The sequence below is a fragment of the Notamacropus eugenii genome, chromosome 2, assembly GCF_028372415.1.
Source record: "Notamacropus eugenii isolate mMacEug1 chromosome 2, mMacEug1.pri_v2, whole genome shotgun sequence".
In the NCBI taxonomy this organism is placed as follows: Eukaryota; Metazoa; Chordata; class Mammalia; order Diprotodontia; family Macropodidae; genus Notamacropus; species Notamacropus eugenii.
This window is the reverse complement of record NC_092873.1, coordinates 477,037,089-477,316,059: the sequence shown is the minus strand read 5'-3', so window position 1 is coordinate 477,316,059 and position 278,971 is coordinate 477,037,089. Positions and strand designations below refer to the sequence as shown.

The following is a 278,971-nucleotide window of genomic DNA, read 5'->3' as shown; positions in this document are numbered from 1 at the left end:
CTACCATTAGAATTGCATAGCCTTAAATTTGGGGCCAGTAAAGGTCCAGAGACAAAACCAGCTTAAATCTTTATTTTAAAAATCTTAGTTTTTCTAATTTTTTTTCCAAAATGTATATGATTTTCACAAAATCTACGGGTTATTTTAAGAAAGGACATAAATTCTATTAGGAATTATTTTACTATCCATCAACTAAACATTTATTATTCAGTCATTTTCAGTCATGTCTGACTCTTAGTGACCCCATTTGGGGTTTTCTTGGCAGAGACATTGGAGTGATTTGCCATTTCCTTCTCCACTTCACTCTACAGATGAGGAAACTGAGGCAAACAGGGTAAAGTGACTTACCCAGGGTCATACAGCTAGTAAATGTGTGAGGTGGGATTTGAACTTAAGAAGATGAGTCATTCCGACTCCAGGCCTGGTGCTCTGTGTACCAGGATCTAGGTATTACAAGGACACAAGTGAAGCAATTTCTGTCCTCAAGGAGCTTATGTTCTTCTAGAAGGATTCAACATGTATATTAAGAATACATATACGGAGATATAGTCAGCACATGAGGCATCATGAGATGACCTGGGAGGGGAAGACACTGGAGTCAGAATATAAGGCAGGTGGGAAACATGAGAGCCCTCACTAGGGGACTGAGAGAATCAGAGATTCAGCATTGGAAGGGACTTCAGAAGGCATGAAGTCCAATCCCTGCACAAATCATAAATGTATATAAAACCCGGGATGGCATGAGAGGAGATCACCCAGTCTCTATCTAAATACCTTGAGTTACAATCACACATTTTCCAGAGGCTTTCCCCACTACCTCCAGAGAACACATTCCATTTTTGGAGAGTCCACTATGATTAGGAGACAACTAGGTGGTACAGTGGATAGAGTGCCAGGCCTGGAAGGACCTGACTTTAAATCTGACCTCAGACACTTACTAGCTGTGTGATCCTAGACAAGTCACTTAACCCTGTTTGCCTCAGTTTCCTCTTCTGCAAAATGAGCTGGAGAAGGAAAGGACAAAACTCTCCAGTATTTTCACCACGAAAACCCCAAATGGGGTCATGAAGAATTGATCTCATCCAAACAACAACTACCACTATTAGGAAGGTCCTTCTTAGTTTGAATTAAAATCTGCCTCCTCTTAACTGAGTCCCACCTATTTAGCTCTTGCTCCAATCTCTGTGATAATCCAGAAAAAAGTAGAGTTTTTCTTCACCCTAAAGATATTGACTATACTTTCCCCAAGTCTTCTCATGTTCAACATTGTATAGTGGAAAGAGCCTGGGATTCAGTCAGAAAATATGGGTTCAGAAACTGACTCTGTGACTTTCTAGCTGTGTGACCTTGGACACAAGTCACAATCTCTTTGCGTCTCAGTGTCAATGAGGGGGTTGTACAGATGGTCTCTACTCTATGATGGTGCACCAGTGAAAAGGTTTTAGGCCCCTCAACATTCCCAAGGCTTTCCTCTGCACAACTTGCCAATGCCACATTTAAACTGTGTTACCCAGAACTGGACCTCTCCAGACAAGTTCTGAGTGGAGTAGAATAAAGCAGCATTTTTGCCTGCCTCTCTGCTTTAGACGCTCTACTTGATACTTCTCTCTTGATTCTTCCATCACATTACTGACCCATTTACACCATCTGTATCTTACATGTACATAATTATTCATGTGCTATCAACAGCTAGGTAGAGCAGTGGATAAAGCACTGGACACGGAGTCAGGAAGGCCTGGATTCAAATCCAGCCTCAGATACTTACTAGCTATGTGACCCTCAATAAATCACTTCACATTTGCCTCCATTTTTTCAACTGTCAAATGGGAATAATAACAAAACCTGAGTTGTGGTGAAGATCAAATGAAGTAATACTTATAAAGTGCTCAGTTTAGCGTAAAGCATTTGGCTCAGAGTAGCCACTATATAAATGTTTATTTGTTCCCTCCCCCACCTTTCCCCATTAGGACGTATGTTCCTAAAGAGCCTTTCTTTGTTCACCCAGCATTCAGCACGGTATCTGGCACATAGTAAATCCCTAAAATAATACTTGTGCTAGCCTATCATTTTAAATTAATTAATTAATTTATTTATTTATTTATTTTAATTTAACTTTTAACATTTATTTTCACAACATTTTGGGTTACAAATTTTCTCCCCTTTTATCCCCTCCCCCCCCCAAACCCAAGCATTCTAATTGCCCCTGTGACCAATCTGCTCTCTCTTCTATCCTCCCTCTCTGCCCTTGTCTCCGTCTTCTCTTTTGTCCTGTAGGGCCAGATAGCTTTCTTGACCCCTTAACCTGTATTTCTTATTTCCCAGTGGTAAGAACATTACAGTTGATCCTAACACTTTGAGTTCCAACTTCTTTAGCTCCCTCCCTCTCCACCCCTTCCCTTTGGAAGGCAAGCAATTCAACATAGGCCAAATCTGTGTAGTTTTGCAAAAGATTTCCATACTAGTTGTGTTGTATAAGACTAATTATATTTCCCTCCATCCTATCCTGACCCCCATTACTTCTATTCTCTTATGATCCTTTCCCTCCCCATGAGTGTCGACCTCGGATTGCATTCTCCTCCCCATGCCCTCCCCTCCATCCTCCCCCCCACCCTGCTTGTGCCCCTGTCCCCCACTCTCCTGTATTATGAGATAGGTTTTCCTATCAAAATGAGTGTGCATTTTATTCTTTCCTTTAGTGGAATGTGATGAGAGTAGACCTCATGTTTTTCTCTTGCCTCCCCTCTTTATCCCTCCACTAATAAGTCTTTTGCTTGCCTCTTTTATGAGAGATAATTTGCCCCATTCAACTTCTCCCTTTCTCCTCCCAATATTTCTCTCTCACTGCTTGATTTCATTTTTTTTTTAAGATATGATCCCATCCTCTTCAATTCACTCTGTGCACTCTGTCTCTATGTATGTGTGCGTGTGTGCATGTGCGTGTGTGCATGTGTGTGTGTGTGTACTCCCACCCAGTACCCAGATACTGAAATGTTTCAAGAGTTACAAATATTGTCTTTCCATGTAGGAATGTAAACAGTTCAACTTTAGTAAGTCCCTTATGACTTCTCTTTGCTGTTCACCTTTTCATGGTTCTCTTCATTCTTGTGTTAGAAAGTCAAATTTTCTTTTCAGGTCTGGTCTTTTCATCAAGAAAATTTGAAAATCCTCTATTTCATTGAAAGACCATTTTTTCTTTTTTTTTTTTTTATTATTTTTTTTATTTTGTAATGTTTAACAATCACTGCCATACAATTGCGATTTTATCCCTCCCCACCTACTCCCCACTACCCCCCTCCCTCCCCACGACTGCATACAATTCTGTATAGATTCTACATATACTTTCCTATTGAGTATATTTTCACTATAGTCATGCTATGTAGTCAGACTAAGATAAAGGAAAGAAATCGTATAACAAATCAGAACATGATACACAAACACATACACATACACAAACATGATCTGCTACAATATGTGAGTGACTTCCATATTTCTCTCTCTGAGTGTGGCAGGCATTTTGCCTTGAGATCCTCCATTGGGATTTTTTTTTTTTTTTTGGTAAGAAGTTCTTGTGTTATTACAAAAATCTAAGTCTACCAGAAAAAACTCTCACACACTGTGGTTGTTGCTGTGCATAAAGTTCTCCTGGTTCTGCTCCTTTCACTCAGCATCAGGTCATATAAGTCCTTCCAGGCCTCTCTGAAGTCTTCTTGTTCATCATTTCTTATGGCACAATAGTACTCCATTACATTCATATACCATAATTTATTCAGCCATTCCCCAATTGATGGACATCCCCTTGACTTCCAGTTTTTGGCAACTACATAGAGTGCTGCTATAAATATTTTTGTACATGTGGGACCCTTTCCCATTTTTATGATCTCTTGGGGATATAGTCCTAGTAGCGATATTGCTGGGTCAAAGGGTATGCACATTTTTGTAGCCCTTTGGGCATAGTTCCAAATTGCTCTCCAGAATGGTTGGATGCGCTCGCAGCTCCACCAACAATGAATTAGTGTTCCGACTCTCCCACATCCTCTCCAGCATTTATCATTTTCTTGTTCTGTCATGTTTGCCAATCTTATAGGTGTGATGTGGTACCTCAGAGTTGTTTTGATTTGCATCTCTCTAACCAATAGTGATTTAGAGCATTTTTTCATATGATTATAGATAGCTTTAATTTCTTCCTCTGAAAATTGCCTGTTCATATCCTTTGACCATTTATCAATTGGGGAATGATGAAAGACCATTTTTTCTCCTGAAGTATTATACTCAGTTTTGCTGGGTAGGTGATTCTTGGTTTTAGTCCTAGTTCCTTTGACTTCTGGAATATCCTATTCCATTCCCTTCGATCCCTTAATGTAGAGGCTGCTAGATCTTGTGTTATCCTGATTGTATTTCCACAATACTTAAATTGTTTCTTTCTAGCTGCTTGCAATATTTTCTCTTTCACCTGGGAGTTCTGGAATTTGGCCACAATGTTCCTAGGAGTTTCTCTTTTTGGATCTCTTTCATGCAGTGTTCTGCGGATTCCTTGAATATTTATTTTGCCCTCTGGTTCTAGAATCTCAGGGCAGTTTTCCTTGATAATTTCATGGAAGATGATGTCTAGGCTCTTCTCTTGATCATGGTTTTCAGGTAGTCCCAGAATTTTTACATTGTCTCTCCTGATTCTATTTTCCAGGTCAGTTGCTTTTCCAATAAGATATTTCACATTATCTTCCATTTTTCGAATCTTCACGCTATGTTCTGTGATATCTGTCTTTCTCATAAAGTCCTTAGCGTCCATCTGTACCATTCCAGTTTTGAAAGATCTATTTTCTTCAGTGAGCTTTTGAATCTCCTTTTCCATTTGGCTAATTCTGCTTTTGAAAGCATTCTTCTCCTCATTGGCCTTTTGAACCTCTTTTGCCAATTGAGTTAGGTAAATTAATTTATTTAAAAGAATTTATCAAGAGGTTCCAGGTATGTACTGGAGATATAATCTCTCTCTCTCTCTCTCTCTTTCTGTCTCTCTCTTAAATGCAGTCTCTTCCCTCAAGGAGTTCACATTCTAGTAACCGGAAGAAAACACCCATAGGGGAATGGTGACCAAGGAGAGATTTTTGTTCTGAAGAGGTGGAAAGGGCCCGTGTTGGGGAGGGTTAGTATGCCCTGGATGGATGACTGGATAGGATGTGAAAGTGAAGCATCATCTGCTTCTAGGGCCAGCCAGGAAGTATAGTGCACTCAGTAAGGTCATCTACACATACTCAGGCACCAGTGAAGTCAGATGGGTGCTAGACAGAGAACTCCAAAAGTGAGTGCATTCATTTTCTCAAGATTAGGGCCTGGATTCTGGGAGGTTCAGCATGATGGCCCAGGCCTCAGTTCCAGCATGGAGGATACTAGTTTGGCTGGGGAGGAGCAAGTGTGCCTTGATGGCTCCCTGGACAGGATTTGAATTTAGGGCCCAGCCAGTGGGCCAACCAGACTAGTTGGCACAGGCTCAGTATGGTATCTATCTTGTTCTACTTTTCAAAAATCAGGACATGCGCCCATCTCTGATCCTGAAGCATCACCCTCATGCTCCACATTTTTAAAATCATGGACAGTGGCTCAACAATCACACCCACAGGTTTCTTCAATGCCCTTGGACAGAGTCTGTTGAGGCTAGGAGACTTGAACTCACTTAGGGAAGTCTTTCTCTCACTTATCTTAGTCTTCAGCTCCTGTCCTTCCCAGAGGTGTCTGGAAATGCAAACTAGGTTAGTGGCTGCACCTTCTCCCTGTGGAAAGAGGTCCTGGATTTGAAACCTGACCCTTTTTCTTAGTAGACATGTGATCTTGGGCACATCACCTCATTTCTCTGGGTCTCATTTATAAGAAGAAACTCTCTAGAACCTTTCCAACTCCATACCCAATCCCTTTCTCAATCTTCTTGACCAGCATATCTAAAAAGGATGTATTTACTGCAATTAGCATTTATCAAAGGCTTTAAGGATTGCCTCTGGCCTGACTCTTCATTCAGTGCCTGATCACTCAATGTTTTTGCCTTTAGTTATCTGCCCTCATTTCTATCTCTTTTAAAATATGAATTAGCCGTTAAGCTCCTTGTTTAGCCATAGTGGGTTCTCTAAATGTGTTCTTTTCTATTTGTTGAAATCAATTGAGACTCTATGTCCCCCAAATTTTGTTCTTGAGCACTTGCTACTTCTCTTAAACCAGCTTTCCTTTTACTGAGTCCTCAGGTCATGGGATCCAAGTTATTTTATCAGAAATCTTTGTAATCTGCTCTCCTAAAGTCTGGGGAAGGAACAGGACCATGCCCAACATGTCCTTCATTGCCTATGGCAAACTCCAAAGTGATACGGTTATTTCCTAACATGATTCTTATCATTTCCATTTCATCAGTTATTTCCTTCCTACTGGTCAGAAGAAAGTCCCACAGTAGCAGTAGCTCTGTTGCCTTCTGTTATCTTCCTGGAAAATGAAATCATCAATGAGGCAAGGATTTGCTGGTTCTCCTTTTAAGAGCAGAAGAAAAAACTAGAAAATACTAAGAGAATTATACCTATCTTCTGCCTCAATGTGTTCTTTGTCATTTGCTTCAGAAACTCAAATGTCCAATTCCTTCAGCTGATCTACGCACCTGTAGCGTATTATTAACTTATGTCTTGTAGTTATTCTATTTTGATCCTCCCGTAAATGCTCTCCACTATAGCATCCTTTCCTACCAGGTGGGTAAATTCCCACACAGGTAAATACATTCTTTTAAATTGATTTTTATTAATATTTCTTATTTTTGCATAACTTAGATTGATCCCTGTCCAAGTCAACCTAATTATCTCCTTTTCTCTTCCATTACAACAAAAGATTTTTTACAGAAAAAAGAAAGATAGTTTCCACAAATCTGACACTCTATGGAATGTATATAGATATCTATGGACCTCCCCCACACCTCTGCAAAAGAAGGAGAGGAGACATCCTTCCATATCTTTCTTTTGGCTCTGCGCTTGTTCTTTGTAATTTTGCAACATTCATTTATTATCATTATTTGGTTGTTGTTTTTCTCTCCATTTACATCGTTGTATAAATTATCTTTAGGTCTTTGCTTAGTTGCCTTTGTACGATTCCAAGAAAATCTTTTCATGCTTTGCTATATTCTGCACGCTCATCACTTCTTACAAAACAGTAATATTCTGTTACATTCGTATAACACAATTATTTTGTGCATAGATGAATATGTTCTTAATAATAATTATAGAAATAATAGTCACTAGCATAAAGCATTTTAAGGTTTCCAAAGCATTTTGCATCATTGTCTCCTGGAGATTACTGGGTATCTCTATTATTTTTCTTTCCATATCATACCTGCAGATTTTATAACTATATTTAGATATTTTCACCCTCTCTCCTTTTTCAAATTAAAATGCAGCTGAAATGTTGTGGGAAAAGTTTAAACTTTGGTATTATGTTTAAATTCAAAGTCACATCTAGCTAAAAAGCTAGAATCTTGAGAATGGAAATGACTCCCTTTTGGTTAAAAAAAAAAACAAAACAGTCTCAGGAATTTATTCTAGATAAACTCAGTACCATAGATATACATTACTATCCAGAACCAGGCCAGGAATGAAGGTGCCAAACTAGTCCAAGGCCAGGGCAGGCTGCAACATATAAATAACAGTTAAAGTGCACTTTAAGGTTGAGGTGGGCAGTTGACAATGCAATTAGTCAAGGTCAAGTAGGCTATGTTTGGAAGCAGATGATTGGCTATCAATATCTCTGAAGACCAGAGGGCAAGATTCAAGGTAGGCAAAGGTAGAATATCCATCTTTGATCCATTGAGTTACAAAAACTGTAGTCATTTAACCAGAAGAATTCCCTTGGAGAGAAGCTACATTAACAATGTCCACTATCAGTCGTCAGAAGCCCTAATTTATTCTTTATTTCGTTCTTTCATGTCAGCATTAGACCTAGTGAAATGAAGTAATCAACCTGATGTTCCCAAAGGCTTTGCAAGGAAAGGTAGGATCATGATTTCTTGACCTGATTGGAGTCATGCACAAAAAGAGGCCTCCATACCCTCCAAGAGTATCATTGGGAAGATTGGCCATTGAGGTCTCATACTACAAATAATCAGCCAGTACAGCACCTCAGAATCTTATACCAGAGCCAGAGATAATTCAAAAAGCTCTCCCTTCTATGACTGGAAGAAAGAAAAAATCCAGAAATGCATAATGTTTGAATTGGGAATGTTAGGCAAACTAGCATCATTCCTGTAGTTAGCAGAAAGTGGTCATACATGAGATTCCCTCACTCACAGAGAATCACAAAACTATAGAATCTCCTCAGAGACCTTAAAGGTCACATAGTCCAACATATCTCTGAGTAGGAAGCCCTCTGATGGGTCTGACAAGTGGTCTATCTGGCCTCTGCTTACAGACCTCCAGGGAAGGGGAAGCCATTACCTCTTAAAGCAGTCCACTCTGCTTTAGTTGTTAGTGGGGTTTTTTTTCCCCTTACACTGAACCTAAACTGCCTCTCTGTAACTTTTCCCCATTGCTCCTAATCTGTGTGAATATTTTTGGATCCTAATTCCGTAGTGTAATGTATAATTTATTCTTCATTTCTCCAAAATTTATGTCATCTGCAAATTCGACAAGCATATAATGTTTGTCTTTATCCAATTCATTGATTTTAAAAAAATAGAAAGTAGAGGAGCTATAATGGCTTACTGGAGAACTCCACTCAAGGCTACTGTCTAAGTTAATGCTGAGGGGAAGCTAGATGGCCCAGTGAATAGAGTACTGGCTCTGGAGTCAGGAGGACCTTGAGTTCAAATCCAGTCTCAGACAGTTGACATTTATTAGCTGTGTGACCTTGGCCAAGGCACTTAACCCCAACCGCCTTGCTTTTCCCCCTCCAAAAAATATATTAATTAATTAATGTTGACTCTTTGGGTCAAGTCTTTTAACCAATTCCAAACCAACCTAATAATACCATCTTTGCTCTTTTTCTCACCACAACAATACCTGACATTTATACAGCACTTTAAAGTTTACAAAGTTCAAGACAAATCCTGGAGGTAAATAATCACTGGGCCTGGAGTCCTGAGTTCAAATCTAGCCTTGGACACTTCTTATCTAAGTAATCTGGGGCAAGTCACTTAAATTATCTGCCTTGGTTTCCTCAACTATAAAGTGGAGATCATGATAGCACCTATCTCCCAGGGATGTTGAGAAGTTCTAAGGAAATAATATTTGTAAAGTAGACACTTAAATGATTGCTGCCTCACCACAGTTTGCCCTTCTTTGTACCCTGAGGCCTCAGCATAGTGCTTGATAATAGGCACTTAATAAACGTTTATTAACTGACTGACTAAGGCAGCTACTGTTATCTCCATTTTATAGATGAGTAAGCTAAGATCCAAAAAGCTTGAGCCCATGGTCCCCTAGCTAGATAGTTTGGGATTCAGTTCTCTCCTGATTTCAAATCCAGTGTTCATTCTACGTATTGCACTGCCTCCATCTTGACCACAAAGATAGCCTAAGAGACTTTAGCAAGTTTTTCTGAAATTAAAGATACTTTATCTATAGCATTCAGCTGATGTCAAGTTACTGATTACTCTAGTAGCCCTATCAAAAGAGAAGATATAGTTTCATATCAGAAAGAAAAATAAGTGAAATCAGGTTAATTTAGCTTACGTTAATTCTTAATGAGTGGTCACTGCTTTAAAAATGATCACAAACCATCCCCTTTACATATTATAGAGTTTTGCCAGGAATCAAAGTTCTTTATTAGCCAAGAATATGCTAACTCTATCTATCCTCTCTCCACTTTTTCAAATTCATTTCATTGGTCGATCTCTGATCCTAATGTGCCCCTCATTCTCCACAATCTTACAAAAAAATAATAAAAATAACTCAACAATGATATCTTCCAACTCTCTCAGTACATTTGAACATAGTTCATTTGGAGCTGGGGATTGGAACTCCCTGAGGAGAACTAGATGCTCTTGGATCATTTCTCCATTTTTCTTGGACTTAATCTCCCTATTAGCCATTTTTGTTGTCTATTTTTCTCAATCTGAAGATCATATTCCCTGACAGATAAAATAGGAGCAAATTGAGAAAGGAAGCAGTTCTGATTTCTCCTATTACCTTTTGTCCCATCACCATAAACAGTACTTTCCACAACCCTTTCCTCAAACTGCCTTCAAGATAATGAAATTAAGTTTGTTTTGCTTGTTTTCCTTAACATTTGTTGCCAGCCTCAGCTCATTCTAAGCTTTAGTATTTCCTATTTGATTGCGCCTCTCTTTTACATTTCTCCTCTATTATCTAACCTTTCTTTCATCTGTCTGGTACATGTATTTTTAATATGTTAGTCAATGAGTTTCCTATGCAGACACACTGATTTCTTTGGACAACATCCCCTTCTGTTCTGCCTGAAAGCTATTTATGTTTTCATAAGTAGAGTTGCATTCTTGAGAACTTCCTATTTCTCCTCATTTCCACAGTTGTATTTTAGGCCGTGAGAACCTAAAATTTTCATAATAGATAGCAATGCCACAGTTAGTCAGGAAAAACTTTCCTGAGAATCTAAGCAACAGTATATGTCCCACAAAGTTTTGGCTTGCAAAAAGATAGAAAAGATGCTCCATAAAATAAGGGGAATAATCTTATACTATCTGGCAGATAGGTATGTATGAGAAGCACAAGAAAAATGTTATAGGAGTTGGGGATTAGGGAAAGATTTATATAAGAGCTAATATTTGAACAAGACCTTGACAATAGCATTTAGACAAAGCATCAACCAATATTCTTAATGAAAGTATAATGTGCTGTGTTTTTTCCTGGTGATAAAAAAAATGTAAGCAGGCACAATCCCTTAAGAAGTTAACAGTAAGAGGATGAGACAAGCACAAATAATTCAGATTAAAATATAAATGCATAGGTGAAATACAAAGTGATATGATCAATTTAAGGAGTAAGAGATCATTAACAAACAGAAGGAGATGCTAGGCTGGGCTTCATGGAGGAGTTAGTGTTTGATTCGGTCTTCAAAGAAAGGAATTCTTTCAAAAGTGAACACATAACAGTATTTATGTCAGGGGGAACGGTATGCGCAAAGGTGTGAGAAAGCACAGTATCCATTTAAGGGATGATAATTGGACAGACCAGTCTGGCTGAATTGTCAGGGGAAGATTTAAAGTTGCAGTTGGAAAGGTAAAGTGAGGCCAGAACAGTTTTAAAAAATATTTGTAACTACCTTCCATATATCAGAGATTTGTGATTTCAGCAACATCAGGGTTTGCTTTACCAACGTAGGCAGCAATAACTTTGTGTCTTTGTATATGATTTGTTGAGTTGTTCTAGCTGAGGAAAAAATTCATCTTCTGATGACCAAACTTCCGGTGATGAAGACTTAGCAAGACTGGTCTATGAATACCAGATATAGAGACTGCCCTTTGAATTCTTTATAGGTTGCTAGGGTCTATCAAAGTTTGTACTCCATGGGCATCCCTGTTGCAAACCTAGGGTCATCTCTTCGGAATGAGGACCTGAGTGGATGGTTTTTCAAATGCTGTTCTCTATATAGAGAATGGATCCTGCTTTAAACTAGTTAAGTTCAGATTAGGAGGATAAAGCTGGGATCCATTCTCAAACTAAGAGCAAATTGGGAGGAGCTATATAGCAAATATTGTGCGATTAATATCAGTAATGGTGATAATGCTAGTCTCATTTATATAACACTTTAAGGCTTGCAAAGTATTTTACATACATGATCTCTTTTGATCCTCACCATAACCTTATGAGGTAATTGCTATTATTATCCCCATTTTACAGATCAGAAAGATAATTGAAAATGCCCAGAGAATCATGAAATATAAGAGAACTTGTTGTTGTTGTTGAGCTATTTTCAGTCATATCTGACTCTTAAAGACCCAATTTAGGATTTTCTTGGCAGAAATATTGGAGTAATTTGGCCATTTCCTTTTCCAACTCATTTTACAGATGATGAAACTGAGGCAAAAAGGGTTAAGTGACTTGTCCAGGGTCACACAGCTAATAAGTGTCTGAGGCTAGATTTGAACTCAGGAAGATAAGTCTTCCTGACTCCAGGCCCAGCACTCTATTCACTGTCCCACCTAGCTGCCCTAGCTGAATTGAGAGTGTATCTAATCCATTTTCCAATCTCTAGACCCCAATATTATTCCAAAGGATAATTGATTTTTACTCCTTTACATTATTTCCTAAAAGATCTTTATTTTCATAGATGAATCATATTAGCACTACAAGGTACATTAGGCATCATCTTGACCAATCCCCTCATTTTACAGATGAGGAAACTGAAGCCTAGCAAGGTTAAGTGACTTGTGTAAAGTCCCAAATCCAGTAATTGGTAGAGCCTCCTCCCAAACCCAGGTCGTCCTATGCCTAATATAAAGCTTTTATTCCTACATTATGCATCTCTCTAGCAAATTATTGCATTAGTCAAGACCTTGGTTACACAAGCAATTTAATCCTTTATTTCTTCAGAAGCTTTTTTCTATGGTTATTTAAGTATCTGACCAATGACAAACTTCTCAGTCACCATGATGCACTGCTCCAGACTATCTGTTCTAAGGTTGGAGGATATGACCCTCCCTCATCTTCACAGAAGAGCTAAACCATGAATTACATCTAAATAGTAACTGAGCCAAGTTTCCTTTGAAAATATCAGAGGTATCTCCACATCTACAAGTCAACGAATAGAAATAAATGACCAGATCACAGACACTCAACCTCCAACATCTGAAACAGGTCTAGTAGCAACTGTTCTAGAAGATACATAAGGTAATAAGTCCAACAAATCCCTACCCTATCATTCTTCTCCACACCATCTTTGATTAATGATTTGGAGTCTTTGAACCCTCTGTAAAATTCAAGTAATAGTGCTCTTTGCCCTTCCCTTTACCATCTTCGCTTCTGGAAAATAGAACACACACACACACACACACACACACACACACATATACATACACACACTCAACACTATCCCAGGTTGTGTAGGGAACAGAGGAGATAATGTGTCTGTAAAGTGCTTTGAGCTCCTTGGAGATAGAGAGTCTATAAATATAAGCTGTTATCTCTGTTTCCATGGAAACATTTGCTGAGAACAGTGCTCGCCTCTGGCATTGCTGAGCTTAATTCTAGACTCCTAGTTCTGTCTGCTTCTTAAGGCTCTTAGACAATCACTGGTGTGATACAGCTTTGAAGTCAAAGGAAGGGGGTGAAGGGTGTAGCTTACCTACTTCACAAACTCTTCCCCATTCTGGGCTCCAGGAACTATAATTCATTTTTTATTTCACAATTATCATTATTATTTTGTCTACAGAAGATGGGATTAAAACAATAAAGCATCAGCCACTCTTTTGTTTGGAGAGGAAGGGGAGTTTGTTGTGACCTATAATTTTATCAGGGTGAGGGACTCTTGGTGTTGAAATTCCTCCTATGAATTCAGGGCAGCAGCCTGTCTAAAACCTTTCAACCTCTTCAAGAGTTGTCTGGGGTATATAAAAGTTAGCTGATTTGTCCATAACTATCTATCTAGTATGAATCAGATGTTACATTTGAATTCAGGTCCCTCTATCTCCCACTCCGTTCTGTCACTTCATATATCAGTCATGACTACAAAGATATAAATTAGTAAAAAACACATTTGGACCTAAACCTAGGGACCAGATCCCAGGTAAAGATTGAGGTTTGGAAGAATTCCAAATGAGTTTAAAAATCACACACACATATATACACACACACACACACAATGGTCCAAAATATCTTTTGCTTCCTCATGTTCACTGCCATTTATGTTGTAATACTGCTGGATATGGAGGGTCCTGGTGAAAATGCTGGCAGAGTTTGGTCATCATCTGAAATAGTACATTAACCTAGACTTTGAAATGAATGAGCAGTGAACTAGGAGCCATGAAATTCAAGTTCTAGTCCCAGTTCTACCACTAAGTAACTGTGCAGTGTTGAGGTGAGTCATTTCTCCTCTCCAGGTGTTCGTTTCCTCACATGTACAATGTCAGGGTTGGACTAGATGATCCCTAAGACTCCTATGAAATTCATCAACATCTCCTATAAAAGGATCCCTAGGCTTTCGATTGAGTGGTATCTATAGGATTAGTTTAGGAGAAGTAACCTGGAAAAGGTTTCTGGGTTGGGCCTAGACTATAAAACTTCAGGACCCCAGAAAATTTCCATGTTTTTTAAAGTTCTCCTGATCCCAGCAATGAAGATGAAGTGATAGAAGTCTGTTCTACTGTCTTCCCCCTCCTGTTTACTGGATTACCTTGGGAAAGTCTTTTCAAATCCCAGAACCTGATATAAGTAAAGACTCAAATTAGAGCACCCCTGCTTAGTTGCTTGGTCCACAAATAACTCCATTTGAAAGGAAGGGGAGAGAAAAAACAAAGTTCAATTTTACGTCTTTCAGCTGTACATTGATTTTGGGGGCGAGCTGTCAAGCCTTTTATTTGCCTATATGCAGAGAGTTATAAAAATAATTTCCCTCTTGATATAAATGAACTTGAAAGCACAGCTTGCAGGGATTGGTTGAAGAAACTGGAACTGTTTAACCTAGAAATGAGGAGAAATTAAGGGACTCTGCCTGAGATCATCAAATTGGGTAAAGGCTGTCAAATGCAAGTGTTAGATTTATTCTGCTTGGCCACAGAGGGCGGAACAAAGTAAAAATTGTATAAAGACAAATGTATATTCCCTATAATGAAAATAAAATTAGAGTTGTTGGAAAACAGAATGGACTTTCTAGTGATTTTCCTTGGAGGTCTTCAGTCAAAGACTAGATGCTGACCTGTCCGGAATATTGGAGAGGGTATTACTATTCAAGGGTGTGTTGGACTAGTTGACTTCTGAAAACTCTTTCAACTCAGACATTCAGTGACTCTATTAAGTCAGGGAACAACCACTGAAAGAGATCAAACTTCAAATTATACAGAATCAGAAGTGGTCAAGATTAGAACCCAGAATTCCATTCATTCATTCATCAAATATTAAGTGACTAGTGGTACAATGCAAAGTTCTGTTGACAACAAAGAACTCAGTTGACGACTCCAAGAACTCAGTACCTAATTAACTAAGGATTCTACAGAATCACACAATTGCTAAGCACTGTCATCATTCTGGATCTAATTAGAGAAGGCAGAAGGAGAGAATACAGAAAGTGACTGATTTATGCAGGATTTATATTTTAAATGGAGACACGAATAAAGGTCATTTCAGTAAAGGAAGGAACTCATCAAAACAGTCAGGCTCCTCTTAGAGAGATTTATGCTTGACTAGGTGGCAAGAAATGAGTTTTCAGGTTCAAACTGTTCCTTTCACCTTTTAAGATGTGCTTAGACATCTTAGAAAGGAGGGAGGAGAGGGAGAATTTTTTTCTCCCTAGTAAAACTTTGTATTATGTCTTTCATCCAAATATTTTCCCTAATACATTTCCAGTTTGGTGTGAAAAGAAGAAACTATCATTAGCCTCCTTTGTTAGGCGGGAAAACCAAAGAACAGTGAAAGAGAATGACCTTCCTGGAATTGCTGCTGAGTGTAATAACTGAGGGATGTGATGTCCCTTCACTTATCTATTAATGTGACCAATTAAAAATAGATCTGCATAGTTTCCCTTTGCCAGAAGAAGCACTCTTGTAAGTAAATAAAGTGCAACCAAAGGATATGTATCAGTAACCTGAGTTTAGCTCATGTAAGGCTCACTTTGAACGGGAATGAGATAAGACAGTGTAGTCTAGGGGAAAGATCATTGGATCTAGGCTCAGAGAACCTAGGCACAAGTCCTTCCTCTTCCACTTACTGTCTAGGTAATTGTGACCAAGGCATTTCTCTTCTCTGGCTTATAAAATAAGAGGATTAGACAGTGATGGCTAGGTTCCCTTCTGGCTCTAAATCTAGAACTTAATAACCCTTCTTGGCCTCATTTCTTCAAGAATTGATATCAATAGAGAATGGGATTATGTGTCTCTAAAGATCCCACCTCTGTGTTTCTAAGTGGTCCAACTATACCCTTACAAAAATAGAAAAGGCAAGATATGTCACTGAAGAAATTCAGGGGAAATCACTCAATGGTAGAGCAAAGCTCAGAAAAGTATTGGTGGAACAAAAATTCCAAGGTGGTAAGATGAGCAGATAATTTATTTTCATCTCTGAATGTACATCAAGGTATCTACCTGTTGTTTTTTTTTTAATGTGAGTTTTTCTTTCCTACCCAAACAGACCCTCAAATACTGACACCATGTCAAATATTTATAGCCCATAGTGGAAATCTAAGGGATTGAGTGAGGGGGAGGGGGATCATCAAATTAGGGAACAATATTTCTAGGGACAGAAACCATAGCATCTATATAAACATTGCTGCATTGTTTCACATAGGATCTGATGGATAGTTAGAGTTATTTCACTGAAAAAAGAAAAAACAATTCTTCCCCAGTCATAGACTGTGTAAGACTCATTGCAAGGAGAGTCAAGGTTATTCAGACTAGGTGTGATTTTTAGAGCCCCCAAACATATCACTCTCACCTGGCTAAAATTTCCAATGGTAACACCATTCTGAAAAGGAAACTGTGTCTATTCAGCATATGTACTCTCTAGGTACCATGTTCTAAAACTGCCAATGGATTACGGGATTTTGGTTTTTTTGAAAAAGGGGTTTCCTGACCTTGTCTAGGCAGAAAGTACAATAACCATTCACTATCTGGTCTCACTGCTGATCAGCACAACTCTTATCTACTCACATTCTGACCTGGGCTGGTTTACCCCTGTTAAGGCAGCCGATTGGTTTCCCTTTCTCAGAGACTCTCCATACTGGTGTCGTACTTTACACCCAATTGACTCTCTGTATTGCAGCAGCTCAGAGCTCCTAATTCAAGTGATCCACCAAGCCTCAGGCTTCCCAGCAGTGCAGATTACAGGCGTGTGTCAGCATGCCCACCCCATGGATTATGTTTGTCTGATAAACTGTACTCATCCTATTGCATCTGGTGGTGAAGTGGAAAGAACATTGGAATGGGAGTCAGGAAGTCCTAAATTCAAATGCTCCCTCAGACTTTTATTACTTGTGTGAACCCGGGCAAGTCACATAACTTCTTGCAGACTTGATTTTGCCATCAGAAGAAAATGGGAATAATTGTAACACCTACTTTACTGTGTTACTGTAACAATCAAATAAGATAACGTGTAAATTGTTAAAAAAAAAAATAGAATACTTAAAGTACTGCATAAACGCTAGCTAAATATATTAAATGCTTAGATCCTGCCTGATTACTGGGTAGAAGAGTTACTATATACTGCTTAATTACAAAATCTCACATTAGTTCATGAATATAAGCTGTCATTTTTGAGAGGAAGGGGGTCTAGAGCACTGGGCTTTGGAAACTTCTCTGCTGATGAACGTAGGCAACTAGCTCCTTTTTGCAACTTTAAGTCTTGGGGTATTGGGAAGTTAAATGACTTGGCTACAGTCACACAGTTAATATGTGCCAGAATTCAGAATAGAACCCGTCTTCTTGAATCCGAAGCTGGCTCTCTATGTACTACTCTGAAGTGTCATCTAAGTTGGTCTCACTTCTTAGCATTATCAGCTGGTACAATGGATAGAATGCCAAACCTGGAGTCAAAAAAAATCTGAATTCAAATCCAGCCTCAGACATGCACTGGATATATAACCTTGTTCAAGTAACTTGACTTCTCTCTTCCTCACAGATACAAAAGCACCTACCTTCCAGGGTTGTTGCTAGTATTAAGTGACATATTTGTAAAGTGCTTTGCAAATTATGAAACGCTATGTAAGTGCTATTATCAACACTGTCATCACCAACCTCACCTGTTGAAAATGCAGTGATTCCTTTCCATCTTGAGGGTTTGTATGTGATCTAATGAAGCCTGAGACATATTTAACTAGCACAATGATTACCCTTCTGGAAGGAGAGCTCAAACTTTGTTTCCTTGAATTTAAAAGATGAGCACAGCTGGGAGTAGAGGGATGGTGCCTTGACTCAGTGGGGAGGGCATAAAGCTGCCATGTTGTCCTCTCTACCTGCTGCAAATATTTATGAACCTCAGGAGCTGGGGCCACATATGCTGCCCTAATCCCCATTTGCCTGGTTGGCAATGCCTGTGTGGAAGAATTCTGTATTCTATACAATGAGTTGAAGGCCACCTTTGCTTTGCGAGCGTGAAGACAAGATTAATTAGTTTCCATCTTCCTTCCTTCTAGCCATTGTCTGTATTCTTCCACATAGCAACACTTTGACTTTGGTTCTTATCTAAGATGCATGATTTTCTTATGCCTTTCCTGATTCAAGTCCCAGTCCACAGACTCCATTTAGCAGCTCTGAGGTAGAAATGTTTATTGCTGTTGGTTTTTTTCTTTTCTTCTCTCTTTTCATTTCTTTTCCTTTCTCTTGATTTCTTTCTTCTATTTTTCATTTTTGTGGGAATTGGGTATCTGGGAGTGTTGGGGGTGTAAGCTCAGTTTTCACGTGGACAGTCTCGGGCAGGTAAAAGTGAGGACCTCTAAACCTCAGAGTTCTCACGAGGCCCCCCAGGGAACAGCTGGGGATTGAGGCGTGAAACACGGGCTATCTCGTGCATTTCCACCTCTTCTCAGTGGGAAACTTGCTGGGGAGAGCATCCCACCCTTGAGATTGGTCCGTGGTCTGAGCACACCTGTTGTTGATTAGCTAGGGGCTGAGAGAACGCACAGTATTCACGTGCAAACTATGTGGCGGGAGAGCTTAAGTAGGGACAGGAAAGCCTGAAGGCCCTCTTCTGGATGCGGAGTCCCCTCTGGGGGCTCTTCGTGCTGAGGAGCCCTTGGAGGGAAGAGGGTCCATCCCCTCTTCCACTCCCATCTGTATGATCCTTGCCCCTTGGGAGGAGGAGTGGAAGAGGGGATGGACCCTCTTCCCTCCAAGGGCCCCTCAGCGCGAAGAGCACCTTCAGGCTTTCCTGTCCCTACTTAAGCTCTCCCGCCACATAGTTTGCACGTGAATACTGTGCGTTCTCTCAGCCCCTAGCTAATCAACAACAGGTGTGCTCAGACCACGGACCAATCTCAAGGGTGGGATGCTCTCCCCAGCAAGTTTCCCACTGAGAAGAGGTGGAAATGCACGAGATAGCCCGTGTTTCACGCCTCAATCCCCAGCTGTTCCCTGGGGGGCCTCGTGAGAACTCTGAGGTTTAGAGGTCCTCACTTTTACCTGCCCGAGACTGTCCATGTGAAAACTGAGCTTACACCCCCAACATCGGAGAAGAGATGATTTAATGAGGTTTCTGCAGGAAAGATAAGGGCATTGACGCCATCTTTAAGGTTCTGATGTTCCTTACATCTATATGATTTCAGAAAAGACAATAGTCAGGAATACGTGGTAATGGAGAAGAGGGAAAACAGTCCTGGGGCAGTAGGGAGAGAGAGAATGTGAAAAGACAGGAAAAGAGGAAGGAATTGTAGAGGTTGGGAGAGAGAAGGGTGCATGTGGGAACAAAAACAAAACCCTCTGCCTCTCGCTCATTCCCTTAGATCCCTGAGTCTCCCCAGCTTCTGCTTGGCTTTTATGAAAGATCAGTCATATTCCAGGTATTGAATGGTGTTGGACCTCACCATGCAGACACTGGTCAGCATGAAGCATGCTTTCACCTTTGGGACACCACTGAATGTCTTTCTTTGAAACAGACACTACTGAAGAAGAAATCGAACAAATAATTAGGAGCTATTTTGCCCAACTGTAGGCCAATAAATTTGAAAATCTTAGTGAAATGGATGAATATTTATAAAAATATAAATTGCCTAGATTAACAGAAGAAGAAATAAAATAAATAATCCCATTTCAGAAAAAGAAATTGAACAAGCCATCAATGAACTCCCTAAGAAAAAATCTCCAGGTCCAGATGGATTTATAAGTGAATTCTATCAAAAATTTAAACAACTAATTCCAATACCATGTAAACTATTTCGAAAAATAGGCAAAGAAGGTATTCTCCCTAATACTTTTTATGATACAAATATGGTGCTGATACCTAAACCAGGAAGAGCCAAAACAGAGAAAGAAAATTATAGACCAAGATAAAGTCAAAATGGGTACATGATTTAGATATAAAGACTGATACTATAAGCAAACTAGGAAAGCAAGGAATGGTTTACCTGTCAGATCTATGGAGAAGGGAGGAATTTATGACCAAACAAGAGATAGAGAACATTATGAAATGCAAAGTGAATGATTTTGATTACATTAAATTGAAAAGTTTTTGCACAAAGTCAATGCAACCAAGACTAGTAGGCAAGCAGAAAGCTAGGAAACAATTTTTACAGCCAGTATCTCTGATAAAAACCTCATTTCTAAAATATACAGAGAACTGAGTTGAATTTGTAAGAATACAAATCATTCCCCAATTGATAAATGGTCAAAGGATAGGAACAGGCAGTTTTCAGAGGAAGAAATTAAAGCTATCTATAGTCATATGAAAAAATATTATAAATCATTATTGGATTACAGAAATGCAAATCAAAAAGACTCTGAGGTACCATATCACGTCTATCACATTGGCTAACATGACAAAACAGGGAAATGATAAATGCTGGAGAAGATGTGGGAAAATTGGGATATTAATGCATTGTTGGTGGAGTTGTGAACTTATCCAACAGTTTTGGAGAGCAATTTGTAACTATTCCCAAAGGGCTATAAAATTGTACATATCCTTTGATCCAGCAATACCATTTCTAGGTGTGCATCCCAAAGAGATCATAAAAATGTGAAAAGGAACCACATGTACAAAAATATTTATACCAGTTCTTTTAGTGGTAGCAAAGAATTGGAAATTGAGGGTACACCTATCAACTGGGGAATGACTGAACAAGTTGTGGTATATGAATATAATGGATACTATTATACTATAAGAAATGATGAGTAGGTAGACTTCAGAAAAACCTAGACAGACTTGTATGAACTGATGCTGAGTGAAATGAGTAGAACCAGGAGAACATTGTACAATAGTAACAGCCACATTGTGCAATGACTGACTTTTAACTCTTTTCAGCAATACAAAGACCTAAGACAACTCCAAGAGACTCATGATGGAAAATGTTATCCACATCCAGAGAAAGAACTATGAAGTCTGAATGCAGATGAAAGCATATTATTTTCTCTCCTTTTCTTTTGTTGTTTTGTTTTTTTCTTCTTTCGTGTGTAATTCCTCCCATTAGTTCTAATTCTTCATTACATCATGACTAACGTGAAAATTTGTTTCATATGAATATATAAGTAGAGCCTACATCAGATTACATGACATTTTGGGGAAGGGGGAGGGGAGAGAGAGGGAGAAAATGTAAAACTCAAAATCTTATGGAAGTTAATGTTAAAAATAAATTAATTATATTAAATTAATTAATTATATTAAAATTTAAATATATCATATATTTATTATATTATATTAAAATTAAAATATAATTATATAATTCAAATTAATTATATTCTAAAAAGAAAAGAAAAGAAACAGGAACTGCTTTCTGGATAACAAGGATAAGGAGGTCTTACCAGCAGCCAAGTGTATACATTCTTTGCTATGGGGTCATGGAATCAGATCTGAGCTGAAAAGCTTTTGGGGTCTCTGCTATAGATTCAGGGGGACTGACAACATGAGTAAAATATCTCTGTTTCTCTATCTAGATAAATTTTACAAAGGCAGTGGGCAATACCCAACAAACAGCACCTTGTTTGTGGAATTCCTAAGGACCCCCAAATCAAAGGAGCTACTTGTGTCAATACACTGTTTCACAATTCTGTGGCCTCTCAAAGTCCTGAGCTCGGTTATCAGCTCTTTCAGCTTTCCTCTGTGGTTGTTTCTTACCTGAAAGGGATGAGAGGAGGGGACATGTTTTCACTGGTTTACCCAGGTGTTATTGGAAATCAGCAAGTGGTTAGGTGCTTCCTGCACCCAGCAAGATCACCCAGATTCAACCTGGGAAGTCTGTTCCCAGCAGTCACATTGAGCTACTGTGGGAGCCTCCCATCCATGCTTATCTCTCATGTCCTATCTCACTGGCCTCTTAGAAGCCTCAACTACGTCAGTGTACCAGACAAATGGTCAGAGTGTGAGTCACTCCACAAACTTTGGTGTGTGCCCCCTGGTGCCCAGCCAACATGAAGACAGATTTCCCAAGGTCCTTCCAAACATTCCATTCTCTGGCTGGAACGAACCTCACGCTCCTCTGTTTTTGATCAGAGGATACTTCTTTTGGAGGGAAATGTGAGCTCCGGAAAGGCCTATGTAGCAAGCACAAGGCTGTCATGTCAACTGGCATGCTGAGACTGGCATGTCAACTGGCATGCTGGAACGGGATAAATCACATGCCCCAACCCCTCATAAAAAAGGCTGACAGCTGTCTAAACCCTGAGAGTGAGGCAACAAGGCTGGGTTAGGCTGGATCATTGGTAGTAACGGGAGATGGAGGGATATGGTCTCATGCCAGCAGGAACAGCCCTTGCCAAAGTTGTAAAGTGTATGTTTCTGTAATCTTCACATCCCCTTTCCACATACCTTCCCCTCCCTCTCTTTTGGTATTCCCTCCCATCACTCTAGGCAACAGTGCGGCTGTTCATGTTGTCCTCTCTCCTAACATAGTTTTAAAAAAATAACAAAGGACCTTCATTTACACTAAGATGCGAGATTATACCCTCTCTCCCAGAAGTTTCTGCATTATAAAAGAAGATTTGGAAAAGGGGGTATTACTTTACTCAGAGGAGAGGTGGACACCAATGGTGCCCCTGAAATTGTGGATATGAAATTATCCCTTCTTAGTGTAAAGTTTCAAGACTGGTGAGATTTTTTTTAACTGTCCCTTTCTTTGTTATTTACAAGTATCCCCACTCCTTCCACCTCCACTATCCCAACCATTTTCCCAGGGCTAACTAATGGTGAACCCTTGGAAAATGGAAAAAAGCTTTTGTTTCAGATAAAGGAATAAACTGTAAGACCTTGCTTTGTTCCAGAGCCTGCCTGGGAAGACAAAAACCTAGGCTGCAAGTAACAGGTGACAGCAAGGGGAAGGAAAAAGGAGCTCGGGGAGGAACAAATTCATGGAGCTTGTAGAATTAAAAAAGGGACTCCAGCCTGTGAAGCTGGTGAGGCCACAAAGTGACGTTGGGGAATGGAGGGGTGACCCGCAGAAGACCCCAGTCTCCCTAAGGCCTTGGAAGCTACCACCTTGTAGTTGTCTTCCCAGTGAAGAAATATATTAATGGGCATGGTATGGCTGGAGTCCAAGCAAGACAACCCCAGTCTCTGAAATGTCACTTCTGTGTGACCCACTCTCTGTATACACTTATCACTCTTCTCATGTCATACCATGAGGACTCCCATCTGCATCCAGTGTCCTCCAGCTGGATTGCTAACACTGAGAGCAGTCACTGGCCTTTTACTTTATTTCCCCCCACCTACTCATGGCGGGCAGTCAGCATTTATAAAGTATCCGCTGTGTGCCAGACACTGTGCTAAGGGGTAGGGATGCAAAAAGAGGCAAAAGATAGTCCCTGACCTCAAGGAGTTCACATTCTGAAGGGGGAGGGATGTTTAATGATAGGCTAATTAATGCTTATTAAAATGTATTGCACAAAGAAAGGCAATCCATTCTGGACATGTCACAAGTCAGTCAACAAGCATTTATTAGGCACTTACTATGTGTCAAACACTAAGCCTCTAAGTGGCACCATAGTGCATATAAGGCACATACACTGTGGTCAGGAAGACTCATCATCCTAAGTTCAAATCTGTCCTCAGATAATTCCTAGCTGTGTGACCCTGGGCAAGTCACTTATCCCTGTTTGCCTCAGTTTCCTCCTCTGTCAGATGAGCTGCAAAAGAACATGACTGAAAATGACTAAACAACATCAACAATGCATCAAGCACTTTAGTAAATGCTTGGGATACAAAGAAGTAAAGACATGACCCCTGCTCTCAAGGAGCTAATTCTCCATTGTAATGGGGAAGACAGCTCCCTCCCCCCCAATCACTGCCTTGTCATGGCAGAGGGGCTTGTGTAGCTCACTGAAACTACGAGCTATGTCATACAGAGTTACCCAAGATGGAGAAGGCGTAGTAGAGGGTTCTGACTAAGGTGATCCACTGGAAAATGAAACAGCAAACTACTCCAGTGTCTTTGCCAAGAAAACCCCATGGATAACAACAGTTAGAACCAAACATGAAACAACTGATTGGCTTAAGATCAGAAAAGGAGTGTAACAAGGTTATATATTGTCACCTTATTTATTTAACTTCTATGTAGAGTACATCATACAAAAGGCCAGGTTGGATGAATTAAAAGCCAAAATTAAGGTTGCTGGGAGGAATATCAATAATTCTAGATATGCAAGTGATGCCACTCAGACAGCAAAAAGTAAGGAGGAATTAAGAAGCCTCTTGATGAGGGTGAAAGAGGAAGAGAGTATAAAAGCTGGCTTGAAACTTAACATAAAAAAAACTAAGATCTTGGCAACTGGTTCCATCACTTCCTGGCAAATAGAGAGAGAAGAAAAATAGAAAGAGTGTCAGATTTTATATTCTTGGGCTCAAAGATTACTGCAGACAGAGGGCAGCCATGAAATTAAGACACTTGCTCCTTGGAAGGAAAGCGACAGCAAATCTGGACAGTGTACTTCAAAGCAGAGACGTCACCTTGCTGACAAAGGTCCATAGAGTCAAAGCTATGGTTTTTCCAGGAGCAACGTATGACTGTGTGAGCTGGACTCTAAGGAAAGCTGAGGACCAGAGAATGGATGTTTTCAAATTGTGGTGCTGGAGAAGACTTTTGAAAGTCCCTTGGACAGCTAAGAGATCAAACCAGAGAAATTAATTCAGGCTATTCACTAGAAGGTCAAATACTGAAGCTGAAGTTTAAATACATTGTCTACATAATGAGAACATGACACTCACTGGAAAAGACCCTGATGTTAGAAAATATTCAAGCAAAAAGGAAAGGGGATGGCAAAGTACAGTATGGATATTGTCATGGAAATAATGAACATGAACTTGGACAGACTTTGAGAGATAGTAGAAGATAGAAGAGCCTGGCATGTTATAATCCATGGGGGGTCACAAAGAGTCAGACATAACTGCAGAACAAATGGGAAAGACCATGTGAAAATAACCAGATACAGTGTTATGCAGTGATACAGGAATGACATGTTACATATACACATACACATATAGACTGATAGATAGATAGAGATACAGTATGAAAGAAATATAGTTTAGAGAGAAGGAACTGGGGGGAGGGTTGGAGAGTGGGAGAGAGAGGGAACTGGGGAAGACATACTGTAGAAAGAAGAATTTGAGCTGTCTTAAAAAAAGCCAGAAAAGCAAGAAACGGATGAGGTAAGAGAGCCTTCCAGGCATCAGGCGCAGCTCATGTAAAGGCACGTAGGGGGGAAATGAAGACTAGAAAGGTAGGAGAGGCTAGGCTGTGAAGGGCTTTAAAAAACAAACAGGAGCTTACATTTGATTGGGGGGGGGGCGGGGTTATAGGAAGCCACTGAGTTCATTGAGTAAGGGGATGGCACAGTTAGACCTGTACTTTAGGAAAATAACTTTGGCCGTAGAGGGGGAGGACAGATTTGAATAGGGGGAGATTTGAAGGAGGGAGACCAATAAGAAGGTTGTTAAAATAGTCCTAGAGAGAGGTGATGAGCCCAGTTCAAGGGTAGTGGCTTTGTAGGGGCAGCTAGGTTGTGTAGGAGGACCTGAGTTCAAATCTCACTTCAGACACTTGACATTCACTAGCTGTGTGACCTTGAGCAAGTCACTTAATCCCAATGGCCACATCCTGGGTCATCTCCAGTCATCCTGATGAATATTTGGTCACTGGATTCAGATGATTCTGGAGGAGAAGTGAGGCTGGTGACCTGCACAGCCTTCCCTCACTCAAAACAAAGTCAAAAGCAAGTCATGTCATCATTTCTCTGATGGCATGGTCTTCTTTGGCAACAAAGGACAAACACACACAGTGGCTTTCCGAGTGCAGAGAACATATAGAAGAAATGCTATTAGGCTAAAAAGAAAAAGACTTAGCAATAATTTGGCCATATGGGGTGAGTGAGATTGAGAAGTGGAATGTGACCCTGAGGTTTTGACCCTATTGACTGGGGAATGATAGAACCCTCAATAGTAATAGAAAAGGTAGGCAGAGGGAAGGGTTTGTAGGGAAAACCTAATTCTATTATTCTGTAAAAGAGTTCTGTTTTGGATATGCAGAGTCTGAGACACCTATGGCTAAAAGGATGTAGTGTGAGTAACATGGGTGATGTGGGTGATGTGAGTAATGTGGGGCTGGAACTCAGGAAAGAAGGTAAAGTGGCATAAATACTTCTGGGAATCATCTGGTTAGAGATGCCCATTGAACAGACTCTACTGATGAGGTCACCAAGTAGGATCAAGTGGAGGGAAAAGAGAAAAGAGCCTTAGGGGATACCTAAATGGCTATGACCTAAAGATTCAGCAGAGACTGAAGAGTGGTCAGGTAGTGAAGGAGAGAACTAGGAGAGAGCAGTGTCATGAAAACCTACAGAGGAAAGAGTATCCAGGAGAAAATGACGATTGACGGTGTCAATGGTTACAGAAAGACGAGGAGAGAAAAAAAATCATTAGATTCAGTGATTAGATCATTGATGATCTTGAAGAGAATGTTTTCAGTTGGGTAAGGATCTCAGAAGCCAAATTTCAGAAGGTTTAGAAAGGAGAGAAAGGAGGTTCCTAATATAGATGACTTCCTAAGGACATTTAAATGAGGAGAGGAGAGAAAGAGGATGACAGAGGGGATGGTTGGGTCAAATGAGAGTTTTTTAAGGACAGGATAGACAAGAGCATGTGTGTAGATGGCAAGTAAGGAACCAGTACATAGGGAAAGACTGAAATTAGAGAATAGTGATAATAGTGGCAGTCAATTGGACAAGGCAGGAGTGGATGGTATCAAGGGTATATGTGGTGGGGTTTGCCTTGTTGAAGATAACAGCAATAATAACTAATATTGATTAAACACCTGGTATGTGCCAGGCACTGTGCTAAATGCTTTATAAGCATCACCTCATTTGATCCTTACAGTAACTCTGGGAGGGAGGGGAAAAAGTTCAATATGTGTTCCTGATACTTTAATTTGAAATGCTAAAGGCATTTTCCCCTGGAAATATTGATATTTGGAGTGTTTGGGGTTGGTCCTGACCTAGGTCAGTCTCCTGGTAGTTTGATACTGGAACAAAATGAGACACTCATAAGTCATTCAAGAGTGAACAAGAAGAGATTTATTTGGCCACCACAGGAGGATGGCTCAAGTTGATTAAGCCAAGCAAAGCTCCCTTGCCTGAGTCATCCCTCCTCACCCACAAGTCAAATAACAGTGTCCTTGGAGCTCCTTGTGGCACCATTGTATTCCATCAATGAGGAAATTCCATCAACAATCTGAGTCTTTAGTTCCCCAAACCAACCAAGTTTTCAGAAAAATCTCAGTAATTTAGAAGGCAAAATGAGCCTAACTTACACGGGAGAGGGAAAGTTAGGATCGTTTTCCTATCACATATGGTATGATCATAATAACAATGAGGAAGAGAGTTGATATTTGCATTTTAAGACTTGCACCACCTCACTTATATTACCTCATCTGAATCTCACAATGCCTTTCTTTGTAAGGTAGGACAACAGGTATGATTATCTTTGTTTTGCAGATGAGGAAACTAAGTCTTAGAGAAGTTAAGCTAATTGCCCAGAGTCAAAAGGCTAGCAAGTCTAAGAGTCAGAACCTGAATCCAGATCTTCCTGATTCTAAATATACTTAAGGTCTATCATGGGTTTATTATGGCTTTTTGTGGACTGACCATCCAACTTGCATGCATTAACTACACCACAAATGCAGAAAGTATGAATAAATGACTTTTTCCCCTAAGGAAAAATTATTTTTGAGATCCAAACAACTAACTTACAAGTAAACTTTTGGAATATAAATCATGTAGTAGCCATGGGTGGGGGCTAATAATTCTTCACTGAACTCACTATATTGTCAGAGCTCATGGATGTTGTCATTACCTGTTTTCTGTAGCCCTGTAGCATAAATTTGTCAGAGAATGGATACATAAAGAGGATGGGTTGAATAAGTTTTTCTAAGATTGAAGTAAAGTTAACAGTCATTGTGAGCAGATAATATCCAATCCCTTATGTTGTCAATTTGTTACTTAGTTCATAATCATTGGTTCACAGATCTACAATGGGAAGGAATTGTAGAAATCATCTACTCCAATTCTCTCATCTTACAGATAAGAAAACTGACATACAGAGAAATTAAGTGACTTGCCCAAGGTCATACTGATATTAAGTAGCAGAGCTGGATTTGAACTTAGGTCTCATGGAATCAAGTTGTATGCTCCAAGGTCATCACTGTTTCTACCGTACCACATGGTCTCCTTGGACAAGTGGCAAACTCATATGTAACAAACCAAAGTTTATGAAAAAGGAAAAAAAGTACAAAGCTATGGGCTTTCTCCATAATTCCACTCACAGGATGAGAAATTTTGACCTAAATTTATTGAGAGAATTTATATCACCATGAATTATTTCTATAACAATCATTATTCATCAATAGACTAATTTCCTTTTTTTTTTCATTTTTGTTTTTAAGTCTGAGTTTCCCTACTTTGCCCAGGTTAGAAACTTTGACTTCCTCTATTTCCTGGACTGATTTGTTCACTCCCCTGGGAGTGGGAGCTTGCCATATTGATGCTGGACACCCAATCAGCTTGAGTCTTAATACTGTACAGAACTCCTGAGTACAAGCGATCCACCAGCCTCAGCCTCCCCAGCAGCAGAGATTATGGGCATGTGACATCATGCAGAGCTTCATTCTTCCTCCCCTTTTTTCACAAGGCTTTTATATAATGGGGACATAATCCTTTGCCAGCTTTACCTCCATACCTCCAGGGTTTCTGGTGTTTTTGCGACTCTCAGTAATTTGCAGATCTGTCTGTCTGAGATATGACCTGAACTGAGGCCTTGCTAAATCCAGGCCTAGTGTTCTATTCACTTGCACCACTTGGGTGCCTCTAAATTTAGGATCAGGGATAAACAATTTGCCTAAGAAAACAAAGCTAAACAAAACCAGCATTCAGACTGAGTTAAATCAACTGTTTCTTCTACCACCTCAGCAAGCCCCCTAATCTCTCCATGACTCAGTCCTCATCAGTGAATCAGTACAATCATATTTGCATTATCTGCCTCATAAGGTCATTGTGAGAGAATGCGGGTTTTGGATATTTTTTAAAGACCTTTAAGAAGGTGAATTATGACTAGCCCTCATTCTTTCCTGCTGTTAGCTCCTGTATAATTTAGACTAAGCAAATCAAAACAAAAGCCAATTTCCCCTTGGACAATAAAGTATATACTGCATTAAATGTCTTCTCATCGCACTCTCTAGTCTTGTTTAGATCTCCTACCTGCCTTCCTTTGAGTCCACTCGAACTTATTCCAAAACTTTTCCATGTATGTTCATGTTCATGGTAAGTGCTATGTACCGTACTAAGGTCCAGAGAAAAATGTCTCCCCCGTGAGAAGGTAAGCTTCTGGAGGGCAGGGGCTGTTTTGGCTTTTTGTTTGCATCCCTAGAGCATGGCACATAGCAAACATGTCATCAATGCTTGCTGATTAACTAAAATTAGATATTTGTGTGTACGTTTATGTGTATGTACATGTGTGTACACACATATGTGTATATAGACATGATACAGGTATATACATGTGTACATACACAAGATAAATATGGAGTAGAGGGGAAGTAACTATTTATTTGGGGTGGCAGGCCATCAGAGTTGTGATTTTGCTCACACAGTAAAAGTCTGAGGTCTAATTTGAACTCAGGTCCTCTGATTCCAGGGCTGGTGTTCTGTCCACTGCACTACCCTGAGAAGTAACTTTAGAGAAGATACAGGGAGACCAGGAAAGTACAAATCATTTAGTCTCTCTGGATTCAGTTTCTTATCTATAAAATGAGAAAGACTAAGTTCAAAAATCTTACCTTCTTAGCATTAAACTACCGTTATAACCTAATTGTTTTCAAATATTCAAAATAAGGAGCCCACCAACAGATCTTCCATTTAGTCCTGTTGCCCTAGATGATCTTTAGAGTCCCTTCCAAGGCTAAGGTCATGACTGAGCCTATGTCTGAAATCTAACACTACTTTTTTCTCACTCCTATTGTATCTACTGTAGAGAAATCAAACACAAGGCATTTCTCCTTTCACATCTAAGTGTTCCATTTGACTTCAGAATTCCAATGGTTCTGTGAATTTCATCGAAGTAGAGACTTTTCAGTACCACAGATTACAACCCAATCCTTGTCTTCTTATCCTATGTGATTCTCATTTATAGCCTGTTAGAACTACTCCACAGAATTCTGTTCAATATACAGAGTGAAACAGAGGGATTCCTCTAGATCTCTCGACATTCTATGGTTACGTATGGAATGGGCTATTCATTAGTTATCCCTTGCTTTTGATACAGGACTAGCCCATCTTCTCTTATATCTACTGATAACTTTTACATGACTGCTCTTGCTACAGCATACTCATGACCACAATTTACCACTCCATTGTACTTTTTGGTGAATTACAACTTTACCTCTTTGAAGACAATGCTAGTCTATAACTTAGAGTCATACTGAATCACTGAGGGATTGTGGGCCTGTGATTTAATTGTTATAAGGAAATCTAGGTGTGGAAACATCCTTCACTTATGCATATAGGCAACTTGCTTGTAACCTACAAGCAAGAAGGTTGCCTGGAACACCGAAAGGTTAATTGACTTGCCCTATGGTCACAATGATGATATACGTCAGAGACAGGAGTTGAATGCTGATCTTGATTCTAAGAACAGTTCTCTATCAATTAGCCACAGTGCTGTAAGACATTAATGTTTAAAATGTGGACCTTTATTCTTTATTGTGACCAAAAGCACATCATGAAGACTAAGAACTATCATTATTTGCTGTGGAAAACACTAGAAGTTTTACCTGTATAATCAGTGGTAAAGCAAGGGTGTCCCCTTCTCCCTACCATTATTTGACTCTAGTCAAATAGTGTCTAGCTCTAGCTAAACAGCTAGGTGGCACAGTGGATTGCTAGGCCTACAGTGAGGAAATTCATCTTCCTGAGTTCAAGGCCAGCTTCAGACACTTACTGGTTATGTAACCCTGGGCAAATCAACAAATACTGTTTGCTTCAGTTCCTTACTTGTAAAATGAGCTGGAGAAGGAAGTGACAAACCACTACAGTATCTTTGTCAAGAAAACCCAAAATGAGGTCAGGAAGAGTCAGCCATGACTGAAAAATGACCAAACATCAAAAAGTGGTAGCTATAGCAATAAGAGAATAAAATTAAAGTTATAAATACAAACAAAATTATCCTTATTTGAAGATGAAATGATGTACATAGAAAGCACCAGACAATCAACAAAGAAACTGAGATGATAAATAGCTGGAGTAAGATAGCAAGATCCAAAATAAATTTAAAAATCATTGGTGTTTCTATATAGTATGACAGAGACTAAAAAGAAGTGAAAATAAGATAAATTCTATTTTTAAAAAAACTACAAGATGCTTAATCTGAGAATTTAACAAAACAAACAAAAATTTAAATTTGACTTTTAAAATTTGCTTACATAAATTTAAATAAATACTATAAAAATATCTTTATAAAACTAAAGGAAGACAAATAATTAGAGAGATATTTACTGCTCGTGGCCAGGTTGTACCAGGAAAATAAAAATAGCAATGCTGACCAATTTATAGAACTAGTCAAATACAAAGAAATTCAAAGGAAAGAAAAAAGGGTCTAGAATCTCAAGGAAAATAATGATAAAAAAGACAAATGAAGGGGGCACAGGATCCCCAGATCTCAAAGTATACCATGAAGAATTAATGAAACTATTTTGTACTGGTTTAAAAAATAGAAAACAAGAGCAGCAAAAAATACTAGATAAGCAAGCAGTAGTCCAACCTTTGAAAAAACAAAGAATATAAATGACTGAGGAAAAGACTCCTTTTTTAAACAATGACTACTGGGAAAAAATGAGAAAATAATTTGGCAAAAAATTAATCTGGGACCAAAACCTTACATCATATACCACAATGAGATCAAAATGGATAAAAATGTGTAATATAAAGGTCACACTATTAAAAAAAACATATGAAAACAAGGTAAGTTACCATTTGAAGAGGTAAGGTACCTATGGGTCAACAACTAAATAAGGGGTAGAGATAATCATAAAAGATAAAATAGAAAAATTTGATTACATTAAGTTGAAAAGCTTTTGTACTAATAAAATCAATAAAAACACAACTACAAAAATGTAAAATGGGAAAACATACTTGCATCAACTATCCCTGATGAAAGCTGATATTTAAAATATATAAGGACCTGACACAAACATGCCAATGTAACACAAAATGTCGATTCCAACAGACAGTTGATTGAAAAATAAGAACAAATAGCTTTCCGTAGAAGAACTACAAACTATAAATGACCATGTGGAAACTGCAATAAGTGCATTTTTTTAAACTCTGGGGTTTCAAATCACACCCTACAAATTGTCAAAGATGACAAAAAATGGGAACAGTCAATACTGGAGAAATCTAGGAAGATGGGTCCACTAAGGACTGCTGCTTGAGCTCTGAAATAGTCTAATTTCTGGAAATCAGTTTGGAACATCATGACGAACCTGTCTATACTCCTTCCAAACTAGGAGGAAAAGGAAATCAAAAAACAGCTAAGACCACTTCTTGGGGCACATGGGAAGATAGTTAGAGGAAAGGTGGTTAGCTATTGAATTCTATTTTGCTTCTGTTTGCTCTGCCTAAGAGAATTATTTTTGTACTGGAAAAGACAGTGAAAAATATGGCTCATAGGAAGCTGATGTTCAGGACAAGTAAGGTGATAGAAAAAGAGCACCTAGTTGTCCTTGATGAATTCAAGTCATTTGGCTTAGACATATTACATTCTTGGGTAGTAAACCAAAAAACCAAAAACAAAAACTGGTAGGTTTGATTGCTGAACCACTATCAGTGTCATTTCAAGGACCATGGAAAATGGAAGAGGAACTGATTTAAAAAAAAAATGAAAGAGAATGGAATATGCAACTAAACTGAACATGACCACGGAATCCTGAGAAAATTCTAGGGTGGACAATAATATCATGGACTTGGCGAGGGAGTTCTTCACCCTTAGGCACAAAGGCAGGGAAAAGGCAGATTATGCTTAATCAGGTAGTTTTAAAGATGCAGACACAGTTCCAACTATGCATCCAGTGGAAAACAGCTGCTCCCAACCATGCAGTAGGCCAGTGTAGCATGTCTACATGTGCACCAGTTCTCCTGTCTCTGATACATTTAATATTTATTTTACTTAAAAAAATTAGTAGCATTCAAGACAGATTTATTCTCCCATCACATAAAGTGTCCATCGTCCAACAATAAAAATACAGAGGAGACAGACAGGAAAACACCAGTGGTTCAAAGGTCAACCTTGCAGGAGGTCTTCAGTGCAATGCCCATGCCTCAGCGCTTAGCTTTGTGCTTCTTAACATTTTCATTAATGACTTGTATAAAGGCATAGATTGCATACTAGTCAGATTTGCCAAGGACACAAAGCTGGGAGAGATAGCTAACACACTGGCATAAAAGAGTAAGGATTTCAAAAGTATCTTGACAAACCATAGTACTAAGATAACCTAAACTGATGAAATTTGATAGGAATGAATATTAATATAAGTATTATTCCTTAAATATCAGCTTCACAATCAAAGGATGAGGGAGGAATAATTAGAGAGCAGTTTGCCACACCCCTCAAAAATATCTAGGGGTGTTATTGTACCCAAGTGCAGTATGAGTTGGCAGTGTGATGTGGAGGCAGCAACAGCTGATGCATTCTTGATCTACACTAAGAGAGTCATAGATTCTTGGAGTAAGGAGGTGAGAGTGCCTCAGTATTCTTCCCTAATCCCACAGCATCCAGAGTATTCATTCAATTCTGTGTACCTTTTTCTGAAGGACTTTATTAAGATGGCATGTCCAAAGGATGGTAACTCATATGGCTAAAGTGTCATAGGAGAAGAGGGTAAAGGAACTGGAGATGGTTTGCCTAGAGAAGAGAGGCTCCACCGGGGGCATGACTGCCATCTTTCCCACCTGGGTAGTATCTAAACAAGACTGAGAAGAAAGTTAATTCAGTCTCACTATCAGCAACGTCTTTCAGATGCTGGCTTGGCCTAGTAGAGAAGGTTTCAGAAAGAGATAAATCCTGTGTCTCCGCAATATTAACAATTAGTTATTTAATAATCACTTCTCTCAATACCTATGCATATACATATTATATATGATGCATATGTGTGTGCATATACATATATGTATATATGCATATGCATATGTACACATGCATATACACATATGTATATATGCATGTGTACATATGTGTATATGTGTGTGTATATATATGTGTGTGTGTGTATATATATATATATATAATTTAGCAGTCTCTTCACAAAACTGTTCATTTGGATCCCATCCTTTCCCATCTTTTCCCATGGCTTGCCCCTTTACTCATAACTACCCTGTTAATCTTCAACCAATTTTTAATCTATAGGTTAATTCCCTGCTGCCTACAAACTGGCTAGATTTCCCTATCCATTTCAGGATGGAAAAAACAAAAACAAAAACAACTTAATCTTGATTTTATCATCTCCTCATATTACCATTCTATATATCTCCTTCCTTTCTCATAGAAAAAGGTGTCATTGCCTCTATTTCTTCTTCTCCTTCTTACTTCTCAACCCCTTGCAATCAGGCTTCCAACCTCACCACTCCACCAAAACTATTGCATAGCTTTCTTCCTTCCCTCCTTCCTTCCTTCCTTCCTTCCTTCCTTCCTTCCTTCCTTCCTTCCTTCCTTCTTTCCTTCTTCCCTTCTTTCCTTCCTTCCTTCCTTTCTTCCTTCCTTCCTTCCTTCCTTCCTTCCTTCCTTCCTTCCTTCCTTCCTTCCTTCTTTCCTTCCTTCCTTCCTTTCTTCCTTCCCTCCCATTACATCCTGGGCCATCTCCAGTCATCCTGATGAATACCTGATCACTGGCTCCAGATGGCTCAGGAGGAGAAAGTGAGGCTGGTGACCTTGCACAGCCCTCTCTCACTCAAATCAAAGTCAACTGCAAGTCATGTCATCATTTCCCTGATGTCATGGTCCTCTTTGAAAATGAAGGACAAACACAATAATTGAAACTACTTTCCTCCCACTGACCTCTTAATTAGTACATCCACCAACCTTTTCTCATTCCTCATCCATCTTGGCCTCTCTGAAGGAAATGGTGTTGTTACCACCAGCTCCTCCTCAATATTCCTACCTCCTTGGGAAAGTGTTATCTTGAAAAAGATACTTTTCTCTCCTAATTTTCTTCTGATCTAACCTGATTTCCACTCTTTAGTCTTCTTTTCTGGATCATCATCCATGCCTAGTTCCCTAGGTATGGGTGGACACAAAGGTTTTGTCCTGGTCCTGCTTCCCCTATCTCTCCAAATTTTCTCAGTGGTCTCATTATAAGTAGCAGTTGGCAATGGAGAATTATATAAATTGCCATATCAATTGTTTAGTCAACAGACCAATAGAGAATGCTTATATAATCAGCCTCCCATCCCTTAATGTGGGTGGAGCTTTTCTGGAAACTGACTTCTTTCAATATGTGACATGCTTTCAAAACTTCTCTCTCCCCCTTAGTTACAGGGAATGGATGTTTATCAAAGTCTGGGGGTGCAAACAGCCAAAAGGAAAAGTGAGGAGAGGAGGAGAAGAATGGGGAGAGGAGGGGAAGGGAGGGAAGGGAAGAAACATGTCTGCCTTTCTTCCTTTGGAGTCTGTTCTGACCACCCCATAATGTGATTTTATTTCTAGAAGTATCTAGATTAATTACCAGACTTATATAATCCATTCTCTTTTCTCTTTAGTCAATTGTACTAAATTAGCTCCAAGCCCCTAAATTGTCTTCCATTGATCAAAATCTCTTGTGTCACCAGACAGGGAATAGTTTTTCACTCCTGTTCCTCCACACATATTATCTACAAGTACAATCATTTGGGTATATCGGTCAACATCTTTGTCTATCACAATTAAAAGCTTAGAAATGAAAGCGTGCATTAAGGCTAATCTTCCCTAGGCCAGATGGAAAACAATAAAATTAAAGTGATCAAACATCCCAAAGGAACATTTATCTTCCTTTCTCTTCAGGTCTCTTGCTTTGAGGCTAATCCCATCAATGTCACAGGTGCTAGCAAGATTTCAACAACTTCTTCTAGAGGCTTCTCACTGTACCTACTTCCCACCTGCAATTGTTTCTACTTCTCTGCATTCCAAATTTTCCATTTCTCCCTGGTTGTCCAACTTTCCTCATTTTTAAGCTTCTTGCATCTTCAACCCACAAACCTTTTAGCTTAGGAGTCGAGATCTGCCCATTCTACCAACAACAAGTACCTCAGGAATAATTATCTGCAGTGGATGTAGGTAACAGACCTGTTACATTACTGACAGAATTCACTCACACATCCCTTTTGTGAAAGAAATTATTAGCCACTTTCTTTGCCTCCAACAATAGTTTGGACACTCCTTACTCTCCCTAACTATGCATCAGTTCATCTATCTTTCTATCCTAATCCATCATCTAACATGTATATGTAGTGGGGGTGGGAGAGAGAAGGATCCAGTGATCTGGAACAATATATCATATACACAATGAAATTTCAGAATGTAAGAGGCAGACGACAGACAAGTTGTTAAGATCTAAAACAGATTGTAAAGAAGTTTTCATATGTTGTTATCCTTTCATAAAGTTTGAAGAAATTTTATCAAATGATAGAATTACTGCATAGTTGGGAATGGTTCCAAGTCCTTTAAAAAGTCAAGACATAGTGACATTTCCTTGGAGCTTTATGAGTTTGTTTAAATTCCTGTTAAGGCTATCCTAGTGAGGGATAAGTTCAGAATTCCAACTGAAGTGTCCTATGTTTCAGGGATCAATTAGAAAAATTGGGGGGTGCACAATATGTTGCAGGGACTTGAGAAATTTTTATCCAGTACAGTTTTGTTTTTCTCCTAAAAGAGAAAAGGTCCCAAGTTCCCCTATTCCTGCTGGAAGTTCTGTTGGGATTAACCTCTCTGTCTGAGGAGTAGATGCTGAAATTTTTTCCCCTCTTTTCTATGTTAGCTTTGGGTTGGAATGGGCCTTTAAAAGCACCAAGTCAGGAATCAGCTTATGAGAATTTCATAAAATGGTATATAACCACCTTTTTCTAGGTAAGTGTAATCTCTTACCACTTGTGGCAGAATTCATGGAAGACTTTTAATTATCCGATTTTCCAAGAACTGTGACTCATGGATTTTATTAAGACTCTTTAGCATAAAGTGTTGGGGAAAGATGCTTGAAAAGACATTGAATGTTTGAGCATCCACAATTCGCTAGGTAACTATCCATAACTGAGTATTTTGAAAAATGTGTCTGTAGTGCCTCAGTTGATTTTCCAATGAGATATTTCACATTATCTTCCATTTTTTCATTCTTTTGGTTTTGTTTTGTGATTTCTTGGTTTCTCATAAAGTCATTAGCCTCCATCTGTTCCATTCTAATTTTGAAAGAACTACTTTCTTCAGTGAGCTTTTGAATCTCCTTTTCCATTTGGCTAATTCTGCTTTTGAAAGCATTCTTCTCCTCATTGGCTTTTTGAACCTCTTTTGCCAATTGAGTTAGCCTATTTTTCAAGGTGTTATTTTCTTCAGCATTTTTTTGGGTCTCCTTTAGCAGGGTGTTTACTTGTTTTTCATGCTTTGCTTGCATGTCTCTCATTTCTCTTCCCAGTTTTTCCTCCACCTCTCTAACTTGATTTTCAAAATCCTTTTTGAGCTCTTCCATGGCCTGAGCCCATTGAGTGGGCTGGGATACAGAAGCCTTGACTTCTGTGTCTTTCCCTGATGGTAAGCATTGTTCTTCCTCATCAGAAAGGAAGGGAGGAAATACCTATTCAACAAGAAAGTAACCTTCCATAGTCTTATTTTTTTTCCCCTTTTCTGGGCATTTTCCCAGCCAGTGACTTGACTTCTGAATATTCTCTTCTCACCCACTTAGCCTCCAGATCTGCCCAGCCAGCTCTTGGGGTCTGAGATTCAAATGCTGCTTCCCAGCCTCAGGGCTTTGGCAGGGGCAAGGCTGCTATTCATTGTGAGATCAAGTTCAGGTGCTCAGGTTGGGGCAGGGCCACCGCACAGGGCTCAGTTCCCTCAGGGGGTTTATGCAGAGACCTTCAACAATGGATCCCAGCTCCTGCCTGCTTGGGGAGCCCTGGTCTTCTCCCACCTCCACTGCTGACTCCCGAGGGGGCCTGAGTTATGGGGGCACCCCACTCCCCTCTTGACCTGCCAAAGAGACCCTCTCACCAACCCTTGTCACCTGTGGGTGGAGGGACCCACGTGGCTGCTGGAGATTCTGTCCCTGAAGCCTGCTCGGATCCGCTCCTCTCGGCACCAGGAGGCCAAGGCGGGGCTGGGCTTGGCTCCGGGTCTGCAGCACGACAGACCTTTTGCAAGAGGTTTTCAGGCTCTCTGGAACAGAAATCTTGTCTCCTCCGTTGTTCTGTGGCTTCTGCTGCTCCAGAATTTATTGGGAGTTCTTTTTTACAGATATTTTATGGGCTGTGGGTTCAGAGCTAGCATATGTGTTTCTACTCCACCATCTTGGCTCCACCCCCCCCCCCAAGCTGATTTTCTAGAGAGAGGAGAGAGTAGTGGTGGTATTGATCAGGAGTGCCCCCAGTTGATTTTCTGGGGAGAGAAGAGTATCATGGAATGTATTGGACAGGAGACCTCTGATCAACTGATTTCTGCCAAGTCTATCTGATGAAATTAGATAATGCAGGGAGGCAATTAACAGGGAATTAAATAATAACAGAGATTATAATCAACAAATGAAAGAAATAATGGAGTGTTAAACTTTCAAAGTTAAAGAAATATTTATTCTTTAAGGTATACAAGGTATAAAAAAGTTTTTAAACTTAATTACAAAGTAGTTGTCCATACTCTGTGGCTCTTTTTTAAAAATATTTTTTCCCATTACATGTAAAAAAATTTTAACATTCACTTTTTTAAATTTTTGAGTTCCAAACTCTCTTCCTCTCTCTCCTTCCCCTTCATCGAGAAGCAAATAATTTGATATGTTTTATATGTGTAGTCATGCAAAACTTATTTCAATATTAGTCATGTTGTAAAAGAAAACACAGACCAATACTACTACTACTAATAATAATGAAAAGATTTTTAAAAGTCTGCTTTAATCTGCATTCAGATTCCATCAGTTGTTTCTCTTGAAAGCAGAAATGGAGATAACAATTTTTTTATCATGAGTCCTTCAGAATTGTCTTAGATCATTGTTTTGCTGAGAATAGCTAAATCATTCACAACTGATCAGCATAAAATATTGATATCATTGCTTACAATGTTCTCCTGGTTCTGCTCACTTCACTTTGCATCAGTTCATGTAAGTCTTTCCAGATTTTTCTGAAACCATCCTGCTTGTCAGTTCTTTTATCACAAAAATATTCCATCATAGCCATGTACCACATTTTGTTCAGCCAATTCTTTGCCACCACAAAAAGAGCTGCTATAAATGTTCTTGTACATTTTTCCTTTTTTCTTCTCTTTGGAATACAGACAAAGTAATGCCATTGGTGGGCCAGGAGGTATGCACAATTTTATAGCTTTTGGGGCATAGTCCCTTGGGCCTTTAAAAAACAAGACACCCTCTCTAAAGTTTGAGTTCTTTACCTAGATCTAGGAATTTGTATTTTAAATACCTATGTTCATATATTTTATACTTGAATATAGTTGAGTTCCTTTGTAATTCTCCGTATTTTATATATTTACAATATTATTCTAAAAAGGAGCACATAGCTTTCACCAGGCTTTCAAAAGGATCCTTTACACAAAAAACTTAAGAACTCCTGTTCTAGAGTCAGTCAAGTCAGGGGATAGCTCAGCAAAATATGACCTCTGATAATTGAAAAGAGGCCAACTTTGAAAGAATAATCCAATTCTTGCAAATAATAGCCATGGTATCTTAGAGTAGAACTACATACTCGATAGGAGGCATAGCACATAGCAGGAAGTCAGCAATGGATCCAGAAGAACAATTTGCCCCTCAGAGATGCTGCGGCAGGAGAGGATAAGCTTGACAGCACTTGAAAAGAAAATGATAAGCCACCTAGTTTTTACAGTATTGGAAGGATGAGATAGTATGGGCACATATGTTCTCTCTACTAGATACCTCCTATGTATACCCACACTCACCACAAATGCTATACGTGTATCTGGGAAAGTGTGCCAGATATTTGAGGCAGGAGGAATGTTTTCTAATGACTGTTTTTAACAATGCCATCTCAGTAAATGCCTTTGTTTTGGAATAACTGTGTCATCTGGTTGACTATTAAAAGTAAACACACTAGTAGGGGCTTGTGAGCTACAGTTTTAGGACTGCATATCCATAACTGACTTTAACCTTGGAGAATCACTCACCCTCCACCCCTTGTATCCAACTTGCAAATGTAAGTTGAAGGGTAGTCCAAAGCTCTCTATATAAATTTTACTTCCTTCTCTCTCCATCCTTTCCTACCTTTCTTCCCTTCCCCCAACTAATTAAAAATGCTCAGTAGAAACCAGGGTGTCATAATACAACAAAGGAGTCTTGTTGACCCACCAAACCCTAATGGGAAACAGTTCATCCTGAATGCCTACCTCCCTAGGCCAAGCTAAAGCTGGTAATTGAAAAAAATATAGAACTTACAGCTTGTAACTGAACAGATCTGTGGTCTTCCCCAACCACAGTGTGGCGATGGCAACGGGCAACAGGTGCAAGTACAAAATGTCGTTCTCCCACCAGTCCAGTTAATTTCACCTTCTTACCACAGTAAATGTCAAAAGTCCATTCAAACCAATGGGTTCATTAGAAGGGGCAAAGATTTCATTTAAGAGTGAGTTAAATAATATATCACTCAAACTATTTTCAGTGGGAATGTCAACTTCACCATTTAAGATTTTTGTTTCTTTAAGAAAATAGTAGCATTCAGGACTAATTTATTCTCCATCACATAAGCAATGTTTATTGTGCAGCAATAAAAGCACAGAGGAGCTAGGGCTCCAGTATTAATGCTTATTTAGTTCAAACTAGATCCAAAGCTATTTAACCATCCTTGTTGATGTTAGAATATCAGAGAGTGCTTTCCCTGATGGTCTGTTTCTCCCATCCCTCTAACCACACTTCTTTCCAGAGATGTACATTAGGACTATTTTGCATTGCAAACATGGCCTACCATAGATTTATTTTTCTTAGCAATGCAAACACTGTATTTCTGCCAGGATGAGTCACTCTGCAACCACCTTCTCCCTCCATCTCCTCACCCCCTCCACTTCTTGTTTGAAATATCACTCTGAGTGGTGAATGTAGGGAACTCAGCCTTCTCTGCAAAGCACAGCAAGCACTGTACCTTGCTGAGAGGTTCAGCTATGGGATGAATATCTGTGTTCCATTGGTTTCTCATCAGCTAGAATGGACCAACTCCTTGCTCTCTCTACCATCCAGCAGGTGGATTCCCTGTGCAGGCCCCTTGATTTTGAGTAAAAGGGCAGGATACTTGTGATTGACCTCATTTGTTTTTTTCTACCAAGTCCTCTTTTAACCGATCATTTTTTATAAAATGACAAATGCCTCCCCTATCCTTCACTTGTTCTTAAATCAGATATTTCAAAAAACAGCAATATCTGACTACTTCCTGAGCAGTAATCTGATTTCACATTTGAGTAGAAATGTCCTCAGTCCCTACTCAGTCCTCTGATCCCTATCTCCCCATGCCTACATCTGCCTCTCCACACACATATGCCAACTTTGTGCAGAACTAATCACTGTTTTCCAAAACCCTCTTCTCTTCCCCATTTGGAAAAATTTAAAAAAACAAACCCTTCCTATCTTCCCTGTATCTCCAAGTAGAAGAATCCCATTCTTCTGCCTAAATGTCTTCATTATTTCCTAGATTTCATTTATCTTCCTAGGGCACACCCCACCTCCTTCAGCACCTTCTCACTCCTAGAGAAAGGCATTTCCTGTCACTTCTTCATAAAAGAAGTCTATTACCTTGAAATAGGAAAGTCCATTCTATTCTGAGAAGGTGCCATGTGACTTAGTTATTCATTACTTTGGTTAGGGAAGGGCAGGGGACATGGGTATAATAAAGGTAAGTACAGAAAACTCGGAGGGTGGGGAGAAAGGAGACCTGTTGTCCAAGAGCAATCCAAGGTGCCCGGCCAGGGACAAAGCTGAACTCAGGAGATCTGACTTGTGGCGGGCAGAAAGATGGTGGTAGGGAAGAGACAGTGGAGCAGATATAGGTAGAATTGAGCTTGGATGCAAAGTAAAAAGGGAAAGAAGGAATGATGTAGGGGGATAAGATAAGTGAACTTCAGAGTATGGAAAAGTAAGGTTGAAAGGTGATTTCCAAGGGCTCATATGCACCACTAATTATGGTAAGATTTGGTGGGCCAGCAGAAGTTAATGGGAGGGTAGGTGCTTTAGGATTTGATTAGGCTAGTTGAGAGACAAAGTAGTCTCTTACCTGGACTGCTATAATAGTTCTCTAATTGGTGTCCCTGCCTCAGATCTCTCCTCATTGTACTCTATTTTCTCCAAAACTGCTAAGGTGATTTTCTTAAAGCCTAGGTCTAAGCATGTCATCCCTGCCTCCTCTATAAACTTCAGTTCCCTATCACTTCTAGGATCAAAGTAAACTCTTCTGTTTCACATTGAAAGATCTTTTTCACCTGGTCCCTTACTATCTTCTAGACACCTCCAAACACTCTACTGTTCAGCCATGCTGGCATCCTCTCATCTCCTTACCTTTCCAATCGCTATTATCCATGCCTTGAATACTTTCCCTTCTCACCTGTCTCCTAACATCTCTAGCTTCTTTCAAGATTCACCTCAAATCCCACTTTCCTCAGGTCTTCCCTAGTTTTTAGTGCCACCTTTCCTTTATACTCTATATATCTTATATGTTCATAGTTATTTCTTATTATCTCCCCACATTCAAATGATGACAGAGACATTGCTTTTGTCTTTAAATCTTCAGGACTCAGCTCAGTGCCTGGCACGTAGTTTGTTGTTGTTGAATTGTGTTTTGTGACTCCATTTGGGGTTTTCTTGGCAAAGACATGAAAAGGTTTGGAGTACCACCAAAGATTATAGTAAAATATATTATCTAATACAATAAAGTACAGGACATAATAAAATACATTGTGTGTGTGTATGTGTGTGTATTAAAGGAGGAGACTGTAAAGACAGGAAGGGGCCAGATTACAAAGGGGTTTTAAATTTCTCTAACTCATTTAACAGATGAGGAAACTAAGGCAAACAGAGTGAAGTGTCTTGCCCAGGGTCCCACAGTTAGTAAGTGTCTGAGGTCACATCTGAACTCAGGTCTTTATAACTCCAGCCTCAGTGCTCTATCCACTGTGCCACCTGGCTATCCTAGTGCTTATTAAATGCTTATTCATCTACTGATTGTTAATTGGTTGCTCAGGAAGGAAGAGAAAAGAGATAGGCTCTGAATTTCTTCAGAAAGGTGAAAATAGTTGAAATATTCAGGAGGCAAAGAGAGCAAGGTCAAGGATGAAATGGATTTAAAGTGGAAAGAACAGATGCCCTCAGTATAAAAAGTTCAAGAGACATAATTTCTGGGTATTTAATCGTTTTATTCATATAATTAATTAATGGAGTCAATGACACTCTCCAATGCCAAAGGCCCCTCAGAGAACCCACTCAATTCATATATATGCCCTTAGAAGAGTTTTCCTGAGGGTGGTGATCAACTCTGATGGGCTCACAAGTAACGAGAGAGAATGAATATTACATTGAGAGGTGGACATATTCTAATACAGGGTTGGGGGGATGTGAATTTGATCTTCTCGTTTACTTCCAAATCATTTCCAGCCTTGGACAATGTAAACAAAAAATTTATCCTCATCCAAATCTGAGTAGAAAAAAAAAAAGACTGCACCTGGGTAGGTGTGAGACAGATTGATGAAAAAGTTAATTCAGTCTCATCAGCAATGTCCAGATGCTATTTTGGCCTGGTAGAGAAGGTTTCAGAAAAAGATAAACCCTGTGTCTCCCCAATATGAACAATTAGTTATTTAATAATAATTTCTCTCAGGCAGTTGGTAGAACTAAGCAGTTTTCTATCACTTACCCTTTCTGTCGGGTGAATGAATGACCTTCCAATTATTAGAATGGTCATATCTTGGTTTTAGGAAGATCTGTGTTCAAATCCCAACTAGCATACTTCCTAAGTGTGTGACCAGGAACAAGTCACGATCTTTCTTAACTCAGTTTCTTCATCTGTAAAACGAAAATGAGAAAAGAGCTTGGCATAGTGGATACAGAGCTGGCCTCTACATGCTTCATGTCTCACTTCTTATAGGTACTGATTGGGTGACCTGGGAAACAAATTAGTAACTTGCATACCTCAAGGCAGCTAATTCTCTTAAGACTATAAATTACAGGATGACTTGATCTGCCATGGTGGTAGAGTTTCTCACAAACTCCTAATACAAAGGAAATCTTAAGTCTAGATGGCTTCCCACCCCATCCCCTAAGTACCTGGAGTACCTACTTCCTAGAGTTCAAATAGCATGAGGTAATATGTATATTGTCTAAATAAAAATACCTCAAGTGGTATCATGCACAGAGGTGGCAGGAGCACAGAACTTGGAAAACCTGGGTTTAAGTTGACACTAACTCTGTAACTATGGCTATGTCACTTAATCTATCTATACCTCAGTTTCCTCACTTGTAAGATAGGGATAAGAATAATTATAATACCTATGTCATAACTAAAGGATTTGCAGACATTAAAGAGATGTAAAAATGTCAGTTATTATTATGATCATCACGATGTTCCCAGCACTTGGCACATTGCTTTGCATATAGTAAAGGCTAAAAATAGATGTTTCATTCATTCCTTCATTCATTCTGGATTGCTCCCCTTGTCTCTATTACTTGCTAAGCCCTTGAGAGCTGACATTTTACCTTTTTTTCCCTCCACATTTCCTTTTCCTCAAAAAGAAAAAATTAAATTCTTTACTTGTGTGCCTCTCTCACAGTTTGTTTTACCATATGCTTTTCCTGTCATTGAAGAAGAGAAAGGAATTGGTGCATTTGACCTTGAAGAAAAAAATGGAGGGGGAAGGGAAATGGGAGGGGATAAGAAGGGCAAAAAGACAGTAGGCAAGATGCCAAGCCTTACTCTGTACCTTCCTTATCATACATTCTGCCACCTCTTCCATCTCCAGTCTTTCCCTGCTGACCTTGCCCTTCTGCCCCCAAATTCTCTCCTTCCCTGGTACTTCTCCTGCTGGGAATATCCCCATGAAGCAACTTCTAATTGAACCCAGAAAAACTGGGTGGAGGAGGAGCAAATGGTCACTGCAGGTGTAGCCTCTTCCTGCCATGTTCCCACCATCAGCTTGGGGAGTTTCCAACATAAACACGGCAGGGGCAGAGCTGGGGGTGGTGGCTTCATTTGTATTCAATGTCTTGTTCTAGTGGTTACCTGCAAAGGAGCCAGAGTGCACAAATCATCAGGCAAAGCTCTCTGCCAGGGGGCAGATCAAGCAGCTTCCTGCCCTTAAAGTTTCAGGAATTTTCAGGTTCATCCTGGTCCCCATCTTGGTTACACTTGGATTCCTGTGGGGCCTTTCAAGCCTTAGTGTCTCAAGAAGGCTGTTTCATAATAGCTCAAGGTCGGACCAAACTTGTAGCAAGGTGACTTTGGGTAGGGTGTCACAATGAGTCTCTCAGGGACCAACAATTCATCACTGGCATTGGTGCCCTTCCCCCACTTCCTAGGCAAGGGCCTCCCTGGGGATGGGTCTCCTGTATCCATCAACCAAACAAGTTTCTGTTGTGTCATTGTCCTGGGGAAAATATGCAAAACTGCCGCTTATGACTGAGCGTACCGGGGAGAAGGGGAAGCAGCCTGTAAACCTGGCGGGCCTCTCTGCTGAGGAGGGAGAAGACATGATTGGGAAGGGAGAGCCCAAGCTCAGGGCCCCTGGCTTCCTGAGTGACTTGGGAATGGCTCTCACCCTCCCACCAAGAGAAGCATTTCTATCCCAGGAGAAAGAAAGCTTTCCTCAACCCAGGACCCTGTAATTGACCTCGGAGCAACCCAAGCAGAACAAAAACAACGAAATAATCCAAGTGAATCCTGCCTTCTAGGAGGGCCCCAGGTTCCTGCCGGGCCTGTCAGTACGGTGCCACTCCGACACCATCTGATCTGCCCATGTTGTCACTGGCCGCTACGGCAGGAAAGAGGACAGCGCCATTTGATCCATTCGGGAGCTTCCTGGCGGTGGTATGGGTGGTGATTGGAGGGAAGGGATAGGGGCTGTTCTGTGGCTCTTTGGCCACCCTTCCAGTCCCTTCCCGGGTGGCATATTTCCGCAGCGCGCAGGAAGAAGAGGCAGAAGGGCTGGGGCCAGGCCCGGGTGACTAGGGAATGGCTAGGGCTGGAATCCCAGGGGTGGGGAGCACAGAGGTTACGGAGGGCAGCAGGTGCAGGGAGCAGACAGAGAGGACTCGGAGGGGAGGGAGAAGGGGAAGAAGGGAGGGAGGGAACAGATGGGGGTGGAGCCCCCAGGGCAGAGTCCCCGCAGCGGAGAAGCGTCCTGGGGTGACCTTCTCCTCCAAGAGCCTGGGAGGTGGAGGGTGGAGGAAGAGGAGGAGGGGAGCTGGAGAGGGAGGGAGGAACAGAGGGAGGGTTTGCATCCAGGAGGCCCACTCCCATCCCCCTCAGCGGGCTGTCAGACCAAGACCAGGCTGCGTTTGCAAGGTGGCAGCTCTTACTGCGGCAACCGCAGCTTCGGCCAAGGAAGTCCAAAATCCTCCACTCAGGTGTCTTTCCTTCTCCTCCTCCTGCCCCTCCCCTTCCCAGGCCCCTTGCTAGGGGGAGGATCTAAGGTCGGGGAGGTGGGCGGGGGCTGGGACGGGGGGAGGAATAGGGGAAGAGCTCTCTCGTCTGTCCTTTTTCCCTCCTCCCAGTTCTCTAGCCCCTAAACATTCCGGTTTTCATCCTCTCCATTGTGCCAGCCCCGTGCCCGCCCCTTCGGGCAAGAGGCTCCGCCTCCCTTGGACTGACAATTGGCCAGCCCGGCCCCAGGTGGGCGGGGCCTTCAGACACGGCGTCGCGGTATATAGTAAAGGTTGGGGGGTGCCCCCCGAGCCTCTCTCTCTCCATTGGGCGAGCGGGAGTCTTCTGGCCAACCTGTCCGTCGGTCCGTCTGACCGTACTTTTTTCTCCCTTCGTCCCCCAGCCCCAACTTCTGCAGGGGTCCGAGGAGGTGGGGGTAAGAGCAGGTCTCCAGCAGCCGTGGGGGGCACCCGCAGCAGCGGCTGTTTGCTAAGTACCAAACCCCCAGAGGGCGAGAGCGCGTGGATAACCAAAGAGAGACCGAGAGCTCTCGTCCGCCCACCAATAAGTGCCGGGCACCCGAGTCCAGCCCTCCCTCTCTCCTTTCCTCCCTCCCTCTCTCCTTTCCTCCCTCCCTCTCTTTCTCTCTCCCTCCTCCCCTCTTTCTGCCTGGGCTTCTGCACTGCCGAGCACCTCCACCTCCTCGCTCGCAGTCTGAGCCGCATCGGCAGCGGCGCGGTGCGTCCGTCAGTCCGTCCGTCCAGGCTGCGGAGAGCCCAGCGGAGGAGGACGGAGCCGGGACCAGGGCTCGCCAGCGGCCGGCGGCACCTTGGGCTTCTGAGGTCCGAGAGGCAGTAGGCAAGGACTGCTTGGGGGGCCGCCCCGGTCTCCCTGCGGAGGAAGCTTGCTGACGACCCGCCACCATGGCCCGCGGGAAAGCCAAGGAAGAGGGGAGCTGGAAGAAATTCATCTGGAACTCGGAGAAAAAGGAGTTTTTGGGCAGGACCGGCGGCAGCTGGTGTAAGTACCCCCTCCCCCGTCCCTTCCTCTCCCCCTTGCTGACCCTGCGGCTCCCCGGACCCCGGCTGCCGGCTAGTTCTTGCGAATCCCGCACTGCATCTTTCTGGAAAGGAGGGGTGGTAAGGAGGGTGGAACTGGGTGAGCGGGAGGCGCTGGTCCTGCTGCGGCGAGGCACGGCCATTCTGCCTGTGCCCGGCTTGTCATCGCTTGTAAAAGGCAAGGGAAAGGGAGAGGGGGGAGAGAAGAGCTTGTCAGCCAGGGGGAGTTGGTGGCCATCATCGTAACCGGCAAACTGTGGCAGCGAGGAGCCCTTGCATGCTCTCCTAACCCAAGAGCACTGAATGTTCCCTCCAGCTTCCCTTCCCCCACCCTCACTCCCCCCAAAAGGCGTTTTGGGGACTGAGATTAGGCAGAGCATCTATAAATAATTAGAGCCAGTGCAGTGTTTGTTTTAAGGTATGAGGGAGTATTGTAACATCTATCTTCCTTCAGTCTTGAAATGTCCTTCTAGAAAGAGGGAAGGAGGAGTAGAGGAGATGGTATGGAGAGCCCATACTGCAGTATTTCATCATAATGGCTTTACAGAGTTCCCCCCCAATGACTTGCCCTAGTCTTTTACAGCCCAGAGACTTCTCAATGTCAGGACACTGATTTGAACCTTGACTCTGAAATGGGATTATGGAGAAAACCTCTTTTTTTTCTTTTTTTCTAAAGATTAAATAGATGCAAACAGAATTAGCATCTTGAGTACATTTGAGAGAAAAGCTTGTCTAGAGAATAGCCATAAAGGCAGAGGATCATATTTTTATTATATGTGTGTGTGTGTGTGTGTGTGTGTGTATGTTAGTATCTCCTTAAGTCGAATACAGTAAATGTATGGCTAGCCTGTTGCTTAAGTCTTAATAGACAGTTTTCTATGAAAATAAGACACCTTGCTTCTTTCTCCTTCCACTATGGGAAAGGGTGACATGTTTTTTTGAAAAAGGTCATTTTGAAGGGCATGTTGTAGTCAAATCTATGAGTCGTGACTGCAGCCCAGATAGGAGGGAGGGAGGGAGAAAGGGAGGGAACTCCCCCCTCCTGCATCACTGCCCCCTCCTTCTCCAACATCATCAGCATCACCACCACCACCAAACCCTTGATAGGAGCTGATGCAGTGCCTTTAGATGGGAGGATCTGTGGGATGAAGCAGCAGAATGAGTCAGGAAAACAAGGTGCTTGGCTGACATTTTGAAATGGAAGAAAGGAGAGGAGACCATTTAAAAAGAAAATGAATGCAGCCAGTAGTAGGTGTCCCTTGAGCTTGGTTTGAAAGCAAAGGGTTAATAATGCATCACACTCCAAGGTTAGTCAAGGTGAAACCATTTCCAAGGTGTCACAAGGAAACATGGGTAACCCTGGATAAAGGAAAATGCAGGACTCTGAAGCAGTGGCTTTTTCTTTTCCTCTTTTGGTGAAAATGAAAAGATAGATCACCTGAATGCGAATAATGCCCTGCTTCTTCTTTACTCAGTTTGTAAGGAAAAACTCAAATAACTGGCAGAGAAAACAGGGTAAGGTTGAAAAGAATCAAGAAAGCCTATGGTGAACAGCTCCTTGAAAGGGACCATTGCCTAGCAACTAGATGTAACTTGAGCAAGGCTGCTAAGGTACACAACAGATTAACCCAGCCCTTCTCCCCATTGCTTGCTGGAGACTCCCTTCTCTGGTTTTCATGCCTTCCTAGGAAGACAGTAAGAGCACACATACCTGCCCATTGAGGAATATCACAACAGGCGTGAAATGCAGCAGATTCTCTAGGCACATGTGTGAATTTTCAAGATACAACTTCCTGGTGGTCCTTACCATCCCACTGATACATTATTTTTCCTCATTCCATTTCTATGATTCTGTTTGGAATAATTTTGATTTAGAAGGTAATATGGTTTGGAATGGCTAAGTCTTTAAATCAACCTATATGTATATGTCTATATAAACCTATGCTTTTAATATACCATCTTAGAAGATACACTTGGATATGGATAGATATAAACATATACCTATCTATCAATGGCATTACTTGATGCCATGTTTTAGGTGGGGGAGGGGGTTTAAAGGACCGGAAAAAAAAAATATATATATATATATATATATATATACACACACACACACACACTTGCGATCTTTTCTATTCCCTTTGGAAGGGGAGGGAGAAAAATGACAATTTAACCCTCTCCTCCTTGATAGCTGAGAAATAGATAGGCATTTGCTTTAAACAGATGAAACTATCTTTTCAAGCTGTTAGTTAAATAAGCATGGATGCCCTTGGGAGGAGGACAAGATGCCCTTGGCTCATTTTTACCTGTAGCTAGATTTTCACCAAGGTGGATAGAGGTGGTTTTCATGTGCTTAAATCACAGAAACCAAAAGGAAAGGACCCCTTAAATCATCCTATGCTTTTGTTATTTCTATTACTATAACATTAAATACTGTGTAGACAGTTGTTGTTTTTCTTTTTAAGCTGAGGCCAGATGCTAGTTTATCATCACCGATGCCCTAAGGCCCACTAAGGGCACACTGCCCTCCTCTCCAAAAGCTTATATTGGTCATTTTTCCTGCTACAAACCACAGCTGGTCTGATTTCCCCCCCACCCCACCCACATTGAATCAGCCCCCTCCTAAGTAGTTCACTGAAGACATTCCTTTCAAGGTATCCAGACTAGATTCTGGGCTATAATCTAGTACCCTTATGGCAGTTAGGAGAGTCTGCTGAAGAATATGTCCTTAAAAGACAAGAATTCCTTATTCCTCTGTGGGTATCCAGTCAACTTTATGTGAAAGGCCTGTTTGTTCTTGAGGTAATTTGCTTTACTTATAACGTGACTGGATGGGGTGTTCAGCCTAGAAGGCTTATGTACCTTGTTGGCAGGTTATTACCATTAGGTATCTGTATCCCACTAAATGAATAATATTGTGCCCCAAATATTAAGGAAATGTAAGTGGGACTCACCTAAGAATTCTATGTTGAGGTGAGCTAAATGGGGTAAGTAGGGAGAGGAGAAAAAAAATCAAAGGCCGAGAGACATCTTGTTAGGATTGGCTACACCAACTCTCCTTGTACCTCCTATGAGCATTCCCTGGAAAAATTTTCCAAATCTCTCTTGACGTCATGTTACTACCATTTGCCTACTGCTGCCTGGATACAGAATACTGGGTTTAACCCTTAGAGTGCTAGAGTAGAATTTGTCTCCCTTCTTCACTACCCCTTTTTGGATACAGAAGCAATTAAAAATGATTTTTGTGCCATTTCTTGCTTGCAGAAAGCCAGCTTTAAAAAACAACAGAGAAATGAGCATTCGCTCCTGCCTTCTAATCATATTTTTGTTTCCTGAGATTCAGCTGAGATTTTTGTTCTCCAAAAGAACTGATAGAACACTCACAACTAATGCAAGTCCTGTAGACCCTCTGCTGACCCCCTAGTGCTGATTCCTTAATCTTGTGTCTCCCCTTATTTTCACTACTTCCCTGTTAGCATGAAGTCTTTTGGCATGGGCTCTCTTTGCCTTACTGCAGACTGCCTGGCGATGCCTAGTACAGCATGTTACTATGCAGTTAATCAGTGGAGATAATCCTTGTAAACCAGTAACTGATAGCCTCATTCCAGTCAATGTACTTCAATTTTGCCTCTGCAGCTATTCTGACCTCTATAACTGCTGGGAAAAAGAAAGGTGAAAAAGGCTGAAGTCATTTCTTGCTCTTTTAAAAACAAGATTATTATTATTAACTGGATAATTAAATAAAATGTAATGGCTGCTTTCACTCTGGATGTCCCTTTCCCCTTTACTATGGCCCTTTGAGCACAAGGACATGACACCTAGTGGGTAACACAAATCAATGGAGGGTAATATTTGAGGAAGCTTAAATTGGGCTTTCTTGGATCTTTCTGTGTTCTTGCTTTATTAACTCCCTGGTAGCCTATGAACTTGTTTTATGTATAGATCTATGTATATGCATATCTACATTTTCATATATGATATAACTAAAATGTATGATTATTTAAATATAAATACACATGCATATTTATACTATGCGTGTACATACATATATATTTCTACGTAATGAGCTTCCTTTGTATTCCTACATATTTTATCTATTTAAAAACATTTTTCTATGTCTTTGGGTTCATGATATACAAGAAATGAAGCAGTGTTTAATTTTAGAGAAGCAAGGATTCTCACATATAGCCTTTTTAGCATGAAGGAATATTAGATATTTAGTAAACAAGGAGAGTTAAGACATAGGATTGCAGGTGCAGAAGAGGAAGAGATTTTGGAGATTATTTATTTAGTTCAAACCCTCTCATGAGAAAACGGTAGTGTGTTCTGGGAGATTTGTCATCACACTTGAAGGATATTGCTCTGACATTGAAAACTAGTTCTGGGTTTTTATTATAGCCACTTTTAAAGAGAGACCTTTCTTATTTAAGGCATTAAGTGACTGAATTGCCAAAGAACATAGATGAGTGGGTCCTGTTTGAATGTCTCCTACAAATTCACATGTAGACATGGCATTATAATTGAGTGCCTGGCTCACCCAGTCGGAATGGTCCCACCCCCTTAATATGTTGCCCTCCTCCCCCACATTAGAACAAGTTGAGAAGGTTCGTTCTTTTATTTGCTCTCTTGGCACAGGCGCCTCAGTGGGAGAGGGGTGGAAGGGCGATGAGGAAGTCCATTCATCAGCTGGTGATCAGACTTGCATTCCGAGACATGTGACTGCATCAAAGCGTTTGTGTTTCTGTCTCTTTTTTTGCAGTTAAGATCCTCCTCTTCTATCTAATATTCTATGGGTGCCTAGCTGGCATATTCATTGGGACCATCCAAGTGATGCTGCTCACCATCAGTGAATTCCAACCTAAATATCAAGATCGAGTGGCACCACCAGGTAAAACCAACACCAACAAACTCGGTTTTCTAGTATAGCAGAATTAACTAATTTTTTAAAGTCCTGTCATTTTTAATGACCTCTGGAAAGGAGAAAGAGAAAAGCTTCATTGTTAGAAGGTGATCAGCTTGCTCTGCACTAACTCCCCAGGATAGAGAAATTTCATCACTGTAGTACATGGATGGAGGAAACACCTCTGACTACGTTCATCATCATTTCATAATTTTAAATAAATTTTAAATTTAAATATTTAATATTTCACTTTCAAACCTGGAAATAGAGATTGAAGGTTTAAAAAGTAAGTAAACCATTTGAAGATTAGTTACCACAGTGACTGGGAGTTGGCTTCAGATCTTTTTGTTTCTGATCTGCTTTTTGACCTTGAACCTTTGACTTTAACCTCTCTCTCTCTAGGCTTTGTTTTATCCAGGCTATTTACTGAATTTTGATATTCTCCATATCTTTGTGTGTTGTGATTTAATTATCTGTTCTCCTGTGACACTTGAACATCCTGGGTGGAAGGGATGAGTAGCCTACAAAATGCCAACCATTTTCTGGCCTCTCTCCCCACCCCCCAACTCCCCACCATTTTGATAATGCCTTACCCACAGCATACATCTGGAGTAGCTGTTAAATACCTTTGACTATATATGTATATACTTCACTGCTTTTGGTATGGGAGCAGAGGTGGTCAATTAACATTAGAACAGTAGATTTTAATTTTATCCAGCTCTTGCTAAAAGCCTTATGGGAAGGACTATGGAGAAAGGGGAGGAGGAGTCTTCTAACTGCTGCTTTCCCACATTACAAATGACCTTGAAGCTGCCTTACAGTGACACAGTAATGAGTTGTCCGCTCTCTCCTTTTCCTGGAACATGGTTCAGGCACTTTTAATAACAGTGGTATTTAGGTGACAATCTTGAGGGTGTCTGCATGGCAGTACTGAGTAGCTTAGATCAAATGCCATGCTGCATGCCGCAGTCATGTCACATTGGCTGGTTCTTGGATGTGAAAACAGCTTGGTATAGTGGAAAGAAGTCTGGATTATTAATCAGGAGATCTGGGTTCAAGTGTCTGCTCAGACATTCAATGTGTGGCCTCCATTCTGGTATTTAATAGCTCTATGCCTCAGTTTCCTTATCTGTCAAAAGACAAAGTTGACCTTTAAGGCCCTGTCCAGGTCAAAAGAACTCATGGAAGAAAATCAGCAAAATCAGAGACCTCTTCCTTGGGAAAGATGGAGAGACACAAAAATCTTATAGTCCCTTTGAGAAACCAGTTTAATATTTTTATAGGTGGCAAACACTATTGCACTGCTGAGAGTGACTTCCCAGATGATTTGCTTCCAGTGATTTGTAAGATTAATAAGATAAAAAATAAAAAACCAAAGCCATTCGCCAATGGGGCTAACTTTGAATCAAGAGATTGAGACAGGGGGAAGAAAATACTGTGGATGAGATACATACTGGCTTACACAATTGTAATAGCTTTCTGGTACATCCAAAAAAAAGTGTATGTCAAATACAAAAGAAACATTTTGATATTCTGCAGCATATCTGCAGCATAACAGCTGCTTTACACAACAGGAATTCCTTGACAAAAAAGTGCACCATATATTTTGTGGCTTTTCCTGTAAGTAATTTCAGATTGTGATAATGATGGTGACGATTTATGCTGTTAACAATAACATATTTAATTTTGTGCGACCCTTTTATTTCCCTCTCCACCATCATTCCATAAACCATCATTCAGTAATGAAACCATTTAACAATTCTTATACATGAAGCTAAACTTGGTCAGAAATTTTAGCTAAAGAGTGCTACTATTTAATTCTTTGCTGCTAATTGAGCCAAAATTTACCACAAAATCAAATTTTTTTCTTTATGTCCTTGATTTAAAAAAAAAATGACTCTTGGATACATAAGTTCTTTAGAATTTCCTCCCAAGTATGTACATTTACCCCCATTTTCCTTTTGACAGAAATTTAATTTAAAAGCGAGACATCACAAGTTTGGGTACTTTGACAAGGTTCGGTGTGTCTGTGGACCAGTGACCTTGGCCATAACTTACACACCAAGCTTTCTGTCTCTCTTCCAAACTAGCTCCCCCGGCCCCTTTCCAAAAGACAAGTTCTTAGCACCTAAATTTAGTGTCCCTGAAGCAGATGGATTGACCTGACAAAGCCTCACTTCTCTAAAGGAATGATAATGGCTCATCATGGAAATATGCGTTTCTGTCCTTTGGGCTGAGTCACAGGAAAAGGACTTCTCAGAAACCCTGCCTCTTTCTCCACTCTGTCCACCAGCTTCTTAATTTCTTTTAGCTCCTCCTTTCCTTCCCCTACCCCCCTGGGCCCCTACCTTTTTAAGGGATATCTATGCAGTTCTTTACACTATTATAATATGTTATGCTTCTAAGAATCACAATCAGCATTTTTAAATGATGACGAATTTCTGCTAAGGGAGACCAAGCTGCACAAAAGGTCTTACTATTAAGAAACGCTACTGCTGGATCAACCATAAAAGGTCATCATTCAGTGATGTGATGCTACCCCACACTACACACTGCCTTCTTCTGCCAGCTTTCAGGTCAAATCAAAAAATATTAGAGCTAAAAGAGACCTTAGAAATGAACAAAACTCCTCCTTTTACAGGTGAGAAAATTAAGGCCCAAAGCAGAAGGATGTAACTTTTCCAGGGTCACACATGGTCTGCCATGTTGGGGCTCGAACCCAAGTTTTGTGACTCCCAGTCCATTGAAATTCCACTATACTATTCAATATTATACTCTCTTTGAAGGAGCTTTGACTTCCTAGTGGTATTAGCTGTTCCATAAACTGGAATTAGTGAGAGAAAACTCATCATTCTTATTTACAGTTATGATATTATTACAAGAGAGTCACTATGATACAGTGGAAAGAACCCTGGGTGCTAAGAGCTACAAGAATTATCTAGGTTTTAGTTATAAGGCTAACACTTGCTAGCTGTCTGTCTTACCCTGAGCCTTGGATAAAACAGCTGCCGCATCTTATGTCACAATGTGGATGTGATGATCAATTGCAATGACTTATGAGAAAAAAGTTTTAAAATTATATAAAATACTATGCAAATTTTAGGTATTCTGAAATAAAAATGAGTTGGGGGAATTGATAACAGTTCAGCTTTACCTTATTTGATGTTATATTACTGCATTTTATTTTCTGGAACATTTTATAATTAGATTTATTTATTTAAGGGAAATCCTAATTAAATAACAGCAATTGTTTGGTGCAGTTCTGGCTGATGCGGGTCAATGAATCTATAATGTTTGCCCAGCTGAAATGCCACTGCTACACACCTCAGGGGATGGATTGGATGATGAAATAAAACTGGAAGAGAGGACAAAAATGACTTGAAATAATCCTACGTCTTTATGAGGAAAATTGCAATGCAGGACTATGAAATAATAAATTCAGTGAACTGAATACTTATTAACTATCTATTATTTGAAAGGCTGTGTCAGGTGCTAGACAAAAATGAAAAAAAGCACCTGTTTTTTTCCCTCAAGGAACTTATGCTCTTTTTGGCAGGGGATGTGGGGGGGAGGGGATATGGCATAATAATTCAAGTTTCAGTGTGATGGGGCAAAGAAAGGGGTGCATACAAAATACTCTTAAGAAAATCTGGAGAGGAAGGCATCGCTTTCAGTAATGGTTGGGTAGGAAAGAGCATCAGGAGAAGGGTCTTAAAGGAGGTGTTGTAACGTAGTTAAAGAAAGAGAAGGGTTTTAAAATGCTGAATGCTGTATATGTAATCTTTCCTAGTTTAATTACTGTGGAGCCTTCGACAGAGCCAACTTCCTTAGGTTTTAATGAGAGGTAAAGGAACAGATTGAAATGCCAAGGGTACTCCTAGGTCCATAGCAGGCCATCTCCCCAAAGCAGGCTGCATCCAGCCTTAGCTACTGACACAGGTTAGGTTATTCTACCCATTGCTTTCCAGCAGCATTTCATCTTCAGGTATTGTCTGTATTCCTGTTAAATACCCTGTTCTTCATCAAGATTACTGGAGATATGGTTATTCAGCCAGATTGTTTTTGTAGAAATGAATCCAACTTTTAAGATGGGCTAAGACCTTTTTAAGTTTAAGACCTCATTTTCCTCACACTCTTCCTTTCCATTTTCAGAAATTCTCTCTCACAGATTTCCTGGGCATTTGTAACTTGAATATTGTCAATTACATTGTTGGGTGCATTTGATTTCACTTTTGAAATCACTAAATGTGATTATAAAGGAAGTCACCTTGCATTGACTCACCTTACTAGAAAATTGAATTTGAAAGAGACAGTGCCATCAAATGGGCTAGAGTTATTAGAGTGGGGAGTAAAAGCAATCCCTGCGTCTTAAAATGGCTCTCTGCTCACTCATCTGCCAGTGAAATAGTATAATGAAAAAGCCTGGCTTTTTTACAGATACTGGTTGGCTCACTAAGTTCATGTAACCACAGTGGAATGAAAGGACAGGTCACTGTATGTCAGTTGGTAGATGCAGGAGAGATTTCAAGATTACATGCTTCCTGGTAAGCAGGTAACAAACAAGAGCACATTCTTTTCCTTGCCCAGGGTGTGTGTGTGTGTGTGTGTGTGTGTGTGTGTGTGTGTGTGTGTGTGTGTGTGTGTGTGTGCGTGCGCGTGTGTGTGTGTGTGTGTGTGTCTGTCTGTCTGTCTGTCTGTTGAATACAGAGTGCCTAATATAATACACTTTAAAAGGATCAAAATTCTACCATAGTCTGTGCTATGCTGGGAAATGTTGGGGTGCCTGGAGATTAGTAGATTGTAATGGCACCAGCATTCTAAATTTATTTAAATTCTTCCCTCTTGATTATGAAATATTTTTTTCTCTTAAAATGAATTGATTTGACAAAGTTTTCACAATTCAAACCCCTCTACGCAGGGCTTAGTGAATACTCATGTCATATTGTGGTTTTAATCTCAATATATTGCTAAGCTTCAGCCCACAAAATATCCAGGATGTTTCCATTAACATCTTGGATTGCCAAACCACTGATGAGAAAGAAGACCCCTCTTCTCCTTTTTGTAAGTTTCAAAAGGGAAGTTAAAAATGACCAACAGTCTTCTTATGATTTTGCCTCCTTTTGGGTCTTGAAATCTCACAGAGCTATTGGTTTCCTCCAATTAGAATCAATTGGCTTGGATTCTGGCAGTTCAGTTATCTCCAGTGAGAGTATGTGAGTTGAGTTGCCTCTTCCTTTCATGCCCTGGATCCTGGAGGGGTGTGAACATTGTCCAATTCACACATTTTCTGGCTGAGGAAAAGCAAGGACTGCTGGCACTAACTCTTTTAGGAAGTTCCCTGAGTGATGATCTTGGGGTGAGGAAGTCTAAGTACGTAATCGGCTCCACCACTGCCCTCTGTAGCCTTGAACCTTCACTTTTGCTGGTGGAGTCAGCAGCAGAAAAAGCTACCTTGGTTTCTAAAAATAGGGATAAGATACTGGCCTCTCTCAAGACTTCTGGGCCACTAGTGAGGCATCTAAAATGCACAGACAAAACTTGCTGTCCAAGATTATGTCATATGAGCAAATCGGAATGTCAAACAGTATTTCAGCAGTGCTAATAATGATGAGTAAAAATAGAAGACACCCCTCTCCACCAACACCTCTTCATCCCTTAGTCTGTCCATCAAAAAATACTTTTATCAGATATAAACTTGTGCGTGACTAGAGATTAGCCGAGATAAAGGGAGGTGGGAGGGAGAAGGAGAGATGAGAGTCATCCTGGCTCTTCCATCTGGACAAATATCTCTTTACCTCCCTAAATGCCTGAACGAACCACATCACATTTCTTTTTTATCAACCTGGAGTCTTATTTCAAGGTATTATTTACTTAGTAAATGAATCCATTCTGTATTGAAAAAAAATTGTTTTCTCTTTGTTTTCTTCCTTGTAGGTTTTGCTCTTCAATCTGGTATTGAGCAAAATCTATTGCTAAAAATATTAGTCTGCTGCTTTATTTTTTTTCTTTGTTTTCATAAAATTGCACTCTTTTTATTAAATCATTTTTATTAAATCAAGCAGATAGGATTTTAAAGCTTGCCATTTGTAGCACCTAGATAGCATTCGTGGCACTATGCAAAATACCTCAGACCCTTTTCCTAATAAATTATATAAAATAGCCAGATAGTTTGTGTCACAAAATCACCTGGAAGAAAAAACATCCTATAACAAATGGTCAGCATAAGTGCCTGAGGAAGAAAGAACTTCAACCTATAGCATGAGTGACTCAGGTGAGCTATGAGGAAGAACTTCCCCTTAGGATAGTAAAACCCTTAGGCTAGTAAAACCCTTCAGAACAGACTCCAAAGAGGTGGGGTAGGATTTTTCTTAAATTCTTCAGATAGCTTCCATAAAATGCTAGACAGGTACTTTGGTTGCTTTATGGCATATATGTTCCCTATATGAACTGGGATAAACAAATCCAAACCCTGAAATTTCAGTAAGATTTTATGCTGAATGACCAAAGTTCTAAAGCATAGTTGAAAATTAATACAACTGGAAGTAAAGGTCTAACAGGAAATGACTATGATAGCAAAGACACTGCCCATATGTATCACATATGTTGTCAGATAAAGTTGCAGTGTCATTCTTGTGTATTTATTGTTTTTACTTTATCAGAAGTTGGCTGCCTTCTGTGCCATTTTTATTTATATTAGTATACTTCTAGAAGGCTCTATAGAAACTGATGTCCACTGAGGTATTTGGTGATATGTTAAGTGCACAGGTAGCCGTGTCTGGAATGGAATTGTAACACTTGTTGTAAAAAGGACAATACAAAATGATATGCATGATACATACGATAATTCCAGCAGTTGCAAGCTTGCTACTGTGTAAGGAGGCTAACTAGAAACAAAAGATCTTTTCTGACCTAAAAAACCTTCTTCCTTCTCCCTCCCTTTTTTTTCTTTATAACTTCCTATCCCTCAGAAACCAGAGCATGGATGACAATGTGACGTTTTTCTTTTCTTCTTTTTGACCTTTTGGTTTTCGTTCCCTCCTATTTCTTCTGATATAACCTTCTCTTCTTATTATATGCTCTCTGTCTCCTGGAGGGCATTGCTAGTTTCTACCAACCAAGATATTTTATTAAGTGTTTAATGTATTGTAGACAATTGATTTATTCATTGGAAATTTATTCATTGGAAATTCATGGTTCATTTGGAACCATATGGTTATGGTTCCAAAGGTCTCAATTCCTCTTAATCAACAAACATCTATTAAGTCAAGATAATAGTAAAATGATTCTCAGGATCCTTCCCCCAAAGAGCTTACATTTTACCCAAGGAGACAACAGGCATATATTAATATTTGCAAAACAGGTACAAGATAACATTATGGGGGAGAGAAGGCTGAGGAGACTAAGAAAGGCTTCGTACAAAAGATGGCTGGTTCTTGAATTAAGTTTTTAAAGAAGCCGAGGGATTCCAAGCAGCAGGGCTGAGGAGTTGAGGGTTCTCTCACTCTTCAACATGTTTGAAGAACTCAGTTAAGTGGTTTGCAGCCTACTATAATCAATCTGAATTCGGATTCAGAGATTTCAAGAGAGAAAAGGTGAAGTCACTTCCTGGAATATAAGTGGAAGCCACAAACCTCAGAAAGGGTGTTCCGCTATCTTTGGCTGCTGGGAGGGACTGTTGGAAACAAAGCTCATCCTTGTCCAAGGTTACAAGTAACAACTTTGTAAAGGGTGAGCAGTGGAGACAGAGAGAAACAGAGAGAAGGTATCTAATCGACTTTGAAAAGAATTGTTAATGAGAACCATAGTACTGCACACACTCCTTTCCTCAGAAGGAAGTCAACAATTGTGTGACTCTTGGAAGGTGTGGCAGTTCAAGGGGTGTGTGTGTGTGTGTGTGTGTGTGTGTCTATGTGTGTGTCTGTCTTTGGTTTGGTGAATGAGAAGTGAATAGTTCAAAATGAATGATCTCCAATTCTGAAAGGGAAATAGGTTAGGGGCAACTTTCGGAGAAAATATAATTCTACTTTTCTTATTTACATGCAAAATTTCTTTTACAATAAAGCAGTCACAATTTTAGCTGAACCTCCACCAAAGACCAATTATGGATTCCAAATGTGTTTCATGAATACTAAAAGCACTTTGATATGTGGGTATCATGCATATTAATCCCTTCTCTCAAAGCAACACCTGCCACCACCACCCTCAACTCTCAAATGTCCATCACACAAACATCGAGCTTATCTAATCACAGACATTTGATACTTTTGAGAAATTACCTTTGAGAAATGGAATTTTCTTCTTTGTTAAGAATGATTCTATAAAACACTTATCTCCTAGCTGACACCCTACTTAAGTGCTGAATAGGTGAACAGATGGGTGTTAAGTTGATTTCATTTACTGCCAGAAAGAAGAATTCTTAGACTATCTTCAGTAAGGGGGAAGAAGACTGCTGAATGAACATAGGTAGCAGTAGGAATAGAACAGGAAATAATCCAGAAATGTGAGGCAAGGAAATAAGGAAAAGAACAGATACCAAGTGGGTTCTAAGCAGGCCTTGGTCACTTGGCAGCTCATTAAGTAGATTCCTTAATTTTTTCCCCCTTCCCTCTGCATACCATAATAGAAATCAGAACCAGGGTCCCAAAAATAGTTTTCATTGCTAGAAACAGAGGCTCTTTGGGTTAGAAATTTGTGGTCCTAGTTTAACATTCAAGTAGTCTTATTCATATCACAACATACCCAATTCAACCATGGGATCACAGAACTAGAAATGGAAGGGCCCTTCAAGTCCTCTAGTACAGCCCCCTGTGGCAGTCATTTGTGGAATTTGTCTGCAGGACAGCAGTGCCTTGTATTCTTACCTCCATGCACTGTCATGAGTAAGATCTCTCATCTCATCAGAGGTTCTGAAGATCTAGCATGGTGGGTCTTGGTATGCCATGCTGATGTGACATTTAACTAGTTGTATGTCCAGTTACTTCTGACCATCTTCCCTGAGGTCTGTGATACTTAACAGTCACAGACACTTGAAAGATGTCACTAGCTTAGGTATCGTGGTAGGTAAAAGACCAGAACTTGGAATGAGCATGGTTGGCAGCAGTGAGTTCTGATTTGGGTTACCTAGCATTTGGAAACTAATGAGCTAATTAATGAACTTATTATACACCTTAAGTTCTTGAAACATAATGTGGAACATCTCTAAAACTTTCTAGGTAAATAATTTTTGCTCTGTTTTCCTTTATTTTCAAATGATTATGATGTGGGGAAAGTCCCATTTGAGAGCTGAGTCATAGGATCTAGATCAGGCATATGACCACTAATATGCCTTGGGAAGAGGTTGGGATCATGTGTGATTGGGACTCACATGCTTATTCCTTAATGCATTACCCTCCTTATCCTGGTTAGGAGAAGACTATTTTAACCTATGTTTTCTAGGTTACCTATTTTGTCTTTCTCTGAAAATCTGGAATTAGTATTCTTAAAAAAATAATCAGAAGACAACCTGTTTCCCAACCATAGTAACTTCATCATTAATGTTTAATACAACTGTCCCTAAGGCTTCTTTTTAACACTGGCTCCTTTTTATTTGATAGTGAGACTTTCTGGACTTCCAAACTATCTTATTTATAAATTTTACCATGTTTGGGGCTTGCCTATACTGCTGAAAACTGTGGAAGAACACTACTTTGAAGTGGCTCCCTCATACTCACTGTAGCTCATCTGGACTATTTTTCTCTAGTTTCATGGATATGCACTTTAATAAATTAGATAAGATTCTTTGCTGCTTTCCATAGCTTCCTATCCCAGGCCAGGCCAGTCCCACCACTCTGATATGGATCTGTTTGTATTTTCTACTTAACACACAATTAATCTTTCTCCAATCCTTCATCACCAAGTTTCAGAGAAAAACATACTTCCTGAAAAGATGCAAGCTTTCTGATATGCACTTCTTAGATTTTATTAACTGATTAATCTTCACCTAGATCATTTTGGCTTCTATTCCTTTGAGGATTTAATGTTCATTGGTTCACTGTGCTGTGCTTAGATTCCCCATCCTGGATATTATCCAAAAGATCTTAAGTCAGTATCATCCTCCTCCTCCTCCTCCTCATCTGTTCCTATGTCCACTTTCACATATCCTTTGCATGAACTATTATAAGTTCATTGTCACTGGATTCCCTATGTCCAGCACAGTCCTTTGGCCTATCCCAACATTACTGCCAATTGCTGTCTTTGGCAGCCCTACCAAAAGCCCCAAAATATCTCAGTTCTCTTGATTTGATCTATATCTTACCCATTAATTCTGTCTATCCCTTCTCATGCAGACTTTTTCGTTATCTAACTTTCATTATCTAGATATTTCATAATCTATCCCTTCTTCCAATTGGAAATGTAATGTACTCCCATTCCCTGTCCTCTAATCTAATCTATTCCTCCCATTATCTTAATTGTTATTAATATTTTAATTTTTTAAAAACCTTAACCTAGTCTCTATCCATAACTGACACTCATATAGCAAGATGGATTTATGCATTATCTATATTCAGAAAAAAAAACCTTTTTGACTGCTTTCTTACCTTTTTGTCTATGGTAGTATTTTTAGCCTTAGATTCTACATCTCTGGAGGGCAAGAGCTGTAGTAAATATTTGGTGATGATGAAATTCATACAGAACGACAGGTAAAAAAAAATGGTGACGACATGAAAAGAACAATTAGAACTTAGTCGGTTCTGATTTCCAGAACTGCTGACCCGTGCATCCTTCCAAAAAGCATGACACATATTCTGTTCTCCCTCCAAATGTCCAATTCCATAACACTTATGAATAATATAACACTATGGATACTTAACGTCTTATAGCTATGCCATTACGAAGTTCTTGAGGGAACAAGTCTGGGGGCTAAATTCTATGCTCGACAGGGCCAAAGAAATTCAGGATAAATGTCATTTTTGTGTTCTGAGACGATTCATGCTGTACATATTTATCTTCTTGGATCTTTTTATCTTGGTTGGAAGGCATTAGTGTAAATATGGGATCAATATTCCTTCCTACAACCTAAAAGGAGGTTGTTTTTGAACTTCATTAAGTGTTGGTCCACAAACATCCATTAAACATCTACTGCGTTCTTGGGACTGTGGAGCATGGAAAGATATGACATGATTCCTGTCCTCAAGGGGCCTACAGTTGTAATAGAGCCTCCCTCTCTTTCTTTCACCCCCCCACCTCTTTCTTTCTCCATAAACACACACATACATTGCTAGTGATTCAATGCTAGCTATACTAAGCCCCAAGGACAAGGTCACATAGACATTCAGAGGCAGGAGGGAGCATATTCTGGCCTAGTTTGATCAGGTCTCATAGAAAAGGCAGGACTATAGCCTAGGAAAGATTTATACAAAGTAAAATGTTCTGGTACAGAGTATATTTTTGAATTAAATTCATAGTTGTCTCTCTATTCATGACTTTTTTGTGTTTTTTTTTCTAATCTTCCTTCACATGTCTAGGATTGACACAAGTCCCTCAGATCCAAAAGACTGAAATTTCCTTTCGTCCAAATGAGGCCCAGACCTTTAGTCCATATGTGGTGAGCCTTAATCGATTTTTGGACAAATATACAGAAGTAGCTCAGAAGGATGAACTAGAATTTGAAGACTGCGGTGGTAAGTAATTTTTACAGTTTTGAGGTTGGCTTATGATTCATTTTTTCCATTCTGTTTGATGGCTTAATGATTGACATAGAAATCCTTATGATCACTGGAATAAACTATTTGAAGTTTTTGTAAACAATATGTTGAGCCATTTTGAGTATATAGTTCCCAAGACCACCCAAGAAACTCTTACTCTCAAAGAGCTACCTGATGCCAGTTCTTCTAATTCTATTTTTTAAAAAGTTGAACACCTGTTACATATGCCTGACATTTATTCTCAGTCACATCAGTGGGGACTAATTTTGATTTACAGGACTTATTAGATGAGAAATATAGTATGATCACATAGAAGGAAAGAATTTTTTAAACTCCTCTAAATGGATTGTCAATCAGATCTCCTGCTAAATTGTAATAGTTGAAAGACTTTTAAAAATCTAAAGTCATTTCTTAGTGGATAAAATGAAAATGGTGTGGTATAGTGAAATGACCAGTTGACTGGGAATTGTGGTTCCAGCTCACCCATTCAATGATTCTGTAACCTTGGACAAATTACTTTACTGTTTATATTTCCCTTCTTGCAAATTGAAGGATTTAGCTTAAATGGCCTTTAAGATTCCTTATAGTTCCTAACAGTCTATGATAATACAGTTTGGCATTTAAGACAACAGTGAGAGCTCATGTTTGGCAAACATCTGCTTTATTTATGAATAATATTTGCCTTAACTTACAGAATCATTTTTTTAATGAGCTTCAAATTTTATGTTCAATGGTCTTTTCTGAAGCTTTGATGTGTCCCTTGCTGGGTACTAACTATGACCTAAGAATAGCAAATTGTCATTTCTTAAGTGAGGATTGATTGCAAAACTGTAGTGGCTCCCCAAAAAAGTAGTGGCACAGAGAGCATTTGGTGAAAAGGTACAACCAAATGAACTATCTCTTTTACAATGTCAGTGAAGGCACAGGTTCAGGGGATTCAGTTTCTACTTACCAACATATTCTTAGTCTGAGATATTTGGTTCAGCCACCTGATTTCAATCCGAATTAGTTATAATGATCCTGTTTTTAAGATAGACAGTTAAGGTCCTGGCCAAATCAGCTTTATGTATAAATAGTTGGATAGTCCTTTATTTAAAACAAGAGAAAAATCATCAATAGAAAAACAAGATAAATCATTCTCTGTCCTAGGGAGACAACATATGAAATACATGCTCCACCATGGCTTGGCAAAATCCTTTTGTTACACAGTAAAGGAAAGATTTTGGTGGGTTGATGTAGATAAGTAGTATCTAAATGACAGTCCAATTATAGTCTGACTAAGACAAACCATTTCTGAAATATTGTACTCAATTCTGGGGTTCATGTTGTAGAAGGCACATCAACAAACTGGGGTGAGTCCAGCAAGAGGTTAGTGAGGTGACTCAAAACCAGGATGATTAGTTAAGAGAATTGGAGATATTTAATCTGGGGAAATGAAGATGTATCCAGGATGTGGTTCCTCTCTTCAGATCTTTGGTGGGTCATTATGTGGAAGAGGGGTTGGGTTTGTTTTGATTGGCCCCAGAAGTCAGACCTAGGAAGCAATGAGTGGAAGTCACAGTGAAACAGATTTTTGGCTCATTTTGAGGAAGCACTCCCAAATAATTAGAGCTATCAAAAAAAATGTATTGTCTTGCAGAAGAGTGAATTATCTAGTGGTATTTAAATTAATGCACATCAGAGAAGAGATTCATGATTCAGCTATGCATTGATGAGATGTTAGATTTAAGACATGATACCCTGGTAAGATAAATCTGAAATATAGTAGAATTGGCTGTAAGTGAAGGTCTTTTTCTTTCCCCTTTCTTCTGGTGCTACTGGGGGTGATTATTGGTTCTCTGTTTACATTTGTGTTTTAGAAGTACCAAGTGATTACAGAGAACGAGGAGATTATAACAATGAACAAGGGAAGAAGAAAGTCTGCAGGTTCAGGCGGGAATGGCTCGGCAACTGCTCTGGAATACTGGATGAAACCTTTGGCTATTCCAGTGGCAAACCTTGCATCATCATAAAACTCAACCGAGTTCTGGCCTTCAAACCTAAGGCAAGTAATCCTCTAAAGGTTGAAGCAAATGTAGACACCAAAGGGAACCTATTTATGTAGATAACCTATCTAATAGGAAGGATGAAAATCAGATGGGTGTGAAGGACCATCTATGCTGCCAGAAGAACAGTCACACATGAAGCTTACATTTGGCCCACTTGCTCTAGTATGACTAAGAACATCCCTATCTTCCTGGTAGTCCCTAAGGAAGAGCCATTACTGTTGCTTTCCAAAGTAAGTCAATTTTCCAATGGTGAAATAATTTTAAACTAAGCCCTGCCCTCCTGTTTTCCCCCTAAATAGAATTTGGTTCAGTGTTCAGACTGTCAAATATTGTGGTATGGTAGAATCAGCATTGGACTGACAATTGGGAAACTAGAGTTCTTCTGGGACCATCTTTGACACCAACTAGCTGTGTGACCTTAGGTAAATCACTATGGTTTCCTGGACCTCAGTTACCTTTAAAAATGAGGAGATTGAACTGGATGATCAGTAATATCTCTTACAACACTAGACTTATGAGACACTATACTTTTAAAAAAAATTATGTGAAGCACTAATGTTAAAATCTCAGTGTGCGTTCATGTTTAGATAATAGTCGTTTGCCTTGGGATAGTTTGAATGCTGTACTGGTACCATGAAATATTAAAAAAAAAGACCTATAGGAAGATCTCTAGTACCTTAACTATATCATTCAAAGGGAATCTTAGGGAGAATGTGGACAAGTCACACAGGATGGAAAAAATAAGGATTTGCACTGATGGAGGAAACATATCAATGGCATTATTACAAATTCATGGCAAAGTTGCTTACTCTCATGGAATGCAAACAGTCCCTAGAGTTGTCATCATTTTTTTGGTCCCATCAGAGCCATTCCCATTATATCACATTGTTTTCCTCATGATTCTAAATTCGAGTCCTAATCTGGAGTGCCAATACCACTGCAGAATGAAGACTAAATGCTAATATATGGTAAGCCCTTGATGCTCACACAAGAAAGGATATGTGCCCTTGGCACTAACTACAGCAATACATAATGGTTTAGCCTTCCTAGAAAGGGGGAAGCAAGCATTTATTAAGTGCTTACTGTGTGCCAGGCACTGCGCTAAGGAAGCACTTAAAAATATTATTTCATTGGATAGCACAAAAAATGAGAAATGAGCCCTCATACTTTGACTCTGGTAGAATTACATTCACTTTTCATTTCACAAGGCAGCATAAATATGCTAAGTACTTTTCCATCTCCATGAGAATGCAACACTCTTAGAACCTAAATAAAAAGTATTCATTTTTCTCAAGCAGATCTTCAAAAGGCTTTTTCCCCTTTCTGAAATTGTATCCATGAGCATGGTATTGAAGGATGTCTCTAATTCTGATAAGGGGATACCATTAAAAACCAGTTGTTGGTCCCCACACACTGTTATGTCATTAAAATCCACTTCATTTCAGAGATCTGGCTCTAATGCTCTGCCTTCTACTGATTGCTAGTTACTGATTGTTAGTTCTTATAAAGCATATCTGAATAATTTAAAGAAAAAAAAGAAAAAGAGCTAGAGAAATTTTATTCATCAAAATGGATCCAAATCCCATTACTATCACTGGAGGCGAAACTGATGTTGGCTAAACCTTCTATCACCCTCTTTATTCCTCTCCAAAGGATATTTTGCTTAGAATTTGGCATAATAGAAGAGGAGGACAATAATTATCAGATTATACTTAACAAATGTAAATCAGTTAAAGACTTGAATACTGAATAAGGTTTCCAGGTAGTAATGAAGGATAAATAGGAGAAGGGGTGAGAATGGGGCAGCTAATCCCCCTCACTCCTCAGAGTCTACAGTCCTATACCATTTCTTGAACATTAAGCATTTTAATGAATTATGTTAATACTGTTTGGTAATGGACGGATGATATATCAGAAATTTAAATACTCCAGTGACAGTTATGACCTTGTCTAGAATTCCCTATTGACATACATACAGCTAGATCAATGTAGTATGCTTTGTTGAGATAATTGTATATATATTTTTCTCCAGTAGGAGAATAGAGTGGCTTTTACTTTTTGCTTCCACTTGATTCTTTGCTGCCATTTTCTCCTTCCTTCTGCCACTTAACTTTAAATCTATCGATTTTTTTCTCATTGCTTTTGGCAATGGAAAGAGAAAACAAAATATTGTCATTTCCTCACTGTCACACAGCATGCCTACTGCTCCTTTTGAGAATGGACTGGTAACATCATAGTTTTTGACATTTCATAATTAAATGCAGTGCTGGCAGAAGGTTATGGAGACAACTGTACCAACCCTCAAGTTTTCTTTTTACAACAAAAGGCATTAATAATGTAATCTTCTGGTATTGATGCCCTACTCATTAGTAAGAAGCTTTGCCTCATGAGTTTTGACTTTTATTCGACTGGGTTCTCACACATCTTTTGGTAAGAACAGAGTGTGAAGTGAGATAGTCATTTCCTGGATTTGGAGTCAAGGCACCTGGAGTTAGCCCCAGCTCTTCCACCCACCTGGGACAAATCATTGTACTTCTCTAGAGTTCAGAGTTGTGTTGTTCTGTTTTTTAGATCTATAAAAGGACCAGAAGTGCTTAAAAATCCCTTACAGCTTTGAGTGCTTGACCCCCCACTTCTACTTATTATTTGTGCGGTTTCTGACCTCATTTATTGTGAATGCCTAATGTGTAAAATGAGGGAGATGACCTCTAAGTTCCTGCTGAGCTGTAATCCGTGATCCAATGATCATGTCTTAGGTTGGAAACGAGATACAGGGTCTAGTTTTCCTACAGCATTTTTAAATGTTATGAAATGCCTATCATTCCATGTTAAGCAAATCACAGTCAGAAACATTTCAAGTATTGGAAGGAAAAACAAAACCATTTTCCTCAGCTACCTCAACATGCCAACTGTAATGTGTGCTGCCATCTTACATGACACAACCTGACAGGATTTTCTTGCTGGTACTAAAATTGGTATATTCAAAATGTTTATAAATCTGCTGCTTTACTGATCTACATGGATTTTACTTTTAGCCTCCAAAGAATGATTCCCTGGACAAGGATCTGATGATACGATATAATCCATATGTCCTTCCTGTTCATTGTGCTGGCAAGGTAAGAAGAAGGGGAGAATAATTGGGGAAATAGTAGGGATATTAATGATAATTTATAAGAATAACTCAAGTCTTATCACATTAAAAGTAGTATCTAATACACTTCTATCAATAGCATATTGACTTCTGCTACATCACAATTTCTAGTGGAACTGCATTTATGATGGTCAGACCTCTGTAGATACAGCTAGAAAAATCACATGGCTAGGCTCGTCTTTGTGGCCCAAGGCAAGGCACTGCCTTTTCCATAGGCCCGTATCCTCACAGAAAGAATCTTTTCTACTTCACATAGGGTGGAAAAAACTAAATGAGATCAATAATCAGGAAAGAATTTGAACTAGGTAACTCTGAAGGTCCTTTTCAACTCATTTTCTAAGTTTTCGATGTCTGGGTTTACTCTTTAAAAATGCCAAGTGTTTGCTTTTAAAAGAACCCAAAATGTTCAAGTTGGAACAAGAATGTTTTGCTTCAGAACCTAAGTAAATAACATGTTGGTTTGTTAAAGACTAAAGTCTTTAGGTAGCATGAGAATTTTTCAATTCTAAATATTCATTTGTATCTCAGTTGCTTTTAGGTTAGGAGCCCCATTAAAGAGAAAAACCAAGGTCATATGGGAGAAGTAGAATCATAGCACAAGCTTACAACTTACTCCAGCTATTATCCATCATCTATGATTTGATTTATATGTCTTCTACTTACAACTTTTCTCAGAGGTTTAGGTTATAGATAATTCCCACTGCTTCCAAGAACACCAAGAAGTGGCACTTGGATTTTCCATTGTTCATGTCATCCTCTCCTCCCTTTGAGACTACCTTTTGCTATGTTCTGATCAGAAACTAGTTCATAGCAATCACAAGAAATAAAGATTGAGGATGGAGCACACTCCAAATTCTTGATTTCCAGATTTGTATCCAGCAAAACTTGCCAATGAGACATTTGTTAAGTGCTGACTGTGGGCACTGTGTAAGGTGCTGGAGGAGATGCTGGGTAGATAAGCCTTATCTTATTGCCTTCAAAGAATATACTTATTCTGGTGATATTTCATTTGTTTAAAGCTCAATGTGGCAAACTCAGATTCCTTCTGGTTTCCAAAAGCAGAACCCTAAAATAAACCTTAATGGTTCCCCATTTCCTTCAGACATTCTATATCATCATTTGCCTGAACTGTCATGTAGGGGAGCTGTCATTTTAATGGTGATATTTTGATAGGGAAAGCACAGGTGACAAGAGCATGAGATTCCCTCTGCTTTAACTGACGCTGACTAATGGAGGTGGGGGGGCAAAGCAGCTGATAAGCCCTCAGAGATTGCCAAAAGGGATAACTCCTAGTACCACTCATGGCATATTCTGTGATGTAGGTGAACCTTTCTAACGCTTGGAGGGCTGATTCACTTAAATAACTGAGGTTATTTAAGAATTACTGGTTTCTATATTTTGCACAGCAGTAGGGAAGACCTGGAGGCAGTTAGCTACATGTGTCAATACAGTGTCTTCCAGTGTTGACTGCCTTTAAGAAAAGAGACCTACCAAGTTAAGCAGAAGCATACTGAATTTAACAAGGACACTTTAATGAATTATCATCTGAGACTTACCATATCCCTACAGCAACCCAAATGAATGGCAGAGGAAGAAAAATGTTACTCCAGTTCTACCATATCCATAAATGAGTTATGGATTATGGGAAGACACAAGAGCACAGATGAGTTATGTATGCGAAGATTCCAACTGCATGGAGCACAAAGAACATTTTAGAGTATAGTATTTTCCTTCTTAGTATTCATCACACACTCATACACTATCTAAACACTGGAGAATAGCTATGGTTAAAAAAAAATAAGGTGGAAAGATGGCACAGAAACTTGTATGGGATTTAAAAGTATGCTGGACTTTGGCCTGACAAGTTTATGTGGGCTTGGGCAAGAGCGAAATCTGCCTTGGGCTCATTTTCCATATTTGCAAAACAAGGATATTAGCATCAGGTGGTTGTTTAGATGAGCTAAGTTTTTCAGAAGGATGTTAAAATGGAGGTATCAGTAGCAATGGTGTTGGTGGTGGAAATTGTCTGTCATGCCAATGATTAAAATAATTTCTGTCTTTTTTATTTTTAGAGAGACGAGGACAAGGATAAAGTTGGAAACATTGAATACTTTGGTTTGGGTGGTTATTCTGGTTTTCCACTGCAATATTACCCATACTATGGTAAACTCCTGCAGCCCAAGTACCTCCAGCCCCTCCTGGCAGTGCAGTTCACCAACCTTACCACTGACACAGAAATCCGCGTGGAGTGTAAGGCGTATGGTGAAAACATTGGCTACAGTGAAAAAGACCGTTTTCAGGGACGCTTTGATGTAAAATTTGAAGTAAAGAGCAGCTGATCACAAGCACAATCTTCCCCTCTAGCCATTTAAAAAAATTAAAAAAAAAAATTATAAAAAACAAAAACCTACTAGTCTTGAACAAACTGTCATACGTATGGGACCTACACTTAATCTATATGCTTTACACTAGCTTTCTGCATTTACTAGGTTAGAATGTAAATTTAAAGTGTAGCAATAGCAACAAAATATTTATTCTACTGTAAATGACAAAATACAAAAACAAAAGTTGAGCCTTGGGACGTGCCCATTTCTACTGTAAATGATGATTCCATAACTGACTTGTAGTAAGCGGTGTTTCTGGCCCCTAAGTATTGCTGCCTTGTGCATTTTATTTAGTGTACAGTACTATAGGTGCACACTCTGGTCATTTTCCAAGCCATGTTTTACTGTATCTGTTTTCTACTTTATGTGAGCAAGGGTTGCTGTCCAAGGTGTAAATACTTCATGGGGATAAAACTGGCATGGTACTTCTTTTTGCTTTGCTCTTTTCGAGATAAAGGCCCATCTGTGAGCATATTTAACAACACTCCATAGAGCCTTTTCCTGTGATGTTAGCTTTATTTAATTTTAATTTTTTTCCAGGGAGGGGGGAGGACTGTCCAGGGAGGGGGGGAGGGGAAACTGCCCTTGAATTTTAAGTGAGGCTAAAGAAAATAAAAGGTGATGGGTTGTATTGTGCTTTTATTGAATGCTGTCTCTCCATTTCTTCCCTTGCCCTCCAGTATGTTCTCAGGTTGCGTACGACACCTGGGTCTAACTATCACTCTGGCCGGTGATAGGGCTAATCGTTTTGCTTTGTATATTTTCTTTCTACCTTTTTTCCTTTCTCGGAGGCATCACGTGCTGGTGCTGCGTCTTCATGAATGTTTTAGCCATTTTCATGGTGGAAGAATTTTATATTTATGCAGTTGTACAATTTTATTTTTTTCTGCAAGAAAAAGTGTAATGTATGAAATAAACCAAAGTCACTTGTTTGGAAATAAATCTTTATTTTGAACTTTATAAAAAGCAATGCAGTACCCCATAGACTGGTGTTAAATGTTGTCTAAAGTGCAAAATCTATGTTCTAACATGTAATAAATGCCAGGAGTACAGTGCTCTTGTTGATCTTGTATTCAGTCAGGTTAAAACAATGGACAATAAATGAATGAACACATTACTTATGTGTGCGCTTTGTTCTTCTCTCCTGATCCATCTTTAATATCACTAATTTTCCAAGATCTTGAAAAAATATTGGACCTGAAAGACAAACACAAGTTGTCAGTGGTTCCTATAGAAGCACAGCCTTCTTGGTATAAAACAAACACAGTGAGAAATCTAGGCTGTAGTTTTGTTTTTTAAAACTGGGATCAGTTTGAGGTTTGGCAAATTAGTACATTTCATTCTACGTTTAGGTGCATAGCTCAGTTCAAATCTATACCTTGCCTTCCAGAAAAATTATAAGCTTTATTTTTAAATGAGGTAAAATCAGCTGCAAGTTGTTTTCCAGGTGCACTAGACTCACACAATTGAGCTGGAATTTCAGTCTCACTTCACCAACTTGGGAAACGCCTAAGCACAGCATCATGTTTCTGAAAACTGAAACCTCCTTTAACAGACCCTTCACAAGAGCCTCTTCTATGGATCCTTGTGGCACCTGGGACAGTCCTGAAGGGAATGGGGTTTGTTAAGAGAAGACCCACGGACCTCCTGATATTTCTTATATTTTTCTTGGGGACAATACTACATCGATTTTAGTTAATAGTGACATACGCTAAAACACATGTAACTTTCACTTTACAGTATTGCTTATGTTGAGCTCTAATCAGTTCCTGTTGTTTATTTTGTAAAAATATCACCTGAGACTCCCTGTATCTCCAGAGCAGCAAACTGTGAGCCCAAATTAGGAGCAGAGGAAGAAAAAGTGCTCCATGGAAAAGTACTTAGATAACAAAGAGAAATAATGGGAAATAGCTACCACTTAACTGCAAAGAGATCTGAATATTTCAGAAAATAAAGTAAACTTAAGTGAAATAGTCAAGAAAAAATATAAATGAATGTCTTGAATTTAGAAGATTAGGGCTCTAAAAAGTAATTACTAATTATAAAGAAGTAGAGAGTAATTTTACTCTACTTCCAAGTGAATCGCTGCTGAACTATTGCAAAATGTCTTGAGTAAAAGCCTGGATGTGCAGTGAATCAGAACAATAAGCAGAACAGGCTTGGTGTGAGATTTAGACTGAGACAGGAAAATGAGCATGGGCTGTTGGATGGGATTCAAATACAGCCTCTGCCTGCAGTCATATATATAATGCTGGGCAAGTCACTTTCTTCACCTATGTGTCCCTCAGGCAACTCTCAAACCCACACTGTCACAGATATATCGAGATCTACAATGGTGGAGGGAGCTGTCTATGCTGAAGGACCTCCCCCCCACCCCCAAGTCCTGCTGCAAAGTCTCATTATGGCATGGAGGTGAGCCCAAGTTCATAAAGTCTTTGCCAGAAGAATGCAAGGTATGGCAGATATTAGTGAGCAAGATAAACTTTGGAGTATTGAGCCAGTGACAGACTGTGTGGTTGTCACTGGGGAATAGCTTCAGTAAGCTTAGAAAGGCTTATTACAAAACGACTGGATCATCAGGAAATACGTGTGTGTGTGTGTGTGTGTGTGTGTGTGTGTGTGTGCATATGCATCTGTACATATTTAAACTGGCTGCAGTGAATAAACAAATAACAGAAAGATGGAGCTCTACATTGGTAGAGCAAATAGAGAGATGGAATAACAAATCTTCTGGAATATTCATAGGAAAAGAGAACATTTATTTAACTTGATGAACAATTGGTATTTAAATGGTACCAATTATATATGTAAATAAATATATAGAAGCTATTTCCAATGGAAAAATAATCTATTTTACGTAAAATCCAAGAATCACTCCCCACTTATACCAATATGTATGTACAAGTACATCTATATATATAAATATACACATCTGTATATCTCTACATATATGTACTTTTTAAAAATCCAAACTATGTTGGAAAATATGTATGCTTTATGTATGTAAGAAAGGGGGTTTCACATCTCATCTCAGTGTAAGAAGGTATCACTGAATGTAATCCAAAGTGTAAAGTAGATAGCCACACATGATTAGGTTTTAATGTAATCCTTCTCAGAGGTGTGAAACTCTGATTGAGTCAAAAGGGGAATTGTGTGACTGGCTATATGGGTGAGCTGGCAATGTGTCTGAGGACTTTAAATAGCTGAAGGGATTTCAATAATTCTACAATCTGAGCCAGAATTGGAGAGAAAAAAATAATGATCTTTCGACAGGAATTCACATTTGAGTGGGTAGGGGATTTCATCTCCTTCTCCCTCTTCCCCACTCCCATCTCTCCCAACTGACCATGTCATAGATTGGTCTAATGGGGAATGATAGATCAAACTGAGAGTGGAAAGGTACACTGAAGAGAGGCACAGATGCTGAAAGACAATTACCCCAAAACAAAGGTAACTTCTGCAACTGTGATCTCTCCCAGAGAAATGCCAGGGATGGGCTCAAAGAAAAAACATGTCTCTTTTAAAAATTTACTTTTAGTTTTTAACATTCATTTCCACAAAATTTTGAGTTTCAAATTTTCTCCCCATCTCTCCCCTCCCCCCACCCCAAGACACCATGCATTCTGATTACCCCTTCCCTCAATCTGCCCTCCCTTCTATCACATCCCTCCCTTCCCTTATTCCCATTGCCTCTATTTTCTTGTAGGGCAAGATAGATTTCTATACCCCATTACCTGTATTTCTTATTTCCCAGTTGCATGTAAAAACAATTTTTAACATTTGTTTTTAAAACTTTAGTTCCAACTCCTCTCCCTCCCTCTCCACCCATCCCCACTGAGAAGGTAAGCAGTTCCATATAGGTTATACATGTGTAGTTATGCAAAAGATTTCCATAAAAGTCATGTTGTGAAAGACTAACTATATTTCCCTCCATCCTATCCTGCACCCCATTTATTCTATTCTCTCTTTTGACCTTGTCCCTTCCCAAAAATGTTTACTTCTAATTACCCCTCCTCTCATTTGCCCTCCCTTCTATCATCCCCCCCACAACCCACTTATCCCCTTCTCCTCTACTTTCCTGTAGTGTAAGATAGATTTTCATACCAAATTGAGTGTGCATGTTATTCCTTCCTTAAGCCAAATGTGATGAGAGTAAGCTTCACTTTTTCCCTCTCACCTTCCCAATTTTCCCTCCATTGAAAAAGCTTTTTTTGCCTCTTTCATGAGAGATAATTTGCCCCATTCCATTTCTCCCTTTCCCCTTCCAATATATTCCTCTCTAACCCTTTAATTTTATTTTTTTTAGATATCATCTCTTTCTATTCAACTCACCCTGTGCTGCGTGTGTGTATGTGTGTGTGTGTATGTGTGCATAATCCCTCCAACTACCCAAATACTGAGAAAAATTTCAAGAATTACAAATATTATCTTTCCATGTAGGAATGTAAACAGACTTTAGTAAGCCTTATGATTTCTGTTTCCTGTTTACCTTTTCATATTTCTCTTGATTCTTGTGTTTGAAAGTCAAATTTTCTATTTAGCTCTGGTCTTTTCATCAAGAATGCTTGAAAGTCCTCTATTTCACTGAATGACCATTTCTTCCCTTGAAGTATTATATTCAGTTTTGTTGGGTAAGTGATTCTTTGTTTTAATCCTAGTTCCTTTGACTTCCGGAATGTTATATTCCAAGCCCTTCGATATCTTAATGTAGAAGCTGCTAGATGTTGTGTTATCCTGATTGTATTTCCACAATATTCAAATTTTTTCTTTCTGGCTGCTTGCAATATTTTCTCCTTGACCTGGGAACTCTGGAATTTGGCTACAGTATTCCTAGGAGTTTTTCTTTTGGGATCTCTTTCAGGAGGTGATTGGTGGATTCTTTCAATATTTATTTTACCCTCCGGTTCTAGAATATCAGGGCAGTCTTCCTTAATAATTTCATGAAAGATGATGTCTAGGCTCTTTTGTTGATCATGGTTTTCAGATAGTCTCATAATTTTTAAATGATCTCTCCTGGATCTATTTTCCAGGTCAGTTGTTTTTCCAACAAGATATTTCACATTGTCTGCTATTTTTTCACTCCTTTGGTTTTGTTTTATAATTTCTTGATTTTTTTCATAAAGTCATTAGCTTCTATCTGATCCATTCTATTCTTTAGGGAATTATTTTCTTCAGCGAGCTTTTGGATCTCCTTTTCCACCTGGCCAATTCTGCTTTTCAGGGCATTCGTCTCCTCAATGGTTTTTTGGATCTCTTTTGCCATTTGGGTTAGTCTATTTTTTAAAGTGTTATTTTCTTCAGCATTTTTGGGGCCTCCTTTAGCAAGCAGTTGACTCATTTTTCATGATTTTCTTGCATCACTCTCATTTCTCTTCCCAATTTTTTCTCTATTTCTCTTACTTGGTTTCAAAATCCTTTTTGAGCTCTTCCATGGCCTGAGACCAATTCATATTTTTCTTGGAGACTTTGAATGGAGGAGCTTTGACTTTGTTTTCTTCTGTTTGCATGCTTTGGTCTTCCTTGTCACCAAAGTAAGATTCTATAGTCTGATTCTCTTTTCCAGTTTTTGCTCATTTCCCCAGCCATTTACTTGACTTTCAAGCTCTTTGTCAAAGTACATCTCTGCTCCCAGCATGGCATCATAGACACTTTCCGGTGACCTTCCAGGTTGTCTTGGGCTAGAGATTTGCTTCACTCCATCATTCTGTGGGTTCTGCAGCTTTAGAATTTGTTTACAGCCATTTTTTACAGTTATTTGGCTGGGTTTGGCAGGAGTGCTCTGGAAAGTCCTTGCTGTTACTCCACCATCTTGGCTCCATCCTCAGGAACATGTTTTAAAAGCCTATATGAGTGGCAATACTCAGATTAGAGTTTTAACCCAAAGGAGCTTCTTAAGGTCTCTACAAAGGGAGAAATGACTTTCAGAATCAGGAGTTGTGAATTATCCCTTTGCTACATGTATTTGAACCCACTCTTTCCATGTACCTATGTGTATTTGTGGTAGAGTACAAGTTTTTGAGCGGAATATTTTATAACAACTTTTCCTGCTATCCCATCTTACCAAATGAATGACTTTGCTAAAAGCAAAATCTACCATCTGTTAATGTGAAACAAACCAGTGGGGGCTCAGGAGCTACACTGTTAGAAATATCCACTCACGAGGTTATCCTTCAAACCTGAGAACAGCTGTACCTCTGCGGACCCAAACTTCAAGTAAAAGTTCAAGTTCAGGAAAGTATTCCATAAGGAGTGCACATGTACACATGTGTGTACATATATATATAATCATATAGTTAGAGCTACATATAGTTAAGCTAAAAGATTGTTTCTAGTTCTATAATTCTGTGCTAATATAGAAATTTATAGCTTAAGTTAGATTCTAGAGCAGAAAAGAAGCTCAGTTTGGTTAATATTTCTAGCATCTAGTAGGCACTGGCTAGCCAAAAATAAAAATCTCTGTCTTTAAGAAGACTGCCTCTTCCTAGAGGATAGAGCATGTAACAAGTGTATAGATAAAGCAATATAAGGTAATTTGAGGAAGAAAAAAGAACTAGCATCTGGAGGGATCAGTGAAAGTTCTGCATAGGAACTGGCACCCTGGCTTGGATGTAAAGGAAATTTGGTATTCTAAGAGGTATAGATGGGGAGGTAGTATAATGTTGTGTGTCTATGTGTCTATGTGAATATATATAAATAAACATATACATATGCATATGCAAACATATGTATATGTATATTATATAAATGTGTATGTAAAATTTATTCAAGATTCCTCAAAAGAAGTAGCAGAAATAACCCATTTCAATGACCTTCTGCTCATAAACAGAAGGTGAGGCACAAAACAAAGATATGTCTCCTGCACAAACGTGTTCACCATTGTGATAGAGGAGTCTGAAATGGAAGAGGGAGTTCCTGTGCATGGTGAGGTCTTCCAGAATCTCCTGTTTGCAAATGATACTATGCTGATTTTTTTAAGGTGCAAAGCATTATTGTGCATAGTAGATTTGCAGTTTCATGTATAATCAACTTTTTATTGTAATATGTTATGGAAATATTTGTTTTATTCCATAAATTAAAAATAAAGTTAAAAGAGGGAGAGGTCAAGAATCAAAGGACTTTAGCCTGACCATCCACAAGGGAAAAACCAAATGGATGAAGAATATGTCTACTGCCCAATAAAATGAGTAGGCTTTACTCAAGAGGTAGGCCAGTTGTCTGTAGGGTCAATTAGTGTGAGGTCAGAGTTGGAATGAAATGAAATACTTATAGTTCATGCAACAGTTAAGGAAAGGAGGTTTACTTAAGACATAACAGAGAAATGATATTCAACAAGGATAATGTAGCACTTGATATGTCGACACCCTTTGATTTTATATGAAAACATGTTTTGTTAGCAGGCCAGGTGTAGCGACTCATGTGGCCCTGGGACATCTGCCAAGGCTCATGGGTGGTCCTTTTTTATGCCATTAGGGAACCAGGAAGCCATATGCCTAGAGGATACCTGGAAACTGAATCAATGGCTTACGCCTTATCAACCTGGTTTCATCAAATCTTAAGGACAGCTTCCTTGCCTTTTAAGGAAGAACTAGCTTAACTTATATGAAGGATGTGGGGGAGGAGCACAGGCTCATATAGTGATCCTATCACACTTAGATGCATGCATTTCAATGATTTACCAGTGGAACCTGTCCATCAATGCGTATATGTATATGTGTGTATGCACATATACATAGACACATACACATACGTACATGTATATGACAGTACAGCTTGATAAGGTGGGCCCTGAGCTAAACAAGAGAAGAAAAAAAGGTTGAATTGCCTTCAACAAATTGCAAAGCTCCTTCAATGACCTCAAACTTCTTATAAAAACAAAGGTCCATTTTTTTGGTACCAAAATTTCTACCAATGACTTTGTGTGGTAGAAAAACATGAACTACAACAGTCTCCAAAGAATTAAAAATCAATGTCACAAAGAAAGCAACAGAAAAGAGCACGTGAGCAAGCATGGAGAACTTCAAGAATGACCAGGAATAAAAGGTATCATCAAGGAATTGTATGACAGGAAGAAAAGATGGAGGGGTCATACGGAGAGGCAAATGGGTGACAAGGAGTAGTCAGCCAGAACCCTCTGCTGATTGCCCTATAACACCTGAAGGAAGCAAGGAAGGGTCTCTTAGCATGTCGGGGGAGAGCATGGACAAGAGATGTGAAATGGACAGGTGGTGAAGAGATGTGGTCTGTATCACTGGCGAGAACTTCCAAATGAATCCCTTCCTAGATTCATTTGAGTACTGAGTACGATCAAGAAAGAAAGTGGCCCAATTGGATAGGAAAAATGAAAGAACAGGGTATAGTTGGTAAAGCGCTGAACTTGGAGCCAGGAAGATCTGGGTTGGAATCCTGCCTCAGCCACCTACCGGCTATGTTATCCTGAGCAAAGTACTTCAACTCTCTTAGCCTCAGTTTCCTTATTAATAAGAGATTTGGAGTTAAGAACCTATAAGATCCAATTCTAAAACCTATGATCTCTTTTAACCCTCAATCTATGATTTATGAATGTTAGATAATAATACATGGACAAACCAAGAATATACACTAATATCTTCTTGATGCGTAAAGAACTAGGTCTTTAGCACAGTGGGAATTTATCATAAAATACAGACAAAAGCAACATGGCATAAGAAATCGAGGATAAGATGCAGTCTGCTTCACTGGGGCAGTGACCATATAATGAAATTAGAAATCTTTTCAAATATCAAACTAGAGAAACAGACTTTCAAGTCTGTTGAAATAATGGATTCCTAGGAAGGAAGCATGTACATATACAGGGAGCAGGAGGACCAGAAAGCCACAGTTTTTTGTTCCATACCTGTCTGAGTAAAATCTAATTTGAGCTTTAGCTATTTCAAAACAATAGAAGGCTTTGTTGTTCAAACTGTAGGGAACTGTCCCAACTCCCTAATTAAAGTTATTATCAGTGATTGAAAGATTTTGATAGCTGGGCTTTCATCTACTAAAGTCCAAATGATATCTTATGGTCCTAGATTCTTAAAGGATTATGAAACTTTTGGTCTCTATGTATATTTACCCTGTGAAGCGGAACCAAGTGTGATTACCTTGAAAATTCAGGAATAAATGCTTTGTGAATATAGAGGGAAACCATCCAGGGAGCACTCAAGAATGGTTTTAATCAAGTGAGTAAAATGATCCTTGTTTCAGGATAAATCTCTATAATATAAGCCTTTCCAAGAATGAGCTGGCTACATTCAGAAAGACGTTATCTCTTGTTCGCCAGGATCTAAGCTGTGAAATATGCCCTTTCGTGAAAGTCACTTGTCTTGATTTTCTAGAAACTCTAGATCTTTAATTCAGCCATGACTCAATCACAAACACCTCAGAAAAAGCCGATTTTCAAGAATATTCAAGACTTTTCACCATCAGTCTTCAAGACTAGCTACCACCACCACCACCACTTCCACTACTGGCTACTGCTACTACTACTACTACTACTACTACTACTACTACTACTACTACTACTACTACTACTACTACTACTACTACTACTACTACTACTACTGCTATGGAAATAAGCACTTATTAAGCACTTACTATGTGCTGGTACAAAGGACTACACAAATATTATCTCATTTAATCCTCACAACAACCCTGGGAGGTAGCTATTATTAGTATCACCCTCATTATCTAGATGAGGAAACTGAGACAGAGGATAAATGACATATCCAGGGTCCACACAGCTAGGAGGAAGCAGGTTGAGAATTTAGTCTTTTTAACTCCAGGTCTAGTGCTCTATCTACTGTGCCTCCCAGATGCCTTAATATTACTACTGCCACTACTACTACTATTACCACCACCACCACCACCACCAGCACTTCTACTGTTACTGCTATTTTAAGTATCACCACAATAATGATAATAAGATGAATTTATGTGTATGCAGTACTCCTCAAAACCTATAAGTAAGGTAGCACCTACTGGTCCATAAATACACCCTTCAACTTCCCATTTCTGTGCCTATGCTCCAGATATTACTTTCTCTTGGAGTGCCTCCAAAATACCCACAGTGGATATCCCTACCCAAGTTCATAGATTCATCTCAAATGCCACTGCCCCCCCCCCCCGAATTCCTTGTTGTTCTGCCCACCGTAATCAAAAGTGGTCTCTCCAAACTTTGAATTCTTATAGTATTTTGTTTATATCTTATGAGCTTTCACATTATCATTTATATCAAAGTTATCAGTGCACAAGGTTTATCTTCTCCAACCAGACTGTAGGCTACAGAGAACTGAATCCCCCTCAGCCTTATATATAGTAAATGCTCAAAAATACTTGTTGAGGTGAACTGAGCAGGGACCCTGACACATTACTTCAAGCCTGTCACAACGTGAACCTTTGTTTCCTGGGTTACCTTGGCCAAATAATTCATCACCCTGTGGTCAACCTGCATGTAGTCAGGTTTATCTTGAACTAGTAGACAAAGCCTGTCAAATTGTATCCAAAACGTAGGTATGTACAGCATGTTATATTTGGATCTGTACTTGGGGAATTAATTATATTTTATTTTTAAGGTGAATATTTATTGAAGATCCAGTTATAAACATTATATTTAGTCACCAAATAGGCCAAAGAAAGAAAACTTAACTGAACTCAATTTTTTAAATTAACAATTCAACTTTACCTAAAAAAATACAAACTTTGCAAAGAAGTCTATCTAATCAAACCTTTCCCCTTACCATAAAAGGTAGAACAACTTTTTCAACCTTAGCTTCTTATGTGCAAAGGCATATTTTCAAAGGGAACCTGATCCCCCACAAGCACACTTTGACAAGGGCCAACAGTAAAATTTGAGGACTGGTGACCATTAGAAGCACATCCTTTTTAACATTTAATGCCTTAACTTTTTTTTTGCTTTTCAGGCAGATTAGTACAGTCATGTGTATGGGCTGTCCCTCAGAAAACAAAATGGGAAAGGGAGTCGAAAAGGAAGGAGTGGGGGTTTTCTGGGGGTCATAATGAAGATGGAAAGCACATCTAATCCTGAAAATAACTGCAGTCCTCCAAGAGGAAGGACCAGCAGAGGAAGCAAGAAAGAGCTGTGGAGAGAGTCTGGAAGAAAATGGTAGAGTCACTTGATTCATCCCTTTCTCCTTCATACACCTGAGCCTTGTGGAAGCAGCAGAGGAGAAGTGAGTAGGAAAGGGAGGACAGAAGAGTATCTGCTGGTGGTTTTTAGAACAACCAAGGTTCCCCATAGATTGGAAAAGCTTCATCCAAACCTGGAAGACTCCAAATTTCAGGAGTGTCTGGCTCACTGCAGCATATTACAGAGCTATACCTATAATCCACATTGTATACTAATATTTGTCAGAGATAATGAGGAAAAAAGAAATTCAAAAAGAATTCAGCAAGATGCTCTAAACCAAGTCAATGTATATCTTGATACCTGGTAACTTCAATGTAAAGGTGGATATGGGGAGTGGAGAAAAGTGCACTGGGAAAATACAGTTCAGGGTTAAGAAATGAAAGAAGTTCAAGTCTCACAGACTATTTAGAAGCCTTAAGCCTGATGTAAATAATGGATACCTCAAGAAAGGAAGCAGAAGGCATTAGATGTGGCAAAAAATCTCAATAAAAGAAATGAAATTGACAGTATCTTAACAGATGGAAACAACTGGTTATTGAAGCAGGAGTCATTTCTGAATCAAATACGTAAAGATTCAGAACAGAGAGAAAAATCAATTAAGAAGAATGGCTGAAGATACAGACTGTATGCAATTACAACTCAAAAGTGAGGCTGGTGCCTCTGCACAGCCCTCCCTCATTCCCATCCAGTTCACTTGCATGTCCTGGCATCGCCTCTCTGATGTCACAGCCCTCTTCAAGAGAGAAGGACAAACAGCAGCAGTGGCAATCACAACTCAAATCTGGGCTATGCAAGCCATATACAGACACCAAAAAAGGGAAACGTCTGAAGCGCATTAACTCTAATCGTCACCATTTTATTCAGAAAATTAACCAATGGAGCTAACACAATGAGGAAGTCCAAAGAACTTAGAAACTCCTAAAGCAGAAAGACATGACAGCCAAAGGGTAACATGAAAGTAGAGTAGAAATTTATTTGCAAAAGATTACAGAAGGTAATTGTGGAACATTACTCACAGCACTGTCTCAAAAAAAAAAAAAAGAAACCCAATACCAAGAAACAACAATGAAAAACATGTCTATGAAAAGTTCAGTGTGAGATCTAAGTGAAATCATCCCTATAGCATTTATAAATGAAACTTGAATAAGGAAAGTAAATTGACAGAAAATGTATCAGCCTTTTCAGGGTTCCTGAAGTGATTAATCTATTTTCATCATGATTAATAACAGAACTACCACATTTGGGCTCTAACATCTCATTGCCCCATATGAGAAAATGGAAATGACAGTTAAGAAGATGATGTCAGGAAAGAATGACTAGACTAGACCAACCACACATGGATCAAATCCATGCTAGAGGACATATGATTTTGAAAGCTCTAAAGAATCATGTTTAAAGACATCCAAAGTGGAAGGCATAAAATTATTGTTAAAAAGTCATATATAGGAGTATTCCTTTTTTTAAAAAAAGGCAGCCACACTAATTAACATGCCTCCTGTCTCATCCCTATAAAATCTCTTTGAGAATGAGTTATCATAGGTGTCCCTGGTGAAAATATAAGAAAGGAACAGGCAGATTCCTTTGCAAATGCCTTTCTACTAAAGGGTAACATTTTCAGTCACACATGGATGAAAGGTATAGAGATACAAGTTTCCTTTGTATTTCTCATTTGTTGGTTACAGAACAGCAATAGCAAGTGTTTATAGCCTTCAAACCTCTCTTTCAGCAAGGTGTCTCCCATGCACATACTAAGAACACTAGACAGAAGAAACCACAGAAATTACTTTGTTGGATCATATCCTCCTCCTCATCAAACAAGGAATAAATAGGGAGACAAACGTCTTTGCTACTGCAGGAAATCAGGCACAACACGTAATGAGGTCTTGTAAGACTGGATTAGGGATAACATTTTCTTGATGTCGGGTTATGGATAACATTTTCTTGATTATGAATAAGATATTCCTAACAGCATCAAGCCAGAAGACATTAAAGACCCTCTTTAATGAGATCCAGTCCAGAAAAGCAATTTGACATGGTGAACAGGGCCAGTCTTGGAGTCAGGAAGACCTGGGTTCAAGTTCTACCACTGACACCACTAACAAGACCATGAGTAAGTGCCCAGGCAATCGAAAAAGACCCTAAATTACAGACCAGTCATTAATCTTTCAAGTCAGTGCCTTTTCCTCTAAAATTTGGTAGAAGTGGGGGGGGGGGGGGCGGAGCCAAGATGGCGGAGTAGAAAGATGCACATACACATAGCTCCGAACCCACAACCCATAGAACGGCTAGGGGAGTAACTCACGGCAAATTCTGCACCCAGAGGCCACGGAATATTGGAGAGAGGGAGATTTCTGTTCTGGAGAGACCTGCAAACCTCTCGCGGGGGGGTCCTTCGCGCTGCAGACTGGGTGCCGGGACTGGAAGCTGAGTGCAGCCCTGCCGCGGCCGCGGCACCGAGAGGAAAAGATCCGAGCGGGCTTCAGGGACGGGATCTCCAGCGACCACGTGGGTCCCTCCACCCACAGAGGGACCTGCAAACTTCTCACAAAAGGTCCGTCGCACTGCAGACGCGGAGCCCAGCCCAGACCTGCTGCGGCGTGGCACCAAGAGAAATAGATCCGAGCAGGCTTCAGGGACAGGATCTCCAGCGGCCGCACAAGTCCCTCCACCTACAGGTGACGGGGGTCGGGGAGAGAGTCTCTTTGGCGGGTCGAGAGGGGAGTGGGGTACCCCCATAATTCAGGCCCCCCCAGGAGGTAGAAGCTGAGAGGTGGCGGCAGACGGGGGCTCCCCAAGCGGGCGGGAGCCTGGATCCATTGTGGAAGGTCTGTGCATAAACCCCCTGAGGGAACTGAGCCTGAGAGGCGGCCCTGCCCCGACCTGACCACCTGAACATAATCTCATACTGAATAGCAGCCCTACCCCCGCCAAAAGCCCTAAGGCTGGAAGCAGCATTTGAATCTCAGACCCCAAACTTTGGCTGGGAGGATCAGGAGGCGAGGTGGGTGTGAGGAGAATATTCAGAGGTCAAGTCACTGGCTGGGAAAATGCCTAGAAAAGGGAAAAGAAATAAGACTATAGAAGGCTACTTTCTTGGAGAACAAGTATTTCCTCCCTTCCCTTCTGATGAGGAAGAACAATGCTTACCATCAGGCAAAGACACAGAAATCAAGGCTTCTGTGTCCCAGCCCACCCAATGGGCTCAGGCCATGGAAGAGCTCAAAAAGAATTTTGAAAATCAAGTTAGAGAGGTGGAGGAAAAACTGGGAAGAGAAATGAGAGAGATGAAAGAAAAGCATGAAAAGCAGATCAGCTCCCTGCTAAAGGAGACCCAAAAAAATGTTGAAGAAATTAACACCTTGAAAACTAGCCTAACTCAATTGGCAAAAGAGGTTCAAAAAGCCAATGAGGAGAAGAATGCTTTCAAAAGCAGAATTAGCCAAATGGAAAAGGAGATTCAAAAGCTCACTGAAGAAAATAGTTCTTTCAAAATTGGAATGGCACGGATGGAGGCTAATGACTTTTTTCAAAACCAAGAAATCACAGAACAAAGACAGAAGAATAGAAAAATGGAAGATAATGTGAAATATCTCATTGGAAAAACAACAGACCTGGAAAATAGATCCAGGAGAGACAATTTAAAAATTATGGGACTACCTGAAAGCCATGATCAAAAGAAGAGCCTAAACATCATCTTTAATGAAATTATCAAGGAAAACTGCCCTGAGATTCTCGAACCAGAGGGCAAAATAAATATTCAAGGAATCCACAGAATACCGCCTGAGAGAGCCAAAAAGAGAAACTCCTAGGAACATTATGGCCAAATTCCAGAGTTCCCAGGTCAAGGAGAAAATATTGCAAGCAGCTAGAAAGAAACAATTCAAGTATTGTGGAAATACAATCAGGATAACACAAGATCTAGCAGCCTCTACATTAAGGGATCGAAGGGCATGGAATAGGATATTCCAGAAGTCAAAGGAACTAGGACTAAAACCAAGAATCACCTACCCAGCAAAACTGAGTATAATATTTCAGGGGAAAAATTGGTCTTTCAATGAAATAGAGGATTTTCAAGTATTCTTGTTGAAAAGACCAGAGCTGAAAAGAAAATTTGACTTTCAAACACAAGAATGAAGAGAACCATGAAAAGGTGAACAGCAAAGAGAAGTCATAAGGGACTTACTAAAGCTGAACTGTTTACATTCCTACATGGAAAGACAATATTTGTAACTCTTGAAACATTTCAGTATCTGGGTACTGGGTGGGAGTACACACACACACATGCACACACGCACACATACAAGGAGACAGAGTGCACAGAGTGAATTGAAGAGGATGGGATCATATCTTAAAAAAAAAAATGAAATCAAGCAGTGAGAGAGAAATATATTGGGAGGAGAAAGGGAGAAATTGAATGGAGCAAATTATCTCTCATAAAAGAGACAAGCAAAAGACTCACTAGTGGAGGGATAATGAGGGGAGGTGAGAGAAAAGCATGAAGTCTACTCTCATCACATTCCACTAAAGGAAAGAATAAAATGCACACTCATTTTGGTAGGAAAACCTATCTCACAATACAGGAAAGTGGGGGATAAGGGGACAAGCAGGGTGGGGGGGATGATAGAAGGGAGGGCATGAGGAGGAGAGTGCAATTCGAGGTCGACACTCATGGGGAGGGATAGGATCAAAAGAGAATAGAAGTAATGGGGGACAGGATAGGATGGAGGGAAATATAGTTAGTCCTATACAACACAACTATTATGGAAGTCATTTGCAAAACTACACAGATTTGGCCTATATTGAATTGCTTGCCTTCCAAAGGGAAGGGGTGGAGAGGGAGGGAGATAAAGAAGTTGGAACTCAAAGTGTTAGGATCAACTGTTGAGTAATGTTCTTGCCACTAGGAAATAAGAAATACAGGTAAAGGAGTATAGAAAGCTATCTGGCCCTACAGGATAAAAGAGAAGACAGAGACAAGGGCAGAGAGGGATGATAGAAGAGAGAGCAGATTGGTCATAGGGGTAATTAGAATGCTTGGTGTTTGGGGGGGAGGGGAGAAAAGGGGAGAAAATTTGTAACCCAAAATTTTGTGAAAATGAATGTTAAAAGTTAAATAAATAAATTTAATCAAAAAAATAAAAAATAAAAATAAAATTTGGTAGAAGTGAGATCTCTGCTCCTGTTGTGCTTTGGATAGCTCTAATGGCTAGGTCTAACAGCCAACTTAGATGGGGACAGATTCCTGAGTGAGACAAAACAATCTTAAAGGGACAGGCCCTATGCCAATCACACGGTGCCTTTCCTCCTTTTCATTCCCTACCAATCATGCAATTATATAGGTTAAAGGAATGCTACAAAGCCAGACATAAGGACTCTAAAGCCCTGGAGAAAGAGTTATTACTTACACCAAGTCTAGAGTAATCCACATGAAAGGGCTCAGAAATGATAATGGACTCTTTCTGAAAAGGAGATGTAAGATAAAGGTTGTCCTTGACTGACCTCACTGTTATAGATCCCAGAAAGTACCCTGATCAGGCTTATAGCAGAAAGAAATTGAATTAGCTTGGATTATATGTCTACTCTTTTGTATTCTTAGTTTTCCCTATTTCAGGTTTTAATCAGAAACTACATTATAAAGTGCTTTGAATCCAGATAAGGATTCAAATATGTAAAATAACTAAGGGAGTAGAAGTGCCACAGAACAAAGCAGAAATTCAGCTCCATCATCCACAGCTGCCAGAATGGTTTTCCTAAATAAAGCATAAGCCTGACCATGTCACCTCCTGGCTCCTGCTTCTTCCTACTTCCAGGATCACATTTAAAATCCTCTCTTTGACATTTAAAGCTCTTCACAACCTGTCCCCTTCCTACCCATTCTTCTCACAATTTGCTCCCCTGCACATACTCTGTGGTCAGGCAATGCCAACTTGCTCACTGTACTTGAACACGAGGCTCTGTCTTCCTTCTTTGTGCCTTTGCCCTGGTCGACCCCATGTCTGGGAGCCTCTCTCCTTCCTCATTTCTGCCTCTTGACATTTCTGGCTGTTTTCAGGCTTTAGCTCAAATGCAATTTTTTTTCAGAAACAGGCCTTCCTGGTCTCCTGTTTACCTCAGTGTACCTAAGGTTACTTTCCTACTTATCATCAATTCTACCTCTTCAACATCTCTGAGCTTCTGTTCCCTTCTCTCCAATTACACAGCCTCTACCCTGATGTAACTCCACATCACAGCCTGCCTGGATTATTAGAAAAGATCCCTCTGTTCTGTCCTCAGTGGCTCCCTCTAAGAGAAAATGCAAAATCTTTAGCCTAGCATGGAAAACTCCACTGTCTGGCTTGCACTGATTTCTCCCACTGCTGTTTCTTATCACTTCCCTTCAAAGCAGTCTTCAACGCAGGCAAATAGTCTGTCCCTGAAGCTCCACCTCTCACATGGGTGTACCCTGCCTGGGATGCCCTCCATCCTCATATCTGACTCTCAGAATACTGAGAATATAAAAGATGGATTCACTTCTGTAAAAAAAGAGACTAAACAGAAGGGGCCTCACAAGTTCAGTAAAGCTGAAAGTTATGTGGATATATATTAACATGTATAATAAGATGCATACCACAGATAAGGTGAATGTGAATTTATTCATCCACTTCTATAACTAGAACTAAATATAAAGAGACATATGTAAAGGCATAGTAAAAGAACATGAGGACAAATAAGAAAATTCTTTAGTCAGTCAGCAAACAATTATTAAATACCTACTGTGTACCAGGCACTGTGCCAAGTGCTAGAGATTCAAAGACAGGGAAAAAAAGGTCTTGCTCTCAATGAGCTCATATTCTAATGGGCAAAATGACATACAAACAAATACAAACAAACCAGTAATATATGGGTTAAATTGGAGATAATCAACTGAGGAGAGGCACTAGAATTAAGAGGGATCAAGACAGGCTTCTTTCTTTTATCATAACTTTCAGATAGTCAGATATTCCTATATTGTCTCTCCTCCATCATCCATCAGATCAGCTGTTTTTCTGATGAGATGTTTCACATTCCCTTTTATCTTTCATTCTTTTAATTTTGTTTTATTATTTCTTGGTGTCTTATAACATCATTAGCTTCCCCTGGCCCAGTTCTAGTTTTTAAGGAATCATTTTCTTCCTTAAGTTTCTGGTTTTCTATTTCAAGTTGGTTGACCTTCTTCTCATAATTTTCTTGATTTTCTTGAATTGCCTTTTTTCCCCTTATTTTTTCCTCAATCACTTTCAATTGATTTTTAAAGTCCTTTTTAAGTTCTTCCAAGAACTCCTTTTGGGCTTGTGACCATTTGATATTTCTCACTGAAGAAAAGAGTGACTTTTTTTTTTAGCTCTACTATCTTCCTCTGAATATGAACCCATATCGTCTCTATCCCAATAGTAGGTATCTATGGTTGCATTCTTTCTCCTTTTCTTACCCATTTTTATTTTCATTTTGTTTAATTTTTTTTAGCAGCTTACTATTTTAATCAAATTCTAGTCCTGTGGTGTGGGGAATGATGCTCCAGGTGTCAAGTCCTTCTTACTATCATTTTCTAAACTCTATCCCAGGGCCTAATCCTGGGCACTCCTCTATATCCCTGAACCCCCCCAGTCCTGCTGCCTCACAAACACTCTTGCTCCCTGCAAGTCCCTCCAGTGACTGCACACTTTAATTGTCCTCTCTGCCCTGGATACAAAACCCGGGACTCTGCTCTCCTGCAAGTGCCCCCAGCCAGCCGGATCCCTATCCATTTGCCTCCACACTCACTAAGCATGTGTTAGCTCCTTCTCCCCCATAGCCACAGCCCAACACTGTGTATGATCAGCACATCTGTGCTTGAAGTTCCTCAACACTGGAAAGTCCTTCAGTCTTCTCCTCCTCAGCCACCTGACCCTCCTGAGTCTGAGGCTGCCTCCGACCCAGCTGACTGCAGGGTCTGCTGTTTGCCGACTCTGGCTGGGAGGTCTTTGTACTTCCCAAATCTCTGCCCCTGGAAGGTGAGTCTTTCTGGGGTCCTCTCAGGTGAATGACTACTTTATCCCAACTTCTGTTTATTCCTGCCTCTCTACATTCACTCTGAGGCAATGTTCTGTTCCTTTTTGCGGAGGAAATCTGGAGAACCCAAAGTCTTCTGACATACTGTGTCATGTTCCCAGAATCCTCTTCATTTTTATTATTTTAAAAGATACTTTCCACATCAGCTGGCTTAACATCAATACTCAGAGGCTCAAATGTGGCCCTCTGAATCCAAACTTCACAGAACAAATCCTGATTAGATTCAGTCAAAAGGCTGCACTTGAGGACCTGGGGGGCCACATGTGACCCCGATCTAGAGGACCTTGAGCAATTCCCTTAATCTTTCTCAACCTCAATCTTCCCCTCAGTAAAGTGAAGGTAATGGACTAAACTTCTAAACTGAAAAGCTAGCTCTTAATCTATGATCTGATGATCTCAGGTAGGTAGATGGGTGCTACAGTCAATAGTGTTAGTCAAGAAGACCTAATTTCAAAGTCTGCCTCAGACACTAGTTATTAAGTCAAGAAACATTTATTAAACACCTACTACTATAATGCTAGGCACTATACTAAGTGCTGGGAATACAAAGAAAAGCAAAAAACATCTACTCTCAAGGAGCTCTCAGCCTAATGGAGAAAAAAACATAAAAATAACTTTGCATAAACAAGGTATAATGGAGGCAACTGGGTGGCCCAGTGGATAGAGTGCTGAGGCTGGAGTCAAAAAATCTGGCTTCAGACACTTACTAGCTGGGTGACCCTAGACAAGTCACTTCACCCTGTTTGTCTCAGTTTATTCATCTACAAAATGAACTGGAGAAGGAAATGGCAAACCATTCCAGGATCTTTGCCAAGAAAACCCCAAATGGGGTCAGGAAAAGTCAGACATAACTGAAACAACTGAATAAAAAAAAACCCAATAAATAGGGTCTATTGGAGATATTGTCAGAAGGAAGGAAATAAAATAAAGGGCCAGGAAAAGCTTCTTGAAGAAGGTAGGACTTTAGCTGAGACTTGAAGGAAGTCAGGGAAGTCAGAAAATGCCAATGGGGAGGGACAGAGCTCCAGCTATAGAGGATAGGGTGGGGAAATGCTAGATAGGGTTGGGAGACAGAGTATGTTGTATGAGAAAGAGCAAGATGAATGTCACTGGAGGCAGGAAGGCAGGGAGGCAGTTATGAGGAGACTAGAAAAATCAAAAGGGTCCAGATTATGAAGGGTTTAAAGGCCAAACAGAGGACTGTAATCCTAGAGGGGTTAGGAAGCCACTAGAGCTGGATGACTAGGGGGATGACTTGGTCAGAAATGCCCTTTAGGAAGATCATTGTGACAGCTTAGATTGGATTGGAGTGGTAAGAAAAATGATTACTTTCTTATTATATTAATGACCAATTTTATACACAGGACCCAGAGATCCTCTTTTTTATTATTAATAACCAATTATTAGTAGGTTAGTTATTAGTAGGGTTTTTTCTCTTTTTACTTCCTCATTCAAAGCCCAGTCTTATTGAAGGACAGGGCTGACAATAAGACATTCTCCTCAATCTTGCATAAAGAGAATCTAATCTTGGAGAATTCTGGACCACTGTGCTCAACTCAAGTGGTCTGGGTGGAGGCTAGTCTCTTTGTCCAAGAGCACTGACATGCCCAAGTTAGGTACCCAGCCCCCCCCCCATTAGAAAAAAGCCCACCTCTCATTATAATATTCACTTTCTCATTAATTGTTAACCTCTCTCTCTCACTAATTGTCAACCTATCAAAGCTGATTTTCACCCTGAGGGACACTCCCTTTCCCAAAGATATTTAGACATATAACAGCCTCCATGTGGGGTCTTTGGTTACAAAAGAAACCACTGACCTCAATTTATTGACTATTTGCTAGCCTAATTAATAAAATGATTATTAACTACCCAGAAAGTCTGTCCCTCAGAATTTTTATTCATTTCAGTGGGAAAAGACTTGAGGTAGGGGGGTTCAACCAGCAGGCTATTATAATAGTTGGAAAATGAGGTGATGAGGGTCTGCACCAAGGTTGTGCTAAAGGTAGAAGGTAGCATATATGAAAGATGCTACAAGGTAAAACTAACAGGTCTTGATTATGGGGGAGAAAAGAGAGTGAAAAATTGAGGATGACTCAAGTTGAGAGCTCAGGTGACTGGAAGGATGAAGTTATCCTCAAGATTAATGAGGAAGTTAAGAAAAGAAGATGGTTTGGGTTTGGAAAGAAAGAAAATGAGCTCAGTTTGGAATGCCAAGTTAAAGATGTTTATGAGACATCCAGTGCAAAACATCCCATAGAAAGATAAAGATGTGAGAGTAGAGGTCATGAAAAGTATTAGAGTTGGAGAAACAGAACTGAGAATGCTCTGTGTAAACAGGATAATGGAACCCCTGGGAGCTGATGAGATCACCAAGAGAAATAGTATGGAGGGAAAAGAGAAGAGTGCCCAGAACAGAGCACTGGCGGGGCATCCATGCTTATTGGGTCTCACTCAGATGAAGAGCCAGAAAAGAAGACAGGGTAAGTCACCACAGTTTTCTCATTTATAAAACGAGAACAATCATAGCACCGATCACACAGGATTATTGTGAAGATCAAATGAAATAATGATTGGAAAGCTCTTCAGGTTTTAAGGTTAATATGCACATAAGCTTCAACCAATCTTCACATATATGAACTATTGAGGAATGATATCTAATCCTCCAACCATTCTAATGATCATCCACTGGACTCATTACTGTTCCTTAATGTCCTTCCTGAAAGGTGGCACCTAGACCTGAACACAAATACTCCAGATCTGGTCTGACTAGGACATAATACAGAGATGAATATAAATAATACTAATGTCTAAATTATGGATATGTCTCCCTTAACCTTATTAAGGACAATAGAATCAGTAAGCAAATCAACCTATGTTCTAGGGTCACTGGGCAATACCCAAATCAAACTTGTACTGTGGTTTGTGAGTTACTAACCAGACAGAAAATGTCATCAGATCAAATAGCTCCAGAGAGAAAATCTGCATTAAATGCAAATGAAGGACCTTTTAGACTTTGTGCTATTAGCAGCCCTAAATTTACCTGGATTAAGGAGAAGGAAGAGAATTGAGTGTACCATTTCGGCCCTGGCCTTAAACTCACATTTTGGGAGTTAGGGAAGATTTCTCTTTTCATCATCCAGCTCAATCAATCCTTTCCTTTTCAGCTAGGATCATCATCAAGGGACCCAATTAAAGCCAACTACAATGGTGTTTTCTTTCATATTGACACCTTGCCATACCTCATGGGACTAATGCTCCATTTAACAGAGACCAAAATGACGTATTAGTCTGATGGGCAAGGAGTAAATATGAACCAGTCACTCCAAAGTTGCCTACCAAGGAATCTCAGGGAAAATACATGTTCATTACACATTTAGCAAACTATGCTCTCACTTTCAGTTCAGTCAGTCAGCTGTGGTCTTAGACAAGTCCAGGGACTCCAACAATTCTTTCCATTCTACCAATGGTGTTGCAGGTAAAAGGAGGTATTTAATGATTTCAGCTAAAAACTTAACCAAATAGTTCCAAACTACTCGGCTATGGTGTTAAGACAGTTTTAAACATTAAGTTCCTCTTACTTTTTCCTACTCTCCACATGCTAGGAATGAGTGGTAGTAGACAATTTAAAGATTAATATTTCGAGTATATTGAGGGTTTTGTGGGGAGGTAGAGAGATTTGGAGTGGTGCTATGCTTTTATGGATCTATGATGTCATCAGTGGAGAGAACTCCCTTGTGGAAACTCCCTCTTCTGCCATAGCCTGGCACCCGAGCTGCTACTTACTTCTCATCACTTGGTTAACAGGCACTTCCATAGTCATCTAGCTAGCATGCATCACAGGAAGGACTTAAACACTCTTTCTATTGCCTCAATGTTTATGAATATGAATTGGGGGAAAGTAAATGCATTGCTCTCCATATGTGAAAATGTGATCATTTACAGAAAGACCAAGCCTAGCTGTGGTATGGGTGGTATGGGTATTAGGAGTTCTGTCCAACTGAGAGAACCATTTGGGGGCTATTCAAAACCAACTGCAAAGTAAATAAAGTACACTTTATAGGAAGTAATGTTCAATCACTTCTCTCCTAATTTGAATATAATAAGCCAAATCTAGTTTAGAACCATTTGGATTTTGAAAACTAGATACAGAAAGGAAAACAGTATATCTGGATGCACAATGTGGGCTGTATTCCAGTCTTCCTGTGACAGCCATCTTGAGGCCATACCCAGGCAACACTCCAACCTCCCTCCTTGAACTGCAGGGCCCCGGCGTAATTGGTGCCCCTGTGCAGGTGACACTCACCATACTAACCTCCTGCTTCACCAATTACCCCGTGGCTCCAGCAAGAATGAGCCCACAGGAGGGAGGGCTCTGCGCTCTGGGTCAGTGAGCAGACAGGTCATGCTCTGGTCTCCTTCCTCCAAAATCTACCTCCTCTTTAAACTTCTCCACCCAGGGGACCTCCTTCTGCTCACTGGTGTTGGCTGGTGAAGCGTTTGTTATTTTCTCCACCCATATATCCAAACACACCTGGTCATCTCTCCCACCACAAAACTGTTACTGTTGTGTCCAACTCTGTGAACCATTTGGGGTTTTCTGGACAAAGATACTGGACTGGTCTGCCATTTCCTTCTCATATGACAAATGAGGAACCGATGCAAACAGGGTGAAGTGACTTGCCCAGGGACGCCAGCTACCAAGTGTCTGAGGCCAGATCCGAAGTTGGGAACGTGACTCTTCCTGACATGCACTGTGCCATTCAGCTGACCTTTCTGTCAGTTTTATCTCTCCTGAGGACCAGGACAAACTTCCTAAGTGGCCTCACTGCCATAAGTCTCTGCCTCTCATTATCCACATAGCTACTAAAGTGATTTTCCTAAAGTGTGAAGGTATACCTACTCAAAAAACAAGTGGTTCTTAACTGATTCTAGTATCACATCTTGTTTCATTTTCAAATTCATCCTCTTAAATTTTATATGTGTTTAAGTTTTATATTTTGCATAATTAATAATACACTAATATATACACATAATTTATAATATGATTTTATTAACTATAATTTATAGAACAATTTAATTTCTAAACTATGATATAATGTGGTAGGATAGGCTATATATAACATGCTCAAATATAACAGCAATTTATAAATAAGCAAATACATTTACATATATACATACATATGTATATATATATGTGTGTGTGTGTATATATATGTACATATATATACATACATACATATATATATATATATATATATGCTCAAAAATGTTTTACAAATTGAGGGCCAAGATCAAACCAGTTTGGAAACCATTATTCTGTTGAAATAAGTTGTGATGAACTGTACTTATTTCAAGCTACTGTTCTAATGGTTTTGAATGGTGCTAAATGGTTCTATCTGGATAGTTTTCTGCCTGTGGGCTTTTACTCATACATACACAAATAACATTTCCGTTCTAACCAACCACAAACAAACATTCTGCTTCTCAGGAGCTCTACAAATTGGGCTCACTACATTTGATAACAGTCAAATGCAACTTCCTGCCATCCTGAAACTGGTGAACAGATGACTACTTACTGACAAAGAAAAGAAAAACTATCTGGGAGAAAGGAATATTGTATACATGTTCACATGAGAGAAAAGTGAAATATCTTGAGAGTTTTAGTATTTTTCATGGGGACAAACAAAAAATCTCTAATTCCTATGAACATTACAAATTGAAATGCTGTCAGCAAAATAACCAGGAGAGAAATTAACTTTTGCAGAGAGACTTGGCAGATTATTTATTTGTTTATTTGTTTTGCAAAGAGTTTGCATTTAAATAAAATCCCTTATGAAAAGAATTCTGCATCAGGATGCAAACTGAGAATCCAGTGGAAGACAGGGTATGGGAGCCAATCTGTGCATTCCAGAGGATCCTAGTCACTGGACTTCAAACCTCCAAGAGCAGAAACCAGAGCTCATCTCGAGGAGTCTACATGCCTCACACTGAATAATGCAGTGGGCTCAGAATAAGTGTTTCCTAAAATTTAACAAAATTACATCTTTTAGTTCACCAAGTGTTTTGATAATCTGCATCTTTATGCAAATTAAAAAGGAATATTTAGAGCTGATTTGCATTCATAGGCAGTGGAACTGTCCCAGCATGAAATATCATGTTTGACAGAGAGTTTACTAAATTATACTGATAAGTATTGAATTATTGGGAAAATTTCAGTAGGAGCACAATGGCTTAGCTCTATGTCTTAGCCCAAAGGATAAGAGTTTAAAAGTATTACAGGCTTTTGAATGAATGAGGGGCCCTAAGGCAATGTAAGTTTTGTAGTCTACTTTGTTACTGTTCAGTACTTTCAGTCATGTCTAATTCTTAGTGAACCCATTTGGGCTTTCTTGGCAAAGATTCTGGATTGACATGCTGTTTCATTTCCTTCTCCAGCTCATTTCACAATGAGGAACTGAGGCAAACAGGCTTAAGTGACTTGCCCAGGGTCACATGGCTAGTAAATACCTGGCAAAGATTAGACACTTAATAAATTTTTGTGGACTGATTGACTGCCAACAACCCTGGGAGTCCGATGTTATTGTTATCTCTATTTTATCAAGAGGAAAATAAGGCAGACAGAGGTTAAGTGACTTGCCTAGGGTCACATAGCTACTGAGTGTCTGAGGCTGAACTCAGGGCCTCCTGACTCCAGGTTCAGTGCTGTATCCACTGTGTTACCTGATAATTCACTCCATGATAATTTTATTTTGTCCACATTAGTGATTCCCTCATAAAGAAACTCTCTAAAAACGCAGGTCAGTAATTATGCTGAAACTTCAGAGTCTGAGATAGTTGCTTGGGTCACTGAGAAATGGAGTTACTTGCTTCTGAAAAAGGAAATAAACTCCATTTTTGTCCATATTGAGGTGCCAGTGGGACATGCAGAGGGAGACAGTAAAGAGGTAGCCAGAAGTGATGATCTGGAGTATGGAAGAAAAGTCAGAACTGTTGTCAGTGGTTGTCCTTTATTCTCAAAGAGGACCATGACATCAGGGAGGTGATGCCAAGACTTACAAGTAAACTGGATTTAAAGGAAGGAGGGCTGTGCAAAGTCACCAGCCTCACTCCCTCCTCCAGAACTATCTGGGTCCAGTGGTGAGATATAGATCAGTACGACTAGAGTTAGCCCTCGAGGCAGTCGGAGACATTGGCCTTTTTAAGCCAAGGTCTTTCCCAGGTCTCAGTTTTTCTGAGGCAACACCCATTCAGTGATTAAGGCCAGGTAAGAAATGAGGCAGGGAATGGCCTCTTTTACCTAATTAAGAAATAAAATAAAATCAATCTGGATGGGGAAGACCTTCGGGGAGTCAAAACTGTAAATATAGCTGAGGAAGTCATTTGCTTGGAAGTAAAACTATAGCCATGAGATCTGAGGACATTTCCAAGGGAATGTGAAAAGAGACTAAAAAAAAAGGCAAAGACAGACCCTTGGATTAAATTCAATGTAAGGAGTTAGGAAGACGCGCACAGGGGCAGGAGAACCAAGAACGTCAAATGGCGTATAAATTGAGATGGACAGGGTATCCAGGAGGAACAGTCAACAGAGAGGACAAGGAAGAAGGCATTTGGATTTGTAATCAGGAGGTCACTGGTTGAGAAAGCAGTTTCAGTAGAGAACTGGGGATGGATGACAGATGTCACCAGAACTGGGATTCAAGGTATCTGTGCTGTGGGAACAGGAAGGGGGCAATTACAAGCAATATCCCAAGTTAGGCCACTGGCCTTTTTCATATGCTGCGTCTACATGTGCTACACATATAATCATTTTAAACTGCAAGGTAATGGGGAGGTTCAATATTACTCATGTATATCCACCAAGTTAAATATCATAGATAGTAACTGATAACTACGATAGAGAAAGAAAAATAGCAATTTTTCACAGATCAATTCACAGAAGATAAAATCCAAGAAAGGAAATAGCAATAAAACTTGTGGCTTCAGCTTTCTACACAGATGTACCAAATATAGAAAGAAGGAATGAAATAAGCATTTATTAAGGACCTAAGGACCTATTGTGTGCTTTACAAATATTAGCTCATCCAGTCCTCACAACAATCCTATGAGGTAGGTGCTATTATTATCCCGCTTTACAAGTTGAGAAAACAGAGGCTCAGGGTCACACAGCTGGTATCTCAGGTCAAATCTGAACTCAAACCTTTCTGACTCCAGGCCCAGCACTCTACGCCCTATGGCACCACTTGGCTGCCTCACAAGAGGAATTTTCGTTGTTCTGTCATTTCAGTCATGTCCAACTCTTCATGACCCCATTTGGGGTTTTCTTGGCAAAGATACAGGAAAGGTTTGTCATTTCCTTCTCCAGCTCATTTTACAAATAAAGAAACTGAGGCAAACAAGGTGGCTCGACTTGCCCAGGGTCACACAACTAAGTAAGTGTCTGAAGCTAGATTTGAACTCATGAAGATCAGTCTTCCTCATTCCAAATCCAGTGCTCTATCCACTATGCCACCTACAGATACCAAAAATGGGAGGAAAATTTGACCTTATAGGTAATGTTAAGACTTAGTGAGAAGGGGCCCATGGCTGGAAAATGGATCTGGAAGAGCAAAAGGAATGAGACAAGTAAGTTAATGTTGAGAGGCTGTGTGGTCCAGTGATTAGGACTCTGAAGGTGAAGTCAGGATAAGTGGTCTGACAACCTCAGGTACTTTCTAGCTATGCAAATATGGCTGTTACTTACACCCTTAAAACCTTATCTACAAAATGGGGATAATACCACCTGCAGTATATACTTCACAAAGTTGATATGAGAATCAGTTTGGAACATATGTATACATATACATATGCACATTTACATATTTTATATATATATCTAAAATGCATTTTGCAAACATTAAAGTAAGAAATAAGTTAGTGTTCTTTGCTGCTATTACTATTATTGTCATACTATAGACCACATGGACTTTAAAAAGTATGGAGATATATCAAATTTGGGAAGTAGATCCTAATCCTGGCATGGAGACATGACATAGTAGTGCTGACAGACTCCCATTATCTGGCACTTTGATCAGAGTTTTGTCTCTACCAAAAACAAAGCAGCTCATAATATAATGGCTTGCCTTACTGATAATAATTTCATCCTTCAAAAACTGGAGAAACCAATAAGGTGCAATTCTATTCTTGATCAAATCATAACTAATGAGAAATAACTGATTGCTGGGGTCAAGATAACAGGAACCTAAAGTAGAAATCCTAACTACATCTTAGGAGTTTTGACAGAGAGAGGGGGAAATATGTGAATAATCCAAGATGTACTTTAAATTTTGGGAAATCTAACTTCAAAGGATTTAGGACTTATGAAGGAAAATAAATACAAGTGGGAGGAGTTTTCAAGAAAATGACTTTCTAAATGATCAACCAGAAACAATTCTAATAAGGAGTAAACTTATCAAGTCTTTATTTTTTTCTTCCTCCCACCCCACCCCAAAGAAATCCAAATGCTTGAAACAAACACCTGTCAATGAAATTAATTCCCCACATTGGCCTTGTTCAAAAGCGCACGACTCAAGGTAGGCAGCACTCATCAACATCAGTCTTCTTGAATCATGGTTGTTCACTGCTTTGTCCAGAGTTCTTAATTCTTTCCAACATTTTTATTTTTACAATATTGGGACAGTAAAAATTATTCACTTCGTTCTGCTCATGTCACTCTGCATCAGTTCATACAAGTCTTCCCACTTTTCTCTGAAATAAGCTTTCATCATTTTTTACACAGCAACAGTATCTCATTATGTTCATACATTGTCATTTGTTTAGCCATTCCTCAACTGATAGGCATTCCCTGAGTTTGCGGGGGGTTTTTTTCTTTACCACAAAAAAGATTTGTTACAAATATTTTGTACATGTAGGATCTTTTCCTCTATTTAAAAATTTTCTTTCAATTACAGACCAAGGGGGTGTTGTCTCTGAGTTAATGCATATACATTGGTCTAATAACTTTTGGGAGAAAATTCCAAATGGCTTTCTAGAATGGCTAACTCAATCATAGTTCCACCAATGTGCATTGAATGTACGTGGTGTGAAAATGGGGAATTTTTAAAAGACTTATGTGAATGTACAAGAAACTCATCAACCAATTCATATTTTTTAAAAGATAAATACAGAAAATATAAATGAGTAAACAATAGATTTACTTCAAAGACCAACCATAGTATTATAAGAATAGTGTAATGCCCATTGAAGCTGAGAATGAACATAGACTAGTGAGGAAAGTTAAGGAAAATGAGAAAGCAGAACAACTCAATTATATTTTGTTACCTTTTCTTTCTGAAAAGGAGAACAATTTTTTAACTGAATAGGGGAGAAGAAAATAGTTAAGCCAAGATAAGCAGGGTTAGATTAAGATACCATCTAGCCTTCCTTGGTAAGTTTACATGCCCAGACCTATACGCACCATGCCCCAGGAAATTACAGCTGGCAAAATGGTTACTCAGTCAATATCAATGATCTTTGAATGACTGAGAAGAAGATGGAAGATGCCTCATTATTATAGAAGTTCAAACAGTGCAGCAATATTCAGAATAGGGAGGAGAATGAATGCTGCAAAAATTGGTCAGTGAGCTGCTATTTTACTTCTGTCAGCATCTAGAATATATTATTAAAAGGAACGAGCATACAGAAAAGGAAGCAGGAATCACAAAGGAGCAGTATAGTTTTATTCATCCAAAGCAGGTCCCTCCCAGTCCTTTTTTGACAGGGTTACTAGATTGGTAGGGAGCATTTGATCAATATAGTCCACGTAGGTATTAGCAAAGAATTAACAAAGCTTTTCATGTGGAAAAGATAGAGAGATGTGGGCTAGATGATGGTACAGATAATTGACTGAACAGTCAGGCTGAACGAATGGTCATCAGTGGTTCTATATCATCTTGGAAAGAAGTCCCTGCAGGAGTACTCCAAGAGCTGTGCTTGGCCCTATGCTCTTGAAAATTACCATAAATTATTTAGATAAAGACAGTCATTGAATACATATGAAATCTACGGATGGCACTATGTTGGAACGGACAGATAACATGTTAGATAAAACAGTCAGGTGTCAAAATATCTGGGGAGGCTATAACAATGGAACACATCTAACAAAATGAAATATAATAGTTTTAGTCAGTTAGGACCACAAGTACAAGACAGAAGAAATGTGGATGGACAGTAGCTCCTTTGAAGAAAACCAGGGTTTTTTGTGGACTGAAAAGTCAAAATGAGTCAACAGAAGGATGTAACGGCCAAAAAAGCTAACAGTAATTGTACGCTGCAGGAAGTGAGGAAGTGTAAAGAATCAAGGGGGATGAGAGAACCACTGGGTTCTACCCCAGTTGGATCAAACCTCCAGTATTAGGTCAAGTGCTGAGCATTATATTTTAGGAAAGACACTGAAAAGTTGAAGACTGTCTAGAAGAGGGTAAACAGAAAAGCTCTGGGCCTCCAGATTATGTCAGAGGAGGAATAACTGAAGCAAATGGTGGTGTTTAGCCTGGAGAAGAGAAGATATGGTGGGGGGTGGGGGAGGAAAGGAGGGGAAAGATGGTAGGTGTCTTCAAGTATCTGAAGGGTTCACACATGAAAGAAGTTTTAGTTAAAATAGAGTGGACAAGTAGAGCTACTCAAATATGGAAACAAACTGCCTTGGGGGGGTTACAAGTTTCCTCACTGGAAAGGGAATGATCACTTTGTCAGGTGTTTGTAGAAAGGATTACTGTATACCTTTGGGTTGGATTAGAGGCCTCTGTAGTCAAATTATATGTTTTTCTGTGACATGACAGCCATCTTCAAGTGAAGGGTTGTAATGTGGAAAGAGGATTATATTTGATCTGTTCAGTTCTGAAGGGCAAAAGTACAGGCAATTAGTGGAAATTGTAGAGAGGCAAGTTTGAGCTTGAACAAAATACTTCCTAATAATTGTAGTAAAATGAGATGCCTAAGAAGGTAATGGGTACCTCCTGACTAGAGGTCTTCAAGTCAAGGTGTATGACCACTTGCAAAGGTGCAGAGGACAGTCCTGTTCAGGTGTGGGTCAGATGAGCTATTATCAGAGTTCTCTACCAACTGTGATTCTGTGAAGACTCCACATTACATATTATCGAGTGACTTTGAGGCTGAATGCAGGTTGACAGGAAGAAGAAGAAGAAAACCAGCAAAAAACTTGTACTCATTCATGGCAGAGTAATATACCCCTGAGGAGTCTAGCTAACTCAGTATCTGGGAGAAAAGTCTTATGTATTGCATTATCATGTAAATAAAACTGCCTGAGGTCTTAGGTACAAGAGTGCCAACGTACAATAGCTCTGCTACTGCCTAAGAGATCCCACTCCAGCCCATCTTCTTCAGAAGACTGGCCCCCACTATCATTCCCGCTTTCATTTCTCCATCTATTGGTTTAGCATGCCCCCCACAGCCAACAAACATGTTCAAAAACCCCTCTCTTGATGCATCTGTTCCTGCTAGCTTTTGTCCTGTATCTCATTCCCATCCCTTTTTTCTGGCTCACCTACTGGAGAAGACCATTTGTAATCAGGGCCCCCACTTCCTTTCCCCTTACTCTCTTCTTAGGTCTCTGCAGTCAGGCTTCTGTCCTCATCATTCAATGAAACTGCTCTCTCCAAAGTGACCAGTGGTTTCATCATGGCCAAATGTAACAGCTTTTTCTGAATCTTCATCTGCCTTGGCCTCTTTGTTGACCCTCACCCAGACTAGGTCTGCTGACTGTGGCTGGTTGTGCCCAGAACTCTATACTGGGCACTCTTTACCCTCTTTGCTATTTTGTTTGTTACCTTATCAGCTTCCAGGGACTCAGGGATCATTTCCATGCAGATGATTCTCACATTGATTTTTTTCAGTCCTAATGTCTTTCCAGACCTCCAGTCATGCAACTCCAACCACCTACTGGATATCTAAAACTAGATGTCCTGTAGATATCTCAAACTCAGCATATCTAAAACTGAAATCATCCTCTTCCTCCCCAACCCCTCTTCTCTTCCTAATTTCATTATTTTTTTATTAATTTATTTTAAACAAATACACAATAAGAAAAGAAAAACAAACACATTATAAACTTAAATACTAAAACAAATACACAATAAGAAAAGAAAAAAGTGTAGCCGTGTGCATAACAGAACAGAAGATTCAAAATGGACAGTAATAAACTTCCATTTCACGAAAGCCTATGTAATAAATGCTACAGATTGTGTTTAGAGCTGTCTAGCTTTGCTTTGCTGTAAGTTTTCTTTTATTTTCTGTGGCGTACTTTTTACTTTATTCTTTTTTCCCTCTTCCTCCCTCCTCCCCCAAGAAGACTACACATACACACACACACACACACACACACACACACACACATGCACATACATACATACACTTACATATACATACATATACTTAAATATCTATAATAATACTCATATGTAAATACATACTCTCTTACACATCCATGTAACATCACACTATACTTGTCTGTCCTCTTTTTCTCTGAGGGCGGATAATCTCTTCCTTCATAAGTCCAGCAACTCTTCATTTCCTACTCTACAGCAATATTCCAACCTTATACTGTCTAGTTATTTTAAATAGTCTAAAAATATTGATTAATATAGCTGACATGTAATGTAGTTTCCCTTATTTTTCTCTTTTGATTAAGTCTATTTTAGCTTTAACTTTGTCTGAGATCATGATTACAACCCCTGCTTTTTTTCCTAACAAACTCTTCCCCTGATCTTTATTTTGCTTGTGTGTATCTCTTATTTCCTACCCCTTCCAACCCCTCTTTTACTTCAACCTGCTACCTTGCCCTATAATTTAACCTGTCCCCCTAAGGAGCCCTCTCTTATCCACTCCTCCTCCACCCTTTCCCCTTAACCCTCTTATTTCTGTCTGAATTTAGAAGACTTTTATAGCCTTTCAGATATATGTTATTCCCTCTTTATCCCATTCCCATTAATCTAGGCATTCTTCTATACCCCCCCCATCCTATTTCCTCACCCTGTTTCTTTATAAATTTAGAAGACTTTTATTCCCCTCTAAATGTAGACATAATTCTCTCTTTAACTCAGATCTGATGTCAGTATGGTTCCCTCTAAAAATTCCTCCTTTATCTTCTTCCCCTTCCCTCTGCCTTTTTATTTTTTTTCTCAATTTAGAAGATTTTTATATCCTTCTAAATATATATGTATTGTTCCCTATTTAACCCATTCCCAATGAGAGCAGGCTTCCAGAACTACCAGTTTTCCTCCTTGGTCTAATTCCTTTGTAACAATTCTTCCTCTTGCACCTCATTTATATAAGATAATTACTCTTTTTACCTTTTCCTAAACGGTTTTACTTTTAAGAATCACATCAAACTCAGGTCTACCTCAATCTTTCTTTCAACCTACACAATTACTAATAACAATCTTAGACGTATATTTTACATTTCCTTGTATAAGAAGTAAACAATCTGTCCTCACTGAGTCCCTTGTAATTAGTCTTTGATGTATACCTTATATTTCTCTTAGATCTTGTACATCAAATTTTTCTACTAAGTTCAGGTTTGTGGTTTGTGGTTTTCTGTCTGCAACAAAATCCTGACAGTTCATTAAATGTCCATTTTTTTTCATTCAGGATTATGCTCAACTTTGTTGGGTATGATATTTTCAGATGCAACCCTGGTTCTTTTGTTCTTTGATATACAATGTTCCAAGACTTGTGGTCCTTGAGTGTCACTGCTCCAATTATTGTTAAAGGTACCATTATCTCCTGGTCTCACACCTAGAGGTCTTGAAGTCAAGAATGACTTCTCACTTTGTCTCTCACTCTCCACAGACAATCAGTTGCCAAGTTCTCTTTACTTTTACCTTCATAACCTCTCTCATCTCAGGCACCACCCCAGCACAGGCCCTCATCACCTCACAACTAGATTATTGTACCAGCATACTGGATGAACTCCCTATGACAAATCTTTCTCCATTCCAGCCTTTCCTCTGACTCAGTTAACAAACTGATCTTCCTAAAGCAAAGTCTGACCATATAATCTCATTCAATAAATTCCAACGGCTCCATGTTACCTCCAGGATCAAATACAAACTTCTCTATTTGGCTTGTAAAACCCTCTAAAACCTTTCAAGTCTTATTATGCCACCTGTCATTCATCACTCTACAATCCAGTGACAATGACATCCTTGCTATTACTTCAAAAAGAAATTTCATCTCCTGACTGCATTTTTCACTTGCATCTCATGGTTGGAATTCTCTCCCTCCTTACCTCCAAGTTTTCCTGGCTTTCTTCAAGTTTCAGCTAAAATCCCACATCCTGCAAGAAACCTTTCCTGATCCCCCTCAAGGGATGCTATCACCTTCCCTCTGCTGCTGAATGTCTCCAATATATCCTGCTTATTTCTCATTTGAGTTGTTTTCATGCTGTCACCCCATTAGACTATGACCTCCTTGAGAGTAGACAGTCTTCTGCATTTCTTTATATCTCCAGTGCTGAGTGAGCTTGTTAACTTGACCTAATGACTGGAAGATGATGATGATGACTCTGACACAAGTTAGATGACAGCAGCATTGCCTACGAAATACCTTCTAAGCCCTTCTCTAAGATCCAGAAATAATGCCACAGATTCTACTCTCCCATCCTCTCATAACTCGAGGACTGATGGAAGTTACAAAACTTGGAGAACTATAGAGATGGTGATCATTTGGCTTGCAGTGAAATAGAAGCTTCCCAGTCAGGTCACGACAATTTGTTGTTGTTGTTGTTGTTGTTCAGTCACGCACAATTCTTTGTGACCCCATTTGGGGTTTTCTTGGCAAAGATCCTGGAGTGGTTTGCCATTTCCTCTCTAGCTCATTTTACAGAAGTGACTTGCTCACAGTCTTCCTGACTGCAGGCCCAGCACTTCATCCACCTAACTACAAATAGGTAATACTCCATTAGTATCCTCAGCTGCAGCAGCATTTTATTTTCTCTGCTGAAACTGTCATTGTTTTCCTGACTATGTCTCAGGGTAATAGTTAAGGAAATTCCAACACATCCTGCTAAAAGCTTCAAAGAATAAGAAATATAGGTGATTCTAGTGTCAACAGAATGGTGTATGGCAAATATCACTAGGTGCGAATAACATACACAAAAAGTGGCATATTATCTAGGGAATACAGGATAAGAAAAGGAGGTGGGCCAGTCAGGTCATATTTGAGCCCAGTGTTGATATCTGGGGGAAAAATAAATTCTGGGATAGATTATAAAAGAATGCTATATTGCAAGCACTCAGAAAAGGAAGCACTGGCACAGTTGGCCACAATGTTCTGAATATAGCAAATGCTTTATAAATAATTGAATTTAACTGAATTCAAGCAATATGAGACTGAATGGGTTTCAAAAGAATAAGATGTGCTAGACTAACCTCATTTACTTCTTTGATAGTACTACTAAGCTGGTACAACAGGGGAAACCTGCAGACACTGTATACTGGTTTTTAGTGAAGCTTTTGACAAAGTCTCCCATAAAATTCTCTCATGACAAGAGGGAGACACATAGAGAAAATGTCAGTATGGTAGTAGGGTTAGGTGGATATGGAATTAGTTGACTGACAAAATCCTCAAATTGGTGATTTACAGGTCAATATCTGCATGGAAGGTCTGCAGTAGAGTAGCCAGGACTCTATTTTAGGCTCTATTCTATTCAATATTTTAACTAAGGAATTTATTACTTTGCGTCTAATACTTTAGAAATTCTGCACGCTAAGGAACAGAATCCAAAGACTCTTCCCATAATCAACCTCTGGTTCAATATAATGTAAGAGATTATCATGAAAGACACAATGTCATGACAGATTAAAGCTATCTCTCAGCCAGGAATAGTAATATTTTTAGATTGCTGAATGTACTTTGAAACTTTTACTGACAAGAAAAAATATTTTATTATATGAGACCAACTGGTTTCTTTGCACATGAAAAATACATATTGACTAGATTATGACCTGCAGTTAAACAGGCAACCCTTTTAATTAATCTGACTATATGCATATTCTGAACAGGTACTACAGAGAGACAACAGACTGGGTACAGAACTGATTCAAGAAAGGAGAGCAGGCTCAGTCATGTTCAGAAATCACACTGTATTTTCAATGACAGATACAAAGGCTTCCTTCTTTAATAGCAGCATATTCCCTTTGATCTCTCTGATTGTGGATCATGGGAGTGCCTTGATCTCAGTATGATAAAAATGGTAAGTAACTCAAAGGCCAACAGAAAGGCATGAGTGCCTAGTAACAGGCTAGTGATTTTCATGCAATTGTGAGGGCAAGCAAAGTAGGATCTTTTGCTGTTTTTGTTTATACTAAGAAGTTGGTTGGTTGGTTGGTTGTTGTCCTTTGCTCCTGAACAGGACTAAAATGATATCACCAAGTGAAGTTTCAGTGTGCACGACTATGGCTGATCAGACCAATATGAGCTCGGAATGCTCTACCACAGGTTGGGCACAGATACTCTGTGTGAATATTTGGGGTGGATATCCCAAATTTGCACATCCTACATTTCCTTTGTGCTATTTCAATTCTGCTTTGCTCCTAGAGCACAGCACCTTTTCTGATGGGGGCATGCCATCCTAGCAGTTTTGTGCCATTGTCTCCCATGTCCCATAATCAAATCCAAAGTTCTTGAGAGAGACCTTGAGAGTGTCCTTGTATCACTTCTTCTGGCCACCATGTGATCTCCTGCCCCATGTGAGTTCTCCATAAAATAGCCTTTTTGGCAAGCCCACATTTTGCATTCGACAACATGACCAACTCATCAAAGCTGAACTCTCTGAAGCATAGTTTGAATGCATGGCAGTTTAATTTGAGCAAGGACCTCAGTGTCTGGTACCTTATCCTGCCAGGTGACCTTCAGAATCTTCCTAAGAGTTCAAATGGAAATGATTCAGTTTCCTGGCATGGCACTGGTAGACTATCCATGTTTCACAGGCATACAACAATGAGGTCAGCACAACGGCTCTGTAGACCTTCAGTTTGGTAGTCAGTCTAATACCTCTTCTCTCCCCTACTTTTCTTTGGAGTCTCCCAAACACTGAGCTAGCTCTGGCAATGCGTGCATCAACCTCGTCGTCAATGGTACATCCCAGGAAAGTACACTATCAAGGTAAGTGAACTTATCCACAGCATTCAAAACTTCTTCATTTGTTGTAACTGATGGTTCCACGTATGGATGATGTGGTGGTGGCTGGTGGAGCACCTGTGTTTTCTTGGTGTTAATTATTAGGCCAAAATTACCACAGGCAGTAGAGAATTGATCCACACTTTATTGCATCTCAGCTTCAGAGGCTGCATTGAGTACACAATCATCTGCAAACAGAAAATCATGCACCAACACTCCCTTCACTTTGGTCTTGGCTTGTAGCCTTTTCAAATTGAAGAACTTACCATCAGTCCAGTAGTTGACCTTGATGCTCTTTTTGCTTATACCAAGAGGTATAATGCCTCTGAATAATGTAATTAAGGAGGATCTTTCCCACTCGTTGTTGGGCCTGGGAAGATTTGCAGGAAGGTCCATACCTTTTGTTAATGAGGCACTGGTTCTCTAGGGATGTGATGCCTTTTCTTTTAAAGAAGCAGATCAAAGAACTTGTGGTAGCAGGACCCTCTGTGTATGTTGGGGTGTTTATTGACACAGCAATGAAAGACATTATCTGATATATATCATTGGAAAAACAAGCAGGCTCATCACATAGTAACAAGGAGAGCAATCAGGAGAAAGCCAGAGAGGTACATTGGTAATTCCGAGAGAAAAAGAGAAAGAGGATGCCCTCCTGCACACTGTCTACACTACCCTTCTGCAGGCTTTATGGAAAAATCTGGACAAGACTGATGGGATCAGATAGCATAGAAGGCTTTAGTCTTCATTGTAGAGATAGTAGCCACCCAAACATCAAGCACATAAGTCTTAGATTACATAAGATTAATCACAATTTATATCCTATAAATACATTATGTTCATTGAACATTAAGATTATGATATCTGCCAGAATGTCTATTTTGACTTTTCACCATGTTGAATAAGCATATACACCCATATACATATATACAGATATATACACATACACATGCATATATATGTGTGTATATATATGTATGTGTACATGTGTATGTGTGTGAATTGAAATCTCTGGAACAAGTGACCAGTGACAATGATGTCTTAAATAATACTTAGCTTTGGCTGTTCATCATTCAGACACTAACCCAAGAATATGAGTCTTACTTTTACACATTAGATGTAGGTCCATAACTGTTGAGATTGCATTTGTAAACTCTTTTCAACCTAGGGATTCCTAAAATGATGCTTTATGTAAAAACAATAATAACCAGCTGTAGAATCTATCCTTATTTAGTTATGTGGAGATCAGTTCCTCAACATACAGAATATAATTTGGGCCAATTTATCCATTCTCTTAGTGATGGCAAGCTAAAGAATTAAAATTATTTTTTCTCTAGTATTGTTTTCAAGTATAGGGACAGGACAGCACAGAGTAAACTGCACAGAGTTCCATCTGGTGGTAGCCAAAAGAAAAACGTATTCTCTGAAGACAGCATAAGAACTGGATTTCAGCTAGGTCAACAAAAGCACTGAGGGAAAATCTGTGCTGGTAGAATGACATGGGATAGCTCCTTATAGCACTTGTTTTCTTATTTTTTTCTATCAGGAATTTGTGTCTTAAGGATATTAAGTGCTTGGTAAATGGCTTTAGTACAAAAAAGAAGGCATCTGTTTGCCATAGCAAAGGAGGATGTGTTCTGTTATTGGAATAAGTTAAAAAGAGGTATTAAAAAACCTAAAACCGGGCCACCTGCTTGCTTAAGTATATCCTTGAGAGCAGACAACTCTTGATACCCTGAGCAGCTCATATGATAGGCAAGTGACTGACTTCACTTAATCTTCATTCAATCTGTCAGTCCAAGTGATTAAAGTCCCTAGAACTGTGTGATGACATACCTAAAGGGTAAGCAAACTGTAATGCCAAAGGCTGTCGCACTAAAGGCTTTTCACAGAAGTTCACAGGGGCCTTGGGAAAAGATTCACAGGAATATGAAGTCTGGCATTCTGCTTCTCCTCAATATAAAGCAGGCTGAGGGCAAACTAATGACTAGTGAGTGGAACAGGAAGCAGAATGGCAGAAACAGGGAAGAGAATGAAAGAAATCAGGAGTCCAGAGGGCCCTTAGCACTTAGGAAGCTGGGGCTGAAGTGGACAGTGGAGAAGTTGCCCTAGAGACAGAGGGTCAGCCAGTCAATGAGATGGGTGTTAAAAAATAAAAAACCAACAAGGATAGTACTAAATTACCTAAGACACTTAAAAATTTTTTTTGGAAAGTCCTGAAAAAGGCTATACTGCCAGGAAGAAGGTATTTCATTTTGTTATTTGAGGCCATTGTCATGCTTTTATTAATAGCATTTTTGTTGTTAACATCAAAGGAGAGAAATGTGTTAAGAAAGGTTGAACCTAGAATTTCCATCTCATGTGGGAATTTGAGTTCCACTGACTAAGGATAACAGTAGAGATATATTTAAAACAAAATGAAAATACTGTATAATAGGACAACGTGGTCTCAAGTAGGAGTAAAAGGGTTCATAAGGGGTAGAAGAGATAAAAGTCAGTGGTATGTAAAAGCCATGTCCTACCCTCTTGAACCTTTTGGTCTGACATCATGGAAAATTTTCTAGTCTTCTCAAGGAGAGAGTCAGACCTTGATAATAGCTATTCATAAATGGCCTGAGTCCACAATGAGTCAGGGTGACTAAAATACTCTGAATAAGTGGTTTACCAATTATGCTTTCCTTTTTAAGACCAAAAAAAAAAGCTTACTTAATTACCTCTACCTTATCCATCAGATTGTAAGTCTCTGATAGAAGGAATTACACTTACTTATCTCTTTTATATATTCAAAGTGGTCAGTATAGTGTTCCTTACACACTGGGAACTCCCTCAGTATACTGGTTTGACTGAATTGCAGCCTAAGGTGCCTTGAAAATTAACATACAAGGAGGGGTTAGTCTCACACAAAAATGAGGCTTATGTGAAATTATAAGAAAGTTAAAGCTAAGTGCTCTATGAACTAATGAAGCATACCTTGTTTAATAAGTGCTTACTGAATTGAATTAACTGCAAATGTAAATTGTGTAAGAATTCACAGAAATTCTGATCTACAGATTTCTGATTTACAACATTTTTAGGAGAGTAGATGGAAGAGTAGATGTAAAATCAATCAACCAATCAACAAATAGATACTTTGCTAGGGGTGGGGCATAAAAAATAAAAATACTAAAATTTCCCTGCCTCCGTGAGTCTTATATTACTTTGCGAAAATCAACATATACACAGGAAATAATATACAAAATATTTACAGAGCAGATATCAAGTAATTTCTGGGGGAAGCGCACTAGTAAGTGGAGGTGGGGGGCAGGGGAGATCAGGATAGATTTCCTATAGGTTTCTGAGTTGAGCTTTAAAGGTAGCTAGGAATTCTATCAGGCAAAGTGTTAGGAAGGGAATATTTTCTGAATGACCTGTAAAAAGCAAGGGGATGAAACATCATATGTGAGGAATGATAAGGAAGACCAATTGGCTGGAACAGAAAAGGTGTGGAGGAGAAAAATATGCGAAAGCCTGGAAAGGGAGGCTAGAGTCAGATTGCAAAGGGCTTTAAATGTCAAACCACCATGATTATAGGGAGGAGAGAAGGACATGTTCTTTCTTTGCTTTCATTCTCTTCTTTCTTTCAATACTGAGTATTCTTATTTTCCATCTATATTTTCTATTAGGAATAGCACTTCTTAAAGTTAGTATGAACTAACAAAAAAAAAAAAGATGACAGATTTAAATTTGCACACCTTGAAATTAGTTTCTATCCTTGTATAATAAGTATTTCTAATATTCTGGAAAACTTCTATCTGTAAACTCTTTCATCAATAAAAGAGAAAAAGAACAGATCAACATATTGAACATATAACTAAAAATATCTAGAAAGCCAATAAATTAAAATCCCCCAATTAAATGCTGAAATAGAAATCCTAAAAAATCAAAGAAGTTTTTAAAAAATAAAATAGACCATTAGGCAATTTGATTTCAAAAATACAAAGAAAACCAAAGTACCAGTACAAAAAATGAAAAAGATGAATTCATAAACAATGAAGAAGAAATAAAAGCAATTAATTAAAAGGAACTATTTCATTCAACTATATGCCAATAAAACTGACAATCTTAATTAAGCAGATTTATATTTACAAAAATATAAATTGCCCAGATTAGCAGAACAGGAGATAGAATATTTGTGTAATCCTATCAGAAGAAAAAACTGAACACACCATAAATGATCTCTCCAAAGGAAAAAACAAACCAAAATAAACCTGGGATTTTCAAGTGAATTTCTATCAAACATTTAAATAACTACTAGTTTCAAAACTATATAAACTGTTTGAAAAATTAGGCAAGGAAAAGGTTCTAATAAATTCCTTCTTAACTCAAATATAGTCTTGATACCTAAACCAAGGAAAAGTCAAAACAGACAAAGAAAAACATAGACCAATTTCTTTAATGAATATTCATCCAAAAACTTAAATTAAATATTGGCAAAGAGACTAGAGAAATATATCACAAAGATCATATGCCATAACCAAGTTAGATTTATACCAGGAATGATGATTTACATCAGGAAAATTATATGCATAATCAATCACATTAATAATAAAATCAACAAAAGTAATATGATTATTTCAATAGATACAGAAAAAGTTTTTGACAAAATATAACACCCATTCCTGTTAAAAAAAAAAAAATAAACAAACACCAGTGATGGTCCACTAAGAGGACCTTAGAAAGTCTACTAAAAAAGTAAAAGAAAGAATGAATAACTTCAGCAAAGTTGCAGGACATAAACTAAGCCAACACAAATCATCAGCATTTCTATATATTACCAACAAAATCCATCAGGAAGAGATAGAAAGAGAAATTCAGCTTAAAACAATGAGAGAATTCTTGGGAGTCTACCTACCAAGACAAACTCAGGAACTATATGAACACAATTACAAAACACTCTTCACACAAATAAAGACAGATCTAAATAACTGGAGAAATATTAATTGCTTGTGGGTAGGCCAAGCCAGGAAAAGTGACAATATTACCTAAGTTAATTTACTCATTCAGTGCCAAATCAATTAAACTACCAAATAATTCCTTTACAGATCTAGACAAAATTATAACAAAATTAATCTGGAGGAACAAAATGTCAAGAAGATTAAGGGAATCAATGAAAAAAGCGGGGAGGGGAGAGGGAGGAAATTAGCCTAGTAGAACTAGATCTCAAACTATACTACAAAACAATAATCATCTAAACAATTTGGTACTGGATAAGAAAACTGATCAGTATAATAGATTAGGTACAAAATATACAGAACAAAAGGCGGGGGGGGGGGGGGGGGAGGAGCCAAGATGGCAGAGGAGAAAGATACACATATGCTAGCTCCAAACCCACAGCCCATAAATTACTGTAAAGAAGAACTCCCAACAAATTCTGGAGCAGCAGAAGCCACAAAACAATGGAGCAGAGGAGATTTCTGTTCCAGAGAGACCTGAAAAACTGACCCGAAAGGTCCGTCGCTCACTGGACCCAGAGCAGAGCCCAGCCCTGCCTTGGCCGCGTGGCACTGAGAGCAGCAGATTTGAGCAGGCTCCAGGGACGGAATCCCCAGCTGCCTCGCAGGTCCCTCCACCCAGAGACACCAAAGGTCAGTGACAGGGGCTTTTCAGTTCATGGAGAGGGGAGCGGGGTTCCCCCATAACTCAGGCCCCCTTGGGAGGCAGCAGCGGAGGCGGCAGTGGACAAGGGCTCCCAGAGCAGAGCCCAAATCCATTGTTGAAGGTATCGGCTTAAACCCCCTAAGGGAACTGAGCCCTGTGCGGGGCCCTGCCCCTACCTGAGCACCTGAACTTAATCTCACACTGAATAGCAGCCCTGCCCCGCCAAAGCCCTAAGGCTGGGAAGCAGCATTTGAATCTCAGACCCCAAGTGCCAGCTGTGTGGAGGCTGGGTGGATCTGGAGGCAAGGTGGGTATGAAGAGGAAGCTCAGAAGTCAAGTCACTGGCTGGGAAAATGCCCAGAAAAGGGAAAAAAAAAATAAGACCACAGAAGGTTACTTTCTTGGTGAACAGATATCTCCTCCCTTCCTTTCAGATGAGGAAGAACAATGCTTACCATCTGGGAAAGACATAAACGTCAAGGCTTCTGTATCCCAAACAGACAAAATAAATATTCAATGGCTCAGGCCATGGAAGAGCTCAAAAAGGATTTTGAAAATCAAGTTAGAGAGGTGGAGGAAAAACAGGGAAGAGAAATGAAAGAGATGCAAGAAAAGCATGAAAAGCATTAAAAGCAGGTCAACACCTTGCTAAAGGAGACCCAAAAAAATGCTGAAGAAAATAACACCTTGAAAAATGGGCTAACTCAATTGGCAAAAGAGGTTCAAAAAGCCAATGAGGAGAAGAATGCTTTAAAAAGCAGATTAGCCCAATGGAAAAGGAGGTTCAAAAGCTCACTGAAGAAAACAGTTCTTTCAAAATTAGAATGGAACAGATGGAGGCCAATGACTTTGTGAGAAACCAAGAAATCACAAAACAAAACGAAAAGAATGAAAAAATGGAAGAGAATGTGAAATATCTCATTGGAAAAACAACTGACCTGGAAAATAGATCCAGGAGAGACAATTTAAAAATTTTTTATGGGACTACTTGAAAGCCATGATCAAAAAAAGAGCCTAGACATCATCTTTCATGAAATTATCAAGGAAAACTGCCCTGAGATTCTAGAACCAGAGGGCAAAATAAATATTCAAGGAATCCACAGAACACCGCCTGAAAGAGATTCAAAAAGAGAAACTCCTAGGAACATTGTGGCCAAATTCCAGAGTTCCCAGGTCAAGGAGAAAATATTGCAAGCAGTTAGAAAGAAACAATTCAAGTATTGTGGGAATACAATCCGGATAACACAAGATCTAGCAGCTTCTACATTAAGGGATCGAAGGGCATGGAATAGGATATTCCAGAAGTCAAAGGAACTAGGACTAAAACCAAGAATCACCTACCCAGCAAAACTGAGTATAATACTTCAGGGGAAAAAATGGTCTTTCAATGAAATTGAGGACTTTCAAGCATTCTTGATGAAAACACCAGAGCTGAAAAGAAAATTTGACTTTCAAACACAAGAATGAAGAGAAGCATGAAAAGGTAAACAGCAAAGAGAAGTCATAAGGGACTTACTAAAGTTGAACTGTTTACATTCCTACATGGAAAGACAATATTTGTAACTCTTGAAACTTTCAGTATCTGGATAGTGGGTGGGATTACACACACACACACACACACACACACACACACACACACAGAGCACAGAGTGAATTGAATAGGATGGGATCATATCTTAAAAGAATGAAATTAAGGGGTGAGAGAGAAATATATTGGGAGGAGAAAGGGAGAAATGGAATGGGGCAAATGATCTCTTGTAAAAGAGGCAAGCATAAGACTTTTTAGTGGAGGGAAAAAGAGGGGAGGTGAGAGAAAAACATGAAGTTTACTCTCATCACATTCGACTAAAGGAAGGAATAAAATGCACACTCATTTTGGTATGAAAACCTATCTTACAATACAGGAAAGTGGGGGAGAAGGGGACAAGCAGGGTGGGGGGGATGATGGAAGGGAGGGCAATGGGAGGAGGGAGCAATTAGAAGTCAACACTCTTGGGAAGGGACAGTATCAAAAGAGAGAACAGAAGAAATGCAGGGCAGGACAGGATGGACGGAAATATAGTTAGTCTTACACAACATGACTATTATGGAAGTCATTTGCAAAACTACACAGATATGGCCTATGTTGAATTGATTGCCTTCCAAAGGGAATGGGTGGGGAGGGAGGGATGAAGAGAAGTTGGAACTCAAAGTTTTATGAACAACTGTTGAGTATTGTTCTTGTATACCACTAGAAATAAGAAATACAGGCAATGAGGTATAGAAAGTTATCTGGCCCTACAGGACAAAAGAGAAGATGGGGACAAGGGAAGGGAGGGATGATAGAAGAGAGGGCAGATTGGTGATAGGGGCAATTAGAATGCTCGGTGTTTTGGGGTGGGGGGAGGGGACAAATGGGGAGAAAATTTGGAACCCAAAATTTTGTGAAAATGAATGTTAAAAGTTAAATAAATTAATTAATTAAAAAAAAATAAAAACCATTTGGCTACACATGCACAAAAAAAAGAAAGAAAGAAAAGGAGCACAGTAACCCAGTGTTTGACAAACCCAAAGATCTCAGATGTTGGAGCAAGAACCCACTACTCAAAAACAAAAAAAAAATAAATAAAAAATTTGGAAAAACTAGAAAGCAGTCTAGCAGAAACTATATATAGACAAACATTTCACATCATCTATGAAGATAAGCTCTAAATTGGTACATGATTTAGAGATGAAAGATAACAGTGTAAGCAAATTAGTGGAGCTCAGAAGAAATCAGATCTAATAGGGGAAGACTTCATAACCAAACAAGGGATAGAAAAGTTCACAGGAGGTAAAATGGATAATTTTGATTATATAAAATTTAAAAAAATTTTGCAGAAACAAAACCAATGCAGTTAAAATTAAAAGAAAAACAGAAAATTAGACTAGGAAGTTGCTCTGATAAGGATCTCATTTCTAAAATATACAGGGTACCAAGCACAAGTTTAAAAAAGAAAAAAAACATTTTCCAATTGATAGTCAAAGGATATGAATAAACAGCTTTCAGACGAAGAATCAAAGACATCAAAAGCCATATGAAAGCCTTTTTGAAATCACTAAAAACTAGAGAAATTAAAATTAAAATAATTCTGAGGTACCATTTCATGCTCAGAAGACTGGCTAAGATGACAAAAAGGAAAATAAATGCTGGAAGAGCTATGAGAAAATCAGCACACTAATTCATTATTGGTAGAGCTGTGAACTAGTCTAACCATTCTGGAAAGCAATTTGGAAATATGCCCAAAAAAGCATAGTGCATACCATTTGACTGAATAATTGTGATAGTAGATCTATATACCAAAAAAATTAAAGAAAGAGGGAAAGGACCCGCATGTACAAAAATATTTATAGCAGTTCTTTTTGTAGTAGCAAAGAATTGTAAACTGAGATGATGCCCATCAATTGGGAAATGGCTAAACAGGTTCTGATACATGAATATTGCATAATACTTACTGTGCTGTAAGAAATGATGAAGGAGATGATTTCATAAAAAAAAACTTGGGGAGACTTTATGACTTATGCAAAGTAAAGTGAGTAGAACCATGAGAACAATTTCTACAATAACAGCAATATAGTAAAAATAAACAACTTTGAAAGACTTAGTAATTCTGATTAACACAATGACTAACCACAATTCCATGATGAAACGTGCTGTCCACCTCCAGATAGAGATCTGATGGGCTCAGAATGCAAACTGATGCATATTTTCCTCTCTCTCTCTGTCGCTCTCTCTTTCTCTGTCTCTGTCTCTCTTTCTGTCTCTGTCTCTCTCTGTCTCTCTCTCACTGAGTTGGTTAATGTGGGCATTAATTTGGCATAACTATGGATACTTGTAATGGGTTTTGTTTTTCTTGTCTTCTCAATGAATGGAGAAAGAGGAGAGAGCTAATTTTTAAAAATAGAATCCATCTCATTTAGAAACAATTGATTCAGTGCACAGTACCATTTTATAAGGCAAAATACCAACAATGCTTCTACATAAATATTCTACAAACTACATTCTTAAAGGTATTTTGTGTACTTAAGTAATGAAGACTTATGGTACGTGAGATGTTCTATGTGAATTCTATGTGAATGATTCACGGAATTTTCTTTTGTCTTCACCACAAAAACGCCATTCTGTATAAGCGGACACTAACAAGGAAAGATCCAGCGTCTAATTTCAGCAGTTACAGCCATCTCTAATCTGATCGTTACTTACCAGTCATTACAGTACTTTTTATATACACAACCCTCCGTTGGTGGCAAAACGGGCTGTTCATTTTTCCTGAACTCCAAATGACCATTATCATTGCTCCACTTTTGCTATGTTCCCCATGTTACAAATGACCATCTTCAAATTGGTCAGGTTTTTTTTTTACTGTCCCTTTAAGATGTGGCATAAATCCCATCGCTCTGACTTCCAAACTCTTACATCCCTCATTTGTAACAATAAGTTGTTTCATAACATTGGATACTGTTGTATTTTTATATGTCACACCTTTGTAGCAGATATGCTCTCACATGGTTTTGTTCTTGTTAGTGGTTCCTTACCATTTACAAACAAATATGCTTACTACTCTCCAATCCTACAAAAGCTTTTCCTTGACCCTTGTGTCCCAAAATGGTATCATCCCATTTTTTATCCTCCATTTCACTGTTAATCTTCTTGAAAATTTTATGAATGTATATATCCACTCCTCATTATATCCTCCCTCTTCAACTATCTGCAATCTGGGTTTCTATCCCAATACTCTACTGACATTGATCTATCTCACTAATTATCTAATTGTCAAATCCTACAACCTCTGCTCAATCCCTGTTCTCCTTGACCTCTCTGCAGCTTCTGAAACTGTTGATCACTCTTTGCTACTAGAAAATATCTCCTTCACCTTTAGTGACCTCACACTATCCTGGCTAACTTCTTCTCTAATCACTCCTCTCCATATATTTTTTCTGGCCTTTTATCTTCTTACCAATCCATCAATGTCAATTTTCTCTAGGAGTATGTCCTTGGCCCCCTTCTCTCCATTTGTTTCTTTGGAAATATCATTTATTTTTTCAAAAACAATTTTTGAATATTTTATTTTTTTCCAAGTACATGTAAAAAAATTGACTTTTTTAAAAAAAATTTTGAGTTCCAGATTCTCTCCCTTTTTCTGTCCCCTCTCCCTTAACTGAGAAAGAAGGCAAGCAATTTGATGTAGGTCATACATGTGCAGTCAAGCAAAACTTATTTTCCATTAGTCATGTTGTGAAAGAAAACATAGACCAAAAAAAATAAACAAAAAAGCCCAAGAAAAATTAAAGAAAATTTTAAAAGTATGCTTTAATCTGCATTCAGACTCCATCAGTTCTTTTTCTGGAGGTAGATAACATTTTCCATTATGAGTCATTTGGAATTGTCTTAGATCATTGTGTTGCTGAGAATAGCTAAGTTATTCACATTATTATATAATATTGCTGTTACTGCGTACAATGTTCTTCTGGTTCTGTTCACTTTGCTTTGCATCAGTTTATGTCTTTCCAGGGTCTTCTGAAAGCATCTTGCTCATCATTTCTTACAGCACAATAATATTCCTTCATAATCATATACTACAATTTGTTCAGTCATTCTCCAACTGATGGGCATCCCTTCAAGTTCTAATTCTTTGCTGCCACAAAAATAGCCGCTATAAATATTTTTGTACATACAGGTCCTTTTCCTTGTTTAATCTCTTTGGAATACAGACCTAGTACTGGTATTGCTGGGTCAAAGGCTATATGCTCAGCTTTATAGTTTGGGGGCATAGTTAGAAATTGCTTTCCAGAATGATTAGATCAGTTCATAACTCCACCAATAGTGTATTAGTATCCCAATTTTCCCATATTCTTTCCAACATTTGTCATTTTCCTTTTCTGTCATATTAGCCCGTATGAGAGATATGAGATGTTACCTCAGAGTTGTTTTAATTTGCATTTCTCTAATCAATAGTGCTGTAAATAAATAAATAAGTGTTCTAAAGCATTTTTATATGACTATAAATAGCTTTGATTCCTTCATCTGAAAAATGCCTGTTTATATGCTTTGACCATTTATCAACTGGGAAATGACTTGTATTCTTAAAGATTTGACTTAGTTCTCTATATATTTGAGAAATGAGATGTTTATCATAGAAACTAGTTGTAATTTTTCCTCCAACTTTCTCCTTCCTTTCTAATCTTAGCTGCATTGATTTTGTTTGTTCAAAACCTTTTTAATTCAATGTAGTCAAAATTATCCATTTTAAACTTCATAATGTTCTCTATTCCTTGTTTGGTCATAAATTCTTCCCTTATTCACAGATCTGAAAGATACACTATTACATGTTCTACTAATTTGTTTATGGTATCACCTTTTCTGTCTAAATCATATACCCATTTTGACCTTATTAATATGAAATGTTGATCTATACCCAGTTTTTGCCAAACTGCTTTCTAGTTTTCCCAGCAGTGAGTTCTTGTTCCAAAAGCTTAGATCTTTGAGTTTATGAAACTATAGATTGCTATGATCATTTACTATTGTGTATTGTGTACCTAATGTATTCCACCAATTCACCTCTCTACTTCTTAGTGCCAGTACCAGATTGTTTTAATGATTAATGCTTTGTAATTCAGTTTGAAATCTGGTATGTCTAAGTCACCTTCCTTCACATTTTTTTTCCCATTGGTTCGTTGGATATTCTTGACCTTTGATTCTTCTAGATGAATTTTGTTATTCTTTTTCCTAGTTCTCTAAAATATAGCTTTTGTAGTTTGATTAGTATGGCACTGAATAAGTAAGTTAGGTAGAATTGTCATTTTTGTGTATTGACTTGGCCAACCCATGAGCAATTAACATTTTCCCAATTGTTTAGATGTGTAAAAAATATTTTGTAATTGTGTTCATATAGTTCCTGGGTTTATCTTGGTAGGTAGACACCCAAGTATTTTATATTATCTACAATTATTTTAAGTGGAATTTCTCTATCTCTTGCTGATGGACTTTGTTGGTAATATACAGATATGCTGATGGTTTATGTCAAAAACCATAATCATCATCCTTTCCCTTAAACTTGATCCTCTCCCTTACTTCACTGTACTTATCTGACTCTTTACCATTTTATCCAGTCTTTTACCTTGGTGCTATAATTGACATTTTGATCTCCCTCAGGTCTCATATCTAATCTGTTATCAAGTTATATTGATTCCACCCCAGGAATATTTCTTATATCCATCCTATTCCCTCTATTTCTACTACTACCAGACCTTAAATGCCACTTAAAATAACTTCTTTATTATTCTTCCCACCTCCTCAAAATAGCAGAATTTGAATTTGAATAGATCTACACCATTCCATATCTGAATAGAAATCTCATCTTCATATCTCTGACAAGTGGTCATATAGTCTTGGTTTGAAGACCTCCAGCAATAAAAAACTTATCCCTTTTGAGGCATGTTACTCCATTTATAATAACAGATCTAATTGCTAAAATACTTTCCTTATATTGAGTCTAAATCTATGCCTGCAAATTCTATTTGCTACTTCGGGTCCTTGTGGGACCAAGTATAACACCAGATAGCCTTTCAAATATTTTAAAGACTGCTATTTTGTCCCCACTAAGTCATCACTTCCCAAGTTAAATATCCCCAATTTCTTCAAGTGATACCCATATGACAAGGTCTGGAGGATCTTTACCATTCTAACTGAGGATCTACTAGAAGTATTCCAGCTTATCAACTTTTTCTCCCTAAAATGTAGTACCCAGAATTGAACACAATGCTCCAGATATGGTCTAACTACAACTGAGTGCAGAGTGACTCTCACCTCCCTCATTCAGAATTATATTATTTTATCTGATAAGTTTCCCTGTTGACTCACACTGAGCTTTCAGATCCCCAAAACTCTGAGGTCTTTTCCATAAAAACTACTGTTCAACCACTCCTCCCCCATCTTGTACTTTTTCAGTTGATTTTCTGAACTCAAGTGTAGGAATTTACACCGATTTCTGTTACATTTAATCTTAGATTCACAGTATTTTTCAGGGCTGCTGGGATCTTTTCAGATGCTGGCTATACCATTCAGTGTGTTAATATGCATTCATTCAGACTACCCTGGATAATCTGTCTTGTGAATAAAACACATATCACTTATGCTTCACATTTTTGGATGGTCCCTATTATATTCCAATGGAAACTCAAACTCTTTTTGCCTGGAATTTAAGGTCATCTATGATTTGGAATGACTTTAATTTTCTTTTAGAAAAGTTTTATTGATACTATTATTCCATGATCACTTATAAGTGGAGTATTGTAAAATGCAGATGGGCCTGAGAACCAGGAGGGGAGGGAAGGAGCTGCACTTGAGAGTTGCTTAGGTTTCTTTCAACTCTGAAATCTATGACTGTGAAAGGGTAAGCGAACTTTTAGACTTCTTTTAAAGTGCTGACAGACTTAGAAGCAAAAATGCTGCTCTTGCACTATATTCAGCCTGCCTGGTATTCTCAGATAAGGAATCTTGATCTCCTGAGCATTCATTTCACAGCTTTGAGGTATGACCAACAAGTGCTTTGGACTGATAAGGCATTTAAGTTAGAACAATACAAGAAAAAAGAATCCAGTGTATTTCCTTTCTCTCTCCATGAACAAAAGGAAGGAAGAAAATTAGTCATTAAAAAGAGGAGTTCAATATTCTTTGGGAAGAAAACAAGAGAGACAGTGTGGAGATGTGAGTGAGGGAGCATGGACCACATAGAAATCAGGGAACCCAGAGTCTAATTTTAGGCAAACTCGGATGATTGCCTCTCTGACTCAGCGTCCTCACCTAGGAAAGGATGATAATAGTACTAGGAGTTCCAAATGAATGGTCTCGTTAAAATCATAGAAGCTCAAATATGCAGTGTTGGACTATGTGTTCTTTAAGGTGAGACAGTTGCAGCATTTTATAGCTGACAGGAAAGGTAGAGATCACTTAGTTCAAAATCCTCATTTTATGGAGGAATAACTGTCCCTTTGAGTTTTAAGATAATGATTGTCTGAATTATCAGCCACAAATAATTGTAAGGAGAATAAAAATTTATGCATAGTTTTTATTTTATCAAATATGTACTATTTAATCAATTTTCCTAAACAATTCTAAATCTATTTCTGTCATTTTAATAACATTTTAGAATTTTATTTTTTTAATCATATAACTATATTTTACAACCAATATATTTATTTTATAACTTATCTTAGAAATAAGATAAACTACTGAGATTTTATGGGAAAGGTAAACTTTGAAAACTACGTTTTTTAAAAAAAAATCAGCATTAACACTACTTATATATAAGTGGTTTTCTAAAAAATTCTTTCTAACATTTTCAAATTCCCTCTTTCAAGTACAGTGTCAAAGTGCTTAGAGATTGAATTTCTAATGAATTAGGCATTCATTACAATGCAAACACTTCCATCATGCAGATGTGATAAAAATTCTCATTTTTTTCTAATTAACAGCCAGCATGGCTACAAGCAAAATTCAGTGAGAATAGGGAATTTAAAGCAAGTGTCAAAATCGGATTCTCAGTGGCAGATATTAGTAAACAGAACACTTCCGGTCATCAGGGTAGCTATTTAATAGCTATTTAATCCAGCAGAGCAAATAGTGAAATACTTCTAATTCATTCTGAGATAATTAAAAGTATTTTACTCTGAATTATGAATTTTAGTATGGATCTCAACTATAAGGCTCCAGTGCTAAATTGCTATATGGTTAGTAGAAACAATAATTTTTAAAAAAATTTATAGCTCACGGGCCATTGAGAGAAAAATGTCCACAAGCAACACCCTTATGGAAAAGTTCAATGCCACGTTCTGGACTACTGCTGTGTAATGTTTTATGAGTCTCTCTTGCCCTATGAATAGTAAGCATGAGTACTTAGCTCCTACGGGGTGACTGTACAGTAACTAAAAGTTAATGTGTAACAAGAACTGCTGGAGAACTTTGTACAGAAAGTTACCTACACGAAATTTCCAAGCAAAAAAACTATTTCAGTTCTTTTATGTCTTTGGATGTTATTCATTTACAAACTAGATTAAACTCCTTGCAATTTAAAATTTGTTGCAAAACTAAAAATTTAAGGTTGTCTTTTAATTCTAATATAACATCAGTACAATGTAAAGTCATATATCACCTATTATAAAATCTAGAAGGTAGTGAATTTGAAAAACACCTGTCCCACAAGTTGCCATTCCTCTCTCTTAAACAAGATCTTGAGAAATGAAGAGCTTGAACAAGATGAACAGACCAGGGTAGGTGTGGGGAACCTGTGGCCGTATGTGGCTCTCTAAGAGCTGCACTTGAGGACTTAGGAGGCCACAGGTGGCCTCAAGGTCACAGGTTCCCCACCCCTGGACCAGGGTAAGCCTATAATATGTAAAGAGTCTATCTCTTTGCTCTTATGACAAGACAGTCCACTTCTTGAAAAGAATGGATTTAATAGGCTGAAGGAGACAACTTGTTGGAGAGAAGGGACCAAGCACAGAGAGGTAAAACATTCAAGGATATCAGGGAGAGATGGCAAGAAGAAATGGGAGTTACATAGTCAGTTAATCATCTTTAAAACTGGTTGCATATTTGTCTCTTTAACAATCACTGATTTTTTCTTATTTTCAAAGACCAACAACATTTCTGCAAGGAAACATTCCTAGTCCCAGAATGCCTGTTTTTTCACAGTCAAATACAGGTTTGGTAAAATAAACTTACAGTGAATTCTGTGACTGACTGCAAAGACAATTTAAATAAATTTGACAAAAGTGGATACATTCTCTGGATGGTCATAAAGTAAAATAGCTAAAGCCAAGTGAAAGGCAATGGAATTATACAGTGAATCATTCATTCATTCAAACATTTTATTGGGTGCCCACTATGGGACAAACACTGAGAATCCTGGGGTATGTGACATAAATTTCTATCTCATTACCTCTTCCCAGGTGTCAAATAATAAAATAATGTCAAATTTCAATAATCTACATAAACATAAATTTTAAAAGTTTCTAATGCTATGATCTAATTACCTCTTCCTGATGGTAAAATAGTAGTATATACAGAACTAGACATTAAGAAATCTAATCTGGAAAAAGGTCATTTAACTCATGTTTACTTGAGTGTGGACTAATGGTCAGAACCCTTCATTTGGAATTTAGATGATAAAGCCTTTAGTTGCAGTTTGCTTGGTGAACAAAACAGTTACTTCACTCTTTTTGGTAGTAGTTAAGTGTCATTTAAAAGAAAATGCAGAACATAATATCTTTCCTCAATTCATCCCCCAGGCATATAATAAGAACAAATGAGATACAATTTTCAAATCACTTTAAGTCCCTTGGGGACTAGCATGTATCAAATCTGTAGGAGGATTATCATTGGCATATTTGACCACTCATCTGCCACATTCACAAATCCAAATACATGAAAATCCACGGTCTGGACAGGAGTCTAACACTTCTGGAGTAAAGTTCAGTACATTTTCAGGCTTCCTTTTGGCAACAAGTTTTAAAATAGCAGCCACTATAACTTGAATTTCATCTATACTTTTCTAATGGAAAACAATGTGAGTTTAGTTTAGCTTAGTGAGGTTTAACATAGATTAGTTTCCTCCAAGATGCCCTCATAATTGGTCTTCTGGTTCAATGAATTTATCAGTGAGGGCAAGAAGTACCTCTACTTATAGTCTCACAATCTCCTGAAAGAAAACTGCTCAGGAGATCTTTGATCATTCATGTGGTGGTATAGGCATCTGCCTTCCAGACTAGTCCCTTTAATGGAACACAACCAGAATAAAGAACTCCAAAGCCTTACAAAAGCATATATGTTGTCACTATATTTGTTCTTTAAAAACCCTACTAAACAGAATTTCTTCTTCTCTACCTTATCATTCTGCTTTCTCCCTTGTCAAAATAGGCATACCCACAGGCTACCCTTGCCAACAGAATGCAGTAAGCTTATCAGTTTTCGTAAGTCAAAACAGGAGAGGAGTCATATTTTATGAATGAAAAGTGGAATAATTCTGATTGTCAATGATATTTTAGGCTCCATTCCATCTCCTTCCTCCTGGTTCCCAATAAGTCACCTGAGAGTTACTTATTAACTTAGACTATGCTTAGTCATGAAGCATTTTGCAGAGCAAAGGCAAAAGTTCAGGGTCAAACTACAGGGAACAAAATACAGTGAACAGGGGCTTTTTAATTCTTCCTTCTCACCCATTTTTGAAGCTCAAAAAGCATAGTCAATAGTAATGCAAAATTTCTCCCAGAGGAGACACAAGTATCTTTGATTAACAGTACATGTAAGATTTCCCCTCACTGATACTGGATTCAAATCATCTATCTGTGGCTTTTATGAAAATGTGCCTTATTGAATCCTCTATATTGAACCATTATCTCTATTTTAAAAGTAGCTCATTGAAGTAGTTGCTGTATTTCTCAGTGTTCATGGCACAAAGGTGAGATGGGAAATCCTTTGTTCTATGGATCTGAGGTGCTGGGGAATTTGGGATTTCATTGGTGTAGGGAATGGAACTCATCATGTAAAAACCCCTTCCTCCCAATGAAGATTATAAACATATCTGTAACTTAAAGTCACTGAGAGTTGTTTGAGGCCTTAATTGATCATGATTTGCCCATTGTGTCACAGATAGAATATGTCAAAAGCAGAACTTGAACCCATGTCTTCCTGCTTCCAAAGCTAGCCCTCTATCCACTAGTCCATGCAGCATCTTTATTTATAGAATTATGCATTAAAAATCCTTTGTTATAAGCAATGAGGGGAGAGAGAGGTACAGGGAGAAATTAAGGTGATATAAAAACAGAAGATATCAATAAAAATTGATAGAAATAGAAACAAATAGGAAAAAGAATTATACATTTACTAATAATATTCATTTATTTGGTTATTGTAAACAAAATATTTTAAAGAATATTAGTAATGCTCTTTTCCAGTTTCCCTTTGCTTTTCCTTATGATTACTCAACAGAAGCCATGCTTCTTTCTAGACACGTGGAGTTAAATCATTTGTTGATGTATAGGGAAAGTATATATTCTTTTTTATGGGTTATCCAGATCTGGGGAAATAAGCAAAAATCGGAAAAAGAATCAGACTATAGAATCTTACTTTGATGACAAGGAAGACCAAAGCATGCAAACAGAAGAAAATAAAGTTAAGGCTCCTCCATCCAAAGCCTCCAAGAAAAATATGAATTGCTCTCAAGCCATGGAAGAGCTCAAAAAGGATTTTGAAAATCAAGTTAAAGAAGTAGAGCAAAAATTGGGAAGAGAAATCAGAGTGATGCAAGAAAATCATGAAAAATGAGTAGGAGACCCAAAAAAATGCTGAAGAAAATAACACTTTAAAAAATAGACTAATGGGAGTTTTGCCAAAACAAACCCAGGGACTATATGAACACAATTACAAGACACTTTTTGCACAAATAAAGTCAGATTTAAGTAAGTGGAAAAACATCAGTTGCTCATGGGTAGGCCAAGCTAATACAATAAAAATGACAATTCTACCTAAATTAATTTACTTATTTAGTGCCATACCAATTAAACTATCAGATAATTATTTTCTAGAGCTGTATAAAATAATATCAAAATTCATCTGGAAGAACAAAAGGTCCAGAATATCAAAGGGACTAATGAAAAGAAATGCTTGAGAAGGTGGCCTAGCGCTACCAGATCTCAAATTGTATTATAAAGCAGCAATTATCAACACCACTTGGTATTGGCTAAGAAACAGAAGGGTAGACAAGTGGAATAGACCTGGCACTCAAGACACAAGCAGGCAAGGAATATAGCAACCTTCTGTTTGATACACCCAAGGTCCCCAGCTTCTGGGATAAGAACTCACTGTTCGACAAAAATTGCTGGGAAAACTGGATAATACTGTGGCAGAAACTAGGCATAGACCCATGCCTGACACCATACACAAGAATAAAGTCCAAATGGGTACACGATCCAGGTATAAAGATCGATACCATGGACAAACTGGAGGAGCAAGGAATAATGTATTTATCAGATTTATGGAGAAGGGAAGAATTTTTTACTAAAGAAGAGATAGAAAGCATTATAAAATGCAAGATGGACAATTTTGATTACACTACATTGAAAAGTTTTTGCACAACCAACAATGCAACCAAAATTTGGAGGGATGTAGTGAATTGGGAAAGAATTTTTACAGCTAATCTCGGGGATAAAGGCCTCATTTCTAGAATACATAGAGAACTGACTCAAACGTACAACTATACAAGTCATTCCCCAATTGATAAAAGGCCAAAGGATATGAACAGGCAATTTTCAGAGGAAGAAATTATAGATATCTATAATCATATGAAAAAATGCTCTAAATCACTTTTGATTAGAGATGCAAATCAAAACAACTCTGGGGTACCACATCACACTTATAAGATTGGCAAACATGACAGAACAAGAAAATGATATATGTTGGAGAGGACGTGGGAGAGTTGGAACACTAATTCATTGTTGGTGGAGCTGCGAGCTCATCCAACCATTCTGGAGAGCAATTTGGAACTATGCCCAAAGGGCTACAAAAATGTGCACACCCTTTCACCCAGCAATATCACTTCTAAGACTGTATCCCCAAGAGATCATAAAAATGGGAAAGGGTCCCCCAAGTATAAAAATATTTATAGTCGCATTCTTCGTGGTTGCCAAAAACTGGAAATCAAGGGGATGCCCACCAATTGGGGAATGGCTGAATAAATTATGGTGTATGAATGTAATGGAGTACTACTGCACCATAAGAAATGATGAACAAGAAGACTTCAGGAAGGCCTGGAAGGATTTATATGATCTGATGCTGAGTGAAAGGAGCAGAACCAGGAGAACTTTGTGCACAGCAACAACCACAGTGTGCAAGAGTTTTTTCTGGTAGACTTGGAACTTCATAATAACACAAGAACTTAAAAAAAAAAAATTCCCAACGGTTTACTAAGGCAAAATGTCTTCCACACTCAGAGAAAGAACTATGGAATTCATTGGCAGAATGTAGCAAACCATGTTTGTCTGTGTGGGGGGGGGGGGGAGGGGTGTGGGTGTGGGTGTGTGGGTGTGGGTGTGGGTGGGTGTGTGTAGGGGTGTGGGTGTGGGTGTGTGGGTGTGGGTGGGTGTGGGTGTGTGTGTGGGTGTGTATATTATGTTTTGATTTGTTATATGATTTCTTCCATTTATTTTAGTTTGTCCATATAGCATGACTATAGGGAAAATGTATTCAATAGGAAAGTATATGTAGATCCTATATAGAATTGTATGCCATCTTGGGGAGGGAGGGGGGTGGTGGGGGGTAGGTGTGTGAGGGGGTAAAAATCTAAGCTTTATGGTAGCGATTGTAGAACATTAAAAAAAATAAATAAAAATAAAAAATAGACTAACCCAAATGGCAAAAGAGATCCAAAAAGCCAATGAAGAGAAGAATGCCCTAAAAGTAGAATTGGTCAGGTGGAAAATGAGATCCAAAAGCTCACTGAAGAAAATAATTCCTAAAAGATTAGAATAGAGCAGACAGAAGCTAATGACTTTATGAAAAATCAAGAAATTATAAAACAAAACCAAAGGAATGAAAAAAATAGCAATGTGAAATCTCATTGGAAAAACAACTGACCTGGAAAATAGAAGCAGGAGAGATAATTTCAAAATTATAGGACCAAAAAAAAAGTCTAGACATCATCTTCCATGAAATTATCAAGGAAAATTGCCCTGATATTCTTGAACCAGAGGATAAAATAAATATTGAAATAATCCACCAATCACCTCCTGAAAGAGATCCCAAAAGAAAAACTCCTAGGAATATTGCAGCCAAATTCCAGAGTTCCCAGGTCAAGGAGAAAATATTGCAAGCAGTCAGAAAGAAACAATTCGAGTATTGTGGAAATACAATCAGGATAACACAAGATCTAGCATCTTCTACATCAAGGGATCAAAGGGCTTGGAATATGATATTCCAGAAGTCAAAGGAGCTAGGATTAAAACCAAGAATCACCTACCCAGCAAAAGTGAGTATAATACTTCAGGGGAGAAAATGGTCATTCAATGAAATAGAGGACTTTCAAGCATTCTTGATGAAAAACTCAGAGCTGAATAGAAAATTTGACTTTTAAACACCAGAATCAAGAGAAGCATGAAAAACAGCACCTGGCAATAAAGCAGAATCATGCAACCAGTAACACCTTTGATCTCCACCATATGGAGTTCCTCTTTGCTCTCAAAAAAATCTCCCTTGTCTCTGAGAGAAACTGAGGCCCTCAGATGGTCAAATACCACTCCTGACCACGACTTCATTGATTATGCTATTTTTTGATTGGTCCTTATTGAAAATAAATAAAACATGCCTTTGGAATGGGAAAAAAAAATTATTCCAAGGGTCAGACCAGCACCCAAGCAGTCTAACACTTAGGCAGCCCATACCTAAGCCACAGTAAAAGAGAGGATGAGGCCTGTGAGAAGGCAACCAAACCCCTAGGCAGTCCAATCCAGTCACCAAAGGTAGAGCAGAAGAACCTAGGAAACACTTGGGTGATCTTCCAGGAGGTCTTCTGCCAAAATAATTGCCAAAATCCAGCTGGGGCTTGTCAGGGTCACAGAAAGACGTGAGGGCTGTGTACAAGGTGAAAGAGAAGGTGCCAATGAAGAAAGCAAAGTTGAAGCAATAAGAAAAGAACATATGATCTCTATGGAGGTGGGAGGAAACACATCGATTCAAAGACAGGATGTGTGGAGACAACTCAAGAATCAGACACCTCCCAAAACAATGTGACAAATCAAAAATAAAACAACAAAAAAATGAAAAGTCACCACGAAAAAGACAAAATAAAACTGCCCAGAACTTCTGGGCACAAAAAACAATCTAAGTAACCCCAGATTGCCTTCAGGGGAAAAAACCCCAATAACAGTAACAACAAAAAGCAGCACCAGACTCTAAGACCACTTAGTGGTTAAATGCAACACTCTGGCTGACAAACAATAAATTCTGCAAGCAATTAGAAGAAAGTTCTTCAAATATAAAGGAAAGGAAAATGAAATAACAACAGACTACCACAAGGGAACAGAATAACACTTCAAAAAGCAAAAGCGTTTTCAGATACAATCCCCAATTTGGAGAGAGGACTAGAGTTTCCATCTTTTATTCAAAGACCTCCTCGCTTTAGGCTCAAGGCTTCCTCTCTAGGTCAATTCAGAATGAAAAAGGTACAGAACAGAGCTCAGTGAGGTTCTGGAATGCTTTTCCTAGGCCTCCATATCCCACACACATGGGTCATGGAGCAAGAGGGATATCAGGCTTTGGAGACTTCCTTTACTTAAAGTGGAAGAATGAGGGCCACAGTGAGGGGTTCCTCTGAAACAGGCCACAACAGATGTACACAGGGCCACAGAAAGAGACTCCTCTGAAATAAGTCATAACAGAGGGATAGCCCCTAAACCTGAGCCTAATCATCAGAGAAAAAAGATGGATGTTCAGTAAAGGAAAAGACTGAAATATTACTGCAAAAACAACAGATGTAAACACTCCAAACAACAGAAACACAAAAAAGGTAAATACAACCAACAAGCAAAGTACAAGGAATGAAATAAACTGCCCCATTTCTAGATACCATTAAAAGAAGAAAAAAAAAAGACAGAGAACTGTGGGGTCAAAAGAAAAGAAATAACAGAGGGACCATTAGAAATTTTCTTTCTAAAAGAACACAAGGGGAAAAAAGGATTAAAATAGAACTTGAATAGAAGAGATGATGGTGGAGGAATAGGTCTGAAATACCATGAACCTCACTCATTCCTAAGTAAATTAATGTATTTTGTGGAACTAACTATGGAATATGATGTTTCATAAAAAGAGAAAGGGGAGGTAGTCAGCTTAGAAAATGGGTGATATACCTAAACCAAGTCAATGGTAAATAATGAAGGGAAAACATCTCCTACAGTCTCTTAGCAAGAAGAAGGGACTGCAGGACAATGGATAAGGTGTCAAAAGGAGGGACTGAACAGAGGAAGGGGAAGATCTCATCTCATTGGGCCAGGGGGTGGCGGGAGGGAAGGAAGGGGATCCCACTCAAGAACATTGCCAAAAAGGGGAGAGATATATTCTGTAATGGGAGAGGGGGACCTTGCAATATCTACAGGGATTTAGTACTGAGGGAGATCACTTCCTCTGAAAGAGTATTGTACGTCCATGGAGAACATCCTGAATCAGGAAAAGAGAAATCAAAGCTTCTGGGGGCAGCTAGCATCTAGATGGATTAAAAGGCATGAATCTAGAGATTGGTCATTCACTAATCAATAAATCCCAGTGGTTTCCTGTTATCTCTATGATAAAATATACACTCTTTTTCACAAACTGGCCACTTTCTATCTTTCCAGTCTTCTTAAACATTACAAATCTTATGTAAACTGTATTCTGAGTTTAATGATTATCCATTTTTCACACACTAGATGATCCAACACTCACAACACTCCATTTTCTCTCTATGTGCTTTCCCTATGCCTGGAATGTGGTTCCTCATCATCCCTGACTCTTTCCTAGTTTCCCTGGCTTCCTTTAGGACCCAAGCTGCCTTCTACAGGAGGACTTCCCTGGCCTCTAGTGCCTTATTTTCTGAAGTTATCTTCCATCTACTCCACATGTATCTTGCATATACTATATACTTACGTATAGACTGTCTCCTCCATTAGAATGTAAACCTCCTGAGACAGACAGTTTTTACCCTTTGTATCCCCAGCACTGGCATCCAGCATGTTACATGATAATACTTCCTGATTGAATGATTGATTTCTCTGCCCAATTCTAAATGCCTCTGCAGAATGGTTGTACCAAATCACAGCTCCACCAGAAATGCATTAGTGTACCTGTTTTTCCACAACCTTTCTAACATCAACTATTTTCATGTTCTGTCATCTTTGTCAATTTTCTGAGTGAAACTTCAGTCTCATTTTACCTTGTATTTTTTTTTATTATTAATGCCTTGGAATACTTTTTTTTTCATATGGATGATCGTAATCCCCCTTTTGAGTACTATTTGTTCATATCCTTTTTGGTCACTTATCAATTGGGGGATAGCTTTTGGTCTTATGTATTTCTTTTAAAACACATAAAATACATTGACTATGTCCATTATATTGGCTGCAATATTTAATTTTGTTTCTGCAAAAGCTTTTCAATTTCATGTAACTGAAACCATCTATTTTATCTTTTGTCTATGTCTCTTGCTTGGTTAAGAATTCAGCCCCTGGACCTTAGATTACCTGATCTGGGTTCTGACCTTTAATATTTAGGCTACATAATCATTTTGTGTTTACTCCTGAATGTGATATGAGATGTTGGTCTCAACCTACTTTCACCTACAACTGCTTTCCAGTAACTTATGTTTTGAAGTTTCTTGGATACTGGGATCTGCCCAATTATTTTAAAATATTTATTCAATGTTCTTTTATTAGAATATTGGTAAATATACTTAAAGAGAAAAGGAACTGGTTATATACAGTAATGGGCAAATTATGATTTCTGCATTCTTTCTGAACTTCAAGTAGCTATGCCAACTTTACTATATCTATCCTGTCATTAGGTAAAATAATAAATTGAGCATATTTTTAGGCAGCAAGGTAGCACAGAATGCTGGGCCCAGGGTCAGGAAGACTTGAATTCAAATCCAACTTGTGACACAAACTGTGAGACCCTGGACCACTCACTTAACCACTGCTTGCCTCAGTTTCCTCATCTACAAAATGGGGATCATAATCGCGCCAACGTACAGGACTGTTGTTGTGAAGATCAAATAAGATAATAACTGTAAAGCACTTAGCATAGTTCCTGGTACGTAGTAAATGTTAGATGTTAGTTATCATCATTATTATCATTCAATTAGAACGTCAGGATTATTAAATTATCTTTGATTAAGAGGAACATGAAATAGGTAGAGATATTAGGTACTATATTTCTGCAGCTTCTTTATAAAAAATAAAAAAAACAGAGAAGAGTTCTCCTACATAAGACATTTGTTCACAGGCTTTCTTCCTTTTTTCCCTAATTTTCACTGTAAAAAACAAATGTACATGTCTCATTGAATTGCTAGGAAAAAAAGAGAGGATAAGAAGAGAGGAGGGGTCAAGAAAACAGAAAAACAAGGAGAACTAAATTTAGGCTGGTTATTCCAATGATTCTAGCAATCTCTACGCTGACCTTGGAGTTCCTTCTAAAGAGACATATTTTGTTTCTCAAGTGGAAAAATATAAACATTTAAGACTGGTTATAGCATAGAAAGAATAATCACCTTCTTCACCTTTCAAAAACTATTTTATTCCAGGTCTACTTCTGTTTTGGATTTAGTAATATATATATATATATATATATATAATTCATCATTCATCCAGTTTAACCCTAAGAGGAACTGTTTTGTTGGGCCTGTTATGTCATTTTCTACTTTTGCAATGTGGTAGAAATAAATTGCACAAATATATCCTTGAGGTACAAGAGCATTCTTAAATGCCAACATCACAGTCCAGGTCATAATTACTTCTTGCCTGGAGTCTCACACTATCTTCCTCCTTCCTCTATCCCTTCCAATTCACTCAGCATGCAGTCAGTCAGACTGATCTTTCTAAAATACCATTTTTATCACATCACTTCTTGAAATCATTACCCATTGTGTAAATTATGTACCTTTTGGTCTGGCTTTAAAAGAACTCCATAGTCTGGCCCCCTATTCTGACCTTTTCTCTGTCATCTCCCAATATTTCCTTACATGACCCCTCTCTCCTCCAGTCAGATCAATCTACTGTCTCCCAAACAAACCAGACTGGTTTTGCTCATGTCACCTTCTCCCTTCTCTGAAAACTCAAATCATGTCCATCCTCTTATGTATCGGTGATTTGTGCCCAACTAAAATGGGGAGGTTCTTCAGAGAAGGAACTGAGCAAAAAATTTACTTGAATCTCCCATAGAACTTAGTGAAGGTCCTTGCAGATACTAAGTAATCAATCACCACAAGAGCATGTGGTCGAAGAGGGGGAAATTACTAAATGCCCACTGTGTGCAGAGCATTATGCTACACCTATGGGAGACAAAGTTTACATGAGGCAATCCAAAGAGCCTGTTTTCTATGTAAGAACTTATGAGTTCTTTTTTTAAACTAGACTCTGCAATTTAAATATTAACTAGATGAATGAATAGAATTCTATACAAAATATAAACATGCACACTGTAGTTTGGCAATTTTACAAGATTATTATGAAAATAATGTGTGACTCCTCACACCTTACTCTGAGGGACCTAATTATGTACACGAATTAGTGACCACCTATACATACATTAACAATCTGCCTTAAATTGGGAGGCTTTTAATTATATTTAAATGGCAAATGGTCACATATAAACAAATTATTCCAAAAAACTAAACCTATCTTACATAGTAATACCTATAATTTAAAGTAAAAGTGTAAGGAATGTGACTTTTCTAAGAAAGTGTTGAATATTTGATTCGTTTTTGTCTGTGTTGGAAGAGTATCAAAATGACATCACTATGTCAGGATCAAGGTACAATGTGTCCCACTGTGGCTGATCAGACCAATACGAGCTCACAAGGCTTTGCCGCCATTCAGGTACAAATAGTACATATAAATATTTGGAGTGGAGATGTCTCTAAATTTGTACATCTCACATTTCTTTTGAGTTACTGCAATTCTGCTTTGCTCATAGAGCACAGAACTCTCTTTGATGCGGGCACACCGTGCTGGATGGTCTTGGGCCAGTGTCTCCCATTTCTTATACTCAATTCTAAAGTTCTTCAGAGAGACTTAGAGAGTGACCTCTGTGTGAGCACTTGTCTGTGCGAGTTCTCTAAAAAAAGTGTTTTAGACAAACGTGTATTTGATATTCGAACAACATGGCCAGTCCATCAGACTTGTACTCTCTGCAGTAGAGTCTGAATGCCTGGCAGTTCAGCTCGAGAAAGGACCTCAGTGTACAGTAACTTATCTTCCAGGTGATCTTCAGAATCTCCCTAAGACAATTCAAATGAAAGCGATCCAGTTTCTTGGCATGGTGCTGGTAAACTGTCTAGGATTCTCAGGCATACAACAATGAGGGTGGCACAATAACTCTATTAGACCTTCAGTTTGGTAGGCAACCTAATATTTCTTCTCTCCCATGCTTATTCTTTGGAACCTCCCATACATTGAACCAGCATTGGCAATGCATATATCAACCTCATCATCTATGTGGACATCCCTGGAAAGTATACTGCCAAAGTAAGAAAACTTATCCATAGCATTTGAAATTTCTCCATTTGTTTTAACTGATAGTTCCCCATATGGATGGTGAGGTGCTGGCTTGTGGAGAACCTCTATTTTCTTCATATTAATTGTCAGGCCAAAATTAGCATCAAGCAGCGGAGAATTAATCCATATTCTCTTTCATCTGAGCCTCAGTGCCTGGATTGAGTACACAATCATCAGCAAACACAAAGTAGTACACCAACTCTTCCTCCACTTTAGTCTTGGCTGGTAGCCTTTTCAAGTTAACTAATTTACCATCAGTACAGTAGCTGACCTTCACGTTGCAACATTGCTGAAAACATCATTCTAAAAACATGAGAGCAAACACACAGTCCTTCTTCCCTCCACTGGAGACTGGGAAGGTATGAGAGCATCATCTATTATATAGAACCTGTGCAAACATGCTGTCACAGAACCGGCATACAATTCTGATGAACTTCTCCAGGCAACCAAATTTTGACATGACCTTTCAACTGTTGGATATCTAAGCAGAGTTAGAAAGATGGGGGTCTTCTTCCCAAGACTTCCATTAATGTGATCAGAGTCAAAAACTCTTGGGAGGATGAATGAAAAACATAAAGCACACTTTCCATTGACTTCCTAAAAATAATATCTAAGCTCCACATAAAGGCATGAACATCCATTAAACTCCAGATTCTACAACATATAAAGGAAGGAAATAACGCAAATTATACAGAATAAGGTACCTTACTGGGGAAATTTGTTGAACAGTCAAGCTAGAATCAAAGTCCTAGAAGGAGATTCATCATTATTCAATGTCCAGCACAGGGCAAAATTTCAGTGTAACATACTTCAAGGATATATGCACAAGCCTGATGCTATGGTAGAGAGAATACTAGCCCCCTCTACTTCATGTTCACCAAAGAACGAGACTACTCAAGTTTCATCGTGAAAAATTTGACATTCAATATGAAGATTTTCTGGCCTGAGAGGTTTGTTATACATTAAAACGGAAAGTTGACATACACTGGAAAAATTCCTGATGGAAAATTTTGAAAATTAAATTAAAGATACTCTTCTGTTGGTAATATTTGAGGGAAGTTCTCTTGAAGGCTGAATGATGTCATTGAGAGATGCTTCTGTTGTTATTGTTATTCAGTTGTGTCCAATTCTTTGTGACTCTTTTGGGGGATTTCTTGTTAAAGTCACTGGAGTGGTTTGCCATTTTCTTCTCTAGATCATTTTACAGATGAGGAAACTAAGGCAAACAGCGTTCAGTGACTTGCCCAGGAGCACACAGCTAGTCAGTGTCTGAGGCTGGATTTGAACTTAGGCCCTCCTGATTACAGGTACTCTATCTGCCCCAAGAGATGTTAACCCTGAGGTTCACTGAGTCCACATGTCTTTATTTCACGGTGAGCAGCATGTTTCATTTTTGCCTTACTGATTAACTAACCAATCTTAATAAAAAAAACAAACTACCTGCATTCACTTCCGTATTCCACAGTGAACGACCTTACAAAAATGCCAATTCCAGGATACAAAGTATTTAACATGTTAACATGTCCTTAAGGCATGTTTATGGCTGGTAGATTGGGAGAGTGACAAAACAAAGAAAGTTTGTGCTTTAGGGTGTGGTAAGAAAACTGCAAGATGGCTGTTATCATTGACCTCTGGACTTATCTGTGGAATACAAGTGAAATATGTACCACTATTTCAATGATATGATGTTATATACCTCTATGGAGACATGCAGGCACTTCCATGGAGTGGAAAAAAAGACAAGAAATAAACTGGACAAATTTGTTCCACATTTTGTGATAATCTGGTAGGAAGAAGTAAACTGCTGAAATACCAGATAAATAAATTTCAAAAAGACGCATATATGTATGTATACAAATACATCTATGTTTATCTATATAGATAGATACACATATCCACAAATATGAGTATAAATATACACATGCATATGAAAATCAAAGAACATTTTAAAGTTGGCAAGTTAGATATGAGGTTGGGACTCCATGAGAGTAACTGGACTAAGGCAAACATCCAGGCCTCAACAAGAACATGAGGGTTGCTTGTGGCAGGCTATCCTTAGTCCAAGGATCTTTTATCTAGAGAACACTAATCAATGCCCAGGATGGAGGCGTGGGCCATTAGGCACTACACTGTGATAACCTAACAAAACCTTCCCAGATACTCTGTGAGGATGCAGCTCAGTACAAAGGACAACGGATTTGCATTTGGCCTGTAGTCAATACTTTTTGAACTGAATTATGAGAAATTCAGTACCTATCCCCATGGATCTTACTGGGAGGCCCACTCCTGTGCTGTTGTTTGCATGGATGCAGGAGAGGCAGGTTTTGTATGGGATACAGATGAAGTAGGTTTGAATTTGGAGGCAAAGGAACTGAGTTCAAATCTTGGCTCTGTCACTTGCTACCAGGGTGACCCTGAGCTAATCATCTCACTTCGGTGTCTCATTTTCCTCCCCTGTAAAAATAAGGGGGTTAGAGCAAATGATGAGTAAGGCCAAATGGTCTTAAGAATCCAAATTCTCCTTTGCTCTGTTCTAACTGTCTGGGTGCTGTATTCTGGATCAGCAGTTCTGGACATTTGCAGCTGAAGGGTCTACAGGGCAGCCTACGCCTTTTCCATGCTCCAAATCTGAGAGACAAGCATCACATCCTCAATTCTGCACTCCCTGCTCATTCAAAAAGAAATGTGACTCAAGAAACAGGTACCCAGCATTGTGCAAGTCCCTGCCCTGGACATGATGTCCCTTAAGAGATCGAGCAATATAGGCTAGAATACTTAGGGAAGGGCTCATGAATAAGGTAGACTTGCACTGGACCAAGAAGGAAGGCATAACACAGAAAACTACATGAGCACAGACGAGAGGAATGGGAAGGATAAATTCCAAAGGCAGTGAAGAGACTGAACTAAGTGAAACAAGTGAGAAGCAACATGACATAAAGCTGGACTAGTTAGGTAGTTACCAACTGGGAGCAACAGAGGGTTGAGGTTTTAAAAGCCATATCCCTGTGTGTGCACTGCATGGGCATGCATGACTGTGTTTGCATGGTGTCTGAAAAGTATTAGGGAAGTTTTCAGCTATTAAGGTATATATGTATATACTTGTATGTGCACATATATTTACATATCTGCATCTATAAATATACATGAATATATAGTAAGTATATATGTTAAATATTCATATATTAAAAGATAAACAATCCATAAGCAGAGCCTGGGAGATTTACAAATGTGCCAGCCTAACTGTATATTGGTAAATTAAAACCTATCAAGGTGCCAAAAAAATTAGATTCTACCTTCAAAAAACAATCAAGATAATACCCAGTGTTGTTAAACAACAATCCACTTAACGACTATTTTTTAAGAAATAATGAACAATGTACACAGGACAGTCAGTGTCTGCAGAGCATGGGCATCATGAATGCCTTTCTGGTACTGAACAACACAAAGATTCCCATTGTGGGATAAGGTCCATGGAAGTCCTGTCCAGGCAAAGTGTCCAAAGCAGTGAAGGCAGAAATAGATATGAAACCCTACACATTGGCTGTGCCTCTGTCTACCAGAATGAGGCCACGGGCCAAGCTGGAGGAACTGTTCTCTCCTGACTGAGCCCAGGATTTTGGGACATTGCAACAAAGCCCAACAAAAGCACAATGCATGTTCTGATCAGATTCCACATATGGAGAAAGGTGGCTGGGATCTCCATGCTGGTCATTCCAGCACACACTGATGAGAACTTTCAGGTCTTGGTTCTGAGCTGACCAGTATGGGGATGCCAGTCGTGCTTAACTGTAACTGTGACCATAGCTCTATGCTTCTCACAAAGATGATTCCTCTGACGTCTCATTCTGAAGCTGCGGGCGGCTGCCATCCAGTAGCTGAATGATATTCTCCTGATGCTTCCAGCTGTGCTAACATGTACTTATAAGTTTTTATTGTTCTTCTGCATTGTACTCCTCATACCTTAAAAACAGATCAGCAACTTAAGACCAATGTAGAATTTCAATGTGAACAAGAGCTATTTTTTTCTGCCCTCCTTCCTCTCCTGCTAGAGGGAAAACAGAAAGACTGGCCCTCCCTAGCTGGACATCGCAAACAATCGTGCCAACAGTGAATGATTTTTTTTTCTTTAGTAACAAGTAGGTAAGATATATAACCTAGCTTCTTGCTTTAATTTTTTAAAAGAATCTTTCATGTTTTATTAAAAAAAAAGAATTAATAAAGTAGGAATCAAAAATAATGAAATTAGTTGATCATACTGAATTAAAAATATAATAAAAGTTAATAAATTGAATTATTTTGCAAACTTTAAAGTTAAAAAATAGGGTTTTAAAATCGAATGAACAGTCAATTAGTTTATTTTCATATTTCATATTTTTTTTAAAATTTTACACTATTAGCTAATAGTGTAAATGTTTTTATTTAATCGAGGTTGGATAACTTAATTAAACAAATGATTATCCTGGAAAAGTTATAAAAATTATAGTGATATATTTGCTAATTGTTCTTTCCTTTGTGGATAATAATCATTCTAAAATGTAAAACAGTATGATCAAGAGTATGATTAAAATTTACATATCGGTATTATTGGCCTGTGACCATTTATAAGAAAATGTCTGAATATATCACACCATTCAAAGTGTAATTATGTAGCAGACTTAAGATATGGGCTTCCCACCAAGTCTAAATGACAATCTTTAATACTTATTTAGAAATAATGTAAAGAATCGAAAAAACTTAGAATTGGACAGAACCTCAGAGGACATCTAGCCAAAAGGTATCTAAAAAAAGAATCATCTGAATAACATAACTGAAAAAAAGTTTACCCAGAATTTGCCTCAACACGTACAGTGTTAAGTCCATTACCTGTCATGGCCCTCCATTTCACATTTGAGCAGTTCTTGCTGTTAAGAGATTTTTTCCTTCATATCAAAATTAAATTTGCCCCTTTACAACTTCCAACTATTGCTCCAAATTAGACCTTCTGGGGATAAGTAAAATATACCTACTGTCTCTTCTGTATGACAGCTTAAATGACTGAAGACAATTCATCACATTACCCCTAAATCTTCTCTTTTGGAGGTTAAACATCCTCCTCACCCCCTTCAATCAAGTTTGTATTGGTTAATCCAGAGGACCTTTACATCTCTGGTTGTCCTGATGAACAGCTCCTGAGTTTATCCACATCCTTCTGAAAATTTAACACACAAAGCACATTACTCTAGAAATGGTGTGGCCAGGGCTAAGAACAGTAGGGCTGTAACTTCTCTCTTCCTGCACATTATGGATACCTCCTTCATGGGTCACTCATACTGAGTGAGAAGGTCACTAAAACCCCTTGATCTTTTTAAAAGTCTATTAATTTCATCATCCCAATAAAAATTAACATTCATATTGCACTTTACAAAAATTATTTCATCTAAGCCCCACAACAACCCTGTGAAGTAGATTCTGTTATTATCCCCATTTTTCAGATGAAGAAACTAAAGCAAACAGGGGTTTAGTGACTCATCCAAGATCACACAGATAGTAAATATCTGAGCCAAATTTGGACTCTAGGCCCAGCGGTCTATCCACTGCACCCCCTCATCTCCTCTAGTGCAGTATATCTCATGAACATGAAAAGTAGACTCAGAGAGGAACAACTCCAATAAGGAGGAAAAGGAAGGGTTACGTAAAATGATTATTGTGAATACACAGAAAACTCTCCAGCAAACTCAAAAGACATATGGAAAACAGAAACAAAGGTAAGTCATAGAGAATCAATACCAAGATATGTCCTGTGAGGATAATCTAAGAACCACAATGTGCACAGTGAAGAAAGCAAAGGATGACAAAAAGGGCTTATTTTTATTACTAACTTCATTGAGGAAGGAGGAGAATGAGAGAAAGGACTGAAGGATAGGAAGGAACATGATGAGCTATGAAAAGAAAAAATGAACTCGTTGATTCTGATTCTGCATTTCTTTTTCTTGGTATTGATTCTCTACAATTTGCCTTTGTTTCTATTTTCTATATGTTTTTAAGTCTGCTGAAGAGTTTTCCGTGTATTCACAATAATCACTTTACTTAGCCTTTCCTCTTCCTCCTTATTGGAGTTGTTTCTCTCTGGGTCTTTAGAATTTTATTCTTGACACTCCCCAGGTCTCCTGGGTCCACTCAGCCAGCAGACTTTTAAGTCACAGGATCCTACTCATCCTCTCAATGAACATTTCAAAATTTTTCCTCCTGAAAATCTAGGGTTCGTGTTATTTCATTCCTAGATTTCCTTTCCTTCTATATCACCATTTATAATTTGGAATAGTTTCCAACTTTGCCATGACATTCTCCCCAGGAACCAGTTCATCCTTATTGGTGACAATCAGATTGAGAACAGAAATTCCCTTAAGTGGTCCTCTATCCTTTGGAAATTTAAATAATAATCAAGGCAAATCAAGAAACTAGCTTCTCTTCCGGGAATAAAGAGAGAGAATTCCAGCAGTTGTCTGGATAACTGAAGCCCCTCAACTTTTCTACATTATATCTCTAGGCCAAGCTTGCTGTCCAGTCTCCAACATTATCTTATTCCTCATTCTGTCTAGGTCAGAAGTTCTTGTCTTCCTTTGTGTCATGCTCCCTTTGGTAGTCTGGTGAAACCTATGGACCCTTTCTTAGAGTAATGTTTTTAAAGGCATCAAATGTATAAAATTACAAAGGAACCTAACTGTATTTATAATAATTATCAAAATATTTTTAAAAAACAAGTTCACATAGCCCAACTCAAAAACCCTGGTCTCCTTTAAAAGATATGTACTATTTTCAACTACCAATGTACAACCAATATATAGTCAGAATTACTGCATATGTGTTTTGCATCCTTTGTACTACACACTAGAGTGAGATTACCTTTAAGTACTCGGAAGACTCATAATATAATCACAAAGCACAAAATTCCTTTTTAAAAGTATATATTATGAAAAGATTTCATATTAATGAAAAATATGTAAAGTTAATTTCTATAAATTATATCATTTTTATGAATTTCACCATATTTTAAATTTATTAGAAGAACAATATTTAAATGAATCTTCTGACAAATAATTTTACAAAATAAAGTATCCTTCAGGAAAGCGAATAATGGCTCTTTCATTTACCCTTTTTGTAAACCTAGATTATCACCTATCGGTTTCTTAAATGCAAGACACACTTTATTCCTCTTATAAGGTCACTTAGAATAGTAGAAAAGATCATCAAGTGTTCATGATTGTGCAGGAGATTAAAGCTTAGTTGCTCAAAGGTCTTACAGAAATCTTCCATCAAAGAAAACTAATAGGTATTTAGGGTCTGGTAAGTTTTTATTATCCTTGGATCCCATATGACATATGTAAAGTACCTAGCAGAGACCTTACAAGCACTCTACAGATGTAAGCTACTTTATTATTATTATGAATATGAGTCATCCTAAGACAGGCCATTCCTTGAAGCTGGTCTTTAATAGTAAAAGAAATCAATTTTGAAAAAAAACTGGATGCCCTTATTCAGCTTACTAGTTAAAGGCAGTGATGTTTGTCTTCCTGGAATAGGCAAGGCTATAGATGGATGGAAGCCTTCTACAAAGTAAACCTTGACTGAATACGAATTATAAGATTTTAGAACTACCAAGGGTCCTAATTATCATTTAGTCCAACCCAGTCACCTGACAGAGGAGGAAACAAGCTCAGGAAAAGAAAATTATTTCCCCTAGGCCATACAGCCAGTTGACAGAACAAATTGAATGGAACCCTGGCCACCAGGGTCCCATTCCATGATTCTTTACATGCATGGAAAATGGGACTGGTTCAACTAAACCAAAAGCTTTGGTTATCCTGGCAAATGGTTGCCCAGATGGAACTTTAGAGTGCTTTGCTTATTAACTTAACTTGAAATGCTTTCACGTATTACAATTCGGAGTGAAAGTTAATACTTACCAAAAGCCTTTATTTGATTAAATTTTTATTAAGTCTTTAATAACTTTACACAGCCCCAAAATATGCCATTTAACAGCAAAGTATTTGAAGTCATGGACTATTACAATGCCTATTAAACCTAATTAGGAACCTATAAGGCTGATAACCAATATGTGACCTTTAAATAAGGTTTCAAAGTCTGCAAAGCAAAAAGTATACATCATCTCATTTCATCTTCATAACAACAATAACTGATACTATAGGCAGTATTTTTTACAGATGAGGAAAGTAAGACTCAAAGATGGTAAATGACTTTGCCATGATCACATGGAGAGTATAAGAGGCAGGAGGTGAGCCCAAGTCATTTGGATTCCAAAGGGAGCATTCTACCTAGCATGTCATGGGGCCTCTCTACCAACAAGGTCTTTCACAGATTCAACACTCTACTTGTAAAACAATCATGTAATCTCATAGACCAATTTTTTTTTAAGTTTTCTTAGGAAAAATACTATGATTAAAATTTACAGAGGGCTTTGGTCCTTGTGCATCTTACCTCTAAAAGACCATCTTCAGGCAGATCAGTACAATGAACAGCATTCTGAATTCTGTTCTTCCCAAAGAGAGCTCGGAGGGTTCCAGGGCGGAGATGACGAGCTATTTCCTATGAAATATATTTACATAAAAATAAAGTCAGCATGGTATTAGGAAGAAAATTATCAAAGACATGGAGCTCTTAAATAACCTAAGATATAACATATTATTAAATAACTCAATATAGACATAACCTAACATATATTTAACCTAATAAAAGACATTAATATAAAGATTTTTATAGAACATATATAGGTGAATAAAGTTATAGATATATTCATATATATAAGTTCTATGGAAAATCTGTATATAGTAATTTCTGATAAATTAGTGCCAAAGGAAAAGAAGGAACCATATTTTAAGACTTTTGTAAGACTTTTTCACTGTCCAATTTTCAATACATACATTTAAACTACTATCAGAGGAAGAAAAAAGAATGGGAATTTTTTAGTGTTAACATTATTAGAAAAAAAACTATATGCCTGGTTCAATAATGAATATAACTCTATATTTTATATCAATAATTGAATTCTCAAGTAACTCTTTAAAATGAACAGATTCAATAGCATCCAATAACAGGTTAATAAGAAAATATAAATTGTGTGATTATATTAGCTCACATTTATAGAAAGGCTATTTGTACATTATTCTCAACTCAACTGAAGAAACATTTATTAAATGTCCATTCAGAGCATTATGCTAGATCAGTGGTTCTCAAACTTTTGGTTCTCAACACCCATTTAGACTCCTAAAGCTCTTTAGCACCCTAGATCCAATCTACTTTACCCACCCTATTATACATTATTCTTCTCCCTCCACTCTGCAATCCAACCAAGCTAACCTCACTGTTCTTTACATATGACACTCCATCTGCCATGTATGGCTCTTTTGCATTTTACCTCTTAGAATCTCTTTTTTCCTTCAAAGCTCTGTTCAGATGCCATTTTCCATATAAATCCTTTCCTGATCTCCCTGCCACATCTAGGTGGTGTTTAGTTTGCTGGCCATGTAGCCAGGAAGACTTGTGTTTGAATACTATCTCAGAGACACTACTAGCTCCTGTCTTTGTAGGTATTTTCAAAGACATCATTTACTTATTTTAGTCCCTCTACAACCATAAGAGATAGGTAGTTGTAATGGTAATTTAAATGGGAAGATTTTTCCCATTCATTAAAAGGCCCATGTGACCGGCCTGGGTTGCATGGAGCCTGTGGTGGGAGGAGTCTGCTGAATAGGTGGAACAGGAAGAGTCAGAGTTAGAGCAGAGATGAGAGGAAATTTGGTCAGAGTACAGTCAGAGCTAGGAAGGATGCAGGCAGCTGGCTAGCATGAGTGAGAGAGCTTGTTTGTGATTGTGTTTAAGGGAACCTGCTTGTGATCTAATGGAGCTGGTTTTGGGGTAGCCTATCAGGGGAAGGCTCGGGGCTGGTGTTGTCCTCTGCATTGTTGTGTATGGATTACGATGGGTTTGGTTTTCTGAATAAATGTTTTGGTTCTGCATTCCATGTGGAGAGTGTTGTATTTTGTGATTCAGAACTGCGCTGGGATATTCATGGCCGCCGTAGATGCTGTGAATATTGCACTGGTGCTATAGTAGTATCCAGACAAGCTAGCTTTTCTCTGCTCCTCACACAATACAATTCGTCTCCCAACTCTGCCTCTGCACTGACTGCTGTCCATGTCTGGAATGCCCTCTATCCTCACAATGACCTCACAGAAACTCTTCCTTCAAGATAGCTCAAATGCCACTTTCTACATGAAGCCCATCCTGATCCCCAAACTGCTACTGTCCATTCTTCCTCATCATTTAATATTGATCTGTCTTGAATTTATGCATATCCCATGAACTTGTCATCCCTTGTTTGAATGGAAGTTTCTCAAGAATAAGAGTGGTTTCATTCTTCCTAGGTGCCTAGCACAGTGTAAGGCACAGAAGTGCTGAATAAATGCTTGCTTATTGATTGGATATAAATTTCTCCATTTTATTGTTGGCTCAAAATAGTTAAGTGACTTGCCCAATGTCTGTCACATGACTAAAAAGTACTGGAGCAAGACTTCAAAGATAAGGATTTCTGCTCTAAGATTAGGAATCTTTCCATTACAGTTAAGCAATAATCTCTTCCTACCTTCTCTCTCACAAAAAAAAGTAAAACAGCAACCATTTTGTCCCAGCCCTCAGCAGATTCACAGCAGTCATTTTTATAATAGAGGATTTATGGCATTTCAAAATCAAGATAAAATTTCAACACTTGAAATTAATGGGAATAAACACTGCTTAAGAGCACAAAAAGATACATTTATAATTTAAATAGGGCTAAAATAACTCCCCTACCTTAAAATAGCTTTTTAAACATATATCTTAAGAGAATTTTCTCAAATTTTTATACTAAAATTGTAAAGATTAATCAAGTAACAAAAAATTTGGATTACATAAATCATTCGTGAAGAAACAATCTACTATTAAAATATGATGTACTTTTATTCTTCTATTATTCCAAAAATGAATTATCAATTATAAAACCATAGAACATTAAGTAGATGCCTCTTATCTCCTTTGGAAATTGGGGCTTTCATTTTAATTCAATCATCTCCTTCTGTAAATACATTGATAAAATGACCTCATGTTTTCCCATCTCTTAAGCATCAGGTATACTTGTTAAATTCAGAATTCCTAGCATCCTAAAAATATAGCTCTGTAACAAACCCTCAGGCTCCATTTGGTCTCTCTCTCCGCCTACTGCCAGACTGTATGTAAATTTTTTCAGATGATGCATATCTATTATGATCTTTACGATATTCAAAGGAACAAGATTTTATAATCCCCTTTAAGTAAACAGAAATAATTACAAGACAATCAGAGCACTACAGATTCCAGCACTCACAGAGGTGGGTGTGAATGTACCTCCCGGTTTGTGATTGCAGAATTCAGAAAGCCAGGTCACATTGTGAAAAATGAAACTGGTGGAACATAATGTTGACTTGTTGCCTTCAGAGGCTCTGCACAGCCTTTCAGTCTCTACCGAATTCCTCACACATTCCTCCCAACCCCCAAACAAGTCAAAGGTTTGGTTACTGTGCAGCTTGTCATAAGTATGGAAACTACTAAAAATTCTGCTCAGGTGATCCTGCAGTAGAAGGGCAAATGCCAGCACCCAAAATGACCTCCCAAATCCAAACTGGGAAAAATAAAATAGAAGGAGGATTACAAAGACAGCGTGAACAACCTGATCATAGTAAAGCCTATTTAATTATTCCATGCTGAATGAATCACAGAGACTAGCATTATTAACTGATTAGTGGGTTATCAGAATGAAAATTTGCTAGATTAAAACTCCTACTTCAGCTTTTGCTGTCAACTACAGCAAAATTTCTTGTATCTTTGCTACCTGTCCATGCTCGTGAGAGTCTGATCTACATTTAAACCTCTTTCTGTTTCTTTGAGTGTGGATCTGAGTACTACTGATAATAAAAACAATGGACTCTTTATCCATGGCACTAGCAATTTCTTCTTACATTAACAAGAGTAGAGCAAGAGTAGTAATTTTCACAAATAAAGCAGTAGATAATTAAGGACCCCATCACATTTGGAATGTGAAAACATAGTTCTATCATGGTAACTTTCCTCTGTTCTCAACAGAAAGGGAATTGAGGGGATTAGGACAGCAAGTGTTGACTGTGGGAATCAAGTGAGCCACATGAACTCCATCTTGCCTTGTGACTCAATTCTGGAGCTAGCTGAGTTTCTATTCAATTATGGGTCTAGTTCAATTTCTGTCTTGTGAGAAAACTTTATTTCAATTGTGGGAATTGGAAGAAAATCTTATTACATTGTTTGAAACTAGCACTAAGTGGCTGGGAAACTGGACCACCTCTCCCTGTTTAACCAAGGACCTGGGTTATTCTAGGTTACTAACTAGAAGGTCAGATGCAAAGACTGAAGCAAGGAGTTTTCTCACAACTGTACATCTCAAGCAATCCACATATCTTTTCTGAAAACCAGCCACCTACCAATCACTCAGTTATTGTTTCCATGTTCCTTCGATGGTTTACACATACCTGGGAAGTGGGACATCTCTTTTTCTGAATTCAGGGAATTGAACCTGTTCACTACCCCCCCTCCCAACTTGGAAAATCCCTAATCCTCCATCCAATTAGAAATCAGATTACCTAATGTTCTCCTGTTTCCTTTTGATGAACTGGTCTTATTTCATTAATTATTTTTAACATACAAAAATGTCTGTCTCTCCCTGTATTCCAGAGGTTTGGTCCTGATTTGTTGGGCAATTGCCATGCATTGCTTAATAAATTAACATGCTCAGATGATCAAAATGTTGTTTTCCACAGTCATTTCATCTTTTGCCCACAGCAATAGAGGACATTAGAAAAGGAACGCAGATAACCTTCATTTATAGAAGATATGTATAAAACATTAGAGCTGGAAAGGACCCAAAGGAACATTTAGAAAAACTTCTTAATTTAATGGATGAGGGAATGGAAGACCAGAGAAAGGAGTAAATTGTCCAAGGTCACTGGAGGTACAGGAAGGGGAGCAGAATCTGTTAGTCAGCCCCTGTTTTAGAGGTGCTTCCCATCTAAAGATGACACATTCAAGAGGTTTCCAAATTTAGGAAGGCTACTGATTCTATTAAAAATATGTAGTCATTTGCCTAACGGATTAATTGCAGTCATATGCTGGGTAGAATATAACTAGACAAAAGAACCAATAATAGTTTGGCTGGAGACAGAATTCACAGTTTAAAAAAAAAGTTTTTTAAGTGATCAGACTAGCCATGTCATAGATTAACATTTGGCCCTTGGGCAGAAGACATTCACTTCTGCCCCTGAGTAGAGGAGATCCAGAGGGGATTCTTATGGTCTAGGAGGAGCAGCGTCTGGGGCCGATGTGCAGCAAGTAGGAAATTATGCTTATGATCACTGACATTTCCATAGCAAAGAGAACTAAACAAACACATATGGAATGAAACCCTACAACAAAAGCAATATATGTTTAGGAAAACATCTATAGTGCTCTCTCAGGAGTTATCTATTTTATGCACCTTTAGTAGTTATTTTTCTTTTTCATAACTTTTTTTATATTACCTTCATTTACCAATACATCACTCTCATCCTTTCCCAGAGAACTATGCCTTATAACAAAGAATTTTTAAAAAGATGAGGAAAAAAACCACTTCAGCAAAACTAACCTACACCTCAGTCAAGATTACAGCATTTCAAACCCATACTTCCCCACCTCTACGAAGAAGGGAAAGAAGTGAATTCTTGTACTTCTTCGTTAGGATGAGCTCAGTATAACTGTGTAGCACCTCAGCCTTGACTATTTTATCCCTTGTTTTTTTTTTCCTAACTGTACTTTACTGTAGTTATTATGTACATTGTGAATGCTTGAGGGCAGGGCCAGTCTTTTGCCTCTTTTTGAATCCCTAGTGCTTAGCACAGAACTGGGCAAATAGTACGCACTTACATGCTCACGGACTGACTGCTTACTTAATTTTGTATCAGTTCATATGCATACTGTGCTTCTCAGTCTTCATTACATTCATCTTTTCTTATGGTGCAGTACCATTCCTTACAGGCACACAACACAATTTTTGAGCTCTTCCCAAACTGAGGGGCATCTACTTCTTCTCCAGTTCCTTGCTTTTACAAAAGGATCTAGGACTCCTCTTTTCATCACTGACCTCCTTGGGGTATATGCCTAATAGCAAGATCTCTTCTTGGTCAAAGGGAATTTTAGTCACTTTCTTAACATTAATTCCAAATTTTAGCATTTAATTATTCAGTGCTAAATGTTCTCATTGACTTCATCAATACGTCACACACACAAAAAAATCAAAACCTTACCCTTTTAAAGGTTTACTTTTTTAGACACCTGTGAATTGTTTAACATCAAATCACTTCGCTACTGAAACAACATGATGGTCCCCATAACACATAAGCATTTGTTTATTGGGCTTCCTTCATGAATTAAATCTATTAATAAGAAGTCAATACTAAAGAATATACTCCTAAAGCAAAAATTCTTAGCCTACGGTCCCTGGACCCCAAGGGTCCACAGACAGATTTCAGGAGTTCCATGACCTTGGATGTGGAAAAGTATCTCCATTTTTACTATCGTCTACTGTCACTATGGTCACTAGTGAATGAAACATTGGAGAATTAACAGAAAGTCCACACAACTCATTAGGAATCCCTGAAAGGTGGCTTATAAACTCTGACAGGTTTGCCATCTCATTTTCCATTAAGTCAGAATTAGCTGTAATGCACATTTATAAAAGCTGAAGGATATAATTAAATGCTGTTTCAGACTGAACATCTCAACAATTTAGTTCTGTCTTTTCTGCTACTGAGGGGAAAGCAAAGCATTATTAACACTGCTTGTTAGCTGCAATATACAGTAAGTATTCAACAAAGCAATCTTTTGAATCTGCATACTTTGTAGTATGTAATAGAGTTGATTTCCATATGTAATACAAGCAACTAGCTGAGAGCATCAGAACTTAGGGTATGGTACCTGATAAAATTGTGTAGCCTAAAACTGGAAATGGAAAAAAACGGAATTTTGCTCCAGTTCCAAATGGCACAATCAGCTATGGTGCAATAAGAAGAGATTTATTTCTTACTGACTACAACCTATTCACCTTGTTCTCCAACCACCACCAACACCCCAGCACACCCTATTTGCATAATGTGAACTGAATCTGGAAATTGATAGTCTTCAAATAATTAAAGATAACGAGACTACTCCCTCTCATCTTCTCTTCTCTCACCAGTCTTCCTCGAGCTTATTAATATTCTTTCTATAATATGACACTCGTGATTAAACATACAGTGTGCTAGATATGATCTAACCAAAGCAGAGGTATGCCACAAAATGCTCTCTGTAATTCGAGACTCTCAATCTTAACTTTTTGTCTATGACTAGACGTGAGATTTCATCAATTGTGGGAAGTTCTTCATTAGTAACTTCAATCGGTTCATAGATTGCAGAACTACCAACAAGAATCTGCAATTATTTTGAAATGTGTAAAGAATTATTTGGGGCACCGATAGGTTAAGTAATTTGCTCATGGTCATATAACTTGTATGTGTCAGAACTGAATCTCAAACCCAGGTCTTCCTGAATTTGAGGCCAGTTCTCTATTCTGCCATGCTTCCATGTGTGCAATTAGTGCAAACTAAGATCACCGCAAGATCTCTATGGAGGGACCTCAATGCACTTCAGATAGGTCTCAATTTGTAGAATATTTTTCTCACAATCAACCTAAATATTGTCAACCTGTGTAACTGGGATGAACTTTTTCCGCTAGAATTGTCTTGTTATGCTTCCTCATGTACTTAAAAAGTTGATTTTTCTTTAATCCAAGTGTAGGACTTCACATTGACGTCCATTACATTTCATCTTAGATAAATTCTAGTTCTAACCTGTCAAAATCTTTGTATGTCCTCTGTTGACCAATGTATTATTAGCTATCTCTCCCAGATCTGTCATCTATAAATTGGATAAACTCATTATTTACCACCATTTTCAAAAGCATGTAATTGATAGGCTGAGTTGCCTTGTGATATTTTTACACTATACAAATCCCAAGTCCCAAGAAGGACTCTTAGATCAAAACCCTTCTAATTTTATAGATGAAAAACCAATAGAAGTTCAGTGCTTTGCCCCAGTGACTTAAAGATACAGCTGGGACTAAAACCCCTATCTTGAGACTCCCAGTCTGGTGTGATTTCTTCAATATCATGCCAACTTATTTATGAAAACAAAATCTGAAAATGATTAATAAATGTGTTTATCTTGAAGTGTTTTTAGTCTTTAGTACATAAGGTAAGTTGAGAGGTAAGAGATTCTCAGTGAACTATATCGTAATTATTTGGTAAATCACATCAGTATCAACATTAAATAGTAGCCACCACAAATTATTCTTGAGTAATTATCCCAATATTCAGAAAAAATAACAAAAGGACTGGTAATTCAATCCCCAAGGTGTACTAAGATGTAACTTTAGCCTTTGTCTAGACTTTAGCCATAGGACTATTGTTCTAGGACTCGGTTTACCAATTAGTAGTCTTGATAACATTCCTTGTACCTAAGTTCCTGACAGCCACTGACTCCAGCCTTTATTTCTACAAGAATCCTTTCCACCATGTCCCCAAGAAGTGGCAATCTAGTCCTCTGCAGATGACCTCTATCAAGTGGGAATATGCAACTCAATCCACTTTTAGACAGTTTTCAACTTTTAGTATATTTTCTTTACAATCAACTTAAATCTACATCTCTGCCCCTTCTAACCACCCTTCCTTGTCATGACAGCTTTCTGGAAATAACAAGAACAGTTCTAATTCCTTTTTGATTCAACAAGCAATTATTAAGTACTGACTTATGAGCCAGGCATTGTACTAGGTGTTTGGAGATAAATAGGCAAAAATGAGAAAGTTCCCGTCCTCAAGGAGAAGATATTTGAATGGGCAGAAGGGATACAGTATGTAAACAGATAAGTAAATACAAAACAAAACAAATGGAGGAAGCTAGGTGGCAGGGGATAGAACACTGGGCTTAGAGTCAAAAAGACTCATCATCATGAGTTCAAGTCTAGCCTCAGACACTTACTAGCTGTGTGACCATGGGCAAGTCACTTAACCCTGTTTGCCTCAGTTTCCTTATCTATAAAATGATCTGGAAGAGAAAATGGGAAACCTTCCTCGTATTTTTACCAAGAAAACCCCAAAAGGGGTCTTATAGAGTCAGACATGATGAAATGACTGCATAAAAAACAAGAGTCGACAGAGTCAACAACAGGAGAGGTGCGGAGGCAAACTAACAACCAGACAACCAAGAAGGGAGAGCCCTGGAGAAGAGTTGGGTAGCCAGGGTTCAGAGGGAGAGGCGACCAGACAGACTGTGCAGAGGTGTGGAGGCAGGAGAGGGAAAGTAGCAAACAGAGAAAGAGAGAGAAAGGGAGTCATTATGTCATCAGCTGGGAAAGGCAAGCAGGAGCCCAACAGGGAAGGAAGTCACTGAAGCAACTGGAGTGAAGGAATGATGTACCTGTGCTATAGGAATATTAATCTAGCAGATCTTCAAATAACTGAAAACATCCATCATGTCTCATTAAAAATCCTTTCTCATCTAGTTAAAAGAGCCTGCTTTCTTCAAAGGATCCTGACATGGCATGGTCTTGACACTCCCTCACTATTCTAATGCCCTAATCAGGACAATCTCCAGCTTGTTGGTTTAGTTCGAGGGGATGCACAGGGACCACAGGTAACTGTGTAAGGACTAGAACGTAATAGACACAATATTATTTGGATCGGAATAGGCAGTCCATTGGATTCTGTTCATTCTTGTGGCTCTGAACATAATACTTCAGAGGAGAGTACATTAGGATCATTACTTTTGAACTAGGACTTATTCAAAAGCAAAGTCACATTTGGACATGAACTTGGTGAGGATTGATGCTTTGTAGAAATTACATTAGGTCTGAGCTCACACTCCCTGTGGTCAGAGGTGGTGTGGGAGAGTGTGTGTGTGTGTGTGTGTGTGTGTGTGTGTGTGTGTGTGTCTGTGTGTGTGTGTCTGTGTCTGTGTATCTGTGTGTGTGTCTGTGTATCTGTGTGTGTCTGTGTGTCTATGTGTGTCTGTGTCTGTGTGTGTCTGGCTGTGTGAATGTTGGTACTTCTGGTCTTGCCAAATCTTCAAATCCCTGATGGCTAATGGTAGAGGTGGAAAAACACTGAACTGCAGGTTCAAGCCAATAGCATTAGAAAAAAGACACAAGTCCTCAGGAGGACTCCTGGAATCTAGAAAGGTAGCTACAGCTAGCCTCACTCTAAAAAAGGTAAATCCTTCAAAAAATCAACTGACAGAAATCTTAAGTCTTTCAAATTTTTTGTTTTTGCTTTTACTTTATAATATTGTCACTGTATAACTGTTCTCCTGGCTTATAGAAGAAATTCTTAAGAGATGAGCAGGAACTTAGGGGTGATCCAGGCTAACACTTTGCCCCAAGGAGGAATTGTTCCATCATCTTTACCATTCCCCACCAGCTGCACTACTTGCACTGGCCTCCACCATAACTATGCTCCCAGGACACCTCATCACCAGGAGATTGCATCAGCGCTGGGAATCACACCCACCTCATCAGCATCCTCTGCTCCTCTGATTGGAGGGCGGATAGGTGACGCAAAGAACTCCTCCCAAAGCCTCCAAAGCGGGTTCCCAGTTTGGCTGACTCCTCACTTCTCAGCAGCCAGACATCCTGGACCGGACTCTACCAGCCCCTGAGCTGGCTGCTTTCTTCCCCAGCCTCCGCCTCCCCCAACCCTTCCAGGTCCCTTTTGTGTGCTGTCTTCCCTTTTAGCTTGTAAGCTCCTCGAGGGCACGGACTCTCATTTTCTACCCAGTGCTTAAAGGCACAGTGCCTAGCACTGAGTAGGTGCTCCATAAATGTTGACTGACTAACTGACTCAGAAATTGGTCATCCGAGCTCTTCCTGAGCACCTCCAAGGAGGTGCACATTCTATAACCAGACATTCTCACACCAAGCCAAAGTTTGTCATCCTACAGCTACTTCTTTGGTTCTAGTTCTCTTCTTTGAAGACAAGTAAAACAAGACTTTTTTCTTCCATATAACAGTCCCTAAATTATCTGAATACAATGACAATGCTTTCATGGACATCACTGAGAAAATATCAGGAACTCCAACCAGAAAACTAGGTACACCAGTTATATGGTAAGGGAAAAGAGTAACAGACAGATAGTATGAATATTATACTGGAATGCACAAAGTAGTAAAACAAACAGAAACAGGTGTAGACCTCCAGTGTATTTAGATAGTTTTCCAATGGATGACTTGTGGAAGACAACTGACAAAGGTCGAACAGCCTGAGAAGTGGTGGGAACTCACATACAAATGAGGTCAGAAACCCAAGCCTGAGAATCTTGAAAGAATTCTTATACAGTCAAGGAAACCTGAAGAAGGGAAAAAGGCTGGGGAAATGTAACGTTATTGCTCGATGCCACTGATTGTTCCATTTAGCCAAACTGAGTTTCATGAAATTTCATGGGATTTTGCAAAAATACGCTTGATTTCCTCTCACTGAACAAGTAAGCATGCCTTTTTGTTCTCTTGGCTAAAAAAAAATTAGTTCCCAGAAGGTATATGAGATTAATGGATGCAAATATGCCACAGAAGAAACATACAGGTTTTTCTCATGCATTTTCTTATTTCATCCATCTTCCACCAGAGTACATGCTGAGGGTGAAAAAAAAAAGAAAAAGATTTTCTCCAACACACCATCCATATTTTCTGCTTTGTACCAGAAGAAGCTTTTCAAAGCAGAACTCTGTCCTTTCCACAGGAGACAGATGATCAGTCAACTGTTTCCTAGCAGTTGCTCCTCTGTCAGTTCCTCTCACCTCCCTTACTCCACAGCTATCTCTTTTTGAGTTGATTTTTTAAGGGATGACTATTTCAATGCACCTCAATCATATGGAGAAACAGGGAAATTCACACTGCAAGACGGGGGAGAGATTATATTGACAGATAGAAATGTGTATGTATGTACATATCTATACATGTATGTACATATCTGTATCTGTACACATATATAGGCACATATGTGTGTATATATTGACACACTCATATTTATCTTTATATGTACTTTATACATGTATACCTTTGTGTATGTGTATACTGAATATTTCTAGTGAATTTCACTTTTGTCAACAGTTCCTCTAATGGTACAAATGACGACCTATTGTGTGACTTTTCCAAGTACTGCCATCAATCCTCCCAAGCCAAAGACTGTGGAATCCTGTGACTAGAAGTCCTTCAGCATAACCAGAAGAATACTGATGTTTGAAAACAGGTTTCTCATCTGGCTGAAATGTATGCAATCTGGTTGCCACATTAAAAAATACATAATGAAATCTATGACAGTTAAGAGAATGATAACTAAAAAGGTCCAGCATTTGAGATAAGAGTCTGCCCAGCTACTCTTTTTCCTTCAGAGACAGAATACAGAACTGAGCTCAGTATGGTATTCCAATTTTACCTCAGACCTATCAGTATTACTTATTTTTGCACTAATATATACTGTGTGAATAGCAATCAAACCACTGACCAAGTTTGGGACAAATGCCTGTGAACATCTCCCCGCACCCCCCCAAACACATACGTCACAATGGTGATGAGAGGAGACCCAGTGCAAACCTGGCCCTGTTCACTAGACTTTCATGGTCCTTCTTAACATTCACTCTTTTCATGCCAAGCCCATCAGAATTGCTGACATTCCTACCACAGTCTAATCAATCTATCAGTGAGTATTAACGAAGTATCTACTGTATGCCAGGCTCTTTCTATGTACAGGAAGTATAAATACAGAGAATGAAACAATATCCACTCACCACAAGAAGAAGCTTATTCTAATGGAGAGGCAAGTACATAAGTACATATAATATAAATATAAAATTAATAAATACAAATATGTACAGAGTAATTCAATATAAAGAAGGAGGGCATTAGCAGTTGGAGGATCAGGAAAGGCTTCATGGAGAAGATGTTGCTCTATTTTAAAGGAAGAAGGGACTCTATGGAACAGTAAGGAGAGATTGCATTCTAAGGATATGGAAATGCAAGTACAAAGACATGGGGATGGGAAAGAGAGCATCATGTGTAAGGAACACACAAAGACCAATGTGGCTAATTCATAGCGCACCTGGGACACTGATCTCTGAGGAAGTCAGAAAGTTAGATTGGGGTGAGGCTGTGGAGGACCTGAACAGCTACACAGAGGAGCTGATATCTGATGCTAGAGGCAATAGGAAACCACTGGGGTTGATTAAATAGGGGGATTACCTGGTCAAATGTGCCTGTAGGGAAATTTACTAAGGCAGTAGTGTCTAGGATGGCCTATGGGGGAACGGACCAAATAGGAGGCTGTAGTAACCTAGGTGACAAGTGATGAGGGCTTGAACCGAGGTGGGAGCTGTGGAAGCGGAAAGAAGGGATTGGAGGTGAAACGTGTTGTGAAAGTAGAATCAGCAAGCTTGGACAGCTGATTGGACAAGGAGTTGAGAGAAAGTGATGTGATGAGGTATGAAACTGGGAGACTGGAAGGAGAGCAGTGCCTTCAATAAAAATCAGGAAGCTTAGAAGAGAATGTTTAGGGAGAAAGGTAACTTTTCAGCTTTAGATATATTTTGTTTAAGATGACTGTCACATCCACTTTCAAATGCTAAATAGGCAACTGGTACTGTGGGAATGAATGCAGGGACACTTGGGACATATAAACATAAACATACATACCCACATATATGTACATATAGCTATGTCAGTGAGTCATTTGCATAAAGATGATAATTAATGAGGTTATCAAGAGAGTGTATAGAAGAAGACAAGAGGGCCTATGGCAGAACCTTAGGGAATGCCCACAGTTAGGGACATTAAAATGAATGATGAACCAGCAGAACATAAGGAGAAGACATCTTTATACAGGTAGGAGGCAAAGGTATTCAGGGGAAAGTGTGGTCTACAGCGCCAAGCACAGCAGAGAGGCTGAGAAGGATGACAGCTTAGAAAAGGGAACTTAAGAGAACACTGATAACTGTGGAAAGAGCAATCTCAGCTGAATGATGAGACCAGAAGCCAGAATGCAAAGGGTTGAGGAGTCAGCGTGAGGAGAGGAACTGGAAGCAGCACATGGAGACAGCTTTTTCAAGAAGTTGGGCTGAGGAAGCAGGGAGTTACATAGGATGATAGCTTACCAGGATGGCAGGGTCTAGTGAAGAGAAAAATTATAGGAGGTTGTGACCAGGTAGGGTAAAAATCAAAGTTCTTAATTAAGAAATAGTATATGAATACCATTTTATTTCCACATTACGCTGCTCACCACTTGTACCATCCATTTTACACATCATCAGTCTACCTACTTTCAGAATCCTGAAGTATCCCATGTTATCAAAAATAATTTTTCCCCTTCCCAGTTGTTCCCACAGCAATGATATTTCTCTCTCTCTCTCTCTCTCTCTCTTTCTCTCTCTCTGTCTGTCTGTCTGTCTGTCTCTCTCTGTGTCTCTCTGTGTCTCTCTGTCTCTGTCTCTGTCTCTCTCTCGGTCTCTCTCTCGGTCTCTCTCTCTCTCTCTCTCTCTCTCTCTCTCTCTCTCTCTCTCTCTCTCTCTCTCTCTCTCTCTCTCTCTCTGTCTTTCCCTCTTTTCTTCTCTCTCCCATGGGCTACAAACCACAGCACCTACTCAACTTCTCCAATCAACATTTCTAGCACTTGAATGTCCTGACATGAGAAAACCAGATTAGTACAGATTTATGATAGGTGTGGATACAAGAAACACGAGCTCTGAAATCGCCCTGTAAGGGCTTCCTTACAAAACTTTAAAAAAAATAAAATAAAAGAATATTCACACTGATATCAGTGAAAAACCATATTTACAAGGATAGCAACAAAGTGACAATACAATTATATAATTTTATATTATTACATATATATACTTATATAATTCTTTCATAGAGTAATGTTTATCAAAATGATCATGGCTCCACATAGCAAAAAAAAAAAAAAAACTATACCAAACCTAATGGGAACATTCTATGGACTCTAGAAAAAGACATTTAGGAACTATATTATCCTTTTGCCACATATGCTAAGTCTGAGCCCACTTTCCTAGGGACTCTCTGTACGTACTTGTGAGTGGGACAATGGCATTTTGTACCAGTGATACCATCATAGTTAAATATGACTGACTAAGTAATTCCAAACCCTTCCAGATTCCTGAGGAAACCCAGTAGCCCAGCTCTGAAAACCCAGCTTGCTGCTGCTAGGAGAGACTGGGAAAGTAGTCCCAGAGGTGGTACTATACTGCCCTAGTGACTGCTCTAGTTCAGACCCTCACTGCTGCAATTACTGCAAAATCCACCATTCCCATTGGGACTAAATTTTAGTCCAATTTATCCGATACAAAGTCCCAAGAAGAACTTAATATGTTTTCTAGTCATACTGCTCTTGCTCAAGGACCTACAGCAGAGTTTTCTATTTTTTACTATATGGACTCCAAATTATTTTTCCTGATTTTAAAAGATTTCCATAAGTTATTTCTAATAATATCCCCCTTCCAATTATCTATCCCACCACCCTTTCCACTGTTCTCTGCCCTGACAGCTAAATAAATCTGTTTGCTGTCAATTACATACCACTTGCATAGTATTTAATCCTTGCCTTTATTCATGTTATTTTCTTGCCTAAAAGGCCTTCCTTATCGATAGTCTATGTGTTACATCACACCTCGGCTCAAACTGTACTTCCTTGAGTATAGCAAACTGACTAATCCCAGGCTACCATCAGCATAAACTTTTTAAAAAATAAAAGAAAATTCTACATTTTTCTAAAATGTAAAATAAATAGTATTTCAAACTGTACAGTGGCCATAAGTTTACACAATTCACTTGTTATCTCTAGCACCATCATCTTCCTGTGTTCAGTCTATTTTGAGATCTTTGTTCTCTGCACTTTTCAGTATTACTTTTCAGCACTGAGACATTTGGAGAGAACTGTATAAATTTAGACATAGTGGTATTTTTGCAGCATTTCAAAATATTTTTCGTATTCACAAATTATGAGTTCCCAACTAGACTGACAGCATACTGAGGACTGGAGAAGTGTTGTTCATTTACTTAGTTATCATTCTTTCATTGCTGCGCGCGCACACACACACCTGAACAAGGCCCATTTGGTATAATCATGCCCCTCCCAGCTTGATTATTTTTTTCTTTTCTATTTAAAGGGACCATTCCCTGACTACTTTTGAAGAGGCCTATTCACTGAATTTTCATTACCTCACTTTAAGTGAGTACCTGAAAAGGCCTTAAAGGCCAAGGCTTCCCATTGCATCCTGGGCTACCTCCAGTCATCCTGATAAATATCTGGTCACTGGATCCAGATGGCTCAGGAAGAGAAAGTGAGGTTGGTGAATTTGCACAGCCCTTCCTCCCTCAAAACAAACTCAAGAAGTGTAAGTCATGTCATCATTTCTCTGATGTCATGGTTCTCTTTGAAAATGAAGGATGAATACAACACCATGGTATCCAACAAATGTTACTGACTGACTTTAGAGATAGTGTCATTATTCTTAAATAAGATCAAAATAAAGAAAACCAAGTAAACCTAAAGCTAAAGGAAAACTATATCACTCTCATCATTTTCTGATATCAGTATGACTCCAAAAATTCAAAAATATTAGTCTTAGAGTGAGAAAATCTAGGTTTGAGTCATAGCTCCATGATCTCAACCCTTCTGAGCCTTAGCTTTTCATGTGTAAAACAGAGATCAGAATACTTGTCCCACCTACCTGGAAGAACTATCCTCTGGAGAGCTTTTTATAAACCTCAAAGCACTCTGCAAATGTGAGCCACATGATGATTATTCCATTAAGGCCATTGGCCACATTTTCACTTGCTAATGGCATAATCTTTATCCTTAAATACTTTTACCTCTTTCTAGTGTTCTTTGTATCCAAAGAGAACAAAAGCATCTCCCCATAGCATTGAGTTAGAGAAAAAAATACTCTGAAAAACAAACCCAAAGGAAGTTTAAAAAAAAAAGAATAAGAATGTTAAATTATTAAATTTCCCCCGAGGCCTTATTCTTGATTCAAAATGGAGTAATAAATCATTTTGCTGGATGTTTGTGGTTGCTTTTTTGCAATCTAAAAATGATGGCTCTATGACAGTACCATGCCAAAGGAAAGCATTTAACACATTTTGTATTCCAGGGCTAGTATAATTTACTCATCTAGGCAAGCTAGCTAAGAAATATGATCATTGCTAACTTCATGGCTTAAGAAAAAAAAACCTTTTTTTCAAATTTCAATGAAATTCAACAAGATTTCAGTTTGTGCTATTAAAGTATGAAAAACCTTTAATTCTCAAGTCACGAAAGAAAACAAGTAAAAATAACATTATTTTCAATAATATTCTCATCTGTCATTTTTATTTATGTAATAAGATGTCCAAAAGACTCCTTTCATTTTTCTTACAGACTGTTGTCTATATCCTCCATGTGTCTACCCATTACCCTTTGCATTACTAATCCCTTTTTTAGTAGCCAAATAGCTACAGTGAGAAAATATTTGTGATAAAGAGCACTTGTGATGATGCAGTCTGTGATCAATGAAAGCAATTCACAATTTGGACAAATTCAATCAAGGCCAATTTCTTGCTCCTATCAATTGGAGTACTCACGAACAGACTCACAACTGATCTGCATCAATTATACAGAAGATATATACTGATAGATTGGCAGGCTTCTTATTCAACTTCATGTTCTAGTCTAGTCAATGGGCAGCTTTTCTTTTTTCTGATTTGGATAGGTTGCTGTGGGTTTTGTTAAGAGTTTTTATAGCTTTCTGAAGTTTGTTGAAATTTGCCCATTGTGATATATGAATAGGAGCATTTGGAGCATTTCACCATCAATTCCATGATACTGGTTAACATGTTGGATGGGCATATCCCTCACCACTTTGTAAGCTACATACGGGGTGTGAATAGCCTGTAGCATGTTACCCCTGATAGCTCATACACAAGAAGTATACAAAAATATTACCAAGAATATATTTATGACTGTAAAAGTAGGTAGATCAATCTTGTAGCCAGAATGAGAGACACTAAATGGATGTCCCAAATGGTAACCCCAAGATATTAAAAGAAAAAGAAGAAGGCTTCCAAGGTATTGAGTGAATCCACTTAATGGTAGGAACCTCAATGAGTCAAGATGAAAAGAAACGAAATTTGTAATCTGTATCACTAATCAAAACATGGCTCCATCAAGATACCAAAAACTAAAGTAAAAAGATTTTAAAAGAATTTGCAATAAAAAGAATAAAGAATTTAGTAGTAAGAATGTTCACTTTTAATTTTTCACATTTTTCTTAAGACAATAACTTACAGGATCAGCAGGCCCACAGAATTCACGGAATGTCTTTGTACCTTCATGCTGTTGAATTTCTAATGCAACACAAGGACCGGAATACATTTCTGACACCATATCCTAAAAGAGAAGAGGATCACTGTCTATTTCATAAAGGACTTTTCTTCTGTTGATGGCATCACCACTCTCCTAGATTTGAATATTTCCAATCACCTAAGGATGATTCAATGCCCCCCTGTCTTTGGCTCTTCATATCCTTTCTTGAAACTAATAGTCCTAAGATACAGAACTGTCAGTTCCTTACTCAAAAATAATCAGGGGATCCCTATTGATTCCATGTAAAATATAAATATTTTGCATTTAAATCCTTATGATCTAGCATCAGACTACTTTTCTAGATGTATTTCATATCACTACCCTTTGTAAATTCCACATTCTAGGCAAACAGGTCTAATAGCTATTTCTAGAACCTAATGTGCTATTTATGCATATTCTATGTGCCTTTACATGAGTGATATTGCCTGATGAGAATGCCCTACCTCCCCACCTTTGACTCTCAGAATCAAAGATATTTTGGAATTTACTTCAACTGTTTTAATCAAATTTTTTTCCATCATCGACATTTACTCTGCATAAATACTTTATTGCCACTTCAAGCCACCCATTATAACAAAGAAAAAAAACTTCAGCAAAATAAACCAATATAGCCAAGAACCCCGACATTACATTCAGTTTACCACACTCAGATCCCTAAACCTCTCCAAAAAAAAATAGTGAAGACATATCTTCTCATTTTCTTCTTTGGGGCCAATTCTGGTCATAATTTCTCAGCATTCAGTTTCAACTGTTTTGTTGTTCATCATTATTTTGATTTAAATTTATCATGTTATTGGTGGTCTAAAGCATCCTTTCATAAGGTTTTTACTGTCTGCAATTCTTCATTTGAAAACTTCAAATCCTTTCACCACTTATCTGCTAAGAAAGGCTTTTGATCTTATAAGTCACTTAATTGCCTGTGTATCTTAAATATCAAAAACAGTTGATACAAATATTTCCAGGTCACTGCTTCTCTTCTTATCTTAACAGCATTAATTTTGTGCATGTAAAAACTTGTCAACTTGGTCTAACCAAAATTATCCAATTTGTCTTTTGTAACTGTCTCTATCTATCTATGGTTTGATTACAAATTTACCTAATAACGATAGCTGTTAACGGTATCTGAACTGGGCCTCTTCTAATTTTTTTTTTATTGTACGATCTTTGATATTCACTTTCATGAAGTCCACCTTACGGGTTGGGGTTTTTTATGGTATTTTGTGCAAGATAGTGACCTAACTCTAATTTCTGCCAGACTTCTTCCTAGGTTTCCTAGAAATTCTTTTCAATGAGAGAGTTCTTTCCAAGATAATTTGTTTCCAGATTAACAGAACAGTGGTTTATCAAGTTCAATTATTTCTGATTCTACATTGTTGAGACTGTTCCACTAAGTTTCCTTTTTTAATTATTTTTAAAAAACCAGTATCAGTTTCGATGATTACTATTGTATAATATGCTTTGAGATTTAGGTGTGCTCTTCCATTTCTGGCCTACTTTTTCCATTATTTTTCTTAATATTCTAGATTTGTTGTTACTTCAAATGAATTTTGTTGTCATTCAGTCTATCTTTGTACAGTATTTTCTTGGTATTGGTTGATATAGACACAACAGTCTACAAATTAATTTCAGTAGTATTGTTATTTTATTGAAATAGTCTAATCATGAGTGCTGATTACCTCTCTAGCTATTTAAGTTGTCATTTATTTCTATAGGACTTTCTTTTCTATTACTCTTTCGTGGACTTATTTTTGTTGAAATATGGCATGGATCGGCAAAATACAGTCTATTGGCCAAATCTGTCCCAGTTCCTGTTTCTGGATGGTCCATAAGCTAAACGTAGTTTTTACATACGTATAAAGAGGCAACTAGCAAAATTTGATTCATGAACAATAGTTCACTAATTCCTGAAGTATATAGAAATGTTGTTGATTTTTGTGATTTTATTTTGTAATCTGTCACTTTAACAAAGCTGTTAATTGTCTCAATTACTTTCTTTATTGATTGTCTAGACTTTTCTAAGTAAACCATGATGTAATCAGCACATGGGAGTAATTTTATCTCTGCTTTCCCCATGATTATGTCTTTAATTTCTTTCCCCATCTCTCTCACTGATTTTGTTGGCATTTCAAGAACCATGTTAAGTAACAGCAAGAAAATAGATATCCTTGTCTTACTGCTGAATTTGTTAGGCCATCTTCTAGTGTTTCCCACTGAATAAAATGGTAACTTTCTTTTTTAGATCATATTATACAATGTTAATGATTATGATACTTTGTCAACTGGATTTTTTTTTCCTCCATCCACTTGTAAAATAATGTGGTTTTAGATAATTTTAATGTAATTAGCTATATTAATTTTTCATAAGAATGAACTCTCCTTGTAGCCATATTTTAAATTTAACTTGGTCTTAATGAATATTTTGGGGGATAAATTACTACAGTCTTTTGCAGTCATTTTTTAAAAAAATTTTGAATCAGTATTCATTTATGATATTAGTCGAGTTCTCTTTTTTTTTACTTTATCCTTTCCTAGTTTAGATGTTAAGACTGGCTCATAAAAGGAGTATGGTACAGTATTTTCACCCTAAATTTTTGAGACTCATTTGTGTAGTATAAGTATCATATATTCTTTAAACATTTGATAGAACTCAGCAACAAACTTGTCTGGATAAGTAAGTTTTTTATCTCCTTTGATAGTTCATCTATTGCTAGTTCAATTTCAATTTCGGAAATAAGATACATTAAGATTTCTGGTTATAAACTATTTTGGATATTTTATATTTTTGTAGATAATCTTTTTTTAAGTTTTAAACTTTGAAGGCATTTGTGTATAGCAGATTCTGAGAATTATCTTTCATTTCTATTTGTTATAAATTCCCTTAGTTCATTTTTAAAAATTTAATATTACCCCCTTTTAATTAGGTTAGTTAAATGTTTATCAATCCTACTAATGTTTTCAAAGAAGCAGTTTTTAGTTTTGTTGGTTTCATGGACTTCTGTGTTTCCAATTTATCTGCTTCACAAAAAATCCTCTTTTGTGCATATTTTGAGTTTATTTTTTAGTTTTTTATTTGTTTTTTTAAATTACATGTTTAGTTAATGCAATTTGTATTTGTAGTATGAGGAATTTTGTTAGTTTTTTTTAAAAGGACAACAATCTTCTGGTGTATAACCCTAGTCATCTGATTATGTCTTTCAAAATATCTAGCAGATGATAAACATTTTCAACCTACAGTGATATGTCACACAGTTTCTATCATCTCATTAAATAATCTGCATCGATAAATAAGTTCAAACTTCATAAGGATTACCCTTCTGTGATTTCTAGTGCTGATGAACTGATCCTGAATTGCTACCAAAAATCTCTTAATTTCTACTAATAATCTACATGGTTCAGTCATTTGACTGACATGTTTTTATTCAAGTATGATTGCTTCAGTTCATATGGATATTGTCCTCTGATTCCACTCGTGTCTTAGCCATCTCATAGGCTCTGCCTGGAGAGCAATTATTTTTGGTTACATCTGATACGTCCATGGCACATACCTGTCACCTCCCTTTGCTATCACTTTGTGAAGTGGGGTCTATTTGTACCAAATGTCTTTATACAAAATTTTTTACATATTGTCATGTTTTCTGAGAACATTTATCAATCCTCTTCCTCCTTTTGACAAGTCTTTCTAAAGCTGTCTTGAGGTTTTGTTTGCACATATTGTAGACCCACTGTCATCCATTTTTTCCACACTAAAAACCTATTAAGACTGGTATTAAGTAGCTGTTGATCACTTTAAATGTGTTCTTTTCATCAAGATTTGAGTATGTATTCCAGTTAGTCTCCACGTGTATGGCTTTACATTTCTCCTTGCTGAGTCTTATCTAGAGAATGCTTACTGATAAGTATTGACTGCATTCAATGACTCAATGTGATCTCTGGATTCAAGCTCAAATCTTCCCCTATTCTTCCATGATAGTCATAAAGAATTTTACACATATTAAGTCCAAATGACATTTTGATATCATTGAGGAAAGCTGCCATGAGATGAAGTAGCTACTTAGTGTGCTTTTCAATTTACTATTAAACTTGACCATCATCATCATCATATTTCTTCTCATTTTTTTCAATGAAATTCAGATAGAAAAGGTCACTGGACAGACAAGTCTATATCTTGTTATTCTTCTTTACATATATAGACTATGTTACAAGTGAATAAAATAACTAGTTTTTATAATTGAAAAAAAATTAGGATATGAACTCATCCTCTGTAAGCTCACTGAAAGCACCATACAACTTCTGTAGCAGACGGGACACATAGGATAATTTGTATGTCATCTTATCGCCATGATTCTGTCCTCCTCTAAGTTTTTATATTTTGAAAGCTTCTTGTTTCATGTAACTTGGATATTATGCATATTTGGCATGGCTTATTGTTGTTATTAAGGGGCAGTAAGGTGTTGCAGTGTATATATAGGGCACTGGGACTGGAAGACCTGAATTCAAATCTGACCTCAGACACTTCCTAACTGTGTGACCCTGGGCAAGTCACTTAACCTCTGTTTGCTACTGAAAAAGGAAATGGCAAACCACTCCAGTATCTTTGCCAAGAAAACCCTATGGAAAGGGGCTCATGGGGTCACAAAAGAGCTGGACATGACCATTCCACTTTGGTCCAACTCTGGGACATGGAGAAAACATAGGGGTTTTCCATTATAAGTCTTTTGGAGTTGTCTTAGTTCACCATAATATTTGTTACACTACTTGGTTCCTTGTATTACCTCAGTATTTTGGGGTTTTTCTTCTCTTTTTCACTTGATAGCTGACAAAGGCAATCTGGAATTTTTGATGTGCTTTTCTGTTCTGCCTATTTCTTTTCTGTTGCTTTTACATAGCTAATATATAAATGTCATTCACTGTTTTTTTGTTTTGTTTTCACAATGCATAACAATTCAATGTGGAAAGCTTATTCTAATGGTTCTCCACAGATATTTAACAGGTCTTTCAAACAGCTTCTACCATGGTGAAATGTGATGCCTATCCTTAAGAGTTATTCCTTGATAAATGCACTTTTTCCCCTAGGGTTCTTACAGTGGCAGCAGATACCACATATGCTGCTATGTGGAGGTACCTGAAACATGATTATACTTTTTGTCAATAAGACAAGAGCTGATGTTCATTTAGAATAGCTATGAAAACTATGACTTGTTTAAGTTACTCTGTTTTAGCATAATTGGTCTTTTGGTTAGATTCATGCTGTCGCATACAAAAAGGGATTTTCACAATTCCTATCTAAGTATGCTCATCTTCTTTTCAAAATCATTTGAAACAAAATGAGATATATTTTTGGATACAGCCTATGCAGGAATTTATTCAGCATGATCATTTTATTTGCTATAACGTTGTTTTGGGGTATTTTTCCATCTGAAACATCAGTGCTATTTCTGTCATCTATTTTATTAAGGAAAATTTCTGAGGTTTCACTAAGTAAAGATCTTAGTGACCGCAAAGACTTCAACACTTTCTTCTTCAGATTTCAGTAACTCCTCAGTTTATTACATCATGTAATATAGACTTTGGGACAGAGATATTTTTCATGATATTCTTGTACTGCTTAACAATGCAATGTTGTGTAATTAGAAGATGAGCATACTGTTGACATCAGCAACACAAAGTGCTTGCTTATGAAGGATGAGATGTGTCCAGTTTTGTTACAATACAGTAGAGCTACATAAAGATGGTATTCCTATATTCAAGCCCATTTGAGGCACAGTCATAGTTCTCTTGCTTCCACAGTCAGCACAATCTGCACTAGAACATTCCAAACCATGGTGGAATACTGGCATTTCTGACTTCTTTTGCCTGGTATATCTTGGTGGAGAACCCAAATACAAAGAAGCACCACTTGCTCTGCGACCTTCTACATCAAACCGATCATCCCAACAGTTCAGAGTAGGACCAGCCTGTGACTCTACACTTGCTTATCCGAGTCTTTGAATCCTAAGGGCAGTTACACCCCAGTAGCTAAGTAGCCAACCCAATCACGGTTATCCATTGAGCTCAATATACAAAGCATTCCAAAGCTCTTGCCAGGATATCATAGCTAGCAAAGCAAGTTCAGAGCTTCCCTCCTCAGCCCAGACAATGATTCCTTGGAATCTTATCTTCCTGCAAGAGTCTGCTGACTCTGACACTTGAACCTTCTCAGTACCACCTGCCTCTGACTGGAGAAGGTGAACAGTAGAGAGCTCTTCCCACATCCTACATTTAAGGAGGGCATTACCCAGGACAATCCATCTCCTCATTACCCAGCTAGTTTTACTCTTGGATCTCATCATGCCCCTGAGCCTGGAATCCCCTAAATCCCCTCCCCCTACATACCCACTTTTCAGATACTTTTTAGGTGTTGTCTTTCCTACTAGACTGTGACATCTATAAGGACAGGAACTATTTTATGGGGTTTTTTTTGTATCCCTGGCATTGAATACAGTTCCTGACACATAGTAAGAGCTAAATGTTTATTAACTGATGATGGACTGGATTTTGAGGGGGTTTTGTTACTATCACTTTGAAAGCACAATGAAATCCCCCCAGGCTATAGATGCATAAAATTTCCAATGTGTTTGTGTGTGTTTATTACAAATATTTCATATTTGCTCTAATACTTACATTAAATTCACTTACTACTCCTTTATAAACTTCATAAAACTCTTCAACATTAACTCGATCCAAATTGTACTAGAACAAAAATTAAGAATGACAAACCTAATTAAAAGATAATATCACACTTAAAACTCTGACCTTATGCAAGAACGTAATATTTTCCTTTGAGATGTTATTTATATTAAAACCAAACTGAATCATAATTCAAAATGAGACAAAATAAATACTCTTTGGAAGTCATATATCATAGAAATGTATTAATAAAACCCCATTTGATGAGGAGCATTCGTTTGCCAAATTAACAACAATGGTAAAAGTATAAATGAATAAATACACATAAAATGGTATACGTAAGGCTGAGAGAACATTATATGAACCCTACGCCTTAAAAGAGTCCCTAGCTACCCTAACCTTTTCCGGTCAAAGGAAGTATGATATAGTAAAAAGAGTACTACAAGTCAAATGACTACATTATCGGCCTATCTCTACTGTTGCCTCACTGAAACATATATAAGTTGTTTTGCTTTATAAAAAAAAGGACTGAAAATATGAACTCAGAAGAATAGGGGAAATCAGGCAGCAGTTGGCCTATCTTTGGGAGTTCAGCCAGGATATGGTGGTGCTGGGGGAGAGCACACTGAATGACTGAGTTAGGAATCAGCCTTCCCTGCTGGTACTTTCTGAGGCTGTTACCACATTAGGGTCTGTGGTATCTTGCTAGAAACAGCTGAAATTACTTTCTCTCTCCCATATAATTTGAGAGAGATTTCAGAGTTCAGGAGGTTAGAAGAAAGTATTTAGTCTTCTATTTTAGTTACGTGATTTAGTTATGAAAGGTTTTGGAAGCTAAAGAGAAGATTTTCGATTTGACCTGGGAAGTGACAGTGAGCCACTGCAGTTTATTGATGGAAATGGGGATAGATAGTGACATGATCAGACTTGCATTTTAGGAAAATCACTTTGGCAGTGAAGCAGAGGATGGACTTCAGTGGGGAAAGACTTGAGGCAGGGGAACTAAGTAGAAGGCTATTGCCATAGCCCAGGCATGAAGTAATGGAGATATGCACCAGGATGGTAGCTGTGTGAACAGAGGCAAAGGGAAATATATGACAGATACCATAAAGACAGAAAAAAGACTTTGCAACAGATTGGATACATTGAGTGAGTGAGAGAGAGGAGGAGAGGGTGACACTAAGGTTGCCGGCTTAGATGACTGGAAAGATGATGGTGCCTTCAACAGTAATAGGGAAGTTCATGAAAGGGGAGAGTTTGGGGGGGGGGGAAGAAGGAATATAATGAGCTCGGCTCTGTACATGCTGAGATTTAATGGAATATCTATGGAATATTTAGTTCAAGATGTCTAATAAACATTTGAAGATGTGAGATTAAAGGTCAGGAAAAATATTAGCTCTGGAGAAACAGAGCTGAGAATCAGCTGCTTAGAAATGAAAACTGAATCCTTGGGAGATGATAAAATCAATACATGAAAGAATTTAGAGGGTAAATAGAAGAGACGATGGGGACAACCATGGTTAGCAGGTGCAACCTAGACCAGGATCCAGCAAAGGACTAAGAAGGAGTAGCCCGGCAGGTAGGAGAATCAGGAGAGAGCAGCATTGTGAAACCTAGAGAGGAGAAGAGAGTGATTGCCTGTGTCAAAGGCAGCAGAAAGGTCAACAAGGACAGAGGTTGAGAAGAGGCCACTAGATCTTGTGATTAAGAGATCATTTACAATTGTGGAGAGAGTAGTTTTCAGTTGAACAATGAGACTGGGAGACATATTTTGGGGGGGCTGAAACAGAGAGGAGACAAAGAGAAGGTAGCGATTGTAAATGGCTTTCGCAAAGAGCTCAGCCATGAAAGGGAGGAGAGAGAGAGGATCATAGTTAGTGGAAATGGATAGATCAAATAAGAATTTTTTAAAGCATGGATACATGTGTAGGTACCACAAAGAAGGGGCTGGTAGATGGAGAGAGACTGAAGATTAGTGAGCGAGTACAGATGACAGAGGTGGTAATCAGCTTGTGGCAAGGTAAAGGAGTTTGCCTTGACAAGGAGAAAGATCACTTCTTCATGTGAGACAGAGCATAAAAGAGGAAAGTGGGGAGGGATGAGGGGGGCACAAGCCATCTATAATGGAATAACAATAGCTGACTGACAAATTAGACAAATAGAGGAATCCCAGGACTAAGCCTGAGTGTGTTCATCGGAGTTACAGACTCTTTGATCCCTTCTGTAAAGATCTACACATGAGCCAAATTCTCAGGGAAGATCCTGAGTGGGGGAAAAATGATCAAAACTCTGATGGTTCTAGGGGATGATTCCTGGCAATGGACAAAAGCTAAGCTGAGATTTCTGAGGAACACCCACCCCCTAGGATGGAACTTACACTGCTGACAGTGAAAGGACATATGAGAAAACATACATTTCTAAAACCCATTTTACATGTAAATGCAATTTGTTTTTAATGAAGTGAATTTGCCTGTCCACACAAATAATGTTCCATGCAAAAAATTCAATAAAATCACAAAGGAAATAATTTTTAAATAAGACATCATTCATTGCAAAATACCTACCATCTGCATAGCTGAAATTTCAAAGCCTGCATCTCGGATGGCAATTAGGATCTTTCCCAATAGCCCTGAAAATGTAAAAATGAAACAAGAACAAAATTATAAAATTAAGGATGAATTTTTTTCCCACATCAAAGCAAATAACTTACACAATACTTCTGGAAAGCATATACTTTTGAGAATAAGTTTAGTCAATTCCCCTCACAGGTCTTCAGTAATGTATTTATTATAGACTGCCATGTACATAAATCTGAGCTAGTCAGGATAGGGGACACATAATGAAGTTTCTGTCCTTAGCCTCATTATGATTTGGCTGTGGAGACAAGATATACACAAAGAAAATTCAAAATAGCAAAACAGCATGTTTCTTTTTAAAATTAATTTTCCAATTATAAAGCATATTTTTCCAATGAAATGAAAAATCACTCTTGTAACTCTTGCATAGTCGAACAAACAAATTTCCATTTAGTCATGTTCAAAAATGTGTGTCTCATTCTGTATCTTTAGACTTACTACCTCTCTGTCAGGAGATGGGTAGCATTATTTAACAACAGTCCTGCCTCTCCTTCTAAGGTGATATCAGACCATTACTAACTATTCTTTGAGTCTGGCTATTCAACCAATGACAAAGATGCCCATCTAGACTGATATCAAATCCCTATCTTCCTTTCCTGTCCAAAAGAGGATGAGAGACTTTATTAAATGTTACATTAAAAATCTAGGTAATGTCTATGTCTATGTACATCCATATCTATCTCAGGCATTCTTGTGACCTACCAAACCTTCCAAAAATGAAATGAGAGTAGTTTCCTGTAATTCATTCAATATAAATATGTATTTGTATGTGTATATCTTACTAATGCCTTTTTTACATCCCATTCATTTCATATCCCTTCAGTCAATAAATATTTATTAAGAGCCTATCTGTATATAGGGCACTGTTTCAGATACTGGGGTTACAAGGAAAAATAATATTAAAAGTTACTTTAAAAACGCTAAAGAATCAACAAGCAATTGAAACAATAAATTCATCAAAGTTTCAGAATAAAATAATACATAAAAATTACAAGCATTTCTGTATATTAACAATAAAACCAGCCAGGAAAGAAGAGAAATTCCCCAAATAGCTATATAAGGTATAAAATATTTGGAAGTCTATTTGCCAAAACACACAAAGGAACTATAAGAACTCAACTACAGAACACATTTCGCACAAATAAAAATAGATTTAAATAATTAGAAAAATATGTAACAAATAATCATTTTATAGATCTAGAAAAAATAGTAAGAAAATTCATCTGGATGAACAAAAGGTCAAGAATATCAAGGGAATTAATAAAAATCAATGTGAAGGAAGGGGGCCGAGCAGTACCAGATCTCAAACTATACTGTATCATCAAACTACAGCTGTGTTGTCAAAATAAGTTGATACTGGATAAGAATTAGAATAATCGTTCAATGGAAGAGATGAGGTACACAATAAACAAAAACAAATGATCACAGCACTTGATAAACCTATTGGGGCAAGAGCTCACTATGTGACAAAAGACTTCTGGGAAAACTGGAAAACAGTACAGCACAAATTAGGTATAAATCAACAATTACAAACTTCTGCCAAGACAAATTCCAAATGTATACATGGCTTAGACATATAAGGTGACACTATAAGCAAAACGAAGAAACGAAGAAATGACCTTTCAGATTTATGGATGGGAAAGAGTGTATGACCAAACAAGTAATAGGATCACAAAAAACAGAATGGATAATTTTGATTATTCAAAAGATTTTGCACAAACGACTACAAATAATATTAGAGGAAATAGCTAATGGGCATGTTTCTTTGATAATATTTGATATTTGAATATTTGATCATATTCCAGATATATAATAAAGTGAATCAAATTTATAAGACTAAAATCCATTCCCCAACAGATAAATGGTCAAAGGATATGAACATGTAGTTTTAAAAAGAAGAAATCCAAGCTCTCAACAGTCATATGAGGAAAAAATGCTCCAAATCACTCATGATTAGAGAAATGAAAATTAAAGTAACTGAGGTTCAACCTCAAACCCATCAGATTGGCAAGATGACAAAAGAGAAAAATGACAAATGTTGGAAGAGATTCTGGAAAACAGAGAAACTGAGACAGTTTTGCTAGGATTCTGGATTGGTCTAGCCATTCTGGAAACAATTTGGAAGTGTGCCCCCAAAGTACTAAGTGATGCAATATCTTTTGACACAATTATACCATTTCTAGGCTTATAACCCAAAGAGATCAAAGAAAAAGGAAAAGGATTCATAAATACAAAAATATTTATAGCACACTAGTCATCAAAAATGGCAAAGTAAGGGAGTATTCACTTATTGTTAAGCTGTTTTTCAGCTGTGTCCAACTCTCCATGACCCCATTAGGGTATATCTTGGCAGGGATATTAGAGCAGTTTGCCATTTCCTTCTCTACTCATTAGGAAATATGGGAGACACTGGCACAGGACCACTCAGCATGGCGTGCCCATATAAGAAAAGGTGCTGTGCTCTTTGAGCAAAGTAAAATTGAGACAGCACAAAGTAAATGCAGGATGCGCAAATTTGGGATACCCACCCCAAATATTCACACGGACTATCTGTGCCCAACCTGCGGTAGAGCTTTCTGAGCTCGTATCGGCCTGATCAGCCACAGTCGGACACAATGACATTTCACTTTACAATGGTGATGCCGTTTTGGTCCTCTTCGAAGACAAAGGACAACAACCAACCAACCAACGATTAGGAAATGGCGAAAACAATGAATGTAATAGAATCTTACTACTGAATATTATGGAATATTACATGATTAAGTGGACAGTTTCAGAGGAAACTAGGAAGACCTTTATGAACTGATGCAGAATTAAAAAAGCGGACGTAGGAAGCAGTCTATGCAATGACAACATAGTAAAGAAAACACAATTCTGAAAGATTTCAGAACTGCAGTCAATGCAATAACCAACCACAACTCCAGAGGCCTGAGGACAGACATGCCGTCCATCTCCTGCCAGAAGAGCACTGGACATAAAATGGAGAATGAGATGTACATTTATGGACATGGCCAGTGACAGATGGGTTTGTTTTTTTGCTGGACTATGCATATCTGTTTTGAGGGGTTTTCTTTTATATTTTAATTGTTCAATGAATAGCAGGAATGAGAGAGAGAATAAATGCTTGCAAAAACAAATTTTAAAAATAAAAATACACAGGGATAAAATTTGGGACTCAAAAAAAAAAACAAATGATAAAAATTATTTTGATGTACAACTGGGGGAAAACAAAATACACTAAACACAAAAATGAAAAAATATCAAAACACAGTGGATGCAAGGTAACTTTTGAGAGGGAGGGAGGAGCAACAGAGAACGACCAGAAAAGGCCTTTTAAAGAAAGTGGCACTTTTTTCACTAGCAGAAAGGACTTAAAATGTCTCTCTGAAATGTCTAACCAATAGCTACCAATTCCCAAATAGGAATGTTACGGCTCCTCTGTTGTTATTTCACACACACACACACACACACACACACACACACACATTTACAATACAAAACTTTTTTCATAGAGAATTCTTTGTGAGATTATGGGATTTTCATCAAATCAATAAAATTCATACAAACTTTATGTGAGTTATCAACAGTCACCATTTGATGTTCATTGTGATAAAAAATTATGTGTGATTAAGCTGAGTTAATATGTTCATCCTTTGTTGCCGAAGAAGACCATGCCATCAGAGAAGTGATGATATGACTTGCATTTGACTTTGTTTTGAGGGAGGGAGGGCTGTGCAGGTCACCAGCCTCACTTCTCCCCCAGAACCATCTGAATCCAGTGACCAGATATTTGTCAGGATGACTGGAGATGACCCAGGATGAGGCAATTGGGATTAAGTGACTTGCCCAAGGTCACACAACTAGTGAGTCAAGTGTTTGAGGTGAGATTTGAACTCAGGTCCTCCTGACTCCTGCACTGGTGCTCTATCCACTGCACCACCTAGCTGCCCCCTAAGCTGAGTTAATAAATGAATTTGAAAGCAACTAGGCAAGCTTACAAGATTTTAGAATATGACCATAACTACCTTTAATGAAGAAGTCACATGTGAGTTTCTGGAAAGAGATTCAAACTTAAATGAGACACATTAGTCTTTGGGAAAGTCTTTGAACTGTATGGGTTTGAATGAACCAACAACACAAGACTATTTTTCTGATTTTGGAAAATAGCTAATCAGTCAATGAGTGCTTATTAAGTGCAGGCATTATACTAAGAGCTGGAGATACAAAGAATCACAAAGAATCCCTGCCCTCAACTAACAATCATTCTAATGGTAGAGACAACATAGAAAAAAAAAGATATAAGCAAGATATATACATAGCCAATGGAAGTAATCTGAAAGAGTAAGACACTAGAAGCCAAGGGCCTGGAAAGGACTTGTCAGAAGGAAAAATCTGAGTTGATTCTTTTAAAGGAAGACATGAAAAGGGAGAGGCAGAGGTAAGAAATAGGGAATTCTAGGCATGGGGTGCAAAGGTGTGAAGAGAGGAAACGAAGCCATGCACCAGGAACAAGTAGGCCAGTTGAAAAGGAGAATATGTGGAGAAGAGCCAAGTGTAAGACTGGAAAGGGCCAGGTTGTTGCCAAACAAAGGAGTGATATTTAACCTAGAAGTAATGAATTGATGAAACTTATTAAGGAGGAAGGGGTGACATAGTCAGACCCAAGCTTTAGGAAAGCTTTTGTGGCAGCTAAGTGGAAGATGGGGTGTGGTGGGGAGAGGTTTGAGGTAGAGAGATCAAGTGGAAGCCTATCACAATAATGAAGGAGAATGGTGATTATTATCAAATGAATTGACAGCTATAAATCATTTTCACAATCTGGCTCACAGCAGGTACTTTAGAAATGCTCCCTTTCATCCTTCCCTATGTGAGTGCAGATAAGAGGAAGAGCATGAAAGGTTTCATGGAATGAGAAAGGACAAGATTTGAAAGGGACTGGACTGGCAAACCACTCCAATATCTTTGCCATGGAAAGACCACATGGGGCCACAAAGAGTTGGCATGACTGAAACGAATGAACAGGCGCAGTATGACATATGCTGTGGGTAAATATGAGGACCTGAGGATGACGAGGAGACTGAGGCTGCAAATCTGGATGACTAGAAAGATGGCGGTTCCAGTAGCCATAATATGGAAGTTTCATGTCTACAAAACAAATATGGTCAACATCAAACTCCTCAGAACCTATTCAGTTTGATGATGACCTAAATACCTGATTTCTTCTTTCTTTTACTGATTTCTTTGGGGAGTTATTTATGTTTATCATAGAATATACCCAACATACAAAGAAGGTTAGAGTTAGAGGGGAAGTTAGAAGCTACCTAGGCCACAGGTGTCAAGCTTACGACCACCTGGTAAACCAGAATAAAGTGTAATTAGGAAATGTTTAACAAAATACAATACAACATAGGTTATATTAATTTGTGCTTTTATAAGTCAATATGTGACTGCAATGATCTGGTTTCTATTTGAGTTTGACACCATTGATCTATACCAAACTTCTTATTTTCTAGATAAAGAAAAAGGTCATCTTACTTGTCCAAAATTACACAGATACTTAGTGGAAGAGCTGATCATTAAATCTGGATCTTCTGGCTCCCTGCCAGAACTTTACCCTCTTTATACATCTCTGCCAAAAGTAATATGGGAGAATAGAGGAAGAAGAAATAAATTAAAATTTGACAACTTTACTATTTATTATTAATTTTTATGAGGAGCTGGTGAGAGGCAACTGAGTGTAATGATTAGAGAGTCATTCTTGGAGTCAGAAATACCATGATCAAGTCCTGACTGACACATTCTTTCTGTAGGACCAGAGGTAAATCACTTAAACTGTCCACTAGATAACTATTTAAATTTCATAAGAACTACTGGTCACTATTTCATAAAAACTACTGGCAGAGGAATATTCCAAGCAGGAAATTCACTACACTGATAAAATCAGGTCCACAGTCTCCCTCCTGTCCTCCCCACAAAACAGTAACACCAATAAATAATTTCATGAAGAGGGAACATAAACATTTATCAAAGTGGAAGAATGGTTTCTTATCATATCTAGCTCATGTTTCTTCAAATAAAGACAAAAAGTAAACTCCTTTCTTCCTACCCCCAATATTCCATTTTGGTTTAAATTTCTTCTGTCAAAAGCATGATATTTCTCCTTGATATCTCAAAACCCTCAGTGTTTCCCCATTAGACCTCAGAATCACCAGGAATATGCAACCTGGTAATACTCAACTGGTGACCTGAACAAACATTAAAACCATCCCTTGCTACTTAAAAGATTATTTTTAAAAATAATCATTACAGGAAAATGTGTTTTGGTATAGATGGTAGCAAAAAGTAATCTAAAGGAATCAAGAAACTAAACAAAGGAAATTCAGACATTAAAAAAATTTTTGAGAAGTCATATTAAAGAGTAAAAATTGTTGTAAAAGAATGTGTATAGGATATTTTTAATAGGTTTGCCTATTATTCAACTAAAACAAACAAATAAAACCTTAGGATATTTATTAAAGTTAAGAGATTTTATTGACATTTAGAAGCATTTATATTCTCAAAATCTAAATAAGTCATCAAAAAAAATGAATGCTAAGTTTAGAATGACAAAGTATACAGGTTCTACATCAAAATCTACATTTTTCTAAAACTGAATGAAATAAAAATAAGACAACCCTAATATGTCTTAGAATAAGCACACTGACAAAATTACAAGTGGATAAAGTTGATGATAAGAACCAATTAAAATCAAATTAAAGGAGGCTGATTTATTTAAAAATTTAAATGTGAAGAGGAAAGGGTTTCATTAATGATCCTCTGAAAAGGGCCAGTGAATCTTTCAAATGAGATTACTGTAAAGTCAAATCAAAAACAGAGATTATGAGAAAGTTAGGATTAATTTTCAACAACAAAGTACAAAAGAAAGCACAAGTATTAGTAAATTCAACAGGAGGAATTTAATACTAAATCCTACCAAATATGCATAACAAATAACCTTAGGCAAAAGAACTGGATGGAAAAGCTTTCTGTCTCCTAGACAGCAGTAGGTTACTAGGGCTAGGCAAAGCTACTTGACTAATAATCTTCCAGTATTTTTTAATCAGATGAAAGGATGGACTCTTACATATTATTGGCTATATTTTCCCCTTATGGTTTACTGCATTCTGTGAAAAAGAAAATGTCTAAATCACATTAAATGAAATGGAGACCAAATAGTGGCTTCTGAAAACTGTTGTTAAATTGAGGAACACGAATCAACCTATGTACTTATCATTCAATCCATCTACTATGGTCTACTAACTACTTAAGCAGCGAACAATGAGCAGGCTTACTACAGGGGTAGCTAGGTAGCACACTGGATATAGCATTGGACCCAAAGTCAGGAAGACCTGAGTTCAAATCCAGCCTCAGATATTTGCTGTGTGACCCTGAACAAATTATTTAACCCAGCTTGCCTCAATTTCCTCATCTGTAGAATGAGATAGAGAAGGAAATGGCAAACCATTCCAGCACCTTCCAAGAAAGGATCAAGGGAGGGATTTGTGAGCATGAGGGAAACACGGAACTGATCAAAGTTCTTACAGTTTTCATAACTGTTTGTTATTGGCACACTCCTGTTAGTCTATAAATTGCACTGGTTCTACTTACACCGTTCTTCATCAGTTCACACTAAACTGTTTTTATAATTTTGGTGTTATTCTATAAGTTGTTATTCTGGTTCTGCCCATTTCATGCTGTATCAGCTCATACAAGTCTTTTTGTGTCTCTTTGAAATCACCCTTTTTCCTAATTTCTTAACAGCACAATCGTATTTCATCACATTCACATATCACAATTTATTCATCCATTGCCCCAATTGATTGATATCCCCTTAGTTTCCAGTTTTTTTTGCCACCATGAAAATAACTATTATAACTGTTTAACATATAGGACCTTTTTCTCTTTATTTGATCTCTTTGGAGCATAGATGTAGGAGTATACTATAGTTGAGTCAAAGAGCACGGACTGTTTAGTAACTCTGTGTGAAGTATCAAACTGTTTTCAAGAATTCTTGGACCCATTCACAGGTTCACCAACAACACATCAGTGTGTCTGTTTCCCCTTACCTCCTCCTCCAGTATTTGTCATTTTCTTCTTTTTTGGGGTTGGGAGGTGTAATGCTTGTCAATCGGGCAGATATGAGATGGAACCTCAAACATGTTTTAATTTGCATTTCACTTGTAGCACTTTTTCTTCATTTGGCTTAGAGAGACTGAGTTTCTTCCCTTGAGACCTACCTGTTCATATCTTTAGACCATTTACCAGTTGGGGAATGGTTTTTCATCTTAAAAATCTGAATGTTATGAAAACTATTCTCTGTTGAAAATGTAATGAAGTACCTGTTCATTTCTTTGCAGACTTCTGTGTTCCATGATTCATAGCCATATGATAGGTAGAATAATAGTATCAAAATCACAATCTTTTATCAATACACAATTCCCTATGCCTGATAATCCCTAACCCTATTAACCTATAAACATGAGAGAATTGATTTTCTTCATGCCTTCAATTTATGCTACACAGCTGTTTGTGCTATTAATTCTATATGGAGAGCTCTGATTTCTGTCCAGAATTCATTTGTGATTTCTTCTTTTAAGGGATTCATTTCCCTTTTTGATCCATCCTAGAATTTCCTTCTGTTTTCCCATGCTGACTGCAGAATATCCAAGATTCATTCTTTTACTGAATAATATTGGTTCATCATTTTAATGTTATGATATTTAGTCAATGTACTACTTTGATTTCGTTTTGTGCTGTTCATTTTTTTCCTTTGGTTTTTATGAGGCTCTTAACTGGTTTGTCTGCTTGTGAAATGGGTTTTGTTTTTTTTTAATTTTGTCTAGCTCTCTCTTGATCTTTAGATCTTTCACGTTTCCCTTGCGTCTCCCACACTGATGTTTGGAAATCTTCCTCACGCTCTTCCTCTCCACCTCTGCCTCTTCAATTTCTCCTCATATCCCTGAAGCAAGGTCTCTGAGACCAGCATCCTTGAGACAGGAGACACAGGGTGGGTGCACCTGAGGCCCTGTCCTGATTAGCTTCCAGAGGGAGATAGATGGAGATAAAGTGTCCCCAACCCCTTTAAGTTTTCAGTTGACTTTTCTGTTCCTTTGTTCCCCTCTTATCTGTAGCTCTGAGTGGCACATAAGTCACAACTTTACCCCTCCCCTGAGGCTTCCATGCGTCTCCCCTAATCATTTCCTTTGTGAGGCTGGACAGAATCAGGTAGAGGTTCGTGTAAAATCAGACCCTGAGACACAAACCTAGGAATTTGCTTGTAGTACTCACTATAACAAGCATGTGAAGTCAGCTGAAGGAAGGGATACTGAATGAAGTTCTCAGCATGAAAGTATTATATCTAGTTTATATTTTTCAAGATTATATAAACACTGATATTATATCATGGCGAGTCATGAAAAAAAAGAAACAAAGAGGGAACAGAAAAATAGATCAATGGAACTACCTGAATAAGAAGGAATAATAAATAACCGAACTCAGTAATCCAGTGTTTGATTAATCAAAAACATTCGTTACGGGGGCAGAAGGGGCGGAGAGGGAGGAGGGAACGGCAAAGCCTCCCTTGTTTGATAGTTACTGCTAGGAAATGGAAAAGCAATCTGGCAGAAATTAGGTTCAGAGCAACACCTTCTAACAAATTCCACAACAAATTCAAAATGGATAAGGACCCGAATATTAAAGATTATACTATAAAAAATTAGAAGAGAAGCAAATGACACTGCTATGCAAGAGGGATGAATTCTAAATGAAATAAGGCATAGAGACAATTACAAAAGATAAAATAGATAATTTTGATTACGTAAAACTGAAGAGCTTCTACATAAACATATTTAATACATCAAGCATAAGGGAAATGGTTAATTAAAAAAATATTTGTATCAAATATCTTTGATAAATGTTTGATATCCAAGACATGAACATCTAATAGAAACGATACGAGACCAAAATCCCCAATAGTTGTCAAAGGATATGATCAAACAGTACTCAAAAGAACTGCAAACCTAACAACCATATAAAAAATGCCTCTAAATCATGCATAATTCAGAGAAATATAAATCAAAACAAAAGGTTTCCAAAATAACTTCACACCAAGAAAACTGGCAAAGATGACAAAATGCGGGAATAGTCAATGCTTGAGGGGAGTATGGAAACACACACACATACACATAAACAAACACACACACAAAAGAATATGACAGAGGTGTAAAGTGGTATAACCATTCTGAAAAACAATTTTGGAATTCTGCAGAGAAGGTTGATAAAATATGCATACCCTCTGACATAGATACTGAATGCTAGATATTTACCCCAAAGAGGTTGTTAACAAAAAGGCAGGCTTGACATATGCCAAAATACTTGTAAACTGCACTTTTTGTGGTTAAAGAAAAAAGTCCTGGATACAAAGTAGATGTTGTCCAACTGAGGAATGGCTAATCAGACTGCAGTCATAAATACAATGCAACATTACCGCAGTGTAAGAAACAATGAGTATGGTATAGGCACAAAACAGCTAAAACTGAAGGTTGTGAAATTATAAAGAACAAGCTTGTCCCCTAAAAAAAGAAATATAAAAAGATACTTTCCCCTACTGCTTTGTTGATTTTTTTCTCTCTTTCTTCTTAAAAAAACTTATTTTATTAAAAAGATGGCCCTGTAGGAAAGGATGAAGGGAAAATGTTAGGCAACATAAAAGCAAAAATGTCAATACCAATGCACAGAATTGAATTGAGGAAAGGACAGAAAGAATCACAGGTAAACAGAACAGCTTCAAAGTTACCTGCTGAATTTATTCTCTTATTTAAAAGGAAAGGCAAGCTATACATAATAGAGATTAAGGGACTCATAGAAAAAGGATAAAACCAAATCTGTCAAAGAGGCCAAGGACTTGGCTTCAAGAACTTTCTATTCAAGGTCTTCATGATATGTGACTGCTGGAGAGATGGGACCTGAGACTTGGAGAGACAGGTGAAATCCCCAACAAGGGTTACTTCCCTGGATGATGGCTACTGGGGCAGGCTAGGAGTGATATGTGGTGGGAAGCGCCCTGTCGTTTCTGGGGCTCTCTTCCGTAACAGCTGACTGGCAGTTCTCATCCACCATTCCCCTATATGTACTATATTCTAATATAAGAACATAAGTGCCTTGAGAACAGTGATTGTTGCTTTTTCATATCTGTATCTCCACGCTGCCTTATCATTGTGTTTGAGACACAAATGCATTTTCATTTGTTAATTCATTCATTGATCGAGGGTCCATATCTCACTTCTCTATCTCTTCACGCTCTTAGCAGCATGAAAGTACAAACCAGGAATTAATAAATGTTGGTTAAGTCGATGAAGGAATGAAATACTTACGAAATGTGGTCTACACAACCTACTCTTCAGATATACGAAAGGATGGATATAAATGGGAGTGAAAGCTCAAAGTTGTTCTATATATCCCCTGAGAACTGAAAAGGAACAGGGAGGGAAAAGGAGGCTAAAACGACAGCAGGAGAAACTTTTATCAAGAACTTCCTAATTACTGGAATGCATTACCAAGGGAATTTGTATTACATCCATCTCTAGGCATTTTTAGGGGAAGAGTACTAAGAATCTTCTGTATTCCAAAGCTGCCCACTATATTTTTGGACAACTTTGTTAGGAGTTTTTTCCTCATGCTGAGCCAAAATGCCTCCTTGCAGTTACCACCAAATTCACCCTCTTCTGCATTTACAGATAAGCAGATCAAACCTACTCTTCTTTTGATATGGATAACCCTGTAAGTATTTGAAGACAGATTTTATGTTTAGAGAGGCAACATGCAGCAGTGTAAAGAAAGCTATTATAAGAGTCAGGAAAACCTGAGTTCAAATCCTATCTGACACATATTGGCTATAGAGCCATTGGCAAATGATTTAATTTCTCAGTACTCCAGGAAACTCTCTAAGATTAGAAATCATATAGCAGTTACAACCTTATACTCCTCAGTCACTCTGATGTTCTTAATAAAGTCAACTGCCACCTCCTAGATGACTACTTTCACCAGCATCATTATAAATCTCCTACCACCAAGGCAGAGTAGCTTAGAAAGAGCATTGCTTTAGAGCTGGAAGGAAGAGTAAAGATAATTTAGTCAAATCCTCTCATTTTACACATAAGGAAACCGAAGTTAAAGGACTCACAAAATCACATAGCTAATGCATGAGCGAGGCAGAATTTGAACCCAGGTCACACACAGGATTATAGTTCTAGAGCTAGAAAGGAGGTCAGAAGTCATCTAGTCAAAGCCCATCTTTTTTTTTTTTTTAATTGGAAACTGAGGTCCAGGAAGTTTAAGTGATTTGCCCATGGTAATAGAAGTAGTCAGATTCAGTAGTGGGACTTATGATTCCAAATCTAGTGCTCTTTCACTGTATCTATCACCGATCTCTCTGCTCAGTTCTCTTCTTTCTTCAAAGATCTCAGTCACACTCATGGATTCAATTAACATGAAGATTTAGGTTGCTCCAACATAGAGCCTCATATGTAGAGCCTCACCCCCTTTGCACAACTCTAATTCCATATCACTGTCTTCTGCACATCTCCAGCTGGATATCCTTATCAGTGTCTCATGATTAACATGTCCATAAATAAAAATCATTCCTACAGCTATCTATTCTCCAAATCTCTTGCTTTTGGTTGTAGTCACCACCATCTTCTCTGTCACCCAGGTTCACAAACTCAGCCTTCTATGGCTCTTCCACATCCCTACCCATATCCAGTATGTCTGTTCCTTTATCTCCACTCACACTGCCACCACCTTTTGCTCAAAACACTACAACACTTGTTTTAAAATTTTTTAATTATTTTTTAACGTCCTTTTAAAATTTTTTTGAGTTCCAAATTGTCTCTCTCCCTCAAGCCCTCCCCAACCCATTGAGAAGACAAGCAATATACTATCAATTATACATGTGAACTCATGCAAAACATTTCTATATTAGCCATATTTCAAAAAAGCAAGAAAAATAAAGTGAAAAACATACTTCAATTTGCACTAAGAGATCAACAGTTCTCTCTCAGAAAGTGGATAGCATTCTTCACTATGAGTTCCAGGAGTTATGTTGGATCATTGTCTTGATCAGAGAAGCTAAGTCTTTCACAGTTGATCATCCTTACAATATTGTTATTACTGTATACGACATTCTCCTGGTTCTGCTCACTTCATTTTGCTTCAATTCATATAAATCTTTCCAGGTTTTCCTGAAACCATCCTGCTCCTCATTTCTTATAGCAAAATAGTATTCCACCAATCATATATCACTTTTTCAGTCATTCCCCAATGGATGGGTATTTCTCAATTTCCAACTCTTAGTCACCCCAAAAAAAGCTATAAATATTTTTCTATGTATAGATGCTTTGCCTTCTTCTTTGATATCTTTGGGACACCAACCTAGTACTGGTAGTGTTTGATCAAAGGGTATACACAGTTATTTATAGTCCTTTGGGCATAATTCCAAATTGCTCTACAGAATGGTTGGAACAGTTCTCAGTTTCACTAACAGCGCATTAGTGTATCTATTTTTCCACATCCCTTCCAGTATTTGTCATTTCCTTTTTCAGTCATATTAGCCAATCTGATAGATGTGAGATGGCACCCCAGAGTTGTTTTAATTTGCATTTCTCTAACCAATAGTGATGTAGAGCATTTTTTCATATGACTATAGATAGTTGTGATTTCTTCTAAAAAATGTCTGCTCCTAACCTTTGACCATTTATCAACTAGAGAACAGCTCTCATTTTGATAAATTTGGCTCAGGTCCCTGTATATTTGAGAAGAGACTTTTATCAGAGAAACTTTATATAAATATCTTTAGTATTACTTTATTGTCTATGATACCTTTTAGCAAAATGTAGTTTCCCTGATGTCTTTTAATTATGTCAATTTATGTTTTTGTTTTGTCTGAGATAATGATTGCTACCCCTGTCTTTTTTACCTCAGCAGAAGCATAATAAATTCTACTCCAGTATCACTTCTGGGACTATTTATAGCAGCTCTCTCTGTGGTGGCCAAAAACTGGAAATCAAAGGGATGCCCATCAATTGGGGAATGGCTGAACAAGTTGTGGTATATGAATGTAATGGAATATTATTGTGCTATGAGAAACGATGAACAAGAAGACTTCAGAGAAACCTGGAAAGACTTATACGAATTGATGCTGAGTAAAAAGAGCAGAACCAGGAGAACTTTGTACACAGCAACAACCACAGTGTGTGAGGAATTTTTCTGATACACTGAGTACTTCACTGAAATGCATGGACTTAAAAAAAAAATTCCCAATGGACTCTTGAGGAAAAATGCCTTCCACATCCAGAGAAAGAACTATGGAACTGTATCGCAGATAGAAACAGACCATTTTCTTTTGTGTTATGTTTTGTTTTGTTTTGTTTCATGGTTTTTCTCATTCATTTTAATTCTTCTATGCAACATGTATGTTCTCATAAACAACATATTGTTGGATTCTGGTTCTAATCCATTCTACAATCCATTTGCTTTTTAATAAAGTAGATCATCCCATTCACATTCACTTATGATTACTATGTATTTCCCTGCATCCTATTTTCTTTTGCTTTTCTTTCATCCTGTCCCTCCTCAAAAATCTGTTTTCTTTCTGACTTCTCTGAACCAATTCCAATGAAAGTGAGGTTTAAATAATATCCACCACCACCACCCCCATTTTACCCTCCACTATAAATGTTTTTGCTTGCATGCCTCTTTTATGTGACATAATTTTCCCCATTCTTCCTCTCCTTACCCCTTTCTTCCAGTGCATCCCTCTTTCCCACCCCTTCACTTTTTTTAGATCATCCTAACATAATCACTTCACACTTACTAGTTATGTGATCCTGGGAAAGTCACTTCACCCTGTTTGCCTCAGTTTCCTCATTTGTAAAATGAGATGGAGAAGGAAACAGCAAACCACTCCAGTATCTTTGACAAGAAAAAACCAGACAGAGTCCCAAAGAGTAGGACATACTGAAGATTACTGAGCAGCAACAAACCTTCCTCCCTTCCCCCTTCTCCCAGTTTCTCCCTCCTTGTCACCCCTTCATTGTTCTACATTGTCCCAACAGAATTAACTCACACTCATGCTCTAAGTTACATGTATCATCTTATTTCTCTTTCATGTTACCTTTTTATCCTTCTCTTGAGTCTTATATTTGAATGTCAAAATTTCTAATTCAGCTTTGGTATTTTCATTAAGAATGCTTAAAAGTTACATTAAATGTCCATGTTTTCCCCTGAAGGATTATAATCAGTTTTGCTGGGTAAGTTATTCTTGGCTATAAACCCAGCTCCTTTGCCTTCTGGAATGTCACACCCCAAATCACTAAATCTTGTGTGATCTTGACTATGACTCTACAGTGTTGAAATATGATGCCTAGGTTGTTTTATTTTTTGGGATATGCCTTTCAGATAATCCAATAATCCTTAAATTTTCTCTCATTAATCCATTTTCCAGGTCAGTTGTTTTTCCAATGAGCTATTTCACATTTTCTTCCATTTTTTCATTCTTTTGACTTTGTTTTATTGTTTCTTGATGTCTTATAGAGTCATTAGCTTCCACGCACCCAATTTTAATATTTAGGGAATTATTTTCTTCAGCAAGTTTTTGTATCTCTTTTTCCATTCAGACAATTCTGTTTTCTAGGGAGCTTTTTCCTTCAGTGAATTTTTGTGCCTTTTTTTTACCATTTGGTCAATTCTATTTTCTAAGGTGTAATTTTCTTCAGTATTTTTGTTCCGCTTTTATCAAGTTGCTAACTGTCTTCCATAATTGTCTAGCATTTCTCTTATTTCTTTTCCTACTTTCTCTGTTACCACTCATCTCTTCCTTGAAATCTTCCTGGAATTCTTGTTGGACATATGTCCAATTTGCATTTTTCTTTGAGAACTTTGCTTGTAGTTGTTTTCCTTTTGTTGTCTTCTTCTGAGTATGTGTCTTGATCTTCCCTGCTACCATAGTAGCTTTGTGTGATTAAGTTCTTTTTGGCTGTTTGCTCATTTTTCCAGACTATTTCTTGACTCTGAACTTTATATGAAAGTTAGGCTCTCCTCCTCTGGGGGTGGAGAGGCACTGGGCCCAGCTTTAGGCTTTTTTGTGCTGCTATTTTGGGAGCCAGTTCTGGGGGTCTGCAAGTTTTTGGTGCTTTCAAGGTGGTGTTATCTTAGGAGATTTATAGCAGTGACTAATCTCAAAGAGTCACTCCTCTCCTGATGTGGACTATGGTCTTTATCTAGGAAATGTCCCTCCTCCCCTGTAACCATAAGCATTAGCACTTCTCTTGGCCCTGAAACTATGACCAAGTCCCCAGCTCCCTTGTAGTCAGCCTTGGCACTGTGACCCAGAACTGCCTATGAGCAATGCAGTTGTCAAACAGCTCCCAGTCTTGTGCCCAGAGTTGGCTTGGGGTTCCCTGTAATCTCTTTCTAACCAGTTGCTCAATTCTGTTACTGTCTCTGGGCTGAGAGTTCCTGAAGCTGCTGCTGCTGTTAAAACCATTGCAGGTATTTCCACCAATGTGCATTCCATGTTTTCTTGACTATCAAAAAGGGGCATGGAGTGGAGTCTGTAAATTACGGGGCAGTGAGTTTGACTGATTCCTGGTGAAATACTAGAATGTGCTATTTAATGGGATATTTAGAAGATATCTAGAAAAGGAAGTAGTCAAAGAGCCAACATGGTTTTAACACAGATGATCATGCCAGAATAACCTAATTTCCTTTTTGGACAGGCTTATTGGATCAGAAGATTTCTATAGATATTGTTTTACCTAGATTTTAGCAAAGCATTTGCAAAGTTTTTCATGTTCTTCTTGTAGATGAGATGAAGAGATATGAGCGAGCCCACATTGTAGCTAAATTGATTCATAATTGGTTGAATCAATCCAGACCCAAAGAGTAGTGATTAACAGCTTAATGTCAACTTGTAAGGAAGTCTACAGTGGTACTCTGATGCCAACAAAACTATGTGCTGCAATGCATTCCATGATACCTGCTTTGTATTCCCTACGCCACTGTTTACCATGTATATAGGAATAGGTTTTCTACCAGATAGTTTTGTGATAACCAGTGCCACCATTGTTCTCTTAATTAAATGAATTGTTACTGCTTTCTGGCCAATGTATACATGCATATTCACTATTCTATATAGCTACATTGACAAGCTGAAGCCCCATTTTTATATATTCAGAGCCTTGTGAAGTTCCTCTACCCCATCAAGATTAACATTTATATATAGAATCTGAAGGGGAAGATGTAAACCCTTTGGAGCAATAGCTCTATTTTTTCCTCACTATGGAGCCTGCCTCAAGGCCATTTTCCATGGATATGGATAAAGCTACTTAGAAGATAAAGAAAATTCCTTAGGATACCCTGATTGGAAGGAACTTTTTTGATTGGCTACATAGCCAGAGGTGGCAGTTCCTTCAAGAAGCTCTAGCAGATCAGAGCCCCATTCATTCACTTTGGTTCTTCTCTCATGGTAGATCTCTGATATTGGTTTGGCTCCTCTGATGGCATCCAAAGCCAGACAATGCTAGAAGGGTAAAGCCTTGGATCTTCTTCCCTCCCAGGCTCACAAGTAGGCCCACACTTTCCATGAAGCATTTCAGAGATGACATCATGGGCTTCTGATCCCCCCATATATTTAGTGGAGACCAACTTATGGTATTGCAATCCTCCAACAGGCATTTGAGGTAGAAACACTTGAGACATAGACCTTAAGACAATGCTGTCTCATTTCTAGCACTCCAGATGCCTCTGCCAACTAGAATGGTCCTTCAATAGATGTATCATTAGGATACATAAATCCTGTATTGATGGTCTCTTTCTTTCCTACCAAGCTGCTTCAGTTAGTTTATCACAAAATCACTAAATGAGAAAACAAATACCACTAAAGACAGGAAACAGTATGGATAGAAGAAACTGCTGAACTGCTCTTCTCAATTATTTCCTATGGACCTCCAAAACAACTTTAATTTATTCAGCAAAATGATTGGACTACCAAATTTAAATGGAATGCCTCTGGGACATGGGCAAGGTCCTGTGTGATATAACATTGTTATCAATGACTTGGGGTAAGGCAGAAATGGCAAAGCTTATCATATCTGCTGATGACATGAGGCAAAGAGAAACATTATGCTAAAAGGCACAGATAGTCAGGATCAAAAAATATCGATAGGCTAAAACAATGAACTAAATTTATTTTAAAAAAAACATACTGGGAATAAATATCAAGTCTTACACAGGAACTCAAAAAAAATCAACTTGGCAAATATAGGATGGGGAAGTTGCGACTAGAAAGCAATGTGACGGGATCATATCTGAGGTATCAGCAAGATGCAAGCTGGACAGGATCTAACAGCACAAAACAAAAGACAAAAAACTTAATGAGAAAGCAGGCTATGTTAATAGTTACATATCTCCAGGGCCAGGGAGGCAGTCATCCTAATGTATCCTCTGGGAGTCAGGCTACTCACTCAGAAAGCTCCAGGATGCACTTCTCTGACCGGTGCTGAAGGTCTGTTCCAATCTGGTTCCTGCCAACTTTTCAAAGCTTATCAGACATTATCACAGTCAAACTGCCCAGCTGTTTCTGGCTGTTCCTTGGGCACAACATGCCACTTTCCATCCTTGTGCTTTTTCCCAGGCTGGAGGGTATGCCCATCCCCTTCACCCTTGCCTCTTAAGTCCTTGCTGCTTGCCAGGCTCAGTTCAAGGACCACCTCCTACCCAGACCTTTGTGACTCTTTCCATCTACAATTGCTTCCTCCCCAGAAATAATAAAAGATATACAAAGGCAATGAAAGTATTTACTTATAAATACATGTGTTATTCTCCATCCACCCCTACACACAAAGGATCATAAGCTACTTGATCGTAAGAGCTGTATCCTCAACATCAACACAATATGTAGCGCTATAGAAGGTGTTTAATGCATGTTTGTTGAAGGAATTAATAAGTATTATATTCAGTTCTGAGAATCACATTTCCTGAAAGATGTTGGAAAGCTTAACCTGGGGTCTATGACTTTAAAAAAAGATTTTGATAAATACATTTTGATATAATTAAATTCCTTTATAATTTTATGTGTTTCATTTTGTTTTGTATTTTATGTATTATAATTCATTAGACAGGTAGGGTGGCACAGTGGATCGTGCTGGGCCTGGAGTCAGCTAAATAGAGTCAGGAAGACCTGAATTCAAATCCAGCCTCAGACTCTTACTACCTGTGTGACCCTGGACAAGTCTCTTAACTCTGCTTGCCTTAGTTTCCTTATCTGTAAAATGAGCTGGAAAAGGAAATGGCAACCACTCCATTTCTTTGCCAAGCAAACCCCAAATGGGGTCATGAAGAGTTGGATAAAAAAATGACTGAGCAACAAAAACAGCCTCCCAGGATAGCTGCAAATGAGGTAATAATTGTGAAGCCCTGAAGGCAGTCTTAATGCGTAGCAAGTTCTATATATGCTTATTTCTTTCTTCTGCCCTTTATTATACAATTTTAAAACATAATTCTGAAGAGTCCATGGACTTCACCGGTCTGTATAAAGGATCCATGACAGGAAAAGTCAAGAACCTCTGAGGAAAGTGACAAGAAAGGCCAAAAGCCTCCAGTTCAAGGGATCAGCCCCTCAGCTCACAGAATCAGGAAGGTTTTGCCTTGAGAGAAGCCAGTTCAGAAGGACAGGACAGCTGTATTCAAGTATGTGACAGGTGGACCTGTCAAGCTCTAGATTCAAAGTTAAAGCTAAAGAGATGATTAGGATTAGATTTAGTCTGCTGGTGGCCAGAAGATATAACCAATTCAAAACAATGGGAGAAGTCACAGACACAGATCTGGGTTTGACTTAGGGAAGAACTTGGCAACAATCAATTTTAACCCAAAGTAGAAGCAGGTGTGAGAAGGCAGGAAAGAAGGAAAGAGGGAAGGTTTGCAAAAGTGGATGAGCCACCTTCTTATCAGATGGGCTGGAGAGATTCTTGTTTGGATACAGGTGATACTAGAAGTCTGCTAAGCTTCCTCCTGAGTCTGAATGAAATGCTGTGTTTCTATACAAGTCTCAACATATCCACTTTCCATCATCTTGTTTCTATTGTTTGACAACATGAAAAAAACAAATGGGCTACAGCCCCAAACCCTGTACCTTTAGCACATAACCGATGTGAGGAAACTATGATAGTTTTATCTTTAGTAAACCCTATTTAAATTGAGGAGCTACATAAAAATGAGCATTTTAACAGTTAGTTTGATAGCTAGGTGATGGGTGGTCATCTGAACCTAGCATCCTGATACATAAGATCAAGGCTACCCCATTCATTCACTCAAAACATTCAATGTTATAAAGCATAGTGTCACTATCACCAACGGACAGAACAGGAAGAGAAAATTCAGGGTCATCAACAATGTTGTTTTGTTTGTCAGAGAAGTTCCTGGTTCAGAAAGAACAAAGTATTCATTTTATTATTGAGCTGCTAGGGAAGCTGGGGGGTTTCTAAATATCATTGGTCCTAACAGATATGATTTTTAAAAAAATAGTGAGTAAACTTAGACAACAGTACAATGAATAAATGTCCCTCACAGTTAAATTAGAATTTTGTTCATTTATTTTATAGGGAATCTTTCAGAGATGACAAAATAAATTTTAAGTAAAGAAAAAAACAATAATTGATCTATTATAAATAGGTGGGAAAAGAAGAAAAAGAATTTTGAAAGATACTAGAAAGGTCCAGAATTTTTTAAAAAGAGGAAAATGGATAAAATAAAAATTTAAACTGCAAAAATGATCCTAAATATTTTATGAAATAAATCTTGCAGGTATCTGATTGGGTGTAAGACATTTCACATTGTTACCCAACTCCCTTCTCTTGTTAAACACACATCTGCAAAGGATTAATTCTGTGATTCAAAATATAAACAGAAATAAGCAATAAAATTACAAAGGTGTTAAGACAGCTTTGAAAAACATATTTTTTTCTCTCAAGTTCTTCACCACAGCTATGCTTTAACAGCCACTTTCAGACTAGAGGATTTCTTTGGTTCCTGTACTGGACACTTCAATAGCATGAGAATGAGGACTGTTTTCTGAAGAAGGGCATTCTCTCCTAATTGTATTAATTTCATTTCTGGGGTTTCTATCAATCCAATTTTACCAGAAAGTGGGTAAATGTGTGCTTCATGATTCTCTGAGATGTCATATTGCAATATCAGCATAAACTCATGTTTGACAAAAGTAGCACAAAACTGAAAGACTTAAGCTTAGCTGGCAAAAGGGGATGAAGGAATAAGAGGAAATTGAACAATTGCATTTTCCCAGACTTAGCCTCTGCCAACTGAAAGGGAGACTGGTTGGTATTTAAATCTTGAATATGAAAAAAAGTTCACAGCATCACAAAAATCACAAAATCTTGGAGTTTAAAGGGACCTCAAAAGCCATATCGTCCAAAAAATACCTGAACAAGATATCTAAGAAATCACTGTCTAGTCCTTTCATGAAGAGCTCTGGTGACAAGGAGCCATCTACCTGTCCAGCCAGTCTACTCCACTTTGGAAAGTTTCTCCTTAATTCAAGCTTATATTTGTGTCTTAGAGACATCCCCCCATGCTCCTCATGCTTTTTCCACCTGTCAGCCTTTTAAGCACCTGAAGAGAGCTCTCATGGTCCCCCCGGGCCTTCTCTGCTTCAGGTTAAACCTCCCCACTTTTTTGAGTGAATTCTGTGGAGTACTCTTCAGCTTCTTCATCAAGCTGACTAGCCTCCTCTGGAGGCCCTCCAGGTTACCGTGTTCTGCATGAAAAGCAGTTGAGTACAGATTATTTTGGTCCCAAGAGATCATAAGGGCTGTCCCCAAAACTGGATGGGCCAGTTGGATAATAAAATTAAGACTGGTTTTCTACATCCTGAATTCCAAAATTATCTAGTCACTAACCTAGTTATAGTTTCCAACTCAAAGTGTATATTAAGACTAATCCAAATGGCCACAATAAAAATATCGGTTGGTCATGCTTACATAGTACTTGGAGATTCATAAAGTGATTTCCTCACAATAACCCTGAATAGTATATGGTGTAGTTACTATCTTCATTTTATAGACAAGGAAACTGAGTCTCAAAAAACCGAGTGAGTTGCCCAGAGTGCTAACAAATGGTAACTGGCAGGCAGAGCCACACTTTGAATCCTAGTCAGTGGATTCTGAGATGAGCGCTCCTTGTGTTAGACTGTGCTGCCCCCCACAGGTGAGAAGAGTGAAGCTCAGGGACATCCATGATTTACCTGAGTTAACAACATGCTATTTCAATCACAATAATATCGAATTATCTTAAATCGAACTCCAGCAACAGAGCATATTCAGTCTCAGAGAGTACTGGAGCCAAGAAGAATGACAGAGAAATGAAAGAACAGGTCCAATGACTTCTCAGTGCACTCCTGTAGCCGACTCCCAAAGAATGTTATCATGTTCACCCCTTTAAATACCAGTGACTGACCCAACCCAGAGGATGCAGAAAACAAATCAGAGGTGGCAAGGACTGGAAAAAAGGCAAAACTGCATGGGACCTAAAGAACTGATAGAAAGAAATGCATTTACAGCAAGAACACCACCAAAAAATCATTAGAGAAACACAGACAAAAGTCGAATGTGGAAGGAAAAATGAACATTCAGAGAAAAAAGTCTTCTCACAAGAAAGGAAACTGAGTAAAAAATCTCTTGACAGAAGTGAAGTATTACAACAAATTTTGCAACACCTTGTGAAATGACAATGAGTCACTCCAAGAGCCTCGAGAGGCTATGCTGGCCAAAAGGACAACCAAAGAATTAAGTGAAAATATCAAAGAAATATGGACAGAAATCAGAACTCTTAAGGAAGAAGTATGATAGCCTAGCCATAGAGAGACAGAGACAGAGAGACAAAGAAAGACAAGTGCTAGAGTAAGAGACAGAGAGGCAGAGACACACAGATAACATTACAGAACTGGAAAGCAAAAATAAGGAGGCCTAAGGACAACTAAATTTAAAAATTTAAAATCAAAAGACAAGACAAAAAGAACATGAGAGATTTATAAATTAAAAACCCTAAATTTGAAGATAGACTGTAAAATGATAAAGGATAAATCTTCCAGAGGAAAAAACATATAAAAAAGAAAACCTAAATAGCATACCTTCAAAAGATCATATAGGAAAATTATCCAGAAATACTGGAGCCAAATAGCAAAGTATAAGTTTAGGAGGAATGAGGCCAAGGGAGATATCAAAGTCAGGATTTGGAAAGACTGAATCAATAAGCTATAGATAGATACAGAAGCATATATCTACATACAGAAATTATGTGTGTATATGTATATATGTATTGTAATGTAATGTGAGATATATGTGCATACACATGTGAGTTATATAAGACATGGTTAGGGATGTATGAATATACACATATGTGCATGTTAAAAAACAAATACTTATAAAACTCATATAATGACATGCTGACAGATAAGATTTCTGAGCCCCTAAGAGGACCCACCCACACCAGTAACAATACCTCAAATTGAGAAACAAACCATCATGTCCAAAGAGCTCCACATGCTTATCAATCCCAGTTTCTAGAGCATTCACCAAACACTGGGCCTCTGTGCATTTAGCCTGACCCCCCTTCCTGCTTTCAAAGACACTTTCAGTCATTAATGCCATGTAGCCTAGTCAGTCCGTTAGGCCCAAGGTCTAGGCAGAAACAATAAAGTCTAAGACGTTCTATTCCTTATTTTCCCTAAGCACTTTACAAATATCACCTCATTTCATACTCATAACAACACTATGAGGTAGGTGCTATTGTTATCCCTATTTTACTATCCCTACTTCTATTAGTTTACTCTCAGTTGAGGAATCTGAGTCAAATAGAAGTTAGGTGACTTGCTCAAGGTCACACAGTACAAGAACAGTTAGAAAATTCTGGTGTATTTATTGAAGCACCACTTCCACTGGAGGGAAAGAACAACTCCTAAAAATCAACAATAAGATTCCTGGCATCACATCATGAACTCTAGTATCCACAATAATCTTGTATTTAGGCTAAAATGTAAACTCGGGTATTCTCGACTCCAGAACCAGTGCTCTGCCCTCTGCACCAAATGACAAGGGACACGCCTGAATGCTCTCACCCTCGTTACACCTTGTTACATACATAAACGCAATCTCATTGGTTCCTTTCTATGGTTGTTCACTTTAACAGCTGGTGTTTGCTTTGGAACATTCTGTGAAATACAAGTGGCCTATCAAATGAAGGAGAGGTCCCCCAGATAAGGAAGATAAGGAGGAACAGGAGCTAAATGTTTTAGAAAGACTTAATGAAGCTTTAATGAGAAAAAAGATGGCGACTTTTTCACGGTCATCATGTGTTACATTACAACAGTAAACGTGCTGGCATTGATGTTTTGTGTAAGGCTGTGATTGTACCTTGCTTTAACTGTAAGCTATGAAATTTGCTACGAGTTAGAAGCTCTTGGGACCTTACATTTGATCTATTTTCTTTGATCCAAGGTGTGTTGATGCTAAGGAATCAGTAGCCCATCATGTAAGTAGAAGCATAAGTTGGGCAAGCAGGAGTGCCTGAAAACAGTTCTAGGTGGCTACACATTGCTGGAGATATGGGAATGGCAGCCTTGTAAAGACAAGGAGAGGATCAAGCTGACTTATCTGTCCCACTGCTTTCCTTCTCTCCTTTTGAACGGAGCAAGGGCCCAGGCAGTATATTTCTTGAATAATATGAAATTCTGAGAAGTAACTATTCCAAAATGTCTTACCATTTTCTGAGATTGAAAAGAACTGAGAAAAATCTGTTTCAACCAGCCTTGTGAGATGTCAGTCTGTAACTGAGACCTAGACCTAACAGAAATGTGTTACGGGAAAGCCCTTCTTCCTACCACTGGAAAATCCCTCTGGCTAATGTAATCCTTGTAATCAGTTTCAGGGTTTCAACATATCTCAAACTCACAATGATGGGGAAATAGGAATGGCAAAGACTTTTGTAAGAATTAATCTTCTTTCTAATTGTTTTATGCACCAGTGATTTCTTATGTTTAAAGATGCTGATGTGGTGTTCAGAGGTCATTAAACAGAAACCACAGGTGATCCTTAGTTCATGAACCAAGTCTGAAGACACCAAGGCCTTGTACTGAAATCCTAGGAATGCTGTTTTGTCTTTCATCTATAGGCATATACTCACATAGTCACAGACATATATAAAACACTATGCAAACCTCAGAGCACTATGTAAACAGTAGGAGTAGTAGTAGTGGTGGTGGTAGTGGTGGTGGTGATGGTGGTGGTGGTGGTGATAGTGGTGGTGGTAGTAGTAGTAGTAACAGCAGCGGTTAGTAGCAGCAGTAGTGGTAGTAGTAGTGGTGGTGGCAGTGGTGGTGGTGATGGTGGTAGCACCAGTAGCACCCTTAGAACACCAAAGTGGCCCTGGCCCATTCCAAGGACATATGACATCTCAGTGTGAGAAAGACTAAATGAAACACCCTAAGTAAATGTCAACCTGTTCGCAGTACCTACATTTAAAGACTAATTAAAGAGAGTGAGAATTAATTTAAAGACAGAATTCCCTAGGAAAACTCTAATCCATATTAATTGGTAACTATATACCAATGAAGCTTCAATTGCTTTTCTTTTGCTTTCACCTCTAAACTCACTCAAGGTGGTTTCCCCTATTTCTTTAATCCACATTTTACTGCACTTAAAAACACAAAAGTGAAGAGTGTGGAGGCAAAGAAATGGAAGTTCTGCATTTTCTCCCTCTTGACATGAGTTTTAGAAAAAGCTTCCACTGAAGTGTAAACTGTATAAGCCCCTACATTTGAGTTTACCCCTATTCCAGTTTGCTCTGCAGGGCTAGGTGTGAAGAAAGATCATTTATCCCCGATAACCGTATCTGAAACAAATTGCTTTGCCCTCCTTATAAGGTTAACGTTAGAAAAAACAAACAGCTTTGCCCTATGTGCAAGAATTATAGACAACATTCAAAATAACATTTTCCCCTAAAAGTCTGCCCTATGCCTTAGTTTGAGGGGGACTCTTCTGAAAAGTCCTCTCCAACACTATGTTTCCTAGGGAACAATCCTAGGAAGTCCTCCTTTTTCCTATGCTCTGTGTCGCTGAATAAATTTTATCTGACTTGTTATTTCAAACTGTTCTATTGGGTTGTGTGTTCTTACCCTGACATTTTTAATACATTCAAATCCAAAAAAAAGTAACATTTTTTAAAAAGCTAACAAAAAAATTCCTTAGTAACAAAAATGTATTAGGTTTATATCACTTAAAACCCTTAAGGCACTTAACAAGAGAGATGACAAGGGGGAGGAATTAACCTGTTGAACATATACAAAAATTCTCACGTGAATTTTTCTTCTCTCTGCTTTCATCACCAGTATTAATTAATATTATGAGAAGTAGTATTCATATAAAGTGCTTTTAGCATATGAAAGAAAAAATATTTTCCAAAGTGAAACCTTCTCATATACTAAATTATTTCTATTTGGAAAACAAATAGAAATTTAACAAACCAGCATGCCTCTAAAAATGCAATTGTTTTATTAATCAATTCAGCATAACACTTACCTTCATTAATAGCGTGAGGTTTAATAATGCAGCAAGTACAGTTAGTAAATTTGGCAGTATTTACTGGCCCACCACTTCCACTTGAGGGAAAAAACAGTTCCAACTCCTAAAAACAAAAATGAGATTCCTGATGTCACAGGTGTTCCATGAATGCTAATATCCATAATAATCTTGGATATAAAATACATTTATTACTTTAAAAATGTCACATTTGCTTCAGGGATTCTAGTAAATAAGTAATGATACTAAAAAGATTAAATGAACAAATTACACATAATAAATGCAGCAGAGTCTACAAACTAACAGCAATTAACAAGAGCAGGAATTAACTGGGCATATAAATAAAATACGATTCAGGGCAGCAAATTTATCTGATATGTTTTATAAATAACGTTTAAGGTCAGGAGGCAGGTCACCATGGATAGAGACCTGGCCTTGGGATCAGCAATGCCTCTTGAACCACAGAGCCTTATGTGACCCTGGGCACATCACTTAAGCTCTCAGTTCCCAGACAACTCTCTAAGACCCCAAAAATGCAGTTACTAGTCTGAAATGGTAATAGGAATCTCTTCACTGGAGAACTCCCAAAACTAAAGAAAAGAATTCATTTTAGAAAAAAAACCTCCTTGGAGAACATAGGTATGTGAAAGTAGGAATTTCTGTGTCACTGACAACAGAATCCATTGAAAAATTTGAAGCAAATCTGGGTATTCTGTGGAAGAAAAGAAATTAATCTTCAGAAATCCTTTCACAACAGTTACCTGGGTTTTTTTTGGTTTTTTTTTAACTGGGGTCAGGGGGATGACTCAAATATAGTGACTAAATTAAAATTCTGTAGTCAAATACTGTTATTTGACTACATTATTAGTTCTTTTGTCCAGGACATCAAACAGATCACGTAGTGATGTGCATTGTCTACTAAGAGGGCTCAGGGACCATGCTAAGTTCTAATTCTTTGGCCAGATGGAGGTGGTTTTACACACTAACTCAATAAAGTAAAAAGTTGATTCATTTTTAAGAATGATGTACTTTTAAGAAAATCAAAAACAGAAAAAGTAAATGTCCAATAATTTTAAATATTATGCTGGAATCAGTTTTAGTAAAACCATAACTCCTTTAGATTGCAAGAAATGAGAATGAGAATATCATGGTGCCAAGTATAAAGTCCATCTAACAAACTGATTTAATATGATTCTTTATTATTCCTATGCATGGATAAGAAATATTAGGTATTACTACTTCTTGTTACAAATGACAAAAAATTTCTCCTTTTCTATATCATTTGAAAAGATGACAGATTGGGATGCAGCAAGATGTCACAAAGAATGCTAGATTTAAAGACAGAGAACCTGGGATCAAGTACCATGCTCCCTTCCTAATGATGGGACCTGTGACGCTGGACAGGTTATTTCATCCTGCTAGGCCTCAGTCTTCTCATCTCTCTCTCATCTACCCCAGCCCAGATGATGAAATTAGAGGAAGTAAGAAAAAAAGTGTTAAATGAAATGCAAAAAAGAATTTTCACGATGCTGCCCCTTCGCAAGGTATGAAATTTTCCATGATGTAATTAGCACAGCGAGCTATTAACTGAAGAAGCATAGGTAATATGTATCCTCTAGGGGAGGGAAAAGGCACACTCTTCCTTTCGAGAAAGACTTGGTAGAGGTAGCTACAAGAAGTGGGCCTCGGCACTAGATAATACAGTCAGCTACAGATCCAAGGGAGAATTAGCCCTGGAAGATAGGTGGTGAGTTACAGAAGGGACAGTCAGTAAGAGCCTATAGTGCTAGAGGTACCTTGGCCACACGTGGAGGAAGCCTCTACACCAGACACATCCTCCAAGACGATAAAATCACACACAAAAATACTCCCAAGGCAGACATTCTAAAACCCTCTAACTTACTGAGCACAAAATAAGTTTAAATATAAGCTAGTATTTACTGACCCTGAATGAGCTCCCTGCTCCACGTGCAAGCTCTCCCCACAAAAGCAAGAGAGTGCTTGTGATTATTGTACTTTATACTGATTGTCGCTTTCTGACACATCATCTCTGACTGTGATTTGGCCATACCCTCCCCACAACCTCCAGGAATTTACTTCTTCTACTTATCGCCTAATTTCCAGGAGAAGAGGGACAGGGCTATGCAGGAAAGTAATAATACTGTATATGCAGATTTATTATAAATGGTACCTGTATTCATTGTAACTAAGCCATAGTTAAGGTGAAGCTCTACAACAGCAAACAAAAATTTCACTGAGGAAAAAACTGGCATTCAACTTCTTCTACACTGCTATATTGAAATACATAAAATATATATATATAAGTATTGGCATACTTAAAGAAACGATTAAATTTTGATCATTGGTTCCCCACATATACATATATAGGGAACCAATGGTCAAAATTCAATCGTTTCTTTAAGTATGCCAATATTTATTACCTATAAAATCTGGTTTTTACAAACATGTTTATTAAGATGTCTCAAAAATAAAAAGCTTTCTTTAACAATGCATAAGTATCAATAATCAAAAGGACAGCTGTGTTCAAAGACATTTTTTAAACATTCTTACCTTGGCAGCAGTGGCAAAAGAATCAGGACCATGCACTACATTTCTTATGCAATCTGTTCCAAATTTTGCTCTAACGCTTGCAGGAAAATCTGTACGAGCCATACCAGGGTTTGCAGGTCCTATTAATTGCTTCCATTCATTGATAGCATCATCTCCTAAAATCTCCATGGCAATGACAGGGCTAATTGTAATAAACTGGATCAACTCACTGCAAAACAGATGTTTTAGGGATATATGTTAACCAGGGTATGTATCTTAACATGGAAAATCTGTTAGATTGTAGGCATGCTACAAAATAAATTACCCACAAAAAAGTTACTGAATATCATTTCATCATGGACATGGCAGCATTTTATAATTCAGTACTTGTGTGGTAGCCTAGCTCACCACATATTATTGGTATTGTGAAACCATTTAAATGGCCGAAGCAAAGTCATTATAATAATTCATCTATGAAAAAAGTCATCATCAGATATCTCCCTTGTTGTAAAAGGCAATAAATTGATTTGGCTTTAATGACTCTAATAATACCTAAGATACTAAACAATTCAATTCAAGTAAGGTTTATTCATTTTCAGACTACTACACATAAGGAACCATGGTGGTATTGGACACATAAAGATAAAAAATGACCCAGTCTCTGCCCTCAGGGAGATTACACAGTAACAAGTGAGATATGGCATGTATATAAACAACTGTCAACACCACTTTGATACTTATTCCATAAACCACTATTTAGCACTACAATGCTCCTACCAGAAGCCATGATTATGACTACAGTCTGGACCAGTCTGTTGGCCAGGATGCTGACTGACACAGCCAACATAACAAGCATTCAGGTATCCATCTATAAGATCCATCAAAGGAGCTCCACTGACAGAAGGTTATTCTCAGCTTCCCCTTGTTTCCTCAGAGCCTTGAAGTTCTGGGGTTTTGAATAAGTATTGAGAACACTTGATCCACTGAGCAAGCCCAGCCCATCCTCAGTTCGGGCATCATGAAGTACTGTCTCCTAGTCCTAGACAGGGGCATCTATAACTAGAAAGCCAATTTTCATTTCATTTTGAAGATCCAAATTCTCTAATGGAATCCCCAATGGCATGGATACACTGTAGGGAGCTAATGATAATTAGGGTAGAATCTGAAATTTGGTAGGCCACCAAAGGGTTGCTCTCCCAGATTAAGTAAGTGTGTATTTTATCTTAGAAGCAACAGGAAGCGACCGAAATCTTTTGATCAGGGAAATGATGTGATCGGGATAAGCATGAGTACTAGAACTGTGTTTCCATTGGGACCAGGACCTTCTGGATGAGGAAACTCCCTTTACTAATGAGGGCTGGCAGATTCTTTGCAACTTATCATCTCAGAGGGTGGCCTAGAGTGTTGAGAGCTAAAATGATACACCTGCTGCTTCACAGCCATAGGCAAGACAACTCAGCTCTTCCTGGCTTCAAGGCCAGCTCTCTATCCACTATAATGCCTCTCCATGTCATGATCAGATCAGAGCAAAATAATCAGAAGATTATTTTTTTGGTAAGTGAATGGAAGGTACATTGGAGAGAAGAGATATCTTCAAAGCAAAGGGAGATCATTTGAGCAACCCAGGCAAAAAGTGATGAGAGCCTGAATTTGGGTGATCTTTGATTAACACTTAGTTCTAAGAGTTTTGTTTGAATTACATGTTAAACATCCAGAATCTATACAGGGATGGGGAAAAAACCAAAACAGATGTTATCTACTAATGGGATATAAAAATCCTTTAGAAGTAATGCTTTGTGTACAGAAGCCTCTCAAAATAAAAAAAAACCACAATGTCGATTAAGATGAAAAGAAAACATAAAATAAAATCTCATTCTTCTGGGAGCAAAGAATTCTCAATAGATATGAAGATTATACACTCCAAAAAAGCTCATTTTTCTGAATATACAATAAATGCAGGGTATGATGATTTGCATTTCAGGGGTTCTTTTTATATAACTCAAGGACATAAAAAGGATCTCAAAAAATAGTTTTTGTTCATGCAATGGCACTCTCTTCAAGTTATAAAAATGACACAAATGAAGAACAAGTAATATGCAAAAACTTTCAAATAAGATAAAAATTAAAAATAAATAAATCTACAGAAAGGACTCCCTTTTATACCCAGCCAGCCCCCTATTTTAATACCTACTTATAGAATGGCTTTGATAGATGATCAACATAAAAATCTGTTGCTTCTTTCCTGTAACAATAAAGATAATGGTTACTAAAACAAACAAGTGGCATTTTGTCATTTTTTGATATTTTATCAATTAAATTTAGACAACCATTGTCCATTCATGTTTAGCCAATCGAATAATATACTACCTTTAAGACTTTTCTCCAAATTCTCCACATCAAAAACAAACAAGAATCTCTAAGACTGGGTCATTGCCATGTGTGAGTGCTATTATTACAAATTAACTTCATTACACTGAACTATTTTTATCACTCAGACATTGTTAACCTAGGTCCTCCTTTTTAAGACTATTATCAAAATCATTCAATAGACAAAAGTCTCGCATTTGTCCACTAGTAATAATTTGTTCTCAAGAGTTCACCGAGCCAAGGAATTGGAGAGATGACTGACTTCAGGGGAAGACAGTCATCTTCAAGTCTAAAGGATAACTCCTCAAAGGTTTCTTGGGAAGCTGCAGATTACATCAGTCTTTTCTGACAGCTCTGTGTGTGGTTCTCTTATGAATCCTTCTAAAATCAACCAACAACCATTTAGTAAGCATGAACTATGTGACAGATGATATATTGGGTTCTGGGGATGCAACGACAAAAACTAAGTGATTCCCTGCCCACAAGGAATTCACCTTCTATGAAAAGAGACAATCTATACACATGTAGCCATATACAAAATGGGGATAAAGTGAGTAATAGTCAAATTCAGGGCAGGGGCAGAAAAACAAGCAGCTGGAGGGAGTTGGGGAGCTGGGACCAGAAAAGGCCTTGTGCAGGAGGTAATGTCTGAGATGAAATCTGAAGAAAGAAATTCTACAAGGCAGAGGTGATGAGGGACCCCCAATAAGCATGACCAACGGCCATGCCCAACAGTGTCCAGTGGTTTTTAGACAAGAGGAAGAAAAGACAAAACTTGAGAAGGGTAGAAAAGCTTTAAAAATTCACCTAGACAAGTACAAGCTGGGGAAGATGTGATAAAGAAGCAGTTCACATGAAAAGGTCCTGGGGGTCACAGGTAACTACTTGGGTGTAATGGAAAGCTCAATGGATTTGGACTCTGAAAAGCTCAGTAGAAATCTTGGCTGTATGACTCCCAAAGGCTAAAATTGTGGATGTGCTTCTTGCCTTCTCTAAACCTCTGTTCATTATCAGCAAAATAAAAGTAATATTTGTTCTATCTACCTCATACAATTGTTATAAGGAAATCTGTTTTCTAAACCACTAAGCAATATATAAATGTGAAATGTTACCATTACTACTTGCAGACTCCATGAGTCTACATTAAGACAAGGTTAATGGGAAATAATAATAATAGCAGCTACAATCTACATAGTGCTTAGTATGTGCCAGGCACTGCACTCAGTGCCTTACAATCACTATTTCCTTTGATCCCCACAACAACCCTATAAGGTGGGTGCTGTTATTATCCTCATTTTTCAGATGAGGATACTGAGGCAAGTAGAAGTTAAGTGACCTCCCCAGGTTCATACTGCTACTAAATATCGGGGGCCAGACCTGAACTCTGTTCCTCCTGACCTTAGGCCCAGCACTCCACTGCAGAACCACCGATCAGAGCACACCTGGGGTGCCATGGTTAGCTCTGGGTGCCTCATTCCCATTTTATTGGCAGTACCAACAAATCAGAGCACATCCGGATAGAGGTGACCAAGATCTTGAACAAATGAGAAACCAAGTCATTTGAGGACACAAAGAATGGAACTGGAATGGAGAAAATTAGAGACACATAACAGCTGTTAAAATATTTCAAGGGCCATCATGGGGAACAGGGATCAAACTTGCTCTGGCCATCAACACAGGCCAAAAAAGTAGGAACAAAAGCTAGAAAATACAAGAACGCAACGTTTGGCTCAATGTAAAATAGAACATTATTAAAATTAGAGTGACTTCAGTCTAGTGAACACTTAAGACTCTACTGTGAGCATAGCATTAGGCTCAGAGTGGAGAACCTGCAGCCTCCAGGCCATAAGTGGCCTTCCAGGTCCTCCAGTGCCGCCCTTCGACTGAATCCAAACCTCACGGACTAATTTATGTGAAGTTTGGATTCAGTCAAAGGGCTGCACTTGAGGACCTAGAGGGCCATGTATGGCCTTGAGGCAGTACGTTCCCCTCCCCAGGAGATGATTAGTAGAGATATAAAGCACAAATAGTACACGATTTCTGCCCTGATGGAGCTTACTGTCTAAATTGGATACAGCATGGATACAGGTTCACAACATCCAGAACTGGAGGAGAGCTCAAGACTAACTAATCTAGCCCACACCTAGTAAAGAGTCATTCAGCATTCCCTTGAAGATTGCTAAAGAAAAAGACTCCATGGGCTCCCCAGGCAGCTAATGATTAGGAAGTTCCACCTCTTACATCAATCTTCAATCTGCCCAGCCGCAGGTCTTTCTAACTCCTTCTTCTGGCCTCTGGGGCCAGGCCAGGCAAAACAGAAGCCAGCCTTCAGGACTTAAGGATAATTACCAAGTCTTCCTTGTGATTTCTCTTCTATAAACTTAGAGTCCTTGGTCATTTCAACAATATGGGGTTAGTTCAGCCATCTGGGCATTTTTAAAAGAAACCTCAACCTTAAAAACCAATAAATTACCTTGAAAGCATCATCATCTTGAGTTTGCTTATTTTAAATCCAGCTTTATTAATCATATCGATTATCTCTCCAGCATGTGGTACTGCATCTGGTTTAAGTAACGCCAGGGTTCTATAAAAGAAATGAGACAATTCTCAAGAAGGAAATTTACAAGTCATATGTAAAAATATATATAATCTTGGTTGTAATTCTAGATTACAATTTGAACATCAAAATGAATTTCACTTAGAAACATTTTTAAAGTACCTTAAAAAAAAAAATTCTCGGGGTGGAGCCAAGATGGTGGAGTAGAAAGACACAGATATGTGGGCTCTCCCCACACAACCCATAAAATACCTGTAGAGAGGGACTCTCAACAAATTCTGGAGCAGCAGAAGTGAAGAACAACAGAGTGGAGGAGATTTCCAGCCCAGGGTGACCTGAAAGGCCCACAGGAAACGTCTGTTGCACCAGATACAGAGCAGAGCCCAGACCAGTTTTGGCCTTGCCGCTCGACTCTGGGAGGAGGACACCTTGGGGGCAGAATCCCCAGTTGCAGTAGCAGTGTTAGCAGATCCCTCAACCCCCAGGTGCTAAAGCTCAGTGACAGGATTTTTTCAGCTGGCTGGGAAGGGAGAAGGGCCTTCCCATAGCTCAGGCCTCAGGAAGTGGCCACAGAGACCACATTGGGCAGGCGGCAGCAGTTCCCACAGCAGCAGTTCCCACTGCAGCCCTGACAGCAGCCCACATCCACTGTTGGATCGTAAAAACCCTGGGGGCACTGAGGAGCTGATTATTACTTCAGACCTGTGTAGAGAACCTGTGGCAGCTGATATTTATCTCACACTGAATGGTGGTCCTGCCCATGAAGCTTATCTGAATCTTAGCCCCCAGTGCTGGCTTGGCAGAACTGGAGGTCAGGTAGCTGTGGAGAAGAAACTGCTAAGATTCTGGGCACAAAAATCTCTTTCTGCTCTCAGACCAGTGTACACGATTGATTGTGCCACCTTGAAGGAACTGAGATCTTACAGATTCCAAGAGTATACCCTACTCTTGACAAAGGACCCAAAAGTCAAGTAACTGGTTGGGAAAATGCCCAAAAAAGGGGGAAAAAATAAGACTACAGAAGGTTACTTTCTTGAGAACAGATATCTTCTCCCATCCTTTCAGATGAGGAAGAACAATGCTTACCATCAGGGAAAGACATAGAAGTCAAGGCTTTTATATCCCAAACATCCAAAATAAATATTCAATGGGCTCAGGCCATGGAAGAGCTCAAAAAGGATTTTGAAAATCAAGAGAGGTGGAGGAAAAATTGGGAAGAGAAATGAGATGCAAAAAAATCATGAAAAGTGGGTCAACACCTTGTTAAAGGAGACCCAAAAAAATGCTGAAGAAAATAACACCTTTAAAAATAGGCTAACTCAACTGGCAAAAGAGATTCAAAAAGCCAATGAGGAGAAGAAGGCTTTAAAAAGCAGATTAGCCAAATGGAAAAGGAGGTTCAAAAGCTCAATGAAGAAAATAGTTCTTTCAAAATTAGAATGGAACAGATGGAGGCTAATGATTTTATGAGAAACCAAGAAATCACAAAACAAAACCAAAAGAATGAAAAAATGGAAGATAATGTGAAATATCTCATTGGAAAAACAACTGGCCTGGAAAATAGATCCAGGAGAGACAATTTAAAAATTATGAGACTACTTGAAAGCCATGATCAAAAAAAGAGCCTAGACATCATCTTTCATGAAATTATCAAGGAAAATTGCCTTGATATTCTAGAACCAGGGGGCAAAATAAATATTGAAAGAATCCACAGATCACCGCCTGAAAGAGACCCAAAAAGAGAAACTCCTAGGAACATTGTGGCCAAATTTCAGAGTTCCCCAGGTCAAGGAGAAAATATTGCAAGCAGCTAGAAAGAAGCAATTCAAGTACTGTGGAAATACAATCAGGATAACACAAGATCTAGCAGCTTCTACACTAAGGGATCAAAGGGCATGGAATGTGATATTCCAGAAGTCAAAGGAACTAGAACTAAAACCAAGAACCACCTAACCAGCAAAACTGAGTATAATACTTCAGGGGAAAAACAGTCTATCAATGAAATAGAGGACTTTCAAGCATTCTTGATGAAAAGATCTGAGATGAAAAGAAAATTTGACTCTCAAACACAAGAATCAAGAGAAGCATGAAAAGGTAAACAGCAAAGAGAAATCATAACGGACTTACTAAAGTTGAACTGTTTACATTGCTACATGGAAAGACAATATTTGTAACTCTTGAAATTTTTTTCAGTATCTGGGTAGTTGGTGGGATTTTACACACACACACACACACACACACACACACACAGCACAGGGTGAGTTGAATAGGATGGGATCATATCTTAAAAAAATGAAATTAAGGGATGAGAGAGAAATATATTGGAAGGAGAAAGGGAGAAATGGAATGGGGCAAATTATCTCTCATAAAAGAGGCAAGTTAAAGACTTTTCAGTGGAGGGAAAAAGGGGGAAGGTAAGAGAAAAAACATGAAGCTTACTCTCATCACATTCAACTAAAAGAAGGAATAAAATGCACACTCATATTGGTATGAAAACCTATCTTACAATACAGGGAAGTGGGGAAGAAGGGGATAAGCAGGGTGGGGGGGGATGATGGAAGGGAGGGTAATGGGAGGAGGGAGCAATTAGAAGTCAACACTCTTGGGGAAGGACAGGGTCAAAAGAGAGAATAGAAGAAATGTGGGGCAGTATAGGATGGAGGGAAATATAGTTAGTCTTACACAACATGAATATTATGGAAGTCATTTGCAAAACTACACAGATATGGCCTATATTGAATTGTTTGCCTTCCCAATGGGGATGGGGAGGGAGGGAAGGAGGAAGAAAAGTTGGATCTCAAAGTTTTAGGAACAACTGTTGAGTATTGTTCTTACATACAACTAGGAAATAAGAAATACAGGTAATGAGGTATAGAAATTTATCTTGCCCTACAGGACAAAAGAGAAGATGGGGATAAGGCAAGGAAGGCATGTTAGAAGGGAGGGCAGATTGGTGATAGAGATAATTAGAATACTCGGTGTTTTGGGGTGGGGTGAGGGGAGAAATGGGGAGAAAATCTGGAACTCAAAATTCTGTGGAAATGAATGTTGAAAACTTAAATAAATAAATATAAAAAAAATTCTCCATAGGCAAAGTTGCCAGGGTTTTTTGCATATAAATGAAAACATATCTATTAAGGAAATATTTATATGTTTAAAAGCAATAAAATCAAAACTATAACATATTAGTACTTGAAAAGTCTCCTTTCTGCTTAAAATGGATTATATATTGTAGAACAGAAAGCTTAACTGCATCATGAGTATGACTTATTTGTTTTAATGGATGTAGCTTTCACATGCTTGGCACTGCAGCCATACCCCAGTAAAACCAGGCTAAGGATGACCAACAGGCCTCAGACCTATCAGTGAGTTAGGGGGGTGTCTACCAGAAGCATTTGAAGACTTCCCCTGGAAGAATGAGTAGATGAGCACAATTTGTTCTAATGTCCATGAAGGTGAATGAAGAGAATGCTGTGGAGCATCTAGGGCTTGGTCAGACATAGAAAACAGCAAGGTCATGCAGTGCATCCCAGGCTACTTACTGCCAGTCATCTCGAGTTTTGTTTTTCTTACCACTGGACTTCAATGAGTCCAGAAAAGAGAGTGAGGCAGATAACTTCATGCAACTGCTTCACTTCAATCAATTCCTGAGCAAGTCAAAACATCACCCACCATACAATGTGATATCATTGGCCCTCTTCAAATACAAAGGATGAACTACAACAACCATGTAGCCAATGCACCACAGCTAAAGAAATTTTCATTTTAAATTTGATTGCTAAATAGCTTCATTAACTCTGCATTAACAAATACAGCTATGAGCTTATATCCAACACTCTTCATTTGTGGGCAGAGTTACTTACCAATATCTCATGTTCTCCATCCTAATTAAAAGATAACACTTCCTCTGAAAGCTTACAAACAAAGAGCTGAACACTAGAATCATGTTTAAGGAACAGAGAAGAAAAGAGAGGCTCTGAAAGGTTCCATGATTTGTCCAACAGAGTACCTCTAGTTACTAAAAGAATCAAACCTAGAACTCAGCTGTCTTGATCTCCAATGTTGTGTCCTTGCCACTCCATCATTTAATGAAAAGGGGAAAAGAAGCCTGAGAAGTGGGCCTAACATTGTAAGCTTCAAAAGCAAAACTGTCTTTTAGAAAAGTTCATGCAGCTTAAGGAGAAAGCATCCTTGAAGTTTGTTTTTACATTCTTCAAAAAAAGAAAATCCTCATTGAAATCAAACAATGATAAAGTATAAATACAGAGAAATACAACGTAAATCTCATTATGCCCACTGCATGATTCCATGAAAGATTTTTTTTCCCAGAAACTATTTGCATGGCTGGTATAAAATATGATAAGTTTCCTTACTAACTAAATAGGATGGCAAAGAGGAACAAAATATACTCATTTAAGTTTTTCAATACATTAAATTATCATGTAACACAACAAGGAATTATTCTTTCAAAATATTTGCTTTACATCAGGATATATGGACAAAGTTGATCTATCAAGTTCTACAGCTTATAAACTTTTTTCTTGGGTCTTTTTTTCTTATTTATTACTAGATAAGTTTCTGGGAGCCAAAGAGAGAGAGAGGAGTAAGAGATTTTTTTTAAGCTACCAATAAAAATTTATTTAAAGGGAAAAGGAAGGTCCAATATTCATAGAAAATGTTTTTGTAGTCATAAAGAGCTATAATATTTTTGATCCCATAAATCGAGAAATGACTAAACAAACTCTTATAAGAACACAAAAGATTGTTCTGTGTTTAAAGAAACAACTAATATTGAGAATTCTGGAAGGTAAGAAACTGATTATACAAAATGAATTAAGCAGAACAAGGAAAACAACATACCCAGAGACTATAACGATGTAAATTAAAGAACAAATACAAAAGTTAAAACTGAATTTTGTGTAATTCAAATGACCAAGCTGGACCCCAAACAAGAGAGATGAGAAAGAACCTGCCTTCCTTCATAGTGGGGGACTATTGGGATGGACTTGATGAAGCGCTGGTTAGTTTTGTTGAATTTCTCATCTTTTTTACTCTTTGTCATAAGGACAGCTACCTGGATGGAAAAGGAATGTTATTTTGGAAAGTGAAGTGATATTAAAACAAAAGCTATCGATTAAAATATTAAAAAGTTCCTAAGTAAAATAATCTATTCTCTTTGGTTTTTTTCTTTCTTTGTTGTGAAAATGCCTCAAATGCTTCTCTTTTGTTGAAAATGCATATTCTTTCACTGATGATTAGGCCCAGGTTTACAGGATACTATTTTGATTTTAATCTTCTAAGCCTTTACTTTTTAGAATATTATTATTCTGTCTCTTCTATATTTCTCATGACTTTGGAATAATTCTAGTTTATTGATGTTATTTTTCTTTCATATTTGAAAATTGTTTTCCTTGATGCTTGCAAAAAATTGTAACTGAAATTGTGAGATTTCACCATTACATACCTTACAGTTTGAAGGTGTGTGTGTGTATGTGTGTGCATGTGCACATGCGCACAAGCATGTGTTTCTAGCAGCCAACTATGGATTTAGTTTATCAATATTTTTAATTCTATATTCAAAATTTGGATAATTTTTAGTATTATTCTACTGCAGCACGGTATTAAGGCATTTTTAAAACTGGCAATGCTTTTCTGAAAGACTTCTCATACTTATTCTATCTTCAAAGTCAGTTGCTTTTCCAATTCAACCCAATAAACATTTATTAAGCACCTACTATGTGCCAGGCACTGTACTAAGCAGGGGGACACAAATGTTAAAAAGAAAGACAGTCCCTGCTCTTAAGGAGCTTATAATCCAATGGGGGAAACAACACACAAGCAGGCAAGAAAGCGGAGGGGCCACAGTATGTTAGGGGTGACCTGGCAAAGGGACCTTGCTCCGTGGAGCTGAAACAAAGCAGAGCAGCAGACGCAGAATGGAGTCAGGTTTCTGCTTGTAGAGAATTTTTGTATGTAAATTTTTAATATTGCTACCTTTTATTTTCCTTCTGGTAAATTCTCTTTCTCTTCAGTATCTTTTTATGTTCCAGAAGCGTTAGTATATCTCTTAAAGAATTTCTACTTAGCTGTAGAAATTCTCCATCAAGAGTTTCATTTTTCCTGGTCTGTTTTCTTTTCTTTTTTTTATTCTGAACTGAGAGTTCTGATTTCCAACTAAAGTTATTCCTTATGTCTTATGATAAAAGCTTCATAACTTTTTTTTAACCATTGTGCTGGTCTATAATCTCTAGGGAGACTGAAAAACTCTCTTTTTTATCAGAGGGTGATAATTTTGAGTGGGTTGAGAAATTCTAAGAGTAGTCATTAATGGTTCCTAATAAGCTGCAAGGTCTGCAATGAAGCTCCACTGGGATCTGTGCTTGGCTCTGTGCTATTTTAAATTTGTATTAATGCATTAGATAAAAGCATAAATGCCATTCCAATCAAATTGCCAATGAGACAAAGCAGACAAGGAGGGTTAAGTCAGGATCTAAATCTTGATAGGCTAAAACCACTTGTCTAAATGTAACATGAAATTTAAATAGGGATAAATGTAAATTTTATACTTAGATTAAAAAATCAATTAGATAAATAAAATTTGGGAGATGCTTGGTTAGATAATGGTTTGTCTAAAAAAGAGCTAGGTACCTAGTTGGCTATAAACTCAATATGAGTCAATATTATCACATGGCATCCAAAGAAATGTAATGTAGGGCTATATTAAGAGACATGTAACTTCCAAATATACTCTGCTCTGATAAGATCACATTTGGTATACTATGTTTAAGGCAAGGCACCAGAGCTTAAGAAGGGTATTGATTAGGTGACAAACTGCCAGAGAAGGGCAGCCAGAATGGTGAAAGGTCACAAGTCCACGCCATGTGAGGTTCAAATGAAAGAACTAAGGATGTTTGACCTGGAAAATCGAAGATAGCTATTTGTAAATAGCTATTTTCCAACACATAAAGGCCTGTTGTATGCAAAATTGCAAAGAGGAAAATTTAGGCTCACTATAAGGAAAAATTTCTAAATAACTAGATGTCTTTGCACAAAAATGGTACAACAATTATGAATTATGCTGTAGTAAGAATTCCTTTTTGTTTATGGTTTTTTAGTGCCAAAATCCTTTAAACTTCAAAATTCTATGACATTTATATCTATCAAAAGTCCTTGGACCCTCCTTCAATAGCTATGGTGATATGCAAAGTCAAACTTCCCTACTATCTGTATGTCCAACCTTCAAATCTGGCTCTCTAAAATTATGAAAAAGAAAAGAAAAAACTCACCATGACACAGCATTGGTGCAGAGAAGGTGAAAGAGAAGATATGCATGGTTGGAATGCCTTTGTGGTTGTTCTACAAGCACACCAGAAAGGCTCTGTGTAACACAGGGCAGGCAAAGATGTCTGCTGCATCAGGAAAACTTTCTCTGACAATTCAAGTACTTGTATTTTTATTGATAATCATACCTTTGGATTTCTTCATATAGTCTTATCTTTTTTAATTTTTAAAATTATTTTTCTCTATTAGCCAATAACATTTGTTGAATACATAAGGTATAGAGTACTTGGATAGGAAATACAAGTTAAATCAACCCAGACAAAAGGTTTATTGTCAACAACATTACTCTCAAAGTCAATATGCTGAGAAATTGAAGACGCAGAATAAGGAAGAAGATGGAGTTGAGGATTTGGAAAAACTTGAAAATGATCCTTTTGTACAAACATCGAAATAATGGTACCCATAAATAACTAGCAAAGACCATTAAAACCTGCAATGTTCTGAAAAGGAAATACCCTAAGTCTGTTTGTTTGTTTTTTCATTTTCTTTATGGGACACGATAATATGACAAGAACTTTTCTGCCTACACGTTATCCAGGCTTGGCTACAATGAGGAGGGTTAGAGTGACATAAAGTAACATAGTAACCTCATCACTCTGGGCCCTCAATATTCCCATCTTAAATATGAAACTAAATTAGTTATTTCTTAAGGTACCTTTTCAGCACTAAACCATAAATTCTTTTGAAGTTGTTCCCTTTTCCCTTAAAAATTAAAAATAAAAAGGAATTGCCTAAAATCACTTTCTTAACCTGAATGGAAAGGTAGAATCACAAAATCTGCTCCATGAATTTCTGAAAATGTCTACAAAATTGCCTGTGGAAGGTATGAATCAATATCATTCAGAAACACCAAACAAAAGTAAGAGAAATCAGAATTAAATTTCCAACCTCTTAAGGCAATTTTAAGAATTCAAAGAAATACATAGCTATTTTCTTACTTTTCTTTTCTACTGCCCAACTGGCGGGCTGTGTATTGATCTCCATAGTCAATGAGATGCAGCTGTCGGGAAAAGATAGTCACTTTGCTGCCAATAAACAAATCTTGTAGATGCACACTATCATACACAGTTCGCTTCAGAAAAGTGCGATGATTCTTTACGTCATGCTGTGAGAAAAAAAATTAACAAATAGTAAATGTCATATAACAGGGTGATTAAATTCTTAATTCTGTTCTCTCTAAGAAAGGCTTTATGTTTTTAGTTAAATTATAAAATCCAGTTAGAATATGTTATTGTCCCTTCTCAAAGTATGTCTCTTAGCTGAAGTGTTCTTCTATTTAATTTTCTAAAGGCATGAAACTTATCAACAATATCGCAGTGTTTCTTCTAGAAATAATTACTTGTGGTGAATTCAACCTTTTATTCATCCCAACTGTTTCCTAATGAAATAAAACTCTTTTCTGCTGTTGTTCAATATAGGTATACTCTCCCTGCCTATACACACACGCACACACACACATTATATGTTGCTAATTAGCTTTTTGAAAACATAACTTTAATTGAAAAAAAAAAACCATCATGGGGTCACAATTCCCTTGGAACATAAATGGAGAATCAGCCAAAGCAAACTTCCAGAGTGTGGCATGTTTTTGATGTTAGAAGGATTTGGTTAGAAGCCACAAAGTAGCTAGACTCTTGGTCAGGAAGATCTCAGTTCAAATCCTGCCTCAAGCAGGTGCTCTGGCTGTGTCACCCTGGGCAAGTCACGGCTTTTCACTTTTGCCTGGCAGACATTTAATAAAGCTTCTTGACTTACTAACTAGACTTGACCTTTGTCAGTCTCATTCATCCTTAGATAAAAATATAGGCATAATAATAAAAATACTTACTCTATAGGGCCATTGTGAGGACCCAATGACATCCTTTATATAGTGCACTTTGCTAGCTTTTATTATTATATAAATTGAAGACATTATTGAGGAACTATGATGTTGGGGCAACATTATATTCTTGTATGGTTACTTTTATCAAACATTGTACATTGAAGTTTTTTATAAGTAGTTTTTATTTCATAGAAAATTTAACAGATTAATGGATAAAATAAAAATTGCTCTATTATACTATAAACAAAGAAAAGATACATTTACCATTTCAACAGATCCATCCACTGGGTAATATAAAAGGTCATATCGTCGCAGAAGGGAAGCATTTGGGTCATACCATTCTACTACAAAAACGTATCGCTCATCAAGATTCTGAAAAAGAATGATTTACGAAATTTAACATTCACCTTAAAAGGTGCTATTGCTTACTACATCACAAGGAACACAATCAAGTGAAAATGTTTTCAAAACACAAGTTAAAAAGCCCATTGATCAGTCTGGTTGGAGATGATCTTTCTCCCCTTGCAATAGAACACTTCTGCGTGTGTGTGTGTGTGTGTGTGTCTGTGTCTGTGTGTGTGTGATAGAGAAAGTGAGAAAGTTTATATGCGTGTGTATGTGTGTGTGCACGTGTGTGTGTGTGTGTCTGTGTGTAATTATGGTGCTTCACCTACAGGTGGGTTCAAAGCCTGAGAACTGCCTTTGCTGGTCTGTGTGTGTATGGATAGAAAGAGAGATATAGACATAGATGAATATGTATGTGTCTATGTTTATGTGTGTGTATGTATGCATACATATATACATATATGTATATGTGCATATGTATATGAAAGGATAATAATCATGGTAGGCAGCATATAATAGGTGACACATTGTGAGTGTATATGTGTGTGTGTAATAAAAATTATTCAGATATGGATTTTATAGAAAATTAATAGAAAGGAGAAGGAGATAATTTGGAGCTAAAAATTACATTGAATTATTTTAAAAACAAAAATCAATATTAGGAACATGTGCATTATTATTTTCCTTTATGTTACTGTCTTGCCATATGTCAATATGAATTCTAGCTGCATACAGAGAGAAGAGAAAATTCAGAGCTAGGTATTGCAGTGAACTGGGGCTGAACCAGAGGTCAGGAAGACCTAGTTGGGATGCCTTAGACACTTATGAGCTGTGTGACCCTGAATAAGTCACTTAACCTCTCTCTGTCTCAGTTTCCTCAACTATAAAATAGAGACAATAACAGCACTTATATCCCAGGGTTGTTGTGAGGATAAAATGAAATAACATTAATAAAAGTACCTTAATAAAAGTACACAGTACAATTAAAGTACTTTATAAATGCCAGCTATTTTCATAACTGTTACTAGAAACATGATCACTGTCTTCAAGCATTTAAAAAGTTCCCATGCGGACCAGCCAGTCACAGATTCACTAAGTGAAAAATAAATGATGACCAGCTTGCATGCGGTAACCACAAAACGCCAAGGCCACAACAGGAAACTTCCCTAAGCCCTATGCCGCCCTCACCCCCTGCATGCTGGTAGATCTCTTTTGACAGACATGGGAGATCATAGGACTGCCCGTTACAGATGGTTCACAATATGCATTGCTGAAGAGAATGCTCACACCTAGGAGATCACAGCTGAAGGGGAGTACTGAAAGATCAGGGGTAAGAGAGATTATTCTACCTGGTCCCAGAAAACAGAACGAGGCCTGGTGGGCAAAAGTTATAAACTGAGATTTTAGTTTAACATAAGGGAAAAGATGCTAAGGCGCCAAACCAAACCTGAAGGAGCTCGGCCACACGGAAGGATAGTCTCACTCCCGGGGGAGTTTCACAGCCACGGAAGCTCATGGAACCACTTGGAAACCTGGTCATGTCTTAACAAGTTCAACTTGAATACCCTCATGCTCTTCCCTGACACCACCTGTGAACATCCATTCTCCCTCTCCACCCAGTAGCAGCAGCAGATCAATGATTGTGTACCTTCATCTCCAGGATACACCCAGCATGCAGGGAACACCCAAGTAGCCCCAAAGTAAATATGCAGAACTCCTAGTCATTATCAAAGAGGCAGGGGAAAAGATCAGACTCATATGTACAGGGAGCAAAAGCATGAGATAGGCTCAAGTGAACCATCATCCATGCTCAAGATTTAATCTGTGAATGCTCAGCTAAGATGGAAAGATGTGTGGTCTCAGGCTCCCATTTCATTTCCACGGTTTTCCATTTCTTTGGGAAGAAAGATTATCACTCATTCCTCTGATGACTTTCAAAACATTCATATGAATCCCTTCTTTTAAATCAGTTTTAGGATCTGCCTTCTCTTCTTCCTTTCTCGACTCTAAGTACAATCTAAAAAGATGATTCTCAGTTGCTTAGGATTTGCATTTTAAGTAATTAACAATGACCTATGCCAGTTTTTTTAAAGTACTGAGACAAGATCTGAAAAGTCCATTACGTGGCTGCAAATTATGGTGTTCCTGTCCACTACGCTGCCATATATCTGATTTTCTTCTAATACATTTAACATCACCCAAATTATTCTTGATCCCTTTTTGAAAAGCTCTAGCAGCTCTAAGGATTTTCTTTTTCAATAGTTGATGTTGACTGCATGTGTTACTGGGTAGTCTGATATCTCCCGGTTGGTCACATTTATATTATCAGACTTTGTAATCCTAAGGATTTGGGAAATATTTCCTATAGGAGATAGCCATTAAGCAATTTTTTGAAGGAAGTCAAAAATTCTACAAGAGAAGTATAAATAAACGTATGTATGTGTACATACATAGCCATGCATATGCAAACACACACATTTGAATTTATGTATATAAATTTGTACTTAAAATCACTTGCAAAATAAACATATGAGAAAAATTATTATTTCTTTCTTATATTAATACCCATTTACTATTGGAGAGATCTAGGATTTTTTCCTTTCCTAATTTCCTCATTCTCTACTAGGTCAAATTAGCCCCTGAAGAAAAGGGGTGCTAATGAGATTGAATTTAACATTCTCTTCAGTTTTGTTCACCTCCACTCAACTGGGAAAGTCCACTGTGTTGGACTCAGGCTTCGGGGTGGGAGGTATATCATTTGTCTAGATTGTCTTGTCTGGGGGTAGTCTGGGAGTAAGAGTGACATAATCAAAGTCCCCTCTCCCAGTCCCTCATTAGAAGAGGTCCACCTGTCATTAAAATATCCATTCTTCTCATTTAATTGTTAACCAATTAGAGTCGGTTGCCATCTTCGGGGAGGGGGAACATTCATTCTTCCAAGAGCATATAAGCATCAATAGGCTACCATGATCCATTTCTGGTTTACAAGAGATAGCAAATGACTGTCCTTTTATTAAATTATTTGCTAGTCATAATTAACAAAATGATGAATTACCCAGAAATTATGTCTCTTGAACTTTTTATACCTCACACATATCTACATTTATATATGTACACACATACACACTCCCTTTTGATATACATACCTTTGTATTTATGCATATATGTGTGTATGTACATACATATATACACACACATAGGTTTGTGGGATGTGGGGGAATACATACACAAAAGTATATATGTTCAAATGATCACAAAAATCTAAATCTACATTTGGGTAGGGAAAGAACAGACTAGTGCAGATGGCCATAAGAAACAGCGCATCTTAAAATTCAAACTGAATTCTCCCTTATAAAAAGTTTTGTTAAAATATTTTGTTCACTCTTTTTGTGGTGGCAAAGACATGGAAATTCAGAGAATGCCTATCAATTGGGGAATGGCTGAACAAGTTGTGGTATATGATTGCAATGGAATATTGCTGTCCTATAAGAAATGATGAGCAGGTTAATTTCAGAAAAACCTGGAAAGACTTATATGAACGGACACAAAGTGAAGTGAGCACAGCCAAGAGAATACTGTACATAGTAACAACAATACTGTAAGATGATCAACTGTCTGTCAATGACCTGATTATTCTCAGCAATACAATGATGTGCAAGACATTCCAAAGGACACATGATGAAAAATGCTATCAGCCTCTAGAGAAAGAACTGATGGGGCCTGAATGCAGATCAAAGCACACTAGTTTTCATTTTCAGTGTTTTTTTTTTTTTCCTTTGGGTCTGTGTCTTCTTTCACAACATGACTAAGATGGTAATATGTTTTGCATGATAGAACATGTATAACCTATATAAAATTTTTTGCCATCTCAGAAAGAGGGGAGGTGAGGAAGGGAAAGAGAAAATTTTGAATTCAAAAAAAATTTTAAATAAATGTTAAAAATTCTTTACGTATAACTGGGAAAAAATAATGTATATTTTAAAATTTTTTTAAAACTATATATGCATATCTACAAATCAGAAGGAAGGAATATATACCAGATAAGAAGGGCTACTCACACAAAGATACCAAGTGACAGACGACAGAATATTGAAACCCTGTCTTTGAAGGGAAAGAGAGTCATCTACAAAATTGGTTTTAAAATGTTTATTAGAAAAAAAAGGCTTGTAGCTTTCATTATCTCATTCTCATCCAGAAACAATGTGTTATGCATCAACTACGTGCTAGGCCTAAAAATGAAAGGCATATTCAACAAGCATCAAAACCAGTGGAATTATACAACTGAACTACCCAAGATCTTTCAAAAAACAATCAGCATAAGAAAGTTTCTATAAGCAAAGCAAAACAGTAAAGTCTTAAAAACGCCACAAAAGCCACAAAGGTGAGATGAGTCATCTTCATTAAATGCAAAGAGAATTTTCACACAAAGAGTTCGTTTTAAAGGGAAGGAAGCAGGTCCTGACCATAATGTTGCCCAGCTTTTAAGTATGATCAATTTGGCTCCAGATTAGAAGGTGAGTCATGGGTGTGATACTCAGTAGGGGTGTGCCATATTTTTTTCTTTAGTGCAGCTTTGAAGCATAAAAGAGAGACAGGCAAAGAAGAGTCAGGAGAAGAGAGATGCAGGCATTGAGGTTCGGTTACTGTCGGTTAAAAGATCAGCTGCTGCAGGAAGCTAGTTCTAGGCGGGCACACTGGTACATCTGGGAGGCAAGGATGATGACTCACTCGGACATGACTAGAAGCTAGATGGGGGGCTTTAAACACAAATCCTACAAAGTCCAGAAGCTGTTTTATGTATCAGCTGCTCTGCAGGCCCTCCAATCAGAATCTTAAGCAAACACAGCCTGGGCAGAAATATATTTTGGAAGGATTCAAAGTAGATTTGCAGAGTAAAATTATATTTCACTTGTCATAGAGTTAAAAATTCTTGTTCAATATTAATACATTCTCCTCATTTTACATATGAAGAAGCTAAGAAAAGAAGTGACCTCATCTGGCTCACTGGGCTACTTAATGGCAAAGCCAAGACAAAACCCAGCTTTACTGCTTCCTAATCCAGTCATCTTTCCATTATATCACTCTCACTGTCTCTTAACTTAAGTTGTGACTCAGTAAGTATAAATCAAAAGTGAGGTTCAACCAATTATGCCTAAAAATGTTAAACCTTTATTATCTTGATTCAGCTATTTCTATTTCACGCTAACGAGTAAGCAATGATAATTCCTATTTACATGTGGTGGTAGATCACTTTCCCTATAATAAACGTAGGAGGTAGTTAGTACAATTATCATTATTCCCATTTTACAGAGGTAGTGCCGAATCAATATTCATATAGCTGTTTTTAAGAGTTTTCAATCTTATCTGCCTGATGATAACCAAAGACAGCATCTCATCTCACCACCCCCCATGCACACAACACACTTAATAAGAACCACACTGAGACAAGAACACCTCAGTGGGAAATAGCCAGCCTCCAGGAAGGTGGCATGCCTTACATATCCAACCTATTTCAGTGATAAAAAATTGTCACAGAGGCTTACAAAGCAGATGTCAAAATGAAAACTGTAATTATTTTATAATTTTTCTTCATCAAATGGTTACTCTAATTTTACAATTAAGTATTTTATAACATATCTTAAGGATTTCAGGAAACAATTTTTCAATTGATCACAAAGGTTCCCAAGTACACATCTTGTTCAAAACTCATGGCACTCCCTTTTAAAGTACAGTATATTAAATCTAGTCAGCCTCCACAATGAGTCACTTCTCAATAGTATAAATATATATGTGTGTGTATATATATATGTTTGCACATGTATATATGTATATGTGGTATGCACAATGTGATTAAACTTGAGAAAGGCAGAGGTTATACAGATTTTTTCATTCAATTTGAAAACTGAATTCCATTCAATTTTCACCATCTTCTTCAAACATTGTCTAAGGAAATTAATATGATATTCTTCAATTTTCTATTACACATGAGGCTGAAATGTCATGAGTAAATTGATTTAAGAGTGATGCTGACTGTAAAAGAAAATCTCTGGACAAGAAATATTGGTCATGGCGTATACTTCCTAAAATTTCATGGTTAAAGCTGCACAATCAACTCAAAATAATTGGAACATATTTCAAAGTACTATCTACATGTTAAATGTTACAATATTTTAATCAGTGAATAAAAATGTTTCTACCTCTCTCTGAACTATTCTCCGCCATCCAAAAACATCCTTCCCATTTCTGTTTACACCCTCTTGTCTCCTCTGGCCCTGCCACCATTCTGATGCAGGTCCTCATCATCTCATGCCTGGATCATTGTAATAGCTGGCTATCTGCCTCAAGTCTCTCCCAATCCATTCAACCACCAAAATGATGTTCCTAAAGCACAAGTCCAACCATGTCATCCCCCTACTCAATAAATTCTAGTGGCTTCCCTACACCTCCAGAATCAATCAATCAATCCTTTTGAAACCCTACAATGTGTCAGGCACCGTGCTAAGTGCTGGGAATACAAAAATAGGCAAAGGACAGTCCCTGTCCTCAAAGAGCTTACAACCTAAGAGGGGAGACAACATGCAAACAAAAATATACGCAGCAATCTCTATACAGGATAAATTGGAAATAACAGAGGGGGGCACCAGAATGAAGAAGAATTGAGGAAGGCTTCCTACAGAAGGTGGGATCTTAGTTGTGACTTAAAGGAAGTCAGGAAGCTCAGCAGTCAAAGTAGAGGAAAAAGGAAGGAGCCTGTTCCAAGGATTTGAGACAGGCAGAGAAGATACCCAGAGCCTAGACAGTGTCTTCTTCACTAAACAACCAGGGGATATTAGAGTTAAAACTTTTCTATTCTGTGTTGTGAGTAGATGAAACAAGAGATATAGCTAAAACTGCTCTTCTGACTACATATGTTGTGGAAGCTAATGTTATGGAGGAATTAAAATTTTGGCAAATCTATTAATGGTAATGTCATACATCAAGAGAAATTCTGAATATAGTTGACATATCTTTTAAAATAAAAATGACAATGTGGGAAAACTGTTCTTCCCTTCTACCCTCAGTCCTTTTCCAAACCATCACACCTATTCTGGCTTAACTCTCCTCCCTTCCTAATCTCCACCCCTTGATGGACTACTTCAGCTGTATGTTATTCTCTTACAACCCCAAAATCTTCATCACCAAGACCCTCTTCCTCCTTGGAAAAAGTCACAAAACAGTGCAGACTGGATCCTTTACCAATATACATTATCTAAACTCAACTAGGTCCTCACCACAGAACAGCAATCCTTTTACTTCTCCCTAACTGATGCTCTATCCCAGTGGTGTCAGACTCAAACAGAAACAATCTACTAATCTATACATAAGGATCCCTGGGAGCCACATATTGACTTAGTTTTAAAAAGCAATTGGTTTTAAAATAACATCTTTATGTTTTCATTTATTTTGTTAAATATTTCCCAATTACATTTTAATCTGGTTCAGGCTGCTCTATTCTACTGATCACAGTGGCTGTTTCACAGCTTCTCTCCTTTCCCCATCCTCTCAGCTGAGAACCTCAACTCATGCTTTTAAAAGACACCCCAGGGATTTTTTCTGTGCAGTTTGGATTCATTCAAAGGGCTGCACTTGAGGACCTCTAGGGACACATGTGGTCTCAAGGCTGCAGGTTCCCCACCCCTGATTCTAAGGCCATTCACTTCAACTTCCTTCTTTTCCCCTTCTCATTTCACAACCTCTGGCCATCATCTCCCGTTATGTCTTCCTTAACTCCACTCTCTGAGGAGAGATGGTAATACACCTAGCCTAAGCTAACCCCGTCTACATGTACCCCTCATTCCAACCCCTCCAATCTTCTCCAGACTTCCACTATCATGCCTTCTCTATAGAATCTTCACTCTTGTACTCTCAACTGGTTGCCTTAAAATATTCCCAAATCTACTCTATCCTTAAAAACAAAAAAAACCAAGTGCTCCTTTGTTGTAGTTCAGTAGTTTCAGTCACATCCAATGCTTCATGACCCCATTTGGGGCTTTCTTGACAGAGATACTGGAATGATTTGCCATTTCCTTCTGAGGCAAACAGGGTTAAGTGATTCACCCAGGGTCACACTGCCAGTAAACGTCTGAGGCCAGATTTGAACTTAGTTCTTCCTGACTTGAGGTTAGACGCTTTATCCACTGCTTCACCTCACTGCCCTAGCTGTCTTATATAAGCTTTGATAAGCTTAAATCTTATATCTCTTTATTTGACATTGTGCTGCTCTGAATGATAACCCCCTCTAGGGGCTTAGGGGGTTAGGACAGCTTGCTCACCTACAAATCTTATCCATTTCAATTAGCCAAGTTAGGTATTTCTCCTTTTTGCAGCAGATTTTAATCTTCCACCTTCAATAGAGGTTCCTACTTGGTTCACTGGATTTGAAATTAGAAGGTATTTTAAATTCTTAAGTGTTCCTCCCCATTTTACAGATAAAGAAACCTCCAGAAAATGCTGGGCAAATGCTGCACTTGGAAGAGCAGCTTTTTAAAAGGTCAGAAGACATTATCTCTTAGCATGAGACTAAAAGGGGGTGTTACATAGAGAGTGTCAGAAGATGAGGCGAGAAAGGCAGCTGGCACGAGGATATGAAGGGAATTCAAATTCAAACAGATCCTTGAAGCAGAGGGAGCCACTGGAATTGAAGCAATGGAGTGGCGTGGTGAGGCCAGCACTGAAGGACAATGGCCTTGGCAACCGCACTGAAGGTGGTCTGGAATCAAGCAAAGAGATGAAGTAAGTGCAGGTCAGAAGTGGCAGGTCAGAGGTGGTGAGGGGCTGAGCTAACTCGATGCTTTGTGAGGAATGAGAAGGGGACAGATGTGAGATATACTGGGAGGTACAAACAGCAAGCTTAGGCCAAGACTGGCTGGCTGGAATGAGGGAGAGAGAAGTAAACCTGGGAGATAGAAAGGATGATGGTGCCCTTGACAGAAGTAAGAATTTCAGAAGGGAGGGTGAGTTTGGGGGAAGATGAGCTGTTTTGTGCAGGCTGGGCTTGAGAATTCTATGGGACATCTACTTTGAAATGTCTAATAGGTACATGGTGATGCAGAACCAAGACTCAGGAGACAGGCTGGGACTGGAGAGGTAGATCTGCGAGTCTTCTTCATAGAGATAATAATGAGCAAAACCCCTTGGAGACACTGGGTAGATGGAAGAGGGCTCAGGACAGAGCCTTGGGTCATATGCAGAGTTATTAGGTATGATAGACATGATGAGCCAGAAAAGGAATCTGATAAGCAGTCAGACAGACATGAGGAGAAGCAGGAGAGAGACATGTCATAAAAACTCAAGAGGAGAGAGAGGAGAAGAAGGTGATCAATACTATCAAATGCTTCTTAGAGGTCATAAAGGACAAGGATTGGAAAAAGACCTTCAGAATGGTCAATTAAGAGATAGTACTTCACAAGGAGCAGTTTCCATTGAGTGATTAAATTGAAAGACAGATGGCAAAGATTTGCGTAAGAGGAGAGGAAATGATCCCTGAGGAGTATGATTTGTCTGGCCAGATTTATAAACAGAGACAGGGAACACAGAGAAGGTAATGAGTGTGGCATGTTCACGGGATAACAAGAGAAATCATGCTAAGTAGAGGACACAGTAGGTATTAGTGGACAATACCAAAAAATTTCAATAGAGTTGGCAGGGCCCAATTTTACTGAGGGATAGATAGTTTTTTCTAGGAGTCTGACTAAGAAAAGGGTGATCGATTGTAGGCATGGTAGGGTCAAGTGATGGGATGGAGAGTTAGATGGCACAGTGGATACAGTCAGAAAGATTCACCTTTCTAAGTTCAAATCTTGTCTTAGACAGTTACTAGCTTTGTGCCATGAGCAAATTACTCAGCTTCCTCATCTGTAAAATGATCTGGAGAAGGAAATGGCAAACCCCTCCAGTATCTCTGCCAAGGAAACCCCAGATGGGGTCATGAAGAGTTGGACATGAAGGAAACAAATGAACAACAACAAAGAAGGCAGCATTGCTTTTTACTGTAAAGAAGCAATTACACTCCCGCTGACCAACACAAATTAGCACTTCTACAGCATTTGTTTAATAATTAAGCAACAAGTCTGAAATACCTACATAACTTGAACCCACAAGGTCAAAGCTCAGCTTTCTGTTCATTAAAGAAAAGAAACTGAGTAACTTGGAATAAAAAGGAAAAAAATTATTCTTATTTATTTTGCATCTTTTCTCTTTGTTCTGGTGCGCCCTGTTTGGTGCTAAGAACACCACTCTTTCTTAATTTTTCCATACATGTAAAAATCTAGAGCTAATATTCTGTTCATATGGAACAGAGAGGTAACAATAAAGCTCTGCAGATAGAGGGCAGAAAGTACAAATACACCAGTGGTTTCCAAAAAGGGGACTGTGGTCTCCGGGGAGAAGACAACTGGAAGAAATGCAAGAAGAAAATAAGCTGCCAGGGCATCCCTGAGGTACACAGAGAGTTGGCAGAAGCTGCTTTCCCTCTCTCCCTCTCCAGCTCTTTTCCTGGGCAGCCCTGCCGTAGCAGGCTGAGCCCATGCTTTGGGAAGGCAGGCGGATGCAAGAGAAAGGCTGAGCCAGCAGCTTGGGGAGCAGAGGCACCCCGGGGCTGAGCTGGGCCCAGAGGGCAGCAGAGAGGACAAGCGCAAGTCGCTTGAGGAGCCTGCCGCAGTCAGGGAGAAGAGCAGTGCCATTCCTGAGGACCAGGAGGGTAGCCTGCTGGTTCCCTTCTTTTCCACCTCCCCCCAAAGTCTGGGGCAGAACGTGACAACTGACCAGCAAGCACGCATCAGTCACCTACTGTGTGCTGGGCACTATGATAGGGTCTGAGGATACAAAGTGAAAATTCCCTAAGTGTTGTGCTCAATTCCTCAGTATCCCTGCTCCCATTATTCAATCAGTTGCCAAGCTTTGTCATTTCTATCTTAGTAACTCTCATCATATAACCCCTTCCCTCCTCTGACACTGCTACCAGCCTGTGCAGGCCTGCATCAGCTTGTGCCAAGACCACAACCAACTCACTAGGCTGGCCCCAACACTAGTAACTTGGGCTCAGGGAAAGAAATGGAAGAGAGGCATTCAGGGGATAAGTCTCAGGTTCACCTAGGAAAGACCCTGCTCTGGCCACCACATAAAACAGTGACCATATCTGCTATTTCTGGCACATAATAAATGCTTAATAAATGTTTTATCTAGCTCGCTAGCTCCAAGTGAAATCATGTAATAAGTCACATGAATTTTTACTTCATTTTTTAAAAATCCATCATCAAGTACATTGGACTCAATTTAGATCTAGAGCCATAATGTGTTCTTTTATTTTGGAAAATATCAAAGGACTTAATAATGCCAAAAAACCCTACAATAATATGATAAAATACAGATACATGAATAAACATAAAATGGAATTGACACGTCTTGCCTATTGCTTTCAGCATTAAAAGTTTCTATAGAGAGACTACCAATTGAAATTCCTTGTACTTTGATGTAGTGCTTCTTCAGCTTCAAATATATTTACATGCAATTAACCCAATCAACTAATTAAGTCAACCAAAAAAGACTGATCCCATTGATCATAAATATTTATATGCTTAGAATGATCCCTGGTATAGGAAATACAAAAAAAAGTCTAAGTCACGATCCCTGCCGTCATAAAGTTTCTAAGTTAACCGGGGAAATACATACGACAGACATGGAACAATTGCAAAGACTGTAAGAGCATGTAATTCGGTGTGGAATCAGGGAGGCAGTCTGGCTTGGGGAGCATAGCACTCACTGAGCACCCAGGGCTCTGAACAGTGCAGCTCAGCCACTGACTGGCTGCATAAGGGTGGGCAAATCCTTAAACACCAACGGTCTCCTCATCTATAAAATGAGGGTGTTTGACTAAATGATCTCTAAGCCCTCAGCTCTAAAATTCTGTGTCCCTTTTCTGTGCAAAAGGAATTCTGAGAAAAACAGGATGAAGAAGGGCTAGGGTTCTGAGGCAAAGCTTGACAACATGATCCCTGAGGAACATGATTTCTCTGGTCAGATTTATAAACAGAGAGAGGGAGTACAGAGAAGGTAATGAGTGTGGCATGCTCACGGGATAACAGGAGAAACCATGCTACGTAGAAGACAGAGTAGGTATTAGCGGACAATCCCAAAAAATTTCAATAGAGTTGGCAGGGCCCAATTTTACTGTTCTGAAAAGACAGGCCAGGAAGTCTGGACACCAACATTGTAAGAAAGGCTAAGTCACTGAAGACTGAGCAGAGGAATGAAAGAAGCTGAAACCGGGAAGGAATCTCATGGGCCCTCCAGGCGAACCCATACTGGAACTAGAATTCCCTCCAGGGCAAAGTAGACAAGTATGTTTCCCCAACCTTTGCTTAAGAACTTCAAATGAGGAAAAACACATTGAGTCCCCAGGCAGCCCTTTCCAGTAGTAAACAGCTCTAACTGTCAAAAAGTTTCCCTTTCATTAAGCCTAAACATGTATCTCTGCTTCTTCCCTGCACGACATGGGGTGCTCTTCTGGGGACAAGTAGAATAAGTCTAATCTATCCTCCACATTGTAGATCTTCAGATATTCCATGACATTTGCCATTTCCCCCACTAAGATTTCTCGCCAGGCTAAACATCCCAAGTGTCATCAACTGATCCTCAAGGGCATTACTTTACTCAAAGGCTCTTCATGCATCTCCAGCTCATCAATGCCCATCTTGAACTGGACACAAATATCCCAGATCTCCAGGACAATAAACTCCCTCATCCTAGACACTATGCCTCTGGTAATGCAGAATTATAAATTATATCATATGATAGCCCTGCTTCTCCCATTAAGTATTTGTAAATTTTTGTTAACTCAAGAACAGAACTCTACATTTACCACTATTAAATTTCACAGGATTGTGATTTAGAGCTGAATGGGACCCTTAGAGATCACTGAACCCAATTCCCTCATTTCACAGATAAGGAATCTAAAATTTCATCTCTTAAATTCAATCTAGTGTTCAAACCTACCAAGATCTCTTTGATTTTTGAGGAGAGACACCATGAAGGTAGGGTCTAAGAAGAATGAATAGAACAGTAGGTCTGAGTGGAGAGAGATCAAAAAATCACCTAGGAGGTTGGTATAATACAAGCATGAGGTAATAAAAGTCAGAACTATAATGTTAGCAAGAAGAGAAAGGAAATGATAAAAGTGTTTTCAAGGCCAAATCAATAAATTTTAGAGATGGGCTGATTAGAGATAATGAAGGAGAGGAATTACTTAATTACCTGACCTCGAAAAATCACAAGATTTTATACATGAAAGGGACCTTAGATATCACTTAGTTCAAATTCATCCTTTTGCATAAGGAAATTAATGTTCAAAGAGGCATGAGGTAGCTAGGTGGCACAATGAATAAGGCACTGAGGCTGGAGTCAAGAAGATCGGAGTTCAAATCCAGACTCAGGCACTTACCAGCTAGGGAAGTCACCTGACCTCAAGTGTAAAAGGAATGGAGATAATATGGACCTGTCTCATAGTGTTATTGTGAGGATTCAATTGGATAATATTTGTAAAGTGTTCAGCACACAGAGTAGACACCTAAAAATAAATACTTGTCCCCAGCCCTCAAAAGAGGTTATGTGACTTACCTAAAATCACACGGTTAAAAGAAGGACCAGGACTAGAATTCAGGTTCCCTGACTTCTAGTTCAGTGTTCTTCTTATAACCTCATGCTGATTCTTGATAATTCTGGGTAATTCCAAAGACTTGATACTAAGAGACTGGGAAAAAGGTGGTACCACTGACAGGGAATTTGAGGAACAGTGTTATGAAAGTGGAAATGTATAGTAGATAGCTGTATGTATAGACTATAATTTGGGTGAGAAGAGCTAGAAATCTGGACATTTGGAGACCATGACCTTAGAGGTTACAGATGAAACCATTAGAATGGATGAGCTCTAGGCAAAGAACTTTAGGAACAATTCTATAACAAAATTTACCCAATAAACTCATGTGAAAAATACAATGTAATTTATTCCTTGCAGCATCCCCTTTGATCATGGCCTTCTCCTAGGAACAAAGTAAAGATTGGGATCTTGTACAAAATTCTTCAGTTTCTACAGCTAGAAAACAATAACATGCCAGCAAGGATAATGTTAGCATAGGACATTAAGATAATGAGAAATCTCAGAAAATATAAAAGTTTACTGTGTAATTCAAAGACTTAACTACTTACTGTCAACAATTTTGTCAACAGCTGTCAATGTTGTCAACAACCATTTTAAATGAGAAAAAGTTGGGTAATTTTTGGTTTGAAATAATGCTCACTTCTGAAATTGTTTTAATATCAACAAATATCTAAACAATATTGAAAAGTGCCATCAACATTAGACTGCCCCCTCATCAATGGTTACCTTAAGTAATAAGACAGAACTATTATTTTCATCTAAAATAAATTCCATTTATAGAAGATAATCCCAAATCTTTTGCTCATAATAAAATATATGTAAACATTAAGGGGGAAAATACTCTTGATCATCTTGGAGTTGAGTGTAAGTACAGCTTGTGAATAAACAAACGAATCACCATTACATATTTACCAGGTACTGCCCTCTATATATTCATTAAAAGCATTTCGACCGGTGTAAACTGGACTAGCTCCACGCAAGATAAGGTATACATCTTCAAAGTTTCCTTAAAATAAAAACTAAAGCAAACGAAGGAAGAAGCTGTTTATTATCATAATGCATATCAATGTTTCTGATGAAAACTTTTCTGTTTCCAGTCTTTTGTTCTAATATACTTTATATATACTTGAGAATGTGTTGTGTTTGTCTCGTATAATAAATGATATAGCACATCTATAACCATTTCATAAGACACTGCACATAATACCTATTTCCAATAAGAGGATTTTAATTATGATTTCTTTGCTTTTATGACATATCTTTGGTTACATGCATAAGTTTTTGATAGTAAGTCCTTGGTTGGAAATGAATTTTCCAATCATAGCAGTGTTCCAATGAAAAATGCAATCCAGTTTGCAACAATTCATTTTGGAACATAATTTCCGATGATACTACATGGGCTAGACATCATTTAACACCACAATCTCTAAAGATTCAGAATTATGATTCATTCAAAAGACAATGGAGATGCCTGATGCATTATTATTGGTCATGGTTTGTGCATAAAAAGCAGGGTAACTAACCATTGTCATTCAGGACATGTATGCCTAAAAGAGTAAAAGTGCAAGTCATATTGCCAAAGTATGGGATAAGAGGGAGAATCAGTGTACTCTGCTGAAGGAGGTCAAAGGAGGGCCTCCAACGTATTAGGGAGATTCCCTATAGAGGCTTGATGGATAACAGAGGGACACAGGGAGACACTAAGTCACAGATGGGGTATACTTTATTCTACCCATTTAAGTAGTAAGGGATATTTCAAGGAAGGTAAGGACATCTCGAATCATAGAACACGAGACTTGGATGGGGCTTTAGAAGACTGGCATCTTGAGATCTGAAGTAGCTGAGGCCTAGATGATAAGCTAAATAACTTGGGCCCATGTCACAAAGTTCCTAGAGGAGCTGGTTCTCCAACTCAATGTCGAAGCGATAGATAATTCGTTCTTTCAATCTGTCTGCTTTTTAACAATTTCAGTCTTTCTAAAAATGTGCATGGACATACACATGCATATGTACCCACTCATACACCCACACACAGGTGTCATACCTGTACAAAATGCAGGTTTTACCTCACAAATAACCTCACAAAAGAGGGGGAGAAGAAGTAAAAATGTATGAGAATTGATGTTAAACTTGAAGTATACTGTTCCTATAGACTTAAATAATACTGTTCCTATAGCAACAAAAATTTTGTCACTAGACAAATAATCTATAACATTATACGCTAAAGCAACAAAATCAAACTGTGGAAACTCCATTGCATCAATTATCAACTATTAGTGAATATAAAGAACATGTATATACACATATACATACATATATATATATATATAGAGAGAGAGAGAGAGAGAGAACATAATTCACAGAGAACAATTATGAATCCAATTGGATAAATTACAGAACTTTCCATTTTAAGACTGTGTGGAAAACATTGCTCCTTACTACAAAATCCCATCTAAAAAGTGCCCATATTCTTCTGATGATGCCATATGGTTGCAAAATCATGAAATACCATGATTCCCAAAGAATAAAAACTGAGGGGAACCCAAAAAGCAATGAAAGATGTACAGTGGTAGGCTGCAGCACATTACTAACAATGGCAGTCCTCTAGACACAGGGGAGCTTGGGACATAGGCAAAGAGCAGAAGTAGTACGGAATTTTGTTTAGACACAGGGCTTGGTAAATAACCTGGTATTCTAGTCTCCCAGGAAGGATGAATTAATTCTGGGTGCCAACCTAGCTGCAGCATCCCAAGAAGAGGGTATGAAACACATGTAGGAAACAGCCTCCATGTGAAACACATGTGTAGCTCCCAGTCAGGTCCTGGAAGCACCAAAAGACAAGTCCTCTGCTACCTTCAGTGCCTTGAGCCTTAGGACCTGGGGCAGACATGAGTCTCCTCTATAGCAGGCCCTCTATGGCTATGGTGCTCTGAGGCCCCAACCCTCTTACCATTCTGGGATCCCCCAGATAACAGACAAAGGCAACAAAATAATGGGGAGACTGGGTTCATGATCCCTCCACGGAGAGATTTATAGAAAGACATATGTAAGAATCACATGGGATGAGTAATTCTGCCAGCTGCACTGATGGAAAGAATGACCACACCATTTCAGCCAAGAAAAGTGGGCAAAAAGCCAACTGGCCTGGGAGTCAGAAGGCCTAGGCTTGCTCTGTCACAGCTCTGTCACTAAGCACTGTGACCTTGGGTAAATCCCTTCACCTCTCTGGTCCTCAACTTTTTTATAAATAAAAAGAGGGCAAATGAATTAGATTTCTAAGGTTCCTTTCAACTCTGAAATTCCATGGTTTCCATGCCTTTTGGTGATTCTCTGCCTCTTGTATTATTTAATAAAATAGAAGTTAAAAGACCAAGAGCATAGCATAATAATAACACAAACAACAACATGCACACCGCAGGAGAGCTCCAAAGTCCACTCCTCCTTGAATACTCAGGTAAATTGCGAGCTATGCCTCCATGTTCCCTTCAGCAGTACTTTCCATACCCTCCTTAAAGCAGCTAGATAGAGCACTAGAACTGCAGTCAGGAGAACTAAAGGTCAAATCCAGCCTCAGACACTTGCTATGTGACCCTGGGCAAGTCATTTAACCCTGTTTGACTCAGTTTCCTCATCTGTAAAATGAGCTGGAGAAGGATACAGCAAAACCACTTGTCAAAAATACACCAAATGGGGTCATAAAGAGTCAGACGCAACTAAAACAATTACACAACGACAACAAAAACTCCCTTTAAATGCTACTCTAAAAGAAACCAAAAGTATCTTGAAACATTAATCCTGCATAACTGCACTCTTAAACCAGCAGCTGCTAGTAAGGAATAGTAACAAAAGTCATCTGGATTAAAAGTTCCAAAGAATCCACTTCACATGACCTTGAACATTCTGAGAATATAAGGAGCTATTAAAGGTTTATTATCCAAATAACTACTGAAATTCTTCTAGCGCCAAGATGCTGTGGTGAACAGAAGGGATAAAATGCAAAGAAAGCTACCAGAAGGTCCACATTTTCTTCTTTCCCACAGGTGGGATTATGAATAACTATTTATTTTTGTACTGACAATGTACCAAACAGTTTTCCAACAACGTGTTGGTTTTTTTTTTCCAAAAACCAAATATCCTTTTAACTTGAATTGTGTCAAATATTAACTTCGCTATGGCTCGGTCAAAACCAGTTTGTAACCTGCACAGACTGTCCTCCCTGAGCTATTGCTCTGTCATAAATTCCCTGTAAAAACAGCTGGAAAGCAGTTAAAGCTAGCCTTGTCTTCATCTGGAGAGTACAATCAATAAATGCCAGCACTACGTTATTACGCTGACAGAGTTTAGATATGGAAATTACATCCAGAAGAAAAAAAAGGAGGTAAAATTTAATTCTATCAACAACCCTAATCAAGTTCATTTATTCCATAAGACCTAAATTAAGACGACATAATTAAAATAACTTTCCCCTTATACCTTAAAACTGAGTACTTTTCTTCTTGAAAAAGTATGGTCTATAACTTCCCTAAGGGCAGGGCAAAGAAACATTCCGAAGTAGACTGCATATTGCTTGGCAGATGTCTGTGTGATTTTCTTTAATGTTCTTCTGAGAGGCAATGCTAAAGTGAGATGCACGTGGCCCTCATACTGCATGGAGCCGATGCACTGTGGCAGAGCCTGGGCTATGACCCAACAAGGAAAGATGCTCCTCACCCTTTCTTCTGCATTTCCTTCCTGCCTCTTACTGCCTCCATTTGACTCAATTCATAATAATAATAGTTGACATTTATACAGAGCTTACTACGTGCCAGGCACTAGACTAAGGGTTTTACAAATATTATCTCATTTGATTCTTACAACAACCCTGAGAGCATGTGCTATCATTAGTCCGATTTTACAGATGAGTAAACTGAGGCACACAGAGGTGAAGTGACTTAACCAGGGTCACACAGCTGGCTGAATCTGACCTCCATTCTTCCTGACTCAAGGGCCAGAGCTTTATCCACTGTACCACCTAGCTGGTCAACTTGAAGGGGAAAGTAAAAACTAACAGAAAAGGACTATTTTTAGAGCACAGGTGAGGTCTAAATAAAAAAGGACTCCTTCAAAGTTAAAGAAGTACAGTTTCTTTGGGACTCTCTCTATACTTTCTTAGTATGGGGCTTGCCTGCAGGCCTAGTGACCGAAGCTCACATTCACGCTTTTGAAATCTCACCATCTGGGACAGGTTTGTTGGCCTTTGCCTTCCTTGTGCAGCAAATCTGTTCCTCACTAAGGCCTCACAAATTTACTCAACTGCCCTATGATTAACACTTACATAAACTTCTCTTTTAGCAGCTCTGTCCCACCCTGGAGACACAATTTGTTTGTCTCCACAGAGCACTGCCCTCATTTCAGGGCAGGGACCCACAAATGCTTACCAATAGGAACAAACTTCTCTCTGAAAAGGAAAGCAGACTTTTTATCCCATGTCATTCTTTTTTTAATATACTAACTTCAAAATGCAAAATTTAGCAACATTTACTTAATAAAGTATAAGTTAAAAATTAATTTTTTAAAAACTATGAAACTTTCCTGGCCTAACCCTAATCTACAGTATTTCCCTTACAATCAATTCCTAAAAAATTTATAACCTTGCCTTTCAGAACCAGAAGAAGTAACAACAGAGGGACTTTGAATTATCTACCCCAAGCACTACAAGCAGCCCAGAACAACAGGAACCATCTCATGGATTAGGTTTGTTACAAGAAAAATGTAGCAGAGCGAGTTAGTGGCTGAATCAGTCTTGAAATCAAGGCCTTCCTAAAGCCAATCCAACCCTCTGAGGACCCAGAGCTCAGGGGTGGACCATCAGAGGAAACATTTAATAAACACTTCCAGAATGAAGCGATTTAATAATTGCTTGATTTAATAAAAATCCAAGATAAAAAAGATTCTTGTTGTTAAAAAAAAATCTGTTAGGTAATAAATATATTTTCTTCCAGAAAAGTCTGGAAGAAGTAATTTTCTATTCTTTGGAGAAAAATTAATTAATTAATAATGACAGAGTCTGGCCCAAATGAGAAAAAAAGAAGCATTCTTTCCTTGCAGAGGTGTGGAACGCTGCACAGACATCAGACCCAATTGATGTGTTATTCTTTGTTATAAGGAGGAATGGCCAGTGGATGGGAGGGTAGGGATATATTCAAGAATGAATATGATGTAAAAGTAAAAGATATAATGAAAATTTTTAACATTTTATAAGGAGTAAATTGATTACCTATAAAAGCAAAACACATGGTAGGTGATCTTAGAATCTGCAGGACAGAGATCAAATCTTGTCACAGATACAGCAGGCGGCGATATCATGGGGAAAATCACTTATACTTGGTGAGTCTCAGTTTCCTCATCTGTTCAATGGGGGCAATAACACTTGCAGTACCTACCTCCTGGGGCTGTTACATCAAATGAGCTAATGGATCATAAAGTACTATGGAAACATCACTGAGGAGGGGGAGGATAGGCTTTTCTTCAACTGCTTCAGCTTTCCCATGTGAACAATTAGGCGGGAAGCTGTAAATAGATCCAGCATCAATGTAAGTAAATCAATACAATTAAAGACAAAGACACTGAATACAGCTAGTTTGGGAGGGAGGGCCCCAGCAGTTGAGGGATCAGGAAAGGCTTCATGCAGAAGATCGTACTTGAGCTATATCATACAGGAAGACAGGAACTCTTTATGGTGCAGGTAAGGAGGGGCAGCATTCCAGGTGTGGCGGATGCCAGTGCAAAGGCACTGAGATGGGAGCCGGGGTATTATATGTGAGGAACAGAGAGAAGATACTACCTACCTTGTCCAATAAGATGGGGCATACGAAATTTAACTACAATTCAACTCCACAAGCACTCACTACATACTTAAGGTACAAGACACTGGGAATACAAAAGGCAAAAACTAAAGTGGCCCTAACCTCAAAGAGCCTACACTTTGCTGGAAGAAACATGTCTACAAAAAAGTAAACTCAAAGCACATGAAATTGTACAGAGTAACGTCAAGAAGGCAGAAGTACTAAAAGAAGGGGGAGGGAGGGGATCAGCAAAGAAATTTGGTAGGAGGAGGCACCTCAGCTGTGTTTGAAGAGCAGCTTGGCCTTTACGGAGTCAGACATAGGGGGGACATTGTCATTCTGGGCCATGAGAACACCCACTGTGGGGCCCTGTCCTGACTGAGGAGTGCGTCTACTCTGTCAATGATTCCTAGTCTACTCTGGCCCTCCTCTTGCCTCTGCCTAGCTGTGGAACCCTCCAGCCCATTACACCTACACAGACCATGCACTGGGAACCTTCACCTATGAAGCTTTAGAACTCCAACTCTCTGGTCCAAATGCTTCCCATTTCACTCCTGCTGACACATCTCCTGGTGCACATCTCCTGCCCCTTTCTACCTTTTGCTTTGAGAACCAAAATTAAATCAACACTGACATTGACACTGAGAAGGGCACTTCAATCAACTCCTTGTGATTCCACAGAGCTTGACATTAACGAAGAACCAGTAAAAGAGACGAGAAGGAACAGGTGGACAGATGGGAGGAAAATCAAGGGAGAACAGTGTCATCAAATTCTGCAAAGAAGACAATGTCCAGGAGGAAAGGGTGAACAATGATGTCAAATGCTCTCGGGAGGTCAAGACTGAGATCTTAAAAAAATCAAAGGTTAACCTAACAGAGAGCTGTTTCAACTGAATGATGGAGTTATAAGGCAGAAGGCAGAGAATTGAGAAGGCAAGGAAAGGGGAGGAGTGGAAGCACCTAGTAGAGGCAAATTTCTCAAGGAATTTAGCCAAGAAAGGGAGCTAACTAGGAAAATGTCTAGTTACAGGAATTGTCAGATTGAGGGAGGGTCCTTTAGGTTGGAGAAATAACATAGGCATTTTGTAGATATCAGGGAAAGAGCCCACAGACAAGGAGAAACTCAAGAAAAGAGTAGGGATGATAATGAGGTTGATTTGCTGGAAAAGTCCAGAGACATGTGATAAAAGAAAAAAAATAGCTTTGCCAAACAGAAGAAAGACATTTTCATTAGAGACTGGACTAAAGAAGATAATGGAAAAAGATGTTAGAATAACAAGAGATGAGAAAAGGAAAAGGGGGAATTTTTAGGAAAATGCCTCAAACTGTTTTAATGATGAAAAAAAACAAGGTGCTTGACTAAGTGGGAAAAAAGTGCTGTGGTGGGTGTAAGGGGAGATGAGAAGGTTTGGAATAGCCACCATAGGAAACAGGAAAGTGAATCAATTAGAACAGTATAAATGTTTGCCTTGTGGTGTGAGAGCAATTGAGATCAGAGAATATAAATCTGTAGTGACCCCATCAGCGGTTTTCTTAACTCCACTGTATACCAGGCACTGGATTAAACACTAAAACACAAAGAAAAGCAAAACAAAAATAAACAAACAGAAATAAATAGGCCTAGCTTTCAAGGAGCTCACAGTATAAGGGAGGAGACAAAGAGCAAACAACTACATGTACGCAAGATACATCCCGGATAAACCGGAGATGATCTCACAGGGAAGGTGCTAGCAGTAAGAGGGACAAGGAGAGAAAGAAGGAAGGGTTTTAACTAAGGCATGAAGGATCCAGGAAAGTCAGGAGGAGGAGATGAAAGAGAGTATTCCAAACACAGGGGACAGTCAGTGAAAAAACATCCAGGTAGGGAGATGGAGTACCAGCAAGACGGCTAGAGTAATTGGGGGCTGGTGTTTGGCAAAAAGCAACTGGCACTATGACAGGGGGCAAGGGATTCCAGAGTAGAAGACAGTGTAAAGCTGAGCTGGTTCATCAAAGGCTCAGGGCAGGGAAGAGTGTGCAGCAAATGCAGTGGTGACCTCCTCGGAAAAAAGAGAGATGCTGAGGAAATGGAGGTCATAGTGAAGGTGAACAACAGGTTTCAGGTCTGGAGGTACATGGGAAAATGGGAAAATGGAAAGTTAAGATATTACTATCAGATAATACTGAAGCTTATGAGCAAGGAAGTGGGACATCTGTGGGTGATGGCAACATTAAGAATAGGATCATCTCTGTGAGTGGCTGAACTGGAGTGGAGGAACAGGTTGCAGGAGTTGAATAACTTAAGAAAATGGGAAATTAGGGTATTTGAAGAAGCATCCATATGTACGCTGAAATTCCCAAGTGCAAGGCAAGAGATAGGGAAGAGAGAATGACCATACACCACACACTAAACTCACTGAAGAGGAAAGGAGCACATCTTGAAGGTCAATGGATAATGCCACTAGGACTTAGTGATCATTTTAGATAGTGTGAACCTTAAGGAAAGGGGGTAAATGGAGAGTGGCAGTGGCCATAGGGACTCGCTCCCCTACTGTGACTAGTGAGTCAGGGTATGAGAGAAAGAGTCTGGAAAGGGTACCAGGAAATACAATAGAAGTGGTGTCATGGGTAGGGGGGATTCAAATCTCAGTACAGGCCAGAAGAGGGGAGAAGTGAGAAAGGAAGAGGTTTAAGATGAAAGATTGTTCATTATGAAACAAGCATTTCAGAGGTTATAGTGGATGAAGTGGATAGATTCTTAAACTCCATATTTAGAGAGGAATATGGAATTCCTAAAACCCAGCCTGATGACAGAGAAGAAGAACTAATTTCCTGCACAGCACATTCTAGCTTCCTAGCAAAATAAAGCAGAATTCTCAAGATTTAGAGATTTTCTTCATAGGAACTCCAAATTTGAGAGTTAAGAGATCTTCCCTTCTGGAGAGATCAGGAGAATTCCTAGATGGTTCTGGCCTATTGGAGAGAAAAGAGTATTATGCTTAATCCCTCTCCTGTTTCACTCCTTAACTGGTGCAGCAGGAGAATGAACCTTTGGAATGGGTAAGAGAACGACATGGCTTTTGCCCTTTGGTGGCAATTAATTAATTAATACTAATTAAGATAGTATAAGTCCAATAGGAAAGGAACTGATTGCTTATCTAGCAACCCCAACTATTTCCCTTCTAGAAAAATATAAACCCTTCAGAGTAGTAGAAAAAGGCTAACTGATGACATGGGTACCTTGGATAAAGTGAAACACACCAGAAAGTCAGGGGTAGAGGAGCCTTCCCTGCTTGCAACTCCAAGTTTGTTTCCTTTCTGAGGAAAGGTGCAATTCTCATGGTGCTGCTATGAATCTGAGAAAGTACTGCATAGGCAAAAGGAGGAGGAAGGTGGAATTCAGAGAAAGAATTAAAAATGTATATACCTTTTAGGAGTTACTGTGAGTCCTTTATGCTGTTTATGAATCATTTGTGGACTGAAATAAAGAGTATCTTGTACCTAACATAGGCATGGTTACCCGAATACTTTTACAAAAATTATGGGCCCATTTAATCCACATCTGTGGAAGTCTAGACATGAACTATATATTCAAGAAATACTCTAAGATTTCCCAGAGGCTACTCTTTTGAAAGGTGATGGGTAAAAGATGACTCAAAGACAGTGACTGGGATGTAAACCCCAAAATGGAATCTGGCCCATATAAATTCAAGGCTTGGGGTGTGACAGGTCATAAACAGCCTCCACCTAAACCCCTGCTTTGATGCCTCCCTATGTCCTGAAAGGACTGTGTGTTCTCACAGTCTATGCAAGTGAATTACAAGCTCTGGCAGGTCCTACACCAATATGGCAAAACTTTTTTGAGTACGGGCTGGCAATGGACTGTCTTGTCATCTGAGTATTAGCTGAAGTAACTTCAAAGATGCTCATCACAAAAGGGTTAAAGTTTGGCTTTCTCATAATGAAGATTTTTGGAAACAAAATTCATATTAAGCTATCTACTAAGGCTTAGACAAGTTGTGGGCAGGACCAATAGAGAGAGTATTCTACATAAATAAAATCTCAGATCTTTGGAAGTACTGGAGTGATAACAAATACAAACATGAAAATAAATATTTGCTCGATTGTCAAAATCAAATAAAAAATTAAACTTGATGATTAAAAAACTGAATGAAAGTAGGGCTTGATATGCAGAGAATGAAGTATAATCCTGTACCACTCCATGTTTGGAAGACTTAAATCTAACTTATGGGCTTCGTGCAGACGCATATTGGGATGGTGTTTTAAATTCAGTCTCGTTTCTTCTCCCAGAATTGGAGCAGTGTAGGGTAGGAAAGGGCCGGTGACAATCAGCTTCAGTACTGGGGTTTGAAGAAGAAACAATAGCCAAGGAGTTATACAGATGGTTCTTTTGAATTCTGTAGGTAGCCAAAGATCATTAGCATTCTGTCCAATTTCAGCTACTCTTTGCTACTTAATATTTGCTCCCTTTATCCCTACCCTTTGTGCAAGGGGGGTAAAGTGTGGGTACTGATGAGTAAGAAGACAAGGTACTATATGAGTGTGAGGTAAAGATAAATGTAGGATTAAGGTTAACATACTTATAGAGCACACAGAAGGTATTAAGTCTCCCTTTCTAGTACATATGTAATGGGGGGAGTAGCCAATGAGGTCCCAGTTCCTGAAGCATGTTAGTGTTCTCTGCCTGCTGCACATTCATGCTGAAGCTGGAAGGGTCAGGGCCATTGATTCAGAGCACCTACTTCATGGTGATGAAAATCCTTTTTAACTGGCTGATGAGCCCAAATTGAGTACACCGACAAAAGACTCAGACTAAAGACTTGCCTTCCTAGAAGTTTTTAAGACAAGAGGAAGAAGCACTACTGTGGGCTTCCAGACTGGAGACAGACATTGAGTTTCCTCTCTCACCCAGCTGCCATGTGGTCATAAATGTTTTCTGTCTCTTTCCTATCTTTCCTGATCTTCAGTGAATGAGTATTTGAGATGAACCAGAACAGATTATGACCTTGTGACTTTCAAAAAGTCAGAAGAGTCACCAAAAGGTCTAAAAACTGGAATCCATCACCAAGTCTGTAGGTAGCCATAGCAGCCACACCCAATGAGAAGCCAGGACTGAGGAGTCTAAGCTTCTAAGCTGATCAATTCAGCATAGTAGCACACCTACCTGACAATCTGGACACCCTGTTCTGCAAGTAAGGAAGCATCATCCATTGGCTATACCAATTCCTAAGTGAACTAAGTGGCTGAATGTGGGGAGTCAGTCAATTAACAAGCATTTTATTAAGCACCTACCATGAACCAGGAACTCTTAGAAGCACCAGAGATACAAAGAAAGACCATAAAGAAAAAAACAAAACAAGAAATAGTCCTGGTTCTCAAGAAACCACAATCTAATGAGGGAGACAATATGCAAACAACAATGTACAAACAAGCTACAGGCAGGATCAATTGGAGATAATCCACAGAGACAAGGCACCATCATTAAGATGAGTAAAGAAAGACTTCAGTAGAAAGTGGGATTTTAGCTGGGATCTGGAGGAAACCAAGATACCAAGATGAGGAGGAAGAATATTCCAGGTATGGCGAATAGTCAATGAAAATGCCTGGAGTCAGGAGAAGGAATGTCTTGCACAAGGAACAGCAAAGAGACTAGTGTTCCTGGATGGCAAAGTACAAGGAGCCAAATAAGGAGCAGGAAAACTGGAATGGTAGGGGGTGCCCAGATTATGAAAGGCTTTGAATATTTCAGAATTTTATTTTTGATCCTAGAGATAAAAGGGAGCTACTGGAATTTACTGAGGAGAGTCAAACATGTGTGCTTTAGAAAGATCAATTTATCACAAGTGGAGCAGGAAATGGTGTGGGGGAAGACTCGAGTCAGGCAGAACCCCAAGAGGCTACAGAACTAGTTCAGGCATGAGGTGATGAGGGCCTACACTAGAAGGGTAGCTGTGTCAGAAGAGAGAAGGAAGTGCATGCTAAAGCTACTGTGAAAGAAGAATTAACAGGATTTGGCAACTGCTTGGATATGAGAAAATAAAGAGACAAGGATAACACCTTGGAACCTAGGCAGCTGGTAGCGCAGCGGATTGAGTCCTGGGTCTGAAGTCCAGGAGACCCTTACTGTGTGATCCTGGGCAAGTAATTTTACAGTTTCCTCAACTGTAAAATGGGAGTGATAACAGCACCTACCTCCCAGGATTGCTTTGAGGATAAAAATGAGATATTTGTAAAAAGCACTTAGCACAATGCTCAGCACATGTTAGGTGCTAAATAAATGCTGGATATCACCATCATCATTACACCTAGGTTGTAAGCCTGAGTAACTGGGAGGATTGTTGTACCCTTGACAGTAAAGGAAAGTTGGGAAAAGCAGAAAGTTTGGAGGGAAAGAGAATGAGTTCAACTTTCGTATGTTGAGTTTAAGATGTCTAGAGAACATCCAGTTTGAGATATCTAATAGGTAGCTGGAAAGGCAAGAGTTAAGAGAAAGTTAGGGAATAGATAAGTAGATCTGGGAACAGTCAGCAGAGAGATAATAAATGAATTCTTGGGAGCTAATGAGATCACCAAGTGAAACAGAATAGAGAGAGAAGGGAGGAGAGCCCAAGACAGAGCCCTGTGGGACATCCATGGTTAGCCAGTGTGACCTCTATGATCTAGCAAGGGAGACAGAGAAGGAACAGTCAGACAAGTGGGAGAAGCAGGAAAGAGCAGTGTCGCAAAACCTTAGAGAGAAGACCATATCAAGAAGAAGAAGTTGATTAACAGTTACAACAGATGAAGAATGAGAAAAGGTTATTTCATTTAACAATTAAGAGATGATAGGTAGCTTTGGAGAGAGCATTTCCATTTGAATGGATGTTGATCTTAGCAGGGACCACTTTAAGTGTGAGTTCAACCCCCAGGGACTGAGGTAGTAGAGGAGGAGTAGCTCCTGGTATTGGAGGCTTGGGTACTTCAGTTCTTGCTGTATCTTCTCAGTAAATATCCTTTGTAAAAGCTAATTGACATTAGATGGTTCATTGATACTAGGAGGGATTAATTGCAAAGACCCAAGTATTGGGGCAGTACTCATTGTTGATCAATATTGGGGAGAACACACTGGACAGGAGCTCATGAGGTACAGTATAAGAAAGATACTAAGCCGAGTCACTCCTAGAATCCAGAAAAAGAAAAAGTCTCACTCTGGAGTGCCATGCTGCCTAAGGGAGGGCCATTTGGAAGAGAGGAAGTCCAGAGAGTATTGCTAACCACCCATGAACCAGAGTGATTAGAAGAGAAAATCTTAATCCCTAGTCAGGGATTAAAAGGTATGTGAGGAGAGATAAGACAATAGGTACTAGGATTATTCATTATTAATCTTTATTTTTTAAAAAAAACTGCTTTCATATACATTATCTCATGTAATCCTCCACAATTAAAGAATCTTAGGATTGGCTATTCATGGGGGTGAATTAATTTTTAACAGACTAATGAATATTTTCACAGGCTACTAAATTTCCAAAAATCTATTTGCCCAATCTAATTAATATATATATGTTGAAAGAGGCCAATGTAATAAAGGGAAGTACAGACTGGATAAAAATTGGTTCATGTACAATGCTCTGAGTAGAACATAAGTCTAAATGACTTCTCTCTTTACATTTCAATTTCCCCATCTTAAGAGTAGGATAATTGTACTTGCTTTTTGTTTAAGATTTTGACAATAATATTTAATTTCTATTACAAAACACTCCGTGACCCCTGGATAAATGGTACCATAGCAGTTTAAAATAATTATTTTCAAAACTAAGCGACTAACAAAAACCCTAAGTGCATTTGCAGCAAATCTTTTGAGAAGTTTCATTGCATCAACAACAATCAAGGAGCGCCACCTACCGTTCAACATGGATTCTGACACGGTGAAAAGCTGGCCAGTTTTTACAGCCAGCACACAGCTACTGTTCAGTTTAGTTACCTAACCCTGACAGAGATAAAGGCGTCACCAGCAAAAGCCATAATCCAATAGCAAAAATTTGAAATATAACTTTCTCAAAATGCACTAGAAGCTGAAGACTATAAAAATAACTGCCATTGTTTTCAGGGGGTCCTCCAGTGCAGCAGAGAGCAGCCGCAACATAAAGGTCAGTCTTCGTGCTCTTTGTACAAACACACACAAAAGGTAGAACAGAAGGGGCGTAATCCTGGCTAGAAATGCTTGCGCTCACAGTGTCTTTATATTGCTCCTCTTGGTCTACTTGTTCATAAGTTTATTTCCCGATTTCAAATATTTTCCCCTGGTGCTAAATAAGGTTATAAAAAAGGTTATAAAACTTAAGAAAAACTAAAACGTTAACAGACTCCCTTTGATGTCTACACAGCATTCTCTAGCCCTTTCTCATTAAACTTATACTTTTTTTTCCTTTTTTGGAGGCAATCGGGGTTAAGTGACTTACCTAAGTGTCTGAGGCTGGATTTGAACTCAGGTCCTCCTGACTCCTGGGCCAGTGTGCTATCCACTGTGTCACCTAGCTGCCCCTAAACTTACACATATTAAAAATTACCTGATCTACGATCATTTAGGATCACCTTCTAAACAACCTCAATTTACAATGAGTTTGGAATCCTTTTCACCACTGAATCAATTATGAAAGCTAATGGAGTATTTTATAACATGGTACAAAGGAAACAGAACTGGATTGTTACTTAAGGAAAGAATTTATTAAGCATTTATTAAGCACCTACTATGTGCTGGACACTATGCTAAGTGATTCACAAACATTATCTCACTTGAACCTCACAACAACCCTGAGAGGTGGGTGCTACTGCTATACTCATTTTACAGATGAGAAACCTGAAGCAGTCTGGGGTAAAATGACTTGCCCAGGGTCACATAGCTAGGAAGTCTGTGAGGCCAGATTTTCACTGTACCAACTTGCTGCTGCTGGGTAGAAAGGCCCTTAGAAGTCATTCAGTCCAACATGTTTATTTTACAGATGAGGAAACTGAGGCACAGTTACCATGTGATCAGTAAATGATATGTTCACTATTCTTGCTTAACCATATTTTTTGGTGAAGTTATGATTCCTTCCTAAAACAGTCAGGTTTTGTAAAGATGCCATTTATAGCTGACAGATTCGTAAATTCTTTTCCATTCACATTCAGTAATCAACACAGATCTATTATCTATTTGTTAGTTATCAGTACCAGGCACAGAGCTAAGCAGCAGACATACAAAGAAAAGCAATGCAAGGAGCTCACAAACCAATGCCAGAGACAACACTCAAAGAGCTTTGTACAAACAAGCTACGTGTAGGATAAATTAGAGCTAATCAACAAAGGGAAGGTATTATTAGAATTAAAGGAGATTAGGAAATGCAGAGGCAGCTAGGTAGTACAGTGGATAGAGCACCTGGTCTGGAGTCAGGAAGACTTGAGCTCAAATCCAGCCTCAGAGACAACAGCTGCATGACCAGCTATTGTCTATACCAAGAAAACCCCAAATGGGGTCCTGAAGAGTCAGACATAACTGAAACAAGGGAAGAACAAAGGAAAAGCTTCCTACTGAAGAAGGGATTTTAGCTAGGATTGGGAAGCAGGAAAGGCAGAGTTGGGGGGGGGGGGGGGGGATGAGGAGAATGCAAGTTCCAAGCCTGGGGGACAGCCAGTGAACATGCCTGGAGTCAGAAGAGGAATGTCTTCTACGTGGAACAGGAAGCAAATGATGCTGGTTGGATCCACTACAAATTTATGTGATATAACCTCAACGGGGGCCTCATTATAGCAAAGCAATCCTTTTACATTCCCCTAACTGATCACTGTCTCACCCACCATGGCAGCTTTTGGATCTTCTCTATCTCTCCCCAAACCTCCCATTGCTCCCACTGCTCCCATCGCTCCCCTTTCCCCCTCTCAGCTGAGAACTTCATCTACCTTCAATGAAGCTCTAGCCAATGGCTTCCCTCTTCTCCCCTCCCTTTCAACATGAATTCCCCAGGTGCCTTCCACTCCCAGTTCCACCTTCCCCCATGCCCCATGAAGAAGTATCCCTTCTCCCTTCTAAGACAAAACCCTCTGCATACACAAGTGATCTCCCATTCTGTCTCCCTGCCAACTGTCACCAGCTGCCTCCCTATGACCTGCAAGCATGCCCATGTCTCAGTTATCCTCAAAAAGCCTTCATTTATCCCTCTGTCCATCCCTGCTAGCTACCAGCTAGCCTATTTTCTCCCTTTTGTGCTTAAGTTCCTAGAGAAGAAGATCTATAACAGGAAGCTGCACTTCCTTTCCTCCCATTCTCTTTTTAATTCTCTACAATCTGGCTTCCAGATTCAATTGAAACAGTCTCTTCATTTCCAAATCTAATGGCCTTTGCTTCATCCTCATCATTCCTGACTTCTCCACAACCTCCGCGTTCTCCTTGATTCTCTCTTCTCTAAGAGGTATTCATAACACTATACTCTCTTCTGTCCATCTTCCACCAATCTTCTCGGCTGCCATCGCTGGATCTTCTAGGCCAAGTCCAAATGTCCCACAGCTCTGTCCTGGGCTCTCTTTTCTTCTCCTTCTCTACTATTCACTTGGTGATGTCATCAGCTCACATAGATTCAATCATCATTTCTATGCTGATTATTCTCAAATCGATTTTGTCGCTGTTGAGTCATTTCAGTTAAGTCCAACTCTTCATGACCCCATTTGGGGTTTTCTTGGCAAAGGTACTGGAGTGGTTTGCCTTTTCCTTCTCCAGGTCATTTTACAGATGAGGAAACTGAGACAAACAGGGTTAAGTGATTCACCCAGGGTCACACAGCTATTAAATGTCTAAAGCTGGATTTGAACTCAGCTCTTCCTGATTGCAAGCCTACTGTGCCACCTAGCTGCCCCAAATCTACTTACACAGCCCTAAACCCTCTGCTGACCTCCAGTCTTACAACTCCGCCCACAAGACATCTCAAACTTCATGTTCTATAGACATCTTTACATTGACACATCCAAAACTGAACTCAGTGTCCTTCCACCAAACTCTACCCCCAATAATTACATTATTTATTGTCAAGTGTACCACCATCCTAGTCACCTAGGCTCCCAATCTAGGTATCATCTTTCACTTCCCATTCTTTCTACTCTCCCCCCTCCACCTACCCACACCCAGTCTGTTGCCAAGGTTTGGCGATTTTATCTACATAAAATCTCTTCCATACCCATTTCTTTCCTCTAATACTGTCACCACTCTGATATACACCTTCACCATTTCAATACTAGACTAAAAACAGCCTGCTGGTTGGTCTCCCTGCCACAAGTCTCTCTCCACTACAATCTAGCTTTTCTCCACTCAGCAGTCAAAGTGTTCTTCCTAAAGCTCAGGTCTAACAATGTCACCTTCCAATGGCTCCTTTTCATCTCCAGGATCAATATAAATTCTATTTGGCATTCAAAGCCTACCATATCCTATCCCACTTCCTACTTCCAATAGATATATCACAATTGGGTGGCACTGGTCTCCTTGCTTATTTCTTGCACAAGATACTCCATCACCTGATTGACAATTTTCACTGGTTATCCTCCATGCTTCAAAGATAGATGCTTTTCCATTTCTTTATGCTTCTCCCTCCTCATCCCCACCCTCAGGCTTTCCTGGGAAAGAACTAAGGTGTCAAGGGATTAGAGGTGACAGTAAATTGGGATTGCAAGGCAGAAGTAAAATGACAACTTGTGATCAGATAAGAGAATTTCAGAGTTGGTAAACACTGAGATGGTACATTTGGGGACGGAGGTGGCAAGATCAAGATTACTACTGTCTCTGCGTAGTAAAGTAGGGGTGAATAAGGTCATGGGGAATGAGTGAGGGATTAGAAGGTTAGGATATTTCTGAGAATATCAATATGTATATTGATATCCTCTAGTATGAGCTTTCTTGTTTGTCTTTTGGTTAATTTATGTAGATTTGAAAGATATTATGATCACAGACTATTACAGTTTTACTATCTTTTCTTCCTCTAATTTGATTAACTTTTCCTAGAACTGTTTAGAGGCTATGCTATTAGTTGTATATATATTAATTTTATAATGATCCATTACTTATGATGCCTTTAAATACAATGTAATTTTCCCTACTTATGTCTTTTTATCTTACCAACATTTACCCTCGCCTTATCTGAAGTCAAGATTGCTATTCTTACTTTTTTTTTGTTCAGTTGAAACATATTAGAATTTGCATCACCTCTTTAATTCAATGTGACTCTCTATATTTCAAGCATTTCTTTCAAACATATTGTCAGATGGTACCATGGATAGAGTGCCAAGACCTGGAGTTAAGAGGACCTAAGTTCAAATTCAAATGTGACTCTGAGCAAGTTATCTGTAAAATGAGTGGAGAAGGAAATGGCAAACCACTCCATTATCTTTGCCAAGAAACCCCCCAAAATGGGGTCATGAAAAGTCAGACATGACTAACCAACAACAATCACTTATCTTAGTCCTTTCATTTGACACATGAGGAAATTAGGGCCCAGAAACATTAACTGACTTTCCTAAAGTCCCACAGTTAGGAGCAGAGTAGAAACTAAAATCAAAACTTCTTGATTCCCACTTAACTGGCCCTTTCTACTATGCCATGTCATTTTTCCTACAGCATAGGTATGATGTTGGGAACTATTCATGTGCTTCACAGCCAAGGGGTCCTGGATAAAATAAATCAAAAGAAATCAGTATTGCTTCTGAACTGAAATACAATTACACAAAAGAGATGCAATCAGATCACAGAGCTGATTAAAATCAACTTCCAGAAATTTTAATGCAATCATTCCAAACCTTCTTTTGTTTCCTGAAGCCTCCCTGGGCATCCCTCACCCCCGTCCCTCAGCCAAGGGCCTTGCCTCATACTTTATCGAAAAAAAGAGGCCACTATCAAAAAGATCCCTCCTTCCTGCTTTACTCATCTCAAATCATTCAAGCATCTTTCCCAATTATCTCCTCTTTTACTCCAGTCTTGAAGGCAAAGGTAACTTGCCAAATGCCTCTGTGTATGGAACTGATCTATCCCTCCAACTATTCCTGCAAATTGTTTCCAATGTCACCTCTATCATCTCTCATCTTCAGTCTTTTTGAAAATACTGGCTCCTTTCCTGCTTTCTACAAACATGCCTACATCACTCTAACCCATCATTTTCAAAAATTCTTACTTGATCTGACTGTTCCTCACTAGCCACTGCCCTCTATCTCACCTCCTCTTCTAAGTTAAACAGCCTTAAGAAAACATCTATAATCAATGTCTCCATTTCCTCTCCTCTCACTTTCTTCTAAACCCTCTTCCATCTGCTTCCAACCCCATCATTCAACTGAAACTGCTCTCTTCAAAGTATCCCGTGATCTCTTAATTGCCAAATCAAATTGCCTTGTTTCACTCTTGATTATTCTTCACTTCTCTGCAGTCCTTGATGCTGTTGACCATCTTCTCCTTAACACTCTCCTTTCTCTAGTTTTTTGGGACCCTGGACTGTCATGATTCTCCTCATTCTGCCAAACTACCACTTCTCAGTGTCCTCTATTGGTTTTCATCCACGCCATGGCGTCATCTACTCACCATAGGCATCTCCAAAAGCTCGGTGCTGGGCCCCCTCCACTTTGATCTCTGTTCTACCTGCTATTTCATCAGCTCCCATAGGTTCAAATATATGTCCCTGGCCTAGAGTAAATGCTCCATCAATGCTTTTTGGATACTTCACTGACAGTAAATGGGCCAGAAAGTGTTCAGCAATGACTGAGAAGAAGCTATGTCTACTTCTCTGCCATCAAACAGTACTCTTCTTAGCAGTTTGTCCAAAGAAGCAGAATTGGTAGTGGTAACAAGAAATACCAATGATAGAGAAAACCCTAACAAAAACAAATCACAGAATCTCAAGAATCTCAGAAGCCACTCAATCTAACCAATATTTGAAACAAAATCCCTTTTTCAACATGTCTAACAATTGGTCGTTCAGCCTTTACTTGAAGATTTCTAGTGATGGGGAATCTACTATATCCTGAAGTAGCTTACAAAGTCCCATTACTAGAAGACTTGAGTTTAAATTCAGCCTCAAACACTTATCAGCTGTGTGATCCTGGGCAAGTCATTTAACCTTTGTCTACCTCAGTTTCTTCATCAATAAAATGGTGATAATAATGGCACTTACCTCCCAGGGTTATTGGGTGGACCAAATTAGATAATATTTGTAAAGTGTTTTGCAATCCTATATAAATTCTAATGTTTGTCTTTATAATTTACCCAAGTATAAAATTTAAATTGAATTAAAATTCATAAATCCATTACCCTCTGTTCAAATCAAGTGCCTCCCTTAACTACAAGGGAAAAGCAAAGGAAAATGGACAGCTGTGTAGAGTTAGTTCCTTCTAATAGTTATATCTGAAAGTTTAACCAGAGTCTAAGTGAACTAGAAGCTAGAGAGTGAAAAGTGCAGCATTAACAAAAACACAATACTATCTATAGCTTCTTATTGAGCGATCTAATTTAATAACAAAAAAATGAGAATTCTAACTAGGATTTCATTTCTTTCATTTCTCCCACCCACAATCTGAGACGAAAAATATTCAGAAGGTAAAAGATAGAAAATAAATGTAAGATGTTAAATAAACATAAAGACATTTTTAATTTTTTCAGCTTCAGTAAGCTTTTTTGTGAAAAGAAAATCAGAGAAGAAATAAATGATTGAAAAAGCACTTTGTTTTTAAACACTTACAATGCAGACATTGTGCTAAACAAAGTGAATCCCAATACAAAAGTGAGTCTCTCCCTTGAAGGAGGCTCACGTTCTGAACAGGACCTAAGATTACACCTCCAACACTGTGCTACAGACTTCTTGTCCGTGTCTAAATATTCAAATATAAATGCTCCTTTTCTGTTCTAGGAAGCTGCATCAAAGAATCAGCAATTCTTTCTGTTTTAGCTCTGAGCCCCCAAGCAGAAACATAACTCTGATAAAACAACTTAGTGTTAAATCTTTCTCTTTTCTCAGGAGGCTCCTTGCTCTTTCCCTCTCCAACCCTCCCCCCCCCTCCCCCACCATTTCCAAAAAGTACAGACCAGCGAGTAAAAGCCTGTGGTCAATACTGTTTAGAAACTCAGACTTTCCTACGTCCATGAGGAAAACCTTGCAAGTCCTACAATGAAGCCCAAAGGGGAAAAGCAAATACAAAATTACTGACTTGAGGTCATGAGTGAAATAATACAATTTTTCTTCCTGAATTCCTTGTGCCCAATCTACTCCAGAGATATGGCCCATTTTGATGATGGGGGTAGCCTCTGCCAGTTCCACACCAGTTCTTATGGCTTCCCTTTCTCTAGCTAAATGCATCATGCCAGGATCAATCTCTCTCCTGGAATCAACTGAATTGACTTATAAAGATCACCCGGAAGCATGGTCCATCATTCTTTATCCTACTATACTGTTTCTTTTCTGAATAGCTCAAGAGACTTTCTAATACCTCCTAAGGCAATCACCTGGAAAAGCTGGAACTTTACAGTTAGCTTTAACATATTTTATTGGGTCCCTTTTTCTCTGATTATATCTAAGAAAGACTAACTGCCTTACACAGAAATATACGTACATGAACAGAAATCAAACACAAAAATAGTACTTGTATAGCAAAGGATCAGGGGAACTCCCAAATTAATGGCCTGGGGCACACAGACATGTGCTCTAGTTCCTTTCTGAGAGAAGTGTGTTTTCCTGAGATGACAGCACTTACCTCCCAGGGCATTCCTGGGTAGCACTCAGTAAACGGAACTGTCTCCAAAATAAATGACCAATGAAAATAAGAAGGGATAGATTCTTATCAAAGGGACCTCCCCCATCAAGGGTTCTATAGGAGGAGCTGAGATGAACTGGATCCATCTGTCTCTTTTGGACATAGCTCAAATGCTTCCTTTTCCTTTTTCTTCCAGAGGGAACACAACAAGGAGGAAAAGGGGACTTTTCTTTTCTGCTGAAACCTCAGCTCACAGAGTGAGTCGTCATCTAGTCTTCCTCATTTCACAAATAAATACAATAAAGCCCAGAGAACAAAGTAATTTGCTTCAAATCACATATTTAGGAAGTGATAGGGACAGCTTCTCTGATTCCAAATCCAGAGACCTTTCCATTGCATCGCTAATGCCAAAAGCAAATTGCCATTTTAAAATTATATGAATAAATGGGCACTGGGGCCATTAAATATTGAGTGTCAATAAAAATATCCATTAAAAAAAAAAGGAATGTAGAAAAGGCTGAGCAAGAGTAAGGAGAGACCACAATGGAAGCACTCAGACAGGGTCCCTAGGAACGCAAACACCATAGGCAGGTATGAGAAGGTAAAAGAGGTTTGAATAGCTGCAGTGACATTTAAACATTTTAAAGGTAAAAGTCTTAAAATATACAACTATTGGAAGTCAGGTTTACAAAAGGGCATGGATTTAAGGTTTGCACACAATAGTGAACTGATTCAAGTCCTGGAAACCATTACCTAGTCCTTCCTTTGTAACAACCACATGATGGTCTCTCTTTGCTGAATTCCTACACTGCTTTGTTTCCCAGACTCCACCTACCCCCAACTGTTGGTATCTCATCTCAACAGATTATGTTGTATTTATTTTTACTTGAGGGAAGGGTCTATTTTGTTTTTTCATTGTATCCCCAGGACCAAAAACCAAGCCTTGATGCGGCTGACACTTAACTGAACTGATTATATCAAGTGAGCCATAAAACTGTCTTGGGAAATGTTCAGAGCAGAGAACAAATGAAGGACTTCACCAGAGACGATATCCACATTTATTAAGCACATACTTTGTGTCAGGAGCTATGCTAAGCATTTTACATACATGATCTCGTTTCATCCTTAAAACAGCCCTGGGAGGTAGGTGATGTTATCACCATCTTATGGTTAGGGAAATAGAGATAAATAGAAGTTAAATGACTTGCCCAGAGTCACAGATCTAAGGCTCCAAATGAACTCAGGTCTTCCTGACTCAGCACCCCTTCCATTGTGCTACCTTCCACAATCCTCCAAATATTCCCATTTTCCGATGACATTATGATGAACCAAATCAAGTCTGGAATGTTTCAGAATTTGCTGTCTGAACATTATCATTCAAAAGGGTTCATCCTAGTTATACAAACTTTTAAAACCCAAGTGGATTAAAAATGTTTATTCATTATTATCAAAGGTAAATACATTGAAACAAAATTCCAGCTCTCACCACCACGTATACTTCAAACAACTATCTTTACAAGAAAGCATATTATTAAGTTTTCATTTTTGTTAAAAGCCTCACTGCCTTTCCATGAGGCTTGGCTGAACTTCTATGCTTTCAAGCACACACACACGAAAAAGACAGCTGACATAGTGGACAGAATGCCAGTCCTGGAGTCAGGATAGATCCAAGTTCAAATCCAGTCTTAAACACCTATTAGCTGTATGCTCTTATTTCCTCTCTGAATCCCTCAAGGGACTTATTCATAACTCATAAAGTAATCGTGTGGCATGGGCCATGATTTTACAGCTAGTTAGTTATCCTGGCCTGAGTTTCTTCATCCGTAAAATAGGGGTAGTAACGTCACCTCCCTGCAGGGACTGTGAGGATAAAATAAGATACATGTAAAGCATTTTGCAAACCTTAAAAAGATAATATAAACATCTAGCTATTAAGAAATGAGACGAGGATTTAGTAATTAATCACTCCATTAATCTATAAAGTACAGGCTTTAAAATGCTGAAAAACAGATATTTAAAAATACATGCAAGAAAGAGCCATATAGCAATAATCCCTTCTTCGTTTTGATTAAGATAAGCAGTGTCTCTCATACCTTACAGCCCAATCATAAATCTCATGACACAGATACAAACAGTATCTCTGATCTCCTTACATAGATACTCTCAGGGTCTGGAACAGTTAGGGCTCCCGCAGCGCTACTCGTGTAGCCAGGTAGGACAGTGGATACTGTTGCAGTTAGGAAGGCTTGAGTTCAAATCCACACTTTCTGGCCCCTACGACCCAGCATGTCACTCAACCCGTCTGTCCCAGTCCTCACTATAAGGTGAGGATGATAAAAAATAACTGCTCCCTCCCAGGGATGCTGTGAGTATACAGTGAGACATTTGCAGAGTGCTTTGAAAATGCTGACGATAATAAAAGGCAGTGTTTAGACAGCGCTTGAAGGTTTGCCGAGAGCTTTACAGACGAGCACTACAGAAAAGCCAGCTATTAGGAATACTGGGGAGGTAACAGCCTGGCGATGGTGATACCCACGGGAGGCGTGGCATCCCTGAGGCTGGCACGGGCTGGGGCAAGATGACTTAACACAGCGCAGGGGAAGCAGGTGAGCCAGAAAAATGAGGACTCCAGCCCCGGAGGCAAACAGGGCAGCGTCGGGGCTCAAGCCCAGAGCCCGCTCCCCAGGAAATTCCCCATGACGTCATCTTCTCTACTTCCCCCTCCCCCCCCGCCCCCGTACCCCTCGGGAGGGGGGGATCCTTGGGAGCCATAGAGGAAGCTAACAGAGGCAAAAGGCTCGTGGAACTGGGGCGGCTCCCTCCCTCCCGTCCCAAGCCCTTGGGGATCTGAAAGTGATGGGGGCGGGGGCAACAGCCAGACATCTAAAAGGCGCGGCTTGCTGGCTCTGTCCACACTCACCATGGCGTCAAGGCCTCCAGTACCACGAACCTACTAGTCAGTTACCACGCAGGAAGCTCTCCACGTATTCCAAGTTTCCCGGTTACTGTGACAACTAAGCCCCGCCCACAAGCTTCTACTAGCTCCTCTTTCATCTCCTTCCTCTCCCCGCCCCTTCGCGGGGCTTCTTAGCGGTCAGTCCAGTCGAGGTCCCGCCCCCTTCCTTTGATTTGCCCGCCCCTTCCACGCTGTCGCTCTAGGCAACGTGACACCACCCTCCAATCGCCAACGTGCTCACTTCTGCTTTCTACCTGATTGACCCGGAAGTGAAGGGTCTTAAAGAGCCGGCAGAGACAAACACCCCCGCAACTATTACTTTTAAGAGGTATTTGCCTCTAGTTTCCTTGACTGATGCCCCATGCCTTTGTCATTCGGTTTAAACGTACATTTAGAACAGCATCTCCGAACAATATTTCCCCTCAGATGGGGATAACCCGGAAGCGAATCTCCTAGAGACCGGAAGGAGTCAGAGGAGAAAGAGAAGTTAGGTGTTTTTCGGTACGGCCGCGGGCGGCTGTGCATCCCTGGCAGGGAAAAATAAGGAAAGGAACGCAGTGAAATCCACGGTAAGGTCAACAGCCCCCGATACGGCTTCCACTATGGGGAATGGAAGAGGTTGATGGGCAGTGGGGAGAGTGTCACGGGTCCCTAATCAGGATTGAATGGGCAGTGTAGACACGGCTGAGCCCAGGCATCATTTCCCAAATCTGTGGGGCCAGAAAAAAAGACTGTTAAGATCCTGGTTCTTTTTTCTGCTTTCATCTCCTCATTTCTTTGGTGGTCATCGTGGAAATCTTTTATTGTCCTAAGTTCTGGGAGAAAAGTTTCCAAGCGGGTGACGTCACGGTTTTCCCGAGGAGGGGGGGTCTTGGACACCCTTGCCCGTAGATTTGTGGGGAACCCTTCAGTTCCAGTCACGTCCCTCGCACCCCAGAGCTAGGTGATCGTGTCGCGTCCATTCTGAGCCGTTCGTTATACCCATCACTTTGGCGTCTGCTGCGTGTCCGATCAGCGATGGTCCCAATTAAGTATCGGTTATCGTTCGTAGCGATGTATTCTTTTTAGTCCTCGGCAGAGGACACTGGAAGCCCCATCCTGGTACGGTCGGGGAAATGGGGCGGCGCTGACAAATCGGGGTCAGCCTTGATGGCATTGTTGGAAGTGATCACGTTGGCACGGATGGGGTAACAGTATTGCATCAGACTCCTTTTTCCGTGCTGATGATCCCTCTGGGTCTTAGAATTTCGGAGCTGAAAAGACTTCAAAGGCCCATACTAGTGTACGTTCCCAACCTGTAAGCCCTGAGGAATCTTATGTACGTATGATTCGTAAATAGCTTTGTCTTCTGAAAAGTAAATACTGTCTCATCTATTTTTTTGCATTCCAATGTACATCAATGTGATTGTGATTTTTAAAAAATATATAAATGTCTGAAAGCAGTATTTAATGTCTAGTGCTTTTTATTATTTTGTATTTTCTCAATAAGTAAGACTATAAGTACTATCATATGAAATCTTTTTCTGTTTTACATTAAAAGAAAAATTCTTGTACTAGGAGAATTTGGAAACCACTAGTATAGTTGTACAAACACTGGATTCAGTCGGAATACCTGGATTTTGTCTTAGTTCCTTGACCTGTACTTCACCTCAGATGAATAATTTAACTTCTTTGACCCTCAGCTTTTAGGACTGCATTGAGCTTTTTAAGGGCCCTTCCATCTCAAAAAGATAGTGGTTCCATGAATCTCTTCTGTGGTATCCCAGACAAGTTGTACTCAAGCCTCTGCTTCAACTTTTCCAAAGATAGAGAATCCGTAGCCTATGACAGAAACTTATTCTGTTTTCAGACAGCCTTAATCATTAAAAGGCTCTTAACCTATTCTGAACAAAAATCTGCCTTGCCATGATGTTTACTACTTGGCCTTGTTCTGCTCTCTAGAACCAAGCAAGTTCAACTTTATCCTTCTTCTTAATGACAAGACTTCAAATGGAAATATTATGTTCTCCCAAGTATTTTTATGAATCTAACCCTCCTTAATTTTCTCAAGCATTTGTTATCAACCTAGTAATTCTTCTCCACAGAAGGATAGAACTGTTACTGTTATTTCATTTATTGGTAAAGGGAACTCCCCAAGGAGAAAATTCCCTATACTAACACAAACCTGTGCCTTCTCTGTAACTCAGTTACAGAATTTGGCTAGAGCACTAAGAGGTTAAGGGACTTGCCCAGAGAGTACATGTCAAAGGTAAAACTTGCGCCTAGGTCTTTCTAGTTTCAACTCTGGCTCTATTCATCACACTGTGCTGCCTCCAGCAACAGTTTGTTAATGTTTTGCCTAAACATGCCGTACAGAATTGAAAAGAATAGTTCAGATGTCTGACCAACACTGCAAGATAATCTAGGAGATCGTATCAAGTAAAGTAATGAAATTCAGAGGCACCTGTAATCTCATTACAGAAGCAGTTAACAGGTTAGAATATTTCAGGTGAGGAGACAGTTGCCAAATTAACTTACATTTTGTTCATTCTTTTATACATTTCTAGATTTTTCAGCAGCAGTCTTCAGGTAAAGTCCTTTGGATAAGGAAAAATGTCTTCCCTTGAGAGCACTGAAATCAAAGGTAAGTATTTTTTTAATGCATAATAAAAAAGTAGTAAGAGCAGTGTGGAGAAAATTGAGAGCTAGTTAACTCCATTTCATGTGTGAAGAGAACTGTAAGGGATCCAGTTTCTTGTACCAATGTGTCCATATAAGAATACATTTATAATTTAGATGATTGGATAACAAAGTGTTCAATGTTACCATGATTAAGTAATATTTACCTACATGGTCGTGGTTTTGTTAGGTGCTCTAAAAGCACATTTCTCTCTGCTATAAGATTGATGTGAACTAAATGAAGTATGCAAATAAATAACAAGTAATAGATATACATGAGAAGTGCAGATATCCTGACTTAAACAAATCCTACCAATGAAAATTACTTTTAAACAAAAGTTAAGGGGTGATCTTTTTCACTATGGAAGGATTTGCAGTAAGATTCCCCTTTAAGTGGAAGACTTCCCTAATGTCTTTAAATTATGAATTGATTTACAGAAATTTTATATGTACATGCATACAGATGTCTCTGTAACTTTTTAGGAACATCTTTATTGTATAAATTCAACCAAGTGTCTTTTGAACAGCTTCTCAAAAGTACTTTGATAGGCTTTAAAGAAAAGAGATGACTGTAACAGTTTCAGCCCTTAAGGGGTTACAGCCTACCATGGAGCTAAGGGAAGTACACAAATAAATATATTACAAAGCTAAATGTATTCATCTCCATAAGAAAGGTACAAAATGTTTTAGAGGTTCAGGAAAAGGAAAGGTAATTGGAAAGCTCAGAGAAGGCTCCATGAAGGAGAAATATTTAACCTGAATCTTGAAGAGTAAGTGGGATTTCAATAGGCAGAGATGCAAAAGAAGAGGGAAGGAGCTATATAAAGATAGTTCCACAGAGAATTAAAATAAAAAGCAAAACATATTCAAAATTGAGGGACTTTAGATAAAATAGGTCCTGCTTCAGAAGAGTTCATGCCTGCAATCCATTTGTACTTACATTTAATAAACCAGGCAAGACCTCAAGTACAAGGTAGAATTTTAATTGGTCCTTAAAGGAAGGAATGAAAGATGTTTCTAAGACTGGAAGGGAACAATAATCTGCCCTATATTGCTCCTAAAAGCAGTTTCACAGTCAAACTTCTAGGAGCCATCTCCATTCTTGTCCTCTCATCCTTCACCTCCTGCTCACTTCCTATTCCCTTAAAATCATACCTCTGAATCCTCCACTTTACAAGACCAGCTTTCTCCAAAATTACCAAAAATCTTTTTTAATGCCATCCCAGTGGCCTTTTCTCAGTCCTCATTCTTCTTGAGCTCTTGATCCTATCAATCATCTTGGGATACCCTCTTTTCCCCTGATACTACTCTCTACTTCTCCAGTTATCTGACTCTTCCTTCACAGTTTCCTTTGCTTGATCAAAATTATGGAGAGAGCAAGAGAGTTCCAGGAAAACATCTACTCCTGCTTCATTGACTATAATAAAGCCATTAACTTTGTGGATCACAACAAAATGTGACAAGTCCTCAAAGAGATACAAGTACCACATCATCTTACTTGTCTCCTGAGTAACCTATATGTATGTAGGGCAAGAAGCAACAGAACTGAACATGGAAAAACTGATTGGTTTAGGATTAGAAAAGGAGTACAACAGGTTGTATATTGTTACCTTATTTAATTTATATAATTCATATGCATCATGGGAAATGCCAGGCTAAGTGACTCGAAAGCTGGAATTAGGGTTACCAGGAGAATATCGACAATCTCAGCTATGCAGACAGAACCACCCTCATGGCAGAGAGTGAAGGGAATTAAGATACCTCTCAAGGAGGGTGGAAGAGGAGAGTGTAAAAGCGGGCTTGAAGCTTTTAAATGAAAAGAACTAAGATCTTGGCAACTGGGCCCATCACTTCCTGGCAAATAAAGGAAGAAGAAATAAAAGCATTGTCAGGTTTTATATTCTTGGGCTCAAAGATCACTGCAGGTAGTGATTACAGCCATGAATTCAAAGATGCTGGCTCCTTAGAATAAAAGCAGTAAGAAATCTGGGTAGCTAAAAAGCAGAGACATCACTGCTGACAAAGGTCTGTATTCTGTATAGTCAAAACTGTATTTTCCAGTAGCAATGTATTCCACTAACAAAGTTGGACTATAAGGAAAACTGAGCATCACATAGCAACTTTTTCAAATTGTGGATCTGGAGAAGATTTTTGAGAGTGTCCTGGACAGCAAAGAGATCAAATCAGTCAATACTTAAAGAAATTAATTCAGGCTATTCCCTAGAAGGTCAAATACTGAAGCTTAAATACTTTGACCACATAATGAGAAGATGGGACACATTGGAAAAGACTCTAATATTGGGAAAGATTGAAGGCAAAAGGAAAAGGGGACAGCAGCAAGATGAGATGGATGGATAATGTCATGGAAACAGCAAAATGAACTTGGGCAGACTTTGTGAGATGGTAGAAAACAGGAGGACAGGGCATGCTATGGTACATGGTGTCATGAAGAGTCAGTCATGACTGAATAACCACGTTATTCTCTCATTTCCTAACTATAGACATCCTCCAAGGCTCTCTCAACACTCTTTACACTCCTTTGGTGACCTCCCTGAAACAGATGACTTCCAAATCTATAAGTCCTTCCCTAAGCTTTCTTCTGAACTGAAATATGTGTGGCATCACCATCTGCTCCCAGACCATCTCGATACCTAGATATCCCAAAGACTCAGCAACTTTCAAAGCAGAATTTACTTTCCCTCTTCCCCCTAAATTCACCACTCTTCCAAATTCCCCTGTTTCATGTGAGCACATCGCCAGGCTCTTCCTAAACTCTTCATTCTCCTTCCTCCTCTCAGTTTATCAACATCCTTCCTAAACTAGTGCCCAAAACTTCTCTTTGACTTACTTTAAAAATTCTGGTTTTAGGATTTAACATACAGGAATCAGAGCAGCGTTAGAATCTTTTTTCCATTTGAAAAGATGCTAGAATTTTTAAAAATTAAGTAGTGCCTTATATTATTATGACTTTCCATTTCAAAAACCATTCAAGGGCTCTTCCAGTGAGATTAGGTGGAGATTAGGAAGGACTTTGCTATAGCACCATCAGTTTGAATTCTCTAAATTAAACGGGAGCTACAGTGAAACCTTATTATCATGGGTTGCATGTTTGGGGTTTCTTAGGCATTTGCTAGTGTTTGACAGTAATTCTGCCTCATATTTTGAAAAATATTTCTTATGCTTAGGAGTTCTGCTTCAAGTTCAAGGGAAAGTTATTTATTTTGGGTTGACTCACATAAGTAGATTCATTTGTAAACTTATAGCATCACCAGAGACACATTGAGTAGGCAGTAGTACATTGTAGAACTACTTCTGTGTGTACAATTCACTTGGTTACCTGTGGTCTACCTTGTATTATTGTTTATATGTATCTTCTGTGTTCCCATCTTGATTTTAAACACCTTGAATTGCAAGGACTATTTCTTAATACATTTTTCTGGGCCTAGTGTTTATCCTGTACTTAATAAATGCTTGTTGGTTGTAATGGTGATGATGAAGAATCAGGGTCATTATGAACATCATTTGTTGAATTGTATTGTGCTATGTTAGGTTTTCTGTCCCTTGCTGGCCAGGAGTATGCCTCCTTCAGTAGTTTTTCTCTTTCTGATTTTTTTTCTAATCTTTAGTGACCTGGGAAATAAGATAACCAAAGTTGTTAGGAGGTGTGCTTAAAATAAACAGTGTACTCTGAAAAATGACATAAGGGTATCTTCTAAAAAAGAAAATGTATTCTTAGTTTGACTGCAGGGCCCTTGTGACAGCCACTTCAGATTCCTGTGTTTGCTTCTGTGACTTTTTTGTTGTTACTGTTGTTTGGGGGAGGTTTTTGGGCTGTGTTTAGGATGACCTGATGTTACCAGAAATCTGACTTTTAGATAAGGGGGATGCTATATATTACATAAATATGTGTATGTGGATAGATAGATAGATAGATAGATAGATAGATAGATAGATAGATAGATAGATAGATAACATAAATATATGTTAGTACATGACTTCATGAGTAGGCTCGACTGTATACTCAGAAGGCCCAGCCATTTCTTAGTCTATCTTATCCCATTTTGCTAAGCTCCAAAATCAAAGGTGAGCCTACATTCAGTAAATCAGTGCTGTTTCTTTATCAGGAGAATAGCAATGCTAAGTTTTTCCTAGTTTATTCACTTTAAGACAAAGTGGGAGGAAATAATCAGAACTATGAATGGTTTTTACTTCCTGTGCTAATTTTGACACATAAGGAGAAAGCCAGTTTCAATCAACTGATATTTACCAAAGATTCAGTATGAATTCAGGACTGTTAGGCATCCTATAGGATATAAAAGAAGCATAAGATACAGTCCTGTTGTCCTTGAGAGCTTAGACTCGTGGAGAGACATGAAACAATTATAAGGTGGTAAAACCTAAGTTTACATGCTAGAATAAAACAATACAGCCAACATTGTCTTTTAGCAGTTCAGAAGACAGAGATCATTATAGACTGGAACAATCAGCATTAGCATAGAGAAGGAGATGGGACCCAGTCCTGAAGTATGAGTAGGAATTAACTAGGCAGAAAAAAATACTGAGGCCATTCCAGGAAGAGCCAGTGCATGACTACCACGGATAGAAGTGAGCATGGGCACACTTGAGCTTTAACAAAATATATGTATTTGACAACTGTCTTTAGGTGGAGCAATAGATAGAGCCTGTAACTTAAAGTCAGGTAGACTTCAACTCCTGCCTTAAACATTTCCTAGTTGGGTCCCTTAACATCTCTGTGTCTCAGTTTCCTCACCAATAAAATGGGGATGATGATAATAACTCCTACCTCCCAGGGTTGTTTTGAGGATAAAATGAGATAGTATTTGTAAGGCACTTTTAAAACTTTGAAACACTATATAAATGCTAACTTATGAATTTTTTTTTTGGTAGTAATTCTAAATTTTAAAACAAAGCAGAATATTTTCTTACTAAATGTTTGTCCTTTGTTTTCCACATGATAGTAAGTCATCCTTCAGTACCGGTCCGTGGGGCTGGAGATGGAATGGAAACTGAGCAGCCACCTAAGTCTGTAGAAGTTACCTCTGGAGCCAATCCCCAGAGCTGTCACAGCCTGAGAAACCCAAGAAAGAAGCTGGTTCCATCACTGAGCCCAGGAGTGCTTCAGCTGGGCAAGATTATCACCGACAAAGCAGTGGAAGTCGAAGCTATTCGAATACTAGTTCCCAAAGCTGCTATAACCCATGATATCCCTGCCAGAAATGCTAAACTGGTCAAATCTCTGGGACATCATAAAGGAGAACTTGCAAGTCAATCAGATGGAGTCATAGATCCCAGAAAAGAGGTAACAGAGCTAAAAAATAGAGTGGAAAACCTCAGGAACTCTGAAAGGAGATTGCTGCAGGACAAAGAAGGGCTTTCCAACCAGCTCCGCGTGCAGACAGAGGTGAGAACAGCCTTGAGCACTAGCACTGCTTACATTGGAGCCTCCAAAATCTGGACATTGCACAGAGTGTGTTTCCAGGACATTATTTCCTTTCTGCACATTTGGAAATGCTATTAAGGTGCTCTCTGCTACCTCCATACACATTCTCTCTTTCTCTCTCTTTCTCTCTCTCTCTTTCTCTCTCTCTCTCTCTCTCTCTCTCTCTCTCTCTCTCTCTCTCTCTCTCTCTCTCTGTCACTCTCTCCTCCAAAAGATTCTCCCCTGAATTTCACACCTGCTCCCAAGTTTCTGGTAATATAACGAGAATTTGGGTTTTCTTGATTGCCCCCAGCTAGAAATGATGTCTCTCAAATTACTCAGCACTTTGGAGCTGTTCTTTGTACTTATCACATTCTCTTTTATGTTATAATAGTTCTTTGTGGGTCTTCTTTCCCCTTTCAGTTTTAAGTTCCTTTAGAGCAAAGGGTTTCTTTATAAATCTGATGCCTTGCAGAGTCTTTGCACATACATCTTGTAAGTATAGAGGATTTTGTTGTTGTTTTTAGATTGCAGTTTCAAAGATCCATGGCCATAACATTCTGTAATTTCCAGGTATTCAATAATATTTCCCAGCCTCATGACTTGTAAACATCTTCACCACACTTGCACAATGAGATATGGTAGTGACAATATGGTTTTTTTTACTGCACTTGCACTGAATGATGCTGTTGCTAAAGCTAACCTGTGAGCTTAATGTTGGCAAGATGCCTTCTTTGTCTGTTGCCCTATAAATCAAATGGGCATTGGTCAGTAAGTGGGGAACCCACAGGAAAATATGACAGTGTGATGCTGTGCATGCTTTGATCAGCCCCCAACAGGTCTTGAGGGGATTTAAGAGAGTGCACAAGCTGGAAAGCTGTGCCTGTCTCAACTCACCCCATCAAGATGTTTGAGTTGCTGCCCCACCACTTCTTGCCCATCCCTTCCAGAAGGGTGATTAGGAAAGCTGTAGGAGTTGGTGCTCCCATTGTCAGCAACCCCCTTGAGAAGCCTAGACAGGAATAAAAGTAATCCACCTTATTTAATTCCTTATTATGGCTCCATTCCTGTCTTCCTGTCTGCCCAGATCAAGAGTGAACCTGTGCTAGTGCTCGAACATCTGCTAGCTGCTCTCCTATCTAACCATTGGCATAGTCAGTGTTCCTTGTGTGTTAGAAACTAGAGTCCAAAAACTCCAGTGCCTCCTATGAAACACATCTACTTTAGGTACCTGTGATTTAGCTGGTATGAGGACTCCCCTCATATCACATTGCCAAGATGCAGCCTCTCTATAACTTACATTAAAACATGAATCAAAGCTCAGAGAGTTTAAGAAATATGGCCTTGGTAACACATATAAAGTAGTCAGGGCAGGACTTGAACTCAGGTCCTCCTGACTCTAAGCCTAGCACTCTATACTGCAGCATGCTGCCTCATATGTGCTTTGCATAAAGTAGATAATTTATAAATATTCATTTAAATTGAAGTAGTGGTTCAGTATCATAGGCTTATAAAGCTAATTCTAGAGGTTCGAGAGGTAATCAGATTGAAGAGTAGTCTTGTGGTTTTCATTACCTTCCTTCACCACCAAAAGGGGAAAACAAAGTCAGCCCCCACCTTGCAGGGAGGATCAGGGTGACTGCCAGATCTTAGGTGGCTGATGAGTGAAGGAAGTACGGCTGCTCCTCTCAGCTGCCTTGGATACTTCCAGATAAAAGGATCACCCTCCTCCAGGCCTGACAGGTTTCTTCAGGTCCTGTACCTGCCTTCTATACACACATATAAGTACCCACATCCATGTAAGGATGCATTGTAAGATGTTTTTGGGAGCAGTGAGGTTGGATTGATTGCTCCTGCACATTTATCAAAAACTCTGCTTTTGGGGGCCTTTTTTTTTTTTTTTTTAGATTTTTTTGTTCTTTAAGTGTTCTTGAAGAGTTATGAATGCTAACTGGTCAGATGGTATTTGTCTGTACTTGTAGACAGGCTTTTCTGAATAATGAATGGCCATAGTATTAGACACTAGTTGAGGGATTTCTGTACTTTTGATATTTCTCTGACCCTCAGTGGCCTCAGGTGTAGTCCTCTCTTGTTGGGGGAAACTTATGATGTATTGGTTACCATAATTAACCTAAGGATGATATATGACCAGTGAGTTTGGGAGGTGGTGGTTATCCCAGGATGGTCAGTTGACTGTTTGGATACTAATAAACACTCTAAATACAACCTTGATGGGGGGAGGAGAAGAACAGTATTTGCTGGCAAAATATTTTGTAAAAAGAGAAAAAAAAAACTTGCACTTTTAACAAGCAAATTTACAAGCAGCAGTGCTTCAAAGAAAATTACTTAGTGTGCAAACCAAAAAGGAATACAGCAGAGCCTACTTAATGGAAAACTGTCTTCCACTTGGGAATCTCCCAAAGTTGGGTGTTGCACTTGTGTTTACAGTAGACTGCAATAATAAGTGTCTCAACAAGCCTTGGCTGATCACATAACCTCTCCTCTGCACGTTGAAATTCACACATCAGTAGCATCTCAAACCTCAGGGTGGGTCACAGCAGTGCAGGATGACTGGTGAAAAACAGGCCATCCAGAATACCAGCCGCATCTATAGTTATTGCTTACTTAAGTCATAGACTAAGATGTCAAAGGATATTTTATCCAATGATGTCAAAAGTTTGTAAGTGGCTTTCTCTGTTGGACATCTAATATGAGTAATAAAGGATTACTTGGGACAATGAACCTTAACCTTTTGGAAATATTTGGTGTAGCTTTCATTTCTCCCATTTGGTGTCTTTGAGGGGGGTGAGGGTAGCACCTTGAGTTGATGACTACTCACAAAGGAGGGATGATAATAAATCCCAGCCTTACAGGATTGTGCACACCAAATAAAATAATGTGTATATTTTGCAAAACTTAAAGTACTTTTAAAATGTGAAATGTTGTTAAAAGATGCAGGGTTTGGTGTCAGTCTCCAGGGCTCCTGCCAGACATTTGTTTAACTTAGATAGATTTCCAAGATCCACTGGATGGAGAACCCTGCCTGGGGCTATCAACAAAATCAGAATGCAGTTAACAAAATGACCAGTAGTGACATAAGCAGTTGGAAGCTACAGGTAGTCCTTTGTCAATCAACAAACATTGATTAAGTGCTACCTATGGAATACACAAAAACAAATGAAATGGGCCCTGCCCTGGAAGAGGTTGCTTTTAATCTGAGAAACAGCACATAGATAAATATGAAAATACATACCAGGTCTTATACATAGTAATAACTGGTGGCATCTGCAAAGACCCAGTGAGTCAGGAGGCCTGGGAACCAAAGTTTGACGGAGGCTGGGGAGGAGAGGAATGTGCATTCCAGGCATGGGCCCGGCCAGAGCAGGGAGGCAGCACTCCAGGGGGAGGAAGGCCAGGCTTGTTGAAGCACAGGCTTCCTAGGGGGCACAAATGTGTAAGAAGCCTGGGAAAGTCCACCAAAGGCTGATTGGGAAGGGCTTCAAGGGACAATCTCGAGTTGCCATGTTATCATTGAGGCAGCATGGAGCCATGGAACTTTTTGATGAAGGAGATGGCTTATGCTTTAGGAATATCACTTTGGCAGCTGTGTGGAGAATGGAAAGGGGAAGAAATTAGAGACAGGGAAACCGATTGGGAGGCTGTAGCAGTAGGTGAGAAGTGATGAGGGCCTGACTTAGGGGGCTGGCAATATAAGCAATGAAAAGGCGATGTTGGATGCATGTAACTGGTTGTGAAGGAAGAATCAGCCAGACTGGGAAACTGCTTCACTGTGGGCTGGGGAGAAAGACTGAGGAGCTAAGGAGGACTCAGACTCTGAACCCTATGTTCAAAAGACAGTGGTGACTGTGATGTAGGGAAGTTAGGAGAGAAGAAAGTTTAAGGAGCCATTTTGCACATATGACTTTAATCTTTGTGACTGAGTAAAGATTCATTCTTTCCCTTGTGTTGATAGTAGAGTATGAGCCTTCTGGCTAGAAGACAGACTGTGTAAACCCCTGTGTAAAGTCATTAGTTCTTATTTAGAGGGGAATAACTAAATTTAGGGAGACTCATTACTAGGGTAGCTAGGAAGTAATAGATTTTTTCAGCCATAGCAATTCTTCAGACCATTTTCTGAGTTTTGGGGGGTTGCAGACTGCATTGATGGAATACTCTCACCAGTAATACATCAGTGATTATCTTCATTCAACAGATCTCCCTGGGTGTAGTGACTTTACTAGGCACCTGGAAAAATAAGGCATCATCTCCTACCTCCAGAAATTCATGATTTGTGCCATTTTAGTTGAGTTTATGTTTATACCAAAACTTGGATGAACAGATAGAAGTCTCATATGGCTTGGATTTGAAGTTCAGAGACATTAAGATAGTCTAAGATGTTCCTGGTGAGCATAATCCTATGTTACATAACATCTCCACAGCTGAACCTTTCATGTTAGTACCTAATTCCATGTTAGAGCATTAAAATTAATTCTCTTAATTATATGTCTTTACTCTGAAGTATTATTGATGTTCTTTTCTAGGTGAATCGTGAACTAAAGAAGTTGCTAGTGGCTTCTGTTGGGGATGATCTGCAGTATCACTTTGAACGTTTGGCTCGTGAGAAAAATCAGCTTATTTTAGAAAACGAGGCCCTGGGCAGGAACACAGCTCAGCTCTCTGAACAGTTAGAACGCATGTCGATACAGTGTGATGTATGGCGAAGTAAATTTCTAGCAAGCAGGTATTGTGCTATTTCACATGATCGTTCATTTTACTAGTTCTGTGTGTATCTCAAGCCTTTAATCTATAGACACACAAAAGCACAATTCATTGTTGAGAAATATTGAAACTTTGAATTTAAAGACTTCGAAGAATATTTTCTTAAAACCTTTCATTTAGGGATATTAGAACGCATTACAGCTGCTACAGGAAGTCCTACATTAATAACATACATTTATTTATCACTTTGCTAGTTAAGGATTAGGGGCCATCTCCAGTCACCCTGATCTATCTGGCTACTGGACCCAGATGGCTCTGAGTGACTACCTCACTTAAATCCAATTCACTTGCAAGTCATGGCATCAAGAACATGTTCCTGATGTCATGGTCTTCAAGAAGGAAAGACAAACAGCAGCTATGGAGTATTTTGCATTTATCATTTTCATTTGATTTTCTGAGGTTAGCAGTGAAGGTTTTATTATCATCATTGTAAAAATGAGCATGGGGACAGATTCCCAGATGAGGGAAATGGGCCTCACTTCTATGTGATGATAACAACACGACAAAACTAGATCCTATAAGACTCTCTTCAGTATTTCCTCACACACTTGACACTCACTCGCTGTGTGACCTTGGGCAAGTCACTTAACCCCAATTGCTTCATCCTGAGTCATCTCTAGTCATCCTGATGAGTATCTGGTCACTGGATTCAGATGGCTCTGGAGGAGAAGTGAGGCTGGTGACCTGCACAGCCCTCCCCACTCAAAACAAAGTCAAGTGCAAGTCATATCATCTTTTCTCTGATGGCATGGTCTTCTTTGGCAATGAAGGACAAACACACATATAGGTGGATAAACTGTCAGTAAATTGATTGAGAAGTAATGTGAACCATAGGCTTATACCAGAATCAAGAATTCTGAATGACTCGTGTAACAGATTAGTATAGCTTTAGTTCTCAGCGAAAAAGAGTGCCCACAGACAGCATGGTGCCCCCTACTATTAGACTTTGGATTGCAAGGGGAGGACTCTTAGCAGACTTAATAGGAAAACTAGTAGAGCTGCTGCTGCTGCTGCTTTTGAGAACACTACTGAGGTGTTAGATTTTTTTTTATTGCAAATAAAATTTCACGATGTTAAGAATACATATAGAAGCTTCCTCAGAATTCCCCAAGAAACTAAACTTGTGAATCATCTGGAGAAGCCCAGATAACACTTGAAGCAGAACTCCAGGAGTAGGAGTGTAGGCTGGAAAACTGGCCTAATCATCAGGAATCTCCATGTTCAAGTCATGCCTCTGACACAGATGGCTGTTTGACTCTGGCCAGAACAGGAACTGAGCTGCATTAGTAGAGGGAGTTTCATTACAAAGTCCCGAATACAATGAAAGTGCAGATCCAATTTATACCCCTCCTTCCCCCCAAAAAAAAAATTAACTGAGCACTACACAGCATGGAAGGAATACCTAAAAACAGTATCCAGATCATTCACCAAAGACTTTAAGATGAGTTATATTCTAATTGTCCTAATAATAGAATGACTTTTTTTAAAAAAAAGATATTTGTTGTTGTATTGATTTTATAAAAATGCTAAACATTCATTGATTTTCATTGAGCAATTTAAAGTCCTATTCATACTGAATTTATAGCTCTTGAAAAGCTTGTTGCTGTAAGAGCAATAATGAGACTTGGAGGTTTTTTTTATTTTTTATTTACCTTCTAATAGCATTTGAAAAGAATTGCTGTCTCTTGTCAAATCCTTGTTAACATTATATTTAAATTTTTGAGTCTGCACAAGACTTTAATTTCCAAATAATTTCTGCTTTATAGTATTCATTGGTCTCCGCCTGAGGCCTTCATTGCTATTCAGGTAGTGGGGAGAGGGGGGAGCAGGGAGGTCAGGGAAACAGACACAAATTTAAGGAGATTTAATAATTGCAAAATAATGATGGCAGATAACCTAGAGGAATTGTACCCACCTTGTGGTCTTTTCTCTCAATTGGATGCCTTTCAAAAGCATGAGAAATTTTTAATCAAATTTTTCAAAGATATTTCCATCTATTTCAAAATTTCTTTGTGTCAGTTGTAAAGTAAGCTATTTAGCGTTGTGGTGGTGTTTTTTGTGTTTTTTTAAAGATTTCATTTGTGGGATACATAATCTTTTGCAGGGTTATGGCTGATGAGTTGACTAACTCCAGAGCAGCTTTACAGCGCCAAAGTCGGGATGCCCAGAGTGCTATTCAAGATCTCCTCAGTGAACGGGAACAATTCCGGCAGGAAATGATTGCTACCCAGAAGTAAGCCATAAGCATGTTGTGTTTACAATAGGTTTTCTCCCCAAACTTAGGCTTCTCTTTTGACTTCTGTCTACATTTGTTCACTTGTTATACTGTGCTGCACTTTACTGAAGTTTCCACAAGAAATCAAAAGTCTTTTCCATCCTCCATGAGGTTGCATTTCACTGGAGGCTCCATCTGTATTGGGAGGAATTTTTGAGGACAGATGTGGAATGCTCTTTGAGAGGCAGATGGCCTGCTTCCTACAGGAAGCTCTTTGAGATGATACAGAGGACAATCACAAGGAATCTTCCCTACATGTTTCTAATAGAGAATTTCACACTTCAGGGCACTTTGTTACCAATTACCAATTTATATTCTTAGAGGTCTGGTGTAATTTTATAGATTTAATTCAACTCAACAAGCATTTATTAAGCATTTGCTGTGCATTTAATAGTTATTTGGGGTACAAAGTCAAAAATAATAACAGCTTCGGACCTCAAGCAGTTTTCTACTTTAACTCACTCACTTTCAGTTGAGGAAATAATGTGTAATCAGTCTGTAAAGATAGACTAAAGCCTGATTGTAAAGGGCTTTAAATGCTGAACATTGAAGAGTCTACAGTTTATCCTAGACCTAGTAGAGAGGCACTGAAGCTTCTTAAGGCAGGAAGGGACATGTTCAGACTTCTGCTTTAAGAATTGAAGTTTGGCAGCTGTGTGGAGGCTAGGTTGGAAAGAGGAGACCAGAGACAGCCCAGTTAGGCTATTGTAATAGTTGAGGCAAGAAGTCATGAGAACTTTAACTAGGGTTGTGATCATGTGGGTAAAGGATAGGAGATGGATGTGTTGGATAGAAACACTACCAATTATTAAAGACTTCTAAGATTTTATTCCCAATTTTTATGTTATGCTGTTCCATATTATACCATGACTTTATAAAAATACCATCTATTACATGTTAAATCCCCACAATTGTCAACTTAGGTAGTTATAATGGAAGGCACATATATTATTCAGAGGGCCCCACCTGTGATAATGAGGAAAACAGCATGTTGTGGTAGATCCAGGAAGACCTAGTTTCAAACTCTGCCTTTTTCAGTTACCTACTGTAGGGCCCAGTCATCCTGATCAAAATCTGGCCATTGGGCCCAGGTGGCTCTGGAGGAGAAAGAGAGGCTGGTGATTTTGCACAGCCTTCCCTCACTTAAATCAGTGTCAGTTGCAAGTCATGTCATCATCTCCCTGATGTCATGGTCCTCTTTAAGAACAGAGGACAAACCACACAACTGTATGACCATGGTCAAGTTATTAAACCTCTCTGAGCTTTGGTTTATCTATGTGTAAAATGAAAATGATCTCTCCCAGGGTTGTGGGAAAGGTTTTAGGGTCTAGAGAAACTGTGTATAGTTAAAATCCTAAATTGAAATCACCCTTGCATATCCTTTTGATTTCTCATCAAATATAATAGTTGTGCATTAAATAGTGATAGCTAGAAAGAGGTATGGTCTCTTTAAAAGAAAGGACAGATGGGTCAGAGCATCCCCTTAAGCTTTTGCTCAGGAAAGGTGTTGTAATCAAGACATCTACTCAAAGAGAAAACCAAACCAAGCCATGTATTTAGAGGGGAAAAGACTTCTCACATAAAGGTGGTGTTAATAGATGAGCACACCACCACATAACCATTTCTTCTTCCTGTTTCACCATGAGGTTAGAGTGGCCTTAAATCAAAAGTAGCATTCATAGCAGGGGCATTCTAGCTGCCCAAGAAAGCTAGGAAAGCCAAGTAAGGGTGATCCTCTCCTTAGAACTACCAGCCTAAGTAAACAGGTAGACAATCTATAGAGAAAACAGATTCTGAATCACCTTCAGCATAGCAAGGTGCTTGCACAAAGAGGGGCTCACTCTGAACTTCCTGCCCCACTTTACACTCATTGGGCATGAGATGGCATGAGATGGGTAGAATTACCCACACTATTTAAATTGTCTTGTGCCCTCTTTTTGCCCAAATGCCACATAGTTGAATTTGCATGAGTTAAATGTGCATATGACATAACTCCGTAGTAATGTATATACATCTTGGAAACGTTCTGTGCTATTTATAAATGCCAGGTATCATTTATTTGCTTTGTCTGGATTTTTCTTATGCCTTGTTTGAACTCGGTAGTGGGGAAGCATTTTACAAATCCAAATGTTTCCCATTTATCTCGTATACCAGGCTTGTAATTGGCTGTCATATTCATGTTCTGTGTATGTTTCTGTTGCAGATTATTAGAGGAGCTCTTAGTTTCTTTGCAGTGGGGTAGAGAGCAGACTTACTACCCTAGTGAACAGCCCCACAGCACTACAGAGCTAGCATCAACAAATCACAGACTGGCCACAGCACTGAATTCCCATCTCCTTGGAAATGTTGGCACCAAGAATCCAAAAAAGGCTTCCCCTCCAACTGAATTCTGTAGTACTCCAGCAGAGAAAATGGCTGAAACAGTAAGTATTTAGAACCATCCACTTTTGAGCTTTGAGAAAGGGGTCCAATGAGAACCAGCAGTTGTTACGGGGAAAATATCAGACTTGAAGTCAAGACTCTTGGGTTCTAGACCCGGCTGTGCCACCAAGTAGTGAGAGGACCTTAGTCAGGGCACTCTTTGGACAACTTTTTCCTCATCTATAAAATATGTAGGGGAAGAATTAATTATCATTAATCTCCAAGAAACGGGGAAAAAAGTTGGATTCCTGGGGAGAATCCAGACAGGCATGCTTGTCTCATTTAGCTTCTGTGGTTATAACATGGCCACTAAATGTATAGTGTGTGGTCATCTAGAATTTTTATTGTTTTTCACTAACACTTCTGAACATATCGCTTCTTTTCTGGGAAAGAATTCTCTGAACCAAGACGCCCTTCTCTGAGGTCTTTGTGCTTACCTGTGAATCACTCTAGTTTTGCCTAACATTTTTTTCTGTTGGGTGAAAAAAATACCTATGGTAGTTAAAATGATTTTATAGATAGGCAAAAAAAACCCATCATACATGATTTTAAAATTATTGTTGTTGTTCCAACTCCTCCTCACTCCCCCAAACAATGTCCAATGCAATGAGTGTTTGTTTTAATATGGGGGGGATCCATTAATTTCACCATTATTTATTGGATGTTCTCTAGGTGCATGGTACTGTAACTAGGCATCATTGTTAACTTGTGAACTTTTTAATCTTCTTACTAACACATAACACTCATCTAGTTCATTAAATTATTAATAGTAGCTATATAATAATAGTAATGAGGCTAAGAACTTTGAGACCAATTCCTTCTCAGTGTGTCATTTTTATTATCCTAATATTGAAACAATAATGTACTGCTTGCATCTGATCATAGCTTTTATTTCCCTTAGATTCTGCGAATTTTAGATCCAGCTACCTGTACAGAAAGCTCAACTGAAATATTTTCAGAGTCTTCACCAGCCACTTTGCTTTCTACAAAAAAAAATATTGGACGATTCCATCCATATACGAGATATGAAAATATAACTTTCAACTGCTGCAATCACTGCCAGGGAGAACTTATTGCCCTTTAAAAGAACTCAAATCAATGTCTTCAAAATATCCTAGGATCTCTTTGTCATACTAGAGTTATCTATTTTGGGGCTAGGGTCTTGTTAAGGTACCATGTAATGGCACTCTTTCTGCTTACATACTGGATTTCTCCAAAGAACTTCCATGTATTGAACTTTAGGTATTTTTTATAGTTATCTGCTCAGGGTATAAAAAGCACAAAACTTTAAAAATATTAATCACCAGTAATACAAGCTTTCCAAAGCTTCATACTGTGCATTCTTTAAAGTTTGTAATCTTGGAATTCTCTTGGTAGTTAGGCTTTTAAAATCTCTCCAAAATGACTACATTGATTTTTTACCAGTTTATATGTTCCCAAAAAAGCGTGCCATAGGCAGTCTTGAAAAGTGTTTACCTTACTGGAAGGTAATAAATAAAGGTAAAATAAAGTGTTATAAGCTATGTGGTTCTGAATAAATAATTGGTAAGAAGGTGTGGTCAACACAAAGTATGCATATGATGTTAGGGATTTTTCAGATTGTTGTATAAGATTGATAAGGAAGAGACAGTTTTAACCATTAAACTGAACTGTAGAAAATGTGATACACAATAGTGGTGATATCAAACATGTATTTTACTTGTTTTTTAAAAGAAATATTCTGGTCTTGAATTGTGCAGATCTGAGTAATAAGACTTTAAGAGACCTTTTCAATTTGAAATATTCTGTGTAGCATGTATTTTTTTTTAAAATTATAACGTAACAGACCATTAATATCTTTATAAACCCAAAGAAAATCAACGCATCAATTGAAACTTTGTTTTCAGCATTGTATTATTATGTATCAATGGTTGACCCCTTAAAAACAGTAGTCATTTTATACCAGAGTACAGGACTCATTTAAATTAGTCTCCTTTGTAATTATACCAAATCATGCAGATGAGTTTCAGAAGTGCCTCTCAAAACTCTTCAGTGGTCGGGTATAAATATGATGTATTGAATATGTATGTTTTTGTCAACTGAATAATTGTTTCTGGCCGCGGTTTTTGGATTAATTTATTGTTTCAGATGGCAATAAATGTATTTACCTTCTGCAGTGGTAAAAACTACTTTGTTTATTTTTACTGTAATGTTTACCATGGATGTTGGTGCTCTAAATCAGAGCTTGATCTAGCTCAGAATGAGAATCAGTTCCTCCCCAGTTGGTTATCTCCTCTTCATAGCCTTTTAGTTGTGATTTTTTAACGTCTCTTTACGTGCTTATAGTTGTTTAAACTGTGTCATTAATTACACTACAGGTAGGATGAGAGAAATGATTCAAGAGATGATAAAACTGATAGAAACTAGTCATTTTTGACTAGTGAAATTATTTTTCATGATTATGTAAGCATCTGTTTGCATAATTGTTTTCATGGCCTCCTTTTTTGGTACTTTCAAATTAGATTAAAACACCAGTTTGATTATATACAGAATTCTTAGAACCAGAAGTATCTCAAAGTACAAGATACAAAAATTGGTCTGTTTCTTAGGAGCAAACACATAAAGGTTGTCACTTTGCAATCTGTATTACTATCACAGAAATAGTATGACCAATTTGGCCAACATTTAAAAGTTTTGAATGTGAATTTTAATGTATGCAGTGAGCATCTTCCATGAATTAACTTGAGCTTCAATTTATTATTAATTTCACCATTTAAACAAAAGGCTTTCATATTAGTATTGTAGACATAATCTTCACATCTGCAAATTACTCATTTACCATTTTATTAGAACCAGATTTCTAACTTCCTGCTTATCTTAGTTATCAAATCTTGTGAAATGCCTAGATTTTTCCCATCTTTTCTGAAGGCAAAATACAATTATTGTCATCTTTAGAAAACTAGGTGAGATTGTACCCTCCAAGTTCATGGAATCATGCCAAAGCAAAACTCAAAAAGTATTTTACATGGGTGTATAGCCTCAGGCAACTAGATGGCACAGTGGCTAGAGTGCCAGGCCTGGAGTCAGGAAGACTCATCTTCCTGAGTTTAAATCTGGTCCCAGACAATTATCTATGTGATCCTGGGCAAGTTACTTAACCCTTTTTGCCTCAGTTCCTCATCTGTCAAATGAGCTGAGAAAGAAATGGCAAACCACTCTAGAATCTTTGTAAAGAAAACCCCAAATAGGGTCATGAAGGGTCAGACATGACTAAAATGACTGAACAAAAAATAGCTTTCCCTAATTATGGCTACTTTGGAGACGTTTTGGGAGTTCCATTAAGAAAACATAATTGCTCTTTTTGTGGTGGCCAAGAATTGGAAATTGAGGGGATGCCCATCAATTGGGAAATGGCTGAACAAGTTATGGTATATGACTGTAATGTAATGTATTGTTCCATAAGAAATGATGAGCAGGCGGACTCAGAAAAAACGGGAAAGACTTACACAAACTGACGCAAAGTGAAGTGAGCAGAACCAGGAGAACATTGTACACAGTAACAGGTGACAGTAACAGAAGAGGTAAGTCTTCTTAGCAATGCAGGGACCTAAGACAGCTTCAGAATACTCATGGTGGAAAATGCTACATACGGAAAAACAACTGTGGAGTCCAAATGCAAGTCAAAGCATACTACATTTCTTTTTTATTTTTTCTTCTTTCTTATGGTTTCTCTCATTGGTCCTAATTCTTCTTTACAGCATTACTAATGTGAAAATGTTTAATATGAATGTATATATACACATATATATGTATATATATATATATAAAATATCAGATTGCACACCATCTTAGAGTGGGGGAGGGGAGGGATGAGGAGAAAATTTGGAACTCAAAATCTTAGGGAAATGAATGTTGAAAACTAAAATAACTTTTTTTTTTAAAAAAGAAAACAGGCTGAGAAAAGGGGGAAAAAGAAAACATAATCAAGATACCTGTTTTAGGATGATTGTTTTTCTTTACAAGTGTCATTCAGGAACTTCAAGAAAAGTTGCAACAGCTGCAGAAATTAAGGTCATAGGCTTTAACATGAACTTCAATGGATAAAATGAAAATGTGTGGTTAAAACTGCACACAAGGCAAGGGAATATACCACCTACAGCTTAGAGATCAAGAAGGTATCAGAATATGACCTTGGTCTGGCCAGATAATTGTCCAGAAAAGTCAAATTGCCTTGGACCAGTCACATTCACATACCATTGACCAACAACCTGACAATGAAGCAGGTGAAAATGTTGAACTGCACATCAAAATGGTGGATTCACAATGAAGACTGAGGAAGAGAAAAGTAAGACCAAACAGGTAGAGTTATAAGGAGACCAAACATGTAGAGTTATAAGGAACATTAGAAGACATTGACTCCAATCCCCTCATTTTACAGGTAAGGAACAGAGGCCGTGAGCAGGAAAGTGACTTGCCCAAAATAACAGTATCTTAGGCAGAGTTTGAACCCAGATCTTCCTGATAACCCAAGTCCACGACACTGTCCATTACGCTATACTATCTCTCAAGTTTGCAACTACAGAACATGCAAGACCGTGCAGAATCTACATGATCACATGATAAATATCAATCCTTATAATACCCCTGTGGTGTACCTAATAAGGATCTCAATTTTACAAACAAATAAATACCAGACATGATGTGACATGCCCAAAGACTTAAACCTAGATCTTTTCATTAAAGAGCTCTATATAAAGAATTGGTAGAGACATTAGTGGGAAGCAAGGAAGACTGATAAGAGGTGAACCATCTCAAAAACTAAACACTTAAGGCCTACAAAGAGCTGACTAAAGGCTAAAAACTGGGTAGGATAAGAGAGTGGTCAAATTGTCTAGACAAGACCACAAAAATGGAAACTCTCAATATAAAAGAACCAGCTTTTATTTTTATCATTTATATAGGGTTTTTATTTTCATTTTTCCCTTTTGATTTTTAATGTCTGGTTTAT

At 38.6% G+C, this 278,971-nt stretch overlaps 3 protein-coding genes across 5 annotated transcripts; 2 read left to right on the top strand and 1 right to left on the bottom strand.

Annotated features, from left to right (window-relative positions):
- The first annotated feature begins 47,991 nt into the window (after positions 1–47,991).
- Positions 47,992–73,449, top strand: ATP1B1 (ATPase Na+/K+ transporting subunit beta 1). The gene is made up of 6 exons (XM_072648709.1): positions 47,992–48,130; positions 52,925–53,053; positions 64,570–64,725; positions 66,609–66,793; positions 69,833–69,913; positions 72,021–73,449. Exons 1-6 carry the CDS (start codon positions 48,034–48,036, stop codon positions 72,285–72,287), a joined length of 915 nt encoding a protein of 304 aa, XP_072504810.1. The 5' UTR covers positions 47,992–48,033; the 3' UTR covers positions 72,288–73,449.
- Positions 73,263–256,599, bottom strand: NME7 (NME/NM23 family member 7). 3 transcript variants are annotated; one of them, XM_072648706.1, is made up of 12 exons: positions 256,376–256,599; positions 217,132–217,239; positions 215,984–216,150; positions 207,621–207,731; positions 204,972–205,022; positions 202,802–203,009; positions 200,231–200,336; positions 173,478–173,542; positions 170,908–170,976; positions 164,170–164,271; positions 146,159–146,266; positions 73,263–73,529 (listed from the first exon to the last, which is right to left on the bottom strand). In XM_072648706.1, the coding sequence occupies exons 1-12, from the start codon at positions 256,376–256,378 to the stop codon at positions 73,497–73,499; spliced, it is 1,131 nt and encodes a 376-aa protein (XP_072504807.1). In that variant the 5' UTR covers positions 256,379–256,599; the 3' UTR covers positions 73,263–73,496. The 3 variants fall into 3 exon arrangements, with proteins under 3 accessions (XP_072504807.1, XP_072504809.1, XP_072504808.1); XM_072648708.1 differs by lacking the exon at positions 256,376–256,599 and adding an exon at positions 255,992–256,310; XM_072648707.1 differs by lacking the exon at positions 256,376–256,599 and adding an exon at positions 251,275–251,279.
- An 86-nt stretch (positions 256,600–256,685) lies between these two features.
- Positions 256,686–276,135, top strand: BLZF1 (basic leucine zipper nuclear factor 1). Its single transcript, XM_072648705.1, has 7 exons — positions 256,686–256,980; positions 258,958–259,034; positions 264,049–264,491; positions 269,051–269,250; positions 271,393–271,521; positions 273,767–273,986; positions 274,886–276,135. The coding sequence occupies exons 2-7, from the start codon at positions 259,004–259,006 to the stop codon at positions 275,066–275,068; spliced, it is 1,206 nt and encodes a 401-aa protein (XP_072504806.1). The 5' UTR covers positions 256,686–256,980; positions 258,958–259,003; the 3' UTR covers positions 275,069–276,135.
- The last annotated feature ends 2,836 nt before the right edge of the window (positions 276,136–278,971 follow it).

Bases quoted from the DNA above. Each gene is read 5' to 3' on its own strand.
- ATP1B1 (XM_072648709.1), top strand. From the start codon at position 48,034: ATGGCCCGCGGGAAAGCCAAGGAAGAGGGGAGCTGGAAGAAATTCATC. The intron at 66,794-69,832 runs GCAAGTAATCCT...TTTTACTTTTAG, and splicing joins TTCTGGCCTTCAAACCTAAG to CCTCCAAAGAATGATTCCCT. The intron at 69,914-72,020 runs GTAAGAAGAAGG...TTTTATTTTTAG, and splicing joins CTGTTCATTGTGCTGGCAAG to AGAGACGAGGACAAGGATAA.
- NME7 (XM_072648706.1), bottom strand. The intron at 207,732-215,983 runs GTAAGAAAATAG...TTTCTTTTATAG, and splicing joins TTGGGCAGTAGAAAAGAAAA to AACCCTGGCGTTACTTAAAC. The intron at 203,010-204,971 runs GTAGGTATTAAA...TCTGTTTTGCAG, and splicing joins CTATCAAAGCCATTCTATAA to TGAGTTGATCCAGTTTATTA.
- BLZF1 (XM_072648705.1), top strand. From the start codon at position 259,004: ATGTCTTCCCTTGAGAGCACTGAAATCAAAG. The intron at 264,492-269,050 runs GTGAGAACAGCC...GTTCTTTTCTAG, and splicing joins AGCTCCGCGTGCAGACAGAG to GTGAATCGTGAACTAAAGAA. The intron at 271,522-273,766 runs GTAAGCCATAAG...TTTCTGTTGCAG, and splicing joins GAAATGATTGCTACCCAGAA to ATTATTAGAGGAGCTCTTAG.